The 288,358-nt window shown below is 41.1% G+C and overlaps 5 protein-coding genes and 2 long non-coding RNA genes across 40 annotated transcripts in view; 3 read left to right on the top strand and 4 right to left on the bottom strand.

The window, feature by feature from the left end:
- The window catches only part of PDLIM5 (PDZ and LIM domain 5), a 130,719-nt gene extending 102,252 nt beyond the window's left edge, over window positions 1-28,467 (bottom strand). For 16 of the 20 annotated variants that reach the window (XM_084518547.1, XM_084518549.1, XM_084518533.1 and 13 more), the window contains exons 1-2: window positions 28,270-28,467; window positions 25,721-25,856 (exon numbers count right to left, since the gene is read on the bottom strand). In XM_084518547.1, coding sequence (XP_084374673.1) covers window positions 25,721-25,816 — 96 coding nt within the window. In that variant the 5' untranslated portion in view covers window positions 25,817-25,856; window positions 28,270-28,467. Of the gene's footprint in view, window positions 1-25,720; window positions 25,857-26,575; window positions 26,598-28,269 lie in introns of those variants that run through there. The other 4 variants (XM_084518544.1, XM_084518535.1, XM_084518543.1 and 1 more) reach the window with 4 other exon arrangements.
- Window positions 28,468-59,799: 31,332 nt separating this feature from the next.
- Window positions 59,800-133,217, bottom strand: LOC311436306 (melanopsin-like). 13 transcript variants are annotated; one of them, XM_084518355.1, is made up of 18 exons: window positions 132,880-133,217; window positions 130,191-130,299; window positions 114,595-114,717; window positions 111,170-111,263; window positions 106,114-106,216; window positions 95,341-95,392; window positions 91,791-91,909; window positions 90,806-91,000; window positions 88,429-88,586; window positions 81,626-81,768; window positions 79,648-79,781; window positions 78,047-78,250; window positions 77,446-77,617; window positions 75,824-75,979; window positions 74,575-74,682; window positions 69,671-69,845; window positions 66,161-66,310; window positions 59,800-61,052 (listed from the first exon to the last, which is right to left on the bottom strand). In XM_084518355.1, exons 10-18 carry the CDS (start codon window positions 81,757-81,759, stop codon window positions 60,645-60,647), a joined length of 1,641 nt encoding a protein of 546 aa, XP_084374481.1. In that variant the 5' UTR covers window positions 81,760-81,768; window positions 88,429-88,586; window positions 90,806-91,000; window positions 91,791-91,909; window positions 95,341-95,392; window positions 106,114-106,216; window positions 111,170-111,263; window positions 114,595-114,717; window positions 130,191-130,299; window positions 132,880-133,217; the 3' UTR covers window positions 59,800-60,644. The 13 variants fall into 13 exon arrangements, with proteins under 13 accessions (XP_084374481.1, XP_084374482.1, XP_084374479.1 ...); XM_084518356.1 differs by lacking the exon at window positions 130,191-130,299 and adding an exon at window positions 115,278-115,360; XM_084518353.1 differs by lacking the exon at window positions 130,191-130,299 and adding an exon at window positions 82,416-82,490.
- Window positions 124,156-150,417, top strand: HPGDS (hematopoietic prostaglandin D synthase). Its single transcript, XM_084518365.1, has 6 exons — window positions 124,156-124,290; window positions 134,667-134,800; window positions 143,823-143,915; window positions 146,305-146,414; window positions 149,566-149,664; window positions 150,193-150,417. Exons 2-6 carry the CDS (start codon window positions 134,668-134,670, stop codon window positions 150,355-150,357), a joined length of 600 nt encoding a protein of 199 aa, XP_084374491.1. The 5' UTR covers window positions 124,156-124,290; window position 134,667; the 3' UTR covers window positions 150,358-150,417.
- Window positions 150,418-151,661: 1,244 nt separating this feature from the next.
- SMARCAD1 (SNF2 related chromatin remodeling ATPase with DExD box 1) lies at window positions 151,662-271,623 on the bottom strand. Of its 2 annotated transcripts, none has more exons than XM_084518347.1 (23): window positions 271,606-271,623; window positions 185,705-185,879; window positions 182,056-182,233; window positions 179,915-179,978; window positions 175,696-175,781; window positions 173,964-174,053; window positions 173,248-173,332; window positions 171,346-171,728; window positions 164,486-164,688; window positions 163,231-163,321; window positions 161,973-162,072; window positions 160,315-160,374; window positions 160,028-160,103; window positions 159,260-159,395; window positions 158,184-158,321; window positions 157,800-157,895; window positions 156,963-157,080; window positions 156,581-156,702; window positions 155,277-155,465; window positions 154,484-154,602; window positions 153,330-153,512; window positions 152,503-152,612; window positions 151,662-152,219 (listed from the first exon to the last, which is right to left on the bottom strand). In XM_084518347.1, the coding sequence occupies exons 3-23, from the start codon at window positions 182,146-182,148 to the stop codon at window positions 152,158-152,160; spliced, it is 2,604 nt and encodes an 867-aa protein (XP_084374473.1). In that variant the 5' UTR covers window positions 182,149-182,233; window positions 185,705-185,879; window positions 271,606-271,623; the 3' UTR covers window positions 151,662-152,157. The 2 variants fall into 2 exon arrangements, with proteins under 2 accessions (XP_084374473.1, XP_084374472.1); XM_084518346.1 differs by lacking the exon at window positions 271,606-271,623 and adding an exon at window positions 194,494-194,888.
- Window positions 205,683-259,969, top strand: LOC311436309. The gene is made up of 5 exons (XR_014692744.1): window positions 205,683-205,861; window positions 205,947-206,076; window positions 213,262-213,338; window positions 215,518-215,627; window positions 259,681-259,969. It is a non-coding gene; the product is annotated as an uncharacterized lncRNA (long non-coding RNA).
- Window positions 271,624-276,716: 5,093 nt separating the features above from the next.
- ATOH1 (atonal bHLH transcription factor 1) lies at window positions 276,717-278,471 on the bottom strand. Its single transcript, XM_084517732.1, has one exon. It carries the CDS (start codon window positions 278,295-278,297, stop codon window positions 277,320-277,322), a length of 978 nt encoding a protein of 325 aa, XP_084373858.1. The 5' UTR covers window positions 278,298-278,471; the 3' UTR covers window positions 276,717-277,319.
- Window positions 278,472-278,664: 193 nt separating this feature from the next.
- On the top strand, window positions 278,665-283,141 carry LOC311436390. Of its 2 annotated transcripts, XR_014692805.1 has the most exons (4): window positions 278,665-278,714; window positions 278,878-279,983; window positions 280,653-280,775; window positions 281,849-283,141. It is a non-coding gene; the product is annotated as an uncharacterized lncRNA (long non-coding RNA). The 2 variants fall into 2 exon arrangements; XR_014692806.1 differs by having other exon boundaries at window positions 280,653-283,141.
- Window positions 283,142-288,358: the final 5,217 nt, after the last annotated feature.

The following is a 288,358-nucleotide window of genomic DNA, read 5'->3' as shown; positions in this document are numbered from 1 at the left end:
CAAACTTCTAGCACAAAGAAATAAAACAGAAATAGGAGTCATTAGTAAATCCTAGTGGATATCTTGCCTTTTATATGTCAAGGGAATATTAGAGCAGACATTTACTTTAAGCCAGACACTTACTGGCTAAACACCCAACATATAAAATACTGAAGGAAAAAATCCAATAAAAAACCCTCAGAAAATAAGAAACACATTTTAAAGGAGTTGCACATTGTTTAATAAATTCATTCCAGCTGTTTATAGCTAAGACAAAAATCTTTATCACAAGCTAATAAAGCTCATGAGAACATATAACAACTTCAGATTTAATTTTGCATTTCTAGCTTACATGTTTATACAGAACATATATAATGTTCTAAGTTCTGTTCTATAACAGTTTTAGTTTGATTGACCTCAAACATGACAATTACATGACTTCAGATTACACAGCTGCAGTGTTTTTTTTTGTTGTTGTTGATGTTACTTTGTTTTTTTAATACACATTTATATATATAGACACTCAAAACAATGAGTGATTGACAATTGATCAGAGGCCGGTGAGGCACTGGCACAGGTTGCCCAGAGAAGCTGTGGATGCCCCGTCCCTGGAGGTGCTCAAGGCCAGGCTGGATAGGGCCTTGGGCAACTTGGTCTGGTGGGAGGTGTCCCTGCCCATGGCAGGGGGGTTGGAACTGTTTGGTCTTTAAGGTCCCTTCCAACCCAAACCATTCTGTGATTCTATGATATATATACAAACGTAAATAAAAATTGTGTATGTATTTTTAACACAGAGATGTACACCTAGAAATGAAAAGGCATTCTTCCCCCTCTATCAACGACCTGTATGAGAAGGCCATATGAAGTTTATCAGCATTTTCTTCAGGCAGGATGTGACAAAAATACATTTGTCCAGACAAATTAGGACAAATACTCTGACTGCAAAAACAAAGAACCTTATTTTAGGTGAATTCTCCTGAGCATCTGATTGCCAAACACATTGAAAATTAAGACTGAATATAAACCACTGCAAAATTTCCTTACTGAAGTTCCAGAAAGGAAAACACTGGTGTATTTGCTGCCACTATGAACCTTGCCTACATCTTTTGCAGCCTTCTGAGTTTCACTGCTGTGAGTTGCACTGAGTTATGCCACAACATGTGTTTTGTTAGTTGGACATCTGGAGATCCAGAAAGTTACCCACACAGCTAAACAATGAATAAAGTTGGAAGCTAGTTATCAAATAACTCTGAGAGAAAAAACAAAACAAAACAAAACAGCACCACAAACAATAAAGAAAACGTAGTCCTTCAAATCTACTCCCCGCAATGGTCTATCACTTGCTGTCAGCATATCACCATGCAGTGCAAAGTGCCTGGCCACTCAAAACCTAAACTTCCAGGGGAATCCTGTAAAATAGAGCCCCACAGTCATGTCAGCTCTCTGGCAAATTTGTATTTATTTATTTTGATTATATGTCATTTTCTCTGGACCCTATATACAAAAACTCAAGTCAAGACATTTTGAAATTCCATTATGAAAAAAAAATATATTATATATATATAATATATAATATATATATTTATATATATATATATAAATATATATATTATATATATATAAACCACAAATATATATATATATTTACCACAAAAATTCACTGTAAAGTTTACATCACAATCACATCTAAGGAGAATAAAAAATTAAATAATTTCCAGTCTTGAATTTTGGTGCTGAAAGACTATTTTATCATTTTGAAAAATATCTTCTTATAGAGGCTGATTATAGACAAAGCAGGGCAAAAGCTTTATCAGGTTAAAGAATGCACCACCAGACCCCAATATCTGCTCATTTCTCCAAAGTGATCAAGACAAGTGGTATAGAAGGTCTGCAGGTTTGTACTTTTTTTTTTCCTTTTGTTAAATGCTGATAACAGTACTTAATATTGATCATTTGCAGAACAGCCACTGGGCTCCATACGATGGCTTCCCAAGGAAGACCACTGCAGAAGCCATCAGTCCCCAAACAGCAACAGCATGCTGACTCCTACTTCTGTGGGCAGAAGGCAAGAATAAGCACATGTATGGCAGCAGAAAGGGAGATATAACATGCAGCCGGTGACCTTTGGCAAGCTGTGCCCACCTGTCATATGAGCTGGTGACACTAAGGGTCACGCCACTTCAATCCTAAAACGCACCGTTTGCATATTTGCTGCCTGGTTAACAAACCAATTTTAGGAGCAGGCTTTTTCCTCATTTATATACCTATGTTATTTTTTTTTTAGCCAAATGGGTTCAGCAGGACAATGAAAAAAAAAAGATACAGAGAGACTTGAGCTCTTCACACAGCCATTCATCATGCCTTCCTTGAAATTAGCAGCTTCATACATTCCTCTCCGGCCACCTATTAGAAGGCATCACATATCTTAAAATTACGCAAGCCACCAAAGGGAGGTCCTAGATTTACAGCACACGGTCCTGCCTGGCCATTGCGGAGTCTGAACGATCTGGAAGCATTTAATACCTCTCACCCGTGTTCAGTTACAGCCCCACACCTCCAACCCACTCAAAAGTTGGCTTTCCCAGGCAGCCCAAGGATGGTTGCTCTGTCTTCTGAGCTGCCAGATTTAAATGGCAACATAGCACAGTTACAGCATACCTAAACATACTTTTGATGATGGCAACATGGGATTTTCATGCATTAATAACAACATGTTGTGATAAGACGTTTGAATAAATACATAAACACCTAAGTAGCTACAAAAATATTAAGATATACCCTCACTTGAATTTGTTACCAGAATTATTTTAATATGTACGAACTTCCACTTCAGAGTTTTGTTTTACTAACAAAATAATTCAAGCTAACCTGGAACAATCACATCCGAGCTCAGCTCCTGTTACTAGCAGCGGGAGTCTTGCAATTGGTAATAACAAGCAGTGAATCCTGAACAAGAACGGCTGCAGTGTTGGTGGAGGCGTTTTTTCTTTGTCCTCCAGTTTTCCAGTAAGATTACCCTTAAACCTCTTCAGGCAGTAATTGTAGAAGAATGAAATACACTTTCACGAACCATACTGTTCTCATCTCTGGACATTATGATACAAGCCACTAATGTACAGCCAAGTGGTCACAAGAAGCAAAGGAGATAAACATCTTCTGCAATCTCTTGACCAAAAAATCAAAGAATGCTCTAACAAAATGTTCAGCAGGGCTGAGATTTCACAGTAGATACAATGCAGCTTATGTCTCAGAAGAGCGTCATCCAAGTCAGCTTTCAGGCTACAGAGATAACTTTGGCACTGCCTTTTGAGTAGAGATAAGGAACAGAAGTAATCCATACAGGTGAGAGCCACACACAAAATTTAAACAGACCAAAGCAGGAAAATGAATAAAACTGGAATCCTTGCAAATAAAACTATTTCTCAGAAGCATCCCTTCATTCCCACTCTCAGATGAGGTGAGGGGATACTAGACTAGTGCGGCTTTAGAGTTTTTCTCTTTTCCCATTCACATAAAAATACCCTGTGGCCTGGCAGAGCAATCAGATTGAACTAAAACACTGATCTTCCTTCTTGCAACACAGATTACTCGGAGCATGAACTGAAACGGCATTCACAGTTTTCACCTGGAGTCCAGTCCCTTACCACAAGAGAACTCCTGTAACTGGCAGTCTCTGTTGCAAGGGAAGGCTCTGAAAGTCTAAGCCACTACAGAAACACGGAATAAACAGGTCTGAGCACACTCCCTGAAACCACGACACCAAACTGCATGTTTCTGCATGGAACCTGAGCTGATGTTACACAAAGCTTGGGCATTTAGGTGACAACTCATCCTTGCAGATCTGATACCAGCTGATTAGCTTTACACTTAATCTCCCCAACCCAGGTCTGCCCAGAGCCCTTCTACCCCACAACACAGTCCAGAGACCACAATGGCATTAATGATTGTGCTGTCGAAGAGTTCAATACAGAAGGCTGAGTGATAAAACTAGTGAAGCAAAAAGCAACACAGCTTTTTTTTTTTTTTTTTTTTTTTTACTTCTTCTAGGCCCACTCACCGACTGTAGCACGTTGCAGCACCTATTCCTAAAATCTAAATGATGGCAGCAACCAAGTTAGGGATAACTTCCACAACATGTGGGGAAGGTAAGTCTTGCAAATGCTTCCAAATGAACGCATGAACACTGCAAGCAGACACAGAGGACGATGGATACAGGCACTGCAGCACTGTTACCAGGATGATGTTCCTCAACAAGAGCAGCAGCACCAAGGACATTACACTCCATTGCACACATGTGAGCGTCCACTCTTACTAATAGCACAGCAACAACTGGCTATTTGCTGCCCTGACTAAGAGTTATTGGTCAAATGAGGCATACAAATAATTCCCATCTAACATTGGTGCTGGGTTGCCTGGTGGATTTGAAGCCTCCATCCTAGTTTTGGCTGTGCTGGCTGCCAGATGCTGATTGTGTGCTCAGAAGAGACCTTCCTATGGCACAGGCCCTTGTTCATCCGGAAGAACAAACAGCTGAGCAGCTCTTGTTGCCTTCAGATGTTTTGCTGCCCCCGAGCACTCAGAGGACCTCAGTCTCCCATTTATAGGAAGCTCTCACTACCATGAAGTTCACTAAGCATTTAATTACCTCTGAAGTGCTTCTCTCATTAACTAAACAAACTAAACATGCCAAGGGAAAGAACAGTACTGGCAGCACAGTATTTTGTAGCAATGACTCACACTGAAGAGCATGATACCCCCATGCTAACTGCTGAGGCAGTTACATTTCAAGCCCTTCAGATGCATAAGCAAACCAAGTGCACCTCTTTAATCTGCAGTGCTTAATTGCAGTGTGGAGGCTCAAGCCTTTGTGAATTGAAAGCGTATAAAATGCAGATATAATGACAGCAGCACAGGATGTGTACCAAGGGCGAAAGTTCCTTCCACATTCCGATTAAATTGAGGGGGAAAAAAAAACGTCTTTTCTGAGTAAACAAAGCTTACAGCAGAACATGATCTTTCCTTTTTTTTTTTTTTTCTTTATTCAAGATGAGACAAAGCTACCAATATAAACAAAATTAAATACCAAGCAGACACATGAAAACCCTGGTGCAGCTGAAAGTTTGCGTTCAAGCATCAACAAGTGCAGAGGTGAACCTCCCTGCTGTTAGGCCAGACCTCCCTGCATCTTGGTCAGTGTCACGAGCACTTCCTAAACACAAAGTGCAGCATCCCCAGAACACGAAGTTGCTGTCACTCCTCCTGCTGCTGCGGAAGAGATGCAGGCAGGCTGGTGTTCATCAGCCTGAAGACAAGACTGACACAGCAACTCAACAGCCTAAGGGGCAGGCTGCAGCAGCAGCGATAAGTACAATCTGCCGGAAAACAAAACAGCCCGTCACATCCATCACAACCTGCTAATTATAGCTCGGAGGAGAGAGGGACCTGCGTACAACAGTGGGTGGGCAACCCGGCCCACTGCATTCAGAAAGGTGTGCAGGAGGATGAAGAAAGGCCAAGTTCTACAGGAAATAAATATTTGTAATGAAGCGTCACTGCTCAGATGTGCTGCAGAGCATCTCCCTTCAAACCACTGAAGCTAACTCAGGCCAGGAACAATGGAAAGTTGCTTTCCCAGCACAGGAGGGGAAACTCGTGTCCTTGGGGTAGGATTAGACAAACATCACCAAAACAAAAGAGCGTGCTAACCTCTAGTTTATGCTATTAAAGTGTCAACAGTAATTATAAAAAGCCTTGCAGTTACAAGTAATTCTCCCGGAAACATAATTTTTAGGGTGCTAATTGAAAAGCTGACAGCTAAAACGAAGTATAGTGTCAGCTGAGCATACGAACAGATGAGCAGTAGCATATGGGCCGGGGGGAACATGGGGTCAGGGCCACGGTAGGGCTGCAGCCATACAGACTGCCTTCAAACCATGCCCTCCTGCTTAGGGTTATTATTAGTGAAGGGGCTTAGGAACTCTCTGAACTATAAAGGCCAACTAATGACACCTGCAGCTGCAGAGGAAGCCACCCCAGACTGGAAGAGAGTTTTGGGTAACATCATGAACCACATGAACGCAAATCATTCAAAAGCAATCCTAGGCAAACCCTTCATTTCTTAGAATTCTGCCTGAAGAAATTAGTGCTAGTCTCAGAGCCAGATAACAGTGTTCCCTGAAGGAAAAAAAAAAGTATATATATATATATATATATATTTATCTACTTTATCTCTTTTTTGATTGATGAAATGAAAAATTTACTGGCATAGAAGTCCTCTCCTCTGATTTGGTTCTGTGTAACTATGTATTTTTAAATACTGTTTTCAGATTTTAAGCATCATCCACTGGAAACATTTTAGCACAGCAGCCTAAAAACCTGATGTCAGACAAATGCTGTTTTACTCCTATTAAGCATCTACAAATAAAAATAAACTCACTCTAGCCTAGTCTAGTGATACCAGGGGTGGAAAGCAACAAGGATGAGTAGCCATTTATCTGGGGGAAGATACAGAATAGGAAATGAGCTTGCTTCCATAGTTGTCACTGTACTTCAGTTTTGAAGAGGAAACAGCAGCAGCAAGCTAGAGCTAGGGGCAGGGAGAGCCTCCAGGAGGGACACACGTGCCCCCAGGAGCTACGTGTTGAACGACAAGCTCCAACTTTGGTATGGGCTGCTCAGCAAGGGTCTAAACTTTCCTCTAGTACTCTGGGGAGATGAATGCAAGCTATTTAAAACCCCGGCACATCGAGCTGGTACGTCACGTTAATACATCGCCAGTGTATTATGTTACAAGGCTGCTTGATAGCCAACCTTTAGGTTCGTCTCCAGCACTCTGGTGAAGCAACGCAGGCAGAGGGCCACAGTGCTCAGTTTTTGAGAATGACAGGTTTTAGTTAATGCTTCTGCCAAACCTGAATGTGCAGAGGTATCCCAAGGAAGGGGAAAACAGCAGATGCTTGGAAGGGGTCTCAGATTGAATGCAGATAAATTGTAGAGCAGACAAATGAAATTCAGTTGCAAACTGTTTATTTATGGTGCTCTACATTCCCTCATACCTCAGATTTTCTTATAAATGTTTTAACATTTAGTAAAACATGTTAGCTCTCTCCCAATTTACACAGTCTTGGGTCTTCACAGCTTCCCAGCAGAAGCCCCATTTTAAAGCAGAAATGCATAAGGCACACAGGTATCTAGCACAAAATGAAGGGCTCCCTTACTCCAGGGGCACAGGGAAACACAGGAGGGCAGCAGGCAGAGGGCAGGGAGTGCCAGCACAGCTTTCAGCAGTGTGCCCATCACATGCAGTGCACTAAGCCAGGCCGTGCAGGGCAGCAGGACATGACCGGGGCAAGGGACAGGCTGACCCACAGCAGCGGCACTGCCAAGAGCACTACCTGAGTGAGCCGTGACATGAAAAAGTGAAACACCAAGGCATTTCAAACCACTGCTGCTTCATGTGGTAAATAAATTATGTGGTTTCATATTAAAAAACAAAAACAAAACAAAACAAAAAAAACACTAAGCAAAAATAAATTGTATGAAACAAAGCAGCATCCTGCACAATACTGCCAGTGAAGTGTGGTGTGCTAGTTCCCTTCAAGGGCTGGTATTTTATTCAGGTATTGCAATGATCTTGACAGCAGGAGGAAAAAAGTCTATTTTTTTTTTAAAAAACAATAGAGTAGAACAATCAAAACGAGAAAAAGGGGGACCTTTGCCACTTATTCTTCTCACTTAGTGGCATTTAATTTGGCAATGAAACTCATCGCTCCTCCTTTGAGACCCCAGCGAGAGACGGTGAGGAGGGGGCTTAAAAAACACGAAGAAAGTTTAACAACTGTCAAATACGCTGGTTTTCAGAATATATTCAAGTACAATTCAATCACCATTTATGACATTGTTGCCAGGTAGGAGAAGGAATAGGAAAGCCATAGGAAACCACTGCATGAATTAAGCTGTCCTGCAGGACCTGGCAGCCACACTCCCCCCATTCCCAGGGGGTTGCCAGTGCATGTATTTTGTGTTTTATTTCCATAAGCAAGCTTCTGGTCTTGGACCAAGGGCTGCAGTTGGTGCTTTCCTAGACAGAATGTGTCCCAGACAGAGCTGCTCACCTCAAAAAAAAAAAAAAAGTCTATATTTTGGTAACAGTAGTTTGCTGAAAAATTCTTTAAGAGAAACCCTATTGATATTTGTTACCATCTTTGTTAGAGAACTGGTAGATGTCAATAGAACGTTGTGCTAAGGAAACCACCGCTGATTTCTCCTTTAGCAGATCCTTACATGACAGCTTTCCAGCCTCTGCTGGCGGCAGGTCAGCTTGTGCTTTGGACAAAAAAGCTAGTGTTGCAACATCTCTCCTCATCCTTCTGCAGCACTGAAATAAAACATGCAGAGGCACGCGCAATACATATTTTTTCATGTCTGTATTAAAACCTAGTAAACAAAAACCTACCTATGTCAACATGGGTCTCTTTAATCCTTGCAATAACTTACATATTGACTTCTGATGAATTTCAACAAGATATTTTTGACAAAAAGAAAATAGTGTCCTAAATGAAGTTTCAAAATCGATTTCAAAATCCATCTTAGAAAATACTTTAAGTTAATTTTTCAGTGTACTGCCTGTTGGTGGTATCCTTGTCCTCCCTCAAGGGTGTGGCTGTTAACATTTTGGTCCTTAGATTTTCTCTGTAGCCTGGATCAGGTAATCAAAGATTTTTTTCACCACCCAATTGAAATATTTGAGGTCTGAGGAGACCTCCAAGCCTAAAAAAATAAAAAAAAAAATGGAGGAGAAGAGATGAGAAGAAGAATGAATTACGGTTTCAGTAGTAAAATGGAAGGGCAAGGCATGTTTACAAGGCTAAAAACACTTTTCAGCTTTGTTTTAAAGAAAAAAGATAACCTTTTCTTGCTTGGAAAGCTAGAGTTTAGCAAAAAAGGCATCTTTAGTAGAGAAACAGTTACTGACTGAAATCTCAAAAATTTGGAGCTCTGGGCTTAACATTGCATGTTTTTAATAAATAAACTGTTAAAGTGGGTTAGCCAAGGAAAACTTTTAGAGAGGACTCTCCATCCGCTGTCAGAAAACAAGGTTTGCATGCTTTTCCTCCAGGCACCTTCATCACCACAGCATCCATCTCTGTGCCAAAGGTGAGACCTTGGAGCTACTTTCAATGCTTCTCACTGCTCCATCCCCCCAAAAAGCCCTCTGCTCTATAGCAAGGCTATACCAGCACTGGGAATGCTCTAACTGCTGAAGAATTTGTGTGCACAGTTAGTATTTAAGTGCCCAAGTGGAAAAGAAAAAGAGAAGGTAAAGCTTACCATCCTAAAACCATTGTAAAGTGATTACTTACTGGAGGAGAGCTTGCCAGATCACATATGATCCCAATACGTGGGCTTCTGAGGACTCAAAAATTCAGCATCTGCTTAGACTCTAAAGCACTATGGCAGAGTTGGCTAAAATCAGGTATTTGCCCACAAACAACACAAAATCCTTCACGTAGCCTGAAGAAACCTAAAATATTCACTCAACTGCCAAATCAACTCTATGCCATATTCTTCATTCGTCTGCAGGTTTCTGAAGCCAAAACACATTAATAGAAGTGAATAAAGTTCTCTTGAAAACAAGAGTTATATTCACCTCTTTTAAAAATATTCGTTTGCTATCACCAAAATACATTTTAACACGTGGAAAATTTGGGATAGTCTAAACATTTATTTATTTTTTTTCCAAGGCAGTCATCGATGAAATCACAGAAGGGTGCCAGTTTTAAAAGGAGAGAAAAACCTTTTGTAGGCTGGCTGCATCTTGACTAGGAAATCTCCAAAAGTTCTAACGAATTTGCTTGCAAAGACATACAGGAAACAGCAGCAGCATTGCAACAAATGCAGAAAGTAAAGTTTCACTTTAGATTTTGTTTCGGATGATGGATAAGTTCCATTGAACAAGTTTTCTAGAGTACCACCCCACGTAGCTGCTTGGTGCTGTCCTGCAAAAACACCCCAAGTAGCCTGGGGACAATGCAGCACCTTGGTGAGGCTCTGCAAGGCAGCAGGGATGGAAAGCGTGAGCTCCACACACAGAGACAATGTACAGGAAATGCTATAGTAAATTACTGTCTGGGTGAGCCAAAGGAGGAAAGTTCAGTGGGTATTAACATTTTTCCATCTGATGAAAAACAGACTACAAAAGGTATGAGAAACAGATTTGTCACTTTACAGCTTTCCACACATATCCAGCTGCCAGAAATGTTAAACTGCACAACTCAAAAAGGAGGCATCATGCCAGCTGTCATATTCCTATATACAGAAAGTGAACCACATGAAGAAAGGAAAAGATATTAAGGTTAGAGCTGCACTCGAGGGGAATGTATTAATTCCAATTTTCCACAATGAGTTAGTTAAAAAAAAAAAAGTCAAAGACAGTTTAAACTGTACAATATTAAACCTGTTCTTACACTGAAATTCAGTATTCAGAATAAACGTGTTGGATGAGCCAGTCAAAATTATGTCTGAGCAGTAACTGTGGTGTGCTACTTGTTACACTGCTGTTAGTTACCTCATTTTGAACAGTCACATATAGAGAAATGAAGTGCAGACTGTAGACATTATTCATTCCTCTCTGCAGAAAGTGAAATTGCTAGCTCACCTATTAGTCCCATACAGTTTACAATGTCTGGGCCCAGCCACCAAAGCTAAACTTAGATATTCATGCAATATCATGCAGACCTTTTCCATACTTTCTTCCAGCATCTTTGTTCTATTGCCTTTTAAAGAATTACAAGCTTATAGTCAAGCAAGGTATTTCTTAGACATCTTAAAAAGAAGTTCAGGTTGCTATTATCTGCATATCTACTTCTCCCCACATTTGCTCAGCATCTTGCCTGCCACACTACTACTCCTAATTTCAGGGATTTCCCACATATGACACATACTTGTGAAAACAGCAGCAAACAAAACAAACCAAAGCTTTCTGGAGCAACACCTTCTCTAGCTGAAGATTCATCCCTCCCAGTCTGGAAAATTAAAAAAAAAAAAAAAACACACAGGCATGCCCAGAAATTCCTCATGGACTGAGGGCTCTTCTACCTTTGCACCCGGGATTCATTCACACACCACCACACTCGTGATGAACAAATTATAGAAATAAGTACATATTCATTCTCTATTTTCCATCCCAGTATAGAACCCTGCTGAGTCCATACACTGCAGACAGGACAGAAGAGACCCACCACCCACTGCTTTCCACCTGCACTTCCATCTTGGCTGGTTTACACACATGTATCTGGTGATCAGAGAAGGCAAACGAGCAGCTCGAGTTCTCGTTTGAAAGCACAGAGGAACCTGGTTCAGGATTCCTGGCAAATGGCACTAGAGAATTTTATGAGGTTGCCCACTCCTCCCTGTGCTGCCAGAGGTGACCCCGCGGGTGACACAACAGCATCTCACCACCTCCAGCCTTCAATGCTCAGGGCTTACACCTCAGGACAGCTCACAGAAAACCACTTCCCCCAAAGGGCAATTCATTTACAACTTGGCTGAATGAGTTTCAGGACACCCAAGGCTCAGTGTTGGTGGACAAAAACAAATGTTCAGACCCCATGTGATTCCCCCTTCTCCCCCTTTTACTCGCTTTGCGTGTGCTTCTGCAGGCTGGAATTGCTGTTCCCGAGCAGACGCTTTGCCCTACTTCTTTTCCTAACAGGGTCAAATTCTACTACACATGCCACGGACTGTTTATTTCTGAATGTCTCTAGCAAGCCAGCTGCTGTGCAATTCACTTTAACATACACTGGACTGCATGTACCATGTCCCAGTAAAGCAGCTTTTAGACAGTCAGCAACACTTCATTCACTGTGTAATTGATTTAAATACTTAGATTTGATTCTCCATTTTCAGAAACAGAGATTTTACTTTCTGCCTGTTTAATTACATACAGTCCAAGTTATAAGAGAACTGCAGTAGTTTCAGGAGTTAGGAGGAGAAGAGAAAAAAAAAAAAAAAAAAAAAAAAAGAGAGAAAAATATTTGGCACAGCTCTGTGCCCTAAAGTCCTGAAATATTTATAATGCTACTTGACCATAGGAGCTAGCATTGCCACCCTCATGCATTCAGAAACCATGAGTCAGGCCCTAGAAATAAGGAGTGTTTTTTAATCTCATGATTTTGATGCCAAGATACACTCTGAGGTTTCCTTGGTTTTTTAAACTTACTTTTCTTGAACGCTCAATGCAACACTGGGGGACTATTCAGATGATTTAAATTGCATCCAGATTTTGATGCAAGCACATCAGTGCAAAGAACTTGGGGTTTAACAGCCTTTGCTCTCCTCCCTCAATGATGGTGAAAAATTCACCTTCATTGTGGCATCCAAGAAGGGCACCGCTAAGTGGAAGGACCTCTGGGTTTCTCTGCAATTTTGACCTGGAGCAATCTTGTCTCCCTTGAAAGGGCTGCATTTGGAGCATCAGGCATGAAGGGTGACAGCAAGAGACCTCAAAGACAGCTGGGGTGGTCCTCCTTGATGTCTATTTGGAGTTACTGCTGAGATGCTCAAAACCTTTCCTCCTCCTTACCATGTGGTTTGCATGCACAGCTCTCCTCGTTAGCAAAACAAACTTGGCTCTGCTGCATTGCAGCATGGAAAGTAATGGGGACAGCCCAAGTGGTATCTTCTGGGTGATTTCACCAAACACCTCACTTCTAGACTGCATTAATCGCTCTCTAAAAGAGCGGCTTGTTTCTGTTCTGAAGCGTTTCCTACAGCTGTACCAATAACACAAGCTTGCCTGCTTTCCTGGTTAACAGAAACCCAGAGATGGGCACAGTAAAGCCAGGGTAGGCCGGGACATATTATAGCCTATCAAGGACTGGTATGATGAGAGAAAAATTGGAAAAGGATGGATACAAACTTAAAATGTAGAACTTATAAAACTCAAACAGAGGCAAGAATTTTAAACAAGTAATCCCTAAAAATACCTATAGCATCTGGTATGCATGGTCTAAAGCTTTTATCGGTTGTCCTTGAAAGCTTTCTGACAAATATCCTGTGTACATATTCAGTTTTTAATGTTCTTTCTTTTTAATATATCTATATAAATGAACACCTAGCTCCTATTAATCCCATAGTTCCCACCTCATCTTATGATTTTATCATCCTTAAATGCTGCTAAATGCTGCAAATAATATGGGCTTGAGTGGAATTTCTCTTATAAAACAAACAGAGCAAAACCACCTGGTACACTTATTTCAGCAGTAAAACAGGTGCCCCCAGGCTAAGAAAGGCAAAGGGAAAAAAAATCTGAAGGCAATATAGATTAGGTTCTTGCACAACTTCCTTTCCCTTTACTCTATAAAAAAAAAAAAAAAAAAAAAAAAAAAAAAAAAAAAAGAGTGACAAATTGGAAGACCCAAACTTATTTGGCAGAAAATCAAAATAAAAAAATAAATCAAAAAAACAGGCCGCTAGAAAAGCATATTTCAAGGAGTTTGAGAAGTTAGCAGTTTTAAATGCCAAAGTAAAGTATTTCCTAACTCGTAACACCCATTGTTATGCACTGCATTTCCCAGAATTGATGCTAATATTACATAAATGTCAGCGCACTTAAATCTAGATTATTTGCATGCCACTCTTCTCAAGTCTCCAGTTCCCTGAAATGCAGCAATTACACATTGCACAAAGCTCGTCTTCATCCCCTTTTTCCAGATACTTTGCTCCATGGAAGATCACCTCTTGGAAGGGCTCAGCTCTCCCCTTTATTTAGTCCCCCAAATTATCCAGGAGCTTCTAGCAAGGGAACAGGTCCCTGCTGTGAGATAAAGGTGTGTTTGTAACAGGTAGTCTGAAGGACAGGAGAACTCCTAATCCTCAACTGGCATTCTGAGGACTGCAACAGTCCCTTTGGGGGAACATGGCCCTTACCGCAGAACTTGACAAAAGCCAGAGAGCAGAAGTGAGGTAATTACTGAGCTATCTGAACAGGTGTAAATTAGGGTATGCAATAAAAAGTGAGGTGCAGAATTCAGCACACAGCAAGAGAGTGACAGAGGCGGTGTTGGGAGTTACCAGAAGTGCTCACAGCACTCCGTCCTGCCCATGAGGTCAGCAACCAGTTGACATCAATGAGCACAGCATCCCAAATCATTTGTGTACACCCTTCTGTCTCCATCACCCTGCCAAGAGCGTGCCTTACATTTGCAAGCAGAGAAAAACAGCACATTAGCCTTCCCTGATGGCAAGTGATTGAAAAGCAAATTGCCAGTACAGACTGGTTTGCCCCAAATCCTTACTTTGCTGTGATCAGTTTCATGTGAGCAGTTTCCAGTTATTTATTCCCACGCCATCCAGGACAGAGTTATAAACTGAGCTGGGCTGTCAACTGCAGCAGCAGCAGTTTTCATCAGGTTGCATGTATCAAAACAAATCAATGTCATTTGAAGTTTCAATAATCAGCAGTTTCCACATTCTGCAGTGTAGATGTGTCGATAGAAGAAATACCCTCACAGGGAAGCTACTCGACTGACCAGAGAGTATCATATTCCCTCCAACATGAGAAGGTCAGTGATACTTGCGTCTGCAACGATACAGCAAGTCTCCAAGATTTAAGTGCACATCCCAAGGAAAACATCACTAGGTTTTCACATTGCAAGTGGATAGCATTTCCAGACATATATACAAAATTTATTCTTTTAGCCAAAAAAGCCATTCATCTATATTTTGTTCATAAACTCTGTTATTTCAGTAAATAATTCAGAAGAGGCAGCTTTACGAAATTACCCAAAAAGGACCAGCTCCGAGGTACTGATATGTCAATCAAAAAGAGCAATAATTGCATACTGGGAAGATAGAGGTGCTAGAGCATCTCTACTAGGCTTCCAGAGCAAAAGGTAATACACCATGTATGTGAAAACTCCTCCACCCCTTGCTTTAGCACTATAGTTTCAGTGATGGGGATTGACTGGATTGTTAAAGGTCTGTTTGTAATTAGCTCTCAGGATATCATACAAACATCTCGGCTAGCCAGTTCTTTCACGGCTTACACACGTCAGCTAATGTAGATTTGAAATAAAGCAGAAAGTTGGCTGGGAAAGGTCCATTCTCTCCTCCAAGCAACTCAATGTTTCCTCCTGGTGAGAGCAGCCTGAAGGGCCAGCACAGCAGGGCACTGAGCAGCAATGCACACCAGCATCAGCTGAGCCTTCAGCAAAAGTCACCTTGCAGACACAGCCTGCATGCCTAAAATTACACTGGTACTCAAGGACCCAAGCCTTGGTGCTGCAAAAACACTCTGCATTAACAAAATTACACACAATCTGCACAACAGCAAAATAATTTCATTTACAAATTGAATATGCTCTCAAAGTAGATTCATATAAATCCCTACTACAATGACTTTTGCTTACAGCCAGCTGCCAAAATGAGACAGCTGGAAAGGAGAAAGAATAGACTGCATCCATAGCTGACAAAAGTTGTAATTTAATAAGCATTCGGTGGCAGTTTTCACAGCTTAGTACACCGACAGACATGTCCTAGCAAGCCTGGCTTCTGCGCTTCCAGACAGTATTGTCCCAGACACCTGCCTCGGGCCTGCTAGGCTAACCAAGCTTCCACTGCACCAGTCCCACCTACTGTTCCTGTTTAGGGCACTGATGGAGTTGAGCTTGGTCCACGGAGTTGGCTTTGAACCTTCGCATGGAGATACAGGCACAGATTTTCCCTGACAACCCTCTACACAGCCAGCGAATACCACCAGCAGAAGGGTGGGGGCCAGTTCTCATGTAGGGAGTGTGTTAAGTATTACATGAGCTCATAAATGAGCTGCCAACGTTTTTTTCCACTTTTGTTATGTTCCTCCTCCCTCTTCATATCTGTGTGCAAAGGTAGTTTATGCAGCATCTGAAAAAAAAAAATGAAAAGGATAGGAACTCAGGTTGCCAGATAGGATGCAATGTTGACTGCTCCCCAACCACTACTGCTTCCTTTGCAAAGTTGATTGTGTCCCCTGATCACTATCTACATTATGAGCCATTAATCCAGACAAGTCCCTCAGAAAGAACTTGTATGCTATCCCTTGAGGGTTGAATGTCCTCTGCTTGCCAAAATATGTATTTCTGGAGAGGCCTTTTCATTCTGGAAAAATTGGTAGCAAGCCACCTTAAGCACTATGTAGAGAGCACTCTTCTGCAGCATGGAGGGAGAACACTGAGATTTGATGAGAGCTGCAGATAGCCAAAAGGAAGCAATATTATCTACTCTACCAAGATGCCTTTGATGTTTAAAGGTTTACAAGCTTTCAGTTCCTCCTCTCCTCTAATAAATGTAAGCTGAACCCAACTGCCACAATCTCTCTGGTTTACAGAGCTTCTCCACTGGTCTTCAAAAAAAAAAAAAAAAAAAATGCAATAAGTAAAAATACAGAGCACTGCAGAAGGAATTGTTTAGATACATCAACAAATTGGTAGAAACAAACCTTCCCAGCAATTACAGTAGCCTACCTCTTCATGTCTTTTACAGTGTCAAGCTAAGCCTAGGACTGCAAAGAGATGCCTCCCCTCTTTCCCCTCAAAAAATAAACAAACCACAAAACATTTTGGCCTTCATGTGAAACGAAAGCTAGCTACATTGGACTCTGAACTACACCTGACTTGTCATGCATAAGATGTACGTTAGAAAGGAAAAGCATTTGCAGGCATACTACAGATTTCACTTGTAGATTAAGCCATTATGCCATGCTGTCTGGAAGAGGGATCACCCACACAGCAAAGGTAGTTTTTCTTCGTAAAGGTTCAGAACAAAGGTGTTTCACAAATGGAACTTCCAGTGAGGCAAGATAATAATTTTTAATCACCAAAGATATCTGTATTTATGTCTGCATTCTTCATGCTAAGTTAGTTTTGTTTTTGTTCATGGAATTTTTTTTAAATCCCAAATGCTATTGCTACCAATACAACACCACACTTAACATAAGCATTTTTATCATTTGCTCTGCGAATTCAATAAGTTTTAGGTGTAAGGGTATCTGCAGCTGATCCCATTAGTTCATAAACACAGAAGCTTGACAGGGAATTTTACCCTCCTGAAACTGATACACTCACCATTAACCTAGGTTTTGCACCTCAGTCAACATTCATAAGCCTTCAAGAGAACCATGAAACAATTAACACAAAATAAATTTCTGATGTCTTCCTATTATAAGTACTTGACATCACTCAACCACTTGCTAGAGAAAGAATCAGATGCCATGCTTAATACAGACCAGGGTAAGCCAAACTTCTTTCACATCCAGTTAACAGGCAAATCGTTTGACCTTTCCAACAGGACTACTAAGAACCTGGCAATATCAGCTTTTTAGCCTATGGAACTTCACACAAGGTATTACATTTTACTTTAGAACTCCGTCACACGCAGAGCTGGCAGCAACTGCTAGAGCTCCATTCTAATACATTCAACTATGAGATACTATTTTAGTCTTGCTTTTACTTGTGCTGAACTGTCTAAGCAGGAGTTTCTTGGGCAATAATCTAACTCTGAATAAGTTATAATAATATTCTATATTTTTATAAAACAATATGGTTTATTCAACTGAGAAATTTCTTGCCTGCTTTAAAACAAAAACCAATCTCTTTAGGACTGGATAGCACCTTTTTATTTTCAGTGGAAGCTCAACACTTGATGCATCATGAAGTTTGGCAGGGAATAAAAGTATGCAGAACAGTCATCCAGGTGTCACAGAATCATTAATTTCACTCTATCTTTTCTTGATTATAAAACACTGAAGATTGTCATTTTCCCTATGAAGTAAAAATAATGGATCAACAGCAGAAATCTACATACTTCACGCCTACTGGCCATACTTTATACCGAAACTACTGAATGTATTCCACTGGTGCAGCACTTATACAACTGCTTTGAGGGTATACATTATGGTCTTCAGTTTACAACATGCTGTTCTCTGTACATGAGAGACTATACGGTGGAACTGCACTGGTGCCTGTAAGTGACAGAAGACAAAATGCCACTGCAGGGTGGACCCAATCCCATTAACTGACAACACCGAAAGGTGAGTGACTGATGGAGCACAGAAACGGAAAAAGAAGGTGGGAATATCCCTTGTGCAGGAATGGTTTCTTTATCCCAGTACCTCTGTGTTTTTAACAGAGGCCTTCCTTTCCTCATATTAATTCAAACAAATTTCAGCCCCATTTTTCCCCTCCCTTCTGGACCACTGGCAGGAGGAATATTGACCTCCCTGTATTTCCACTGCTTCAGGCACAGGAGAGACAGTTTTCTCTCGCACTTTCCCTTACGTTGATAACATATAAAATCTATTCTTAAAAAGTCAAAACAAACGCAAAAAGCCAACAATGTTATCTCCTGGCTCCATACCAAAAACCAAACAAACAAATCTTTCACCACCATGTCTCTTCTCACAATGCCTTCTGATAGCCATCGGCCAATGAATAATGAGAAAAACAGTTACACTAAAAATAGCAGCTCCAAGTGGTGGGGAAGTAGAAATTGTCAGGCCTCCAGGGTCAGATACTCACAAGAAAACAAGCCTAATTTATTTTTTTTATTTTCAGTTACTATTCAATAAGTGGTCCTACCTTTTGGGGCTCTGGAAAGCCTGCCTATTTTGCATCTGCTCTTACTTTCTAATCAGAGTTAAATTTTTTCTGCATCTGTCTTTGAGAAGCAGACACTGCAAACAAAACCTATAGTTTTACCATCTAAAATATTTAGTTACAGTATGAGGAATACAAGCTAAACTGTCACTTACAAGGGAAAAACGTTACCAGCAGCCTTTAATGTAAAAAGAAAATGTTGACATATCAGATATCCCTTAGCCACAAACATGTATTGGAGTGTATGTGAAGAACCAACAACAGCCAGCTTCAATTTTCAGGCAAATGACATCAGCAAAGGAACTATTTTGAATAAATTTACTTCCTATTAGGTCTGAGGAGGTTTTCTGGCAAATAAGACTATGAACAGATGAGATGCAGACACTTTCCTTCTGCCTCCCACGGCCTCCCTTCTGCTTTGACCTCCCTTTCAGGGGTGCTCTGTCTTGTTTTGAACTGCATAGCAAGAGAAGGAAAACAAATGGTCTGGGAAAAAACAGCCCTTTTTCCAATTTTCAAAACAAGGAGGTTGAATAGCAGTGGAAAAGGAGACAACTGGTAAATTACGGCCGTAGAAAATGATCTCTCTTCCCACCTTCAAGTTAAACTGAGGAGCTCTCTGAAGGAAGATGCTGCTTGCAGGCAGTTCTGCAAACCCTGAAACACTACTCTGTGCACCTAGGACCTTCAGAAAACTCACTCATTTTAAACCATTTGTGTAGCAGGGAGCTTTATTATTGTCCATATTCCACTTCTTTCTCAAAGGAAAACAATACAAAACCACACAACTCTATTCCTTTGGGACTCAGTGCAGAGAGGATGAAAACTGGCCCTGGTAGCTCATTTGTCATTCTCAGTATTTTTTCAGTAAACCACATCTCGTGAACAGAATTAAACAGAAAAGAATAACACTTCTTGCCTTATTGGTCGGCTAATCCCATCCATTTTATAATTTCCTGTAAAACACAGATTTTTTTGCCCTAGGAGCAGGACCAGCTGTTCCTGTTGTGTAGAGGTAACTGCTGTGACCTCTGCAGGTCCCCCCCAGCTGGTGCCAGGAAGCACTCCTGCTGAGAAACACAGCCCACACATAGGTAAATCCAAAGCTCATTTCTAAGGACAGAAGAAACTGAACAGGATAATTCTCTGGGACTTCACTTAAAAAAAAAAAAAAAAAAAAAAAAAAAAGTCAACTGAAGACTAAATACAACTTTTACACAGAGCATAAAAAGAAGAAAAAGCCCTGAAGTTAACCTTCATCTTTCTGGCAGCTCAAAGGGTGCCTGTATAAGTAGATATTTTCAGTTCTTACAACGTTCTGGTTTTAGCAGTTCCTACTCTGGTATAATACTTAAAAATTTTGCTAAATACTTCGGAATATTGACACTTTTCTTTAAAGTCCCAGTTCTTGGAATCACATTATTTCCATTTTCAAAAGGATTGTTATAATGCAGCTTTCATTGTTGCTAAGAAAAAACTTTAAACCATAAGAGAAAAAAAGAGAGACAAGACAGAGACCTAAAACAAGATAATTTTTTTAACATTAATCTTCTTAATCTCATTTGGGATATATCGAACTCAATTTCTGAAACACTTCTAATCTGTCATATGGCAGTATTTTCTTTTGAAATGTTTCCTAAGCTGCAATAAAATTACCCCAAAAAGAAATTATATAAAAAAAAAAAAAGTCTTACTATCCATTGCTTTATGCCCACTAATAAAAATGCCCTAGCAAAGTCCAAAAGCTTCAGATGAACGCATTGTCTGCCTGGGTATTTACCTTCTAGATAGCTGTGATGGCTTCTTACATTTAAAAAGAAGCCCTTTGTACTCCACTCCTACTCCATGAGCCTCTCTACAATTCACGTAAAGTATCTTTCATGACCTAATACCCTTTGTGAATTTTAGGAGAAGCCAACTGACCATTTTTTACCCGCATCTCTTACCCTACCTCCCAGCTTGACATGCTTTCCAGGGTGGGCACAACACTCTTACTCTGCCGCTCTCATTTCACTGGTCGTACATAAGAAAATGTGTATTTTAAAAGGCGTATTGTGTAAAATAAGTCTACCAGAAAACCAGAGCAATGCAAGTTACGGTAATGGAAAACATCTGAAGTTGTATTTTGTGGAAACCATCACCACTCAGTAGCGTCTCACACCAGTGCAGCAATGCCAGCAGCTGCCAGTTAGGGCTTAGTTAGTAGCTTGCTGTAGTTTCCAGGATGGAGCATAAAGTTACCGACACAATCATCACTGGCCAGGCCAGCAGTTGTTCTAATGTTTCTCTCCTATTTCACATGCTTGCTTGAAAGACCGTTTCCCAAGTCCCCCACTGTAATAATTTACTTTATACAGACACAAAACTTGATTTTACTAGGAATGACACATGGCTTAATAAAAAAATCATGCAAACCAAAGGGAAGGAGGCCCAGCCAAACTCTAATCAGTCAAAGCTCACATACCATGGGTCCATTCAAAACATCATTTTACTTGATTCTCATTAATGTTATTATCAAAGATGTAAATATCTTTGAACAGCTGCTTCCAAACATTAGAAAGACCAAATTTCTGCATAAACAAAAAGCGTGCAAGTGTCATATATACGCTTGATCCACACGGACAACTTGCTGGGACCTGGGAGGGAAGGATGGAAAAGTGGGAGTGAAAAGAAGACATCAGCAATGATCACCCTCATGAAGAGTTACACCATGCTCACGTGGGACGTACACTGAGCAGCTGATGTGCTGCATGTTCATTCCCTACTTTATCCCAAGGTGGGCTGCTTTTCTACCCACTCCCTGGCTGGGCTGCATGCTGACAAATTCTTTATCATGAGTCTCTCATCAGCCATGACCTTGCAACAATGCACAGAAAAATACACTTGGAACACAAAAAAAAAAAAAAAAAAAAGAAAAAGAAAGAAAGAAAGAACGAAAGAACGCAGAATCAAGAAGCTATTTCTATGAGGGTTTCAGGAGCAGTAAAATGACTGACAAAGAAGGAAGAAAATGAAGGGCGGGGAAGGTGACGAAAGTACAATGAAGAAAGTTGCAGGTAGAAAAACAGAGCTGTCAGGTAAAACATTTCAAGACCACCATATTTCACCAAATTCTTACAAAGTGGGAGAGGCAAATCAAGAAACATCTGAAGGAAGGTGGCTAAAGCTACCACCAAGACTGAACAAAAAAAGTAACTAAAGTACACATAATTGTCAAATACATTTGCTTTAGTTAGGAGGGTGTATACCACACAGACTATGTTACTATAATTTCGCTTCAGTATTTCCTTGTTTCTTGGTAGTAAATGCTGCCATAAAACTGAGATAAGCAACGTTTACAGACTTCACCACAAGACTTGAAATGTTTGTAGCATATCAAAATAGGGTCTCAAGCATACATTTAGAACAAATACCTAAATACCTCTCAGGTCATCTCAACATAATGAATAAACAACCAATACCAAGCACAATTCAATTAATTGTGCAGAAGACAGAAGTTTTGGCAATTGCAATCCTACATTCATGCTTACTGAGTTTATTCTGGTTATGTTAATTCACCGTTTAGAACTAACCAACTGTCCCCAGAGTAAAAGTAACATTAATGCAAAGTCTAAAGAAATGAATATGTCCAACTGGACATATCACAAACATCACTAAGATTTATCGAAGACCACAGATATCAGCAACAGCAGATCCCTCATTACTGGTAATAATGACTAAAAATAAAATAATCCCATTTCAATTATTTTGGTCTGGATCAACTTTTTTGGTCCAGCTGGTATTTAGCAGAACATCCTCCAACTTGGGAATAAACAAATTTTGCATGGAAAAAGTTGAGAAATAAGGAGGGTCTATGATGTAATTCTCATGGTGGAGCTAACACCCAAGTGTTGGGACATTTCCTCCAGTCCCAGAAACCTACCAGAGACTGGTAACTGAAGCTTGAGATGGAGGTGTTAAATAATTAACTGCCTTTTTAGCATTCTGTGTTGATTCAGAAGTGATCAATTAATTCATACAAAGGTAAGTTGCATGATAGTATGTGTCATTTCATGACTGCATATATTACACATTGATGGACAGACGTTAAGCTTTTTCTACCATAGAACTAATTATTTCCTACAATAACTACTTTACAACCACCAGAACACTGTTAACTTCAGAGTAATTTTTAACAATAATTTGTTCTTATTTACTCTAGGCTTCCATCTTTCAGTTTTGCATTACAACATGGGTCTTAAAGAAACAACTGTTCTCCTTGTTCCCTCAATTAATATAAAATGCCACAGGAACGTGTGAAGATAGCAACTCAATAACGTAAGCTTGCATATGTCAGCTGCAGTAACTTCTACTTCCTGCACTAGGGGTTAACTAGCCACAGTTTGCAATCTCTCATTACGTGAGTACCACTGCAGAACCTGGAAGCCCCACAGTACAGCTGCATGTGGTGACTTGAGCCACTTCAACAGTTTGCTGATAATAAAAAGATGGAGATCTACCACCTCAGCCTACTTTTTGTTCCTGGTTGAACGGTAAAGAACAAATTGTTTTACTCTCAGAGCAGCTTCCTCCCCACTGAGGACTCTTTTGCGAGAGCCATACCCCTGCTCCACACCCTGACCACAACCCCACCCCAAACCTCTCCCAACACACCTTCATGCCTTTGGATTTCTGACCCATGTAATGGCACTCAGTAGGGCTCAACAAGTCCCTTCCCAAGGAGCCACCCAGCTGAAGTCCAGCCTTATAAGAGTATATGTAACCACAGATATTGCATGCATTGATTTCTTCCATTACCTATAAGGATATTCCCAACATTGCATACATTATATACCATGAGATGTGTGCAGCTGTATTTGTAGCAATTCTGAGGCACTAAACCCATGCTATTGCTTATGACGTTGCAATGAGTATATAACATGCAAGTGTTAAAGTGTTATTGCTACCCCTGCAGTAACATTAGCCTATTATACTGTAACACTAACTGACACTAAAAATTTCAACTGGAGAACACAAAACAGACTGACTTTACCACACAGAGGCAACAACAAATACTCCCATTGAAATGACATTCCATGCACTGCCTAATGGCTTACTGAAAACTTTCTCCAGGAAACATATGAGATCTTAATTTGTTCAAATTATTAGTAATAAAAGACGAGCTTTTCAGATAAACAGCATTGGAAAACAGTGCATTTTCTGTGCTTTGTAAACTGTACTTTATTTGAACTTAATTTCAAGGAGCTGAAACTAAACTAAAGCAGGAAATTAGCCCTCAGCAAAGCAGCCAGAATCGTCCTCAGCATCCAGAGCACAAACTGAAGGGGAGGGGGAAGAGGTCCTCCTTGCCAAAGAACATAATTCTGCTGTCTCATTACTGTTTTGCTAAAATAATTTAATTAGCAGTCTTCAGATGCAGGAAGGCATTTATGCTTCATCAGGAAAAGAAAGGGTGTGGGGGGGGTGAATGGTACAGGCTGTTCCAGCATACCAGGAACACAGCACTGAATTCTTCCAGCTATCGAGCCAAAGCCGGATTGGCTTACTAGAACTAAGTACTTTTTTGATCCAAAGGTTTAAAACATAAAAAAAGCACCAGGCAGTCCAATATCTGCACAATATTAACTTCAAATAAAAAGAGATGGCTCAGCCGTGGAGCAGAGCCGAGCTACACCATGTGAATGGGATATTGTGCTTCCCCTCCGCATGTACTGTCAGAGCCTTCTAGCCACCCTGGTCCCCACCTTTCCTTATGCTCCGCTCGTGTGGGCACGGACACTTATCAGTAGGGAGTTCCATAACTCAGGCTTTTATACATAACTATTTAAGCTGCTTCCTTCAATCAGCACACAGCACATTCAATTAATGTGATAAAATACTCATCTAGGCTAATTAATAAATATTTCTTCAGAATCAAACCGTATTTTAATTTCACCAGCATAATCCACAGGTAACTAAGATTAGCCATGCCTAAATGAACTGGCAGGCTCTGAATCACTAGTTGAGATTAGCTAAAAATATTGCCATGATGCATAAACCCAAATAGAAACCTGCTCCCTCTCCCAGTGCAGTATCAATTCTGCAGTCCCAACAGGTGTAAAAAATAATTCATCTTTGTCACTAAACTGCAAGAATATGCAGGAGGGGGAGGCAAGCTCCTGACAGAGAAGTTGTCATTTATACATAAACACTTCCACAGCACAAATCACAGTTTAAAGGTGCTAGGGTCAAGAACCATGAGGAGCCAGTTTTGTTCACCCACAAATTTCCAATTGCATCAATTTTATTTGCATCAATTTTATGATGCAAATTCTGTTCCTATATGATACACATAAAGTGTTTCAGTTGTCTGAGGAAGATTTTGAAACTCAGCCCACATGTAAAGAAAATTCTTCACTGAGAACAGTTTTAAAAGTAGGAAACCAGTTAGACAGCACCTGGGTACAAAGATCACAATTGTTTTGACTTAGTTCCTTAAATCCTTTGAATATCAGTTAAGAGCACGTACTCCATAAACGTTCCTGTGAATATCAGTTAAGAGCACATACTCCATTAAAAAAAAAGTCATGAGAAAGTTGGATGTTCACCCATGCACATGCTGATGAGTCGCTATTTGTAAATTCTGTCATTTAAGTGCCTTTTTATTGCAAATAGTGGGATTTGCTAGAACAGACACCAGAAGATTCTCTAACTGTTAAGGGCTGAATAAACAATGGGAGCATAAGCGTTTTTTCTCTGCTGCCTCCCATGTGAACTGCACAGGCTCAGCCCCACGCAGAAAACAGCCCGTTTCCTGCCAGCCTCCCATTGCTGTTCTCTGAGGGTGCGCAGGGAGGGGAAATCAAGGGTGCTTTCTGTTTGCTTCATTGCACAAATAAGAATGTGGATAAAACAGCCATCTCTGATGAAAACGTACAGTTTCCTTGGAGCCTTCAAACTACGCAGAAGTCGTATTTTACCAGCTTTGTCCCCACCGGCAAACAGCCCCTCTGTGCCATGGGGCAAGTTGAGCCCAGCACCCGTAATTCATGGCTCTGCAGTCTGAAGGCTGCAGGCAGACCACAGCATAACAGACAACTGCACACAAGCAGAGAGGTAAATGCACTCACCCGAGAGATGGACAGGGGCATGTTGAAATCCTTGCCACCTTGGAGCCTGAAGCCCCAAGGAGCCGGGCCGACAAGAGACACGGTATAGTTGCTCATGGTGTTCAGTGTTCAAGGATCCAAGCCAAAGAATCGATGCCTGTGGAAGAGGATTATGCTTTTAATTTAAAGAAAATAAATATAAAAGTCACCATCTACCATTTTAACATCTTTATTTCCATACAATAAGAACAGCCAAAAATTCATTCCAGGTCTGTCATTACTTATACTTTTATTCCTCATACACTGTTGTCCTTAATAGCTTAGGAAGAAGCATAAGGAGCTGTTCACACGGGCTTAAGACTTAAGATCTCTGGTGCTAAAGAACTTGGATCTCAAGAGAGGCACATAAACATTTGACAAGTACTTCTTACTAACAGAATATTGAGGGGAGGGGGGGCAAACCTCAATGTTGGGACAAGCATGAATTGATAATATCCATTAAATCCAAGTACAGAAGAAACTCCCAGCACCGACACATTCATTTCTAACAAAATAAGTACCACATGCTGAAATGTCATCAGCTCAGAACTTGTTTCTAAACACATTATGGTCTGACAGCTTTAAAACGATGTCAAAATGTCACAACTTTGAGGTTAATCAGAAGAAAATAAAAACCCTGACTTTGTTTTTACAGCGTAACTTTATATTGGTATAACAATGCTACAGATGAAACACATGTTAACAACAAGACTCACATTTAGCAAAGTTAAAATACTCACAGCTGCATCTTAATGCCGGGGAAGAAAAAAAAAAAAAAACACAAAGCAAAGCCCAAGTATCTCCCTCCCCTCCGCACAAATGCGGGCAACAAATTACCTTTAAAAGGCAACCTCTGCACTTAATTGCCACTCAGAGTCAGAGATAAGGGCTTCAGTTTCACCTCAGATAAGTAACATTACAATGACATCTTAGGTAGTGGATCCCATCTATTTTTGTATGGTTGAAGCGAGGCAAAGTACACACCAGCGTGCGCGGGTGTAAGCCTACACCGTAGCACAGCCGGATTCCAGGCTTGTGCATTGACATTTAAGGTGGCACCCCAGTCAAACTGAAGAAAGCAGGCTGCAGACCCACCAAGCTGAGTGTGACCTCTTCACACACAGGTGAAAGATTTTATTTTATTTTTTTCTTTTTGAGGCAGTAGATTTTGAAAATGCAGCCCAGCCTCGTCGGCTGCCCGAGGTGCCACCGCAGCCATGTAGATGCACAGAAGGACATTTAAAGTCACTCCCCAAGAGGTGTCGGTAGCACATGTTTCTGGGTTCACCCCACAGAACCACAGAGACCTGCTGCTCTAAATCATAATTTCTAAGTCTGACAGCAGAGCTTGCAGCCACGCTCACGCTGACAGCCATTCAAATAAGCCAAGCACAGCTGCTGGCCTGAGATGGGACAAGGAGATAGCTCTGAGGAAGCAGAAGCTGAGCTACCTGGGCAGCTCTGGCCCCATGAGCTGTCTCAGCACACCCCGAAATGCCTCAGCAGGCACCGGTGTATATAGAGGGGAGCGCACACCCTGACCCTTCCTGCAGCTGGAGAGGAGAAAGGAAAGAGAAAGCCTCCACTGAGTGCGAGCTGGGTCTCTCCCTCAGCACTGAAGCAAGAGCTACAACTCTAACTCCTCCTGAAAAGAGGATTTCAATTAGTCACAGGCTTCTTTCTGTAGGAAAGTAGCAACGCCTTTCGTTCCCTCTGAATGAGGTCCACCCTGGTGACAGGTCACCACAAACCACAGCCACATCTAGCAAGCGGCACATGTGCCAGAAGCAGAAGGCTTTACCTAGCAGCCCAAACTGGGGGGAAAAAAAGCTGCACAAGCCTTCAAAGTGTAACAGCTAGTTACAGTAACACCATTAGGAAAAGGTTAAGTCACATTAGGAAAGGACACAGGGTTTTTTCCTCCCCGTTCAAAGCAAACAGAGTTGGGAAGAGACTGCTGGCTGAAACGCTGAGCACGGCTCTCAGCATCCCTCACCTTTCCTTTCTCACCCCTCGATTCTGCCGTGCCCGCACCTCCAGCCTTACAAACTGAGCAGGAAGGAGCGGCAGACCCCGAAGGACCCCCCCCAAATTTAATGCCACGCACTTCTTACACCACGCCAAGGCAGCGCCTACGAGAAAGCGCTACAACCCACCAACCCCGCCTTGCACAACCGAGCAGCCAAGGGCGAAATTGTGCAACTTGCGCCTATTTTATCAAACTCTCGCTAACTCGGGCCACGGCGGGGGGGGGGGGGGGGGGGGGGGGGGGGAACTTCAAAACGCAGAGCCGGCACGGACCCCAATTCCCGGCTATCTCTCTGAGACTGCCTCCAGCAGCTCCTGAGCCCCGTGCCGAGCCGTGCCAAGCCGAGCCGAGCCAGGCGGCCCGTCCCCGGGGCAAGCGACCCAGCGGCACCCCGTATCCGCATAGACACGGGACGCCCCTCCAACCCCACTCGGGACCACGGTAACATTACAGCCCACGGTGAAATTAAGCTACGAGAAGCCCCGCAGAGTTTCAAACCCACCGCCCAACCTGCCGGCTCTACCGCTCCTCCTCCTCTTCTTCCTCCTCGCCCCTTCGCCTCTCGCTCACCACCCGGTGCCTGCAGGGCGCGGAGCGGAGAGGACACCCGCGGCGTCTGCCAGGCGGCGGCTCCGTCCCCCCGCTCTTGTTTGCACTTCCGTCTGCTGCTGCTCCTCCCCCGGCACGGCTCGGCTCGGTTTGGCTCAGCACGGCTTGGCTCGGCTGGGCTCAGCACGGCAGGGACGGGAGCAGGGGCGGGGCGCGCCCGGAGCCGGGCGCGGAGCTGGAAATCCTCAAATGCACCGCTGCCGGGCGGCCCTGGAGTTCATTATTATTATTAATTATAAATAATAACCATTTTTGAATAGGGAAATGCGCTTTTTATGTTTGTTTTCTTTATTTTTTTTTCTTATTTTACCTTGCGCACATCTACAGGCACACCTGTGAAATGCAAGGGCTAACGAAAGGGTGTTGGGTCTCTGCACATTGCCATCCCCAAAAGTGTCCCCCCCAGCACACAACAGGCACCGTATGTGTAGACTGCCACAGCTGTCTTACAGGGAAATTTCTCCAAAAAGGGCAAAACTTTGCTTTATTTTCAACGGAGTAATATAACAGGGATATAAGCGCCTCCCAAAGTACATCAAAGCTGAGAACAGCAGTGAGGCAGGAGAAGTGCTTAACCAAAAGACAATGCTGGCACGAGAACACTTGGGTATAAAGTGACCACGAATAAATTCACTTAGGAATCAATAAGGAGGAAAGGGAGGTTTCTGTAGGAGTGGGTGCAAGGAATCAAACTGGTTTTAAGATGAAGCTTGATCAGATTATGAAAAGAGTTATGCCATGGGCTTGCCTGCCAGCAGAATAGTTATTTATCACAAAGACTTTCAGACTGACAACCCACAGCCTCGTTTGGTCAGAGGCAGGCCAAGCAGCATGCTGCAGTGCTTTACTGACCTGCTGGCTGATGTTTTGCAGTGGGAAGAAGCAGGGCGAAGATGCATCAGCGATAACACTGCAGGTTCAGCTGTGTCTCACAGCTGAGGGAGGCTTGAGGTTCCCTCCCTTCTCTGTTTCCCATTCATTAAAAGTGATTACAAATGAAAGTGGTTGGGAAAGAGACAGGCATCTCGTTAGCAGCAGCACCATAACTGCAATAATTTCAATCTGCTCTTCAAGCATAGATTTGCTGTGGAGAAAGAGTGCAGAAGAAAGGTTTAAATCTGAGTTTATCACAGCCAATGCAACACAATTCTTTACCATGATCCCGCCCAGCCTATCTGTCCTTGTTTAAGAATAGGGTGGCACTGTCCCTCATCCTCCTAGTCTTAGTTTTGTGAGCTTTAATAGAGAGGTTTTAATGTTGTCGCGGGGAGCCGCGCACCCCCTTAGCTGTCCTGACTGAGCCAAGTGCCTGCCCCTCACACCACATCTCAACAATAAAAGCATCCAAGACCCAGACTAATATACCAGAACAACTCTTCTGGCAATCTGTCCTCCTTACCCTGCTTTGTTCACATTAAAAATGTCTTTAATCAGGCAAAACTGAAAATCCCCATTACACACACACACAGACTCTCTCACATGACTTTAATTCACAGAGGTAAAAATTCCCCATCCCAGGGATTTTTCATTGTGTCACAAGGACCTTAGGTCACCGTCATGCTGTTTCACTTATTAGAGGAGAAAAAGCTCCAGGACCCTGCTCCCCAGTGTGACCCACGTGGTGCCTCCAAGGTCAGCATGTCCCTGTGCCAGCCGGCTGGGCAGCAAGCTGCTCACAGCTCACCGGAGCACATAGCACAAAGTTTTGCACTTATCCTGGGCTACCAGCTAGCCACATCAACAAAAACTATCCTTTTCCACTTCATTTCTCCAAAAGCCTGTGGCTTTTATTTGTAGATGAATCACTTGCCCGAGCTAGGTGGGGACAGGCCATCTCAGGACTAACTCAGCAGGACTGAAGAGGAACTCACAGGGAGGCTTTGGCTGGTGGGCATCCTTAGTGCCACCTTGCCCATCTTGTGTTGTGCCCATCCACCACATCCTGGCCACCATCACATCCTGGCCAGCATTGCTCCCAGCTGATGGTCTTTGGGGCTATCACCACTTCTACATAGCCTGATCCACTTGTGACAAATGAGCCTATTTTCCCTCGCACCCTCCAGAGGCTGTTTGAGACCCCATCATTCTTGGTCTGCTTTCAAATGTTCTCCTCTTTGAGAAAGCTTTTCATTAGGGATGAATGGTGAAAGGAGAGATAGCGAGTGGAGGACAAACCTCAGCAGCAGCCAGAACCATGGCCTGCCTGTTCTTCCTACTGCTGCCGTGTTTCAGACAGAGCTTGCATTTTTCCCCCCTGAATGAGGAAGGAAGAAGTCTGGAAATTAATTAAATGCAGTAGTCATCTAGCCACGCAGATGCAGCCTATCTCAAAATTACTCAGGCACTTAAGTCTTGTTTAAATGCTAATGAAATGCCTTAGGTGCTGGGTAATGGGTACTGCAGAACCTGCTGGAGAACATCACCTGCGGTCCTGAAGTACACAAAGGAACTCATAAATGCAAAAAGAGACCATAAATTATGAACAGATTAACAATGCACTGTGAAATAATTCTCAATTAAACGGCAGTTAATCTAACACTTGCTTTCTGTGTGCTGAGACAGAGAACTGCAGGCTGTGCTTGTGCTGCACTACTACTTTCACTTTTGCTTTTCTTCCAGAGGTAACGTTATTGCAAGTTGTAGTCAGTGTCCGGCTGGATCCAGCGTGAAGTAACCCTCTCTTTAGGGTTAATTCACTCTAAATGTGAATTAAGAATGTGAATATCATCCCTGGCCTAAGATCTTATTCCAAGATAACTCTCTGCCCAGCAATGAAATGCATTAGGCATGTTCTAAGTATTTCTGAGAAGCTGAGGCTGCAGTCAGCTTTTTGACAGGGTGAGCGTTTATGCTACAGTCGTGGTGAATCCTAAACCACCTCAAACTGGTATCACAGAAACATTTTAATTTTCTTGTCTTATTTTTTATTTTCTTTTTCCTGTCCCTGGTTTGCAGAGATACCCAGCACTGAATTACTCTCCCATGCATCCTGTCAATCACCCTAACTCCCTAAAGACTTGTTTCCTTGTGCAGGAGCAGACACTGAGCAGCTGAGCCCACACAATTCACTTTGTGTCAGCTTTGTTAGTCAAAAATAAAACAAAACAAAAACCAAACACAGTCAAGTTTACCTTATCTCTCCTCTCACTTCTCACCTTTTTTTTTTTTTATTTGTTCCTCCCCTGTTTTTCCTCTGGGTGTGCCATCCACCCTGACTTGTCCTCAGCTCATTTTTCCACCAGCTGCATATTCTGACCTTACTGCTTCAATTTCTATAACAGTTTCACTCATAATGCTGCCGCTCAGTCCAATTTTAAGCCTGTGGCTTTCTTTAGATTGAAATATCAACAACATTAGTCTTCCCACTTCAGACAGACAGCCATTCAAGCTCTTACTGCTATAAGCAGATTTATGGTCTTTTTCTTTTGCATCCTGATTTCTTTTTTATTTTAGCTTATCAATCCTTTTTGTTTGTTTTTAATAGCACTTCTCTTTTTAAAGAAAAAGTAATAGCTACTAATAAAATAGCCCTTATTCACTGCGTCCCCCTGAAATGCAATAAATCATGCAAACAAAGGAAATAAGTATGTCATTACCTGGCTCCTTTGCAGTGACTGAGCAGGCACATTCAAAGCTTGGTCATCCACCCCAAAACTGGAATCTACTCCAACCTATTTTATTTCTCCATCCCAGGGATAGGAAGGGCCACCTATATGCAGGCCACAGTCTGTGCTACAAGTTAAATATTTCTCCCCTGCTAGCCTGGATGAATGCAACTCCAACCCAATCTCTTTGTTTTGGGTAACATGAAGGGCCCTTTGAGGAAGTCCAGGTTACTCCCTTGTCATGTTAAACCTGGGCTGTTTTAGGGGCTAAAATCTGCTTCATCCTCAGCCCTGTGTGGTGGTTTTACTCAGGTGGGCAGCCCAGTTCCACCACAACTGCTCTCTCACTCCCCCTCCTCAAAGGAAAAATACAATTAAAGGAGAAATATACGATGCAAAGTGCTCAAGAGTTGAGATAAAGACAGAGATCTCTCAACAATTATTGTGATGGGCAAAACAGACTCAGAGTAGGAAGACAGTAAGATTTATTGCCTTTTACTAACAAACTAGAGAAGTGAGAAACAAAGGAGAAAAACCAAAAACACCTTCCTCCCACCCACCCTCTTGCACCTCCTCCCCCTGAGTGGCCCAGGGGACCAGGGAATAGGGGCTGTGGTCAGTTCATGATGCTTCATCTCCACTGCTCCTTCACACTCACGCTTTGCCTCTGCTGCACGTGGGGTCCCTCCCATGGGATGCCATCCTTCCTGAACTGGTCCTGCATGACTTCTCACAGGCAGCAGCTCTTCAAGAAATGCTCCAGACATGGATCCGTACCATGGGGTCCATCCATCCATCCCCCAGGAGCAAACTGCTCCAGCACAGGTCTCCCACAGGTGGCAGCTCCCCCCAGACCCCTGCTCCTGTGTGGGCTCCTCTCCACGGGCTGCAGCTCCGGCCCGGGGCCTGCTCCTGCGGGGGCTCTCCATGGGCCTCAGCCTCCATCAGTGCAGGTCTACCTGCTCCACCGTGGTCTCCTCCATGGGCTGCAGCATGGAGATCTGATCTGCCATGGTACTCCATGGGCTACAGGGGGACAGCCTGCTTCACCATGGTCCTCATCACAGGCTGCAGGGGAACTTCTGCTCCGGTGCCTGCAGCACCTCTCCCCCTCCTTCTTCACTGACTGTGGTGCCTGCAAGGCTGTTTCTCACTTCTCTCTCTTTCTCCCAGCTGCTGTGTAGCAGCCTTCCCCCCCCTTCTTAAATCTGCTCTCACAGAGGTGCAAACATCATCACTTACTGGCTCGGCTCCGGTCAGCTGCAGGACCCTTATCTAACACAGGGCAGCTTCTAGATTCTTCTCACAGAAGCCACCCCTATGGTCCCCTGCTGCCAAAACCTTGCCACATAAACCAACTACATTCCACCCCTCACCTCTGTGAAAAGCATATTTAAGAATAATCACAATATTCTCTTACTTTACAATCATCACACTCTTCGCAAACTTCTCTTACATCAAAAAGAAAAAGAATTCCCCACACCAAAATAAGCATAACATCATCACAACACCAGTGAGGTGGACACACACCACCCCTGGGCCCTGTGAAGCATTTGCCACCAGCTACAGCTGGTGTCCATGGGCAGTAAACATTTATATGTGCAAGGAATCAACTCTCAGAGGAAGAAATGAAACCAGTTCTTCCAAATTCCTGTGCAGCTCTCGACTACCGGATTACCCTACCCCAGACTGTCATACCCCTTGCTGTTCCTTAAGCCACACAAATGCATGGAAAAACCCTCAGACTTCATGTTTCCCATTTTTGAGACAGCCTAGCATGATACAGGAGCAGCTACTTCAATCATCTACCCGCTAAGGAAAATTTCCTTTTCCTTAATGGCAGGGAAGGGTTTCTGCAGGAATCCGTGGCTTGGTGTGGTTTAATTGCCGTCCATCAGCTGTGCGGGAAGGGCTTGCTGAGTGATGTCTCAAAGCAAGGCTTGACATCCGCCACGATCACCAATTATGTAGGGCTTGGCAGGTAAACATCCAACCCTTCAGAGTGATCCGTGCAGTTATTTATATTAATTAATGCCATGGGAGAAGAGGTGCAGCTCAGCCTCTAATCTTTTATGTAAGGTATTGCAAGGGAGGGGATAGGTGCAAGCTGGAGCATGATGAGTGCTTTGCCTGGCAGCTGGGGAGCAGCCTGGCACAGCTCAACCCTGACACCATTTCTCCTTTCTTCCCACCAGCACCACTAATTCAGTCATCAACAGCCACAGGCAGCCTTTTCCCAAGATCCATTTGCAGTTTGGCCAGAGGTGGTCTGAAAATGCCCTTTGGGGCTGTCATTGTAAGTCAGTCAAAGCACTGCAGCTGATTCTATGTGGTCTTTTTTTGTCGTTTGTTTGTTTTTTATACTGTTACAAATATCAAGGTAGTCCAAACTGGTGAAATTTGAATGTATCAACGGGTCCAACAACGCATTTACAAAGGTACAGAAAATAACTAAATAAACAAACATAGCTTGCCTATTGCACTGACTGATCTAACCATTATAACCATTTAGGTAAACCCATTTAAAAAAACAAAACAAAACAAACAAACAAAACAAAACAAAACAAAAAAAAACAACAGCATTTAGAGAAACCTCTCTAGGCCTTTGCTACCACCTCTAAACTTATATTTCTCTGGGGAAAAATAAATAAATAAAGTAAAATAAACTATCCATGAGAGCAGTGAGACCTGAAAACATGTCAAAGAACTCTTATTTTAGCCACTGGCAACAAGAAATATTAAAGCAAGTAATAGCTATTCCCACGGTAAATAAAAGACATCTAATCTTTACTGACAAAGGGAAACGGAGAGAAAAAGAAACAGAGACATTCATATTTATACATTTGAAGAATTTGTACCAAATTTACACTCACCAGCACCATATTTATGTGTGAATTATGTTAAAGAGATTTATATCCCTCTTGCTGCTTGTGAAAACTCCTGTTCCTTGTCAATTATGCAAGGTTAGCTGCTGCATAGATCTGGGTGTCACAGGCAGAAAAATGAAGCCTGGACTGTGCCAATATTTTGGGCTGAAACACTGGGCATAAGTGAAGAATAACAGAAGGTACCAAAGGGACAACCGAAGGGACATCCTGCATCTGTAGCAACATTGAGACTGTCACCTCCTTACACGTTCCTCGTGTAGATGCAGGAATCAGATGAACACAAAACATCACTGAGCCCCTGCCTCTCCCTCCTAAGGTGCTATAGCATTTTCTTCACTACCAAAATTACACCTTTAAAGTGGTGCTTTTTTTTTTTTTTTTGTCCCAGCTGTTCCTATCGGAAGGCTGTCCTTGCCTCTGTTTTAATGATCAGGAAACTGCATCTGATTTCCAGCCTAAGTTTAGTCACAGACAAATTTAAATAGTTCTTCTCCCTCTCAATAGTTCCACTCCTGCGTATTTTTAGATGGAAATCATATCCCCTGTCAACCTTAATTTTCTTAGGCTAAGCGAGTTGAGCTTGCCTTGCCTCTGTTTGTAAGGAAAGATCGTGGCTCTCCCGATGATCTCAGTAGCCTTTCTTTACACCTGTTCAGATTTGTATTTTCCCTGAACGTGATACATCAGAATCATATATAGCATCCTGGGAACACCTTCCCAACGTCGTCTTCTGTAACAGAATTAGTATCTCCACTGGAAACATTTTGTTCAACGTATTCCAGGATATTTCCTTGTCTGAGAAAAATTATACCAGTGCTTCAGAGGTACCATGCAGTTGCCTGTTTCATTTTATTCCCACTTCTATCTTCAGCTTCTGCTTTTTCAGACTAACAGCAATTATTGATGGCAACCTCCATATGCATTCTTTAGCCATCTATGCTTCTAAAATTAATTTGGTTTATTTCCTTCCCATAACATTTTTCAGGTTTTCCATCCTCCTGATAGTGTCTTCCAACTTTTCACCATCCACAAGTTTCACCAGCAAACTTGTAGTCTTTATGCTTAGCTCACTAATGAAAACATTAAGAATGATTTCCAGACCTTTTAGTTTATCCATACATACATCTGTATAAGTTTACATGTATGAGTGCATATAAACTCCAACAACTGCTTTCTGCCTGGTCCTTTATTTTGCAGCATTGCCTGCTGTTGTCTTCCTGCATATCTTATGTAAAAATGATGGTCTTCAGCAGTGTTAGAACTGGGGGAAGACATCAGATGCCGCACTAGAGCTGGGAGAGGACACGTTTCTTTTGTTTATGCCAGCAGTTGGCAAGAAAGCTATGAGGCTGGTCTGATGAGAGCTGCCTTTGCAAAGCCCAATAAGCTATGCTTCAGAAAAATAAATAAATAAATAAATAAAGCAGAGGTGCTGTGAGCATGATCTGTAGTGAAGTTCAGAGCAGAGCCACCAGGAGTCAAAACCCACCCAGAGGTCTGCATGAAGAAGGAAACAGTGCTAGTACTAAAAAAAAATGAAGATATTTCACAATGTCTTCCTGGATACCAAATGTGATGCTGCCAATGTTGGCAAAGCAGCAGAAGTAAAGAACAGTGTCAACAGTGGCTTGTCATAAAACAGGATAGGAAACCAAAAAAAAGATGGGAAAAAAACAGTGTGGTAGACTTTTTTTTTTTTTTTTTTTTTTTTTAGCTTTGTTAGAAGAAGGCTTACATAGATTAAGGAGCAAGGAAAAGTAATAAAGCTATTCAAAGGCAAATCTCTCTCTGTGCTTCCTATCAGTGAGGTGATGGCACAATTAAGGATAACTCCAAATTGTGGAGACCTAGGTGACTCTTGAAGAGCACATTTACTATGTTTTACCCCAGCTATGGAAAAACGTTTTCTGTAGAGGAAGGGCAATTCAAACACCTACAAGTGAAGCAGGACCTACTGCAGCTGCCTTGTGCAGCCCACAGCATCTGTGCGGCTACAGGTGGGACTTGCAGCCTGCACCATCAATCCAGGGATAACCAGGAGCTGACAGCACTTTGGAGGAGCACGAGGTGTCTGCGGTGCATTAGCCTGTGCTTGCCTTCTCTTCCTATGAGAACAACTCTCTGAAGCACAGGGATACAACCCCCTCACCCTCTAAGCTCGTGTTTTAGAGGAAACATGACAGTGACAGAAGGGTGGCATCAATCATCTGTGGCATGGCATACATGTCAAATGCATGACCCCGCTTGCACGAGGGTAGCCGCAGTGTCTCTGAGACGTGATATCAACATATATTAGGGACAAGATATCAACGTATATTAGGGACTAATTAAAGCAACAGAAAGGAGAAGGAAGGAAAAAATAAAGTGAAAGCGGGAAGGGGATAAGTGAAAGGTTTTAGCCACCACCCATTGCCTCTAAGCTCTTATCATGCCTAAGAAGATGAAAGCAGGCAGGAAATTTTGATGCTGACAGTAAGGTTTCACCAAATCATGGTGTCAGATGTAAATGCCAGCCTCCCAAGCACCAGAACTGGGACAACAGCCCTGTCCTCCCCCAGGTGCCCAGGGCCACCATTGGTCAGTGACCCAGACCTTTCACCATCCAGTGGAAACCTTCCCCAGCTCCAGCGTTTAAAATTGGCACCAGGCTTTGTCTCGCATTTCGCATCTTCCCCAGCACTGTAGCTCGATACCCCTTGTTAGCCCGCCTGGGATGGTTGCTCTGCATCACTCTGGAGAACATTTGTCAGCCAGGACTGCTCAAGCACTGGTTTATTTTGTGAAGGAGGAATGTTGGCAGCGCGTTTCTCTTTGCTCGACCTCTGGAAGTAGGTGGCCAATTCAAGGACAATGGCCATGGCCGCCTTACCTGTTTCCAGCATGAAATCAGTCGGCAGAGAGCGGGAGTGAAGTCAGTCTTTCTGTTTTGATAAGAGGGTGGCCAAAGATCTCTGGAATGAGAGGCACTCCAGCAGCCACCCAGGCAGCTATTTATATACCCGGGGGCAGGGCTGGGGAACAAAGTGGTTCTTCTGCTCCCCTCCGATTTACATGCTTGAAACTGGAAGGGGACAGCTTTTATCATTCAGAGGCATTCATGGGTGACAGTTTTGGTTTTTTCTTTTCCTTTTTAGCCAGTATATTTTTGTTTCTTATATAAAAGTATTATATATTGCATACATAAATTTATCATATGTATATTGTGCATTTCATATATCTGATGTTATATACATTTCATATGTTCAAATGTTTTGTCTTTCAGAAACCAGAATCACCTGGACATCTCTTTTTTTTTTTTTCCTTCCCCCAAACCCGTCTGTGCCCTGCACAGCCAGCTGAACAGCAGGCTGCTTCAGTCAGGAGTCGGTTGGCTGAACGACACAGAGTAGACATGGCTAGCAAAGCAGGACAGTAGAGAGACATCCACTGGTTCTGATTTTACACAATAAAATTCAAATTAACAGTGTTTTGTAGAGTTTAATTCACATGCAGGACTACGTTCGAAGCTGGATTGTGCACATATTTAACCGGACCTCATTGGAAGCAGATCCCAATCAGCCCAAAGCTGCCGATTTGTCAGACTGACCCAACACATAACCTCTGCTCAGCCGTCGCAGTCTTCTCTGCCCCTGAGGAAGGGAGCAGTAGCACTTAACTTCATTCTGAAGTGACCTCTTCCTGTTGACAGAGATAAGCCCTAAGAGTCCCATCCCATTCTCCTGTGCTAAACACGACATAAAAGGGACTTTGGGAGAAGAAGAAGGGCACAAAACTCTAGGGAACACTAAATAAAAACTTATTTTAGCCATTCTGCATCCTTGAAATAGTCTGTAAGGCTGTTTCAGTTTCTGAGAAGTAAGAAGTCTTGGTAATAAAGACCCTTGGGAAACTGATCCATCAGTTTTACAAGTTTACAGAGCTGCTGGAAAAGGGCCAAGGAGCCGGTCCGTGGAAATGAATGGAATATTTCTGTATTACCTCATATAGCTTGCAACACCGCAGTAGCCGAGGAGCTCCCAAACATGACCGCATTCATTGTTGCAGTATCTGAAAAATCCAAGGAAGCGCAAGCGTAAGAGGCTATAAAAATAGTTTTGCTTCTCTTTTGTGGGCAGCGTTTCCACCTCTCCTAGCAGAGCAGGGAAAAACCTTCTTGGAAAGCTTCCCCCTGTGAGGCACAACACAGACCCCAAAGTGGAGCCTGGCCTTCTCCAAGGCAGGCTGCTCCCCTGGTCCTCCCACCCACAGCCCAGCTCTGGCAGGGCACCGGTGATACCCTCACCTCAGTTCCTGGTTTTCATTAGGCTGACAGGTGAATTAATAGTGGTTTGCTGGGGAAACAGAGGCACAGGCAAGAATCAGCAAGTTGGCCTCTATGGGCTGGTTTTCCTCATCCCACAGGCTGTGGGCACAGGACCAAACATGCTGCAAAGGATGCTCTAGGAGTTTCTCATCATTCCAAAATTTCATATTTTCATCATGACTTATAATGCAGGCTCTCTCATAGATTATTACCATGATGTTATATTCAACATTAGCAGTCACTGGGTATGTATCTACATTTTCAAACAAAAGCATGGCTTCAGCCCAGAGACCTTTCGCAAAACAATTTGCTGCTCCTTCCCCCTCCACCTCTCCTCTCTTCCTTCCCTCTCCACCCATGAAATTTAAATTGAGATTCAGTTCTCTCTGTTTAGCTGACAGGAAGGGCAGAGAAAGAAAACTGATGATAGATTTAAGAAAATAGTATATCGTGCATACAGTACATTACATACCATGAAGTACTTTAAAATGTCATAAGCAAAGTACGTACTAGGAGAAGTATAATCAAATTTATTTCAAGATAGCTTATTCAAGGGGAAAAAAACATATTTATATATATATATTTAAAAAAAAAAAAAAAAAAAGACAGAATCTGATTGCAAGGAGTGAAAACAGAGCACATCTTCCACACCTCACCAAAACTTTTGCAAAATGCCTCTAAGCAGCTCTATTTCTAAGAGGGCAGCCAGCACGAGGAATGACTTTTTCCTTCTTGCACAAATCAGGACCTGATGGCAGAGAACAATGCGCCCTGTCCTGCAGCCCTAACCAACCCTAGTGCCTCAGGATCTGGACTTGAAAGGGCTCGCAAAGCAAACAAACCAATCTCCAGCCAGCCACGTCCTTATCTGTTTAGTAAGAGAGGAAGAGGTAAAGGATGAGCGATGGCAGGAAATTCGCATTTCATTCCAGTGACGAGTTCAGACTGCCCTCTCATTCCTGTCATGGCAGATGCAAGCACCCAGAAGGACCACAAAGACCAAGGAGAGCTCGCAGCTCCTTGTATGGAGGAGAGACGCTCTTTTTTGGCAAATAAAGATGTTTCCACTGCCATTCAGTCATCAGGATCACCAGACAGAGGGTGTGGGGCTTTGTTTTTTGCGTCTGTCTGGCCAGGCTTTTGCATAACTTCCCCCACCCTGCCTCGTTGATCTCCTCCTGACTGTGTGGATAAAGCGTCTGCATGACTTGCATGTTCTAGCTAACGTGATGAGCTATTTTAATGGAAAAAGGCTCTTTCAGGCATGTTTCAGTCTTGTGTAGGTTCACTGTGGATCCAGGGGCTGAGGGATGTCCTTAGTCCACTAGGGACAGCTCTTGTCACCGGAGCTACTTCCTGGGGCTGAAGCAGCCTTGGGCAAGGTGAGCATGCCAAACGGTGGCTACCAGAATTGTGGGCACCTCTAGTAATCTAGGTATTCAAGTTAGTCGTTGGAGATGATGTTGATAAGGGCTGATTGATAAAAGAGCATATGCAGGAAAAAAAAATGCATAATAAAAAAGAGCATATGTGGAAAAAAAAACAGGGCTTTAAAGCCAAACATATAGTTATTGAGAGCCCAGATATAGAGAGGACTGTAAAGAAGCTTTTGATACAAAGGAGGTATATACAGATGTGAATGAAGGAGAGAACAAAATGGAGCATATTTTCTAAAAACAGGTGCTGTAGGACTCAGTCCATAGCCCTTCTAGGTAGGAGAGTATATTTGCTGGACTACAGAAATTAAGTAGATTTTATCTTCCTGCACTTCAGGAAAGTATCAGATTTACCACTGTTTGGGAAGCTATTAAACAAACTGCAGGAAATGAGGATGGCTACAAAAAAAAAAAAAAAAAAAAAAAAAAAGACTAGAAAGCATGTTAGTAAGAAACTCCCAAATGGTAAATTTCAAAGAAACACTTGAGTCTGTAACAGCACTGAGAAGAGAGGTATGGGGCTGCAGAAAGTCTTGGTACGGCATTCCTTGGGGGAAGTTGTGAAACTGAAAGCATTACACGTTCCATTGGCTGTGTTAACACAGAAAATCTGTTTTCTTCTTTTTGATGAAAAATAGCTAGGGGGGATAGTCTCAGCCGGGAGAGAGAGTGGAATAAATTAAGGCTAGGCTTTGGAAGCATTGCAGGGATCAGAGGACTGAAATCCTGGAGCAGACCTCAGAGCAGTTGGGAAAGGGGAACCTCACCGAGTTTTTTGGATGGTGTTTGATCTGTTTATTAAAGATACGTGTTATGTGCAGAATAGGAAAGTGGTGAATGAGACTTTGTTATGCCTCTTAGCTTACTGGAGGAGAAATCAGGTTTTTTTTAAGCTCTCTACCTGCTTATCATTAAATCCTCCTCCCACCCCAGACAAATGTTTCTACTTAAGCATGAATTCTGAAACAACTTGAGTTTTCTCCAAATAAAAGGAACATGGCCAATCAAACTTACTAATATCTCTCTATTCTCAATCTGAAAAAAACTTGAACCTGGAAAAAAGTTTGTGCTGTCTGTTTCAGCCCACACCCTTGGTGATCACTGGCCAGACTCTGCACGGATGGATGTGGCTTGAGAACCACAGCATAGTCCCTTTAGCTTTAGGGAGAGTTTTTCCTCTTATAAACATCTTCATTTTTGTTCGTCTCATCTCAACACAAAAAGCTGGTGTGTACTGCCAGCTGTGATGCTGATTTGCTCTTTGTGAGCAGAACCAGGACTGCCTCTTTTCACATCACCTTGCAGCTCCCCAGTGGAAAACTGCAATTAGTCCTCAGTGAAGAGGGATTACAAAGCCCAAGACAGAGTCTGACAAATACATTGTAAGGTGCTTTGATATCTTTCAAACTTCAGGCATCAGTAGAACTACAATCTATTTCAGCCATTATCAGGAACACATACTTTATAAGCATTAATCAGTGTTGGAGAACAGCTGTTTCCAGATGGCAATGTTTTGGAATAATTTTACATTTCCACTCTGTCTTAAAATTGTCACATTGAACATAGACTTATCTCTGAAACATTTTAAATATCAGCAATAAATTGTTAGCTTATGGCTTTTCTGTCTTCCCCATATCTTTGTGAAGTATTGATTTCTCCAGCTAAGGAGCAGACAGGCAGTGTATCATTCCAGTAGTGATATTTCTTCACATTAAGCTTTATTCCAACAGCTAGAAACCTAGTTTGACCCTAGCTAAATTAGACAAAGGGACTAAAACAAGCAGGAGTTTTAATAAAGAAACATTGCATCAGGTGCATAAACTTTCTGGAAGAGCTAAAGTTTGCAAACAGAGTCATGGATTTTGGCAAAGCACTGGCATGCTTTGATGGGGTCACCAAAGGTGTAAAGTGACCACAAGACATTGTATTTGATTATCTCTTAGATTTACGGTGGATTTGCTCGCTTGGAAAAAATTTTTAGAATGATTGGCATACACAATTTGTGTAAGCTAACGGTGTTGGGATTTTACATACAGTTCTATTTATATACAGACCAAGAGGAGTTTGCTTCTGGATCTAAGCTCCTGCGTAGGCAGGGGGTGTGAGTCTCCATTTGCTGCTTGCACGTTCATTTGGACACATTCACACAGTAAATGCAAACTGATCCCACAGCAGAAGGGCAGCATTTTACTCCTGCTTTAGACTGCCAGAGATGCAGTCAACAACCACGTTTCAAAAATGAAATCTCTCTATGGAGAAATGGAACAGAATACGATTTATTAGCAGCCTGTCTGTAATGGACACAAGACTGAGTACCTTAATTCTAATAATAGCCTATCCAAGTGACAAAAAGGCTATAGTGGAAAGTTAGCTGAAGGCCCTTGGTGCTTCAAGCAAAACGTCCTAGGGTCTGAGTATTTGCTCTTCATTGCTTTGCTTACCCTCATCTTTCAGTTCTGCTATGTCACATTTAGGCCACGTATGTGTATGCCCATAAATTCCCTGAGGCTTGCAGCAAAAGCAAGGAGAAAAAAAAAATTATACACGTAAAGGTTTGGAAGGGACTAGCCCCAGGGTCTCCTAGGATATATAAAATGAAAAAAGAATTGAACTAAAAGCTGCACCTAAAGGAGCAGACAGAGCATAGCTCAGCAGAAACTGAGGAACAATGACAAATGGCTGAACAAGAACACCTCCTGCTTTAAAGGTAGGGGTTACTTAATAAAAAAATGGCAGGAAAAGAGGAGGACCCTGCCTCATTATTTTTTTTTTGTTTGTTCATTTTTAAAATTAGTTATTTTTTTAATGTTAAAGGAAGTGATCTAACAAGGATGGAAAAAAACGTAGGAGGGAAAAGGAAGACAGGCTGATAATGCGGAAGCAGAAGAGAATCAAAAAACAAAGCCTCTTGCCAGTATACTGGGCATGGTGTTGGAAGGAAAGACATCATGGGATTTGTAAGCAAATTTGTTGGGTTTCCCTTCACTGCCTGTTGCTCTCCAGCTGGGGCACCTAGGTGCTGGTTAACTGTCATCCCTGTAGATAGAGAGCTATGTAAATTTAAAAACATATGTATAAAATTTAAATATATTCCATCTAAATTTGAAGGAGGTGAAGAAAAAGCATAGCTAGCATGTACCATAGGTTCAAAATATTCTGGGGGCATCTTTTGCTTTAAGAGTGGTTTGCAAGGTGTGTTTTTAGTTAATGACTATCTCAAGAGCTGAAACAGAGATAGAAACATGGGAAAAGAAATGAAAAAACAGCCAGCTCTACAACAAAGAACAAGATAGAAACTCCTAAAAATGACTGTTTCCAATGCCTCCTTCTCCAGACGTGTTGACCTTCTCCCAAAATTAACCCAGTGATTTGTTGCAGTCATCTTACGAACAACATCGCCCACCTTTCCTTTTGATTTTTGGTGGTCCTTTTCCTTACGAGGTCAACCCAAAACTGCTTCTACACTTAACCATGATAGAAACCTATCCTAGAAAGCTATTTTATTATTTCCAACTCTCTAAGCTTTATTTTGACAATTTCTATTTGTGGCATTTCAGCGCTCTCTCCCACGGATGCTGCCATCTCCTTTATTTACAGCTAATTCCTTATGTAGTGCAATTTCCTGAATGACTTCTTGCTTTTTCCTGGTTTAAGCATATTCTTAATGTCTAATCCAGGATTTGTGCCAGTCAGCTAAAAGGAACTGGACTGGGCTGCACATTTACTTTTCAGACACAAAACTAAAGTTTGCTTTAGTTTTATAAATGCTACCACTTAAGCCCCACTGCTTATGTAGATACGGTCTGAGATGTTGCCGAAATCAGTAGTGGAGGCAAAAGGGTTTTCTTCTAGCCCACAGTGCACACTTTCTTGAGCAATGCAATGTTATAAAGGCTTTTGAACCTAAGCTATGGCTAGACTGTGTGGGTGCCAAGATTAGGAAGTCTCCAGTACCACTACAGCTGACACCTGCAAGAACTTAATGAAGGATTAGGAGTGTCTGTGGTGAGTTTAATTCCTAAACACAAACAGATCAAACTCCCTCATCCATAGCAGCTCAGACTCAAAGGGTGGCTCCCCAAAAAGCAGACAAAAGAATCAAAACTACCTAGAGTGTACTGAAAATTACTATCATTAACACTAAAATGAAAGGAATATACATACATGTTTTGGAAAAGAAGTGGAAAACAGATAACATGACTTTTTTCCCCCCCTGAATTTCTCTCTGGCTGCCACCTCCATCCTTGTAATCTTAGCAGAAAAAATGACCAGAGGGGAGAGAAAAAAAGAAAGGATCATTATCCAGAATGAAACAAACAAACAAACACAACCTCCTCCTTTCTGGTCAAAAGCAGACCTTTTTCTTCTCAGGGATTTGGAGGACTCAGCAGGAGAGTGCACTGGCAAAAGGAGATTTTTTCCTGACTGAGGAGTTTTAACCTCTTTGAAATTTATTGGTGCAGTTTCAAATCCTTGCATTTGTCTCTCTCTTTTAATTATTATTATTTTTTAAGTGACTTCTCTGCCCCCTTTTGGGGGGGAATCCTTTTTTGGGTTCCTCTGGGACCAGGAGGCTGAACTGTGCAGGGTCATCACTGTTGACATCTCAGTGACAGAAAATGTTTCTGAACAACAAGATAATTCCCATTTTCTTCTAGGGACACAGTACTGCAAGAGAGAGATTCCTGCAGAGATGAGAGAGATCAGGGAGGGAAGAAGAAACAAATCCCCAACAAGATCTGACTGATAACTAAAAACCAAATAAAGGAAAAATTGTTTTTCACTTGGTATTTTAATAATGTTTTCATTCTTGATAAAAATAGTTTTTTTTTTTTTTTTTTAAATAGCCTTATATGCACTTAAAAGACAGACTTAATCCTGACATGGTTTTTACTGGACAACCTCAATTCTTGGCTAGACTTGTCTGGGATGGGGATTTCAGAAACTCTCGGCTTTGCTATAAAAACGCACCAAGACCTCGGTCAACGTTTCTATCAGCAGCATTGCTGTGGGTTCTCACACACAGATGTTACTGCTGGAAGAATCAAAACCTCACTGATGACACCTAGTGTTTTTCCAAATCACAGCGAAGATGTCTCAATAACGTATTACTTAGCTGCCTGCATCAGGATCAATGCTGTGCTGGGAAATCAAAGGGAGAGGAGACTGAAATACAATTTGTTTGCTGACCAAGTACAGGACCCACCAGTTATAGGCTTTGCTGACTGCCCAGCAAACACAAGCTTGTGAAAACATCAAGCCCCAAGGAGAACGGCTGGCGCAGCATTACCACCTACACAGAAATGCTCATGGGAATCACAGGTGGCACAAACTGTGCTAATGGAAACTGCATGCTGTAGGGCGACCTGTGAAGTGAGAGACCTGGTTTTGCACGTTTATTTTGCACACAGTGAAGGCAATGTTGCCCCAATACCCAGAGAGGCAAGAAAGTCAGCCCAGGCCCTTGAATTACACTTCATCATGGAGGTCAAAAAAACCTTTTCTAGCACAGCTGGTGAGTGCTAATAACCAATAACCAATTCTTCTAGAGGATATTTGTGCGAGAAGGTTTGCTTGCATAAAGAGCAAGTCACAGCCTTAGATACAGTATTTCATGCAACTTTCAAGTTGGCTACTTTTGCTAAAACCCAAACAACATTTCACAGTGATAATCACCAGAGGAGAAAAACAGGTTGTACTAAAGATCACTAGAAGAAATGGATTTCTGACTGTGGATATATAATGAGCAAGAAAAAAGGCAGATCAGATGCAAGCCCGCTGTACAGGAGTCCCACTGGTTCCTGTCAAGGGACCAGCAGAAGGTTTTGCAATTTGTGAGGAGTGTGGTCTAAGAGTCATGAGTTTGTGTCCATCTCCCCACTTCAGGCAGGTGAAAATCCAGCCAAAGCAACTGAGAAGAGCAAGAGAGAATGACAGAGTGAATGAGTTTTCCCAAGTCTCTTAATCCTCAGACATCAGCCCAAACAAACAGGACCAGCCACATGCATCACAGAAGGCCAGTCAGTGCAGACATATCCATAGAGGTACAAGTCTGGCAGAGCACCACATTGGCACAGCCTCTGCTTAACAAACGAATCTTCAGGGCAGCGTATTTCTGGGAAAGCTTTTGGTCATTTCTCAGCACTCCTCTGTACCCTGAGCAAAGCGATGACTGAGTGCTTGCAGCCTGGCCGTGTCATGGGCTTGACAGTCCTGCTGATTTCAAGCAGAGCTCTACCAACCGTGATGCTGTGAATGATAACCTCATGGATTTCTATTTATTGTGTCTCACTGATTTCCAAATCAAGTGAACTGAAAAAATAAATAAATTAGTATGAATACAGCTGCCCCCAATGACCTAGCCAGGCTGAGTTTTTTCTTGTTTACCCATCAGTGCCAATTAACAGCCGATGAGTGAAGCTCTGTCTTTATTTGTACACGTGAAAATGAAAAGAACTCCTGTGTAGCTGTTGTACTTTAGATGTTTAAATGAAATAAATCTCTTTTCAGAGCTACCTTACCTACAGCCAGGTGTCCTGGAGCCCTTCTAAGAGGAGCAGCTCCAGGATCTCCCTCTCAGATTGCAGAGGAGGGAAAAGGGGATACTGTGTCCCCTCATTTCTTCCTTACAGTGAGGGGGAAGAACTTTTAGTTCAGTTTTAGCTCTCTTTTCCCCCACAAACAGTCCTGTGGGCTTGAAATGCCCACTGTTCCTTTACCTAAGTCCTATGCTACTAGCTCTATACATCGCATGGCAACATAATTCATGAACAACTCCATCAAAGTACATGGAACCAAGCCAGTACAAGAAAGAGGGAAGAAGCAGCCTAATTTTTTCCCTCTTAATTTGGTCCATGTGTTCTCCATTTTCTTTTCCATTAGGCAAATAGCCATTTTGCAGCTATTTTTTTCACTCAATTTTGCAGTATTGAGTGCTCAATGCTGTATATAATATAACTCAAAAAGGTTACCAGGCAACATAGTTCAGCTGTTCGAATCACACAAGGCCATCGCTAATTTAAATCTGACTTTCCATTTGCTCTTGGACAAACATGAGGACTGAGATTTCATGGACTAGGACTAAATCTGGCCAGAGATTTTTTTTTTCTGCTTTTACTTTTATTCCATTTTTGCACAAAAGTATAATATAGAAAACTATTCTGAGAAGATTTTCCAGCTTTATTTTCCATCAAAGCACAAAAGTCTGGATTTTCTGTTGTATCCTTTCCCCCTTTTTCACTTTGCTACATGGCCCAAGGATTCTCTTCCATCAGTTTGCTTTGTTATACTGCAGCTTTTCAAAATTTGGCTATGCTTTTGAAAGTGTTGGAAAACAGCAAGAGGAAAAATGAAAAAAGAAGAAGTGCCAAGTTATAGATTTAATTTACTCTGATACCTTCAGTGAGGAAGCATGGAAACCAAGGAAGAATGCTTTTAAGATGTAAATACTTCTGAAAGAAGTATTTCACGAGAGCTGGGAGACAAACAATCCATACAAAGCATAACTTTAACATGTTTAAGGAAACTCTGCTTTATTTTCTCACAGGAAGCTGAACTCAAACTTTGACCTCCAGTTCCTCCATCTCTCAGCTTTGGGTAACAGATGGGATCCTGAGACCCTCTTGGAGCAATGTTTCCATTTTTACCAGTTAAATATGGAAAAGAAGGGGGCTCTGCTAATTCCCCAAGGCAACATCACTTCTCTTTGGGCAATGCACTTGAATAATAGCTTATGTAAAAAAAAAAAAAAAAAAAAAAAAAAAAAAAAAGATCCTGAAGGAGCACAGTACAAAACCATCAATGAGCAATATAGTTTCAACTTTTGCTTACTTTACATTTAGCGTACACACCCACTGTTGGCCCTCCTGCAGGTCAGAGCACATGTAACTATGAACATAGTGACAAGCACCACTCTAAAAACATCTATTTTTAAAGACTGACTGCTCTTCAGCTAGCATATGGCTCTTCTCTTAAGGAACTCCCTTGTATCACTAAACAAAACTCATGACGAGCTGAAGTTGCTCCAAGAAAAGACCCCAAAAGTGATTAATGGAAAAAGGAGCAACTATTACTAACAGTAACATTTTCTGCACCCATGGCTTCAACAGCAACTTCTGCTGCTATCTCATCCATTAGCATCTAGCAGCATAACGGGTGACCACAAATCCTGGTTGGACTGGGATTTTGTTACTGCACTATAGAATTGGCTCTGGATAGAAGACAGACAAAATTCATAAAGAGACAGAAAGGACACTCTCCCATCTGCTCTCTGTCTCTTCCTCATTACTGCCAGCATGCTTCTCATTGGCAAGGTTGCAGCCACGTGTTAATGGCAGCAGTAATACGGTAACAGCACTGGAAGTGACAAAACAGCATTAGCAAAGCATGTTAATTACTTTAACATGACAACCAAGGAGTGTGTTAATTAACAGCTTAACCTGCTTGTACAGCTCACAGATATTGACTTTATTTGGCTTCCCAGATTGCTTTTGTGCGGTCTACAATGAGGCTTTCAAAGCCAGAGCAGTAAAAATAAAAAGGCATTTTCCTTTCATTTGAGGGATTTAGTTAATTTCATGATAGTTTTCTCCCAAGCTGCTTCATAGCAACAAGGCTGCTAGAAGCCAGTTCTATATTTTCTGCTGCTTTCAGCAAAAGTTATCACTGTAAGAGAGTTTTCAGAGATATTCTATACGAACACCAGACATTTTTGGTATTTGGATGCAGACAAAGGTCTGGGTGCAGTGAAGAATGAAGAGTTGTAGAAAGGACTAGAAAGCAGCGCTAAAGTTTTGTCCAGATCGTGCAGCTGTGACTTGCGAGCATCTGTGGTGGAAAAGCACTACATCTCTTCAGTATGTTCAGTACTAATAAAAGCAGCTAAAATGCTTCTTGGATACTCTAGGCCTCAGGGAAACAAAATTATGCTCAGAGAAAAAAAGCAGAAAGCACAGCACAAAGCAGAGCCTGCATAAGCAAGGGAATGGATCCTGTACCCCCAATATTCCCTTACTGCCAGCCCCAGGCCACTGAGGGATATGACAACTACCAGCCCATTCCTCTAATTTACTCCTTGCTAGGTTATTTCTTATAAGAAATAAAATACAATGATACCTTATCAAAAACTGTGTCTTTTAACCACTCCTTCACAGAAACACCAGTTGCAGTTGGTAAGGGGGAATGAAATCACTCTTTTATTGCTTGCCTGATGCTAACTGGGGACACCTGCCATAGTGTTGTGGTGGTAGCAGAAGGCAGAAGTGTTCTCAAGAGCTGAAAACAGCTGTGAGAAATTTCACCTGTTGTACCAGTATTAGGCAAGCAACTTTCTATCCTTTATGGTGGCATTTTCATTCAGTTTGCTCTTGTTCTGAATTTGCTCCCTCCCTGTTGCATTGCCACTTGTCAGTCTGGCCTGTGCTGCTCTGCCAAGTTTCAGCTTACACCATTAACATTTTCTCTCTCACTTCATGGTCTATACACTTCATGCTTTAAAACACCAACAGCTCTGTTTTCCCTCCAAAGCCTCTGTGCTTCCAGATCCAAAGCTATACTGTAGCTTTTAGTTCTACTGCATATTCATCTTAAAAATTAAGTTTTTGAGATGCTGCTTTTCCTCTGGACCAGGCTCTGCCAGACGCTTTCTCGTTATGTCAGGCAGATTCAATTTCACTTTCCGTTGGACTAAATATTGCTGCAGATACCCAACACTTTCAAACTGCTACATAAAAATAGAGAGACCTTTCATCCACTTCTTCTTTTTTTGTTGTTTCCAATTTCTTGCGGTTCGTGTACAAAACAATAAAAACCTTTGCAGTGAGCGTTTCTGGATTCTTACCAAACTACCAGCCAGTCTGGATGCAGGAGCTCAGCCCTTTGCTATTAATGAGCTGAGACGTATCTTCATGTACCTGGGTGCCCAGAAGCTGGATATAGCCCCTGCGTCACCTGAAATCCAAGAGCACCCATCCGGCACGTGGCACAGGACGTTCCCAGGAGCTGCAGACTGGTGTCTTGTTTTTAATGGGCATGTTTCCTTTGAGTGCTTTGGAGCCGTGAAAGGATAAAAGCTTATGGTTTTAAAAGGTATCACTGCTTCAAATGGCAGTAGCATACGTGGCCTTTCCCTGAATAATGCCAGTGAAGGACTTCACAACTTCGTTTGCCCTTTATCCATAAAACAGCTGCTTTGTTTCCACTGCTCCCCTCTTTTGCTGCTGGTGGAACTGGGAAAAAGCATTTTTACCCGTGAGAAAGACATGTCATAGATGTGGAGACAGCCACAAAGAGCTGTGCGTGGAGAGAGGTTCAGTGGGATGCAGTAATGACTTAAATCCCAATAGCCTGCTCAAAAGCAACCCCCTTTCCCAGCACCTAGTGGCAGTCTTTTAGTCACCCCACCCTTTTGTTCTTCAAGATACAAATAACTTGGAACTACCAATATCCCCACCACAGCAGCACCTAGCTGCACATACTACCCAGGGAGGAACAGTGCATGAAGAGATGCTGGTTAAATAGGCTATTACTTCATGCAGCAAATTCCAGGAAAATGCGTTATTTTGATTACAAGCACTCAGAGTGGGAACTGCGAGTACAGCACTTGAGATAAGGAGGAGACCAGATAGATTTAAATAGCACATCCTGGTATGACTTATTATGTAATTATCTGCTCCCCATCACCCTGAGGTCTGCGTGTCTCAGGCAGCTAAAAATAGAGCTGCCTCCCTCTGCTCTGCCGTCCTCTCCTTGCAGCCCCTGGGGGAAAAGACTCGACTCAGCCCCTTGTGTTTGGGTGGGTCCTGTGAGCAGCAGCAGCCAGGGGAAGCAGCAATCACCCACCTGGAAGGAATGTTACTCTCTCCCAAAGCTGCAGCAGTTGCTAAGGTGAAGATATACTCACCTGAGTTGCACCTTGGTCCAGAGGCTGCCCTCAGAAAGCATCGCTTCTCTGTGCTCCAGGGAGGCAAATATCTCCTGCCAAGGTACCCTGTGACTCCAGTCACTCCCAGGCTACAGAAAAAAAAAAAAAAAAAAGTACCTGGAAATGCTTACCTTTCATACACTTTATTTTTTTTAATTTAACTTTCTGTTTGCTGCACCAAAAATAGACCAAAGCTTTTCCTTTGACACCTGTCTGTGAGCAGCAGTGATGGATGGGCACTGGGAACATTAGTGTTTCTCATATTTCACCAGGTCAGTACGAGGACATTTATGCAGGCATGCTGCACGTCCTTATGCCACCCTCAGCCATTTCCTTTATGGGACAAAATAACAATAATATTGATTTTTAACAGAACATCCCACACAGCACAGTCACAAGGTTCTGGGACTCTTTCTGTCATTGCCAATGCTTTATAAAACTGGGCCTATATATTTCAGTTACTATGCAAAAATTAAACTACCTGTAGGCTAGAATAGAAGTGTGGGCAACAATTTTTCCAAACTGATTATTAAAAAAGGTTACATTTTGGGGAAGAGAAGGCTTGGAAACCCTGCCCTTACAAATACCATTTTTTCTTTAATTTCAGTTTACATCCATGAAGCGTACCTGAATAAAGAGTCAATATAATTGATCCAGTGCCTGCTTTTCAGTTGTGTGTCCTAGAGTGGGTCCCAGCCATATATTTCAGTGGCAATCCTGACTGTTTATTTGAGTCTATAACTTAAATTCACTGTGCTATGCAGGTAGAAATACTAAGTTGCAAAATTTGGGTCCCAGATGAGATTCAGCATCACTGCTGTTACATTATTCAGATCTAGGAGTTTGCTCTGTATTTTTGATGTAATACCTACTGTTGAAATCCAAGTATTTTGATTATTTTGTCCACGTGCTGCAATGAGGGGGAGTGAAGGGTCTGCTGTTTGCGCTTGGACTGGAGAGAGTAGGAGACTGCCACAATGCTGCTACCACCTGGGCATGTGCTTATGCTACGTCCTAGCCTCTCCTGATGTTAAATGAGGACAATTACATTTTCCTCCTTCCCAGAAGAGCTGGGAGACAGCCTGTTGATAAGTTAGTCCTCGAAGGGCTTGCCAACTCCTTAAACAGCCTGTAAATATTTTGCAGATACCCTTTAACTACAAGCATGGCCTGTTTCCGCTCCAGGTGTCTCAGGCCCTTTCCCACACCTCCCTGATGCCATCAGAAGAGCAGGCAGAGGGTGAGGGCCTGCCCACGGGGGCCGTGAGGGGGTAAGGATGAGGACAACAGACCCCAGAGCTCCTTGTGGGGAGGACCAACCAAAGCAGCATTGCGTTTTGCCCACAGTATCCAGTGGCCTTACTGCACTGCTGGTTCCTGCTGTTATCTATGGGGTGGAAGTCCTGGGTGTAGGGGGGGACACCAGAGGAGACCGTCGGTGAAGATATGGATATATTCGCTTGCTCATATCCTACAAGAACTGGAGGACACCAAATGCAATTACAAGGCATTATCTCCAAACAAGCCAAGGGAGGCCGTGCTTCATGGAAATCCTAATTAAACTGCAGAGCCCCGGGGAGGTGTTGTGGTTGTTAGGCTTTCACATGAGTCCCAGAAGCAATTCCATAAATCCATGGAAGGAAAAAGTCTGTGAAGGCTTATTAAATACAATTTCTGCCATGAAATGCTGAAGGCTGGGAGAGTAAAGAAGGAAATTATTAGTATATGCTACAGTTCTCTTCCTAGACACTTGTTGCTGGCCAGGACATTAACTTAAATATACCCTTGGTCTGTATGATTTTTTTTTTCATTATTTTTTTAATGCAAAAAATCACATTCCTGTCTATTCTGGCTGTAAAGCAAAGCTTGAAAAGGTCAAGACTCAAAAATTATCCAAACAGAATTCATCGTAAACAGAATTCATTTTTACCCAGTATCATGATTATTTCAATCTGTCATTCCTGAGTGTTTGGGATCATCCATCTTGAGCTTGGCTGTGGCTGCTGGAGGCCAGGACTCGAGGAGCAAGATGGAGACTTCTTCACTATCTGCTCTTTGTCTTGAGAGGCCCATTGTTTCCCACCCACAAACTGATTTTCTCCCTCTCTTCTTTTTTTTTTTTTTTCCCTAGGCTTATTAAGCCCGCTGATATCCCTGCAGCCTGTGCTATCAGAGTTTTCAGTATTTTAGAAACAGCAGCGTGCCAGCAGTACACAACAGTCTTGTCTAAACTGGTGGCATGTGAAGAGGCACGATTCTAGCAGGCAGGCTCTGTGGGATGCTTGAAATCCCCCTCCCAGTTTTCCAGTTTCTACCCTTCTCTCATAAGCTTTTGGAAACCACACTGTGGTCAAAATGGAAACACGGCTGTGGAACCTTCTTGTCTGGAAATCTTAGTTGTTAATTCTTGCTGGACAGGGAGAATTTCACCCCAAAGCATGTGCCTTGGTGCGTTAACAGCACCAAGTGCAGCATGAAGACCCAACTGTGAAAGCCCGTCTACCAGACACCTTCAGCAGGGCTCAGAAGCTGTTCCAGGAAAAATCATCACGCTGGGAAAAATAAATTCAGAGCAGCACAGAAACAAAGGCTTTCTGAGGAAACATCCTATGCCAGAAGGGATGTATGCCAAGGCATCCACAAAGAAAAAAAAAATAGAAAAGGGGGTGAAGGGAGGGAAGAAAAGAAGAAAGAAAAAAAAAATAAAAAAAAATAAAAAAAGAAAACACACATTAATGCCCAAAGTAGGCAAGACGGTGAAACCACGGAAAACCACTTTTCACTTGCCCATTTCCTGTGTCCTAGCAGACCAGTACATCTGGTACACCAAGGGGTGGGGGGATAAGGCATGCAGCAGCGAGCCACAGGGGCTGTACAGGTTTCGGCACTTGCTGCTGGATTCCCCAATACTGCAAAATGAAGTCTTCAGCTGTCCTGCGATTGTAAACAGCCTCTGGGGCCAGGAGGAGAAGGCCAAAGCAGCTCAGCTCACAGAAGCTGGAGTGTGTGGCTTTCAAGCAGTGGTGGTGAAGAGGGAATAAGAACAAAATGCAGGCTTGGCCCTTCCAGGCAGCTGAAGCTGAATTTATTTCCACATTGCAAAATGCCTTAGGGGACAGGCAATTTTTCCACTAAAGCTGGCAAAAAAAAACAGATGACAGAGCCTGCTGGTCATTCAGCAGTGTCTCCCCTTGGCAAATCAGAAGCAGCTACATACTCGATGGCTGGATTTTGTCAGGACATTTGCTGCATCTCCCCAGTGGGGCTCCTGCCAGTCACTGATGTACTGACATCCAAACCACTCTGTCCCTTTTAAAACTGGCAGCAAATCAGTCTTCTCAAGACTTTCTTAATACCTGATTTTGTTTCTGCAGCTATTTGGACTTTTAAAAGTTTATTACTCTTCTGCTGAAGCAATGAATATGAGGCTGTAGTGTGGTATTAGAGTCATTTCTTTTATAACCCCAAAACACACAGGTCCTGGGCACAAAAAATAACCAACACTTAAAACCCCATCAGAATCCATTACTTCACTATTAACTAATTCTAACTTATTCCTGTTAACTAATGCTAACTTATTCCTGTGCTGAAACTGACATTTCACTTGAAACCATTGTCTTCCCCAGACATGTTTAAAGGCAGCCATATCCCCCCAGTTTTCTTCTGTTAGGTTTAACACGACAAATGAAGTGTACAGCTATAGGAGAAACTTCTCATCCCCCTTTCCTCCACATACTCCACATATCAATTTTTTCTGTTTTCACTACGAATGGTGAGAAATGTGTGTAGTACTCCAGATGAGACATCCTTGTTGTATCATCTACAATGGATGACAATGCTCCTTTCCACCGTCGGATGGGAAATTCTCCTCTGCTGCAGGACTTTTTCTGTCTGCATCCAACAGATGAATACAGCCAGGTCTTTTTCTGTTCCCATCTTTGGATAACCCAACAGAAACGGACTCAGGATGGACCCACCAGCCACTTCATCTCACTTGGATTGCTTTCACCAGATGGGACCATCTGGGCTCCAGCTCCCTTCCTACAAAGATGGAGTTGGCCGTTTTGCTACAGCCCTCGTGGCTCAATTTCCATTATAAGCTCTTGTTTTCATTTGGTTTACATTGACCAAATTCAAATGTGTTCAGTCTCAAATTTTCCACACTTGTAGGCTGCTCTAGGCTGGATTTTTTTTTCCCCTCCAACTCAGGAAATGGGGATCATTTGTTTCCAAGAGCACGCCCATGGAAAATTAGTTGTTAACATTAAATACATCCATCTGCTTCTTTGAAGAGCTTTACCACCTGCTTACAGTGGAAAGGAACCTAAAAATTGGCAAAGAGAAACTCCCGGGAGACATCTTCTGCTGTCCTCATGAAAATCTACCTATATTTAACACATATCATATAAATTTCTGAAAATTCCTGTTTTTGCATGCATCCACTATCACATGTCTCACACTGTTCCATGGGGACCAGGCTTGCCCCTTGAGGTGGAAAGACAAGTCTGGGAGGTGTCACCCTGAGAAAGTTGTGCTGCTGGCAATGGCAGCTGTGACAAACCTTCTCTCATGTTATTGCCTATGTCTTTGCTCATTCAGTCCAGCACAGGGTCCTGAGGATGACAAGGGCCTTCTGAAACTGCTTTAAGAAGGTAAATGAATCTGGCTTTTAAACTAAAAATATTTACATGATACACGTTACATGTGACAAGCACAGCTTAAGCATCCCACAGCCAAACTCTCCACTGAACTATTTGTCCATTCAAAGCATGCAGCCAGAACGTTAAGATATAGACTGAAGCTATGGATGATTTGCAAACCAAGAAATAATCACCAGCTTGCATTGAGACTACCCAGGAGTGGCAGCTGTATCTCAGCTGCTTCCACCTTATCTGACCTTACCTTGCAGTTGCATGGCGCTTCTGAACGGAAGCACAGTCAATTTTTATCTGTTCCCAGCTGAGAAAGGAGCCCGTGCTTAAAATGCTGCATGATACACACCTAAGCTTCTACCTCTCCACTAGCTTACGTGGCTTTCAAGTAGTTGTGACAGAAAAAGATTTAAAAAAATAGCAAAAGCCTACAGACCAGGTGTAAAAAAGACAAAAAATGAGTAAAGAAATTTAAAAAGAGGGTATTTCCCTCCATCCAGTGTTTTTCAATTTTGTGCATCACATGTCTCTTTGGAACACAAACATTTATCAGACAGTAGAGTGGAAGTGTTTCCTTACTCCTTGATTTCTCCTGGAAAGAGGGAAGTAAATGGGTGTTTGCAAACTGGATGAGCTTTCTAGAATAAAGTAGTATAAATCTTGCTTCATGCCAACTCAACCCAGCAAGATTTATTAAGATTCTAACAATTAATCTTTTTTTCTTATTTGAAGCCTTTATTTAACTATCAAAATTAATTAATTGTTCACTGATTTATGGTAAAAGACAACATTTACACTTGTGGTCTGAACTTGCTTTTATTCCTGAAAATTGGAACATAACCTATAGTTGTGCTATACAAGGACTTAGCACAAACAATCAATGTTTGGCTTATCATCATTCAGATGTAGTGCAAAGATCAGAGTCTGCTGCCACAGTTCTAACATACTGCCTTGGGCTAATTCTTTCAAATGTGTGTAATTTCTAACATCCCAGTTAAAACAATCTTATTTTGAAAGTTGCTGAGCAACTTCAGATTTTCCCAAGTCAGTGAACTCTAGTTTCAGATGCCAACCTGTCAGGCTATGGTCTCAATTAGGCAAGTGCTTGGTTGCAGGTGAGTAGCCTATGTGACCTGAATAGAGCTGCTCTTGTAAATGAAGCTATACATACACCTTCTTATTCACTGGATCAGAGCCACAGGCTTCAAAAGCTGTGACTCAACTTCCATATTTCTCTGGCTGGTTCCTGAAATTAATCATTAAGTAAGAAAAACAAAGGATGCATAGTTTGATGTAATTCCTAAGAATTTTTTTATTCTGTTTGAGTGAACCAATACATGCCTTTGTGAAGTGGGAATCAGCAGTTAATATTGTACATTTGTATGTGCCATCTAGTCTAATGTGGCAACAGAGAAGTACTTAAAATTCTTCTGTATAGTAGCAGCCAATTTAAGACTGATTTATTCCGTGACTGATGTTTCTGCAAAATCACACACTGATGGTAATAAATGTATCTGATATTGCATACAACCTTGTTTTATCACTCTATTGCTATTTCATTTGGCATTCTAGCCTAAATCAGTTGAAGAACACAGTAATTTTGACATTAGCTGCAGAAGCAATAGCACAAATAGTGAATAACATCAGCAGTATAAAAGTGGAACACTTCTTTGCACATACCTCAAAAGCCCATTACTTTTCTGAGACACATTATTAGTACTAGCACATATGCAAGAGATCACTGGAAAGTCAATCTTGCAGGCTAAAAAGTAGAACGCAAAACTTTGTCTGGATACAGGGGAATTTGTTCACTGTTGCTTTAGGTCTTATTTTCTTCATCCCATTGTAAAATATGGCAATATCCTGTCTACAGTCTTACCGGTACAAGTCTGTGAACACCAAAATGCAAGATCTTCTCAAGGGTATGTTTTTGTATCTTGGAACACTGAAATTCTTTGTTATTGTTATTTAGAGTTAATTACAGCAGTAAAAGTCAAGTACAAGACTTGGAAGGCTTTTAAGAACATTTGCTTCCAACATCTGGATCAAGAAGAAAGGAGATACTGCAGCTGAGGATATTAAATGCAAGAAGTAAGGTCACTGGCTGCACAGTCGGCATAGGAAAAAAAATATTAAAAACAAAACAAAACAAAACAAAAAACAACAAACCACAGAAGAAGAATCAAAGGTGGTAAAGGAGTATGTTAAGCCTCATCCATTTTGCATGAATGGGGTATTTAATTAGGATTTGCTTACTCGCTGTGGCCCAGACCACATGCTGGATGGCAGCCTGGCACCAAGGAGCTGCAGGTGAGAAGGTCCCCATTCCAGTCCCTGGCAACTGTGCCATACCACCCACTGACTGGCACTGGTCCTCCAGCAGAGGAACTGCCTCTGGAAGCACTGAGCTGACTTCAGGAGAGCCTGGCATGATGTCTGCACCCAGCAGAAAACCTGCTGCCCGTTGGGCACAGCCTTTGGCAGCGTGGCTGGGGTTATGTACAACTATACATATGCAGACACACCTATGCTCCACCACTCCTTCCCCCCACACCCTCTCCAAAAAATAAGGAGGTCTGTGGGCCTCATTTCTGGTGAGGGTCTCCAGACACCTCAAGTAGCTCAAGTAATAATAGAATTGATGGCTTTAGCATTGCAATAAGCAGCCTGACAGGAATACCGCTTGGCAGCCTGTATCAGTAATCACCACTGTAACTTAGCAGAGGCTTATGTCCCCAAAAGAGCAAAACCTATCCCAAAGTCAAGTGTCTCAGTCATCTTGAAGGTCTGCTATGCTGACACCCTGCAGGGCACGGGTCTGTGAGGTTGGAGGTATTCCTCTCTCTTCTGAGATGCTTTGGCCTTCAGTTTGTACTGCAGTCATGTTTCAACCCTGATACTCTCTTCTAGTTGCAAACAAGATGTGCGTTATCCTCTTAATTGAAACAAACAAACAAACACAGCAAGTGACCACACCCAAGCTTTCTATCTTTTTGGCTGTTCTTTACATCAGGAGAACAAGGAGATGACTTCTCAAGACCAGTCAGTGTGTCCACACTACTTGTAAGTGCTCTCAGTTCTCTGCACTGAGATGGAGTCACAGGAACAAACAGAAAGCAGGAACAGAAATTCCCATGTCCAGACACTTGTTGGATGTTGGAGTGCTACTAGACTCATTGGAGCAAAAGTTTGCACTGTTATATCCAGAGAAACTCTACCAAGAGAAACTTTCTACCAAGATATACTGATGTTATGTGAAGAATAATGTGGTTCAACTTGTCTGCATTTGAAGGTCAGAGACTGAAAGGGAAGATGTGGAGAACATGTTTTAAGAAGGAAAAATGATTTACAAAAGAAAGAATGCATTTAGGAATAAAATGCTGGGAGCGTCTTGCAAGCCTGAGCTATATATATGTAAAGCACAGACCAAATAAACACTAACGACCAGTAAAATGTGACTGCAGGTCTTGTACCAAAGACCACAGTGCTGTGGAGCTTTCTCCCCAAGGTGACATCTTACCCACTCTGAAGGCCTCTGGTAAGGGACCTGTAGGAGAAGACATCCTTCTGGGACATTTTAGAAGAATAGAGAAGAATCTCCACTGAAGAAACAAGTGATATATAGCAACCAAGGCTTTATTTCTTCTCAACAATGAATTGTCAAGCCAGTTGTGAAAGTTCACCCTTTTAATCACATTAGGATTCATCCAGATTTAATCAACATTTTAAGTGAAGGTGCCCTAAATGCTTCTATAGGTGGAATTATAAGTTTTAGCACATTGCATTTAGCACATTCACCTTGCATTGCGACATTCAGGTGATTGCACTAATGCTGAGGTAAAATCCAAACTTCTATCACTAAACTTTATAAGCAAGCAGTTACTTCCCAGTTACACAGTAAGTCCATCTTTTTACATTTAGAAAGCTGCATATTACAAAAAAAAAATAAAGTAAAATAAATAAAATAAAAATGCTGAAAGTAATTTGATTAAAAGACAGTTCAGGTCATCTAGCAGTATTACTGGTGGAAGCTGTGGCCTCATGGTGCTTCCCTTCGCCATCCAGAGGAGAGCTGCCAAAACATGAATGCTGTTTCACATGCAGGTAGCAGAAGCATGCAGCAGCTCCCCCAGCTCTTGGTTCAATTATTTTTCCTTCTGCTGGCATCTGTGGTTACAAATCAAGGTTCAGGGCCCCACGAAGCAGGAGAGCGACTCAACTGATGGTACTTGATCATGCTGCCAGATCTTCCACTGCTCATTTCCTGCAGTGCAGTCTGAAAGAAAGCTTGTTTCCATGCCTGAACTGGTCTGGACAAAGATAAAACTGAAGGCTGCCTAGTGACTACTGTATAAACATACAAAAAGCCTGATGATCTAACCTACAAGGCTTCAGTTATTTGGTATAATTAAGCAGAGAAGATGCCAAGAAAATAATTGCCGGAAAGTTTTCTTTTGACACACTTATGATAGAAATTTCTCAACAGCTTCGAGGAACTCTGTTGATGAGCTAAGCCCTTCCAAATCCAACAGATTACTCTTTTTGTCATGGAAGTGGAATATTTCAGTCTCTTCCTCATCAAGTTCCTCTTGAAATAGGTTTGTCTCTGAGGTAGGAATGATAATGATGCGAGGGACTGTATTGCTAATGATAGAGTCCAAGCCTCTATTATTTAGACTTTCTTGAGCTTCCATCCATGGAGTATCTGAGCCTCCTCCTCTGCTGACATTGCTGCTATTCAAACCGACGGGCAGAGAAGCTGCTCTTAGGGAGCTGGCCACGAGTGCTTCAGGGGGACTGTGGAGGACTGACTGCCCAAGCACCTTCTCCAGACAGCTGGAGGACAGTGACACCTGGAGCGGAGACATAAGCTTTAGTGTCATCGTACAGCACAGGTCTATCAAAACCAATATTTGAAATATTCAGTATCACTGTTTGCTACTCGAGTCACCGGTCATATTTTCTAAACATTTGAATCACTAACTAGAAAGAAGGAAAATCATTATGTGTTAACATCTGCAGCTTGGAAAGCGGAATGTTAAAAGAAACAAAAGACAATGTGCTTTAATACCATCAGAGATCAAAAAGAAAGAAGAAAAGTTCATTCCTTTATCTGACAAAAAAATAAAAATAAAAAAAATGCCATTTTTGACATGTCTCAAGGTACTGGATAACTGTACTTCTCTCTCTCATTGAAAAGATTTCAGGCAAGACTCTAGGACATTATACTCATGGTGTCTTGAAGTGGCTCCTTCTACTGCCTCATGCAAACTTGGTAGCTTTGTACACTGGACAGTACTTCCACCAACAAAGAAAGGAAGAACAGCAACTGAGATTCTGCTTTGCTAACCATTTCACATCTGTTTGTTTTCAAAGAACTCAAATTTCTAACTTGGCCCTGATGGCAACTCCTCTGTGACCTTTACATAACTCTTCCTGCACAGTATAAAAAACTAGAGTAAAGTAAGTGAGCTTTGAAAGTGTTAGTTAATATTTAAATGCACTGGCAATGAAAGGCATGAGTGCTTAATTTTTGCTTGCTGTAGAAAATGATAGTTAAAGTCATAAAATCACTGTGCCAGATAGAGAAAGAAGTTATAGATTCTTCCTGGGAAGAATCAACATTTAACGTGCAATGCAGAGCTTACTTCATTATATGTGTATTCCCAAGAAGTCTGACAGAATTCAGAGTAAGAGCAATCTTTACTGAGATTGCTATAGAGCATCTTTCTGAGTTCCAGTTCTACTTACTACTCTTAATATGGTTTTAAAGTACATTAATTATCACATTAATTATCTACACTTTGTGTGGGCCTCTTTTAACAGTTCTGTAAAATATTCCCTCTGTTGTAGATATACCTATGGCACCCACAAACATCATGAATTCAACTTTAGCATTCTTGAAGCATTCTGGTATGTAATTCCCATTGATTTATAGGGCCTTAATGCTGAAACAGCTTTTAAAATTGTTAGGCCAGATTGTAGCATGATTACAGCCCAGCAGGGTGACTCTTAGGCCACCGTCTCCCTGTAGTCAGTGGGCTGCAATTATTGCCTTTATGCTTACAAAATAAACAGTTCCTTAACTCAAATAAGGAAGGCTTTATTAATATTATTATTTACATTTTGGGACTGTCATCTTATAAAGTAATTTGGTAAAAATACATAATTTTATAGCATCTAGTTTGATTTTACAGACAAAAAGCAAATGCATTTGTTTTCAAACAAATGTCACGTTTTTGCAAACTAAAAACCAGACTTTTTGCTGTGGATGTCTCTCTCTGTCAGTCTAGGTTTAAAATTAGATACAGGCATAAATTGCTGCATTATGAAGTTCTATTCCACAGGCACAAATTGTTTACAAATACCTATTGATAATGATTTCTCTAGCCACTGTATCTATCCACTGGAGGGAAGCATAATATGCTAAAAAGTGGTTTAAATAAACCTGACAGAGAAGTAAAATCTGTTCTTCCAAATCAAGACTTCAAAAGAACGAGAAAAACAAAACAAAACAAAAAAAAAAAAAAAAAAAAAAAAAAAAACACATCCCTGTCTGCTGTTTTAACTGTACCAGAAGGTTGCGTTTGCTCTGCATATGGCTTAGTGGGCATGACACCACTTCCAGGTTTTCCCATAGGGAGAGCCTTGCTAGTTAAAGCACTGGGACTGCTAATCTGGGGATGGTTTCAGCCCCTGCTGACTCAGTGCAAGGAGTGAAGAGAGAAGAAAAGAGCTTGGCACTGGTTCATCTGAGTGACAGCCAATCCCCACACTGCCCTGCTGAGGGAAGTCATCCTGGTCCCAGAGGACACAGAGCTTTCCCAACAACTGAAGCACTTGTTCATGACAGTGTTTAAAGCAGCACTAAACAACAGGTGCCCACTCCCTTTAGCGTTCCTGCTGGACAACTTCTCTGAGCAAGTGTGAGCCATCTTTCCCCTGTCATAGGCATCTCTACAGGGCACATCGACACAAGGCCAGAGCTAACATCCGCCATTTCATGTTGGGTAATTCCCTTGATATGAAACCTGGATGCACAGAGCACACCTGGCAACTCTCCTTTGAAATCAAGCATTCAAACCTACATTATCCATATAGTAAACACCTGCATTTTAGTGCTTCCAAAAGGGCCTTCTCACTACCACGCCATGTTTCCTAGTGTCACTTTACACCAAGCCTATTCCCACCCTCATTGCAATAAGCCATAAGGCTGGATCACATCTTTGTGATAGAAGAAAGTCCTATGTGTTTCTGTACTTTAAAAAGGACCAAATCTGAGACAGTTAATAGCTTTTTTACTTTCATTTGAGAGACGTCTTTTTTTTTTTTTTTTTTGGCAACACAACTGCAAACACACATTATCATAGAATCACATAATATCCAAGTTGGAAAGAACTAACATGGATCATCAAGTCCAACTCCTGGGTCCCCAAAGGACCACCCAAAAAATCAGACCATGTGTCTGAGAGTGTTGTCCAAATGCTTCTTGAACTATGGGATTAAGAAATCTTTAGCTCAGTCAGTGAAGAATTTAGAGTTGCATTAATTTTTTTTAGACGGTAGTAAGGTAGTTTTGTTAAAGAAAGCCTAAGATGCTTTTCCTAAAAAATAAATATATATGTATATATATATATATCTGTTTTGTTAAATCAAAGACTTAGGTGACCCTTCAGTAAGTTCACACTTGCATTTCTATAAGCGATGACTTTTGGAAGTGCCATAACTAGAATTCAGTCAAAGATAGACCAGCAATGCTATTAAAACACTAAAATAAACACCTAAAAATCATTTTTAAAGCTGCTATTTAGTTACTAGCTAACTGCTCAGCAGTTACTAAAATATTTAATTATCGAACACTTATGCAGACTGCTTCAGGTCTCGTTTCCTTCTACTTTCTTGTGACACCAAAAGCCAGTACCTGGAGATAATCTCTTGTCTTTGCCACTTGCCTACAACCTTGGACACACTGGGCTGATGGTGGGCAGTGGAAGCATGCAGAACTTTTGAGCCTGCGTTGCTTGCCACCACAACTGAAGCCAAGGCCCAGCTACAATCCTTTCATAACAAGAAGCTTTCTTGAGGCCAGGATAAAAAGGTGTACACTCGTCCACATCAGTTTAAGTCAATATTTAAGTCAATATTAAGTCAATATTATCAATTAAAGTCAGTTTACATCAATATTGTCCAATTCAAGCAACCAACTGCTATGACACTTGGGTTTAGTTCTTCAGTTTTTTCCATCTCCTAAGAAGATAAACCACATGTGCCACAAGGAGGCTGTGGTAACTCATCACCACCTCCCCTTGGCTTTCAAGGTATGAGACCTGAAAGCTTCACCTCTTTGTGACCACAGCAGTCATTTTACCAGATCAGAGAGACAGAGGAGGGAAGAGGGATGAAGAGCAAGGTGACTCTTGCAGTCTGCACAGCATGAGTTTTCATAAAGCTGCACTGCTTCTTTGCAATTCTAGTAAAGCCTTTCATGCTATCAGACCTTCACTTAAAGTTACAGCTTTGCTGATCCTCACTGGCAGGGAAAAACTAGCCTTTGGGCAGAAACAAGTCGTTTATAGTCATTTCAAGAGCTTTTAAATTTCTTTGGAACTGAAGAGTGGCCACCAAAAGCCTCTTTAAGCCCATACCCTATCTTCAGCAAGAGCTGAGCCTGTGAGTGCCATAGAAAGGACATTCAGTAAGCATAAACCTGGGCCACACACATAGCACCAACATCATAGAAACAAGGCTTATGGGAAAGAGGGTGGATGGCTGCCCCAGAAAACTGACATCCAGACAACCTTGAAAAGTGATAGAAGATGATACAGGAAGCCTGTCTCTACAGTCTTATCATCATTGCTGCACTTCCTGCACTGCTGTTGTTAATCAATACTATTCACAACAGTTAGAGGAAAAAAAACAGACTTGTCAGGACTTGACCTTAAAAAGACATGACTGAAGACAGGGCAGATGCATGCAGGAACCATGTAACCGGATGGCTGGAAACTTCTAGAACAAGTTCAGCTTTAAGCTACGCTATCTCTACCACACCAGAGACTCTACATGCCAGAATAGCTCCACGAAGAAGTAGGGGCTGTTCATCCCAGCCAATCCTTGTCTGTTGCAAATCCTAAGTCTTTTTGTTCTTGAAAACATAGCACTGACATGTGCTTGACATTGTGCCATCACACAAATACTCATTTTGAAACTGGTTATACTGTAGTGGCTGAAGCTGACTTGTGGGTGACCTACTGCTCCCATCCTTAGCAGTTCCTCAGAGAATGGGGAATTCCTCACAGCAGGACACCAAACCTCCATGGTTTGGGCAAGGAGTGTGATGCATCCACAGAAGATGCTCTGAGTACTCACCATCTCCTCTTTCAGTGAGGGAAGGGTGGCAGCTGCCAGACTCTCCCACCCTTAGGGAGAAATGGGAGTTTCTTTCTCGTCTTCCCCCTCAACAAAAATAAAACATTTTAATGTACACTGAAAAGAGTAAAAAGGGTGGCTTCTATCATGTCAAATTCTGTTTTGCAGCCCTGACTTTGTGATGAAAGGAGGCTGCCACAATGTCAACATAAGGGTCGGGAAGGGAGGAACCAGACCTGGGGTAAATGAACATGCAAAGAGACAAAGTCAACTTCTTACATTTGACCCTGTTGAATCCTCTTTAATTCAGCTTTAGAGCTGTGAGCTGATCTTGGCTTTCCAAAACCAGGCAACGTGTCAGTGAAAAAATTTAATAAGATATTATTGGCATTCTCATTACTTAAAAAAAAAAAAAAAAAAAAGAAAAGAAAAGAAAAGAAAAGAAAAGAAAAAGAAGTGACAGTAAAGAGGACATTAATATCAATATAAATAAAACCTGCAGATGAAACAAATGGACATAAAGACTGAATGATTATTCCAGAGATAACATGCTATATAGCAAGATCAGACACTACAATGGAGATTCCCCAGCAAAGACAGTTTTTTTCCTTACCTTTTCTACAGATGCTGTGTTGTAGCTACAGGTCTCTGGGAGCAGATCTCTCTTCTCTGGACTCAGACTTGTTGAGAAAGAATGACTTCGTTGAGGCTGCAGTTTCTCATGAGCTGGCTCTACAGGGTCAAGCTCTACGTCGCTCCAGGTCTAATTACAGATGGTGAAGGATTTCAGACATTACATCCTTTTTCAAATTCTAAAAGTTCTCAAACTTGAGCAGAAATCTTGCACACTTACAGGAAACTAAAACTGTTCTAACATAGATCTCACATTCAAAGCTCCCCCAGGCAGAGACTTGATTTTTGATCTTGTCATTTATCCTTATTTTTGTATTTTTATTTTTTATTTATATATATATATATATATATATTTTTTTTAACCACAAAGTTATTCACTCTTTTTTATCTGGTTGCTTGTGTTATGCTTACAGTTGCTTAGTACCTGGTGTCTAAAGATGCGATCCCATTATCTAAGCAAGTGCAACCAAAAGCTATGCTTAACATGCACCGTGGCATTCTGCATGACCATAATTGGTCCAAAACCACGGACAGGCACAGGTTCAAAACCACATTTGTATATGTCTCAGCTAGATGTGCAGACCACCCAGGACTTCACAAGCCCCACAGGCTCAGATCTGCTCTGAATCACCATCACTGGACGAGAGGCAATGGGTGGGGTCTGCATCAATCTTCCAAGAACGTGCCAGCAAGGAGCACAACCATGACACTGCAGCCATGCCATTCCATTTACAGGCTTGGCAGAGGCCATCAATCATGCCTAACTGTGTGGAGATTTTTTGATTGAGTTTCTGTGGTATCATTCCACTACCTTACACAACAGCTTTTAGATAGGGATAGACAGATGGGGCTCCACACAAGTGGGAAGCTAATGCACAATTTCACTGCATCACCTTGCTTGTGCATTTAAGTATTGCTAGCTGTTTATTTCTCCTCCTTCACTTAATCAAACTAAATATAACTTCATATGACTCAAATATGTTGGCTCTCTGTACTGACATGTACACAGCACACCGGAAAGTGTTGCTGGGAACAGCTGCTGCTTTTACAGTATTGCTAGTGTCATTCCTGCCCATCAATACATTATTGGAGCATTCCAAAATTTCACTCTGTGCTGCTGTCATGTGCAAGTCATTGAGCTGAGCTTTTATTTCAGCAGCTGTTCTTTCAGCTGAAAGCCATACAGCTGCACTGAGCTGTCAGTTGCCTTGAAAACAATTACTTTTGGCTGTGTCAGCTCGGCACAGCACGGCGCTGCGCATCGCTAACAGCAGTTGTTTCATTTGAGACCTGTAAGCAAAAGTTGTGCCGAGGGCTGAAGCCTCTTATCCACGCTATCCCACCTCTTTAAACACCAGCACCAGCCAAACTCACACAATAACCTGCTAACCCCAATGGACCAAAACCAAGTAGTGAACAACTGTAAAGGACAGATTGGGATGCATGATCCAGCAGATATTACTGCATTTGACATCAAATAAAGGATTAATGGGGAGAGAAGTTAGGAACAGACTTCAAGTCAAGGAAAATTAATAGGCAAAGGGTAGGGGGAAAAAAAAAAAAGTGAGGATCCTCCCTTTTTTAAACTATACTAGCACTTTTCCATGGTGCTACACATGCTATCTACAGTGCGCAAATCAAGCACAAGTCTAAGCAGACAAGTGGTCCCCATGACCTCAGGGTGGCTCACACGGGTGGACTGTTTGCTCAGGCTGTTAAACAATCCCATACCAAATACACTCTTTCTAGACTACTGGCACATTGATAAAGTAACCTGTCCTTTGTAATAGGGTGGATTCTTTTTATTAGGGCTCAGGCAGTAAGTCTTCCCCCTCAGGCGAATTAAAGTGTGTGGGGTTTTTTTTTGTTTGTTTTGCTTGTTTGTTTGGTTTTTAATTTTTATTCTTCTCTTTGATTTAATCACCATAAGGTCTGAATTTCTTCTCAGCACCCTGGGAATTCTGCTTACATTGCCTGGTACTGCTTGGTTTCTCAGTGAATGGTGTGCTTTTTGCTCAAGTGTGTTGGCTTTACTGTCTGTCCCATGAAAAAGTTCAAAAATCTCCTTGATGCTGTTATCTGAAAGGAGCAACTTTGAGTCTCAAGGAAAAATTCAGTGCTACATTTCCTTTTTTTTTTTTTTTTTTTAAAAAAAATCCATTAACATCTAAAAAAAAAAAAAAAAGTTGTATAGCTACTAATGAACCAGAGAGAATGTTGGATATGGATAATTGTCAAAGTCCAGTACTTATCTATCTCCCAAACAGTAAAACAGTAACAGTATTGAACTGCTCTGCACAGTATCTCATTCAAGATGGGTGCACCGTTCATGTTGTTTTCCCTTGTGGTCCTAGGTTCATTTCCAACTCAAGGACCCCTGTCTTCCCCAAGTCACTCGTGATTTCACTGAAGCATAGCTGCATGGTCTGACTCTCAGTGACAGCCCCCTGGAAGCAGCAGCTTGCAGGGTGCAGCACGCAAAGAATCACTTCCTCCTCACTCAGAGCACTGTCACCTGGCTGAAGAGGAGAGCCAAGAGCTCACTGCTCAACCTGTCACGGCAATTTATACCTCTGTGGAAGGTTACGGATTGCAGCCGCCACTCTGGGCGCTTTCTGTGCCAGGGCTGCCACCCAGCAGTGCAGGTCCCTGTGTTCCCAGTGTCTTCGTGTGCAAGGCCAGCTGCTTGCGATGCAGAGGGGCAGGTGAGGTCATGCCAAGAAGGGCTGTGAGGAGCCCCAAGAGACTTTTTTGTTCTTAGCTCCTCCAACCCTCCTGCTATGAGACCTGCTTCCCATTTAATTCTGCTTGGTTGGAAAAGAGAGACAGGGCTCATGCTGCCATTTTTTTTTTCTCCCCAAAATGTAACCTAAATGACACGTTATACATGCTGAATTCCTAAGACATGAGTTTTTCCTTCAAAAAGACTCCACACCATTGGCAACTATACTCCAGCCCGACCACTGTCCTTACTGAGACTTAGGGTACAACGCTTACAGAACACCACACCTCACAGCAGGTGCAGGAGCCTTTCACTTCTCTGGGTTAAAAAACAGATAAATAAAGGAACAAGTTTTCTTGGACTTTCTTTAAAGTAGACAGGATAGGTTAGAATACTTTATATGGGAAATGGTCCTGTCCTCCATCTCACCTACTGAATGATGAGATAAATGGTTGGTGCTTGACATGGGGGGTGCCTGACAATGACACTTCAAATTCATATTAAAGACTTAACCAAAACACCCATGCTCCATGTAAGCATCTGAATCAACCAGATATGCTAGTCCCAATATTTTTTTCTGATCAAAAATCATCATGGTTGAATTCACACAAAGGCTTTGGAGAAATGACCTCACATGACCAAAAACCTTTAGCCGAGAACAAACTCTTTTCCATTCTCTTATTTTGCGTATGTATTTTTAGTAACTTATGCTTGGAGTTGGAGAAACATTATATGCACTTTCCTTAGTAGAAACAAGAAAAGACTTACAGCTTCTCCAGTGGAAACTGATGAAACACAAGTGCTCTTGGTCTTGCCAGCAAGAGACTGATGGCTGGAGAGAGAGGTTCTGAATGATGATTCAGTTATGGAGCCCCTCAGGAGGTCATTCTTCGATATTCGTATCAGGAACCGCAAGCATGGAACAGCATTGTGGATGGTTTTTCTGAAGGAAAATAGTAGAAGAAAAAGACAAACTACTTAATGACACACTGATGATGCAGCTTTGAAAATGGTGTGGTGACAGCACTGTCTCTTTCCATAATCTCAGCATAGTTTTTGTTTTTGATTGACTTAAAGACCACATGGAAACAGCATGGTATAGCTAGTGGAAAGTACTCAACTGAAAGGCCAAAAGGAAAATAACAGGTGGCTTCAGAGCCTTGGCTCAAAACACCCATGGAAGAGCTGCATGGATGAGTAGCAAGAACTGAAAATAGCTTGAAAAACATGATTGCTTCCAATTATAAGGTTAACCCAGAAGACTTTCAGGTTAGCTACTACGAAGGCCTCCTCTGTGCTAAGACACAGGAGGAGTGGGCCAGAAAACTCAAGATATTGCTATTTATTTGTATCATAGTAACTCCCACAACTTCTGTCAGGAATTAGCATCCTCTTCTGCTCTTCACTGGAAAAACAGAGAATGATCTAGGTCTGAAAGAACTTAAAACCTGCCTTAGTCATTAAAGTAAAACATCAGTAATGGTTAAACGGCTCTATTCCTCCCAGGCCTGCATGGAGCAGAGAGCCCAAGAGCCTTCCTTGGGCAGTGCCAGCTGGCCTTGCTCCGCACTGCTGCCAAGGACTGGCAGGGTGATGCTAACCAGAGCACTGCATTTCACAGAGTCATTACGGTTGGAGAAGATCGCTAAGATCATCTGGGCCAACCATCCCCCTACCACCAATATCACCCACTAACCCATGTCCCTAAGCACCATGTCCAGCCATTGCCTAAACACCTCCTGGGACGAGGACTCCAACATCTCCCTAGGCAACCCCTTCCAATAACTGACTGCTCTTTCTGAGAAGAAATGTCTCCTCATTTCCAACCTAAACCTCCCCTGGTGCAACTTGAGGATGTTTCCTCTAGTCCTATCAATAGTTACCTGTGAGAAGAGGCCCAAGCCCAGCTTCCCACACCTTCCTTTCAGGTAGTTGCAGAGAGCAATGAGGTCTCTCCCGAGCCTCCTCTTCTCCAGAACAAACCCCAGCTCCCTCAGCCACTCCTCATAGGACTTCTGTTCCAGGCCCTTCACCTGCTTCATAGCCCTTCTCTGGACATGCTCCAGGGCCTCGATGTCCTTTTTGTAGCGAGGGGCCCAAAGCTGAACACAGTGCTCCAGGTGCAGCCTCACCAGAGACAAGTACAGGGGGATGATCGCCTCCCTGGTCCTGCTGGCTGCATCATTCCTGATACAAGCAAGGATGCTGTTGGCCTTCTTGGCCACCTGGGCACACTGCTGGCTCCTGTTCAGGACAGCATCGACCAGCACCCCCAGATCCTGTTCCTCTGCACAGCTTTTCAGCCACTCTGCCCCAGGCCTGTAGCGCTGTATGGGGTTGTTGTGGCCAAAGTGCAGGATCCAGCACTTAGCCATGTTGAACCTCTGTCGGCCGTCATGCCATCGGCCTCTGCCCATGAAACTTTCTTCCCTCACAGAACAGCATTTCATGAAATTAAGGTTTACATGCTTTTACTTACTTTAACATATTTGTTAGTTCCAGTGATGTTCCAGATGTTTTTTGTTTGTTTTTACTGGTAGGAATTGGTGGGTGGAGGTTTATATAACAACCTCTAAGAACCTCTCATTTCTCAAAAGCCAAGTGCTAACACAGAGATCCACACTGCATTTTCAGTTACATTCATTGCAGCATACTTTTTTTGTTGTAGTTGTTGTAAAGAAATCCCACAAAAGGGTTCATTTGATTTCATTTGATTTGTCGAGATATTAAGATGCAGCAACAGCAGTTCTCTGTGTAAAATAGCAGCCTGCTTTGGTAGCATTACACTGTCATTTTTGTCAGTACCTGAATTCTTTAGATCCTGATATCTATGTGTTGTTTTCAAGTAAGATTTCAAAAGAAGTCAGATTTAACAAAGTTCAGTAGTTTCAATGCAAAACTGCAGTTTACTACTACCCCTGCCAAACCCCTGCCTCTTGGGCCTGAACAGACTAGTCCATTAAGGATATTATCGGATAAATTACTTTAAAGGCATAATGTGAAAGATTAGAAGATTCAGAAACTATCTAGAAATGTTGATCTTTACATACATGCTCATTACTCACTATTAAAGCAAAATTGCTCCTGCCAACATATTTTCACCAGCTGACTTGTTGGCAAACTGTAGCTGCTTTTTCAGTTTTAAAGCTGCATGCTTGTTTCACCACAAGGGACACAACATTACTCCTTTTCCTGACTGGATGAATCCCAAGTCTATAAAATATCTTCACAACAACTGCATAAACACTTCTGTTGTTGATATGTCTTGAAATACAAATTAAGAAGCAGGGAAAAAAAAAATTAAGAGAGTATCTGAAATCCTGTTCTGGCATGAGCCTTTTTTCTTAATACAGCCTTACATGTAAAGCCAATGCTGGTAGGAAAAGAGTAATTGAAGCAGTACGCTCTGTTGTATCTGCTTTGAAAATACACTTGTAAAAAACAATATAAGGAATTACTGAACACAACAGCTGTGGTTCAGAAAAATAATACCAGGTTCAAAATGTGTCAGACATCCACACACATCTTCTCATTAAACTCATGCAAGCCATGGGAGAGCAGTCATTCTCTATTCTAAACTGAAATACTCTTTAACCTTCAAAAACTAAAATGGACTCAGGTCTTCTGGAGGACGCAAAAGTCTTAGTTATGGTAGCAGATATTGTCATACAAGATATGTGTTGTCACCATTTCTGGGTATATTTCCTCTAGTCTTCTAAAAAGCTTTAAGGTTTGTTTGTTTGCCTTCAACCACTCTTTCGTTCATCAGATATTTAAAACAATTAGCTCTCTATGTTCCAGCTCCAAAATCACGGTTTCAGGCAATGTAACAGCAAATTTTCTGCTTCACGGGCTAGACACACTTTGTGCAGACGACCAACTCTGCCATCTAGTGGCAGTTCTACATTTATCTCCATGGCATCCCTGTCTTTCCTCCAAAAATTTACCACATCCCTAAACCTTTTGCTGGATTTTTAGAAAGCATTTTAGAAGCTTTAATAGGTGTGACTGACTGCCACTTCTTGAACGTGTTTCTCAGCTGAAGCTGGGAGAGCATTTCTAAATAAAAACGTTGCTTTCAGAAACGGTCAGTCTCTGGGATGCACTGAGTAAGTTTGTCCTTGTTTGAAACCATTCAGCAGAGCACTATGCTGTCTCATTCTCTTGCAAAAGAATTTTATAAATCCTTTTAGGACCACACAACTGAAGAGCCAATAATTTTGATGTGCCCATACTACACATCTCCAGGTCCTAGATAGGCCAAAGAGCAGTATTTCAGTCTTTTATACAGTGAGGACACAAATGGGTGACCTTTCTGCAATGCAAGGTGGTTACTTCTCACACTTTTCCTAAACACTGGAGAAGGCTGGTCTCTTAGACACCCACTGGGATGTTTGAGAGCTGTAAAGAAGTTATTAATGAAGATTATAATGAACCTTCTTCTGAGAAGGGAAAGGTGTCTGATTCATTGGAGGTGTCTTTTATGGGGTATTACCTTATCATTCTATTCACTTATTCTTATAGGTTTCTCATCAATTCGACAACACACAGATATTTTTTGTACAACTCACTGTTACCTCACCTCAGTGGAAACAAACTGCAGTCAAAAGACCGGGATGAAAAGCATAATTCATACCTTTAGGCTCAGAAACTGATTCACTGTCTGGGAGAGAGTTAAGAAAGAACTAGAAAGGAAAGAACAGTTAGCTAACCATGCAGCTGGTTGAGACTGAACAGTTTTTGGGTATTTGTAAGTGATGTTGTGCTGGGCTAGCACAGTTGTCTGTGTTAAAACATACAGTAATTGATATCTGTAAAAATATGTACATTTTGCCCACTCAACCATATTAGTATATTGTGAAACATTATATATATATATAAATAAAAGTCAATGCTAGTATTTTTGGTAAAGGCAAAAAATAGAAAGGCTCTCCAAAAGTTCATCTGACAAATATAAAACAAAAACAAAATAAATGTGAAAACTGAGCTTTTGGAATAGACTTCTTTCCACAAAGGAGGGTATTTCAGAAATGTTTGCTTTACTTTTTGAAGACAAATACTTACTGACCAAAGGTAGAAAGCCTGCTAACCAAAAGGCAGTATATTCAGGATATTTGAAAACCTTTCTCATTTCCAGGGATCTTCACCTGCATTATCAGCTTAGAGCACCCACTTGGCACAGAATATCTATAAAGATACTATTTGCTTCCTACAGAGTTTTTCCCAAAATCAACTAGTACTGAAGCTTCAGAGAATTAAGTTTTGAACATTTGCATCAACGTGATGATATGATTGATAAGCCACACTGGTTGTGACCCATTATCTGTGGAGTGCTCTTTAGCTGATATGGCAAGAGATGACCCTGAGCACCATCATGTCCTCCCATTAGCTGTGGTGACATGCAGCACCATCAGAGCAGAGATGTGAGGGGAAAGAAAAGTGAAGGGAGGAAGTGATACCCTCTGCAGGCCACTCTTGAGGCCACACCTAGAGCTCCACATGCAGTTTAGTCTCCCTGTACCAGATGGACACGGGGCAGGGTCTGACCACCAGCATCCATGGGTTGCAGCATGCACTGCACAGGGCAAGGTTGAAGGAATGGGGGTTGTCTGTTGATTTTAAAAAGCACCTTTGCATGTAGAGTTGTACACATACCTATATGCTTACTGTACCTGTATCTCGGGTGAATTATTGCGTATATGATGGGGTTGTAGATTGCAGAAGCTTTGGCAATAACAGCTGGCACAGATTTGGAATACGGAGTTAGCGTGTTGCCTCGGCTAAAACAAAGGAAAAATCATTACAGGGAGCTATGCCATGGATTAATACTAATTTACTGAAACATATCACTCTTTTCGACTGCTTTTGTTTTGTGGTCTTGTGGTAAGAAATACTGCTGAAAACGTAATTTTTCAAACTCATTCTTTGCTCAGATGAAAGGCTTGCTTTTGACAGTGTATACTTGGTTTCATTTACTTGGAAGAGGTGGAAGATGTGCAAGTAATCAGTTATCTATTCAGGGATAACCACATGACTGACTGTGGAAGCTTAAAGTCTAAAACGGGACTATTCATCCCACTACTTTGAGTTTTCTCTTCCTTCTGTAGCATGGGTCACTGACACCCATTACTGTGCAGTATGGATGCTTTTGCTAGAAGATTTTAATTTTTATTCTGGCTTATTTCTTATTGCCAAACTCTTTTCCCAGATAGTCACAATCTAATTCTTTATTTTTTAAAAATATATGTTTTTGGATACTCTACGAACATCAACAGTGATTCTTTGTCACATGTGATCAACACAAGTGCAGGATAATTACAACTAGAGTAATAGAGCATGCACTGACAAGACAATACATCCCCTTGGAGGGGAGAATGGGTGAAGGAAGGAAGGCAGGAGCTCACAAGTGAAGGTTTGGGAATATAGCCTCTTTTCTGCCCTTTGCCAGAGGAAGCAACAGAGGAAGTTCATTGAGAGAAGTAGTATTAGGCGAGAAAAGAAGTAACTCCTCCATGAAACCAGACTTCATGCAAGAAAAGTATCATGGAGGAGAGAAAATAATGTGTACCAAAATTAACAGATAAAGCATCATAATTAAAAATGTGCACAAAAACTAGACAAGTAACCCCTTTGCTGAATTTATGCACAAGGATATAATGGTGGTACAATGACAGTGGTCGCACTAAGGGACATAGTTTAGTGATGGAACTTAGTAGGTCAAGTTGATGGGTGGTCTTGATGGTCTTTAAGATCTTTTCCAACCTAGATTATGCTCTGATTCAGTAAAGGGCACATCATCACCTCTAATTAATAACTACCTAAAGCCTTTCCAAAAAAAAAAAAAAAAAAAAAAAAAAAAAAAAAAAAAGATAATCATATAAACATTTTGGTATAAGTGCTTTTTTGAATGCTTCCACTTACCCTGCCCAGGCAATCAAAGTGACACAAGCATACGGAGACCAGGACAAGACATACACAATGATGACCACAAAAGCAATTTTGGCCAATTTCCATTCATTCTTCATGGACTGAGAGAGGTAGGATTTCCGGCTGCAGGATCCTAGCTTTTGAACATCTCTGTAAGGAAAAACAAAACAAAACAAAACAGATACATCAGCACCATCCTATGAAGAAGCTAGGTGCAATGTTGCTAATGCATTCTCTAATTCTCTAATGCATTTTGCACGTGTGTAAAAATGAAGCAGATTTCATCTTTCCTGCTCTCACTCTTCTTTGGTCCTCTGATGGTTAAAAATCTAAAACATAATTTATGTAGTGTGGTCCTAGGCATTTTGTTTGGGCTCAGTCTGCCTGTGGGACTGAGATAGAGAAACCATTGAGACTACAGAATGGGGCTGACATGTCCTTACCCTGACACACTGATATTCCCTGCCCCTCGTTGCTCTCAGAGGTGAAGCAAGGAAAAGCACAGTTGGATGCAAAAATGAAATCTGATGACTTTTCATTTTCAAGGGACAAAGTCCAGTTTACTGAGTAACATGTGCTGAAATAGCCTCACTACTCTGAGGAATACAGCCCAAAATGCTTAGGGGGACATTTTTACTTCCCTGCAGGTTTACTCACTAACAATTTTGTCAAAATATTTTTGACAAGTATTTTTGCCAAAAAGCCTCATGTTGATTCCTCTTCACAAATCAAAAAAACACCCTATGCTTTAATTAAAAAAAAATATATATATATATATATATATATACACACACACACACACACAGAGATAAAGTAATTTTATATCATTTATCATAGGAATAACTTTTACATACAAGTGTTGTTAAAGGAAGACCTATTTCAAGTTGAAGATAGTAATTACCAGAAGCAAGCAGCAGGAAGGGCTCACAACCTCAGACAGGGTTGGATCAGACAACAGACAAGTAATATTCTCATTAGAGGAAACAAGCTGACAAAATGAAATTCTTTTACAGATCTAGCACCCTCCTAAATTTTTACTTCAACCCTACAAATATAAGCCAAGGCTTTTGGAGGGAAAAAAAAAAGTCCTAACAAATGTAGCCAAATTCTGTGTGTGTGGCTGTGTTTCTGCTTTAGTGGTGCACAGGGTTTTCTGGGATGCCTGTCTTAAATAAAGCTGTCAAAAATCTGAGGACTGTTACACTTATAGAGCAGCTCACAGGTAGGTGATGCTCCCATTGCTACATACTATTTAGGATGACCCTTGGAGCTGACAACCATACTGGAATGCACAGGAACCATGTTCCTTTTATTGCAAATCTGAAATACAAAACATCAAAACTATCAAAAACTATCAAATTATCTGAAGTACTACTAATTACCACACTCTGGGCTAAGACTAGAACTACCTGAGACTACTTTGTTCTCTACTCCAAAATGCATATCCTTTCCATTTTTCACATTGGCAAAATATTTCTTCAGCTGCAGCTGCTAATTATCTGCCACTTTATCACCAATTTCAATTCAGATTAATTTTAGATTCAGATTTAACTGCATCCTAATTTGAGAAAATCTTCTAATACAAGAAAGAAGGAATTTTACATATTTGAACTTACCTGCCGGTACTTCTTATGGCCAGGAACATAAATAAGTAGCAATGGAATATTATTATTAGGGGAATAAAAAATACGCAGCAGCATAAAATCATGGTGTAACTTCTGTTTGCAGGGGAGTAGGTTACATAGTCCCATGTACAGGAAATCATCAAGCCCTCAGGCACATAGGAACCTATGAAATACAAGGAATAGGTTATTTGCACACATGCCCAAAGTTTGTTTAGTCACCAGTCCAACAACTGAGTGATCAAAATAAATGCCATGCTGTACAGATAAAGCTATGTTGCTTGTATTATAATGCATGATCTGAGAATGCAAGTGTACACGTGGAGAAATGGTCCTGACTGCCAAACTCTCAGGTATACCTAAATCATGGTCTGCAGCTTGATCTTGAACATAGCCCAAGGCAAAACAAAAACCAACGAAAAAACAGGGCATGGCACTGCGATAAACGTAGGTAATATGTTATGACAGCAAACCACAAGGCAGTATCTATGCATCCATTCAAGACCTTTTCTGAAATCTTATTTTTTAATATCCTGAGCAAGGCAAAACAGACTGTGCAGGGAACACTAGAAGAGAGTGCAAGCAGATGACATACTCCACCCGAAGAGTGGGGCCACGCTCCACCCCAGTGAGTACAACCACACAGCAGCAATTATCTGCATGGTGCGCTTCTTTGAAGTCCACTGGATGGATCGCAGGGGCTTGGTGATCACCAGGTAGCGGTCAACAGAAATAGCTAACAGGGTCATCATCGAGGTTATTCCAAAGAGCGCTCCACAGAAAGCATACAAGTCACAACCTGAAGCACAAAATGGCAATGACTTTTTTTTTTTTTTCCTTTTTTTAAACAGATATTTGTTTTCTCTCACAGTCTGACATGACAAATTTATTTACTTTTTTTTTTTTTTTGGGAGGGGGGTGGGGGAGGCGTTTAACTTGGCTCAGAGATTCTCTCCCATTAAAAGAGTTTCCGTAGCCTCACAACTGCATAATTATTAAGTGTTCATTAGGAAAAACACAGATGTTAACAAAATACAAATGTACATGTTAACAAGTTCTACTCTCCACCGTGGGCTGTAGCTGGGAACCTTTTGTCAATGGAAAACTGCCTCAAAGAAAATCCAATCTAATTAATGTTACTTTTTCCTGGACTGTTGCCCAATATATCGATCTTAACAGGCTGCAGCAGATATCTGTCTGCTAATGACAAATGGATGTCTCAGAAAATGACTTTGGTTTATATGGCATCAAAATGCAGGAGCAGTTTAAATTTGGTGGCTAAAAGACTGGCTGTAAAACATAGCTCCAGCTCCTATTAAATACAGCACTTAATAAAATATTTATATATATTTTATAAATTTTTATTTATATATTTATTTATTTATATATATATATATATTTTTTTTTTTTTTTTAACCAAAAGAGATTTTTTCCCCCTCTTTGCACTCAGGCATTGGACTAGCAGATGAAAAGTTGTGGAGTTACACTCTACCAAACCTGATTCAGAAACCTGTGTTAAATGATCCCTTGAGATCTGGTGTCACCCCGTGTGGTTACAGACAATAGACTATGAAGAATGGGAGACAGTTGCAATACCAAATTCAATCTTAAAGCAGACTTTTAAAGTAATCCCCAATTAAGGACCAAGTCCCACTTACCCTAAATCAATGGTTTAATTTGTGGCAGTGTGATAACTTATACTAAGTAAATAAGACGTGGTCTACTTTTACCTAACAGCATAAGCAAGACTGAAAATATCTTTAAACTTGCAGAGTTTATATTCACAGACACTCCTCAACTGACTATTGTTATTTAAATCTTTTAATTAATTGTTAGATTCCTAGGGAGAATGTTAGTAGATATCAACATACATTTCTAAAAGTTTACTTGTTCTTAAACTAATACAGAAAAAATATTTATGACTTAATAAGGTTTTTCTACCCATCTTTAGCCATGGCATCTGCTCTTACAACCTAAAGAATCACTTGATTTACATGGTGTTGTTGACTACTTTCTTTCCAAAATAAAGATGACACAAAATATGTGCCATCATGTGGAACAATCATGTCAAGAACCTGGGTTGTCACTCCAGAGTCTTGTTCAGTTCTTTCCATTGCACAAGCCTAGACTGTTAAGGCTAAAACAGGTTGCAGGCAGTGTGGAGCTGCTGAGGGATGAATTAGTGTTGAGAAGTACCTATATCTCCAAGGATCCACCCTCTGTGCAAGCTGTTGACAAAGCACATTGGTGCCTGAGAAGCCGACATCAGGAAGTCGCTCACAGCCAAATTCATTATAAAGTAGTTTTGGGGCGTCCTCAGCTTCTTGTTGCTTAAAAACAGATGAGAAACACATGACTTTAAATAGACTAAATGAACAATCAGTAAGTTCATAGCTTAACTTCCTAGCATAAACAAACACTCTCCAGGAGGAATGGGTGGTTGTTTGCCACCATCAATTGCCAACCACCTGTCAGTTACTACAACTATAGATGCAGTCATTTCAAAACGGTGACTGACAAATGCAGGGGTGATAAAATGAATCCTTTCCTCAACCAGCAGAAGAGAATTCCACCTATTTTGAAAAACATGGCTTTGTTCAGGGAAGGGCAGTCTGCCTCTTTCCTAGAGTCCCTGTAGGAGCACCAACACCAAATGTGTGCTGCACAGTGCAAACCCAGGCTGTGACACAGGTTAAAGAGCAGAAGAACCTGGTTTTGGTAATCTGGAGTTACAACCTTTTAGGAATCTGTCAGCTGGTATTCAAGATTACCCTTGGCTCTGGCTAAGAGGAGTAAAGATAGTGGTAATGGAATAAAGAACCTCTCTCTTACTTTGGGTTATGTGGTTGAATATTCCCTTATTTTTCTTACCAAATATTAGTTCCACAAGGTACATTAATTTGTTAGTTCACCGCCCCTTTACCTTACAGTTGGCACTTCTGATGAATATACTGAGAAGGTGTAATGTTGAACTGCTAGACCCTCAAAATGAAACTTTTGCTTGCATGGAGAAGTAAAAGCCATGATACCTAGAGTTTGAGCTCAGGACCTTTCACAGTGCGAGGTACAAAAAGAGGCATCTTTGCACATTCTGTTGAGTGTAGGAAGCAAAGAGGATTTCATACATAGCTTTATTCTTGGAAACTGCATGCAGCAATTCTCAATAGCTTGAAATGAACCTTCTTTTCTCTGAGTGTCTTCTTCAGCCTATCAGTTGAGGCCTCTCATGTGCTTCTGAAATACCAATATCTGCAACTAGCAGGAATTCCTTTCCTCTTATTAATAAAAGAATACTGAGAAATTAAGATAGTTGCAGAAGTGTTGAGATGACTAATAAAGTCACGGCTTTCATAACTCTGCAACAACTGGGTGAGAGGGGTGCAGAACTCACTTCTTTGCAGGTGTTCATCTGCCTATGGAGATTTGTCTACTTTGACAGCTTAATACTTTCATTTTGCCAGCTAAAACAAACAAATTTCAAGAAAAATTGAGAGCTTATGCTGCAAAAATCATGAAGTGATCTACAGCTGCAAGAAATTCAATTTTCTCCCTCATATAAGACCCAGTTATTCAAATCAACCATACATGGTTTTTCAGTTTAAACATTTAAGAATAGTAAACTAAAGCTTGATTCATAACCCCGCTGGTGTTTCTGTCATTGTAGACCCACTCTGCATCAAAATGCATAATGACAGCAAACAGTGAGCAAGAAGGATTTGGAAATCTAGCAACACTGTATGGAGTTGAAGGCAGCTATTTATTCTTTTCATGAGCTTTTTGTGTACTCTAGCTGCAGGACAGTCTAGGCTGGTTGGAAGAGCATCATCTTTTGTTAAATAACCTGCAAACTCTGCAGGGGGAGTGAAGCAACATGCAAGGTAGGGATCGCTGTTTCTAGTATTAAAACTATTAAACTTTTCTCTACGTTTTTCATTAGAAGTATTACTACAACAAGGTTCTGTATATTTATTTCTTTATTTTCTTACAAACCTTAAAACATGAGTAATTTACGTGGGAGTATATCAGTGATGAGCATGGTTGCATGTGGGGTGTATGTCATTGATGACATCAACCTTTGCTTGGAGATTTAATCCAAGAGGAAATCAGTGCAGAACATCTGCCCACAGGCACAAACAAGCTACAAGGCAAGTCAGATTAACTGTGAAGGAAATACCTGTAAAATGCATAGAGAACCAGGAGGTTCCCTATGATGCCAATAGAGCCAATAACAAGAACACATGTTCCTACAGTGTAAAGAACGTGGTCAGGGATCTCCACCTTGGTCACAGTGTGTGGCTGGGTGGCCATGCTCAAATCCTGGATGGGAGACAGAAGAAAAGGAGAACTGAGCACATTCAAAACACTTATTCCAGGGGACACTTGCTCAGCACATCGAACTGGTAAAGGGAGGCAGAGCACTCGCTTTCAAATCAAATAGACACATCTGTGATGTTATCACATCCCCTGTAAATCAAGTATCCTTCAAGTAGCCTTCATTGCTTTGTTTACCACTACAGAACAAAACAAAACACACACACAAACCTACAACAGCAACAACAGGCAAAACAGACTGGAATAATCTTAAGGGAATTGTTTTGGTGCTGATGTGAAAAAAAAGAAAGACAGGCTAACATAAAAAGTGCTAAAGGTAACTGCTACACTTTGGGGTGCAGAACTAGCTGACATACCACAAGGATCAGTTCAACAAGGAATAGCCCATCATACTTTCACGTTTATTGGAAGACTGATAAGGTGCCCTGAGAGGTCACAGGGTCTCCCACCTTAGAAGGGATCCTGGGCAACCTGTTCTAGGTGGCCCTGTTTGAACAGATGGGTTGGACCAGATGACCTCCAGAGATCACTTCCAACCTCAACCACACTGTGGTTTTCTGAAATCCCTCCCTCAGCCTTCACAATTACAAACATTAAAATCCCCCAAATATTCCCAAACCACACTGACTCACCGTAACGTAAAAACTGGGAAACCGTCATGGGAAAGGCAGGACAGAGGAGGAAAAACACAGCAGCAATAGCAGTGCCTGTGTAAGTGCAAATACATCAAATAGCCTTGACACCTCTTTCACTGCTCTTTATCACCAGCGCATGAAGAAAAACAACCGTCTGTGTATTTTCTGAAACAAATTCAGACTTACCACTGGCTGAACACAGCGGCAGGACAGCCTACAGCTAATCCACTCAGCTCTCATTAGCGTTATCAATGAGTGGAGTCCGAATTGCCAGCCTGGTGGCAATTTTTATTTACCAAGTCAGGTAAACAAGCTTCAAGATGAACAGGTTCAAGACGACAAACATTGCCCAGCTGGAGATATTGAAGGGACCGTTTGGAAATTGTGAGAAATCTCTGCGGTTTCTACCTTCTAGTTCCCATGATCTCCTACACTGCTTTTTCTCCTTTCTGCCTTTTATTATTCCTCACTTACCTATGAGGCACATGCACATCAGCTCCTTCCTTGCACAGCAGCAGTTTTCTAGCCATGGGCATTACTATGCTAGTTGTGTACAATGCTTTCAGCAATAGGGAGTGAGATGCATAGCATGTCCCGTGCATTCAGAAAACAATGGGTCTGGAGCAGAAATGGTGAGAACAAAGTCCCTGGTGCTGAAGCAGTGTCTTAAATGCTACAAAAACTACTGCTTTAAAGCAGAAGGATGATTTCAGGCTTTCTCAGTGGTCTGGCAGACTCTATCCATAAAAAAATGGCTTCCTCCAAAGTGGCACTGCACCAGAAACATCATCCTTGTTGGAGCAGAAAGTAATCAAAGGAAGCACCTGCTCTTGCGAATCACAATGAGGGGCGTCATTGACATTCCCAGTGGTTAAGCAGCATGAAAAAATGTCACCCTGCATAGAATTTATCTTAAAAATGCTGTTTAAAGTGTGGGAGTAGGGGCTGGGGGTGAGAGTGAGTAGTGTAAGAGCAAACAGTACACAGGAAGCTGGCCCAGTGGGGAAACATAATCCTGGCTGTTTGGTGGCACCAAACACAAGTAGCTTCATGCTTTCAGCAAGTGCTGTCTGGGCCACTTCAGGGCTGTGGCATGCGAAGATCCATGATGAACTCTTCTCCTCTTCCCTCAGATCTAATGTTCTTAACAGAATACATGCATTATATCAGAACCCTGCCTGCCGTACATATTACGCTTTACTTCTTCATATGGAAACTCACTGTTGCAGAAGCTCTTCTGAGAAACCAGCTGCAATATAGTTCACACCCAAAGGTGGCTCTCCTTATCTCTCTCTCCTGAGGAGAAGCCAACTTGCATGCTTTGGCCCCATTTATTCAGCTACTAGTGGTGAGCTGTGTCAAAAGCTGAAAAATGTCACAATTTGTAAACTCAGATGACAGTTTGCTGGCAGTACTGAACAAAACATAAACTATCGATGCTTACAGACTGAAAGGCACTAAATACTGGGGATTTCACAAAGCCTGTGATCTCAGCAAGCCTCTGAAGTGAGGGCTGTTTAGATGAATACAAGCTTTGGAGAAGGTATCTTGCCTTGAGAGAAGGCCATAAAATATCACAGCTGTTTTTGCTGCTATGTTAACAACAGTGAGAGCAACATTAAGATCTGAATGGGAAGATGACTACTTATTCACTCTGTCAGTGCTTCCTTGATAACAACAGTATGTGGCAGGAATCCAGCTGTACAAATTGTGACAAGCTGATAAAGGCAAAACCATTTATAATACTGTAATATGGATCTAAGAAGATAAATGTACTGATGCATATGTATACATATATATATTTCTCCAACATAAAGCCTCAACTTTTTATAATAAGTAGTTCCATTAAACTACTGGAAATTCCCTAAATAAAACAGGCAAAAATGATACAAATGGCTCCAAAGCTAATCAGATAATTTATACCTCATTTTTTGTCACATATTTCACCGATTCAGCAGAATTCAACAAAAGAAAAAGATAAGAGTATTTAAATCTTTTTGCTTAAGGTTGAGAATTTTTCTCTACTCTGTTGAGCAAATGCTGCTTTTCTAATACAGACCCTTCCTCTGCACAGAATAACTCAATGGGAGAAAAACAGTTAGTATCATCAAGGCCTTAGGATATTCATAGAAGCCTTTTCTCTTTTCCTACAACCCTATCTCTGAGAAGCTGTTCTTTATGGTAATTTCAATTAACAAGCTAAATATTTGTTAATGTAAATATTTGCTATATTAAAATGTAGACTAGAAACATTTAAAAAAAAATGAAGCCCTGGTCACGCACTGTAATGAGAAGCTATTTTTGCTGGTATTCTCAAAAGCTGTTACAGCCCTATCTATTTTTCCAGTACTTTTATTTTCTCCTGAATAGTAAGAATAAAATTAAACTATTAAAGAACATTCCAAACTGCTGCGACTCTTCCCAACCCTCAGAAAACCAATGTAGCCATTACAAAATTTTCCACATGACTTAGTAATCAAAACAGCAGCTAAGCACAGCAGGTCATGTTCAGCACTGTCAATGTTGTGGTCTTACCAGGTTTGGTTTATGTTATTTGCTTTTAGCACCAACATGATATATGGTCAGTGTCAGCTGGTATGAATGAGCAAAAAAGAAAATAATGGTTTATATTAGTGGAAGGGTCTCACACTTCAGACTTGGCAAAGCACATATTTTGTATCCGTGTCTTGCCATTGCTTGAATACTCTGTGAGGTTTTACTTCATGCTGTTCATTTTAATTTTATTAACAGTGACCTTAGATCCTCTGAGCAAGCAGTTCGAAAACTTGCAAAAATACATTTAAAAGATGTGCTGCAAGGTGCTTCCCTCAGCTTCAGCTTTTCACACTGCTGTGGTGTTGCGTGGCTGCTCTGGATTCAGCACAACTAGTCCAATGAACTATGCTTGTGGGTACTCTGTATCATCATGGCCACATAAAAAAGGATTAAGAGCCTGTTCTGTATAAGCCAGTCAGGCTCCTTCTCCATAATAACTTGATTTAAGAGATAATAAAGTAAGACATTGCATTTTGTTCAGCAAATACATTCACTCTTTAATGGGTGAAGCGAATTTTCAAGGGCTCACATGAGATGTTTTCACCTATCCATTTTTCCCCCAGGTTGGCTTTGCCTTCTGCCTTTGTGGTCTTAAGATTACACTATAATTCCCCTGCTGAAGACACATTCATTTCCTGAGTGCAGATTTTAAAGACACTGTCCATAATGACCTGATTATTTCACACAAAAACAGAAATGTAAACAAGCAGTCCATGAAGAATGCCAGTAATTGCACCAGGGCCAGCTTCTGGCATACTTGCCTATCCTGTGCTCACTTTTTTTGGCTCCTTCTAAATTAATCTTACAATCACTTGCATTTTGACTGTACAAGATGTTGGACCTGACAACTCGCATAAATCACAATGTGGCCATACCCTTATATGCGATGTGACTACAACATCAAAAAGCTGTCACCTACGTGGCTGTTTAGAGGGCTTTCTTGGCAGGGAAACTAACAGATCTGCAAGCAAATAGAGGATAAACAATTAACAGCTGTCACTCAAGTAGCTGGCAAAGGAAGCAGGCACCAGACATAAAAATAAACTCGGTCTATTTCTCCCTAAATAAATATGGAAAACTTAACAGATGAGGAAAGTTCTTCTACGAGAGCTTTTGTAATTTGTTTTTTAGTGATAAAACAATGTCCAAATAATTACAGCCATCTGTTTCTGCCTCCCAGCTGGGGAGATTTATAAAGATTGTAATGCAGAAGGCAATAAATTTGGTTAAAATGGGAAGGAAAAGGCAGGTCTGATTCAATGGGTAGGGGTAGGAAATAATAGATCAAATTCAGAAACACTGATGTGATTGGCATTACATGGATAAGAGTACATAAAGCCTTAGTTATGCTCTGATTTCTGTCATGGATACAAGCTCATCTTGTAGAGATGATTTACAGTAAAATGAGCTTAAGTAAGGGATTGCTTACATAGAGGATTAATGTGCACTAACAAGAGAGTGAATTAACAGCGTAGCAGCTTCTCTGTGCTCATCTGCTGCACAGATTCACAGAGCAGAACAAAATTTTACTGTACAAAACAAAACAACAACAAACTCATGTTTATGCAGGCAGAACTTGAAAATTTAAAGGAAAATACAAAACAATATTTAGGCATAATAGGATGGGAGCCATCCCCATGTCAGTCTGCACTTGGTTTTGAGGCAGTTTGTTGAACAAAAACAGCTACCAGGTAATACTTGCCAGGTCCCTTGTAATTTCACTGCGTTTCCATGTAAGGAGCTATTTCAGTATGAAGAACCACCTTGTTTGAAATGATTACAAAATCTGGGGCTTAATGAATATCTTTTATGTATGAACTCTTGAATCAGCAAATAGAAGATAGTTGCTATGTAGTAACTCTACTAGAGCCAGTGATGAACAGATCCTTCATGAATGTTAAATAATTATGGGAAATATTAATAATTATAACATTAATAACACTATCATATAAATAGCTTTAATTACTAACAAATAATTTAAAAAATAACCCACAACTTTTCTTGTTCTGGTTAACTGTACTGCAACTACAACACCACAGAGTAAATAGGGATTAATTTGACATGCAGAGTCGAATCAAACCACACACATCCACAAGTGGAAAACGTACTTTCCTATCAGTCGCTGGGCAACACTTTTCTTCCACAGTTTGTTCCAATCGGTTTACATGCCAACATCAGGAGCACTCAAACACGTTGATAGCACACATTTGATCAAGGCAACAATTGGTTTAACAAGCTGAACTGTGAATGTGATGCATCTCATCCAAAAGTGACAAACAAGGTTAGGAACTGCCAGTGTCTTGTACGACAGGACAGCTAGCAGAGGCAGTTGAGTGCTAGAAATCAGACATCTGGTCCATAGCTAGGCCAGTGTTCATCCCAACTGAGGTTGTAAGTTTGCACTGGCAAGTAACAAGCACATTTTTTTTCACTGCTTTAAACCAAGTACCAATAGCCAACCCTCAAGGCAACATTTTTTTTTTTCTCCACAGCCTAGAAGTTTCAAAGATACCAAAGGCACATTTTCTGAGAATAATTCTGTTCCAGTACAACTGTGGGTTTATAACCAAGAAAGCTATTATTAACCAGGTCTTCAGAAAATTTTCCCCTACAGAAATCTGCATTCTATTTAAACACATACAAATCTAACCTGAGAGTGCAAAACCTGAAAGAATCAAGCTCAACCATGACTTAAGCATTTCTGAAGATCAAGGAAGTAAAAGCCTATCACCAGAGGCTGTTAACACTCAGTTGAGCTGGGTGAAGTCCATCTTCCCCTTCCCACCTCCTACAGACTTGCACGCTGGCACAGCCAGCTGCTTAATGTGAACCTTGGGACTCTCATCATATTGTCCTCTTGGACACCTTCAAAATGTTCTTGATGCTATGCTCAAAAGCACCCCAAATAACAAGAGCCCAGGGAGACAGCAGACTGAACAAATCTAATCAATGTTAGTACTGCATCAAAATTATCTGAACTATCACAGTTCAATGCGTGCTTGTTTGGTCCATGAGGGAATGAATGACTGCTAGCATAGGGTAAGAGCAAGGCAGTAGGTGGAAAATTCAGGATTTTTTTTTTTTTTTGTTGAGAGTTAAAGCGTGCTGAAAAAAAGCCAGTGTTGCTAAAGTAAGATATCAGAGTTGTTCTCTAATATAAGAATGTTTGCAGTCTTCAGGGAGAAATCATTTATACACAACAGCAGTAGCATATAAATGCTGGGGGATGCTCACGTGCTACTCATTTTAACATGAGCATGCAAAGAACTGTCTTTGTCAATCTACACAAGTTAGCACTGCATTTTGAAATTATAATCTCTGACAGTGGATATAACATCCTGCTCTGAGGTTTCGAAGAGCTTGAATGCATACTTCTGCATTTTATTAAAAACAAACAATCAAAAAAAAAAAAAAACACAGAAAAAACTAACAAACAAAAAACACTCTTCCTTACTGTTGAAAACCCACAGTGAATCCTTCACCAGCCACCTCTGGTTTTATATATTTCCTCTAGATATCAGTAGTCTTTTCATTGCACTGATCAGCTTCTCCGGGAGGCCTGCTCAGCTGCTGCCAGGGCATCTGTGTGAGAGCTGCTCTGTGAAGTGGACCCTGCAATTTAAAGGAGATCACATGGAAACATGCTTATTTTTAAGTTTCTGAAATAAATAAATCAAATAAATAAGTAAATCAAGAACTGATATCAGCTTTTCAAAGAGTAATTTCAAAATGAAAATGGCTCCTAATAAAAGTATTAAGGCAAGAAGTTGATGACTCAGTAATAGTCCATATATTCTTTCTGATACTACTTTTAAAAATACATATTACCAATATTTTACATCAATATGCCTGTTTGCTCTGCTGCTGGATTAGCAGATATGCTCTGTATTTTTTATTCCATAACTCATGATGTAGTGTGCATGGTGAATGATGAAGGAAGCTTAATGATAGCAGTCAGAACATCTCTTCTAGCTACATTTCAGTTATTCTTTACTTGCACTTTTTACCAGCTGAGTGTTAAAAGCTGCAGTTTTACCGAAGAATCTGCTCTCTACATTTCCTGATTGTTCTGATGCAGGAAATATTGTTAATTGAAGGTCTGAAACCGGAGACATTCTTCACCAACTAGGGAAATTTCCAACAAATTTTTTTGGTCATGGCAAGTAGGATGGCTGGGCAGTTTAAAGTAAACCCCCAGCATTCTGATGCCATTTGTATCACTTCTTCATCAAAGTTTGGGTATATGAAAACTGCTAAAATGGGTCTAACCAGAGGTCTAACAGCTCCCGTGTCTTACAACTGACAGCATCTGGCAGCAGATGCTCAGGGAAAGAACATTGGAGATACAGCATGTGCACACTGATCTGCTAAATTCAAGCACACTTGTGATATTCTTATGAACTCTGCAGCATTTGTTTCCTGTTTAGATCAAAGGAATACCTAATCATTATAAGCTGAGAATTATTCCCATCCAATATCTGCTTGCTTCCATTTGCTTGACAAGTTGCAGCTAGCAGAATTTTCAGTGAGATTGGTGAAGCACTGAAACAGAGGCTGCACAATCTTCATCCACAAGACAATTTCAAAACATTAAAGCTATCCCTCCTTGTAGCTAGAGGTAGGACTTGACTATGACACTTCCAACCTAAAATATTCCAGCATGCCATGAATGCAACCTCACAAAACATACAACTAAAAAATATGGCATTAAGGCGTAAGTAAAATTGAATGTAATTTCTATTACGTAAGGACAGGTATTCCATCTCAGTAAACTGAAAGCCTTTCTATCTACCTTCTTATATTTTCACAAGGAGCTGAGGACTGACAACAAAAATAAATAAATAAATAAGCCTATAAAATTTTTTCCCCTAGGTGCTGTAGACTAGCTTTAATAGTTATGAAATTTGTACAGGGACCATACTCCTGGATAGGAAGACTGCAGTGCTCTGCTTCATTTGTAGCGGTTTCTCCTACTGTGGCTCTATCTCCTGCATGAAAAGACAGGTTTTTAGGCACTTCACACCTATTGATTGCACTGGTGGCTACTCTTCTCTTGTGCTGTTGAAAATACATGGTGTTTATCTGCGCTGTCAGATACCTCAGTATCACTGAAAATCTGGTTTTGTAACATTTTATAATTCATTTCCTAGTTTTACTGTACAACCAGCACACTATTTAGTACAATGGTCTAACAAGTGAGAAAAAGTTAGTCTAAAAAATTTCCACTAGATACTCTAAATACTATGTCTACAATAGTAAACCACCACAGATAACGAAGATGACTGGGAAGAGAAGTAAATAAACAGGTGAGATATATTCAAAGCAACCTATGCAATCAGAACTTCTATCTCCACAAAGAGAGACATTCACTGCCAAATGAATGCAGCTTCTACAATCTGACAGTAGCACAACCTCCCCTAGCTCCCAAAAACATAGTAAAATAAACCCTCAACCACAATCATTGCTCATCTAGTCACCTGGGAGGTAAATCTGTAAGTAATATAACGTCTAGATCCTCCCTTAGTAGAACCGGCCTCTTTAGCATTGCTAAGGGAACAAACTTAGAAAGACCAAGTGTGATTGACAAATCTATATAAGATTAGCAAGCTGTTACAGTACTGAAGATGTATTTCAGAGGAAGATTTACACAGCAGTGACAAACTGATAAGAAACTGCAATATGAACATAATTAAAGAGCAATTATAGCAACACCAAAGGACTCATGGTCCTTTATTATCTACAGTATTTTATAAAAAAAATACTAAAATAATGAAGTGTGCTTTGGTATGTTTGGCACGAATAGGTATGTACAATAAAAGTGACTTCTGTACCTCAAAATATCCTTAACAATCTCCTGACAGTGCTCATCTTGGAGGAAACAACATCTCACACAAAAGCAAGTTCCTTTAGCTTGATCTGGAGAAACATTGGGACAACAATGTGGTTGTTTTAATGTGATCTCTCATTTTAATTACATCAAGAACTATATTTTCCTCTGAATGACTTCCATGGACCGCTTCAAGGCCCTAAAAAAAACAACAAAACAATTAGCACATCTATGTTGGGATGCATCATCTTACATCTACCAGATCATCTTACAGCTACCAGAAGAGAGAAGCTCAGCACAAAGCCAGCTTCCTTCTCTGATTTTAAAGGAAAGCGTCATCTTACAAAAGAAGAAGATCATAAGCCAGTTAGGTTCAACTAACCATTTTTACTACATCAAGTTGGAAAGCCATGGAAGCCCCCACTTTTTTTTTTTTTATTCGGGGTGGTGTGGGACATGCCTCTTGCCTCTTATCTCAGACAAAAACTGTTCCTTCTGAACCTCTCCTTTTTAATAAGCATACAATCAAGCTGGTGAAGTAAAATGCACAAGACAATTTCCCAAAACAAACTAAGAAGTCTAACAATGTATTGCTCATCCCTCATGTCACATTCAAGCCCATGCTGCACCCTTCTCAGCCCACCCAACTGCAGAAAAATAATTTATTTCCATTTATTTCAGAAAAGTATTTTATTTCTGTTAGTTTTGCTGTGATTAAATGTTGTGATAACCATCTGATCACAACAAACACTGAGCTAATAACAGCACTGAAAAGCAATTTCCCGGCCTTTATCACTGAATATTTAATTATTCAATTTCAAATGGACTACCTAAAGGTCTCAAAGCATTACCCAGGACACCATCACACTGCAGCCTCATGTTCTCTCTGTTGAGGAAAGACTACAAATACACAACTGGCAGTCCTCTAGCATTTGGGACAACCTGCCTTTCCTCATCAGCTGCTTGAGGAATAACTGGCTGGTACTTACCTGCTCAGTGTTACTAGAGTTTTCCCAAGCAACAGCATTAATGCAGGGGCTCTCTGGCGCTCTTGCCTTCACCTCTAACATTCATCTGCTAATTCTCAGTCTTCTGTGCAATGATCTTACTGGAATGCAATAAAGCAAGGGTCCTTTTATGTCAGCGAAAGGATGGTAAAGCCAACATTCTATGTTCCTAAACCATATTCACTTTCTTCTCCAGTAATAATTCCTCTATAATGGTGAAGGTTTAGCCAGCTCCATTATTTGAATATTAGCAGAAGATTCAGTAAAGAAAGCATAGCAGAACTTATCACGTAAGTGCAGTTTGCCAATCACAAGGGTCATTGTCTGCAGAAGACTCAGCAAAAATTCTTTGCCCTCTTTATAATTCAAAAACAAATAAATTTCTCTCTTGCATGAGATTAAGTTCTTTTTCAGGCATTGCTAGCTTATTAGGGCACAAAGAAAGCTTGCTCACTGGTAGTTCTTCCCCCATTGCTCTATCAGCTTCAGCTGTTTAAGTTGTGTGCATCACCATCCAATTAGCATGGTCTTTATTTCATCTGACCAGAAATTTCTCTGGCAGCACAGCTGTGCTGATGGCAGTCTGCAAATTTTCACGTGCATCAGGCATATATCCTCACCCAGCACTCATGTCTTCTGGTCTTCATCGTCCACTAAATTCATTTGCTTCTCACAGCTTCTCTTACATTTGCATGGTAAACATCAGAAAGGTCCATCTACCTGTTTATAGAGCTTTCTATTAGGGTACACCAACATTTTGCAAAAATTTTTTAGTGCACAACCATTTTGTGCAAGTCAGCCTGGCAGTCATCCCTCAGCTGCACTGCAAGTGACTTCTTCACTCTAACACAGTACTAAGTTTTCTCTTTTTCAGGGATGAAAGAGCTTGGCCTGTATTGCAACTCCATGTTTTCTTATTATGTTTGTGTAACTTTGAGAAACTCTTGGTTACATTGATACCAAATGCTGAATCACCTCATTAGTAGTGTTGCTTTGTTATGCTCTTGTGGTTCAGGAATGTTGTCAGCCTCATTAGATCGCCTGCAATATTATGCAAAGACATATTCGTATACTTAGCCCAGTCTGGCATTTGAAATAAATTCTGTTTGATATTCTGCTTGGCCAAGAACTGGTCAGGCAAACTATCTTTCAGCGGGCACCCTTTCCCTGTGGGCTGGCACCCCAGCACACTGGGATACCTTATGGGAGATAATTTGCAACCTCTGAAATTCCTAAAATCAAGGCAGGCAAACAACATCAAACCACTTCATGCCCCTACTGAGGAATATTTGTTCATACGCGTGTTTTTGCATGGCTAAGATAATGGCAAGAGAAAATAACAAAGAACATGAACTAGTTCAAGATGCAGAATATATAATGACAGGAAACAAACTTGGGCTTCTTAGCAAACTTTAGAGATAGTTTAACTGCAAGCACAACCCTCTCAGCCACCATAGTAAAGATGTTATTAAAAAAGAAAAAAACAAATAGAAAAGAATAGCTTCAGCAGCACCAGAGTGTATTCAGTGCATTTAAATGATTTGATATGGAATTTTAAGTTACATGCTCATACTCCTGTTTGCTTGCCCTTTATTTATCTGTCTAGATGTCACCTACGCTTCAGAGGCTCTACAGAAGCTGTCCCCAACTTTTTTATTTCTGATTTATCCAAGGACAATGACCTGTTGCAATGAGATGACATCCACAGCTTCCAAAGCTGGAGTTTCTCCCACCTCATTGCCAAACTCTTCCTTTCCGACTTCTAAAACTTGTCTGTGTGACAACTGTTGATAGAAAATGAAGCAAATATTATTGGTAGACTTCTTTGAATGCCAGGGCATGAAGTTAAGCACAGGCAAATTATCAAAGATTTAGTAGGAAATCTTTCATCTCTAATGTCAACACGTTTTATTGTAAAGCTATAAGGTCAGGGATATACAAGACAGAGGGGCATAAGGACAGTGGCACATAAATCCTCATATGTGGGTTGCTGATGCATCACAGTTTTCTGCATCATAACTAATTTTCAATGCACAAGGAAATCCTCTTTTCTTTATGAATGTTTTCAAATAATCCTCACTAAACACAACTGACAAACCTTCCTACAGCAGGCCGTTTAGGTCACTTTGCATTAATCAGTTTCACAAAAGGATAACAACTCTGAAATCTGCTTTAGTATTTCATTCAATATTTCTCTTTTCATTACAGTTTTCTGAGCATTAATGACCAGGTCACAATAAGGTTTAATCAACTAGATCTTGATGATGCAACACTTCCCAGTCACCTGCTACATCCTCCCCTGCTCAGCCAGGGTTTTTTCCATCAACCAAAACTCCAAATCCATGCTAAAAATCTAGACACAACAGTACAAAGAAATTAATTTTCCTTTGGGGAGATCTGGCTCAGCTGCACAAAAACACAATCAGAATTCATTAAATCAAAACAACTTCAATGAGATATTTTTCTTCTTTTAAAGGACAAACAATTCACTCAAAGAACTCCTTAGAAAACAAAACAGAAGAGAGGCTCCCTTCCCTTCTCCCTGCCCAGCTCCCACTTTCTGAAGCCTTCCTCCCGGCACATACATTTTGGGTTCAGATGAAAGCATCTCCCTTCCCTCCTCCGCGTGGCTGCTCCGCGCAGGACCGCCAAGCTTGCAGCTCATCCTGCGGAGCATCCACAACCCCAGCATTTAAAAAGCCACTGGGCGACCAGCCCTCCTCTGCTCCCTGCCTGACAGCTCCGCCAGCATATCGAACTGGAGCACTGACCCCCAGCAAACCACTCGTCCCATTATTCAGCCTGACCAGCCCCTCTGCAACCCTTACGAGTGCAAAAAAAAATGACTTAAAAAAAAAAAAAAAAAAAAAAAAAAGGAGAAAAAAAAAAGCAAACATGTTTTTTTCTTTTTTCTTTTTCCTCTTTTTATTTTTTTGCATCTCCAGGACATTCCAGCCAGCAGCTTCTGTCTCAGCCCAGCCCAATGCTCACCCCGGGGCTCAGCATCCTCCCTCCCCATACCTGCTCCCCACGGTCCTGGGTGGGCAGCCAGCAGCGGAGGGCGGCGTCTGAGATTTCCCTCACAGCTGCTGATGCTCGTAGCCTCTTATGCTTTCGCTGCCAGGAGCCTGGCTCTGCCTTCCCCGTGACCTCCCCCCTGCTTTAGGTGGCTAGAAGCAGCAGCTGGCCCCCCCGCTCCCCCCTCCATCCCCAAAAACCAGCTCGCGCTCCCTCCTCGCCTACTCCAAGCTCCATCCCTGCAACCCACAGAGCCACGCAGCAGGGCAAGGGTAGCTCTGTGACACTGCACGCATGGGCAGCCACAAGCTAAGCCCACAGCTGGCTTTTTTCTGGGCTGTTGAGCAACACGGACTGGGTGTCAAGCATAGCTACTGCCCTGCAGTCACTGAAATTTCATCTTCAGGCATACGGTTCAGCATTCAAGTACCAACACGTTGCCTGACCTGGGGATGCTTGAGTAACCACAAAAAATAAAGGGGACAGCACTGAGCGTGCTCTAGGAATTTCTTACCTCACAGTACCTCACTGGTGTTACATTTGTACAGCTGAGATCTTCAGGGGCTCTGCAAAGTGATGAAAAGTCAAAGGATGAGGTGGCAGACATTCTCTTCAAGAGCCCCTTTTTCTTACATGCTGTTTTGGACAGAAAGGCATCACAAACAGGTTTCAATCACTATATATTTTTTTCAACAATGTATCAACTATTTTCAATATATATGGTTTGAGTGGTCACCTTTTAAAACAAGTGAATGAAGGGGATTTCTGAGACTGTGATCTTTGTCTGGAGAAAAAGGGCTCAAAAGAAACAAATGGAACTTCCTCTAAATATATCTGAGGATGCAGCCAGCTTTACATAGCTTTTTTGAATTTCAATTCAGGATTTTACTACCGATAATGATAAGTATTTCCATAAATATGAGGATTGTTTCAGCTAGCTTGGCTTTATACAAAGCTTAAATTTCTCATCTCAAATGCTTCTGGTAATCCTGGTGCTCAACAGCCCAGTTTCCTAACAGGAGGTAGAAAGTATATAGTGTATTGAGTGAAGAACTCCCATGTGCAACAAGAAAACAATACAGTCTCTAAAAGATTCAGGGACTCTAATCAGCTATCAGAAACTTAGAAGGATTCCAGCACTTGGAGAAAACAACTGTGAGCGTAAGCATATAATGTGTCCTTACACACTCACGAATATGCAGTATATTATACATACTGTATATATAATATATCCTTCAGTTTCTTTGCTGGTCTATACTCTATTTTGTCTATTTCAATATAAACTGGCATACCTATATATTAGCACCCAACACTTTGAAGAACCATTAGAGCCTAACATACAATTGCATACTTAATCACTCAAAAAAAAAAAAAAAAAAATGGCCAGAGTTGATTTGTACCATATTAAGTTCTCTCCTTCTTATAAATCTTTCGTAATACACCCTTTAATTATATTTTCATATACTTTTTTTCCTGATTTGTCTTTCTTATTCAACTTTTAGTGATTCCAAAAAAAAAAATCAAAATATTTTGCTTCCTTCTTGCTGCATTAATTGTAAACCAAATTTAATCAGATGAGTTTTAGCACATCTTTGTGCTCAGAACACAAACTTTTAAACACTTTTTTTTGCCATAGTGAGGTGTGTCTGTAAAATAGCCTGGACTCTGATGTACCTATTAGATTTGTCACGTATGAGCAAAGAAAAGGAAGTGGTAGAGCAGGATGCTTAAGAGGTAGTTTAATAACAACCAGTATCATTAACTCTTTGACTGATTCTTTTTAAGATGATGAATATTCAGCTACAGACACAAAACTTACAAGTATGGCCAATGTGTACATATAAACAATCCAGAAATGCTGGAGAATACAGAAGCATTGCCTAAATTGGATGCCTAGATTTTAAAATAAAGTTCACTTTGGCATTCAGTATTCCAAAGATATGAGGTATATGTTATAATAAAATTAGTATTATGTCAGAACAGAAACAAAATACCATGCACTTCAGTTAAAAACAAACAAACAGTAAAAGCATGTATAATATACAGTTTTGTGTTGTATTATAAAAGCCAAAATTAAGGTATCTTTGTCATACGTAAATTTCTCTACATTGGTACTGTATGTTGATCATTTTTCCATTGCTTGTTGAAGCACCTTCTTTCCATTCAATTATTTGACTTGACAGGTTTTACTCCTCCCTCTGAAGATGCCAATAAAAACAAGTATTAGCTGCTGTCTTGCAGAGGCAGTTGTTTCTTGTCACCCTGATGCTTTATTTTTCAGGTCCACCTGTTGACGTGATCTCTGTGATCTACTGATCACGGACAGGTTTAAAAGCAAAATACACCTCTTTACATTGTTTTTTATGCTCCATGTAAATCCACCAAACAACACATACTTTAGACATCCTAACAGCTACACAATATTTTCCTTGCTCACTGTATCTATTACCTTAATGATGTGATCCATTAGGTTACCTTTTTTCCCTTAAAAATATTACGTTAATGTTCTAGACATGTCATGAGGTACAAAGATTCTGAGTATCTTGCAACTTTTTTCCATAAAAGTTGGCTTTCAGAAAAAAATGTATGTAGTTCCAGAAGTACTATATAATGTCTCTGCAGTTTCAGAATCTACTTAGATTCATGATTTGTTAACTGAGGATATATTTTTACCACTAGTGTGCTTTAAGTATCCTTTAAAGTGACAAAAGACAAAAAGAATTTTTCAGCCCTCTAACATCCACAGGTGGGTTTCCTTTATTCTTACACAAATATGGAAATGACGTCCTGTGAAATGATGAGAGGTGTTAAATTGTTTAATTGACCTTTCTGGGGAACAGCTCACTCTGCTCATGCTGTTGTTCATTCCTATTGGAGCTGTAACTTCTCTGAGATCAGGCCACTACACACAATACCTTGCAGAGCTGGACTCGAAATGAACCCTTTTTTGTGCAAGATATTCTACTTGAAGTTAGGAATTGGACACCAAGAGAGAATTAAATGCCAACTAAAGCAAAAACTTTCAAGCTTCAGCTTTGTTTAGACTGACAGGGTTTTGATTGATGGTTTGAGTTGGCTCCATGAATGACAGCATTTAGGTACAACTAAGCCTCAAGCCAGCGGTTTACTAAGCTGCTGTCTCAGTATCTCTCTTTCATGCACTCACATAAAGTCTTGAAGAACAAATCCTGATATTTCATCAGTTTGTAATTAATCCCGGGTCATGGGGAAATATAGTAAAGCAAACAAGTACAACCAGACAATTTGGACTCACTAAGTACTGTGAAGTGCATTTGCATGCTTAAACTCAGCAAGAGTTTCAGTGAAAAGAACTGAAATTGCGTTGAAATTAGTAATAGTAGACTGAAAGCTCAAGTAACTAAAGAAGTAGGTAAGGTCAGAAATTGTTAAGTGCCTAACAGAGGTCAGAAGAATGTCCCGTGTGATTGATGATGTTGATATCCTAGGGTAAAAGAATAGTTAATAGTAGTTCTAAAATGGAACATGAAGAAACTAACCAGAGTGCAAAATGCAGGAAAAAAAAAAGTATAAACTTTTTTTTATTAAGGAAAATGGGACAGTCATTTAGAATGAATAATAGCACTTTACATTTCTATGACATCTTTAATCCCAAATGGTGAATTGAACAAATTGAGAAACATTACCTACCACACATCAAAATCATTTTTTCTGTCAATTACAGAATCCCTGCTGGAGCAAAAAGCAGCATCTGTTTAACAGGTTAGATCTGTTGTGACACACACCACATCTAACTAAGGCTACAGGGAGAGTATAATTGTCAACAGCTGGAATGGGTGCTGAAACTTGGATTGAGCAGCTGTTGGGGAGAGCATGTTAGGATTTCTCCAGTTACCATTAGTGATGAAGGCTTTATCACAAATCTTGCAGACCTGCCATGCCTGGGGCGAGCATTCTCACGAGCCAGCTCCGCAGGGCACCCGCCTTGATATGAGGTGCCTTCACAGCTCATATCCCCTCACACTGCAAGGTTTGAGTGTTATATCCACCAGACAGGGAGGGAGCAGAGGTTGACTGTAAACATCCAAGCATAAGACAGGCCCAGTGGTCAATCAAGAGGTGATGCCTCTTCAACAGTCATCTTTGAGCTGAGCCTGCACCAAGGTCATCTTTCTTTCACTGCAGCCAAAACATAGGCTACACAGTGAGGTTCAAAGGCATCTCACATCAAAGAAACGATTCACAAGTGCTGCTTCCTAGGGCACTTGGGACTGACAACACAATGCCTGACCTCTGAAACCCATGATCACTAGCAATACAGGGCAGCTAATGCCTTTTAGGGAATTATGGATGTACTCATGGCCACTGATGTTGTGATCATTGAGGAGTGCAAACAATGTGAGCAGAGCTTGACTATTAAAAAAAAAAAAAACTGGCAGAAGAAGAGAGTGCAATGAAGGGGAACTGCATGGCCACTGAATCGGTGTATTCTAACTTTAAAAGGAAATGAAACCATCTAAAGTCATTTCCAGTTTTGTTGTTGAGGCCAGGGAAAGGCAATGCTGTCAAAAACCAACAGCTAATTTGCAGTCATGTGTTGATATCTGGATAGCAGAAAGGCATGTTTCAAAATGTGTTTTGTGCTCCAGGATAAGGAATAATTAAATATGAAGTGGGAAAACAGTCATATGCCAATGAGCAAAATGGATTAATTCAGCAGCCTTTATTTGCTAAGGATGAATCTTCTAGTGGTTTAAAATAGCTACAGGTTGATTAGGGAATTCATTTTGGGATTGCTATAAACAACAGTGCGAGCACTCCAAGTCATCCTACCGAGATTCTGACAACTTTATAAAGTCCAACTTATTTCACATGACACCTGAAACGTTTTAATTGCAAAGGAAAACAAATAATTTTTCTCATTTTCATTGAAAAACATTTTATGATACCAGAGTTTTCCAAAGGACAGACATTCTGTTTTCTGATTAACTCACAAGTTTTCCTCTGGCCCAGTTCAGTCAAAATGTTTTCTCTAACAACTTATGGAAAAACCCTAAAAGTCACAGATTTTTCTGTCAAAGTCAAGGCAGTGACAGCACACAGACTTTTTTTTGTTCCACTGTTATCTTCTATACTGAAGTTTTTCATTTCTGGTCAAAGGTGACTTGTTTCTATAAATGGAAACAACAGAAACATTTTCACACTTTAAGTGCTTTAAAACAAAACCCTTTTGCGTAAAAAGCAGTCCCAGAGAATTTCATCCTGGGAGGTTAATGCATCAGAGTCCTGTGTCAATGTTGACAAGGGCTCTTGATAATGAGGTTAAAATAAAGAAAAATGAACTTCATATTGTTTCCCTAATTCAAACATGGTTTCAAAAAGAGACATGCAGAACAAGGATGTCCTTATAGGTCTTTGGTTTCCATATAGAAATTTCTAAGAAAGGCAAGAATATACTTGGACATAATGTAACCATGACCATCATGTCCTTGAAAAGACAAAGGTAGAACTGTTAATATCCAGAAGGAATACAGTATTTGGCAACAGCTGTGCTGTTGTGCAACCGCTTGGACATCCCAGCCCAGAACACTTAGCAGAAAATGCTCTGCTCTGTTAAGTGTCTGCTCCAGGGAATCCAACATACCACCTAACACAAGTACCACCACCCCTAGAGACACTGTGAAACATTGGCCCTGCGTGTGCTGTGCACTGTGCTCACGAGTAATGGTCTGCCACTTTCTAAATACAGCACATTGCAGAGTACGGAAATGAAAGTGTGTTTGAAGTGACCTTCCTGAGCTATGCCCTGGCAAACCAAATCTCACTGTTCAGACAGCAGTTCTAGCTCCGCAGGTCCTTCTTTGCCACCTATTCCCACCAGTGAACTCTCAAACTTTCCAGTGGGAACTACAATCCAGTTCCTACTAAAATTAAGGGTATGATACAAGCAGTAAATTTCAGAAACTACCAAGATGCACTGTGAGGCAAAGACTAATATATAACAATTTCTTCAGCTATTTTAAGGCCTAATAATTCTGTGTTTTGAGTTGTTGAGTTGGTCTTCACAAAAAGTCCTACAATAAAGAAGGACCTTGAATAAAATAGCATTTAAATAAGCTCAATTAGAACATTAGAGCCTTCAGTCTCAAGTATCAAGATTCAGGGACAAATACAAAAAATACTTAAGTATTACCACAGAAAGCAGAAGCAATGTGCAGTAATTGAATTAGACGCATCAGAATTATTTTATCCTGAAGCGAGAATAAACTTGGATTTCATTGCTACTCTCAAAATAAGCCATCACTAATACCTTCTCTATGACAGTGGATGACCCTGGTCAGTCCACTCCATGTAAGATGCCTGATTTGAGGTCTAGAACAGAAATGAAGGTGGAGATGGCCAAGAAGTAGATAGGTTCCTGGCCTTTCCTTCAGTGCTGGTCGGTAGAGCTGCAGCAATGTCCATCAAAGATACATAATGCAAGCACCAAGACATTTTGCTCCCACACTCCTTAAAAAGTAGGTCTGCTGTCTGCAGATTTCAGAAGACCAGGAGTAGGAAGAAGGAAATTTTGACATGTCTCACCTGGAAGCAGGAAGGAAAACAAAACATTTTCATTCCCATATCCAGAACAACAGCCTGTCTTATTTTATTGCTGCAGCTATCCCATGTTACAAGCTATCTCATCGATACAAACTATCCTGTGATACTGAATTTTTTTAAGTTTAGGAAACCTTAAGTCTATGTCAGAACAAACACCGCTACCACTATACTCTGGATAGAGGCCTAGACACAAACGCCTCTCCCAGGCAGACAGATTTAACGCACACTGGGACAAGACTGACCTACAAGTCAGGTAATCTGTCTACAGCAGCAGACACACAGAGCTACAGACAGGTCTCTTCAAGGACCAAGGCTTTTTTTAGATCTATCTCCTTCACTTCCTCCACTCTCTTTGGTGCCTCCTCTGCCAAGACACATTAGTGGCAATGTTACTGGCGCATGATCTCAACGTCCATGATTTCATGTAAACCCCACAACCATTAAACTCCTGTCTCTTTTCTTGCTCTTACTGTAGACTCCCTGCCAGCAGTGAGAAAAGCCACTTTGCCCCTTTGCATTTTGAGATTTTCAATTAAGATTAATGCCATATCTACAAACCTCCATATTTACATGCATAGACTCATGCGTAAGTGCAATAAATCTCAAACTGTATCTGCAGGACTCTTGATATAGAATATATACTGATTAGATGAGGCAGCTCTTCTTTTTGATAAATTTACTAGCACATAAATATACATTTCAGCTACGCTGACATTAAAAGTAACGTCATTGATACTTATATTTACTATATACTCAAAGTCCTGTTCTTCCATTCACTACACCATCTCTGGACTATAATCTCTGTCATGGACTGGTTTCCACTTCTGAGCCTTTCTTGTTGTAATACCACATGAGTTCCTGTAATCCGTATCCCATCTCATACAGATGGCATCAGGGCTCACTTACCTTCATCAGCAAAACAGGTATAATACAGCACGTCACTAAAAATAAAAATAAAATAAAAATCCTACTAGGAAATGATTTAAGATGAAACCTGCCTTCAGACATTAAACAAGGTGCCTACCTGTGCTGACAACTACTTTAGTATTTAGCACAAAGTCTGCTCTGCGCAACAGTTTGTGAACATAATGGTGCTCCTCATACAATCCAAACCCTGAAGAAAAAGCAGCATTTTTTTCTGACTTGGGTCTATATGTTACCAGCTTTTTGGACTGCTCTTTCTCAAGGTCACCAAAAAGCAGGAAAAGTCATGAACAGTGCAAGCACCAAAACTATTGTTCATTTAACTGAGTTGCACATGGCTGCATTTCAGGTCTGCTGGAGCAAGCTTACAGAAATCATAAAAGGTGGAAGGAAGTTGTTAGCCTCGTAAAGAGGGAAGAACAAGACGTAAAAATGGAAAGACTTGCTGAATACTGTGAAGGAAGCTAGTATGGGACTCAGGTGTCTGAGCTTTTGTGACCACCTGGTGTCCTCCTTCCCTTTCCAACAAGCATAAGCAAGAGCAGCTACGTCAAGAGCTTCCATGACTGCTGCATTTCTCACGGAAACCAAAACACAAAAATTCTATTGCATGAGAATGAGAAAAAGCTTAGTTTCCTCTAGAAATAAGTTCTCTTGAAAGCTTTGAAATTACTTAAACTTTTTCCCAAGCACAGTGAAGAAAACAAAAAATAAGTAAAAGTAGCTATCAGCTCTGTGTGGTTTCACGGGTAGATACTCTTCCCCAAGCTCAAAACTACAAAGGAATAAGAGAAGCAGACAGAATAAGGTGTTAAAAGAGCAGACTAATAGGAGAGTTTTTTCTGGAGATGCAGTTTATTATGTAGGCCTACTTCAAAGACCACTTCAGGTATATCTGAAACAGGGTTCACATATTTCTAAATAATTTAAATAGATTTTTATTTTAAATCATGAATTTATGCATAAATGTTGCTGAAAAAAAAAAAATTAGAGCTCTAAACAGGTCAAATAGTACACATTAAAGTGTTAGGAGTGCCTACCTGTGTATGCAGGTATACATTTTGATTAAAAACCATTTTAATTTAGAAAGCATATAGTAAATAACTCTCACTGATAAATTTAAGTGTATCTTTACTGCTCATTTCTTCTGGCAACTGCAATTTTGAACTCTCCATCTGACTGTCCAACTCAGCAGAAGGCAGGCCTATAGGACAAACAAAACACAACTTTTTGCTCTTTCAGAAAAAGCAACATGATGTTAATCCATCAAGTAAACTTTGCTAATATAAAATTCCAGAAATATGGCTACATGGGATAACAAGGTAATAGCATCAAATAAATTCCCCAGTTCTCTTCCTCTTTTTAAACTTTTCCTGAAGTTCCCTTTCTTATTGCCAAACGATACAAGAAAACAACCACCACCACCACCTATATGTTCCCTTGGCAGAGATAAAGATGTGCTTTGCCACCAAAATGTAAGGCTTATACATTAGCATCAGCTCTACTTCTATCCAAACTAATTTCCAGCTGCAAAGAAAGGAGTAGAAACCCTGTGAGAAACCAAAAATTCAGAGATGGAGCAGATCCACTTCTCTCTCACCTGCTCTATTAGTCAAAAACTTGTATTATCAACATTTAAGAATGGACTGGAGCTGTTCATTTTTATAACTAGTATACAAGAAAAAATTAACAAACTCCTCAGGAACCAAAGCTACCTGTGCATAATGCAGATTGCTAGACAGACAGCAAAGATTTGCAGGGTCTCAGGTATGTTTAACACTGTAGTATTTGTCTGAATACGCCATTAAGTTCAGTATTGTAGCTCTGTTAGAAACCAGCAGCCAATCATAGCACAGATCATCATCATAAAATATCCAAGTTGGAAAGGACCCACAAGGATCATCAAGTCCAACTCTGGCATCCCCAAAGGACCACCCCCCAATGCCAAGAAATGCATTACAGCAACAATACAGTTTTGTGAACCAACAAGGGAAAAATCCTGACCTTAACTGGCAAGATGTGCCATGACTTTTTTTGTTATTAATAAAACAAAAAATAAGTTAAAAGGTCCCTAAATCTCAATCTTGTAAAGCCAAATGATGGCAAATTCAGATTTGGTACAAGATACAGGAGAAATATTAAGCCATTTTTTCAGCAAAACTAGTTCATGCAAATATGGTGTTTTCCACCTGTTAGCTTCTCCTCTGTCCATCAGCAAGTGAGTAACAAATCACTTTCCTTACCTCATGGAACCAAATCCTACTGTTATACCACAAGCTTCATTCTGGCTCATATATTTGCTGTAAGTCAGTGAGCACAGAAGTCAGTTTACAGCATTGATCTTCACACCCACTTTCAGAACAAAGACTTTGTCTATTTTCACATTGCCAGAGAGATCTGTTTCTGGACAGAAGTCACTGTTAGCCCTTCCTTCAAGGGCATTGTCACTTCTTTTTTTCCTAACTTTCTCTCTTTGCTCACTATTTTCAACACCTAAACTGTCAAACAGAACTTCAGCCCACCACCAGTGAGATCTGCTCAGATCAGGTTTCATACAGAGAGTGCAATCTAACAGCCAGTATCCCAAGAGAAGGGGGTTTGAGTGACCTGGCAATATAGAATAAAAGTAATCCATTAGGCGGAAAAGGCTGTGCTAATCTTGCCTCTGCCTCCAGCTTTCCCTTTCTTATCTTGCATGGCTCTCATCTCTGTACTTTCTCACCATTAAGCAATTTTCTCAGAAGTCCAGTCCAAGGTTTTGCAGCTGTGCCATATCAAAGCTAGCTCTTGGACCACGGATGGCTGAATCCTTCCGAGGAGTGTCACAGCTCTAGAATCAAGGCTACAACACTTAACTGGAAAGAACTGAAGTTCCTGATGAAACTGCCAGAAGACTAAGCTTTTGAAGAGCTAGACAGGAGAAGAAAAAAAAAAAAAAAAAAAAAAAAAAAAGGGCTAGCAGGTAGAAAACGGGGAGGTAGAAATTGGCTGTATTGGTGGGCCAGAGACAGAAGTGAATGTGTTTACACACACACACACACCACATGAAGAAAAAAAAGTACAACACAAAACAACATGTGCAATCTGACTACAGCAAAGAAACTGAGAAACTGTTTGGAGAAGAACCTGAGGGGTAGCAGAAAACATGGTGAAGCACAGGTGAAGATATTTAAATATGGCATGTAACCTCTTTGTAAGTCTTTTATTGCTGTACTTCAAAAAGCAGCAATCTGAGACATGAATATGCCAAAAGGGTCGTATTTACAGGGCCTTATAATGGAAAGGCAAACAAACAAACGAAAACCTCTCTCCCTGGGAGAGAGGAATAACTACTAGCTGGGAATAACTACACAGGGATTTGAAATACTTCTATATATTTGTTTGTAAGGTCTAATTTTTCCCTTGGCCAAATAGCACATAATGATCACAGAGATGGTGGCTGAGAATGTAGTCTGGTGTGAGCAAACTGTTTGCATCCAAAAAAACGAGGAGTTTCAACAATGACAAGATCTGATAAAAGGAGGCTTGACCAGAATATTCTAGGCTCTCTAGCTGCCAGCATCAACGGATGGTGAAGTAATGTATTCTTGCACTGACAGCCTGCTGATCCTGCCTGGGTCCTGCAGGAGCATCTAGCGATGGAAATGCCTCTCACACTACAGAGAGGCACCTGATGTCATCACCAGGTCCTCCTGAGTTGGCTGTGCAACACAAACTGCATGTGCTTTCGCTCCTGTTTCACCGCATATCCAGATCTCCTTTTTAATGTATACTCACACACCATAACCCGCAGAGCAGGGACGTGATGCCCTTGAAAGTCTGTTTCCATCATCTGCTCTTGGCTGCAGGTTGTGGTTACTTTCTTCCACTCCTGGAAGCTCTTCCTGCTGGCAAAGAAAGCATGGTCAGAAGGGGCTGCTCAAGTGACCAGCGTATGAGTTCCCATTAGAGAATTTACCCTGGCAAGATTCAGTCTCCCGGTAACTAGAAAACATCTTCTAGTGCTGTTCAGATGTTTCACACTATGTAAATAATACTGATGTGCCCCTAAAGCTTCTTTTCTGCACCACGTGGTATGGGAAACACATGCCCTGGGGCTTGAAAAGCCTAACCCATGAGTCACCTGGCTTGACTTTGAATTCTCGAGAAAAGAATAAAAGGAAAACCACCAAGTTTAGTCAATAAAGTCAAGGTTTAAACTTGGGATTAGAGAGCATGAAACAAAGAGAAACAGAGACATGACACCACTTAGGATAAACCTAACGTCAGTCTGGTCTTCTAGCTTGACCAGGGATTTCTCCAAGGCGTATCTTGGCTGGGGAAACCAGGCTGGTGACTCACATGCCATATCCAGCATTTTGTTATTCCTGCCAGAGCTAACCTGCATCTCTGTTCACCCTCAGAGACCAAACAGCAGTCCCCAGATCCATTTCACTCCCAGGCACTGTCTTTCAAAGCTGAAGTTTCAGTGTAACAGGCACATCCACCCCAACTGCCTCTGGCCTGCATTGCCTGAGGTACAGCTGCAGCTCTGTTTTCTCAGTGCTTTTTGTTTCTTTCACTTCAGACCTCCCTGATCCTGTTCTCGTCTCACAGGAACATAGCTTGCATGTTCCAGGTGCGTGGCATGGCACCATGAAAAATAACACAACTGCAATTTTACCCTTGCACCAACTTATTATTTCATATTAGTGGTCTTGTTGAAGGCTTTACATTTTCAGGAACATCATAGCACTTTATAAACAATACACCAATCAAAGGATTAACTACATAAACATCCTGTTAATCTTGTTGTCACTATTTCACCACCATCTGATGATAACCACATAAGTTATTGCTAATACTAATAATTAGTCTTGACAGATTTGGCACATGTAATGGTTTCTACAATCCCTTCCCTGAACAAGCATTTCCATACCTCTGATCACCACTGCCTTGGTGGCACCTGGAGAACCTCCTGCTTTCTCCACAGTGTATCTTAACTCTTTCATCTGATCTCACAATGGTTCTACATACACCTAATTGAAGGGGTCACAGCTACAAAGAAAATACAAACATGGGTTGATAGCATAGGACTGCCTCTGGACATGGTATTTCCTAGTGATGTCATACATCTCATGAAAAGGCTGTAGGCAAAATGAGTCTCAGACAGAACTGAAATGAAGAAGGAAAGGCAAAGAGGTGTTGATGAAAGCAACTTTTTGATTTTTCGCTGAGGTGGAACAACTGGTTTGTTAAAAGAGCAAAGTACTAAGTCACAAATCTGAAAATATAGAATAGTTTTTCAGTTTTTGAAATTTACTTTGACTAAAGTATTTCTTGCTTAGAAGTGGTAACTCTACATACTTAACACACGTGCTGACACAAAAATGTCCCCCCAAAATAATTGTCTTAAATAAGTTATCAGAAGCAAGCTCCTTAGCAAACTTAGTCTAGGATTTAGAGTTAGTTCTGAAAACTACATTTTTTTACTGTGTATTTATACTGACAAATCAATTCCTTGGATAACAGATGTTTAAAAATGAACTGCTCAACTTTCACTGGTAGTTACATTAAAGAGAAGTATAAGGGCAGAATTCCTGAATGCAAGAATGTTAATCAGTGCATGCCCTTCACATTTTATGAAAAGCAAAAGATTCACATAAAGAAAGCGTTATTTCCCAGCTATGACTTTACTGCATAGATTTATCTTGTATCATTTTAAGACTCAAATTCATTTTGCTAAAGAGCGATGTACTTTTAATATTAATAGTAAAAAAAAAATGTTGTGTCTTTGGGGTATTAACACTGTATTAAACACCCCCACACACACCTCATTTCTTGAAACATGACAGTATATATTAACTAACACAGATTTGCACAACACTTTAAAACCTCTGGATTCTTGCATGGTGCACAGAACAAGGGAAGTCTGTTAATAAAGCTAATGCTGTTCTGTTTGTAAGGTCAAGCATGAAATAGTATTACATTAATAAAATGGTATTACATTCACCTACTACTTTGCACTCACCCATAGCTCAAAATGGGATAATGAAGTAGCGTGACCTATCTAAATGTAATGGAACTGTGGTGGCTTCACCTGGCTATCAATAATTGCTGAAAAATTTACTTAACTTGTGAAAAGTGAAGAGGGAGTGAGTTATGGAGATGCCTCTTGCTTCTCCCATTGCAAGGTGTCTGCCACGTTATACCATTTAAAATAGTGCTACTACCTGGGAGGGACTTTTCACAAAAGAATTGACACATTACACATCACCTCATCCGCCCTTCAAAAGACCAAACGAGACGCCAGGAATTCTAGCTAAGCAAATGGACTGCTGAAACCAAGAAACTATGTTCACATTGGAGTGTTAATGGCACGTTCTTGTCCATCAATAGCAAAATCTCATCCAGCCTGATGTTAACAGCTTGTGGGTAAACTCACTATTTGTTTTTATATATAAAGCGTATTAACATGCTAGAAATTATTTAAATTGCTTAATTTTTGCAGACATATTTGATTGTGCTAATATTTTTTCCTCAGACTTCCCTGCTTAAGTATCTTAAGCTGTCTTCCAAAATGTGTTCACTCACATTTTCTATACTTAATGTATTGTTGGTTTTTCCATTTCCTAACCTAGCTAAAAATTAAAAAACCACACTGCTGCTTAGCTATAACATAAAAAGTCAGTAATACAATGAAAAAAGAAATCAGTGTGATATTGTAGAAATATATTAATATTGAATATTGAATATTATTAACATTAATAATATTGAATATTACTAACAATATTATTAATAATATTATGTACTATTAATAATATGTAAGTTCTGCTACAAAGAAAAACTCTGTAGAGGACTAAATACTCAATATATTACATAGAACTACTTGAGAGCTCTTTATTGTGGTTACTTCTAACAGGAATCCATTCTCTGCTTTTTTTCCAGGGAAACACATATTTTACTGAAAAAAAAAAGTTATAATTCAGAATATTTTAAGAGAAACCGTATTTCATTTTAAAGTGGTTTGTGTACAAATCAGTATATTTCATTTTTCTGAACTGACTCATGTTTTACTTTCTGGCAGTTAAGAAAAACAACAAAAGAGGTGACCTCTCCCAGTGTATTGGCTTCTATTCTCATCCAGGGAGAATATTATAAATTTATCTCTGACTAAACTGCTTGGTGTGTGGGAGTCACATAAGCAGGTGATTCACAGGAAAGCTATTTTGGTAAAGGAAGAACACCTATAATATTTTTTAAAGGAAAAAAAAAAAAACACTTTTCCCCTTGCCCACCCCTCCAGGATGCTTAAAATGGGAAAATCTGGATAAATACTGAAGTTACAAGGTGCTTTGGGATATTTCAGTAATTCAAATTATAATCAATTTATCAATGTTGACATATTTGCATATCCTGTTGAGATTAAAAATATCTCTATGCTTGTAAATTCTTGATTTTTCAGGACTTTGATTCTTGGGGAAAGCAAAACAAAACAATACCTTTAAATATGAACTTTTAAAAATCAACAAAGCTCAGCATTCAAATACCAGACTATTTTTGTGCAGGGCATTTCAAAATCCTCTTTAGCTCTCACAATAGCCCCTTCAGAGAGATTTATATAGAGTCTATCAGGTGAGTGTAATTATTCTTCTGCTAGGAATTCCCCTATTAACACTTTAGCTCATGCTTCAAGGAAAAGAACATTTTCCTATCCAGGTTACTCCTCAGTGATACAACTGCAGCTTCCTGGACATGAGATTTTTGTGTATCACGCTATAAGTTTAAGAAATCTTAATTTCACAATTACATTCTGATTGTGCAAACGCGAGTCCATGTGGGCACCAGGTGGATGCAAAACAGTTCCTGTCAGGTAGTGAAGCTGCGTTGCCACCTGAAACTCATCTTTCCCAGGTCTCTGTCTTCATGGAAAGTACCATGGTGAAAACAAAACAAGACTGCACCTTACAGAAAAAGCAGTCAAGCATCTTGAATTCCTTTGGCCTTGTTATACTTCAAAAGGATTTATAACCTAAAAAATTCAGGAGTCTGTTGATATCTAATGTTCTTTTACATATTAATGCTCAGTTTGCTTTTCCCCAGTATTTCCCTGTTTTTACAAAATACTCTCATGTGTTTGCCCATAGGGATGCATTGAATTCCCTATTCTATCTCAGTAATGAACTTATTACTGTGAACAGAAAGTACCCAGTGAATGTTTTTTGCAGTCTCATTTTTTCCCATGATACAAACAGGCTGTTTCAGTACTGCACCAAAACCCCTTAGTTTAAAGACTTAGCTGTTGATGGAGTATCACCAAGTAAAACCTGTCAATGGTTTTCTCTGACAGCTAAACTAATGTCTTTTAACCAGCAGCTGCTGAGCTCTAACAAGCATAAAATTACATTGATCTTAATCAGATCAGACACCAGCTTCTCTCAACTCTATCTCAAAGACTATCTGATTTCATGCTTCATTATAAAATCAATTAATCGTTTCATTGCCTGGTCATTTTATGTGTTATTTATAAAACATATTGGTTGATATTCTGAAGATTGCAGGCAGTCAGGATATTTTGTCTGGGAACCCCAAAGGATATGTATGGAAAAACAGGATTATAAAAGACAGGATTATAAAAAACAGGATTATAAAAACAATGTTATAAATGAGTTCACCTGATCATCCAAAGTAGCGTAATCAATTGTACCAGCCACAGGGCATTTCCTGCATGCCTAAAAGCCCGGCTTTCCTATGAATATCCTGGTCTTTTTATTATTAAAAAAAAAAAAAAAAAAAAAAAAAAGGAGAGAGAGAGAGAGGGAGAAGTGCCATTCACAAATCCATATCCCCAGCATCACCTTTTGCAAGTGCGTTCACACTTCCCAAAGAAGAGCTCGACCTCCATCGAGCTGACAGCTGAAACATCTTCAGTGCAGTGAGTTGGTTTAGAAGCTGAAATTAAGCATGAAACACTGAGTTAATTAGTGAAGACAAATAACTAGTGACTACAGTATGCCAGACGTGGAGTATTTAAACCGCAATGTTTTGTTGCTTTACAATAATTATTTCATTTTCCGAGCAACTTGGAAATTTGAGTGGATGTTTATGGAAAACTGGATCATTCACTCAAGCATGACTTTCCAAATTAAGTTTATTTTTAAAGGAAGCTATTTTTAGTTTACTCTATCGAGTTTTTCATTTACATCTAGATTCAGCAAAGCACTTAAGCATGACGCATTTGAGCTCAAGATGCACTTCCATGAATATTTAACTAGAAACATTCGTTTCAGACAAACATGATTCTAACATTAGCAAGAAGGGAAAGAATTTGTTAAGATTAAGCCCTGAAAAAGATATGCATATATCTTTTCTACTATAGACAGTCACTGATGTCGGGAAATTTTTATTTCTAGTTTTATCTTTTGTTCCATTTGCCATGCATGTGTTCCAAAGAACACTGGGCCTTAGCTTTCCCAAATAAGCATTCCTAAAACACTTGATTTTTTCCTTGAACTCAATTTTACAGTGTAGTTTTATCCACTCTTTCTTAAGCTTATTCACTGATAATCTGTTGTACTCTCTTCCTCTGTGATTTACAAATATTCTTCAAAAGGAGTACAATGACCTTTCTTTAACCCTGGCCTACTTTTATGGTATCAATGATGTTATATAATATCATTTATATTTATTGCTGCTCTTCTGAAACCATTCCTCATTCATAATGAAGCTGTACAGGTCGTGGTCAAAGCTGTGCTTCATCCAGTGCAGCATCCTCCTCTTCACAATGACCACCAGTGATTGTTTCAAAGGACATGCACTAGGACTTACAAAAAGGAGCTTACTCCTGACAGAACAAACTTTCAGCCAATTAATTAAAAGTCGATTTAGGTCTCCTCTCCCATTTTTTATTTGATTTAGTCAATACCATGGCAGTGCCTAACAGTTGGATAATTTGAAAAAGCATGTAGCCTGCTTTAGAGTCCTAAAGCCTAGGTTTTTGGAGTCCTAAAAGCCAGGTTTTAGCCAAGTGACTGGATGCCCTTCAGTGAGCAATGTAACATTCTCCCAGAGTAAAAGCATTAAAGGGGGGGAACACTGATCTCAAACCAACTTAAAGTGTCTTACATTTCAGGTGTTCCTTTATCTTTTACATAGAAGTGGCTGAAGTCTGCAACATTTCAGGTTCCCCACTCTAGGTCTGTGTCTGTTGGTCATGGTCCCACTTCTGCCTGTTCCTGGAAAGTGACCCTCATACAAATCTTATATTTCTTGAAGCTTCTTCACTACTGCTCTGTCCTGTCCCAGCACAAAGCCTAATAGCTGTATTTACCTGCATTGCTTCAGTACTGGGAAATCACCTTTATCAAACTTGTCAAACTAGTGAAAACCCAAAGAGTATGAGTTGAGGTCACATGAGGAGGATCATGTCTTGTGGCAGATATGTCCTTGAGGACGGGATGAGCACAATGCAATGCTTGAGAGTTACTTAAGAACCTGCCTTGAAAGGACACGCTCCACCAGCACAAGCAGGGCCTCAGATCCTGCTCTGCACAGGACATCACACTTTCAGCATGTTGGATAAAGCCTTACCTATCCCCATGGGCTCCCAGAGTAGGAGAGCAGCAGAACTTCTGTACTACAAGCATAGTAAATGCCAGATGGAAAGCGTCAGAAAATAGTCTGAAGGAGGAAGCCTCACTCAGAACACCTGACACTAGATAAGCACATCTGACAAGTCTTTATCTATTACTCTTCTGGAATGAGGGTGTGCATTTTTCCTTGACTCTGTAAGAATTAGTTAAAATACTTGTTCAGGCAAATCTACTTACAACAGCACTTTTATCAGTTTCTATTAGTTAGGCTGATTGTATATAGTACTCACGAACTGAGAATTACATTTCCTCATGCACGTCATCCATGAGAGTATGACACTTTTTTTCCAGGCTTATGCCTTCACTATTTCAGAATCCAAGGGTGACTGGGGACTTGCTAAATATTCCTCCCCAATCACGTGACTAGGAAGACAGTCACCAGGTTTAAAGAAAAGACTACTTGGAGAAAGACTGTTCCCTATAGGGAAAAAATAAATAAATAAATAAATAAAAATGCTATGGATCATAATGACAGCAGCTTTGTTATCTACGATTTGTCTTTTCTACTCAGTATATAAAAAATAAACATCACCATTTGGCCGCTGCAGGGATGCCACTTAGGAGTGAGTGGTTCAAAGTCTAAATAAATTATGAACAGGCCAAGCCAGGTTGTTTTCAAGTTACTGCCACATAGGTTGCAGAAGTCCTTTGCTTACTGCTCAGAACTCTCATCGAGTCCTAAGGAAATCATGTAACACCTTCCTGGAATAAGTCCCAAATTTGCATAATGTACTTGGGTATTGAAACTTTCATAGGGTATCGCACAAGTCCATAAAATATTTTGGGTTTTCACTTGGCGGGGGGAGAGAGGTTGGGCCAGATGATTTCAAGACAGTAACTGTAATTTCAACACCATAATCTGTAGCAGCAATGCTAAGCAATCATACTATTACCATTACATTCTTGCACATGTAACATCCATTTTTGCATCATCTGCAGTTTTCATTGGTCTACAAATAACTGCAAATAGTTCCTATTGATTAGCTCCTAGTTGGTGGATAATGTGAAGAAATGAGGTCAAAGATAGCTTCAGCAATGGAACAAACACGTCATCTGCAGCATTAGGGGTCGGCTAAAGTGTTTGCAACCAAAGTCATGAAAAGGGCAAATCTTTCCAGCATTTCAATGTGTTAAAAGAGATTATGTTTACATTGTCTTTGATTGCTTTTTGGTTCAATTCCCTACATAAGCACAGAAAGACCTATGTAAAATAAAACTTGTGAGAAAATACATGTATAAACAGTGCTAAACTTAGAGGATGTATGCCAACATTTTTGTCCTTTTTTTTTTTTTGTTCTCCAAAGAATGCACATAGATGTTTTTCCTGAGTCACTTAGTAACTAAATCAATATATATACCTTTGTAGGTGACAATTCTTCCTTGCTTTCAAACACTCAAGTGTAAATAGAGCCGCTCCCGATAAATTCCTATTGTACTTTCACACCAAGGCACTTCACTGGGTCTCATGCAGTGTCCTTGAAGCCCTTATTCTTCACAGTACAGAAATCAAGGCATAAAAACTTTTCTATCAGATGACTGATTCATTTGAGATTGGAAAGAGAAGCACCACTGTTCAGCTTCTACTGGGGATAAAAGTCTCCCCAGACAACTCAGAAAAGAGGGATCCTTACCTCTCTAGGTGGATTTTTGTCTGTGGACTCCTTGCATTTCCTTTCTGGCCAGAATTGTCCTCACTCATGGTCAGAGTCATTAGCATTGTCATCAACAGCTTCCTTAAATGAAGATTCAGCTTCCTTAAATGAACACAAAATTTTAATATCCGTTACTTTAGCTCAACAGCTCTCAAAAGTTTATAAAATATTATATCAACTCTCAAGAACACACAAAGCTACTTGCATTTCTTTAATTACTATAGTAAAAAAAAGAAATCAGAAAAAAATCTGCAATGATTTTACTGTTTCTCTAGTAGAAAAACAAAAGAATAATACTGAAAGCCTGTACAATGACAGAGCTTGACTAAAAGAAAACTTAACAGGCATTTAATAAGTTTAGTGACATTTTACTGTAAGTGGCAATTTTGAAGAAGCACTCAGTAGGAAGAATTTTGGTATGGAAGAAGAGACAGATGAAGCATGCTGAACATATTCTACAATGTTTTCCTATTGCGTGAAGACAGGAAATCCATTTGTTTGGGTTATGCGTTGCGTGGTGAGAAGCAGATCATGTTTACCGCTTAAGGAGACTTTATGCTTTTCACACACATCACAGAAGGAAATGATATGGTATTGTCTCCTGTCAGGAGATGCAATGATTGGGATGGCTTGGGTGCCTTCTCCCAGACTCCAGTGGTTACCTGGATAAATAAAACTCCCCCAGTCACTCATTCAGGCAGGTCAGGAGATGGGTAAAGAGGTGAGAAAGCTGCCTGCAGGCAAGCTGTTGGACCGATAGAATAATATTTAGGGTTGGACAAATAACTCTGTTTTGTCCTCAGGCGTGCAACCCGCCTGGTGCAACCCAGGTCTGATGTTCAGCCCCACCCCACCAAGACAGTCATCTCTTCCAAGCCCCATGTTGCAACCTGCTTCCCTCTCTTCCTGATGCTGTCTGAATCAGTGGAAACAAAAGGGTGCATTGTCTGAACTAGTGAGAGGTTATATCATGGTTTCCAGAAAAAAGAAAAAAAAAAAAAAAGAGCACCCAAACAAGAAAACAGAAAGATATGTTATCTTGTCTCAGTTTCAGTCCCCTGCAGAAGTGCAGGGATTATTTACTGTACGGAAGGATTAGGAGAACATCTACTACTCACGGGCTGTTGCATATCCACATATTGATGCTTAGCATAAAACAATGTTGTGTCAAACTTTGTGTCATCCAGTAAGACATTTCCAAATAGGTTAGAACTCCACAAGAAACTTCAGGTAAAAAATTATCTCAGTTATCAAAACAGCAAAGAAGCCACCGTGGAGACAAAAGACAATTTACACAGGTACTTAACGCTCTTAGAAAGACCTATTTTAGCTAAGAAAAACACACTTATACATGTAGATAAAGATGTTGCGAAAGCCTTAAGATTACAGCAAATATTTTGAACAAGACATCAAAATAGTTGCAGTCCAAGCAATTTGTTTTCCTACAATTTTATTAGAGTGGGTGTAATGGTCCAAAATATGTATGAGTGAATCAAATGTTTTACATCAACGTTCAAGTATTTTTCCTTCCCCCAGCTGACAATGACAAAAATATGAATGCCTGTAACTCTGCAGAACTTAGTATTTTCACACGGTGCATTTTTTTTTTCTTCCTGTTAACAAAGGGTTCTCAGACATCGATCCCACCCAAACCTTACTAGAAATATTTCTGGTGAAGTGCTGTGTTGCCCTTGGCTAGCCCTGTAAGTGGTGAGTATCCTTAAGAGTCTTAATGATAAGACTCCCAGCTCAAACAGCAAAAGCATTCAGTGAGCTTCTGTGCAAACACCACTTCAGTTTGCCACTTTCTGTACTTAAGAATCACACACACACAAAAAAAATAGAGCTATAAATTTAACAGCAAAATACATGTAGCCCCTTTAGCATTCTCACAGTCAGTATTTGCTGAATGCATCAGCTTCATGACCACAGCTGTCAAAAAGGGAAGATTTACTGATTTTCTCTCTTTAAAATTCTACATTTTATGGAGGAAAAAAAAAAAAAAGAAGAAGAAGGAAGGAGACGAACAAAAATATTTGGGGTGGTGGCTATTTGAAAGTATTACTATTTATTTATTTAAAGATGGTTGTGTTATCTGAATCTCATTATAAGAAAATTGGGAGGAGGAGGAAGGGCAGAAAAAAATATTTTCACAACGTAATGGTGGAGGATTAAGTAATGAAAATCAGAAACCTCTTAGGAACGACTTGCCAAAAAGGCATCTCAACCATTTAAAACTTAAGCAAGGGAAACAACAGCAAGACAGACGGCATTCTGACTTGAACAAGGGAATAAAAGTACTGATTCTGACCTTGAAGGCTCAATTCTGTGAAAGCTGGATGTATTTCACATTATTTCCTGTTACACTGAGGAGAAAAGAAAACAAATCCAGGCATCCTAACAGGGCAAGCTCTGATCTTCATATGAATTAAAGCTCAAAACACTGAAGTTGTACTGATGTGAAACAGTAATATAATTAGGGTTACTTAAGATCATTTTATTCTAAAATGACTTCCTCTGGCCACATCAGTTTCCTCGCTGCCACTTCTATCACTTTGGAAACTGTACTGCTATCTCTAGCAGTAAATCTCTAGCCAATTGCTTATCTTGTCTATACAAACATATCTGAGGCACTCATCTCCCCAAAGCTGAAATGAGAACATTAGCAGAAAATATAGTATTTTTTCCCCTTCTGCTTCTAGAGAGGCAATGTAAAGAGAGAATGCTGCGATTTTGCTCTGCACGTTCATAATTAATGCTGTGTCTGGGTATCAGAGAGAGAACATCAAATGCAACTGTGCTTGGAAACCGTGTTTTGACCCAGATCATGATTCCAGGTACCACACGTATTTTGTGCTCTCTTCTACCTTTGAAAACAGGTCCTCCATTATGCAGAGCTGCAAGTTGAGAGTCTTAAGCCACACTTCTCTGTCTCCATCCACAGATGGAAGATCACCAGAATGGAAATAGATGGAATCAGAGTCACTTCCACCAAAAAAGACCTTCAATATCATCAAGTCCAACCATCAACCTGACCTACCAAGTCCCATCACTAAACCACGTCCCTTACTGCCACATTTTTGAGACTACACATCCACACCTCTCTCAAATACCTCCAGGGATGGGGATTCCACCACTTCCCTGTGCAGCCTGTTCCAATGCTTAACCACCCTTTCCATAAAGAAATTCTTCCCAATATCCAATTCTTCCTAATATCCATTGCGACAGCATGTAGGAAAGGAAAAGCTATCCCAGCCTGGAGTATTCAGGTTGTCGTCATCGCAGGCTGGAGAGTATTCCCCATCTGATTATCTTTTTAATTGTGTTTGGTATTTGCTGATTTATAATTAGTTCTGCTGTTTTGCACCTGGTTTGATATCAGACAAATACCAGCTCCCTTCTGCTGCACTTTAAGCCTCTAAACAGACACTGCCTTCATATATTTAAGCCTCAACAACTGCGGACAAGCATAAGATGGAGATATTCATGGCTAGATTTAGAAACAGCCTCCAGATCTACCCACCATGCTTTGTATTTTGCTTCCTATAGGCAAATTAGGAATGAAGCTATCTACCAGACACATGCTTGCCTGTTGTATTTTGTGCCCGGAGCTTTAAATAACAGCAAGTACGTACCCTTAAAACAGCATGCCCACAGGTTTGGACACTACACGGACCCAAACGAGGGCATGGAGGAAAGGCTGGGAGGCCAAGTGTTTGCACCATGGGGCAGAGCAGCACGCATCAGAAGTCCCCCTCAGCCTCAGCCAGACAGAAGTATTGCATGCTGCGTGTTGCTCATGCACAGCACAGCCAGCTCATTGAGGAACAGGCATACTACGTGATCCAAATGCACTTGTGCAAGAGCTCGTCTGCAATATCAGGAGCCATGACTACTGAATGGGGGCAAAGAATAGAGGAGGCCCTTTTACCTACCTACTTTAATTCATACCAGCTATGGAAAAAGTAAAACAAAGAATAGCTGAGTAGCTTCTGTTTAAGCACTTCAGACTACTGCTTAATTCAGGGAGAAAGCAGAACAGAAAGGAATCCAAATAGGAGATTAAGAGCTATTTATTCTGCCATGGCCTTTGAGAAGCAGAACATACAGAATCCCTTTCTCCTTAAGCACAAAAGCATAAATGGACAATTTCCTTGCTCATAACTCCATAACTATTTTCTATTGACTTCTGTTAATTTTCTGCTGACTTCTACGCTCAAAGCCTTCCCGGCTTTTGAGTTCAATAAGTCTCTGATCCACAGAGAAAGATTCATCACTTCTACCTCCTCTCCCTGTAATCAGTTCCAAGAACTGCCTCAATTTCTTGGAGTTAATTCTTTCTCAGAACTAACCATTAATCAAAGACATCCAGTGTTTCAGCTAAACAAGCTCATTCCTCAACTAGTATTTTCAGTGAGATTTTCTTATATATTATTGTACATCTTGTATATTATTGTACTGCATCTAACCTCCTTCAACATAACCATACCTTTGGGACACAGTGGGCCTCAGATGTTGGCTAGCTGTAGGATTAGGTAAGTGTACCTGGTCTCTGAAAACAGACTCAAGCATTTACCTCATGGATTTATGCTTGGAGACACCTGTACTGGCTTTTACTATTATTAAAACAGTTGCTGATGGAAAGTCACTACTGGGATTACGCAGATTGCTTTAGAAGGGGAAACCTGGCTTTTGGGTGTGATGACCCATTTACTTACATGCTTCACGAGGCACCTACAGCTCTATTGCATGGGGGCAAAATTAAGCCTTATGGACTGACTTGTTTGTCTTGCTTACTTGGCTAGATCACCCCTGCATGTTTCCAGGAACAGAAAACTTCTCCTACAGCAATTATCTGGAAAAGAAATGAAACAAACAACATTTTTAAACCCTGTTTGTCATGATCCATCTTGGTTTATGGTATTGAATGATTCATTTTGCTGAATCACAAAGAACTACTGAGAGATTTTTTGGGAAATCTCACATTTCAAAAGGTTGAAGAGCAGGATTTCCCTTCCCTTGGCCTCAACGTGTGTATCTGCAGTCTGGGGGCATGCCCTCCCTGCCCCAGCCCTATGTCTGCTCAGGATGCCCCTGGGGCTTCCTAGTGAGATCCTTTAGCCCAGGAAATAAAGAAGATGAATGTTTTTTAAGAAGGTTGCTCTTTAAATGTTTGTGTTATTTGTATTAAGTTATGCATTTGTGCAGTGATATCCCTGCTGAAACTGATGTGGAACTAATCAGGGAAATGGCACAAACTGTGTTACATTATGAGGTTTAACATTTAATTACATTGGCCTACTTATATGAATCAGATACTACTCTCTTACTCATAAAACACATCTGATTTCTTCACATGAACAATTGTAATACAAATGCAAAGGTCTACAAGTGGATGAAGCCCCATGATTTAACTATCCAGACAGTGTCTCCATTTTTCAAGTTTGATCACATGCATGAAACAACGTACAAAGCTCTCATCCTCTGCAACTTTTGCACAAATATTTAATTCTTAATTATTACTTCCTTTTGACAGAGGGAAAACAAAAAATTAATTGAAACATGAAAAGCAGCTGACTGACCCTGACATGATGATGTGTTTTTTTTTCCCATTCCACGTGGGAACTTCTGCAGAATGTGATGGGAAATAAAGCAGACAGACCAGAGATGGATGTGGATAAGGCATCAGCTGACATGCCATGGAGCCCCACTCTGTGTCTCCATGCTGAATTGTGTCTTCTTTGCACAAAAGCTCTCTGCTGCCAGGGGCACAGAAATAAATTTACCAGCTAAACCCCAAACCCCCAAATGGCAAGTGTCTGTTGATTGCTTTGTTAAGTTGCAAAACCAGATCACATTAGATCTGATTGATCATTAAACTTAGCCTCTAACTAAAGCTTCAGTGATGTTGGAAGGACAGCTGTGCATGGATAATCTTCCAGATGCATTCATGACCCTTTCTGTACATTTCTTAAAAAATTAATTCACTAGTAATTCAGTATGCAGTAATTCACTACGAAGATGTTAAACGTGAAAACTTTGCCAAAATTAAATACCAGATATTTTCAGTCCTGCCATCATACTTTCTTCTTTGAGCAAAACCTCTTGTAAATTTAGGTTGAATTTGCAAAACATTAGATCACTCTGAAGCTGAATTTCTCTGGCTGAATTTGCCATTTGCTAAAAGAGAAGAAAAAATGCTGGGCTCTGTTACATATAAACATAAAAGGCCAACTGCCACTGGTGCATTTCCAGGTTTCCAAGTACAGGCACAGTATCCCTCATTAAGGAACTTAACATTATGAAAGGTAGTATTATTCTTCTCCTATGTCTTATACTTACTGACTTGAGCAAATGAACATTTATTAGTAAAAGAAAAATGCTCTAATTCATAAAATAAACAGGCAGGGATGGCTGGGTGAGATAATTTCCAAGGAAGTGGAGATGACTAATTCTATATAGACAGCAATATTTTTGGCTTGAGCACTTGAGGACCCTTCTGCTGCAGATATTCCTCCTGAAACATACAACAATGTCTCACCACCCAGGCTTACAGCTGGGCAGAAGAATGAAATAATGCTGCATCTTAGTTCAAACCTTCCACCTAATTACTAGCATTGGGATGCAAGGTGGAGCAGTAACTGGCAAAGAGGTAGGAAAAGGCTGACAGCAATTCAGCAGCCAGGGGAATGGTCCTTCATTGCTTAGGGGATGATGAGGAAAGATGTGGGCTGTACTGCACTGATCCTATAACACCCTGTGAATGCTCTGAAAGGGACATCTGCTGAGCTAAATCTTGGATTTAGTTTTAATCCATGTGGCTTCCTCTGCATTTATCTAGGGTTTTCAAACAGACCGGAAAGCCTCGGTGCTGACCAAGGAAGAAAAGAGGTCATTCAGTAAATGTCTTTGTATCCATGTATCACATGCACAGAGAACTGACTTGGTGATTCTACGAAATACCCAAACACATGCCTGCAGAGCTTTGCACAGGGCTCACCAGTGTGGACTGCAGCCAACCACAAAAAAAAAAAAAAAAAAAAAAACACATAAGTAAGTTTCTTTATCACCAAAGGGCAAAGGGCTAAAATGCAACCTTCGGGGTGGCGAGGCAGCAGATTCTCCTAAGAAAACACCTCTGCCATTGACAGCAATGAGGTGGTGACTGACCTGAAATGATGTCTCTCCACCCAGATTAGATCCTCACTTACAGACCAAAATCTCAACCAGTTTGTTTTCACAGTCCTAAATACAGAAGCAAATATCACTTCGAGGAAGAGCCCTCATGCAACAAATTGTGATACAAAGTCCCAGGCCAACTGCATACAACTAGCAGTCTATCAATTTTTTTCATTCTGTCAACAGCTGTTACAGGGTGAAAGGGCAGCATAAATGGAGAGCTTAATCTGCAAGAAATCACAACCAGAGGAACTGAAGTTTAAATCAGTTCGATGCATTACCAACTTCATTATTTTAAATGCACAGGCACAAATCTGTTCTAATTTTAGGAAACACAGGAATTTATTTCATTGTTCACATGTGCAGTGAGTGGCATGTAGCAGAGAAGAAGAATTCTTTTTTCTTCAGAAGAATAAACCTACCTCTGATCCTGTAAAAAGCTGTGCTCACCTGAGTAACATGTGTTTCTGAAAAACAATATTTGTAAATCTTACAGTGTAGTTCTGCCACAGGCTGCAGAGCTTTTCTCGTCGATTTCTTACAGGTAAAGTAAAAAAGGGCTTTTTTTTTAAAAAAAAAAAAAAAAAAAAAAACCTATCTTGTAATTCATTTGAGGTATAATCCTAGTGCAAAGAAGTGCTTGTGCTTTATACCAACTAAACATAGAAAACTTCTGGAGAGAAGGTACAGTTTTAACTCATTAATCACCTCATATTAAAAGCAAATTACTGGTATTCTTACCATGCATTCTTTACCACGTAATCCAGCCAAGGTAGGAACAAGCTTCCGGGTGTTAAAGAAGGAATTCTCCAGGAATTGTTTATTTCCCCTTTAAAAGGGTTCATAACCAGAACCCTCAACATGTGTCTGTATTCCACACTCTACTGTAATATAAGCTTCATAGTGGCTCAAAACCTTGCAAATATTTATGAGATAAATTTGTTTCCTATTAGATCCATTTACATCTTCACCAAAAGCAAAGCTTTTGAGAACCACAAATTCCAGTTCAATTTTCTGCTAATGAAATGGAAAGAGGAATTCCCAGCTGCTTCTCTGCAACTGAAGGAACTGCCATGGTGCCTTAAGCTGCTTTAAATATTTAATGACCAATTAAAAGCCAGTAAAATATGGCTTTAGTTAAACCACTTTTAACTTCCCTCTTTGGGATGTACTCAAAACTACCCCATTCCATTGACACGCTGGAGGAAAGGAACATTAAAGCATAAAGCAGCATTGTAAATTCAAGGCAAACTCAAAAGCAAGGAAATGCCACCATTAAGGTTAGCCTAGAAATTTGGCTCAGAACTCAGATTATACCAGCCCTGATTAATTTTTTTGTTTTGTTTTGTTTTTTTGATAAAACTGTCTCTCAGCTGTAAAAAATGGTGGTGACCAAAAGGTCAGCTGCTAACACTGCTGGAATAGATTTATTGCATGGAAATGGGTTGACCTGCAGCAAGTGACTGATGGAGCTACAAGGCTCTGGCACCTCCTTATCACAGGGGTGAGTGTTTTGGTTAGTGCAGCTCTCTGCATCTGCAAAGAGCACTGACAGCCACTGACTTACAAAAAAAAAAAAAAAAAAAAAAAAAAAAAAAAAAAAAGAGAATGAAACTCCAAAACAGATCTGTGAGGCACAAGTCAGACCTATTCCTTTAACACCAACAAGTCTTTCTCCAACACCACTGCATGTAGGCAACACAGGAACAGAAAAGCAGAGCACAGCAACATTTAACAGACTTTGTTAAGGGCAAAGTACAAAAGAACTGGAGAAAGGAGGGAAAACATTAAAAGATAAGATAAGGACCAGTAACTTCACAGAGCTCTGACTACTAATGTGCATTACTTATGCACAGGGTTTGCTAGAATATTCTTTCCCCTTCTTCGCTGGTAACAACTACAACCACCTCTTGAATCACTTAGTTCTTCATGAAAAAGGCCTGGAAGTCTTATTTTATTTTTTATTTCTGGCTCCTCTTTTTTAATGTAATTGCAGGTATTTAATATGTTGTTTTATACTTAGGTCAGATCATGGCTGTATGTTAGTTAGAGATAATCTAATATAGCCAAGACGTTTCTTGTCTTGCTCCATGCCTTTTATTTTTTAATAGAAAAAAAATAAAAAAAAATCTTGCTCATATCCACATTGTCTGACCATTCAGATGCCTACTTATTTTTTACCCCAAAAAGCATTTCAAAGTATTTCTTGCCCATGAACTCAAGCTGAAAAACTCCAGTACCCGATTTACTGCAATAGTTTTTTTTTTAAAAAAAAAAAAAAAAGTCCCAAAGAGCTTGCTTGTTATTCTGTTATCCAAGGAAATGATGCATTTGGGGTGTGTGTGTATGTGTGTGGTGGAAGAATCATGATAGCATACTTGTCACGGGGAGTGGTTTGCATATTAATAAACAGTATATATGAGCCTTTTCCACAGAGTTCAGCACTCAGAGAGGCTCCTGTTCACTGAGGAAGAGATCACATAGCACTGCACCAAAGTGAGTTCTGTTTCAGCTTTCCTTACTGCAAGAATTTGACTTTTCTTCTTTCCCCTTTCTTCTAATCTTATTCTGCCCTCCTTAGGGCTGCTTCTATACCAGCTGCATGGTGTTTGTTTTTGACAAATATTTCTACTTGTATAGCAAGTACTGAAAGTATTTCATTTTTACAGTTTTGTTAAATTTATTCAGTGTAACTGACTACAGCTGCTGACACCGTGAGGGATAACCACAAGCTTTACACATCGTCTGCATGTGCAACTTAGTTGCCCCGTCTATAAAACTTTTTTTTGCTGCTTACAGGCGTTTTAAGCTCCCTGCTCTGCTTTAGACATCTGTACTATCACATGCACTTCTACAAGCAGGTTTCAGAGGTTTCTTCTCTGGAGGCAAAGAAGTAAATTACTGGCATGTTGTAAAAGCAAGCCCCCACTTCTCACCCGCAGCTGATACTATCAGTAATGAGCTGCTTTGATACTCCGGGTATTTGTCAGATACATCCAAAGAAAAGGTAGCAAAAAGCTGATGTGGGGAAGCTCCTGAGGCTCTGCAGTGGGCTTCCAGTAAACAAGGAAACATTTTAAAGCAATATTCTATTAGACATGAAGGCTGACATATGCACTCACTTACATAACCAAACCAAATCTAGGCTAATGTCAGAGGAATTAGATAAATATTAAGCAGCACTAACCAATTCATCCAGGTCATTTTTATGCACTGTTCTGTCCATTTTCCAAATTCCTGTCTGTCCTCTGCTTCACCAGTGAATTAACGTACTCTCATCCTAATTCTCACCATTATTTCATAGAAGAAATCCTTCTGCATCTGCTTCTACTTGCTGCATTTTCTCCTTTCCAAAATATATGAGTTTCATTGTTGATTTTTATCATTTGTTTCAAAATGATGCTCTGAATATATATTCAGGATTTTTTTTTCCTTTAATATCTCATTGCCTTCATTTGTCTGTGTCTATACTCTTCCTGCACATTTCTTCTGCTAAAAGCCAGTGTTTATTGCTTGTTTCAATATAACCAAAGAAACCAACCTTAGCTTTATAGTATTTTTCCTGAACATCTATGATCCTTATAACTATTTTGAAATGCTAGTGCATTTGCATGCAAAAGCTGCAAACTATGAAAGAAAAAAAAAAAAAAATGGTCAGAGAGGTCTTTCAGAAGTTTGCTTTTGTTTACAACCCAAAAAAGCATCTACCACTCCCTAAAAATGTATACATAATGTGAAAATCCTGTCTCAGCAGCACACAAACATACTAGATCTATTTTGATAGAAATTCCCCTGAAGCTCTCTCAATTTTAACCCCCCCAAAATTATACATCAGGATTCCTAGAATTCTGGTTTTGTGCAGTTAATAAATGTTTCAGCCTGCTGTCCTCAGTGCAGCACTCATACTCCAATGAACACAGTCTGCTGCTCATAAGATTTCTCGTTGCTGTTCGCCATACACAGCCTTCTATTAAGCCGTTACAAAGTAGAAACTGTTGAAGAGAGTGCTTGTTTTTGAGCAAAATCTTACAGGAGTAATTACACTAACAGCGACAGCTGGTATTGATTAGCAAGTGGTATGCCACACTGCTGAAAGCTGTGTATTCACGTCTGCTGAAGACTTATCATATATGCTATAAATCCCAAACAGGTGAATATTTTCACCCTTTTACCAGGTAGTCCAGGAGGAAAATGCAATAAAATAAGTAGAATCTGCCAAATTCCACATAAATCCTACACATTGTGAAGAACCTCATTTACCTATAGTTGATTTGTTAAATTTTCTGTAAAATAAACTTCAGCAATGAACTGAAAAAATTAAATACTCTATTTGCTCCTTAGAGGTGACTATAGAGTATTGCTGGGACGACTTTGTAAAGCAAGAACATGAAATGGAACAGGAGAAAAAACAAAGACTAATATCAGATAGGCACTTTTACACTTTTGATCTGGGTAACAAATGGCAAAGCTTTCTTGTGACACCACCTATTTTGCACCAGGTGGTATTTGTGGGGATGGGAGAGCGGGTACTGCAACCTTCATAGGCTGCCATTTCTAACTCCCACCCACTGATAGATGACACTAGGATCCTTCAAATATTGTCTCATGCTGGGCTGAATTTGAGGAGTAACAGAACAAATGAAAATATACAGAAAGTAGGATTTGAAAGGCTTCACAATTTTTCTGTGGTAAACTTACTTGTCAACCAGAAAGAACAAATACAATACACCAGTCTCTGTAACTGTGTGCCATAGGTAAATGAGTATTTTGTGCCAGTTCAAGGAACCCAAAGTCATGGTCACTGTCCCAGAGCTAGACTCCGCTCATTGTATCCATGAAAAAGATTGACTTGGCTGTAAACTGTTGTCCAATAAGTACATTCTCCTGAAGCGTAGGGACAAATAGGTTCCAGATTTACACACCAAGCAGTTCATGAACATAAGTCAAGCGATCTACCACCAGACCTAGGTGGTCCCCCAGCCTTCTGTCCAGGTGTTACTCGAGGCTGTAGGCCCGCACTTCTCCTCATTGATCTCCTCAAGCAGACTGGCAGTATCCAAAGAGCACTTTAATGGGTCCTCGGTCTCCTCCAGCTCATTCTGCTGTGAAACCAATTTCAGAATATCTGAAAAAACAGGAGATAAAAACACTGGTGCCACTAGGGTATGCACCACCAGGCCTAGGCTGGAGGAGGAGGACACAGGAAGCCTCACGGACAGTGCTAGATATCTCTGCAAACTAAATAAAACTATAACAGGTTACATCCATGGTAGCTACAGGAAATGCACATTGTCCTGAAAATCTAACCTTTTCTCTTTTATGTCTGAAGTGTTCTTTAATCTCAGCTAGTTTGGGATTCACAACATGTGACAGTTAAAGAACAACTCAGTTTAGACTAGCAAAGAGAATGAGCCGGTGTTCATAGTTCCCCTTGTATATATACACACACGTGCATGCGGTAGGAGGAAAAAAAGGGCTCTTTCTTTTCCAAACCCAATGAAAGATACTAGGTGGTCAAGATGATTAGATGGTTGTTACGTAAATTATGGTGTTGGATGAACTTGAGAGTTCAGGATGTGGATATGAAATTGTCCTGGCAAGACCAGCAGCTGCTTTTGGAGAGCTGACAAATCCACTTAACACACAGCTAAGCAACTTGCAGCTATCCTTTGCTTTATAGGGGTATTGTGAGTGGGTGTTGATTTATCTGAAGACTACAGAAACAGACACAAGGCATGAATTTTACAAGAATGACTGGTGTTGGCAAGAATTATGATTATTTAGGTTTTTGTTCTACCACAATGTGCTTCAGGGAATTTTTAAAACATCTGATGAGGAAATAAAAGATTTAAATAGTCTCTCCTTAGAAATTATCCAGACAAAGGAGTGGCTAGGATATTTCCTGAGATTTATCCTCTTGCACTTTTATTTTTCCATATCCTTTGTTCTCAGGTGTGTAATTTATTCATTTGAAGCTCATTACATGTTGGGAGGCTGTACAGAACAATTTCAGGAATTTATTTACATAAAACTGGGACCAAATAATTATAAATCAAAAGGCTGAGAATGAAACAGAAAGCAAAATCATCACAGATGCTCAGATCATAAGCCAAAGAGCCTGGCAGATGAGGCAGGAGAAGCTGCCCTTTCCCAGGACATTTGTTGCAATACTGAGCAGATCACCACTGCGGTGTCTGGCTCAGTAATGATGATGTGAAGGCACTAGATTGATAGCTGGCCACTCAACAAATTAAGCATGTGCTCACATACAAGAACCACTCTTTAATCCAACACTTGCTTTGACTCTAGCAAAAATGTAGGTTAAAACAGAGTTAGGAACAAAACCTGTTTGGTGCTTCCTCCTCCCACTGAAGATGGTATCCCCCACTAGATACTTATCCATGGCTTGCTGCAGCTAATGGAAAGCATTCCCAAGGACAGTGATGGATGTAGAGGTAGGTTTGAGGGGATGGGGCATTGAGAATGGATGGATGAGAAAGAGGTGCCCGCTACATCCTAAGGCAGCACTACTTCGCTACTTTTTAACATTTTCTGTAATGATTCTATGCATAGTTCTACATATGGAAAGGCCTGTATTGCCACACAAAAATACCTCCCATGGAGGTCATGGAAAAAGCAGGAAACAGTAGCCTGGATGGATTTCTGGTTTTTGTTTTGTATGTTAGCTTATTTGTTTCCATTTTTATCTAAGAAGGTATAACTGCTCTTTCAGGAACCTAGAAATGCAACACCTTCCCAGCTGTGTTATTAGCAAAAAAAGACAGTACTTAGCCTGGATCTGCCCACCACCACCTGTCTGCTGCCTTGTGCTGCTGAGATGCAAGCATCCCTCAATCACTTCAAAGGGAATGTGATGAACTCCAAATTGTGATGAACTCCAAATTGTGATGAACTCCAAATTGTGATGAACTCCAAATACTGGAGTCCATATAGTTTTGGCTGCAGTCACACGAGGAGCCATCATTGTGAAGGCAGCTGGGAGAAAGCCAATGGACACTCACCTCCTCCTTCAACACCGTTCCTTAGAGTGCCAGTCCATCTAAACTACTTTCACTTCAACCTCTTGCCTTCAAAAACTTCTCAGAAAAAGCATTTTCCCAATCTTCTGCTTAAACCAACACAGATAAGGCTTTCAAAAGCCCTCACGCACATAGCAGGGTCACTGAACATATTACTAGCACTCCTCAGTAATCATGTGGCAATGCCTTAAGGATCCTTCTCATGTTTGCAACCACCACAGGTTGCAAATAACCGATGCACTGGATAAACTCATGAACTCCCCTCTTCCTCCACCCCCCCCCAAAAAAAAAAAAAGTGCTTGTAGCTCTTTGCAGGTCTGCATTTAATCTAATCTTGAAAATCAAGCTAAGGCGTATCAGGCTGTAGCTATTATGTTTAGGATTTGTTATTTCAAAACTCAGTCCTACATCAAATTGCATAAACATTTACTTGAGATGATTTGTGTGTTAAACAGAAGAGAGGGTGCAGTGCTTTTTTTTTTTTTCTTTCCTCTCTAAAGTCCAGATTGCTATCTGGCATAGAAAAAGAAGGGATCAAATTAAAAAGTTTACTTCCTATAATTGGGGTGGAGTGGGAAGAAACCATTGACATCAACTCTCTGAGAAGCAAACAGAGCCAACAGCAATTATATAGAACTACTCAAAGTTTTTATTTTGTTGTGTCAAAACAAAGGCCGCTGTTGAAATCTTCCATATGAAGACTTGCAAAGTCTTCCATTAATCTACCAATATTATCCAATCCTCATCCTCAAAAGAGGCATGGAAATTTTCTCAGCAAAAGAAGAGTTAATAAATTAAAACATCTTTAGGCAGAAAAAAAATATTGTTTTTAGTTTTCAAAGATCTAAAATCTCTTTTGAGCCTCTAATATTTTTGACTCCATATTTAAAAGAAGCAGGTGTTCATGCTTCAGAAAAGGACTTTTGTCCATATTCTGAGGAAAATGAGGATTTTTTCTTTTAGCTGCATGATTAAAGAGGACCATCTAGGTTCTTCAAAAAGGACTTTGAAGTTGAATATCTGCACTCTCTTAACTTCAGCCAAAACCCTGGCTATTTATCAGCTCACTTTTTTTTTTTTTTTCAGTGCTATAGACAGAAGCTTGACAGGCTCTTTGAATTTACAGAAACAAGCAGTCTGGGGAGACGCACAGGTCTCTCCTGTCTGGCTGCGTAACTCGTGGAAATGTCCACGGCTTCAGTGGAAATAGCAGGAAAAAAAAAACATCATTTGGAAAGGGAAACATTTTAAAATTGGGGAAGGAGAGAACTGCTTTAGTCCTCTGCTCTCCAGTTACAGGGACGAGGAATCTCTATGTTTGAGAAGGACAATCAGGTAAAAATAAACTTAACATACCTAGTGTTTCTCAGGTAAAATGAAGCATAGTAAGTTTCCTTTAACCAGTGCCTTTCCTGGATAATACATTTCTTTATGCTTCACAAAGTAACAGAACTCTTCTTGGCTCCTAAGCATCCAAAAATAAACAAAATAAAAAAATCCATGCTTTATACTTGTATAGGCTACTTCTGACAAAGTAGCCTAAGGAAAAACCCTTTTAACGTGTAACAACACTTTTGTCTATGTATACCATGAAGAAAAGCAGAGCCAGACAACTTCTCCCCTTTTCCTTTCTATATCATGTTTCCTAACTGGCATTAGCACTGTTGGACCCAGTGGCTGGGTTTGAGAAAATGTTCAGCTGAGATGGATTAGAAGAACTTTAGGTTGTGTAAGGTGGCATGGTACATTTAGGACACCACAAAAATACATAGGTGAGTAAATTTAAGAATTACCTGAAATTACAGTACCAACCTCCTCCTTGGTAGGAAATTCAAAATCAGGCTGTTGGATTTGGATCCATTTCAAACATAGTCACCTATTTTTTCAGGCCAAATTTGCACAAACTCCATGTAAAGAAACAGCAACTACTTTAAAAACAGTATTAATAAGGAAGGAAAAATATCCACCAAGCTACCCAGCTTCAGTTGGGAAGACCCAACCTTCTCTATTTTGACTGGTGGCTAAGTCATGGTCTCCCATTTCACCAGTGCTACCCTAAGTCATATTAGCAGAGAAATATGAAATAGAGCTCCCTGTGTGAAAAACTACTGATAAAAACTCAAGCTGACATCTCTGTCAGCTCGTATAGTGCTTTCCTACCAAACTTGCATACTACTTGTCTACATCCAAGTTCTGGCAGGAGTCTTCTGTCATACTTCTATCTTATACATGTATGTTAAACATAGACCATCTAAAAGGAGTTCCTTCTCTGGGGTTTTATTAATAAGAAACCAAATGTTTATTAGTTAAACTAAAAACATTTGATTTGGAACACAGAGGAAACCTGTGACACAGGTGGACACTTGCCACCTAAATTTGCTGTCTACGAGGTCAATCACCCCCACACCAGCACAGGTGTTAATTTCTGTTGATTGCATGTCTTTTTCTTGCCTCAGAGTGGTCTGCTATGTCTTATTTTTACACAACAACTTGTATGAACCATGACTGGTGCACTCAGAGTTATTTGTACGCAGCTACCGTGCAAGGCCCTGGCTGCCCAGCCCCAAAGAGCTCCCAACATAAACAAATACATGTACAAAGCAAAGCGTCACCTCTTCCAAACAGACAGCTTGTTCTGTAGAGGTACACTGGAGAACCTCAACCCAACGCTACTGGTTGTGCTTGCTGGAGGGAAATGTTAGATGTTTTAAAAAATCTTCTAACAGTGACAGAACCAGACTTTATATATTATAGGAAAGAAAACCCATAGTTTTTCACAGTGCAGATGGGGGACTGAGGAGTTTTTTCCTTGCATTACTTAGAATGCTGGATTTTTGACAACAGAGATCTCTACATGAGGGTGTCTCAAGTGGGCAAAACGCATGCTGTGCAACTGTGATTTACAAGTGGACAGGGACATCTACTGTCTCTCAGGACAAGCAAAAGCACTGCACACCTTGCAGACACTGGAACTGTTCACTTGCGTGTCCTCCAGATTTCTTCATAAAGATTCCAGTTTGGCAATATTTTTTTCCCCTTTTCTGTACTAGTACTACCTGAAACTCAGCACTGTAGTTCTCAGATAACAAAGTGGTTTTCAATCACTTTGGATATACATATATATTAAAAGATTTAGTTTGTTCCTCACATTTCATTCCTTTAAAAAACACAGAGGGAGAACGAAATAAAGGAAAAACCAACCTCATCTTCTTTCCTTTAAAGTTTAGCAAAAAAAAAACCAAACTATTCCGAACACAACCTTTTCTCCTTTTCTTTCATTTAGAAATCTACTTGGAATTGTTTAGGAAGCACTACTCCTGACATTTCACAATGAATACAAATAAGAAATAAAACCTACAAGCACTACAAACATTTACAAAAGCATGCTTACAATAAAACTATAGAGTCCTCTAAAATGTCAAGTATTTTTGGTAAACTCCTTGTAGGGTTATTTTTTTTTGGTTGTTATTCACATATGGAAAAAAAATCATAAGCTTAAATATGCATCAGCATTGCAAATATTTAATCACTTCTTACAGCATATTATTAGAAATTTGTTTAGCTTTTCTTTAAACATTTCAAACAATAGTTTCCACTACTCCCTTGATAGACCAAAATATTCCACAGCCTACTAAAACAGGCAGAAAGACTTCCTGATATTCTGCCAAAATTTTCTTTTCTTTACATCACCTCACTACTCCTGATTGTACTCCTCTTTCTCATCTATATATAAAATTCTCCCACAGTAAAAATTAGACTGTTTCAAGATGTTTGCATCCAGAAAAGCTATGCTTCATTCATCTCTAGACCAGCCTTCCTCATACCTTAAATGCTGTCCCTTCCTCTCAAATGACCACACAAAATCAAAAGTAGAAAAAAGTCAAAAACACCCTCCAAAGTCATCCTTTCTTCTTACACACACTGACACATGACCTGAGCTTATTATGTGTCAGAGGTTTCAGGCGATTTTTGTTTTAAAGACTATGCCTTGTAATAAATCTGTGCACAAAGTTTGAAAACACGGTAACAAAATCACATCGCTTACCTGAGGCACACTTGAAAACTTTGGAATTCTCAAAAGTTTTCTTTTTAGAGAAAACAACAACTAGGGTGGTAATTTGCAAGTTCTGTTTACCAAACAGCACATTTATTTTCTGTTAAATAACACATGTAGGAAACTAACCACATTGTAAAATATAACTCATTTTGCCTGCGGCTTCCCTCTTTTATACGATACAAAATTAAACACTTCCTTGGCTTCAGACATAACGGCAGTGATGCTTTTGGTACAATGTACTTGCAGGTATCTCCACTGGTAGCTCCCACTGCCTGCAATTGCTTGCTATCCTAGCTGCTGACCTTAAAACATCTCCCTTTACTGATAATCTCTTCTGACCCTGTTGTGTGCTGAAGGGTAGCAGGTGTCTTTCATAGGAAATTAAACAGTCTCTGCTGTGCTCATTTGCTGTGATTTTTTTTTTTTCCCTTTCCTACTATTTGTATGGAAAGTGGATGGTTTTACTTCTGAGGAGAAAATGGCAAATGCAGTTTGTGCACTTCAGCATGAATGAAGTACAAGCCTTCCCCTTTTCCCTGAGCAAACAGCCTCTCCCTCTAAAGTGAAAGCTGATGATACATCTTCCCTCAGGCATATGTTTTCCAAGGCAAGATGACTAAATAGAAGGTTGCTGCTCTTGCAAGGCCAGTAACGCTTACTCATTAAAAAAAAAAAAAAAAAGTTCCCCTTCCTTACTGATGGTTCCTTTTCCTTACTGGTGCAATGCAAATTGTCTGTGTTGCGTGCTCTATTAATAACACTATGAACTTTGTGTACATAAAAAGGATGATAAATAGCATACAAGATCTGCTTTAAGGCTGAAACATTCTCAATGAGAAAGACCTTTGCATTACAAGTGGACGTGGGATCTTTTAGCCAATACATTCAAGTCTCAGCTGAGCCCACAGTTCCCTCATATTAAAGTGCTATGTCCACAGAGTTTAAAAGCTTATTTTTGGTTTAAAGAGGCCTTATGTATTCATCTTTCCTACATCATCTTTGCTGTACAATCCAGCTGATGAGTGTTTTCTCTTGTTGCTTCTTACACTAAGAAAAACATTGAACCGTCCTGCAATGTGACTCCAAACATGAACTGAGGGAAGAAATTCACTTGAAACCTAACAAAGTCATTTCAAGCCTTCTTTGGGTCCTGTACAAGAATTTATAAGAATTTGATGGTGTTTATTTCAGAACAACAGTGTAGACTAGCTGCCACAGCAAATTTTGTTTCTAAAATAACTTGTCAGTTGCCTATGCAAATAAGGTAATAATAGTTAATGAGCCAAATTTCAACACTTAGCCAGTTCTTTTGACTTTGTCTTGAATGAAATCTCCATATGCACTAGAGGCTGAGCAGGGCAAGCTTGAACAAAATTACTACACAAGAAAGAAGCTATTTTCTGTTACACTTTATGATTTTAGATTATAGATTTCACTCTGAGAAACACTTCAGAAATGGCCTGGGCTTGAAGTCACAGCAGAAGTAAGTGTAGGCTGAGAGTTCTTCAAACCACTGAAAAATCAAGCCATCTTTCTGGAGCTATCTAAGGAGGAACTGCAGGTTGAACTGTAGTTGCCCGTGTCTGAATATTGTGGCTGACAACTGCAGAGCAAAGTGACTAACGCAGTGATTGCAAATTACAACACACCATAGCTTAGCATAATATGTCCAGTGCGTTGTACGAGTGTGTTTCACAAACACACACACAGTGCGTTTTGGTAAAAAGGAGTTCGGTTGCTCATGTCTAAAGTAACCCGGTGACTTCCCTTTCAAGGATGCCCCACTACAAGCTGACATACTTCAATCTGCGAGGAAGAGCAGAAATCAGCCGCTACCTGTTTGCCTATTCAGGCAAGAAGTACGAAGACCACAGGATAGAAGCAGCAGACTGGCCCAAAATCAAACCAAGTAAGTAGCACAGATTCTTGTATCTAAAGCTCCCGTAGATATGATGTCAAAATGCAACTGGGGAGGTACCTATGTGTTTCATGACCAGAGAGACATGTTCAACTCTTAGATTCTATGTAAGATATGCAAATTTTATTGCAAAGATTCAAGATAGCCAAAATGTCATTCCTGATGTTCAGACCTAAATCTTCAAGTAATCTAAAATGAGTGACCTGCTGTCATCCAGATGGGCTGTTACTCCCAATCAATTCAGTTCAGCTTTTGCCTGTCTAAAGCAGACCAAATACGTGCTAATCTTCTTGAGTACTGTAGAGGGTTTGGTCTCAAAAACCACAGTGCAGCCTTCACCCTAGTTTTACAAAGCCAGATTGGAAAAGAACTGCCAAGAAGGACACACCTTTGTAACAAGAAAGGTCTTCAAAGGAAAGTGATGAGAGAAAAATAAATCAGATGACTTAATGACGAAGAAAAAAAAGGATCAAAAGAGGTATGTCAGTATTGCTGTTCCCAAGAACAGCACAGCCCTACAAAGCCTTCTGAGAGCACGCTGCAGGCTACCATGTTCTGTCCCAAGTTTTTTTAGTTAAAGAAGCCTCCTTTGAACCTGGGTGTTACTTCTGCTCATTATATTAACCTCAGTTCAAATGAAACCAAGCTTGCGTTGGGAGACTGGGTAGATGAAATCAGAAACATTCGTGCCTTCATTTTGTGGAGTTGTCACATGCTTTGTATACAGAATATGAAGGTTTAAACATCCAGAAGGAAGAACAGCACCTTAAATTTGGAGAAAATGCACAACTAATGCACAATGCAATTCCCATTAATTAAGCAATGTTTCTTAGTAGGTTTTGACGCCCTTTAAGTAAGTCCAGTCAGCAGGCTACCTAACTCTTGTAGGGTGAAATTAAATTCAACCCTTTCCCAAAAAGTTCTCAGTGATTTGAATGACAAATATGCAAGCACTTGCTGCTGTCCTGTAGCAGTTGAAGTAAACGATGATCTTCAAATCCAGAAAACATTGGCTAACAACCCACAAAGAAGAGTTTAAGCAAAACAGTGGAAAGAGGCTCTTTTCAGTTAGAGATGACTGACTTTGGAAACCTTTTCTTTGAGCTTAAAGCTTGCTGACCATGTGGTATAGCCTCTCTCCCACTCTCCCCCCACCTCCCCACTCAGGGAAGTGAAGCAGAAGCTAGAGGCAAGACTGAGAATTCAAATGAATTGAGGAAAAATCATATTTTTGACGTTTTTCATATTTATCTATGCACATATTCAGATGCACACAGCAACTTATGTTCTGAAACAAAGTTCAGAGAATATTAACAATGTGTAAAGCCAGTATCCAAAATTTTAGAATTTAAGCAAGACAAATTAAAAAGACAAAGCATAGATAGTGACTTAAAGGCTACAGAGGTATTTATATCTCAGGAAAAGTTATTCAAATAGCAGGTCTATTAGCCAAGGCATTGCATCTCTAATTGAATATGCCCAGAGTCCAAGCCAGCACACTAAATAATGCAGGAAAATTCTTTCTGTGCACAATTCGTCAGTGTTCATAGGATGAACCTCCCTGTGAAGCATTATATATCCTATCCACTACAGTGTATGCCCCGCTACAACCCCATTACCACCAAAAGACTTGGAGCAGAGGCACCTTAGAAATCCTAAGTCATGCTGTCTGTAGCTGTATCTGCTGCCTTAATGAATGATTGTTAGGGCATCTAGCCTTTGGATGTCTTTCTTTCTTTCTTTCCTTCTTTCTTCCTTCCTTTCTTTCTTCCTTCCTTTCTTCCTTCCTTCCTTCCTTCCTTCCTTCCTTCCTTCCTTCCTTCCTTCCTTCCTTCCTTCCTTCCTTCCTTCCTTCCTTCCTTCCTTCCTTCCTTCCTTCCTTCCTTCCTTCCTTCCTTCCTTTCTTTCTTTCTCTTTCTGTGATGTGAAAAGTTTGTGAGAAGATTTACTAAGGGTTAATTAGGATTTTTCATTTTTTTCTGCCTAATGGCCTTTCATAGCAGCCTCTGTTGTGACTGAAGCCTGGATGAAATTTCACAGTAGATGAGAAATTTAGTACAATGATTTCCAAGGACATGCTACCGCTCTCTGATTAAGGAAACCATCTGTGCAAAATTTATTCTGGTTTAGAAATTTCAGGCTTTGCTTTCAGTCAGTCAGTGGATGGGAACTGGAATGAATCATGCTAATTGACCAGGAAAACTCTCAAATATCAAGAAATAGTTAGATTTATTACTGAAAGTGCTAATACATCTCATACCTGGATGCTATACTTCTGCCTCGGTAAGACTTGGTAATGGAGGCTTTTGCCACCAGTGATGCCTGCATTGCAGACAGTTTGCAAAAGATTCAACTAAAACCAGAGTTAAGACACCTTGTTCTTGCAAAACAATGTAGCATTGCTAAGGAAATTGCCTGTAGACCAAAAAGCTGATGACTACCACGTCCTCCTCCTCTGTGGAGCAATTGTTACTCACAGTAATTCCAGACAAACTAATCTTCCCCAAGCAAATCATGAAGCAAAACTACATAAATGGTAGCAACAGGGCTTTAAGGCAAACAGCCTTTCATCTTACGAGATCAATGGTCACTGCCCCAAGATAAGCACCTAAACGCTGGCTTTATGTCATGACTTAGCATGAGAAACAATTGCCTCTCAGCTATGTTGTGTAGGGTTTGTGTGTCTTAACACGACAATAACATTTCATATGGCAGATGAAACCTTTCACTGTAAGGCAAACAAGCCACTTGCATTCCCTGTTAACCTGAATTTTCAACATGTGCCTCAGTTCCTTCCATGGAGGAGTGGATTGAAGAGGGAATGGCCATCAGAAAAAAACACCAGTCCTTGGGAAAGCGAGTTACAGGAACTTGGCCAAAAATTTTCAATTTTCCCTCCAACCCGTTGAGTACACACAGGCATAGTTCACTCTGCTGATGGATTTTCTCACTATTGTCATTGCTAGTCTAGAGATGACTTCTTATGAAGCTCAGGTATATTTTTTCCCATTTTGCCTGCATTGTGTCTGCTCCCATAAGAACATATATTCAATTAGCAGATTCTAGCCAATCTCAGCCTGGTGAAAACAAAAAGGGTGCTAAAACAGTAGGGGGAATTACAGCTACATTTTGATGCAACAACAGCTAAAATAGCAGCGATTTGGTACACCACTTATTTTGTAGGCCTCAAAAACGATTAAAATTTGCCCAATTCATTGCACATTGAGGTTAAGAAGTAACACACAGTCAAACTGCTTTCTATTAAGAACTCCTATGCACATTTGCATACAATATGTTTGCATTTGCCCATTTGTCTTTGGTAGATCTAAAACCATTTTAGACTGCAAATCCTTCAAGTACAAGGATAGTCTCTTCATGATTCAAGGGAACAAGTCAAATTCTTTGACTTTCTCTAGGAGCACAAGGAGTTGTCTCCACAGAGGAGAGGTTTGCTTCATCAGTTACCAAAACATTAAAGTACAGTTTCACAACAAACACCACCCTCCCACCCAAATCATCATCACATACAAGTTAGAAAATACTGCCACTCTTCTGAGCAAGAGACTTCATTATTTCTTTTCTGTAAAATTGAAAGGAAGATAGGAAATGCCTGCATCGAGATTAATGTGCAGTAAGTTCATTTAGAAAGCAGACGTGCAGCTGCTGTAAGTTTAATTTTGGACTGGACAGAAAAGTGTGATGTTTTTTTGTTTGTTTTGGCATTTTCAAGTGGCTCTCACCAGCAAGCTTTTCGTTTTAGCTTCTTCAGTCAAATAAGTTACTCCTTGCTCCTAGAAATACTGTCTCACTTGATTTTGTTTACACCCAAGTGGTAGGAGTTTATTTTGCAGGGGAGAGGTTTTATGTTTATGTTAATTTTATGTTTTATAAAATTAAAAACATATGTCATTTAGCTTATATGCTCTAGAATATTTTTTTCTGTAGCTCAACATTTTTTGATTTTCCTGTTGTTACCAATCAGATAGTTTTTGGTAAATTTTCCATTTCAGGCAAAATTTGTCTTTTTTATATGAACAAGTTTAGGAAAGCTAATATGCAAGTAGTAGTGTTGATCAGTTTAGTATATGATGTAATAAATAAATAAATAAATAAATAAATAAGCACACCTGAATCTCAAGCAGGAACTTTATATGACCTGCTGCTCTATATTAAGTCAATTGTCAAAATAAGTAAGCAAGCTCATTTTTTACATTTCCTTTTGAGCAGACTGACTTGAATGTACCACATTTATACTGCAGTCAATTCAAGATCCACGCACGATCACATAATAGGCACTGTCTTAACAGACTCCTCACAAAAAAGTGCCATTGCACTGACAAAAGACATGATAAAGCAGAGAATCCCCTGCAGTCGTGCACAGAGTTAGCATCCCCTTGAAATATTGGGCTAGCGTGCAGGAACAGCCACTGCTCTGTCCCTCATTCAAGGAATTTGAAGCAATGACGATTACGCAGACTTTATAGTCATAGCAAATTATGCTTTCATTGGACTAGTAGTTGTAAACATCCCATAAACTGCTTAGGGGGCGGAATGGTTCGTGAAAGGTCATCAGGAAACTTGACAGAATAATTGCACTGAAAATATTTCCAAACTAATAAGTGAATCTTTAGACATATCTGGCAGCAGACAAGAACTTTGTGAGGGAGCACCCGCCCCATTTCCTGAAGACTGGCTGCTACATAGCTCTAGCTAAAATGGTATACCAATAACTAGCACTGGGTAAAAGGTAGGGCATAGCAGTGTCTTCCAATGGAAATCTGAGTTGTAATAGCTGCACCACTAAAGCTGGACCTACATCTCTAGAAGTTATGGATGCTGGATGTCTCCAACTCCAGTCTGGCCACTTCTCAGGGGTCTTGCTCCTCTGCTGGCCTTACAAAAAGTAAATATTTTGTATGTTTCTATTGGAAGATGCGAAGTATCTGATGTGTTTTTCATGATCCAATTTAAATATTAATGGAAGGGGAAAGTAGTAATGGTCAGTTTTCAATGCAAAGGAGAATCTATTTCATCGAAGACACTGTAGTAAGAAGCATAGCTTTGACACTCATTTTCCCCCATTTTTGACCAGTCCATGTACCTTACTATGACATCAATCTCAGCTGCTTGATTACACCATTAACAACGTAAAAAATGATAAAAATGTCCTGTTCTGTATAAGAAAGAAAAATAACCAAACCACATTCCGAAGACACAAGAAAGGAAATAATATCTGCCATTTACTGTCTGTTATGCTTTAAAGACTTCATTGCTTAGTAACGATAACAATATATTCACTACCTCTTAACCAAAAAAGAGCCCCGTTATCCCATTATAAATCACACAATAATAATTCTTTATTTAAAATCCATGGGACAATGTGCAATAAAATCTACTCTGATTTATTAATTTTATACTGCATTATGAGTCATGTAAGTACGAATATTTCTACTGCACGCAAAGCAATAGCTGTATTGGTGTATTTTTAATTTTAAAAATTAGGGTGTTTTTTCCAGGAAAGGGTAACCGTATCTTAACGTGAACAGATCAACAGTGTGAAGAGGCATTAATGATGTTTTCAAGGAGGGTATAGAAAATTACTAGAATTCCTGTGGGCCACCAGAAAAATAAAATAATCCAGAAAAGGCCAAATCTCTGAGAAGCAGAACTGCCACACTGCTACCCTGAAGCTGTCTTTTGCACCTTCACCCATGTTCCTCAACTGTCAAAAAGATGTTTCATTTCCTTTTGCTGTCATCAAGCAAGCAAACAAGCTGGCTTTCATTTTCCTTCTAATGAGCAACAGAGTAAAACGCCAGTCAAAGCTGTGGCTGTTCGACTTCCCCTCCATGTGTAAACTCATTGGAAAACAGTCTGTTTTGTTCCTGGATTAAGCAATTTCAGTTTCCCAACCTGAACTGTCATTGCTGTGTTTTGACAACTATTGCTACAGAGGCTGGCTTAGTCACGTTGCCCTAGTCAAATTTGCTTCGGACCAGCCACACGCTCACTGGGGCCAGTTAACTCCTTCAGGGTAGCCCTCAGTGCTCCTGAGATGGCTACGCTTCATCTATGACCCTCTCACCAAGCTCAGCCTTGTTTTGGTCTGGAGTGTTTGGAAAACCACTGTAAGCAGACAGTGCTGGCAGTGACATACTCACCCACTCTACTCACATGTGCTTGAAGGATGTGCTGGTATCCGACATGAACAAATATTTCATGTCTCCATGGCTTTGGACACACTGGTGCCCAGGGTATTCTGCACTGTAAGTCCACAGCACAGAACCAAAACCTTTCTGATTTTCACCACCAGAGATCTTTTCAGTTCAGCATGCTGGGATGCTCTTTTCCTGTCTGGATTCTCATTGAAACAATATGCGGATTTCTCAAGACCTTGCTGCTCCCTGGATAAGAAACATGTGAAGTCTTCTATGCAACAAGTCAGTTGTTGTTTCAATAACAACAAGCATTGCATGTTTGGTCCCTGGGGTAAAGCAGTTAACTCTCTTTGCACTCTCTTGCTTCTGCTAGTCATCAGCATTGAAATTTATACTGGCCTCACAGTGCACTGAACTTGGGGAAAAAAAAAAAAAAAAGGTACTGTGCTCAGATGCAGAGAAAATCCACACAAGAATCCTGGACGTTTTGTGCAGCTGCCAATTTAATTCTGCAGATATAGATTTGACATTTAAATTCTCGTACCTAACGTGACTTTCACATATTGCATGCTAAACCACAGAGCCATGTGGCAACTTTATTATTTTTGCAAACAGGTCACAAGTGCATCAGGCTTCATTATGTGTCTCCTTTCATTATTCAACTGCTTTAGAAGAAGCATTCCAAATCACTAACCCTGAGATCCCATACAATCTGGGGTGCACTTTCTTAGCACAGGGGGAATAGGGGTCAGAAAAGCAGAGATGTCAGTAGCATTCGTGGAAAGCAGGTATACATCTAATAGGCAGCTGAGCTGAGCTACCTGCAGGAGCAACAAAAAATTAAATCACTAAACACACTGAGTTGAACTGACACATGGATTCCTCCATTTCCCATAGCTTATGCTAATAAGGAGTCCGATCCAAGCCATATCTAAAATGATAATTAAAACAAATGACCTGAGGGAACGGCATGGAGCTGGGACAGGAGAGGGTCAGGCTGGGGGTTAGGGAAAGGTTCTGCACCCAGAGGGTGGTCGGGCAATGGGACAGGCTCCCGAGGGACATGGTCACAGCACCGAGCTGCTGGAGTTCAAGAAGCATTTGGACTGTGCTCTCAGACATGTGGTCTGATTTTTGGTGGTCCTCTGGGGACCCAGGCTTTGGACTCGATGAACCTTGTGTGTACTTTCCAACTCAGGATTTTCTATGATTCCATGATTCACAGGAAGAATGTATATGCAAAGACTGAAGCAATTTAGACTGCTTTTAGGAAACCTACTTAAGCAATGCACACAGAGTTTTTTTGTAGATCAGGCTCATTAAGAACTAAATCCTGGAATAGCAGTGGCATTCCAGCAGTCCCATAAAGGCAGTTCTCCTGGGTTTGAAAACACCTTGCACCTTTCCAAAAGCCCATGTTCTCACTTTTCCATCACCAACTTTTTATACTGCAAGTCAGTCTTAAGATGAGCACGCATCTTATTTACAAAAAGTGTAATGAAGATGAAGACCAGATACAAAGCATTTGGCTGGATTGATCAGCACTTGCAATCCCATACACCAAATTTATCGTATAACATCCTTTGAAACACAGAGATTTAAAATTCCTCTGGGAAACAGCTGCAGGCTCCCACAAGTGGATTCTCACCACCCTAAAGGAGACAATTTCACATTGCTTTGCATGCGATGACATTCAGGGAAGCCCTGTACTTACAGAGTAATCAGAGAAATCTCCCACCCCATCAGCCAACTCTGCTGGCATTCTTAAATCACAAGCTAGCGAAGACTTTTGTAGTGACCAGAATAGGTGAGGGAACCAGAATAGATGTCTAGAGTGTGTTCCCTCTATGCTACACATGATTTATTGCACCTTGAATTCTCTGCCACGTATCATATTGATGACCCCGTGGTCACCTACTTCTCAATTTTTCCAGCTTTCCATGTTTTTCCCAGCTTCAGCTTTGTTCCAAGGTTCCAGCCCCATTTGATAGCATGCTGGCCAAAACAGAGCACAACAGCAGCCCAAGTTTTCACATACAATATATTACTAAATCAATGGCTCAAAAGTAAGATTTATTTCTTATATCAAACTCTTACACATATACATCACGCCTGCTTAGTTTGCCTTCCCCTATCTTTAATGTCTGAAGGCTTTTTCCCCATAACTGAGTTTTTATTTTGAATGCAAGCCAAGTCAAGTAGATTTTAATATCTCCTTAGTATTTGTGTCAGTGTGAGATTTGTATTTGTTTCTTGGTGAGATAAGCTTTCACACCATCTGTTTTGGAGAACTGTCACGTGAAATGGCTCATCACAAGATAAGTTCAGAAATCCAGATACTTCTCTGAATCACTGCTGTTGAATTTAAATCAACAGCAAGCAAAAAAGTAACTCTGTAGTCTTGGCCCAATCTTGCATTTCATAGCTCAGCTGGATCCTGCACTACAAAATCTTCAGCAGTGCTTTGCCTAACCTTGACAGTCACTCTCCTGGGAACAAGAAAGCAGGGAAGAAAGAGAAAAATAAGTCTCTATTGAAGAATATTCCTATTAAGGAATTCAGGATATCTAGGGGCTCTTCAAGCGTTGGAGCAGGAGGCTAGGAAATAGGAAATGCAATAGTTGATTTCTACACTACAGCTGCCTTCTTGCATTGTGATCTGGTTACCTCCTTAACCTTACTTTTCTTCTTTTTAGACTATGTCTATAACATTTCCCTACAGAAATACTGTGAAACTCTTAAGTGCTCTAATCATGCTTTCCCTCCAAGGGTGAGAATGGTAAAAGTGCAACTGCTACAGACTTCCACTGTTAAGGGCTGTGATTAAATTTTATTTTATTTTTCCTCTCTCCAAGCTATCCCATTTGGCAAAATCCCTATTCTGGAAGTAGACGGAGTTATCATTCACCAGAGCCTGGCGATAGCAAGATACCTTGCCAGAGAATCAGGTAACACATTTGACAATTTTTTTGCCCTGTTCTGCACCAGCCTTTCACGTTTTGGAAAAAAAAAAAAAAAAAAAAATTAAATAAAAAAATCCAATCACAGCAAAAACAGAAGCAAACAGCTTGACAAGCCCAACCAGGCAGAAGGATTTCTGCAGGACACTGGAGCTGTATGACAAAATTTAGAGCCACTCACATAAAGAATAAAAACCAACCAACCAACCAAACAGCACGGTTCAAAGTAACAGTCTGCAGCATGAAGTGCCATGATGTTTGGTTGAAGTCACTTGGCAGAGCTTTGTATTTGCACCATAGCTATGTACATTTAGAGGAAAACTAACAAATAATCCCCTTCACATCTGAGTTTCCCTCTGCATTAAATGCCTGGGCTTTGGCCTGACTTTCCCGGCCAACTAACTTTATTCTCCTGTCTCTGCATGACAGAAAACCTGTCCCTGTGACTCCTTACGGCTCTCCGGGTACTTTTCCAGACAGCTAAACTGTCAGTTTGACCTCAGTGCCAGGGAAGCTCATGGAGCAGATCCTCCTGAGAGTCATCACGCAGCACTTGCAGGGCAAGCAGGCGATCAGGCCCAGTCAGCATGGGTTTATGAAAGGCAGATCCTGCTTGACGAACCTGATCTCCTTCTATGACAAAGTGACACGCTGGGTGGACGAGGGAAAGGCCGTGGATGTGGTCTACCTTGACTTCAGCAAGGCTTTTGACACCGTCTCCCACAGCATTCTCCTCAAGAAACTGACTGCTCTTGGCTTGGACTGGCGCACGCTTCGTTGGGTTAGAAACTGGCTGGATAGCCGGGCCCAAAGAGTCGCGGTGAATGGAGCCAAGTCCAGTTGGAGGCCAGTCACTAGTGGCGTCCCCCAGGGCTCGGTGCTGGGGCCGGTCCTCTTTAATATCTTCATCGATGATCTGGACGAGGGCATCGAGTGCACCCTCAGTAAGTTCGCAGATGACACCAAGTTAGGTGCGTGTGTCGATCTGCTTGAGGGTAGGAAAGCTCTGCAGGAGGATCTGGATAGGCTGCACCGATGGGCTGAGGTCAACTGCATGAAGTTCAACAAGGCCAAGTGCCGGGTCCTGCACCTGGGGCGCAATAACCCCAAGCAGAGCTACAGGCTGGGAGAGGAATGGTTGGAGAGCTGCCAGGCAGAGAAGGACCTGGGAGTGATGGTGGATAGTCGGCTGAATATGAGCCAGCAGTTGCTCAGGTGGCCAAGAAGGCCAACGGCATCCTGGCTTGCATAAGAAACAGTGTGGCCAGCAGGGCTAGGGAGGTGATCGTCCCCCTGTACTCGGCTCTGGTGAGGCCGCACCTCGAGTACTGTGTTCAGTTTTGGGCCCCTCACTACAAGAAGGACATGGAGGTGCTTGAGCGGGTGCAGAGAAGGGCGATGAAGCTGGTGAGGGGCCTGGAGAACAAGTCCTACGAGGAGCGGCTGAGGGAGCTGGGCTTGTTCAGCGGAGGCTCAGGGGCGACCTTATCGCTCTCTATAAGTACCTCAAGGGAGGCTGTAGCGAGGTGGAAACACCAGAGCGAGGAACCTTTGAAAGCACTAGAGATTATCACAGCCAGTAGACAGAGCACTCTGAAGCAGATTTAGGCAACTATTCTGTGCTGGCAGAGAGATTAGATCAGATGGTGACTTCACTCATCTTTAAATACTACATGCTATGAAAGCACTCAACCGGCTAGATCAAGTGATATAAGACTCTTTAGTAATGTCAGTAATCAAAGAGAGTAGTCAGGGCTTGCTTTAGGCCAGCTAGCTGTCATTCAGACTCATCTGCAAACCTAGTCTGTTTGAAGGCAGATGTGTTGGTGGTGTGCTGAACATCAGCAAACTGAAGACGGGCTGGGAAGTGAGTACTATCTTTTTTTTTTTTTTTTTAAAGTATTCTCAGCAAAGAGACACAAGCTGCCTTTCAAAATGTCTCCAAAATATCCCACGTTTTCCGTCTGAGGAAACAGGGAGAACCACCCAGCACTATTCTCCAGAACACAAGCATGACGTATTTTCACATGTCTAGCAATAAAATTTCTGCCAATTTCCTCCATCTCTGATATCATCTACTACTTGCAAGGGAAGGGAATGACGAGCTTCCACGTGGTAATATGAGGCAGCGAAAAATGATGGGAAAGTCTTCTTTCCACCCACACCACCTCCCTGCCAGTCGCCTATCAGGATGCTGATCTGAAACCGTGCTCCTTTTACAGTCAGAAGTTCCCACTTAAACATTCCCCTGATGGCTTTTCCCATCAGACTGCAACAGAAGCATCCCTCTGGAAAATTCAGACCATGTTGCTTACGTGTCAGTGCAAATAATAGATGCTGCTGCTGTAACCTCCCTTCTTATGCTTGCTTCACACAGGGCTGGCAGGTCAGACTCCCGTGGAACAGGCCCTGGCTGATGCCATCGTGGACACCATCGATGATTTCATGACACTTTTCCCATGGGCAGAGAAAAATCAGGAAGTGAAAGTAAGACAATCACTAATTTAAACAAAGATACCACTTAAGCCACAAATGCATTTCTTGGCATCTCCTGGAAAAACAGGCACATGCCAACCCTTAGGTCCATCATCGTAACTCACCCCAACATAGCTGAGCTGGAGGACATTTGTGGTTTTTCCTCAAGAGTAACCAAGCCAAGGTCTCCTCCTCCTCCTCCACCTGATTTTTGCTCCCAGTGGAAGCAGCCATAGGTCATCCTCAGCTTTCCCTCCCTGGTTCACCTTACACTGAGGATCTGAGGATGCCATGCATATATATATATATCTGTATATACACATCAAACTGCTCTTCAGAGGGGCAAGACAGGACACTCCCATCCCAGCCAGCACTGTAATACCTGTGTCCTGTCACAGACTAAACTCCAGTCTTTCTATTTCTGCTAACTCAGCAGGACTAACAGCTCCATCCCATCTACACTTTTTAATTTTTACTTCTTGATTTCTTCTTGACATTTCATGTCAGTCTTCAGTAACTGCAGCTGCCAGGGACAAATGTTTTCAATTAATTATGAAAATAGCATAAGGCTGTGGGTGCTGCTGAAAAGGTGAGGATCATATCCTCACCTCCCTCACTGTCACCACAACCGTGTTCTTCAGACCCTCTAGGCCCTGTCACTGTCCTCTTTGGTGCTTCTGCTAATACCAACGCTGAGGGTACCGCAGGGCCACAGCTCCTTTAACACACAGTCACAGGCAAGTCCCACAGCACCTGGGGTTTTTGGTATCTGTCTCTCTCGCTATACTCGCTTACCAGAACTGCAAATGCAAGCCTTGCAGATTTGTTGCTCAAGTGACAGGGCGATGGATGAGTGAACTCCAGCGTCGTACTGGTTATGCACAGCTCTGACCCAGCAGACGACCTGATCCCTTCAGGAACGTGGTGTTAACACCACGCGTAACCATTAAACACCAGTGCAGCCACCTGCCTCCAAACATTTCAGACTGAGTGGAATATTGGGTTATAGAAAGTGTGAAAGACAAAACGTTGACAAAAAAAAATAATAATAAGCGATGAAATTTACCACAGCGCTCTGAAATCTTGCAGAAGGAAAGCGTATGTGTAAGTTTCAGTATTCAAAAACACCAATTACTTCATCGCCTAGTGGCTTCCTGAAGTTTTCTAACGTGGGGAGGGAAGCTTTGACTCATGACTTTAAAGCAATGGAGGAACAGCCACGCTACTGCTCACAGAGCAGGGCAGAAACACGGCTGCCACAGTCCTGCTGTTCTGTCACGGGGAAGCTCTCGGCTGTGCCCCAGCTCGTCCCAAAGCACTGCTCCCAAACACAGGCCCAGCTCACGCCACCACCGCCGAACACAGAAGGGAGGAGAGGTCACAGGCAAGCCTGGTGTGCCTGAGTGCACGTATGCTGCGAGGGTGTGTGTGGGGGCCAAAGATGATGTAAAACCTTGCTGTTCTGGGTGTTTCTGGTATTTCTGGCACTATTAATTCTCCCTTTCTCCTCCTGGATCCACTGCCACCACCTTGTGGTGGAAGTGTGGAGTACTGGAGACTTGTGAGCCAAAAAGATTTAAATAACTTACACATGGCAAAGGAGAAAAGTCAGAAAATTTCCCTCTGTGACAGGAGGAACGCCTTTCTTTCTGACACGATTTGAGTGTCAGCTATCCAGTAGCAAGAAAAAAAAAAAAGAAAGAAAATGAAAACAGGCAAAGGAAAGTGAACATAGGTGGAAGGTGGAACAGATCACTGCCTTACTGACTGCAAGATATAATGCAGGGTAATAATACATTCTTACATACCCACACATATTTTTGCAGGAGGTGGTACTTAAAAAACAAAACAAAACAAAACAAAAAAACCCTACAGCTACAACATTTCTGGGTTGCAAACTTCTGGCTGTTACTTGCAGTAACAGCACTCAGTTACTGAGCTCTTAGCAGAAGGAGATGCCAAGACTTCAATTTGGTCTGCAGAAATAGTGGTTGTATTCCAGCCAGCATCTAGTCTGCTGCCTTTTCTAATTTTTATTTTTTCTTCATTAACCTGAATTTCAAAGCTGTTGAAAGTAACTGTTATTATACAGCAGGGCTTGTTTAACCTATGTTGAGCGCATTCCCCCAAGAAAAAGTCAAATATTAACTGCACCAACGGTGCCACACGGCAGGCCAGCTGATCACAGCAGTTCGCAATCTCACTCGTTTCCACGCAGGTGGCCAGAGAAAAAGAGGAATCCTTCCTTATCCCTGAGAAACAGTTAACTCTTTGTGAGCGGCCTCAAAACTTTCTGATAGGGGAAATGGCAGAGAAACACCACTGCTCGGTCTTAGCCTGCATCCCCTAACATGCAAATAAGGCAGGTACCCTTCAGTACAGACCTTAGCCTTCAATACCACGTATTTTAAGCAACCCAAATCTCGTTGTGTGGACAAAAACTGAAAATAACCCACTAACATAAATGTTAAAAGATGCATCCAGCAAAAGCTCAAAAACCTGGCTGCATGCTTCACATAAGAAGGGCAGGCAAAGACAAATAACTGGCCAAGATTTGACTGACAGCAGGAAAGACTTGGTTATGGGATTCTGGAAATTTGATAGACTGCATGGGGAAAGAGACCATGAGCTTCAGTCCCCTACATGTCTAGTTTTATAGCTGAATTCTTCCCAAACCTAGTGCAGGGCTCCTGCCCTGTTAATACCTGTAGATGAGCAGCACCACCACACGCTGCTCTGTGGGAGCACTCAGCATCTTGGAGCATTAAGGGAGCAACTGGCTCTTCACATGGCTCACTGAGTCAAAGCCTGGGTGTTGGGGCATCTAACACACCTCACAGGTAATTACTTCAGTTTTCAGAAGCTGTACAGTGCCCATTTGCACATACTCAACTGACACCTGCTGCTGCTTTTTATCTATCTTAAATATCTGCTACTTCTGCTTCATTAATCCTTACCTGGATGTTAACAGATTCCTTCCTCCAAAGAGCAGCAGGGAATAAGAAACAGGGAATACTTTAAAATTTGGGCCAGACCAAACGATTCCACCGTCACCTTCTCCAGTTTTCTCTGTCCATCTCTCTCACAAGAAACCCCCAAGAATTCAATTTTGCCGGCTGCTGTGCATACCCACTGACATGCATGTGCTTTGTTCTTCCCTCAGCAACAAGCATTTAATGACATCCTCACCAACAAAGCACCTGAGTTACTGAAAGATTTGGATGCTTTCCTGGGGGATAACCAATGGCTGGTGGGGAAATCTGTAAGTATTATTTTTATTTCTCCCTTGCCAACCAGACTGCCAGTAAAATGCAATTGTTGGCTATTGCTGAATTTCTGGATTTTACGCCATCCCATGGTATCTTGCAAAAAAAAAATATGTATTTTTTCTTACTGATACACAACTGGTTGCTTAATTGCAAAGCAAGTTTTGCTCATACCTTTAGAAAAGGCAAAGCAGGACAGATTTGCCAGTTTCCATGTTAACACAAAACTTTTTAAATGCCTTTGTACTAGTTCATAGAGATACAAGTTTAGAATTCTGCTTCGTGTCACTGCTCAATTTAATATATAAAAATAAGAAAAAAAAAACAAACACAAGTCCTTCCTACAAATATTAACTATTTTTTATTTGTTAAGCTTTGCATTGTATCTAATTACCAGCTCAAAGAAAAAAAGCTCAAAACAGACCAATCCGTGCTTCATTTTTGTAGTTTGCAGAGACTATTAGTAGTCCCAGCTTTTGAGATTACTGATTAAAACTAACTGCGTTCTCCCCCCTTTCCACCAGGTAACATGGGCCGATTTCTATTGGGATGTATGCAGTACAACACTTCTGTCCTGCAAACCTGACCTGGCAGACAAGTACCCCAGGCTTTTGGCTCTCAGGGACAGAGTGCAAGCACTTCCTGCTATTGCAGCCTGGATCCAGAAGAGACCAAAGACAATAATGTAAATCAGTTGTCCAGTAGAAAAACAAATTCACGTTTTGATTAAAACACTGCAAGCATCTTAAGTTATTAATTTTAGAATCATTTGAATTAATTTCATATGGGTATGCAATTCCAAATCAGATTCTATCACTTCTGTTTTTGAGAGGATGCATCTAAAAAGCTGATTGAGTAGAGTAGAGCCTGAGGCAGAGGTGTAGCTCCAGCCACCTTTCCCTTACTGCTAATGAAGTGTTTCATCAATCCAATTAATGTCCAGTGGGTTCTCAAAGGGAAGAGAAATTAATCTTACTGGACAGAAGTAATCTTACCTATATATGTATTTTTATTTTTTTATTTTTTTTTTTGACTTTCAGTGCTGGAGGAAACCAGAATAAAGGGGAATAGAAGTGTTTGGGAGGGTTAAGGACATAGCCAATAAAAAGAGGAACTACCCACTTTGTCAACAATCTTCACGCTTCTCAAACACTTGTTGTTCCTGTTACACCATTACAAACAATGCAGCTGCCCAGCCGAGCTGCTGCCCACCCCAGTACTAGTTCTCCAGCTGCAAAAACATTCAATTGCTCAGTATCTCTTCTAGTAAAGGCAACAAACAATGGTGGCAAGGGTGAAAACAGGTGTAGAACAAAACAAATGAATAAACAGTTTGTTCTTCCAGCCAGGGGATAAGCAGGTATGTGGAACTGCTAACAACAGGGTGGGTTGTAGATGCAAGCAGTTTACCCAAACTCAAGGGGAGACAAGTGCTTGCAAGAGGACTCCACTGTCTGTTTTAAGTAGGTAAACCGCAACAGACTTGGGTAATCCTCTGGGCTGCAAATGAACAATGCCGGGAAAGTGCTTCCCCTTACTTACCTCCCCCCTTTTCATGTAACTACAGAAGTGACATAAATCAAGAAGTTCAGAGATTAAACAGTTATTGGCAGAAATGAAAGCAAGGTCCAATCTTAAGCAGAGATGTGTATTCACATCTACCTGCTTTTGCGATTCCTTGCATTTTGTTGTAGCTCTTCACAGATTTTTCCTTCTTCAGCTTCCACTCTCTTCTTCAGTGAAAGACTTCAGATTGCACTCTGGGTGGAGAGCTCTGTTTGGCACTATTTTTATAACCTATATTCTATCACAACTTTGATTCGAGTATAACAAATTATCTACTACATGTATATTATCTACTACTGGATAAAGCCACACCAGGTCAAATAGAGCATTCCAGCTCATTTTAAAGCTGCCTCTTGGATTACACGCAAGGAAACATAACATGCAAGTTTATCAACCCCCATCCCACAATAACCACAAAATGAAAACATTTTGTTAATCGATGGAGTTTTTATTTGAACAAGTTGGTACAAAACCAGTACAGTACATCAAGTGAACCAAAACAAGCAGAAACAGACTCGAGCATTGTCAAATAAGGCACATATAAAAAAATCTACACGCATAATCCAGTGAAACAGACAGTCATTTCATATATATATTTGGAGGTAGAAATAATTACAAAAATACTGACAAATTTTAAGCAGTAGCAGATCTGTTAAAACAATTACTACTTAGGTCCCCATTTTAAAAAATGTCCTGGAAAATAACGTTTTTTCAGCATCTGATGTTGGCACGTTTGTGCTATTTCTGTTTTCAAGCATCAAAAGAATGCTGTTGCTGTTAAAAATCATCAATACCATGAGGAATACAATGAAGAAACTATAAAAAGTTATAAATTTACATTATTGGTGACCATGAACTTTATGAACGAGTTCTTGGGGTACAATGTTACCTTTCTTCCTTGAATTCCACAACATATTTACATTTTAGAGGCCTAACGAGGCTTTTAATAATGTGGCTATATCTGCTGGAATGGTTCCTTCTTCTCCTGAAGGACAAAAACATGCATTAGTGTTTAGTGTTCAGACAAAAGTCTGGAATACCGAAACTGTACAAAATCCTCACTTGTAAGCATCTAGAATTGAGTTATGTGTCAGATTCCAAGAGCACTTCCTGTCCAACTGCACAGCAAGTCAGCACAATACATCTTTCTAGTTTAACGTAAACCAAAATTGTCTTATCTGAATCACAGATCTTGTTTTTCAGAATAATATGTTTCAGTGATCTCCCTAACTCACTTAAGCAGACATCATTATGAGCAGGAGACTTACCCGAATCCGCTGCAGTCATATCTTGTTCTAACTTCAATTTCTGCTGGCTGATTTTGAGCATGGATTCTTCAATAGTCCCTTTACTGATCAGCTTTATGACTTTCACTTCTCTAAAAAGCATAAAATAGTATAAATACATTGTAGTAGTTTCTCTGGATTAGTGCAAATGGGAAAGACTCAGGCCTTTGCTCAGGTGGCAGTGGTTTAAAAACAAGGACGTTAAAGGGCAATACTCGAACTTCTAGTTTTTCTTTTTGGACCATCTGTGCTCTGTACTTCCAGAGAACTTCTTTCCTCTTACACTCAGCCACCAGAAAGGGCTATGTGGTCTCAAAAACCTGTGCTAATAGAAACAACTGAACTTCTCCTTGTCCCATACTACTGTCAAAATATCTGTTACTGAACACATTCTATTGCCCACAACAACTTATTCCTTACTGAGGATTCTAAAACAGATGATTGATTCACTTTTCAGGACAGTGTAGCATTTTAGAGATTCGTTATCTTTGGAAGATGACGAAGAGCTTTGCTAACCACTTCCAAAGACATCAGATCTGCATTCCTATACACCAGTTTCTAGCACCAGAAATTTAAGTTATAGAGAATTTTATAAAGGAATAGGATGCAGTTAAGGTTCGTTCTGTCTGCACCACTGAATTGTAAGGCAATTACTGCTTAAGCACTCTAACTGTAAGACAATTATGCTCCCATGCAATCCAGAGCTGGTTTACGTAAGTCTCTGCTTAAAATGGAATTTTAAAATCAAAATATTGTCCTGCTTTGAGAGCTTGCCTCCAAGAAAAACAAACATTATAATTAAGTCTTACCTTTTCTGACCTACTCTATGGCATCGATCTTCTGCTTGCTTATCATTGTATGGGTTGCAATCAATGTCATGAAGAATAACAACATTTGCTGAAGTCAGATTGATTCCCAAGCCACCAGCTTTGGTTGACAGGAGGAACACAAATATTCCCATATCTGTATTGAACTGATCTATCAGATGTATCCTACAGAACAGAAGAACATTTGTATCAGGCCTTAGAAAAAAACAACACTCTCACTCTCAATTTGAAAGAGCAGAAGTTAAGTTGATGATCTCCTTAAAAACAGGCCAGTGGTATTGCAAAGCAACTCAGAAGTACATAAAGGGTACCAACCATACCAAAGTTAGACATAAAGGGTACCAACTATCCTCAGGCATGACCAAAGAAACATACTTTGAGAGTGACATCTTGATAGCAAAGGATGAAGTGAAACTTGGACAAAAATGTTGGATTACCATCACGGAACATGATAAGCAAGCTGGTGCAAAAAGGTGGGGAGGACTGAAGTATGCAAAACAAATAGATCTGTGGGGCACAGGACAGGAAAAGAATTCAGGTTTGTGACTAACTGCACATCACAGAGCAAGAAAGCCTGAGATTTTAGCTGCAAGTAAGTATTATCACAGAAAAAAAAAAGTTTTGTTTTGAAAAGAAAGCAAGAGCATCTCCAAAAAGTCACAGAACAGGAAAGAGTTGAAAACTATCGCAGCTCGAATACAAGAAAAGCACTGCAACATTTTCAGCTGTTGAACAGGAGAACAAAGGAAAGGACAAAGGAAACAGTTTGTCCTAAAGAATGAAAGGGGCTTACCTGTCTGCTTTAATAAACTACACTTCAAAGGAATCTCTAAAGGTGAGCTTTTGTTACATCATCCTGACACACAAGCAAATCAAAACATCTTTTAGGGCTGAAGATGCAAGTTTTCCATTTGGATGTGCTACGATGGTAATCGGATCATCTAAACTCTCCTTTCAGCCTTACCCTAACACAATCGGAAATTTAACATTAAAGCCCTAACTAGAGCCAATTCCCAGCCACTGCAGAATTCTACATGTATACCTCAGAAAATCCAGGGTGTTATGTCACATCCTCCTAACACACATACATCCATTTCTTCACTCATTTTCAGTAAAAGAAAATAAAAGTGACATACCTATCAGAAATCTGTGTTTTTCCATCCAACCTAATATACTTATGTTGCCAATGTTTTAGGAGAACTTCCAAGATATCCAGCATCATGGTAAACTGGCTAAACAACACAACTCTGTCACCCTGGAAATGACAAAGCAAAATAAAAGCTTTTAAACACTTGAATTACAGATGATGAACTAGAAAAGATTTATCATTTGTGTAAAAAAAAAAAAAGCGTGTTTACTTACTTTCATTAAAGAAATGTTAAATTTATGCCACTTTCTGTAAGACACAGACCAGTGGCACCCTATTGCATCGAATAGCACACACTTGTGCAAATTCAGGATCCTGTGAAGTATTATGCTGCATGCTTATTTGCAGAATTAGCCAGTTTGAATGGATGACTCACAGCAGTGACCTCTTTTGTTTACATTAAAACAACAACATATGCTGAGTCAGTGTAATACACTCTAATTCAATTGCCAGAAGAAAGTCAGACTCAAATCTCATGGATGTGGAAATACTATCCATCGATACAGCAGCTGTTGTGTTAACTCAGAATGAACACTTGGAAGAATGGGAACTCTTATTTCGGTTCTGTAACTTCGTTGTTTATATAAATGCACAAGTAGGACTACACGTTACAAGTATTAAGTACCGTTCTGCAGTACTGCGCACGCATTAAGTCACTGTAACACTCCGCACAAAAGCAACTGGCCTGCATATACAGCTACTTGTGAGCAGATGGTAACAGTTCTTTAGAGATGGCCATTAGACGGACAGGAAAGGACATTTCAGCCATTGGTACTACAAACCTTCTCTTTAAGTTCAGACAGAATACGTTCCAGTGCTCTAAACTTTCCAGAATCCAAGATCTGATCCATGTCTAACTTGAAGTCACTGACATTAGCGTATTGCTTACAAAGCAAATGTAGTTCAAAATCCGTCATTACTGTCATATCTTCGAAGATAAGGTCAGGATTTGCATCACAATGTGTGGGTTCCTATTAGCAAAAAAATGAAGGGAAATAATGCAATACACAACCTTGCTAAGCAGACTAGAAAATACAAACAAAATTACATCCAACATTTCTGAAAGAACAAAAACAAAGTAGCACAACTAGACATGGACAAATGCTAGAGCATGGCTCATGCAAGCAACAAAAGATGAACTCTAGAACCCCAGGTTTATAGTAGAGGATTGTTACTTTGCAATTCAGCTTTTAAAATAGTTTGTACTACCAAAAACTAAGAAGTATATGCTCAACCTCCACAGTCATTACCTAGTTCCCATCAAGCCCTATGATCTTTCACCCCCGTATCAGATCTCTTCCCCTGAAGAGGCAACTCCCTAAAAGGGAGATCCAATCCTTGGATAGATGGTAGAAGACATGGGAAGCCCAGCCCAAGATGTAGGGTGGGTAGAGGGATGTCATGCCTGGAAGAAAGAGGAAAAGAAAAGCCACATCTGGAGAGTACGATGGTATGAGCAGGAATAAAAAGGGGACAAAAATCCTTCATAAACCAATAGGTGACTTCTCCCCTTCCCCCAATCCTGTCTGGCTTTATTTTTAAACAAGCTGGAGATACTCAAAGCCAGCTGCAACTTCCTTAAGTACCTGCTGCATGTCCAAATTCTCTTTTGTTTGTACTTTAGAAACAGCAACAATTTTCCCCAAACTCCACAGGCATTAACCCCAGCCATACGACGAAAAAAATTAATAGTACAGTATTTATTTTACATTCCCTATTTTACTTCTGTATAGCCTAGATTTCTTGCTACTCAACAAATACCAATATACTCAAGTGTCCTCCCAAAACCTTTTCATAAGTATTTTGGTTTTAAGTTTTGGGGTGGAGGGAAGAAGCATTAAGGGGGTGCTAATGAAGAGATGACTGCAGTCCCAGAACTGTTCTCTCCATTCTAACACCTGATATAAGAATCAGTGTTAAAACACATACAGAGCTTGATTAGAGCACTGGATAGACACAGAAATAAAAAAGCAGCAACAATGAATTAAGATTTGCAAAGACACACTTTTGACCAAAGGACTGACAAAGTCTATTTAAGCTGCACTAAATTAAAATTAAGAACTTGTGTTGAATCTCATCGCCTTACCTTGAGCATGAGTGTGGACATTGTCCTAAGCTTGTCAGTTGTGTAATACTGACGATGTAAGAGAGGATGATTAGCCATTTTTCGAAGTTGCATCATTACATTTCCCATATCAGAGTTTTTCTCTGTCAACAAAGGAATAACATATTCAGAAGCAGCTCACAGGTATATAATGCATCTTTATTTCTCAGAATATTATAAGGAATATTCTTTACATTTAATATTTCACCTATTAACTGGACTTAGGAAAAAAAAAATAGAAGGAATATAGCCACTATGAGTATTAGACATCTCTTGAAAGCAAAGATTTTTATAGTCACGTTTAACAGCAACGTAGGCATGGAAAAAGAAATCCAGCAAAGGCAAATGAGACACCATCACATACCGTTACTGTTAATGGTTTTCTTTAGCTTATTTAAGAGATCACAGTAGAGTTGCTCTTGTTTCTCAGACATAGCACATAATTCAATGAGATCTTTTTTGGGAGGTAGCTGTTTAAGGACCTGACAGGAAAAGAAAAAGTAGCATGTAAAAACTGTACGGAATTACTGACTGCTATCTTACAAGCCTGCTTTTAAGCTATTGTACTCTTTCTTCTAATTCACCCTTTCATTGGCTGCAACTTTACTAACTGAAACTGAGTCAACAGACTGATTTACAAATTAAGCACGTGTTTTGGGTTATACATCTCACACACACTACTCAAGTAACATGACCTGCACACCTCAAAAAACACACAAAATAACAAATGCAATACTTGGAAGCTACTCTGCTATTAATCACAGTAGTCAGTTTGAAAAATAAATTACTAAATGTGTAAGAATCACAGTAAGATATAGATATGCTTTTCAGATTATTAAAACTTCCCAGTGTTTTACACATCCAATTATAAATAGAAGCAGATAGGTTTTGGATTTTAAAATGAAGACATCTCTCACTTGACTGCTTAGTGCGCTAAATAATCTTTCAGTGATCTTTCTTAACTAAAATTCCCAGCTGCAAACAGTCAACAAATACTGAGCATCTAAATATCAAATTGCAGCAGCAGGTCACATTCTTAATTCCAAACTCCTGGAAGATGAAGAGTAGCTCAAGTTTCCTGCTTTTCTTAGATAAACAGGTAAAACTAGCATTGACGAAATACAGCACTGAATCATGTTAGTCCCAAAAATCATCAGGCTTTTTGATGCTATGGAACAATTATTTTAAAAATAAAATTTACCTCATCTTTTACTCTTCTTAGGATGAATGGTTTTATTATCTGCTTCGCGTGTGCAATCCTCTCCTTTTCATATATGCTTTGTTCTTCAGCACTCTTCTAAAGAAAATATTGCAAGAACTCAGTTGCATTTTGAAATTTTCAGCTGTAACAATGCTATCTGTCAATTTTTTAGATTTTAGGGAAACTGAGCCATAAGAGACAGATCTAATATAACCTAACATTCTGAGTCACCTTGTTATGACATATTTCCACTTGAAATGGTTTATTTCATTGTTTCCCTTTCTTGATTTTGTAATCACGTTACCTGTTTCCATAAGGTATCAACAACACAGAAGTATGGCAAAAAAAAATGTTAACTTGGAGAAAAGAATATACAACACTTACTGTTTTTGAAGAGAACATCCTTCGGATTTCACTAGTGCTGCTACTGAACATATGTGGCATGACAAAATTCAAGAGAGACATCAATTCCAACAAATTATTCTGAACCGGAGTTCCTGTTAGCAGTAAGCGATTCTTTGCCTATTCATCCGAAGTGAAAAATAGTAATAAGAAAAATTAGTCAAATGGATTAAAAATAGTATTAGAAGAAGCAACACAGCTCATGAAGAACTGAGAAAGTGAACTTAAATTGTAACTATTGAAATTTAAAATATACTTAAATCTCATGGAACTATTTCCTGGTGAAGTCAACAAGATACTTTGGCGATCTGCGGGAAATTGACCTCAGATCAATTTAAGATTATTCAAGAAGCATAATCCAGATGTAAGAAAATCCCTGTGTTTTTTTTCATTGCCCACATATCATATCTTTAAGGAAATCAAATATTTTAAGAACAAGTTTTGAATTGCAAGTACATGTCACAATTTAAAGTCTCAGAGATCAGCTTCTTAAAAATGCATTTAACAAAAATATTGAAAAATAAGTTGCAGTAATTCAAGTGGTAAGGATATTATTATTGTACCAATACTACAGCGATAAATCAGTCATTAGAAAAAGGGCTGTACTCAAATTTTCTCTTAAATGCTATTAACTTAGGGTGCAAGCTACAAGAAAAAATATTTTAAAGCTAGCTTTTCCTTTGTAGTCCTATCAGAATACATCCTTATATACTACAACATTTTTATATGAGTCATTTTTGTTTTCAGAATAGCAATTTTATAATCTTTACTGTAGCTTAAACTAGGAAATTGCTTAACACTGAAACTGAACTACTACTCTAGTTGTAATGATGCTCTAAGATATTAACTACATTTTTTTGCAAACTCGTTTCCCTTGAAAGAGCTTATAATGCAGGATCTACTCCTGAAATTTCAACATCACCTGCACATCACCAAGTTCTGGACCACGATCTATCTATGACTTTTAAAATCAATATTTCTTTTGTTTCCCCACTACCCATAATGACAGAACAGTAAAAAGAGTTGTTTGTTGAGGGGGTTATTACTAAGTCCCTTACATTAATTGTCATGAGGTGCTGGTAGCGTACAGAGCTCATGTTCTTGAGCATATGACCTTCATCAAAAATTGCATAGTTAAGCTTCAGCCTGCGAAACAGTCCTCGATCATCTGAGCTGCTAATTGCACAGTTATACCTGTCAGAAGAATTCATCATAAAAACGCACATTAAATGCAAATTTAACATGAACATTCTGCTACCACAACTACATTATGTTCTATATACATGTACTAAATATATATATTATATATAATTTAGTATATAGAATATATAAATTATAATTTTAAGAGTTACAGAAAGAAACATAAGGGGCCTTAAACTACAGCTGCCTAGAAGTAATCAGCCATGTGAGTTATCAGTCAATGCTTTTTGCAACACTTTCCAAGTCACAAGACACATACCAAACTTTTACAAAAACACAGTACCTGCTACAGCATTAATAAACATCTTTTTATCATTACTTGAAAAGAAAATGAAATTCCTTTTCCCATTACCGAATTCTAAACATTGCTTTTTCATTACTTGTTCTCTGAATTTCACATGCAAAGCAAAGATAGGTCAACATGCTTTACACACCCCTCGTTAAGTGACATTGAAAAAAATAACCCCAATTGCCTTTGGCTCTTGCCAAACACCACACAGAAAGACTGAGGAAAACCTCATGGTCTTTAGTAAAATATAACTGGCAGATAACTAATTTTGTTATACCACTAGAGGTCAGTAGATGCTAACTAATTTTTTTTTTTTTTTTAAAACTATTGTACTTACGTAGTTACAATGACATTGAAATCTACAACTTTATTATTAATGTCTGCCCGGAGATGTTTCCGGTCTTCCTGGGATCCTATAGAAGGACAAAACACTACATGAGTACAACTACATGTAATTTTAATGCATATAAAAATAAAGATGGTATAAAGGAATACTATCAGTATTAAATATCTGTATTTAAACAGTTACTTAAAAATAATGCTTCTATGAACAACTCATGTCTGCTGAGGCTGTACATGGAACCAACTGTATCCTTGGATTAATTTCTAAATTGCACTCCTCACCATAGTAAAAAAGGACATTCAGTTCAGGACACCACAGATGAACTTCTCTTATCCAGTTATCTGTAAGACATCATTTAAAAAAAGACAAGGTTATTTATACTCACATCTTACATAATTCCAAATGCACCTCAGCATTAAAACAGAAGCCTGATCTTAATGCAAATCCCTTATACTTCTTAACGTTTGAGAGAATTTGCTTTCTAAACACTGGAGAAATGGTAGCATTTAGGGAAATTAAGCAATCAACAATTGACAAAGCAGGAACCATTACAGTCTTCCTTCAAGAGGTTTCAGAAGTTTTATACAGCAATTCGAAAATAACATAAATAAACCTTTCTCATGCGACTCTTCCTACTGCTTAACTAAATTACACTCCAAACTCCTGCTGAAATCAAATATGCATGGTTTACAGCCACCACCTTACCAGGTCTAAAATAATACAAGTATCTACTGCATTTCATTACTTCTTAGCCTGATTTCTCCCCCCGACATTATTTCCTCAAGAAGCAACCATTTAATTTATTGACCGTTTTCATTTAGAAGTGTTTCATGAGGAAATACGATGCCTCTGGGAATTGGGAAAGCTTCCTAACTCTATACAGTCCCAGGTGTGCAGCCATCAAAGCAGCCACTGATAATGTTATCAGGCCAAAGGGAAAAGTGCTTTACAGTACACTGTGCGTGAGGGTTAGTCTCAAACAATCACAAACCACTGAGGAAGGGGATTTCTGGTAAATGCCACTTGGACCCAAGCTAGGGATGAAAAGACCCCTCGATGGAAAAGTATCAGAGAAACTATAGGCACACTGCTTCCCAGGCTTTACCTGCTTGACAGCATCAAATAATATTGGCTTGCCCAAGCTGCCACTACAGTTTATAAGCCTCTACAGCTCACTTCACAAAAGCACTCATTTACAACACCTTGGATTTTGAAAACCTGGGTTCTAGTAGGTTTAAAAGCATACCAATAATGCCAATTTCGAAGTGATGTCGAACAACTTTTCTGATGCGTTAAAAAAAAAGTATTGGTTTCAGAAATTAAGAGCAGTATTTTCTTCCTAAGTTAAAGTTGCTGCTTTTTTTCCTAGTCATTCAATAAACCCAATTTAACTCCAAAGAACTAACTTTTCCTAAAACTCATCAGCTTTGTTGATGTATTTTTTTCCACTCTATTCTTTGTACTTTCAACTGATGTCATTAAACAACCAAAACACAATTAAAACACACTAATAGCTTAATTGTTTTAGGATTTTGATTTGCCTTTAAAGATTCTATGCAAAGACGAAAAAGGCATTGAATATTTTGAATGCAATGAAGCACCATCTGAAGACTAGAAATTTCAGCCAATATTCAGTAAAAGATTTAGCTAAACAAGATCAAATTGTAACATGCAGGTTTGTTTGTTTTGCGAAGCAGACAGACTTAACATGGATTTATTTAATATGCTCTAATTAATTCAGTACAAGCATGCCTCTAGTACAGATTACATTCCATTTCAGATGATTTATGGAGTTGAATATCACACCAGAAGGAAACTGTTTTCTTTCACGAAAGTGTTATCTTCACTTGACAGCCCATCCAGTTACCTCCCCAGTCTCTTTCTTAAAAAATAATAATAATAATAAAAAAAAAGAATAATTTTGAGGCTTACAACTTACCTAATGTTGAAGCTGGCACGACTATCAAGTGGGGACCTCTATTGCCCTCTTGGTAGAGATAAGCCAGAAATGCAATAGCTTGAATTGTTTTTCCTAAGCCCTAGGAGGAAAAAAAAAATAAAATCAATTTAAACAAAATTTATACTCTCTAGAACATAATAGTGTTTCATATTCCTAAGATGATTACACTGTAGTCAGTGTTAACTAAAGACTACAGATCTGCAAAGAAAAAAAATTAATCAGCATTATTTTCGGAAGACATTTCCTTCTCAAGTACAGCTCCAGTCAAACTCAATTATCTTTTCAGCTCAACATCTGAGCATCAGGTATTAACCTGCATCACACATGAAGTTTTTCATTTTAGTTCATCCCTCAAATCTTCAAGAAACTGTGGTTCAGACAACAGCTCATTTGGAAACTCACCATTTCCCTGCATCTGAACCAATCATGCAAATGACAGTTCAGCTATTTCTGAAAGTGAAATTTAATAGGGAAATCACGTTTGTTTGCAATATGCTTACATTTCTACCAGTGCTCACTTTACTGTCTTTTGCACCATGGATTTGAAATTTTATCTTCTCTACCAGAAAGTAAGAATGAACTGGTGCTAACAGGTATGAAAAAACACAGAAATTGCGAAACGCTGCTTATGGCTTAGTGAAGCAAATCAATCTATTCACTCAGTTTATCACAACACGAAAGACAGCCAGGATTAAAATCAGTTGACACTCAAAACCTCAAACAAAACTCTCTAATTTTGCAACTCACGAGGGGCATATTGACAATATATGGTCAAAACGCTGGAGAAGCAGGAAAGGCTTGTGCTGTTTTTGTCCCCCTCCCTCTCCCCCCATATATTTAACTATTTTCAAGGTGATGTAGAAATGCAGAAGATAGGGGCTCACTACAGCTAAACGCTGGACAAGCAGAGTGAACGGTATTTATTTGCACAGAGCTATGAAAATAAATGGTTCAAGGATGATCTTGTGGTACAAACTGGTTCCTTTCCATCAGATGACATCATATGACTTGTAATTATCACTGTCCATGAATCTCAGGTTACCTTTTACTTTCAAGTTGAGAGCTCAGCAACTACTTGTGTTGAAAAAAAAATATGGGAAACATTTGGAGAAACTGTGATTCGTGTTAGCTAAAAATAAATGACAAATTCTTTCATTTTTTCCAAGTCCTAAGCAGATTATAACAAAGTCACTTACAATACTTTCAACAGTCCTTAAATAACCAGTTTCACACTTACCATTTCATCAGCCAAAATACCATTCAATCCATGTTTATGAAGAAGTGCTAACCAGTTCAAACCAATCTTCTGATATGGCTTCAGTTCCAAACTGTTTAAAAAATAATAATAATTCAGGTTTACCATGTTACCATCTTTTGTTTGTTTTGCCATGAAACAGTTTTATACTTATGTTCATTAGAGTATGGCAAATTTAATGCTGCCTGTATTTTACTCCAATCCAGAGAAAAACCATGAACTATTTAATTCATCACCTGAACACCAAAGAGCATCTCTGAACTAAGAAGTGCATCTGAATTCTCATAAGCGTTAAACAATCAAAATGAACACTACAATAAAATCCTTTCTTTTAAATTAGTGATTGACAACCAGTTAAAAAGTGTTACATAGCCAGTAATTTTTAAAATACGAAGCAATAGTTATTGCTGCCAGTGTGGACACCAAACAGAAAACACACACAATCCACAAAACACTCCACCAAATCGCCTACTGTAGCATTTTTTGCCAAAAGAGACCAAAACAAAACAAACCACCACTGATAAGCTCCCTTCATGCAATTCCCTTTCCCTCTCTGCTTCTATTTTCACGCAGTAGCAAAATTATTTTGCTACTTACCACTAAACCTTACAAAGCCTAATTTAGGTTCTACTCTGGCCACTTCAACTCCACACTTACTAACCTTTTCAAAAATTTGTCCCATCCCATTCCTCTGCCTGTCACCTATTTCCAATCCTCCTCAACTCTCTATTACCAATTTATCTGCCTGGAAGAAACCCTTTCCTCCAGGGCATCCCCCTGCATTCCTCCCACTGTATAGAGTTCCAGATCATTTTGCGTATCTACTTTCTTACTGAGGTCCCCAGTGCAGCTGATAACCTTTACAAGTCTGCCCAGATTATGTATCGTTTGACATCTGACACACAAGGTTTTCTGTTAGTGAAGCAGTTTTGTTTGTTCATTTGTCTGGAAGACAGCGACAACTTGCAATCTCATCACTTAAAATTCTACATTCATAAAAAATTGGTGCCATTACACTGTTATATATTTTTTGTTCATAATCCTTATCAGCTTTCCTGATGCACTCAAAAACGTTTGTTGCATTCCCTCAAGCATTGCACATGCATCCCTGGCTAGATCCCTGAGAGCAGCTGAGCAAACACAACTCTGCTTTTAGACGGGACAATTTTGAAAATCCTGACGTTCAAGCACAGCTTACTATCCAACACCCTTTCAAATATTTAACAAATAACAACACCTCTTATTCAGAATGGAAGGCTGCTCTATGTTCCATCCACATCCTCCATCTTCAGTAATTTTAGTTACTTGTTTTGTTAGTTTATTTGAAATGTCTTCACATTTATTCATGAGCTTGAGAACCACGTCCCTCTCCTTCAGCAGGATCTTGCAATTCCACACGATGTCTTCTGACAAGCCACTAGTCTTAGTCATTTTTGTGAACTGCAAAACAAAAGAATAAAATACTGTGAACGCTGGTAACAGACAGGGAAGTAGCAGATCAAACACTGGTTTACAACTCCCAGCACTATGCCTATCATCTTTCAGTTCACAAAGCTTTACAAGATTGTGCTGCCAGCACAGGAGGACTCATGTTTTGCTCCTTAGGCTTTCAGCAAGTTTTCCCCTAATCTTTCTTAGAACAGCAAGAGACAAAGCACTTCAGCAGTTCCTTGTTCTACTGGAATGCCCTGAAAAATGAAGTGATTTGTGTAGCTGCTGCTCTTCCCTCTATCCACCTGCAGCATACCAAGGATTAATATAGAACAGCTCTGGCTATCTTTGCTAGATATTAAAAACACAAGGTATGAGCATAACATAAGGATCAAAGCAAACCAAGATATGAGGAAGGCTATTAAGAAACTGATGCTGGCCTAGAAGGGGTTGGCAACAGACCTGTTAAAATAAATAAACAAACAAAAAACAAACAAAAAAATGCATGAACAACAACAAAAAAAAATACAAACCCAGAAAAACTGACAGCAGGGAGATAGTAGTAGATTTCTTAGTAGGGAAAAATACACATTTCATTATGCATCCAACCACAGCTGAGCATTATTAAATCCCAGATCTAACTGTATCTCAAATAGAACATTCAATTCCGTTGTGGGCAGAGTGAAAAAAACAAACAAAGACTTCAGGGTTAAAAAAAATTCCACAAAATAACTTTTTTTTTTTTTTTTTTCTTTTTTAAGTCACCAAGTACTGGCATGTTCGGAAAACCAGCCAAGACTAGATTCATCTCTTTCAGTTCTTCACTTTTTTTTGTGTGTACTTGTTTTAGGACAGAGTTAGCTTCTTCCCAGCAGCTTGTATGGTTGTGCATTTTGGATTTGTGACCATAACAGTGTTGATAACCCACCAATGTTTTAGTTTTTGCTAAGCTGTGCTTAGAGAGGGTCAAGGCCTTTTCAGCTTCTCATACTGACACACCAGAAAGGAAGGTGAGGATGGGCAAGAACCTGGGAAGGGACACAGCCAGGACACTGAACAAAGCAGTATCCCACACCATACACCTGACACCCTGCTCAGCCACCAAAGCTAAGGTGGAAAGGAGGAGGGGGCAACATTTGCAGTTACGACTCATCTTCTCAAGTATCTGTTACACGCAATGGAGCCCTGCCTTCCTGGAAATGGTTGAACATCTGCCTGCCAGTGGGAAGTAGTAAATCAATTCCTTGGTTTGCTTTGCTTGTGTGTGCTGCTTTTGCTTTCTGTAGTTAATTCTCTCTATCCTGACTGAAGAGTTTTCTCACTTTTTTCCTTCCAATTTTCCCTCTCTCCCTGCTGGGGGGGAGCGTGTGCGCATGTGGGGTCAGAGCTGCTTTCTGTGTTTCAGCTGCCTGCCAGGGTCACACCACAACAGCATTAAGGTACTTTATCAAACTCAGATTCACTTAAACTTTTTTTTTTCCTTGCAATGAATACTACCTTCTTTGTAATCTTGCATAAAACGTCCTGGTCATTAGCACATACAGGTAGTTTTCAATGATAGCACCACCATTTTGACAAAATTTTAGCAAGATTCAGCGTGCTTTCTTTAGCACATGTATGTTTGAAGTCAGTATTATCTTTTTTTTTTTTTTGAACCTTACTTGCCCTTCTGCAAAACAAATACATTTTCTAAATGCCACAGCAAGCAAGCTGGCAGATGAGTCAAAATACTGGAATCTTTGATTGAAATACCCATTAATACAAGGTTTGCCCTAACTCCTGAGCACGCCTGGTTTACAAAGTTGAAGCACACCACTGCTTGAAAACAGAAACATGCAGTTGATCCATGAGTACGTTTTGCTTTCCATAACACTTTGATTCCTTAAATAAAAGGCAGGTATTTTCTCCTGTCTTGGCTGAGAACAGACCTTTAAGTGGTGTAACTGCTCTGCCACCATCCTCAACTACTCAAAAGAGTCTCCAAGAAACACGTAGATACAGAACACATTAGCACTGTTTAGCGGTGGACTTGTCACTTCTAGATTGAAGGTTGGAGTAAAAGATCTTAGAGGTCTTCTCCAACCTGAATCGTTCTATGAAAACACGTTTTTCTCCCCCCCTATGACTCCTTATCACTGTCCTTCATCAACAAATTTTAAGAATTGAAGAATACAAGTACCTTTGGAGTCGCCATTCTTTTATTGAAACTGAAGTACAGGTTTGCCCTGTGTGTGAAACCACACCTGACTGAAATTCAGAAAAATCTGCATCTGTTACAATTTAGCACAAGGCTTAACAGGAATATATCCTCCTATTATTCCTTTCTTAAAAGGAAGGGGTTAACATAGAACAATTATTATGCATTAAGCGATCAGTATGGCAGAGTAAAAACCAGTTTCTGTAAAATGACCAATACAGGTAGGTCGTGGTTTGACTTCAGAAAACTCCAGCAAGCAATGCCCTCTAGTGACAGTCCTCAGTTACAGTGTTCAGTCTTATTTTGTTTGTGGTTTTGTCTATTAAAAAAAAAAAATTTACCAACAGTCATAGGTTAAACCAGGCTAAAGACACATGTCAACACTTGTGCAAAAGTTTTCTAAGTAGACATCTCTTAATAAACAGTTGCAAAGAACATGATTTTTAATAGGCGATTAAAAAATTTCAACATTTGTTTTGATGCCTAAAGCTCTGGTTGGCACGAATCTAAATCCTGTAATCTATAAATGAAGGCATGGAGAATGAAGCCATCTGTTATTTAAAAAGTTCTATTATTTCACACCAGCACGTTAACATTCATTTCCAAGTTACAACAAGAAAAAATTTAGCCACTGTTTTGCACATGGAAAAACAGCATTATGCTGTCACGTACAACATGAGTAGAGCTGCGGAGAGCCTTTGGGTGACTAGGGGCTCGCACCCGCTGCCTTCCAAAGGGGTCCAAAAACTTTGAGGCCATCGTGGGCACGTGAACATGGAAGCTTCCACAGCACACCTGAGCAAACACCCGTAGTGATCCCGCGTGACGGCAGTGCCCAAGGGTGAACGACCACCAACCACACTGGCAGCCTGCTCAGTTTTAGTCTGGATCACGTGAAAGCAATTCAGGATTTCACTTCACTGCTTAAGGATAAAAGACAGCCTCAACCTTGATCAAAAAAAGCCCAGCTTCACTTCGATCAGCATCCATTTCCAACCCAATGTTATTTGCTGCGTTCACTCTGTTTCTTCTAGTGCAAGACTTCTGGATTTTTTTTTCCTAGTTTCATTTTTGTGGGAGTTTGTACATGTACAGCCAAACAGAACAACAAATGACAGCAGATTTGAAGCTCCCCTCCCTGGGGATGTTTCTCTCTTACCTCGTATACTATAGCAGCAAACAGAATATGACAGATAAGTCTACGTTTTAGGGGGTGGTGATGACTCAAATGAAATGACAAACTAAAATGTGCTATGTCAAAATTTCCACATAATATTTAGTGTCACTGGTATAACTTGCATGTATTCCTTAAGAATTTTGAGTTCTTTTAAAACTACTGTCATCACTTGAGGTCTTTCATTACCAAAAGAGATGGCTTGCTTTGGGACAGAAACTGTAAGACTGCAAATGAGAGCAATTAGAGACAACACTAAAGAGGAAATTTAAGCAGTTACTTATAAAACCTTAAAAATAAGAAACTAAAATAGCATTAAGCTCCCTCCAGTATGCATGTCCACAGTTACAAGAATCAACATGAAATTGTATCACACAAACACAACAGGGCAAGAAACAAGAAACCCAGAAGGCTCAGATAGGCTCTTTCTGGCCTTTTTAGCCAGTCTTTGGTCTCTCTCTTGTTTCACACACACCCTGAACACCTACAGGTATTTTGGTTATGTGATCATGGTTTATAACCTGTTTTCTGAGGATGACATTTCCAACATGAGCCAATTTGAACAGTTTGGAAAAAGAGTGCAGTTATAGGAATAATTCATCACCGAGTTTTTTAGAGTAAGAAGGAGAAGGAAAGGCAGCAGGTATCAAACAGACCTGTCCTCAATACTCCTCCCTCCCTTTTCTCCTAGTCCCCACAACCCCTCTTTCTGCTGGCAGCCCTTTAGCTTGTCTACCCCATGTCACCCACCTGCTCTCCCGGTGCTACAATCCCTAATGACCCATCCCAGAAGATGCCCCTCAACTGCTCCTCAAGATCACCAATTTCAGCATCACACCCTCTTTTATCCTAGCTCTATGCTTTGTCTGGTTCTACAACACCACACCACGCTTAGATACCCCCCAGTCAGAAAGCAACACACTTTGACTCAGAAATACACTTTTTAGGAAAACAAGCATCCCAATATATGCAACCTCCTATTCTCGTTAGGCACACAGTATATTCCAAGGGAGGTCACAAGTACTCACCCAGAAAACCATTGATACTACAAATGAAGAAACAGATAGCTAAAGCCTCCAAGAAATATCCAAGCACCACTCATGCAAGATGGTATTTGATAGGAAACTAGCTGGGAGTGTTATCTCTAACATGGAAAATTGCATAAAACTACGCTCCTTGAAGTTACAGTGGATCTACAGCACAAGCACTTATAAGTTGCCAAAGTAATTCATTCTTGTGAGTGAAGACATTTTCAGCTCTCTTCATTTACTTTAAGAACCTTGTTTAATCATTTTTTTTCCTGTGCATTACAAGCATCACTAGATCAAGTTAAACATCTGCCCTAAGTATTTTTACAGCAGATATTTAAATAATTCCAAGTATTCTCAGTAATTTCTTAAGTTTGAAATCTGTTTAAATCCATCAAAAAAAAAAAAAAAAAAAAAAAAAAAAAAAAAAAAAAAAGAGTCTTAAGGCAACTTAAAAGGTTTGACTGGAAAAAGATTAGCATTTTAATTTAAGTTTTCCTGGAATAAGTCATCCAATTTCTGAACAGGCTTTCCTATTAATGCCATTAATCTTCACCTCAGGCAAAGAGCCTTAAGATCTTCCTCTGTTCTCCTAAATAACAGTAACATTGAGTGCTTTACAAAGGTTTTACCAAAATAACTTACAGTATCTTTACAGTAGATATTATTACAGTAAAAATATACCTTAAAATTAAGTCAATTTATTCAGTGCTATAAACAACCAACCCTCTACATTTTTCTACCATTCTATTAATTGGTAGGGAAAAATGCTGGGTCACTAAGCTACTGGATCTTTATAAACAATTAAATCACTCTGATATTAAACATCTGCTGAAGTTTCCTGCAAATTACTTCTACTCTGGGCAAGTATTCACAACACTAGACAAACATGTGGTTGCTGACAGCAGCAATTTTTTATGAAAGAAATATTTGGAACATGAACAGGCCCATACAGTTTTTCTGTTAAATATTTTACACAGAGAAAAGGATAAGAGCCCTGTAGCAAATATTTCTGCAGAGAATTAAGCTCAGGCAGAACCCAACAAGTTTAGAAAGGAACTGCCGTGTGACAGATGTTCTCTAAGAAGCCAAAGGCTTGAGGCAAAACGGATTTTTTTTTTTGCAGCATATCTGTACCTCGTTTTTTTTCTTTTTTCAAGGATCTCTCTCTTATCTCCCCCATTTGCAAGACAACTCTTACAAAGATCATTTTGTTTTCTTGAAAGTTTTTTTTAGTAACTTTTGCTATTTTGTGGTAAAACACACAATAATATTTATTATTTGTTTTTATGCATATCGAAGAAATCATATTCTTCTCTAAAGAAATATAAACAGATCTTGTATTTATTAGTGGGGTGGTTTCAAAACACAGACTGGTTGAAAGAAAAAAAACACGTACCAATTACTCCTTAAGAAGGCCTACACAGTTATTGACTTAAAATTCAAAGCACTAATAATTAAACCAAGACAGCCTGCCGTAACGCACTTCAAATTTCTTATTAGAACACTGCCCGTATTAGGTCTGACGTCCTGCAGTTAACTGAAATGCATGAAAGGTGAAGGCAACAAACAAACCATGGGAAACATTTGAAAGTAACATCCCAGTGACAGCAGATAATCTACTTACCAAGAGCTATTGCTTTCTCTTCTATTGTGGATTGTGGTTTAGCCTTCTGATGCTTTACCTTTTGTTAATAAAAACACAGCAGCTTGCTCCATTAAAAAAATGGCTGCGCTGCTTAGCTAGCAAAACCATGCTAGAGACAAAGCTGAAGCAGATTAAAAAAAGAACAAAACACGGACAGTGACTGTTCCTTGTCTAAAACTGAAAATATCCATGCTGGCATCTTCATCATGGAGCTACCCTTGAAGCTGCTGCTGCTGCTGTTAGAGTAGCTGCAGTAAAAGTTCTGCCACATTCTCGTCTTCTGCATGGGTTTTCAGCTCAAACAGCTCAGAACAGGCTAGCAAACACCTCCTTCCTAAATGAAAGCTCTAATTTCTTCTTCTGCAGTGAAATCAACCAAGTTTCTACGCTAAAAAGTGAGTGACAGTAATGTCAGCCAATCAGCTTGAGTTTTTAAGCAAAATCACCCCTTAATTCATTCAAAATTAGGTCATATGACACTGTTTGAAATGCTATTGGCTTACAATGAATGTAGTATTTTAGCCTAATCAGGCTAAGGCCACCCATCTATGCCTCTCTAGACCGAAGACACCTTGACTCTAGGCACGCTGGGGATATTAAAACAAGAATGCAGACTTACCAGAGCTTCCCAACTATTAAAGGGCCGGAGCGCTATTATCTTCTGAACCTTTTTCTGAGAACACTGGGGAATCAGCGTGAGTTCACTGGGGGAAGCATCTTGCAGGAAGCTAAGGATTTTAGCTTTGTAACCATCCTCCATCACTTCGTCACCACTGCTGTAGTCCTGGTCAAGGGAGCTACCACCTTCTTCGGAACCTGACTCGTCCTCCGAGTCTTCCATCTCTCTTTTAGTGCTCCAAACACTTTTGCTTTTTTTCCTAAAGCCGTTCTGCTCCCTCCCAGAAGATTTCCGCTTCAATTTCTGTTTATTCTCATCACTTCTGCTGCTTGCAGAGACTTTGGTCCAGTCCGAAACTTCACTTTTGGAAGGAAATTCCACGCCTACAGGTGTGGTGTAGAGAAGGCAACAAGTCAACACATACTGGTTAAGGGCAAATTAAAAACTACTGCTCTTCCAAAATGAAGTCACATACGTAATATTAAAATTGTGTTTTATATCAACACAGCGCCTCAACAGCAGGTGTTACCAAGAAGGGAAAAAAGCGCAGCAAATGCCATTCACGTCTGTTTAAAACATGTAAATAGTATTAACTAGGAGTAGGTGAACAACACTAATTTGTATATTGCTCAAATAGCACAGCATTTTGAGCAACTATCCTAGAACACAGAAGAGCAACACAACATTGTACGTGTGAGCTGCAGAAGCTTTGAGGTAAGAGCAACCTCTTATAGCTTAAGAGTTGTGATAATACTACTGGGATGAGATACCAGTCCCACTCTTTCCAACTGCCAAAAATGAATTCTGTTGATTCCAGTAAACAAACCAACTTTCACCCTCCACCCCTCCAAATTATACATTCTTCTGTTTTACAGCATCTCAGTGAAGCATTAAATGCAGGGTAAAAAACAAACAAACAAAAAACAAACATGCACCTGCTAAAGAAACTGGAAGACCTAGGTATTTCATACCACAAAAACACTACTGCCTTGAAGTAAGATGGAGATTATTTAACAGCATGTGGGCAACTCATTTTCAGGAAGGATTTTCCCCCCCCCAGCATCTCACTTGCAATGCTTTTTCTTCTGCCCAACCCCAGCTTGCTAGTGAGCAACTCCAATCCCAGGATCTATTGTTTCTCCTTCTGGTTATTGAGAAGGTAAGGAACCAACCTTAGGCATACGGATAATTGGATTCCTTTCAAGTAGAGAGAACTAAGAATAGTATCCTATCCCCAAGAGCACTGAAAACAGCTGATATAGCAAAACAGACACATTTCTGACAGCTGTGTAACACTCTGAAAAGTCATCAACTCATTAAACAGTATTTAAGTTCTAATGCGCAGATTTACCTGGGGTCACAGTTTTTGAGTTCTTGTTCCCTACTACAACAAATGTAGTGATATTTACATGTTGGTTGCATAGTTTAATGCCTGTTTTTAGTATTTTTCTATACTAAAAAGTATTTCAAAAATATAAATAAGCTTATGTTACATGTCACCTATGCAGATATTGGCAGTTACTGAATTACAAATTACTCAAGTTATAAAAAAAACAACTTATTTTTAAGGAAGTGGAAGGGGAACAAGTGTCAGCTTTGACACATTTCAGAATATATTTTATGATAAAAGTAATTACAATTCCTTATGTAAACCTATATTAGAAAGGCAAAAATAATTCTCTCTTATAAAGAATGATAAATCATGATACTGAAAAGTAAAGGAAAAATCCAGTTTCATTCTTTTACCTCTATCTTCCCTTCCTCAATACTATTTTCAAGTACCAGTTAAAGTTTCTAGATGTAGTGCTGTCACGACTGTCGCTGCTGGACATTAGAAAAGATTTATACTATAAGCCTGTTTGTTTTGTCTTGGGATAAAATGGATTATAAATCTGTCTTTACCTTCACTGTCTTCCGCAAATACTCTCAGAGCTTCCTGTGCTTCGTGAAACACCCAGTTATGTTCCTGAAGTACATCTCTCAGTTCCTAGTAGGCGATGAGAAATTTTGTTTTGTAGTTAAGATAAGCAAAAACTAGAATTCTCAATATATTAACACTGAGATATGAACACTTAATTTTAATCCCATAAGGCAAATACTCTTCCGCTACCCCCTTAAGTCAGAGGATTCAAAAGAAGTGAAATCAGAAGTAGAAAAACCTTCAGTTCATCTTTAGCGCAGACCTGCACTCCACTTTTCAAAAGGGTGGGAACACATAAACAAGCTTTGCTTCCAACAAATTAAAAGTACAGTATTCAAAGGCCCTGATCAGTTGCTGAGTATCTGCAGGTACTAAACTACTGCAACACACACATTACCTTATCTTCTGTGGGGGGTGAGGGCCAGAGGGAGGGCGATTTTCCCCATACATTTTATAAGAGGCCAGGCTTGCCATCAGGACCAAAACAGCAGGACAGGAAGTTCTGTATAGTCATTGACTAATTCCAGCTGCTCTCAGTCAACAGCAAATTGCATTCCAAGGGAAGGAGCAGTGAAGGCCTTCCTTGAAACCTTCTGAGAGCACTGCTGGTATAAGGACTGCTTCATTTGGACTACTGACAGCTACCATTTTCTTAAGAAATCAAAATCTGATTTGTTATCAGGAGACATGAGCTCACCTCCTTATCCAATCCGGGGAATGTATTTTGCAGCTTCTTTACAAGCATCTCTCGCTTCTCCCATTGTCTTTGAGATTCTGACCCATCCAGCTATGTTTAAAAAAAATAATCCGTTTTAGACTTAATGCAATTTACAGAGAAATCAAACCTAATCAATACTGCTTACCTTAAAAAGTCACTCCAAATGACAAAAGCACTTAAGACAAATCTCAAGTTGCAGAAGTGATTCCTCATACACAATCAATACTCAAAATACAGCTAAAACTTTCAAGAGTGTAGAAAGTCTTCCGTCATGAAAGACTGGCATTCTTTATTTGATTAGCATATACAGTGCAAAGTTACATACCAAAGCATAAAAAATTTAAAATTATCTAGTTCTTATTTCTTTAAAATAAAAACTATAGTTAGTAGTGTTTCTGCATATTTCAGGCAGTAGGGTTAACATTCAGGAGGTTAAGGAGATTAACATGTGTGTAGTATTTAACTCGCCAGAGCCTATAAACATGTCAATTGGCGTGTTTATATGAAGATTTATATGTTTCAAAAAGAAACAAAAACACAACAGAACCAATACTGTGTCAAAGCACCATAAAGTCACATCAAAACTTGGCAAAAAGTTTTCGTCAACATGAGCTCCACTAACAGCTACTCTAAGTTGGGAAAGAGGGAGGTTTCTTATGAACGAGTGCCAAAACTTCTACATGCCACAAGCTGTTTTGTTACATACTCAAAAAAAATAAATAATTAAGCAAGTTCCTTCCCAGGAACTGAATGCAAAGTGGTTACATGTCTACTTATCTACAGCAAAGATAGCAACATACTTATTTACTTAGCTAAACGAAACAAACTAAATCACCCAGAAGTACTTCCAGGTAACAGAGGTCATGGTTCCTTCCCTCAGTGAGTCCACAGCACCATTAGGAAAAGAGCTGTGGTAAATACAAGAGCCAGTAAAGGGATGTAGCGTGCTCTAGCTTTTGGAGCCAGTTATCCCAGAGAGAAAATTTCTCAGCATGAGCTAAAAAAACTGCAAGCATTCCCATTACTAATCTCAAGTACAAATTTTAAAAATCCTCATTTCAGAGGATTTTTTTTCCCCACTCCTCAGTCTTTTAACTGTAACAGAACTGTTAAGTATAGAAATCAAACCGCTGCCTAAAACCAGGTCCAGTGAAGCTTGTTTGCTATACCAGCTGGGTAGTAGTTCAGTATCTGTGCACAAAGGTCAAAGTAGTCACTGCATTTAACCTATCTGATTCATTGCTTTCCAAGATTTCCCTATGCCATAGTTCTTTTCCAACCTAAACGATTCTCTGATTCTATCACTACTATAGCAAAGGATAAGAGTAACAAAAGATGTTGAACTTTACGTATTTGAGGAAAAATAAGGAATGACCCGATGAGGCAAGTTGCCTCATAGCTGATAACTCCCGTTAACATTCACAGCAGCTGAACTGTACCCAGTTCCTCACATACTGCTGCTACCTGTCATCAATTTCTACCCTGAGAGCAGTAACTAGGCTAATTAGGACACAAATCTATAAATATTGAAGAGCAAAACAGGTAGCTTCACTTAGCATTGCCAAAAAGAATAAAGCAGAAAAACTCAGAGGGCAAGATTTGAATTTGATGGGATTTTCTGATAAAAAACACAAAGTTCATGACACTACTGTCGCTGATCAAGTCAGACACTTCCACTTACTTCATAGCACTTAGAAAACCCAATACTTACACGATTAGCTTTTGGCTTTTTTGCAGATTGCTCACTGTTGTCACGGTTTGTGGGAGAATCTTCTAATTTCCTTTTGCGAAAGGTAGCTTTAAAAAGGAAGCAGAAAAGAACTGGAAATTACTTTCATTAAGTTTACCTCAATACAGTAGGATGATTCAAACCAGAGCTATAGGAACTACTTGTTAACTGCACAAGATGTTGAATGGTCTTCTGTAGTAGTTTCTTACTACAGTCCACAGGTGCGCAGTAACTCCAAGCCCAGCCGCTGCTTGAAAATACATTTCTTTACCTTATTTACCTCCTCAAGTTTTATTTAGTACTCTGGCAACTAAGTAATTATGTCTCATAGGAAACAGCTTTATTTTTTTAAACTGCCCCATATTTTTACGTACGAGTAAAGTTGTATCTTTCTTTTAACAGTAGTAGTTTTCCAAAAGAAAGATTTTATTTAAGCTGAGTGCTTTTGGAAATTTGGTGCCTAACCAAGGCTAAAACCAAGCTGTGAGTTATGAAACGCACTCCACTGCCAATCTGGAAGTGCTGGTGATTGATTTCTGGCTCAGGTGCCCACTAGAGGTTACTATCAAACAGTTTTCAACATTAAATCAAAACGCTTCTAAGAGAACTATGTGTATCAAGTCAGAGATAACCAAATATCAGTGATACCTGAATTATTTATGAACAGTTTACATGAGCCAGAATTTTGAGTATCTTTGGGCCCAGGTGATAAACAGAGATTACCATCTGAGCATTAAGACCTGCCCAGTCAGGTGCATTTTCACTGCCACGATGCACACCTCATGTTGCGTGAAGCAGCAACTCTTAGTAGATGTTACTCTTACTCTTTTTACTGTAGTTCAAATTATTTAAAGTTTCCCAATCTTTCTGGAAGCCTGCTGGCAGAGCTTTCATGTCTGTCACAAGCATCTGCAGCCAACCTCTCATCCCAGACTGCCAAAGGATAGTCAGCAAACAAGCAGAGCTCAGCTGATCACACACAAAAAACACGCTTGCTTTCAAATCCAAAGGACCATATGGACAACCAAAATAGCTTTAATTGTGAAGAATTAAGCCTTCACATCTTTGCACAGAAACACATTTTTGTATGAAAATACTTCCAAATACATTTTCCACTAGACTAATTCACTCTGGTATCAAAAATGGAAGTTGCATATAGATTAAAAAAATAACACTTCCCAAAGGCAGAGACAAGCACCAGCAATAACTAGCTCTTCATTCAAGTTCCAGATATCTACCAGAAAAGGCTGGTAAGATTTTTCGGAGCATATTCATTTCTACATACCCATATAAAACACACAGAAGCAGCGCACCTCAAAGAATCCAGAGAATATGTCGACAGGGGGGACGCAGCTCTCCTTCAGCATTCAGAGAACAACGCACTTGACTTTTCTGCCCAAGAATCTCATTAAACAATATGGGCAGGAAAAAAAAACACAACGTACTATTAGCTTAAGACTGAAAAATGTGTTTAGCCTTGATACCAAGGCTAAGGGCAGTCAGGCTGCTGTTGGGTAAAGCACTAGAAGAGTTAAGGAGTTAAGATCTTAAGATTGCTTAAGATCAACTAGAACTGCATTCAGGATTGTTAATTCTGAACGTGAACAGGGACCCTGCAAACCTCTCTGCCACACAGGCTTCATAGAGTATTTCCAAGATTAACCCCCTTTCTTTGAAGTCATGGGCTGAATGAATGTTGGTCTTTGGAGGAAAACCAAAGAAATAAATACAACTGGTCAAGAGCAATTTGAGTGACAATTAAGCTGCAGTGGAGAATCTGGATAACCATGATCTCAGGAACCTACCAATATAAAATTACTTATAAATCAGTCTGTGATCATCTAAAACTAAATGCATCTACAACTGAAAAACAACTTCCTAAAGGCATTCACTTTGCAAGGTATACCTAATTTTTGCTTCCTGGACCAAGGCAACACTGCTGAGGGAATGAAGAAGCTGTATGATTGCTAGTTAGCATTCATCCTTGGAGTGTAGGCAGGGTACATGGGACCCTCCAGAGAAAACCTTACTCCGTGTTTTCTTTTTAATCAACAAGCACTGAGAAAAGCAACTCAAGGGTTTCAAATTTTAGAGGCACTTGTAATTATTTCCACTGTTATTTGTTGTTACCACTACAAAAAGCAAAACACCTTATGACAGTGACTTTCTTACACTATTATGAAAGAGACAGTCATTTCTGTCTGTTCAAAAAGCAGTAACATCAGAGAACTTCACTTGAGGCGTTAGCTCAGAAGAACCCACACTGATTTCATAGTTTTCAAGACGTATAGAAAGCAACAATGGAAACGAATCACAAGAAGAAGGTATTGCTGTAACTTCACATCTTTCATTCGTGCACACTTTTTTCCCGTGTGTCACATCTGATCTTTGTACCTGTAAGTTATCTGCAATGATTCTTATTTGAGTTATAGAAACAACAATTCAAACTATACAAATACAAGTTTTGTCACTATTAAGGAAAGGACCAAACTAAGAATGCTTTGTCAGGCCACTTTTTTTTTTTTTTAAGCCAAATTATACTTCATAATACTTTATCTTGTCCCTCACTTCTCACCCAGTCAACACCTCGTAACAAGTAAAGCATGTCAAAAATTGACATGGAGAAGCAGATGTTCAATGATGTTTCCACTTTTTAAAAAAATGTGTCCAAAAATGAGATGATTTATACCATCAGGCATGCTCATTCTTAGCTAAATATTTTATATAACAGATATGATTGAAGAGAATTCTGCTGCCAAGATTCTTCTGTGGGCTTCTATCGAAAGCATATGAAACAGCACCCTTAGATCAACACAAAAATGGCCAAAAGGCAGAGTCTAAATACCAGAAATCAGCATTTTAGTTCAGACATTGAATTGCACCAAAATTTAGAGATGTCTATTAGCGTGAAGTGATTTAATACTAATCAAAACCCTTGAAAAGTAATCATCATCTTCCAGGAAGGGTTTTTCCAGGAGCAGCACTCAGACGTAGCATGTCCCTTGAGAATGTGTTGGCTTCTCCCCACCTATCTATAGAATCATGCACACGGCGGTAACCTCAAAATACTCGACAGTCAGAAAGCATGGTCTGGTTAGATTAAAAGGTTGAAAATCCTGTGTTAAAGGGTTTTTGTTTTTGTTTTTTTTAAATGAGCTTTTCATTAACTATTAAAAATCTTGGAAGTTGTAATGTTTTTCCTCTTCTGACTTTTGTATACAAGTACAACAGGGAGAACTGAATTATCACAAGATCATCTTCTACGTTAGATACAGAATAGAACTATATTCTCCCTCAGCACATGAGCTTCCTACAGATAGTTTCCAAATCCATGGAAATCCAAAATCAAAATTGATCTGTACGAAAAGACACATGAACCACTTAAATAAAATAATCAAGAGTGATTATAAACAGCTTTCTCCATCCTATCCAAACCATGAAGATCTTTCAAGAAAGTCACAGACAACTACACTGTAAACAGACTGAGACTGATAAAACAGCTTTTTAAGACATAATATTCATAATGACCTTTCACTCTTCTCCCACCACAAGCACATGACAAATCAGTCAAAAAGATTAACAGAATATAGAGGTTTAAACCCTTAACTTAGGTGATGTCAAGAGCAAAACCCAAAGCCTGAGAATGATGACCTTTTTTACATGCTTATCACGTTCTACACATTCCCACATCTTGGGATTCTTTGGTAACATCACGTAACATCATGAGACTGCGGGAATTCAGATGCAGAAAAAGAAAACCTTAAACAAGCTCTGGGAACTCAAAGCATGGTTTGGTGGATGTTTTGCTACAGAACCACGAGGAATTATCTGCATTAGTGTTTAAGCCTACCAGTTCTTACTAGGAACTACAAGTCTACAGACTTGTCAACCTGAAGAGAAAATCACGACAGGGCTTGACACAAGAAAAGTTCTAGTTAGAAATGGCTACAATTCTTTTTTATCACCAGGTTTCTCACCCACAACATTTAGTACTACTATCTTTAACCTATTGCTATTTACCTCAACTTCCAAGCAACACAGGAACCATTAACAACAAAAGTCGCTTACTTAAAAGACCCCACATTTAAAGCCATCCTGAACTTCACAGAATATATTTCCCTTTATTTTTTTCTATTTCTCAATTTTGGTATGCATCCTCTTCTCATCTTTCCCCTTGCAAAGTCTGCAGCTTCAAACATACCTTCATCATTGAACTTCAAACCAGCAGCTATCGCTTCATCCATTGTGCATGTTGATTCTATCAACTGAAAAAACAAAAAAAAACAGCTAAGTAGTAAGATTTAATCCAGATAAAAAGAGAAGAGGATGATGATAAATAAGCAGGATTGAAATACACTTTGGAAAAAAAAAAAAAAAAAAAAAAAAAAAAAAAAAAAAAAAAAACACCCAAAAGTCGTTTATTGTAAATTCCAAATCCAAGACCAAAATTGACAGGTACTAAATCATCATCTAGACTGATTACAATCACATCAGCTGTGATTTGGCAACACTTTGTATTAAAGCTGTTTTCAAGCACGTTTTTAAATTTAATTTATTTTGCTTTCTTTTCCACCTCCTATTTCACAAACATATGATGAAGTTTAAGTAAACTTTTTTTTTTAAATCTCCAAAAACATTTAATGTTACTATCACAAAGCCAGATGACCCAAAAACCTAACATCCTAACTCATGGATTTTTTTTTCATATACTGCTATGTCACACTGGTTGATTTCCTGGAATCAAATTTAAACCATGCCTCCAACAGATTATCTTTCTTGCAACCTTAGATTCTTTTCTCCATCTACCTGCAATCTCAGCATAGATCATTCTTACAAATTAACTGGATATTGAGACTTATAAAGTAAGTACTGCTTTTTCCAAGCATGGTAACTTCAACAGAAGCAAAGAGCCTAAAGATTACAAACAAAACAACACACATAAAATGAGGAGATCTGATTCCCAAGCATCTGTTCCCATTTCTAAACACTGCCTTACAATTTTACTATAAATATATTTTCCTTTTGAAAGGAGCATAGGAGCTTATAGCTTACTATTTTACTACTATTATAGCTTACTATTTTTTTTCCTAACATTCACTGGTCATGTAGAGTTTATCAGGACAAGCTGTTCCAGATCCTTTGTAAAGGAACAATACATTTGCCCATTATTCCCTCATCTTCCCTCAAGAATGTTCTGGATATGTAACCATAGAAAAAATGCTTGCACAGCCCTTACATACTACAAAATTCTGTTGATACAGGATCTCTCATGCTCTCCTGAGAACAGAAACCATCAGCACTACGTACCACTAAGCATTTACAAACACCACTGAAGTCACTCCTCATTGAACCCACAAAACAGCAAACACACACACTATACAAGCAGCGTTTTTAGTTAGTTTCTAGGCTACTATGAACCGTTCTCTCTTTGGTTTAAGTACATTCTGTGCGGTAATTGAAACTTCATGTGCTCTGGGCATTTACAGCATAATTCATACTATACCCTCCAGGACAAAAATAAAATAAAAGATTGCTATTTACAACCGCATAATCACTCAGCAAAGATACCAGTTGAATTTCTGCATTTCTTTAAAGACTCTTTGGCAACTTAATAGATTAAATGCATTTATCTTCGAAAACTAAAGCTACTGAAAAATTAGTTACATAGCAGCACTAAGAGGTAAACCTAATGAAGATATATTTTACTGTAATAAGTTACCATAATGTTATAGTACATTTGTGCTGTGCATTGGAGAATGGCCAAGAGTATCTTAGGTTTATACAAAGGCATAATTTTAAGAAATTGGAGTAATTTCAAGCCTACTCTTTTTGCCTCACTGGAAGTAGTACGGGCTTTAAGTATTAAATCTGATGAAAGCAAAGGGGAAGTGTTTCATGCAGCGTAGCTAACAACAACGATTTCGCTCATTTTGCATTAACCAGTTAACTGCACTCCAGCAACAGCTATCACTAGTTATGAACCAAGGTAGCTCTAAGTAAGGTTAAAAGTCAGGACAGCACAAAGTAATAGAAAAATGTACTATACCCTAGAATTCACTGCTGAAGAGACCTGATTCTTTTATTTTTATATATATATATATATATATATATATATATATATATATATATATATATATATACACACACACACAGTTTAAAAAAACAAAACAAAACACAAACTTGCATGATTGTACTTCCCCTGCAAGAAGTAATACTTTGATATCACCTTTTGCTAGGAAGACTTGGGGCTCTTCCCTCTTGTAATGCCAAAAGCATAAGAATACAAGAATACTGCCTACAAAATAGTCATCAAAATAAATGAAGAGAATAGAGCATTATTACTTCTAATAAATCCTGGTCACTTCTCTGGGGGAAGAGTTCCTTCATTGTTTCCAGCTTTGCACTTTTGATGTCTTCCTCCACACCATTCTTCATGTCTGGCAGCTTTTCTCTACCATTGACATAAGCCAACTGAGTCAGGTCATCCTTAGGCTGCTCATCATCCTTAGACTGTTCAGAGCTATGACATATGAGGGACAGATAAAGAATTCAGTTTGATTTTTGCTTCCTACATTTTACTCCGCAAGATCATCATTGTAAACCCAAACCAACAGGACTCCACGAGTAGAGATTTATATGGTTAAATGTTAGCTTTTTAAAAGAAACTAGTATTTTTTTTAAATAAGTTGCTGCATATTATTTAAGCACATGAAACATATATTACAGAAAGAAAAATACAGTAGCAAAACTGTCGCCCTCCACCTTTCGCATGAGACACTGTTTGAAAAAAACTTCATGTATCACTGAAGTAAGGAACAGTCGAAATCCAGTTTCCTTCCTTACAAGACATATTTACATGTGTTCAGTAAAATTGAACCAAGTTGTACCCAAAGTGCTATCTCCTACTCTGGTAAAAATAAAGCATTTATGGTTTAGTATACATTTCTGCTTACAGTAAACACATTTCAACTTGGCAAAGGGAAGAAGGAACAGACAGAAAATACTATGACTTACATTTGTACTGGGGTATAAGAGCTTACTTACACCTCAATTTAACAAAATTGGATCAATTTGACAAAAACATCAATACATTTCATTACTTCAGTCTGACGTAATTCAGTTATCTATCGCAGTTTGTTTCAAATGGTCTAGTGTTTATCTGCCCAACAGACACAGATCTAAGTTCTTTATAAAAAAAAAAAAAAAAAAAAAGAAAACTTTTCAGGTGCAGCATCAGTTCCCTGTCCTAATTCTCAGCTCAAAGAAATAAAATGTGAAGATCCTTAAGTAGTATCTTAAACATCTTAGAATGTGAGTAGAACCCCTTTCAAAAAAAGTGGAGTCCTGAATTGACTGGAAGATCTATTATTACAGGTTGCTTTTTCCGCAGGAAAGTTCTATGTATTTTTGATGATACTCAGTTGCAGAGACAAGATGGAATGTAGGCGGAGGTCTCCTATCCTACTGCCCTGCATTGATGCATAAAATCTCCTTTCCTCAACTAAAATTAAACATTATGGAGTTTGCCATTTCACCATTATCAGAAAGACTTACCTCCTATTTTTGGTGCACATATGTACGTAAAAGACTAAAAATACACCTATTTTTCTGGCTATAACTTTCTTTATCAGTTGAAATAGGTAACTTGCATTACAGTTTTAGAATTGACACAAAATACATGCACTATTTTGAGACAACTTTTCCTTGAGTAATCCTTTCCTCCCTATCCTGTTTAAAAGGCACACAAACACCTGGGCCCTCTGGTTGTACTACCACCAAAAAACTAATACAGTAAAAAAAAAAAAAAATCCTTAAAACAAAGAATAATCCAAATTCCTCTTCAAACCACCAACCAATCTAGTCATAGGTCAATCCAGCATCCCCTTAAAAAGTCGTAACAAAATGGCATGTTAAAATTTATTAGCTTATTTCAAACCTTTCTGCCTTGTTAAGGAAAAAATCTTTATAAATTGTATATAAAGAGGACGTCAATTGAAACTGATATAGTAACACTGCAATTACCTTATCCTTTCCTATCAGGGATTAACATCTCAACACTTGTCAACAAAGCCAGAGTTGCATACATCATGTCTTCTCTGCAATCACGTTCCCAGCAAGCATGAAGAAACACTCGTGTAACCACTAAAACCGTATGACTCTGACCCACAAAGTCTATTGTGTTAGGTGTCTGTTTTTCCAACAAAGCCTAGATAGCAACTCACCCATGGAAGCTTACCTCACTTAAGCCTAGGAAAGCTGTACTTTCTGCTGTAGAACATCTTTTATCCAGGATAACTGAGGCTAGGATACCCAGACATAAAGGAAGAAATTCACAAAATCCCCAACCTCTAGGTAAAACATGTACCAAGAAGCGCAGTATAAAGACACCTGGTCAGCTAATTCTTTGCAGAACCAAGCTCAATTCAGCACACACCAGAACTAATAAGTCTGGCCAGACCCAAGCTAACTCCTGCCACACTCCTCATTCCAGTTTGAGCTCACACAGAATGCCACTTGTGAGGGAGTTTAGTGGATTCGGTGTACATCAATTAGCACCCGGGCCAATGAGCCATGACAAAGAGTTGAACAGGGGGGTGCCTAGTGCAGCAGAGATCAGTGGCTACAGAGGAATAACGAAGAATACAAGAGGATATGGCTCACAGTAGACACAGATGAATCCTACTGGGAGCTGCTTTGGTATCTGCCTGTCTCTCCCCCAGTAATCAGATTACAGTGGGGAAATAGCAACCTGTGGCTCTACAAGTTGGATCCTGCATGGCTTCTCAGCTTCTGCTCCGTACTGCACGGAACTGACTGTACTGCTTCCAAATCTGGTTGATCCCAGAAGCAGCATAACTCTGTTTACATAGCACTGCACACAAGCCAATATGGTGCATGCAAACACCGTGCTGCCCCTGTATCCTTGCACAATCTACAACTTAAACCATTTGCTCATAGATAGATAATGAGCTCCCTCTACAAACTACTGAAGTTCTTTTTTTTTTTTTCCTTACCTAGTATCTGCTTTAGGTTGAGACTGCAGGAAAATGCATAAAAAAAAAAACAACAATTTCAGATAAAAGCAGAAGGGAAAAGCACTTTTTCATGTCTACTGATAAGCTCCAGTAACTCCATGCTCTGCATAGGGACTGCAAATTGGGCCAAAGAGCCACTGCATTCTCCTTTAAAGTTAACAAATTTTATTTCAAGCAGATTATCAACATATGCAGGTGAAACCATCCTTTTTTGCTTGGCAGAAATACAGTTAAGGGGCACAGACAACCAGCACATTCTGGTCACACAGATGTATAACTAGCAGATAATAAATAGGATGGGTTTCTTCAAACCATTCCAGCTGGTCGTGTAAGATACGTGCACACAGCTTGTCTCTCCTGCACTCTCAACGCTCCTTTTTTAGCACCCACAGAAGTGACATGGGCACACTATTCTCTTCCCTCCTAACTCATCATAAAATATGTTTTTAAACCACTAACAGAATTTTCACTACGTATAATAAAACACATCATGCACCTAATACATAATAATTTAGCTCAAAAAAATCTTACAGTACACACAGAAGCAGTGCTTGCCTTCTTGTCCCTCTATATTTTCATTATAAAAAAAAAAAAAAAAAAAAAAACGGGCTTAGACAAACTCCAATATGTTTTAAAACTTAAAGCTAGTATTTTAAAGTTAAGCTTTAAAGTGCCATGAAAATAATTTCAGAGGGACAAATATGCTAACTTATTATAACCACCACAGATGTCATCCAATATCATGGAATTCCTCCCTCTTAAGCCATGTTCTCAAAGAAGACACTTCAGAGCTCTATTTTTTTTTTTCCCCTGAAAATCAAGTAGAGTTTAGTTAGGGGTGGATAATTTGCAAGATGTAAAATCAGAACCCAGTATCTGATTTTTAATCCAGCATTACAATTTAAAACATCACATCAGCTTGCATAAATATCACATAAAACCAGGTTAAAGCTTACATTACAGTCACATCTTTCCTTGAAACCCTTTTTAACTTTGCAGCATGGAAATTTCTTGGTTCTTCATCTTCACTGTCTGAAGACACATCTAGGAATTGTACTCCTCTTCGACGCTTGAAATAAGACAGCTTCGTTGTCCTCTCATCTTCAGGAGTTTCTGGGACACTGGAGTACCCTGTACAAGCCATTTCAATAGGAGAAAAGACGGGAGAAAATGACTTAGGACTTCAAACTTCAAATATTTATTCATACTTATAGCATCAGACAGCTATGACTTCATCATACAGTGCAACCACTTAAACAGAACTCATATCCCTATGCACAGAAAATTCCTGTAAACTGTAACTTATCTGGCAAAATCACCTCAGTGATCTTATTTCACACAAACAGAAACCTGTATATTATAAACCACAAAGTTTAAGAGCACTAGTAATTATTTAAATGCATGTTTATCTTGGGAGAAATAAACAAATCAGCAGAGTCCTCTGAGCTACTTCCAGGCTAATCAGGACACGGACAGACACACAGCAGTGTATCTGATGGCTGGTTTATAATCTGCTTGTCACAGCCTTTCAGGAAGGGTGCATCACTGTTACACAGCAGGAGATTAGAAAGCTACTCTGAGGGTCTTAACAGGTACAGATGCAAATCCTATAGATACGATCTACATCCCCATTCTTTTCTGCATTGTGCTCTAGACAATTCTTACGTAGGCAACTTAAAACACAGGAGGACACTTGGTGTATTTTCAAGGTAAACAGAATCCGTCTCCACATGTACATTCTCTAATTGCATCTCACAAACCACGTCTTACTTGCCATGAAACTTGTAGAACTGAGCCACTGTGCCTGCATTAATTCATACTGCATCTTCACTTCTGAACATACTCAGAAGACAACCATGAGCATAAGCAGCCAACCCATTCATGCAATTCCTGAACTAGTAACGAATACAGCATGGTAAAATCCCTGTCAGCTACACCTGAGGCCAGTTCCATGCATGTATCTAGATGGGGAAAACATGACCACGCAGGGAAATGACACAGCATGTGATATACAAAATGGGTCTTGAAACTAAAGCAAGAGAGGATCAGAACACTGTAAACCAAAACAAAGAAGCCTGCGCTTTATTAGACTTTGCTCTGTCGCCCTCTTTCAGCACTGTACCAAAGGCACAGTGTGCTCTAGCCTCACATACTGCGTATTTCAAAGCGGTTCTTGTGGTTATAACTGTAAAATTCAGATGCTCCCATATGAACTTGGGCAAGTTAAAACATACGGTTCAATCCAGCACCTACCAAGGCTGGAGCTGTTCTGCCACTTTTAAAAAAAAAAACAAAAACAAAAAACACACACACTAGGAAAAGACAAATTCATAGTTGACTCGTGTGGACCTGAACACATAGCCCCTATCTTTTCATCTTTAAACGTGCACTACACATAACTAACTATTTGGTAACAACTGACAACTCGTAAGTGTGCCGTTTCGTGTCAGCAATTGAAGAAAAGCATTCAAGGCATTTTGCAGAAGCAATGAGCCCAGAATCTCAGCCTGACCCGATGCACTACTCCCACACACTATCTGTGCTTCATTCCTTTCTACTACTTCACTATTTTTATAGCCAGTGATGAAAAGAGCTACTAAACAACGCACGGTTACCATGCCAAGTGATGCTGTTTAAGACCAGACAAATTATGAGCCCTGGAGGCACATGACTGAAGAGAGGAGGAAGAATGCACGGAGTGGAGAATGTGACAGCTTCAGAGAGCATCTGCTGTACAAAAGTAATCTTGTAGAAAATAAATTTAAAATAACCCACTGTGGCAGATAGAAACACAGGAGCACAACAATAAGCAATTAGCTGACACTAAACTGCTAGTCCATACAGGCTTTGAAAGGCCAAACGTACCCAATAAACTAAAAAATACGGTACTCAGTGTTATGTAGTGCATGGCTGAGCGGGGAAAAAAGAACTTGATAATGGAGATTATTAACAGCAATTAAATAAATAAGAGTGATCTTAACTCAAACTTCTTTACCATCCATAAATAACTCAAATAAAGTAATTGTTACAGTCAATCTTCAGATGATCTTAGCTATGCATAGGTAAGATCTTACAGAATATAAGTAACACACATCTGACCATATGTTAGTCCACCAGGATGAAATACAGGAGTAGGAAGAAGGAAAAGCACATCAGTTTCAATTCTGAACTTTTCAAACTTTTGAAATTTCAATTCACATCAAATTTCAAAAAAAAATCAGTTTCAATTCTCAGCTAAAAACCTCTGTGATCTGACACTCCCATATTTCAGACTGACCACGTGTAACAGGGAAGGTTTTTTCTCTCTCATGCCCACAAGGGAACTGCTTCCCAAGCGACAGGCAAGTTTCCTTCCTACCTGCTGCTGTTACCCAGCCTACATTCATTGCAGAACCACAGGCATTACTCAGAGATGAGCACTGCTGAAGCAGGACTAAAAATGTAACGCCCAGCTTGTTGAACACACCAAGGCAAGATTTCATGCTTGCCACCATTCAAGGGTCAGGTAGCTTTCGTTTTCAGTAACTGCTACAGCTGGAAACCTCGAGATCGACTTCCTTAAGGAATAGCAGACACCATAATGAGTCTGAGAGGGGCCAGCTGAGAGTGTGTCACCCTTCTTACTGACAACAGCTCCCATACGCAAAACCAGAGCTCTCACTTATCTCCAGCTGAATAAAATTGCATCCTAAACACAAAACCTTGTAGCCCACACCAGTGCCCTCATGTGTTGGGTCGCCCTCACCTGGAGCTGCCTCGTGCACATGCAGGGGGTGACTTAGAGCCTCTGGTCCTTGCCTGACTCCCCAGAGCACCTCACCTCCTTGCTGGTCCAGCCCTGTACCAGCTGGCAGTCACTGACCCAGTGGGACAGCCACTGCAGAAGCTGGGAGAGGCTGTGCTGTTTAGGCTCCCCTACCTGCCTCTGTGCTCCCTCAGGGGTGTAGAGATGAGGTGTTTTTACTCAATGTACAGCAAAACAAACTCCATCTCTGCAGCTGGTACTGAACAACTGGGAGCTCCCTGCTGTTAACAGCTTCCGATTTACGTTGTAAGAGGACAAAACTCCAAAAACTGACAGAGTATAGCTGTATTTTCCTATAAATGACAGACAAAAATATACGTCGAATTGGGAGGCAGATGGGTGAAGAAACTCTCCAGGCTCATTTCCTACTCCAAAGGAACTCAGAGTAAGAAGGACTCTGAAAGCTACAATAAATTCATCTGATAATCAAATGCAGAAGTGAGCTACATGTTGTCAAATTCCTTCTTTATGAAAAAAAGACCTTTTTCTATCAATGTCAAGTGTGGCACAAAATTACAGCAATGATTTTTAGCGGGGCCAAGTGTCCCACTTAGCGAAGCAATGGTGTTATCTTGAGAAGCCCACGCTGCAGCTTACTGTTTGTTCCAAAACGGGACGGGCCCTCCTGCAGTCAAGACCAACACCCTAGCAGCAGAGTTCTTCAGCTGCACTTTTCCCTACCTGTCCACATTTGGAAGGAGACATGCTGTCTCTTACAGAGCTGTTTTCATTATGTAAAACCTATATGTATGTAGATATCTTAAGAAGAAGGCAGGAAAAGAGACATTAGGGTAAGTATCAAACACTTCCATTGAATTTAAATATAAAGATGTGGGCAAACTTGTTCCAGCAACCTCTCCCTAGCTGGTTTAAAAAGCAGTTCTAGTTTAGCAGACTAAAACACAACATTTGTCAACGTTATAAAGATGGGCTAGCCAAGCGAGGGTTATTGCAATAGCACAGAATTGTGAGGAGTAAAATTGAAGTAACATAACATCTCTACACCATCTCTACTGAATTAACACCAACAATCAAGTCAGTTTCCATAAATCTTTGCCTTGTCAGTTAGACTGTATTCCAAACACACTCTTCCTGCAATAGCAGGTCATGCAGGCAGGCACCTATTACAGCTTTGCTAAGCATCTGTATTGGATATAAAGAGAAACCAACAAGCTTACAAAAACAACGCAGCCTTCTAAATGATTTTGTTCTTTAGAATAGGCCTTGGAAGAAGTTTAGATTTAAATGAAAAGTGTATTTGCTTCTCCACTTGGTGCCTTCTCATTTTATTTTTACTTTAAATAGCAATCGCTGTTCCTGACAGCTCCTAACTCCTCTACCTATGAAATGCTGTGTTACTAGGAAAAAGCATTCTCCCTCTCAAAAAAAAAAGCACTATTTCCTTCCTCTGCTTCCTCTGCCTATTCCATTGAACTCAATCCCTTGAGAGGACAGATGGGGGGGAAAAAAGTAAGTCACATATGTAAGAAGAGGAGTCCTTCCTGTGTATTTAGAGCAAATCATAACCTTGTACAGTAGTATTAGTTTAAAAAAAAAAAAAAAAAAAAAAAGAAAAGAAAAACCCAACAACTAATTTTTGCTCTCACAAAAAGAGACTCCATGAGAATAACTGGATCCAACTGTGCACAAGTATATGGTGACAGTTTTGAGCCAGGGACGAAGGTATTCAAATGAAACTCTAACATCAGAGCAAATGCTGTGTTTAGCATGGTCAGTAAACACGCAGCTACTCTACTGAGCTTCACTTTATAACCTGACTCTTTTTGTTTTTAAACAACATACTTTCTACAGTCTTTCAGAAGACATATACCTAGTGTGGAGACACGGTACATAGCCCTATAATTCTAATTGCAACCTACAATACAAACCACACATCACGATCAAAGCAGCCTGGCCCTTTCTTTCCTGAATCAAAAGAAAATTGAAGTAATACTTGGAAGCTAACTTTGTTTACTACCACTGCACAAAGTAACAGAAGGTAATTTCTACCCAGTTTCAGAAAGCAGTATCAAATGCATATTGCTATAGTCTACAAATTCACCAATATTCCTGTTTCAAATAAAGTCTTCATTTGCTACAATAACCCTAAATATCAATCAATAATAGACTAAGATGCTTCATAAAGATACCATTTAAAAATGTTTAGTTCAACCTATCTTCCCAGGAATGCTCAGAAGAGGTACTGAAGTCATTACTTTTTTCCAGAAATGATTAAGTAGAATGATATCCTATGAACTGTGGAATAAGCAAAATACATGGCTTCCTCTGGTCATTAAAAAAAAAAAAAAAAAAAAAAAAAAAAAGCATGTAGCCCCAGTGCAAGTGAATGACGTGACACTGGACGCTGATACCTGACAGTTCAATCATTTGGGTTAGATACTTGAACTGCACAGAAAGGACATCAACAAAAAATAAATTAGCCACCAGTAACAGCAATGGTTTAATTTCATCTACAACTTTTATTTCCATCTACTATTCACAGTTTGCAAGCATGATTTTTGAATACAAAAATCTAAACTGAATACAAACATCATGAATTTTGAATCTTGAAATTTTGAATTTTGAAATTTTGAATACAAAAATCATGCTTGCAAATCTTATTTTGAAATGCCTGATTATAATTCTTTTAATTCATACACTTCCACCACAGCTCTGCTCCATTTCTACAGCTGGAATCATCTCATTATATTTGTACACCAGGCTACTTACAATTAAAATGACAGTTTCACCACATAATAATAAAACTTAACGTGTGAATTATTTACTAGGTAACGTTGATCCCTACAGAAAATTGCAATGCACTACCCTGATGCATTTCCACAGCTTTTTAGGACGGTATCTTTCAGATATGACCTGGTAACTATCCCTCAGTAGCTGATGGTCCCACCCTTCAGTGAAGTGATGTTCACAATTAATCACCTGTAGCTCAGCTGCAAAGTCACTGCAAGCCTGCATCACTTGCAAAATACGTAAGCGTATAAAGACAACCCATTGTTATGGCCATCATACTGCAAAACACTTACCTACTCATAGAAGCGTAAGGTATGTACGTTCAACACAAAGCAACAGGAAGCATTACATACCTAGGGTGCAGAACGACCTAGCAGTACTAGCTTGTTCTGGGAAAAATAAGAAAATACCTGAAAAGATAGTGGCATTTCATGGCACAAGACACGATCTAACTTTTTTTTCCTAAAAAGAATGGAATTACTATTTTTGTCTCTCTTTGTTCGAAGCACATTTTGGAATATTCAACAAATTGGAAATCCAAAGAAATCCCTAGTAAAGGATGCTGAACTGTTCACCTCTAAAGGAAAGCATCTGATTTTAAAATTCTTTTACATACACAATATGACTGCGTGATACCAACTTAAGTGGGACAAAAAAAGTCACCCGTTATTTAATCAATTGTTTTGGTTTGTACACGTGAACTAAGGAACACTCTCCCCTTTATCTCAGCTCTATGCATCAGTATTTTTCAAATCCACTGCGTTTGTCTTCTGAAGAAATACAGGTAAACGTTGTCCTCACATGATTTACTGAGCACTTCCAGAAGGTTATTTTTAGCTAACTTGATGTAAACAGCTTCTTGTACAAAACTGCTCAATACTTTTGCTTATGCAGTTAGCAGTAGAGAGAGTACACTGTGCCCTAAGCAGGTCACCTCTGCTCCTTTTGCATGGTAATACAGAAGGACAACTGCCTATTTTATTTGACCCAAAGGAAGAAAAATTCTGTCTTCCTGATGATGATTAGGAAGCAAAAAGGACATGCAACTGCTAAACCAATTTAGTTTATTCTTCCACATTTAAGTATCTCATATCCTACAGACAAAATTTGAGTTGTTTATTTCCACTTAACTTCTACAGGCTTAGAAAATATTACATAGTTTTTAAAATAGTTGATTAATTCATTTAAATGGGTTACATGAAAATGATGTGACTTTTTTCACATATTCACGCAAAACCACTCCAAATCCTTTAAACGCTCAATACTTGTGAAAAATGAAGCACTACGTAAATGCTAAGTATTGGTGATTACATCTCAACTTTAAGCATTAACTGGAACCCCTGTTCTACACCAGCATGTGTTCATGGTACCGTGCCCTGCACTTCTACTGAACTCTGATTTACTGCTGGTTACAATTGCCTCCCACATGTTTTCTCACTATTACTTAGCCTTCTACAACAGTTCCTCTTTTAGGCTGCCTTTTATTATACTCCTACCAAAAACAAACAAACAAAAAAAAAGATGCCTTTCTATAGCAGGTATTCCTTCCCTCTTAGACCATTCATCCATCCTCTGTCCTACCTTTGTAGGATATAAGCCCCACACTTTAAAAAACACAAGCTCCAAACTTCGTTGGTCTTGGTAGTACATGCATCCACTGGCAAAGCTGAGTCTTTCATTAGGGTAGATTAAATGAAAACATTTACAAAGACAAGCCACGAAACAAGCAGCACCATTTGTTAGTCTGCATCCATGCCTACCACCCAAGAAGAGTACTGGCAATCAGTACCTCCTACGCTGCAGAAAAGTGACTTACCACAACCAGGAAGCCTACTTCTGTCCCAAAGCACACTTCCTCTGAGTGCCAGCTTTTCTAGCAATCCTCAACAAGACACACACATGCAGACACAGCAGCTGCAGGCTGCTCGCTTCCTGTGGTACCACAGAACCATTATGGTTGGAGAAGACCTCCAATATCATCTGGTCCAATCATTGCCCTGCCACCAAATCACTCTCTCTGCTTTTGGACAGGGTGTTTAACTGCAAACTGGCAACTACGAAGCCAAGATTCTTGTTGTTTTATTTTTAAACATTAAACATTTATTGATGTTTAATAACACAAGCAAGACAGCGCTCCAGTCAACTGAAAACACTCAGCCTGCACAACACCAGAATTCATGGAGTAATCAGTCTACTGCAGTATTGTCTGGCTCACCTGTGAAAGAAAGAGGAACTTCTCCTTCACATGAAAGGTTCTCTTATCATATAGATAAGCAACTACAATAACTAGCCTTCAAAACTGTTTAACAACACCAACAGATGTTGTTACTCCACTACTACCTAAATGTGTAATCAGTTTGCCTGATCTCTCCAAGGACACTTGCATCTTGACACCTGTATCAAAAGTTGGACAGAATAAGAATGTCCAAAACGTACGGAGTGAAGAACAAAAATTACTTGTTGCTGATCCGTTCTGACACCTCCAGCAACAGAAAAGCTGCCAGCGTAACAAGGAAAAAAAATAATCACAAGCGAGTGTGACTGTGCAGCTGACAGCCATTACAGCAGCATACCAGCGTTGGCTGATGAATCCAAACACAACCAGCATATTGTGAACGCATCAGCCAAGCAGCACAGATGCCTCCATGAGCAAGCTTTTTCACATTTCCACGAAAACCACAAGCTATCACCAGCAAAGGGGCCTGCTACTGAGCTGCTAGAACTGGTCCTCACGGGCCGGCTGTGAAAGGCTTCTCGGCTCTTTGCAGAACCAGGCCCAAGCAAAAGAGACAGAAACAAGTGCTGAAAAGAGCGAAGACAAGCGCTTATCTGCGGTGCTGTGCGTTGTGTTAGCTTAGTGAAAACGCTGAATATGTGTAGTATTGAGCTCACCAGGGAACAGAAAGGTTTTGTCCTCTCTGAAAACCTTAATATATTAGCGTGGAAAAGGAATAGTATGGGAAACAGCGTGTAAATGAGGAAGCTGAAGGTATTTTCAGACAGCGAGCTGCGCTTGAGGGGAAGAGCCGTTCCACCCCCGGTTACCAGGTTACCGAGCGGCCCCTACACGACAAACTGACCCCTTGACACCTCCTGATGTGCAAACCGCTGCCAGACCTCCACACCGTGGTAAAAAACACCCCCCACAGCCCCGCAGCGGGACAGCGGCCGCGCTCTGCCCACACTCACCCGCTCCCTGCGCCCCGCCCGAGGCCGGGGAGCCGGGCCCGGCGCCGCCGCCATCCTCTCCTGCGCCCCGCTCCTCGCCATCCCCGGCCCCAGCCTGGGGGGCTGCCTGCCCCCGAGCCCCCTGCGGCCCGGCCTCCTGCCCCGCGCCGCCTCGCCGCCTCTCGAAGCGGAACCGGTCGAGGTTGAAGAGGCTCATGCCGGGAGCGCGGCGCCCTCCGCCCGCCTCACGGGCACCTGCCGCGCATCTGGCGCGAGCCCCGCCGGAACCAGCCGAACAGAGCCGAAGCCCAGCCGAAAACAGCCGAAGACGGAGCCGAAAACAGCCGAAGACGGAGCCGAAGCACGGGTGGCGGGACCCCGGCTCGCCCCGATGGCGGCTGCCCCCGCTGCCCCGCTGAGCCGGCGCTCCGCTATGACGTCACAGAGCCCCTCCCGCCCGCCCGCTTTGGCTTCGCGCGGTTTTGCCGCGGCGGCCGTTGGTCGCCGGGGAGATGGCGGCGGCCTGAGGGGAGGGGAGGGGAGGGGAGGAAGGGGGTGAGGGTGGGGGGGGGTCCTCAGGCCGTGTGGTGGGGTCTGGGTGCGCAGGGAGCTCGGTGTGGGCAGGGGAAGGGCTGTGGAGGTCGCTGAGGCCATAGCAGTGCGCCCACACGCGTTAAAAGGCTGGGAGGTGCCAGAGCTTAAAGAGGTACCCGAGCTCAGAAGGCTCAGGGGTACCAGGGGTACCTGTGGAATAACGCGCTGCAAGGCAGGGCAGGAGTAAATAAATGTTATCTCAGGCAGCCGGGTGCTACTGCTGTTAAAAACCTTCTGGAGAAGTTGTGCTACCAAATAAAGAAACATGAACCACTTCCCCATCCGTCCCGCCAGGTCCAGCACTGTGCTCACACTTCGCTCCTTCGCCTTTACCATCATCCACTTTGCTCCTTCACTGTTACCATCACCCACTTTGCCCCTTCGCCATCACCATTACACGCCACTTAAATTACCAGCAGCTCAGATGCCCGACGTGGGGTCACTGCTGTGCCATGTGGGGCTGGTTATCTGCCCCTGCCAGCGCTGTGTGGGGCAGGGCTCGACGTGCTGCTGTCTGCCAAACGCGCAGCAGCCTGAAAATGGGAGCGTTTCCAAGTGTTTCCAGAGATGGCACCTACGCACACATTAGGTCTACCTGGAAATTTCTTTCTATTGATGTTATTTTCTGTCATCGGTATTCATCAGTAGTCTTGGCTGCTTCATACTGAATCGTTATTGTCATTATAATGAAGTCTGCTCCCCTCGAAGGGACTCTCAAATAAGTAGTCAATGCTCGCTTTGCCCCTATGACCTTAACAACATACTACAGCGCTCAACAAACACACGTACACCCAGCACGAGCAGATAATCTGACTCATTTGTACCCAATTGCAGTTCTTTTGCCCTTTCCATCAGGAAAATGGCAAGGAGAAGTGGTACGGACTTCAAAATGCTTCTCCCTGTCACATATCTAAGTAACAAACCCATCAGTGGTGTCTTTCAGTACTGTCTTATTCCACAGTGTTGTTGTGGAAGCTTGTCTTTTTCATCTATTCTAGAGCAAGAATAAAAAAGTGACCACTGAACAGGTAAATAAGTAACATAATTAAGCTCTGAGGAGCAAACTTATTTGGAGGAACCGTTTTCCAATCCAGGCTCCAGTAAAGATGTCTTGCTTTCAGGTCAAATGTTAATCTCATATTTAGGTAGCAGAGGACTTGAAATAGGAAAAGATGAAGTTGAACCTGTAAATTGAATGAAAGTCAGATTTTCCCTGCAGAGACAGATGCAGGTGGATTTGCAGAGGTGGCAGGTGGTCGAAGTCTTGATGGTTCAGAAGTCATATGAGGTTATTGTCTGAGGAAGGCTAAACTGCACTGAGGAAAAAATGAGTGCTTGGGCTATAGACACTGGTGACATAAAAAGGCAACTGCTGTGTGGCTCTTCGAGGAGAATTCTGCTTTACAACTCATATCTATGGTAAATAATGCAAACATCAGGTCAGCCTGAGAAAGGGAGAGGGATCTGCCTGTCATACAGGGTCTGGACACTACCAGCTGACACATTTACACTCATATTCCACCCACCTAAAAGGCCCGTTACTCCTCTGAAAGGAAATAGTGGAGTTTGTAGGAACCTAAGATGGTTGAGGATCAGAAGAAGAAAAAGGATGGACTTTGAGGGCACTTTCACATCCTCTTGGGATCTAATAACCATCACAAAGCTCATCACCTTCTTTGCAAAGTATTTATACTAGTGCTAACATGTCTGGCATGATTGCCTGACACAAACTTACAGCAACACACGTATACATACATAGTTTAAAAAATCCAGACAATGCAGAGCCCATTCTTTCCTCAAGGTGAGACTAATTTTTGTGTGATAGATATTAAGCCACATTGCTTAACTGACTGTAAGGACAAAGTCAGATACTGAGGGAGTACTAACAGAAGACTTGGGAAAGGAAGGTGACTCTGGAGAAAGCCAGTGTATAGGGAAATGTCAACTCAGGTCAGAGTTTATTTTTGACTCAACAAGGCAGGCAGTACCACCAGTCTTGGGGAAAAGAAAAAAAAAAAAAAAAAAAAAAAAAAAAAAAAAAAAAAGTCACAAATTCCAGAAATTGGGGAAAAAAAATCAGACAAAAGCTAAAAAAAAAAAAAAAAAAAAAAAAAAAAAAAAAAAAAAAAAAACTGAAAATGAAAGGGATGAAATTCAACACTCCAGAACATGTCAGATTTTAAAAGCATTGCGTTAACAGGAATTAGCATGAATCTGGAAATTGCTGTAGTAGATTATTTCATATTTTTTTAAACGCTTTGAACTTGAAAAGACTAGGTAATTGGGAGTTATTAGTATTATTAATATGCTATACTGAATTCCTGGCAAGCAAGGCAGGAAAAACGTCTGAGGTGGTAGTGGTGCCAGTTAGACAGCTCATGCTTACTGGAGAACTGACAGACTGCTCTCTGCTACTGTTTTGAAGGGTGATTTGTGATGCTTTTTTGAAAGAATCTTGTTCTAAACCTCGGTAGCAGAAATACGAAGGGAAGCTGTTTACATAGAGAATTGCTTTATATGCAACATTGAAGTCGTTAAATTTGATTGTTTTACTTCAGCTGCAGTTTTGTTGCTATGCCAGCAATGCAGTCGAGCATACCAGGTGGCGTGGAGGCCTTCTGAGATAATTGTGAAGGTTTACGAAGCAGTGGTATAAAATAATGGCCCAAACACTGAGAGTAGAAAAGAAAACAAAAATGTCAGGTTAAAATCACTCCTTTTAAAATTGATGCATATTCAAGCATCATCTTGAGTAGAAGTAAAATCAATTCTAATAGTTTGATAATAGACATTAAAGTCTGTCTAGATGCAAAAAGTTACAATTTACACATGTTACAGATAGACAAGTTATTAGTAAAAATTCTGTTTATTAGTAAACAGTGGCCTGAGACAAAACATCTCTATCACCATTCCTAATAAGTGTGTTTTTTTCAACTACTATTCTTTTGTTGTTGGTTTATGCCCATTTTATGTCCTGTCACAATTAGAAATATTGGTAAAGATGCTGTCTTTTGTAAAAGAAAAAAAAAAGTGAGGGGGAAGGTCTGCATTGATTACCATGTGAGAACGTGCCAAAGCTACACCAGAGTGGGATAAAATCAACAGGGACTGTGATATAGGTTCCCATAGCACATCTGTCGGTGCTTGCCCCCAAACATTGGATGGGATTGGTGGGAAGTGCTTCTGCTTTGTTATAAATCGTGAGCAACAAGACAAGCTGTCAGGTGGAGATGGGTTTGTACTTGATCATAAATTCAAAAAAAAAAATCTAATAAAATGTTTAAACTAGTTCATACAGCTGCAGTTGGAAAAGCGATGGGAGTTGCACGTTGTACATGATGTTGCTGTAGCAACCCCGCCATAATTAAATACATGAATATCCAAACTATTTTGATGTGCGAGCTGCACAGTGGTTACAGAGTAAGGCCTCAGATTGGAACTGTCCCAGAGATGTCTCTTTTCTTTCATACCCAAGGGGGTTATTACTTCTTGATGTCCATTGAATAGACAGCTTTCTCTATTTGGGAAACAATAAAAAACAACATCCTTTGAGGAAAAATAAGAGGATAAGCTGGGTTTTATAGAACAGCATTGGTATTGCTTTACATAATCCTCATTTTTTGTGCCTAAAGATACTTTAAAAGTCTTTAGCACAGTTCATATCACAGAATCATCCAGGTTGGAAGAGACCTCCAAGATCACTGAGTCCAACCTCTGACCTACGCTAATAAGTCCTCCACTAAACCATGTCACAACATCTAAATGTTGTTTAAAGACCTCCAGGGATGGTGACTCCACCACTTCCCTGGGCAGCCCATTCCAATGCCTCACAACCCTCTCAGTAAAGAAGTTCTTTCCAATATCCAACCTAAACCTCCCCTGGTGCAACTTGAGGCCATTGCCCCTTGTCCTGTCACCAGGCAGATGGGAGAATAGACCAACCCCCACCTCGCTACAGCCTCCTTTAAGGTACTTATAAAGAGCAATAAGGTCGCCCCTGAGCCTCCTCTCTTCTCCAGGCTGAACAACCTCAGCTCCCTCAGCTGCTCCTCGTAGGACTTGTTCTCCAGACCCCTCACCAGCTTTGTCGCCTGCTCAAGCCCATATGCACAGCTTTTCACCCTTCCACACTGTGCTGCCCTCCTGCAAAGATGTACATAATATGATGTCTGTGCACTCTAAGCAGTCCTGCTGAACATGAAGGCCTTTGCATGCCACTGTTTCATTTGTAATGGCTCAATGAGAATGTAAACAACTCTATTTGGGAACAGAAGGGTTAATGAGCTTGATTTCCTATTAGTTTAGGACTTTGTCCTCCATATCCCCCTCTATCTGTCTCTACATAGTGTTGTGGCTCCCCATTTAAGCCCTGCATTTTAACCTCACTCAGCAAAGACAGCTGCCTCGCCATAGCACGTGCAGTATCCACTGAGCAGCTGACTGCAACAGGAAAGCCTTTTCCTCTCTGAGTATCACTTCCAAGGAACTTCTTATTGTGAGGACTTCTGTTTCTCTTTCAAATTTGATTGAAACTTAGATGTCCGTTTCAGAAGGTTTTGTGGGGAGCAGGAAGGAAGAGTTTGCTGGGTTGGAAACTTGTCCTGCTTAGAAAATTGGGCTAAATATTACAGCAGCCAACAGTCCCCTGTAGTAAGCTTCAGTCATTTGAAGACGTCATTTTGACACCTGCGAAATTACATATTTACAATAATAACTATAGAAGGAAGGTAGTAAAGGGTCTCTAAGCTGTTAGGAGACTTCAGTTCTTAGGCATTTTCTGTTCAAACATTTTGCTTGTTTGTTTGTTTTTCTGTCTAAACTAACTTCATTTTTATGCGAGAAGGTTGGGAATGTATTTGGAAGGAGTAGAGCAAAAGGGGGCTCTTCTCAGAAGGCAAACTCAGGGAAGACAAAAGCCAAAGGGGCATTTCTGGAGAGCTTGGGCACTGATGAATTACCATCAGTATTTTGTGTCTTCCGGTCTCGTTACAGGATCATATCATGGTCAGGAGTGCAAATTAAAATATTTGCAATGTCAAACTCTCCTGGGTCTTCTGGTCTCTACGTGCGAGGTCTTGGAAGAGATACAGCAAGATCCCTACTTCAGGGGAGTTTGTTGGCCGAGTATTACCTATTAATGCTCCTGCATGTTTAGATATGCATTCCTCATTGTTTTTGTATCTTGTTCTTCGTGTTCAGTGTGACTGCTACAAAAATTTCCTGCATAAAGCAGGAATTGCTACTGAAGCATGCTGAATGGAACTTAGCCAAATGAGTAATGCCCAATCTATTGCTGATTGCACAAATAGTAGAACTACACTATTTATTTTCCAGAAATGCTTTCTACACATGAAATAAGATTTTGAAACCATTTATTTCACCGAATGTGGAGACATTTATAGAATGTTTGCTTACAAAAGTGTGAATTTCACTTTAAAAGTACTGTCTAATTTCTCAAAGTTAATTTACAATCTTAAAGTCATTAAACTGTGTGCAGTACTAGTTTGGAATAATTGTTTAAGTGTGTGATTCAGTCCAGCATTTAAGAAAACAAACAAACAAAAAAACACTTTACTGCTCTCCGTATATGTTGGAGTAGCAACTTGGTTGTGAACTGCAGCTACTAAGGTTAATGCAGCTTCCTTTTTACCTACCTCTAGAAGGTACAAAAAGACCTAACGACTTAAAGATGGACCTAAAGATTTAATGGTTGACATTTCCTGTTGGTTTTTCTAAGAAATGAAAATGGACTAGTCTGAATTTGTTCTTTATTTGTGCTGATTAAAAGCTTCGTTCCATGAAATACATCTTCAACCTATGGTTTATGCCAAACGACTTTCTTGTGTCCAGATCCTTTCCTTACAAGCATGTGCTGGTAGTAGTATTACAGGTATATACTGATAGATTTATCTGAGGCTGGAATATCAGTTTCATTGGAACAATCAGGGAGTTTCACATTTCGTTCTGCCCCTACTGTACTTGCACTTGGGCACAGCAGATCACCCATGCAGAGTTCATTGCAGGACTACAGTCTATCTTTAGATCCTTTATAACATTCTTTATAGGGCATAGTCAAGGGTGATCATCTAACGCAAGTTTTGTCTTCCCTCATCATTCCTGATTTAGTGGTGTCCTCCGTATCCTAAGCACTTTGAATCAACATCAGTTCAGATAATTATGCTAGAAAGGAAAGCAGTAGTCACAGTTTATTTAATACTTAAAAGAGTTAAGCACATTTGAATGAAATGCAGTTTAATCAAAATCAGTTTTGCCTGAAGTGCTGGACGTATGACCTTTGGAATGATAACAAGTCATATATTTCTTTTTCCCATAAGTAATTAATGGTGTTATTAACTAGTGAAATATCCAGTATAATAGTATGTCTTATCATTATATTTTAAAACAACACTGGTCTGAATGCACACACAAAATTACATTTTTAAGATGTTCTAAGGTAAGATGTTATTTTAAAAATGGGGACGTTTCTTAAAACTCAAAAGATCTTTGTATGGCAAAACCTACCATAATGACTGGGGAAATATAATACAGATTTTTTAATCACAAAACCCTAAATATATTTAGACATGCACTTCTTTCTAAAATTAAAAAAAATAAAAATACTTTGCAGTATTTTTTTTTTAATTTAAGTTCCTTTGTAACCTTCTATACTTTGTTGTTGCAATTTTATGTATTTAAAATCTTGAGTAAAAGTTTGTCATATAAAAATAGATAAAATATATATGCATTTCCACTCCTAGGATTCCTTCATTTCTGCTTCTGTAATTGGATCAATGCACTTGGTTACACTGTATTTTGCTTTCCAGGAAAATAAGTCTTAATCCTAAAACCACATCTTAATATTAGAATAATATTTTTACCTCTTGATGCCAAACCTGACAATCAGCCATTTCATTAAGAAGTTATCTTGACATGGGATTTTAGAAAAGCTCACATAGTTAAACTGGGATTTACGCATTTATTTTTTTTTTTATATTAACTGCCTTTTAATTCATTTAGGTAACATTATAAACCTTGTCATAGTAAAGATTACTGGTAGGCTGCATTTGACTATCTGCACTCAGTAAAAGCTTCACACATTTAAATGTTGGAGGAAGGGATGACACTTCTCTGCTGATATATCTACGTAGTGAGATTTTGCATTAACTCTAAATTGCAGGATACTTCTTTAGGGCTGCAACATGAGAAGCTGAACCTTGAAACGCTTTTAATGAGAGGGAATTATTATGCCAATAAAATTTCAAAGAAGTTATAAGCACTTAATGGCCACTCCCCACCCCAGCCTAAGGAGCAACAGGCACCGTGGATTTGTGAAAAAGCAAGGCGAAAACAATTTTCATTGTTTTGCATCAGGGCAGGAGGGCTCATGAATATGGGAAAACCAGCAAATTTTGTATATGTTGACTTTAGTAAGGCTTTTTGCACTGTGCCATTGTGGCATATTCGTAAATTGGGGTATCCTGTAGCATAGCTATGAGCTATGGAAACATGGTCTAGATTAGACTCCAGAATTGGTTAAAAGACAACATAGCAGTCAACATAGAGGAGCGTATGAAATGGAGTTTTGTTCGCATGGCCCCTATTTAGTCCTTTTATTTACAACCCAGGTCAAGGAATAAACACTTTGAATACTAAATTCGAAGGTGATAGAAAACTGAGAAGGGACTGTAAGTATGCTGGAGGTCAAGATTAAAATTCAAAGTCATCTTGCCTAAGTGAAGAAATTGTTTGAAAACAATAGCATGTTACGCAGCAGCAACAAGGACTGGTTCCACACAGTATATATAAAAAATGCAGAAATACAGTACAGGGAAAAAAAAAAAAAAAAAAAAAAAAGCCTAAGTAACCATTCTGCAGAAGCAAATCTAGGAGTGATAACAGGTCATGCCATTATGAAAAATGGAAACATCACACTTGGTTGTATGAGGATGCGTACACGCCTAACACTACACTCTCCTTTGAGTACAACTATTACACTCTATGCCCAGTAAGACAAGAGCACTGTGTCCAGTTCGAGGCATACAGCTCTTTTGTTGTGGCTGAATCTGAGATAGTCCAGAAAAAACTCCGTGCTCATTTCTCTAGAAGTTGGCCTTTAAAGAAGGATTAAATGATCTGGAGTTGCTGAATATAAAGTAGAGAATACTGAGGAGAGCATGTCTTGAAGTACACAGAAAGGTGCTGCAAGAAACACAGAAAAGTCTGTGTCCTATTTTCATGAAAAACAGAACAAGTAGTGCTTGCATTAGGCTTAAGAAATTCTTCCAGACTATAGAAATAATTAAACACTGGAGTATAACATCTGGTGAGGTGAATTCTTCATCATTGGAGTCTTTTAAGAACCTGTTAGACAAACAGCTGTCAAAGCTGACTAACTTGGAAGTTGATCCTGCCTTTGGGCAGAGAATGGACTGGATGATCTGCAGCCCCTCCCAGCTCATTTTCTTTAATGATTCTTTCTCTCTTTCTCTGTTTCATTATGTTTTTCCCAGATTCTTAACCTCCCTTCTTGCACCTGATTTTAACAAGAACAATATGTAGACCTTACAGGGGCTTTCCTTAGTTTAGCCTTTTCATTGTTTTTTACCATGCAATACAACAATATCATGTGAACAAGTCCATGCAGTTGATTTTAATACATTATGCTTCAAATAAGGAGAAATAGTCAGCAGTTATTTACAATATGGGCTGTAATTAAATTATCAGGGGTGTATCAACCCCCCAAAGTTTTTATCAATTTCTAACTTTTATATTCAATTCTTTTTGGAGGGCAGGGGAAGGGGAATATTTAGTAAGTATTTCTGAAGACATGCTTCACATGTAAGGCTTTGCTGAAATTTTCAGTTAAAACAGAATAAACCTTTTGGGATGAAAACAAATGTGCCTCTTAATTGGCATGGCAGCATAAAACACAAACACATTGTATTGCCTACATTGCAAAAGCCAAAAGGATATTTGCTAAGTATTCCCTAGCTAGTACTACAGTGCATTATTTTCTAATTCACTGCTATGCTGACAGCTCAGTTTTCAAATGAACTTTAAGTAAATTCATTAACATTTCTGTCACTTCTCTGTTACTTTTATTTAAAAATGAAGCACTTTCTCTCATTTAAATAGACTAAGATTATTAAAATGCATATTCTCATGCCTTTGTCTCTTTTATGGGTATTTGGTTAAACAATCTAATCATGACAGAATTTTCTACCAGAGGAAGACAAGCTGCATCATCTGCACATCAAGCATTTCATTACTGTTCCATTAATTTCTTCAGTGCCAATCTGGAAAAATCTCTCCACTGCTACCTGTAGTAAAAAATTATTTCTGTGATCAATTTTGGCCCGCTAGGAGATTTCATTTCCTGCAGAAATAGGTCGCCCAACATCTAAGCAAGGTGAGCGGGATCAGGGATGCTAGCTGATTTAGAAAGCAAGCAAAGCTCATTCGCATGTCCACCAGGGGGAGGGAAATGCCATGAGGGTTTGTAGTGAGCCCAAGCTCAACAAAAGCAGTTTACAACCATCTTTTTTTAAAAACAAACAAACAAACAAACAAACAAACAAAAACAAACAACTTTTCAGAGACTTGGATCCATCACTTGCAATAGTAGTCATACTGAATTCATTTTCAGAAAACTCTTTTAGCTTTTTCTTCTAAAATACTGTGAAAAAGTTGATTTTTTAAACTTATTTCATAAACATAAAATAATTTAAATACATGGATCATGTCATTTCCTTCTGTTAATATTGAATATTACTTTATACCAAAATCAGTCCTATTACTTTTAATTGGAGCAAGTGCACAGTAAGATATAACTTAGCTGAGTAAGCACAGCAGATTATTGCTCTAAATGAAAGTAACATCTACTCAAAGCAACTGTGCAGCACTACACGTGCTTTTACCTTGGCCTCCAATGAACTCAGAATATGAACTTGAAATAAAAGAAAACATAAATGGGTGCTTAAGAGAGATACTTTGCATGCCCACATTAAATTCAGAATTTAAGGAAAACACAAATTCAGTTTTGTCTGCATCTTGTTGGAACATCTAATGAAATACATAAAATGTATTTCACACTTAACAATGTGAGTTCTTCCCATAGTACCTTTTATCAAGATTATATCTTGTATTCTCTCATTCTGAACAGGTATTCAGAATGATTTCCTCATACATCTTCTGTATGCTTTTTTTCTACAAGTTTGTAATTATTATGGGAAAAACAAAACCAAAAAAAAACCAACCAAAAAAAAAAAAAAAAAAGCACAACAGAAAACATGATGTACTACACAAAAGCAAGTTTCCTGGAGGAACTATTAAAAAAAAAAAAAAAAAAAAAAAAAAACCAGCTCAAATATATCTTTTAAAGTGGCAACCGGACAGACTTAAGACTCAGCATAAATTTTTAGCAGTGGTTAGGACAAAAGCTCGCGACAACTTGCAGTCAGGCACATGAACTGAACACCAGCACTCGTTTTGCGGGGTTCTGGATCGGTAACCCCCAGTTCTGCTAGCCAAAAAAAGTCAAAGTGCTGCAGCAGCTAAATGTCCACTAGATGCCAGGCTTCCTTTGCAGAGCAGTCACACAGACTTCGATAAAGCTTTATACAGATAGCCTCTGTGTTCACTCCCTCACCGATGTATTGGCCACGAGCTGTTTAGCACCAAATCCTGATCCCCTTCAGGTTCAATGACAAACCCTCTGGATTTATCCCCACTATTGCCCAGAAATTTCCAAGAAAGGCAGAACACATTTCAGAAGGGTTAAAAATAGGATCTATCAGTAAGAAGATCTGTTTCTTTTTTTTTTTTTTTTTTTTCTTTTTTTTCTTTTTTTTCTCCTGTGTCCCTCTTTTCTGTATCAGCAGAAAGCTCCCAGTGAAGAGACCGGGATGAGCTGTGTGACTGATATACTCAATCAGCAAACAAACCTAGTTGAACAGTAGCATGGATGATTGCTGAATCTGCCTCCCACGCTCCTGCTGCCATCATCAACAGGTAGGTGACCTCCAACCTCTGGCTCTCATCACATAGGCCAGACAGCAGCTCGAAATATTGACTTAAAACTGCATTAGGGCAATATTTGTTTTTTTGGTTATCTCATACCTGTGGTGGAGCAGCATGTGTGAGAGAGGCTCCCAGGGTGCAGGCATCCCCCTGCTGAGGGGACAGTGGGGGCGAGGAGCCAGGAGCTGTCCCACCAGCAGTGCCTGGGGCAGGGCACGCTCCACCTCCCGTGACGGGCCGGGCAGAGCGCGAGCAGGGTCACACACCTCTTGAGATGGGGATAAGAGCTACCTGGGGGGCTGTTCCCTCATGCTACCCAAGCTGAAAAGCACACACACAACTTCAAGCATTTCTTTTTGGACTTGGGTTACCTTTGAGAAAACAAGATGGCAGTCAAAAGCCACAGCCGCTCTGGTTTCTGAAGACAGCAGAGTCCTACCAACCTTGTAGTCATATTAAATGGAGGTCCGGTGCCCTGACTCCATCACCAGGCCAGCTCTGTAGCCCTCCGTGCTGTGAGTAGGCACCTTATTTTCAAAAGGCTTTTTGCACAAGAAGAAAATACTTGATTTGAGCAAGTGCCCCTGGCAAGTTAGAAGATACTAAGTATTAATAAACAAATAGCTAAATAAAAATAGGTTAAATTACCTATTTCTAACTTAGAACAATAACTATTCCAGAATGCCTACTATATTATTCAGAAAGCCCTTTCCTGAATTCAAAATAAGGTAATAGATATTAAACCTTTCAGGGAAAATAAGTAAATAAATAAATAAATAAAAATAACCAGACCAATTAATTTGAGAAACTTCACCAGTGGAAAAAAGTAACAACTGCTTTCTTCCACCTAGGGTAACACGACACGAATTATCCCATGGCAACTCAAATATTTTATTTAGTTTTATTTTTAAACTAAATGAAACAATATTTATTAAAAGGAACTTTGGTGAGCCAAACAGCATTTAGTATTTGGATATGTAGTTCTCTTATAGGCACTCAATTTTTCCCTCTGGCTCTGCAGGCCCTGCTTAGATGTATGGCTTGATTTGCAAGGAGAAGCCAATGTAGCTCCCACAGATCCTGAGCAGAGACGCAGGCACTCAAAATTTTTGAGAAAATCACTTAGAGTACAGTAGTTCTGTGCTCACCTAACAGCTCAGCCCAATAATCCTGCCGTACACTAAACGGTGGAAACAATTACAGGGGATAGAATAAGGCTCTTGGCCACTTTGCCTATCATCAGCTTCCCTGTTGAGATCAAGTTGCATAAATGTTAATGGTTCTGCCTGTCTCGTGCTCTTCATTGTTGAACCCCTAAGCCCAGCAAAACTCTGAAGTATTGTGTCAGTGTAATCATTGTATGTGAAAGGATTGCTGCAGGATTAAGCTTTGTAAGCACCGTGAGCTAGAGAATTGTTTTAGAACTCAAAAGGAAAACTAAAATTAGCCACTAGCATCACATACATGAAAAACGTGTTCACTAAGCATGTTAGAGGTACCAGCCATTTTACACTGGACAGATCCTTGTAGATAGAGACATTTCTTTATTCATGTATCTCAGTGAGTGGTAAATGAGGCATGCTCACAGAAGTTATTTGGGATGGAAATGAGTCTAATTAGTCTATCCAACTTAGGAATAACACTGTGAGGCAAGTCTGCAGAAGATGGGAGTTAGCAACAGAAACAGCAGTGAAGAAACAGAGTAAAGCACTTTCTGCAGTTAAGCAGAATATATATTTGAGGTTTCGTCGGACAGAATAAACAACAGATAAGAGGATAGTTCAAGCAGGCAAACATTTCTAAGAAACTAACTTAAAGCATTCTCGTTTTAATTTGGGGGTCTCTAAGCAGCCTTCTTCACACTCCTACCTTAGTTTTCAACTTCATCTTTTGTAGTACAGTAATCAGTAAAAGCTGCTCTGTTACTTCCAAGATTTCTGAATGGCACAGGGGCACATGTGCTCCAAACTTATATAACACTAAGAAAAATGAGTAGCTGTTCAGGTTGGTGACGGTGTGACAACGATTTTAAAATAAGCTTCTAGAATATGTGTATGTATTTTATATACTGACAAATCTTTTAATCTGCAAGAATCACATCTAGTAATGAATCACATTCTTGGAGTGAATAATTCAGCCCTTGACGCCAACCTCTGAGGGAGAATATTGTGGTCATGGTGTCTGAACAGTGTGGTAGCTATGGCTACCTATATAATTCTTAGCAATGGAAAAAAAAGTGACAATGACATTAAATTTAATCAGGTTCCCCTTTTCTGCGGTTCCCACTGGGATGAGCCACTAGTGTCTTGCCTTAAATATTCAAAGCCTTCAAAGTTTGCATGTGTTCATATACTGGGACAATATCCTGCTAATACAGAACAATGGATCTGTCATGTATTTCTCCTGTGAGTAGCCGTAAGTCTGAATTTAGTTAGTATAGGGTATTATGATTGCTTCTTCTTTAGCAATTGTCTTTACATTAGTCTTCACTTAGAAGGAAGAAGAGCAGTAATGAAATGTAGGCAAAAATACAATGAACTTGGCTATTTTGGTTTGGAAATATGGAGCAAAGGACTGTGTCTTCTTAAAAAGATCCAGCTTTATTTCCAGTCACACTTCATCTGATATGAATGAGCTGGTACTACATATCACATGGCTGAATACATTTGGGGAACAAGACCAAACATATATTTAGGAAAGAGAGCTTAAAAAATCAAGCTGGAGTAGCTAAATGCATGAATTGTAAGGCTACTTTCTGTACTTTGTTTACAGAGCTGTGAAAACGTGACGTTTATTAATAGTTACTTAGTGCAGGAACTTTTTATTTCGACTTCCTTAATCTGCAGTAAAAGTCAGTATGGGTAAGGGTGCGACTGACTATAAACATTTCTGAATATTGATTTGAAATAGATATTTAAAAACAATGCTTAAAAGCAATTTTTGTTGTTTATTTTTAAGCAGGAAAGGAAAAAAGAAGGGTATGTTTTTGCTGTGGATTTGGATGTAAAAATTTCACAGCAGGTAAATGCCACAGTGAAAAAAAGAGTGTCTGTAACACTTACAGATAAGCACATTTGACAGAAAATTGTTCCCTTAGTTTATACTTATTTGGAGAGTCCCTGCGATTAGAAAATGATCAGATTCATGTTGATTTTATATTCCATCACTGACTTTTTGGTAGTTTAATGATGCTTCTTTCTGTTTATCTGGCTTAGTAAACTCAAGTCTGTTCTCAATATTTTCTCAGAGAATTCGGGTTCTGAAAGTTTTCCTGCTCAAGTGTTCCTTCACTTACGCACATACTCACAAATAAACGCTAGTAAGTCAGCAAACACAGAAGTACCTGCAAGTATTTCCGCATGCAAACCGAAACACTTGCGAATAGGTGACTAACAGCATGAGACTTTCTTACAGTCTGTATCTCATTTAAACGATGTGCAAATAGGATATCTGTTTGTTCAATTTGAACTCAAACTAAAGAAAATAACACTATTCTATAGTACCGTGCATCATAAATGAAGCAGGATGTTATCCACCTTTATTTTCCTAGGTTATTATACGGTCATATATATGCTACTCATTATCTTGCTACCTGAACATTTCTCATAATTATGATGTGTTCATGTGAAAACAAATGTTTCTTTCTCTTGCCATTTCTTTTCCTCCTTTCAGAAGAGTTTAAGGACCCAACCGTATTTTATTTCTTTTAGGTCATTTAACATGAGAAAGTTAAATGTGTATCGATCATGTAGCAAAGACTATATGATTTAATTTTTACATCATTAATTTTACACCTTTAATTTTTACATCATAATTGCCATGTTCTAGAGAAAAGGATGTCCAAAAAGTTTGTCTAAGCCAGTACAGTTTGGGTCCTAGCTGGAAAAGCAAGCTCCGTGGTATGGTCAGGGACATCAGATTCAGTCCCTGAAGTTATAGCACTCCAGGTATAAGCTAACAGTAGAAATACTTTGAAATTTGTTTGCAAATAGCATTGTCTTTTTAGACACAGGGTATGCCTAAGGCATATAGAAACACTTGCCCAAACGGTTGCAAGGGTAGGACTACGCATGTTCCAGGTTTTCCCAGCCACACTCTTTTTCCATACAGAGATTTTTTCCAGGTGGGATACAAAGACTTTGGCCTTTTGTCTAGGTTTATACAGGCTGCCCTGCTTAGCTCTAGCCTCTTGTTCTGAATGCAAATTTCACACCACTGGCTTTTACACATGCACAGCCTGATGACACAGCGTGCGTGCAGTAGTTACAGTTCTTCCTCAATTTAACACACACATGAAGGTCGGATGTCTCAGGCTCCCCATGGGTGTGTGCTGCATAGCACATGCTTCTATCCGGGAGATGCCAGATAAAATGGCAAATCTGCTTTAGCCTTCTGGTTACTTCTAAGGAGGAAGAGAGGAATGTATACAGCCTGCTCTTTTTCCTCCTTGCTCATTATCCAGGTGTCCTTGATAATCATTGTCCAAGCCCTGCTGCATGTAATACAGTTTTTGAGATCCATCTACATTTTAATCCTATTTTTGGTCTACTTCTATGACATCAATTCAGATTTTGAACAGGACTAGATGAATTTATGTTTTCAAACATCTCTAGGACTAGTAACCCTTTGTTATTTCAACATACATTTTACTCAATTTTCTTTCAAACTGCACCCAAAACCAAGCTGTCACTTGGTGACTTACTGTCACTTCAAAAGCTTTGCAAATTTTGTCACTGCTATGATAATGCCAGAAAAAGGACTTGGGGAATAACTACCCAAAACCTATCGACAACACAAAGTGATGCCTGCTCTAATTAAGACCTAGTAATGAGCTATGTGTTAAGATACAGCACCATATGAAGGAAGTCATGAAACTGTAAAAGAGTGTTGCCTCTTGCTGGGTCAGAGTTGTTAAATTGCCAGTCAAGTGCAAGAGAAAACATCTGCTTTGACAAAAAAACTTTTGCACCTCCAAAAAAGTAACACCCAAATTTAATTTACTTAAGAGGAGTGTCAGATTTTTTTCTTCAACAGATCAGTAGCAGACACCTGACTAGTAGGAGCAAGTGCAACAGATTAGAAGCAAATAAAGAGCTGGGACAGATGTTTCAAAACTATTGTGCCTCCAACACTGGCTTCATGCTTCCTGACACTCTGAGGCTCTACAGGGAGTCAGTTCATATTTCTAAGTGTATCATCTAGCCTAGATGCTATAAATATTTTTTCCCTGGAATAAGTTAAGGATAAGTTCAAAGTAAATGACTTTGGCACTTCTTACCCAACCAGGTAGCAAATATATAAATTGAGACAGCTAGATATCATGCTAACTTCTGCTAGACAGTACATTTTTAGATTAACCCAAATGACAAAAAGGTGTTTCCCCACAGAAATCGTACAAACTGGTCACAGAGGTTGAGAGGAACAAGTGATCTTACAAGAAACTATTGGCAACAGGAGGGTTCACCAACAGCCAGCAAGCTGCAGGCACCACACCTGAACCACAACGATGCTAAGGGCAATTAACCTAATCTTAAAAATATCCCATTAGAAAAACACGATTCTCTCTTTCCTGGACAGATTGCATTGCTGAGTGCCAAAACACCACTCAGAAGTGCCTAATGATCACTATTTGGTATCTAGTTGACACTACTATACATCTTACAGCAAAGTTGTTGTAAAGGTTTTCAGCTGTGCTGTTTACCTGCAGTAATACGTATAGATGATGTAATAGATGCTGTTAGGCTTATCTCTCATTTGGAACTGAAGGATGGACCTCAGACACCAAGAAAACAGCAAACTTCAAGAAAGATAAATTTACAGTGAGAGAGAGTAGAAAAGCAGGCGGTGACAAAATTACGCTCAGTACAGAAAGACATACATTAAAATACCAGGATATCAGTTTTAATTTTTTCAGATATTCCTATATGGCTGCAATAAAGCATAAATGCCCACATCATTTTGTTTTGTTTTTAAATTGCTAGTGGCCCAAAAGAGAAAGGTCAAGGACTTTCTTTTTTTTTTGCATTTCTTTTTCCCTAGCCTCAAAAGTCAATTTAAGATCTTAGCATTAATAGAAAAATGATTTCAGAGTTAAATTTCCTTTAGACAGTTAGAGAAATTAAACCATTGCCTTCGTTTATTTTCTTTCTTGTTACACAAAATACATTTTCTAAGTAACTGGATCATCTAAGTTACAGTTAAATGAAACTATTACAAGAATGCAGCTGGGAAAATGTTGGAATCATCGTTTACAAACTACGGATACTGGGATTCACTCAGCTGTAGCGTGACACTTGAACTTATGTCTGATGTGTGTTCTATTTCTAGTGACTACAAAGAGAACTGCCCCCGTCAGACTTTGACTCTTAAAAAATACTTCACTGTTTCATTACCATCATACATAACTTCAAAGTCCTAAGTCAGCCCAAAACTGAAAAAAGATCAGTGTACATATATTTACACTGCAGGATCTATACAGGTTTGCATATTTTTATACCCTATTTATCGGTTTAATTCCCTGCATTTTCAGACAAGAGGCAGAAAATGTTTTAGATAGACAGCGTACCCAAAGTGCTAAACCTGGATATAGATCGGTAATATAGATAATATATAGTTATACATAATTATATTAATATAGATAATAATTATATTATATTAATATAGATAATTATATAATTATATAATTATATAATTATAATTATATAGATTTAACTAGGTAGATAACGTGCAAAGTGCTAAACTAAATTGTGCTATATGTGAATATAGCTACAGTGAGTACTTCATCAGTGCAATAATGGTCTTCAAAATATTTGCGTTTTCAATAAAGCCATTTAAATCAGAGGGAAGTCTGATTATCTCAAGATTTCTTAGAAGAGCTGTGTTACTAAAATTGCATTACCAGTGGTTAAAAAAAAAAAAAAAAAAAAAAAAAAAGGGAGGGGAAGAGGCCTTTGAAGCAAGGCAGCTAACAAGAGTCAAGGGATTTCATTGTGGCCAGAGGAGGCGTGGACTCAGGCAAAAATGAGGGGCTGGATCATCACCATCCCACAGTAGCAGAAGCACAGGATAATTAAGAGGGGAATCTTATGTGTAATCAAGATTTCGGATGCTGTGGGTTACTTGGCCATGAATTAACACTTTTGCCTTCAACTGATGCACGCTGTTTCTGTGTTTTAGATTCATTCCTTTTTTATGCAAACTCAGTCAATCATGCAGTCTTGTCTGACGATGGCTAAAACAGTGGTTGACCACAGGTAAAAGCTCTTCCTTCAACTTTCTGTATTATCCATGGGGAAACCACTATGGGGGCTTGCTTTCCAAGGTAGAAAAATCACAGAATCACAGTGAAAAAGGTTAACAAAAAATGATGCTGCTACAAACTGAGGCTGGCCAGGCTTAACAAAGGTGTGGGTTTTCATCACTAGGTTCTCTGGATCCTTGTGGTAGCTCGTGGGAGGGGGGGGAGGGGGAGCAATGTAATAACAAGGGTAAACTGATAGGGACCTTTAGAATAACAATGTTCATAATTCCTTTACTCACCCCCTCCATGGGCTCAATCTGAAGGGAGCACACCCTGTTGGCAAACAGACGGCAATTCCAAAGGGCACCAACTTGCCTGCACCCGGTGGAGCCCAGCTGATCCTTTATCAGCTCGGCGTGGGGACGCTCAAGGAGCCTACGGTGCAGCAAGGTTACCTGCAGCTCCTTCCACAGTGTGTTGCTGCAAGCCATTGTAAGATTTTGTACAGGGTCCGTGCTAAGCCTGCAGCACAAGCAACACATCTGCAGTTCTGAATGTCCCTCTGAGCCGGCAAATCTGTCAGACCTGGCATCACGCCTGTCCTTACTCAACACCTTAAATCCCTTCAAGGTGAAGAATGGCTTTCCTGGCCTGCTGGCGACCACAGGGAAACCGCTGTTGGCACGAAGTGGAATGTACAGTTTGGTGCCCTCGTTTTGGGTAGCATTTGGTGACAAGCAAATATTCTACCTTTGTCATCATGATAAAGGCTCACTGTTCTTCCCATCGCACTAAAATAAACCAGCTAAGTGGGCACAGTTGAGTTTCAGATTTCGGTGCGAGCACAACACACTTAGGAGAAACTGTTTTCTGTTTCACAGACCGATCGGCACAGACTCAAAATCAGTTGGCGACAAGTAGATTCAGCGTCTGTTTTGTTTCTCTAGTGTTTGTGAATTGGCCCGTAAAGTCTGCTTGCTTCAGAAGCCCGTCACTTCAAAGCCTGTGGGATGCATAACTTCCTCGGTCTCATAAAGTATCAAAGCCCCAAGCTTGCCATTATGCTATGAGGAATTTTGAGCTGTGGTGTTTAAATTAAGAGAACCTGCGCGAAACCCAGGAATACCTGAACCAATTATGAGCGAGTAACTTCATCAGATAATCAAGGGTCAAAAAGGAGAGGTCATTATTATATATAGTAATTAGAAATGGTATTAAAGGCTAAGATAGTTGGATGCAATTAAAATACTGGTTTATGCAGTTTTCCATGATGCCACAAACATGATAAATAATTTATAAAAAACATCCTGTTACATATAAACATCACCATCCTTCAGAAACTTAACCCCAAGAGCAGCTTCCTTCTGAAAGAGGACACTGGCAAAGGAAGACCCTTTGCCAGCGTGGTTCTGCCCGAAAAGCCTTAGAGTACAACTCATAACTTCTCATGTGAGCATAACAACTGACTAAATGACTAATGACTGGAACATATTTGCACTGCTCACTCCTCCCAGTGACCCTGCAGGACTCAGGCAACTCTGACAGGAGGCATGGATGCTGCACTGTGCCAGTGGGCAACTGTCTGCAGCTTCCAGCTTCCACTAAATGTATGTTAGAGGGAAGGAGAAAAAGTCTTCCCCTTGCACGGTGGATCCTTGTGAGACTGAAGAAAGCATTTATTTCATTGACTTTGATAAGTTATTTAAGAGGCACATCACATTTGGAGAAACTCTGCTCAGGACTGCATTTTAAGATGATCTTAGCAGGATTTGTTTCTGCTTGGGTGGCAGCAGAAGCTATACCCGCTGCCCTTAGAAGCCAGAAATCAGCTGAGAAACATTTTCACTTTCCAGTGAAGCAAGAGGACAGAGCTGTGACTGAGTAATGAAGGAACACTTCGTTAATTCTCGCAGACATTTCATGCCTCAGCGTGTACATCGCTTGAATTTTGGAAGATTTTTACAGTTTTCATAATTTGTTTCCTTGCGCCATAGTTCAGCGCCAAATGTTATGTACAGTCTTGGCTCTTAAAATATTTTCTCTCTTTTTCATGCCTCATATACTTACAAGATCAGATGCAGTTTAAATATGAAGAAAAGTGTCTTAGTAAGGATAAACAGAATAAAACAGCTTGCTGTTTGCACAAGGACTTTTTTCTTATCTTCTAAAAGCTTTCTGTTTTGCAATTACAGGTTTCAGTCATTCATCTTTGTTCCTGTATTGTCACCACACATGACCTAAATTACACGTGTGTGTATTTCCTATATCCAGAGTTAATATGAGCTCACCAAAATTTGCTCCGGTAAGACTCTTTGCTCTGTTCCTATATTGTATTGATACTGAGATAGAGCACGTACACCTGGACAAGTAGCATGTTATTTCTCCTATCATGCCCATCGCAGCCTTTGAACCTGCAGCTTTGAACACCAGCGGCATGTGCAGATGTGGCCGCGCAGTGCATCTGCGTCAGTGTGGCAAAATCAGTAGCCCGACAGTTTTGTTGTTTGTTAAAATGCACCGACTCGCTCTGACCCGCCTTAACACTGTTTGCTTTTGCGTGATGCCAGGGAAATTCTTCCTGGTAAATAATAAATATTTAGTGAGCCTTCCGTAGATTAGATATGTCAGCTTCTGGATGATTGAATGTTATGAAATAACATAGGAAAGAAGGGGCTCAGTTGTTCCCTCAGTAAAATCATGTTTCAGAAGACAGTTTGCATCACTGAAAATGGTAACACATTACCTGCGACTTTCTTGAAGAGTCTTCTGCTTGCTTTCAACCTTTCTCCATCTGAAAGAGTCTCCCAAATCTCACAGATTAATGTGAGAAATTGTGCAGCGGAGTCGCTCTGTTTGCACAAGCCCTGGAGAATCAGGGGCACCTGACTCCTGTCCGCTGAAGACATTGATGGATGTCCCCGAGCAGTGCCGGGTTCAAGTGCTGGGATTCCTGATGCACAGACTGTACATGACTCTTCTCTCAGATGCAGCATCAAGAGCTAATGTGGCGACAAGGCGCGCCAATCCCTAAGGTTCAGTGTCTGGTAGTTAGACTCATTACAATTAGTCAACTTGATATATTGTTTACAATTTACACCAAACAAGCTTGGGGCTAATTATGACTTAGCTAGTTTGTCTCTTTGATGTCAAACTCCTCGGCAGGAGGCCCAGCTAGCAAACAGAGACTAAGCTAAGTCTCAAGCTCAGGTACCGAGAATCAACATGGACTTCAAATTCAGTTGTAGCTATGCAGAGCCCTCAGATATTAAGAATGATGTTAGTGCAATTATTGAACTTGGTTTGAATAGATTTATTTCTATATCCTCTTAAACAACTGGCTATCCAGGAAAGCACTGATTAAGGAAAAAAAAATCAACCACGAATTATGAATTTCAGTCATTGCTTAGTGCTCTCAGACACAGCAAGACTTCACCCACACAAAATACAATGATAAAATACAATAATGAAATACAATGTCCCAAATATTGCTTCATTGCATTGTAATTTAAGGGTTGCATAAAGTTGCATTACAATAAAAACTATATCATAAAAGATAGATGGTTTAACACATTTGTGTGGAATTCTAGGCTTACTTTACTATTTGAGTTGCTAATACAGTATTAATGAAAGCTACATGGTCAAACATGCATTTGTTTATATATAGACAATAGACAGGTAGTCACATTTCAAATCACAAAAAAAAATAAAAAATAAAAAATGACAAATCATTTCTAAGGTAGAAACTACATCCAGTCAGAAAAGGAGGGCAGCAGTGAAATAAGAAAGTGAAGGATTTCCAACAGAATGTAACGTTCCTGCCCTTGATAAGAATTCTGAATCACAAAAATCCCCTTTGCTGTGGGCACAACGGTCAGATAATTGACCTTGACTCTCTCTCTCACCTTTGGCACCGGGTGCATAACTCACACCAGAACCGATTATTCCATAAGCATGCCTACAGTGGCAAGAAATGTTGCAGTAAAAAAAATTAAATTAAAAAAAAATTAACATCATATAATCTCTCTTAATACCTCCCAGGTCAAATTTGTGTTTTGTAGCTATGAGGGTTGTTTTACCCCTAGTTATATATTTTTTTTCAGTTCAGCATAAGAAAAAAAGTTTCACACTTCTTTTGACTTCACAGCAGTAATAAAGAACCTGCAGATAGGTTTTAGCTGACAACTATGGTGTTGAATCACAAGACAAAATAGCATTCCCTTTGTTCTTTCATAGTTGGATGGAGTCTGCCCTGCCCCTTGCAGAAGTAAAAATGTATGTGTATTCCCATAGTAAGGCGACACACTGGAATGAAAGCTTATTCACAAATTTCTGTCTTACAGTTCTGACCACACCAGAATTATATACAACATTTAAAAACTACAATCAGAATGAAAGTTCTAATAATTAAATAATTCACTGCCATAGAGCCCCTGAAATCATACTCACTACATTCACATAGTTTAACCAATCTTTGTTTAGTTAGAATTTGCAAAATGACAGAAATAAGACGTATCTCAGCAAAACAGTTTTTAACTTTTCAAGGAAATTCTGAGTTTCTTAGTTGTTCTGACAACTGGTACTTCTTAATTTTCATACCTAACCTTACAGTGTCAGTTCTGAACAACAAAGCTAGATAAGATCCCAGCCATGGCCTAAAAGATCATCACTTTTGCAATCCAGATTGGAAGGGTGAAAGGAGTGAATTCAGTGGGAAAAGTCCCATATCTTTTCCATCAAAATTAAGCGAAAAACAGTAACAACTTCTTAACAAGATTTCCTAGTAAGCCCTACCTGTGACTGATAAATAATAATTTTATCAATCAGTAAAGAAGTATTTAAAAAAAATAATGAAGGAACTAACAAAACAACTAAGAAAACTATGAGCAGTTAGTGTGCTACAGAAAATCTCGGTAGAGATTTTACTGATTTTTACTGAAGAAAAAGTCTCTTACACTTCTCTATATTTTCCTGTAATTACAACAAATATTGATTAGTTATTGAGACAAAATTAGGTTAACAGGTGGAATAAAAGTTGTGTTCATGAAATCATTAACGTAACAGTGGCTAGTCCGACAAGATGATGCCCGTCAATACCACTTTCCTTGCCTGCCTCCAAAATATGAGGCTTGTAAATAGCATTGATGGGTGAGAATCATAGGTAAAGCCCTGATGTGTTTATTCCATTTGCACTCTGTGTGTCATAAAAGGAACAAAGCAGCAAAAACAGACTAATAAAAGTCTTCAACTCTACCAGCAAAACAGTTATAAGCACAGGGAATTGGGGTGAGTTGAAGACTATGTCCTCTGAGACTGAACACTTCTTCCTAGTCTTTTGACCCACAGGTACCTAATCCTTCCACCAAGTAAATTCACCTGGCCAGCTAGTAGCAAAACTCTATTTCTCTCTCTCCTGCTATAGGAGGATAAAGTTAAGGGACTGTTGTAATCCCTTTAAAACATGAAAGCCAGTGGTGAATCCGAACCACCTGAGTTCTGTCTCTGTAGGACGATGATAAATGTCCGCCTGAAGTGCAAAGATCAAGTGCTGGGAGAGCAAGGTCAGATGCTTTACATGACATCTAATGCGACTGTCATTTCTCAGACTTGGTAGCCGATGGAAATGTGGCGACAGGATGAACCAATCACTAAGGTGCCATGTCTGGCATTTAAATGGAGTGAAGTAATTCCAGCAGTGCCCAATGATTAGAGATCTAATTGCCACTGTCTAATGAATTCCTCTGTGGCATGGCGTGTACATTCAAAAATTGTTAGGCTGGGTTTGGCAAGGAACTCTTACTAGAAAATGCATTTAGAAAAGATTAAATTCTCATTTTCTATCCCTAAATAGTCTTATGAATTAATAAACGGTTCCATACAGGCTTATCTATAAATAATGGATGACCATTTTGATGTTTTATTGGGAATTACCTTCCTATCTCTTTCAGTATTTGTCTCTAGGGAAATACTGTTGTCTGTATTAAACTCCTCTCCAAGATCATGAGAATTATACAATTCAATTTTTTATTTTAAAAATCATTATCAATTTCTTTTCTTTGAAGAGTATATCACCTTATGATTGCTTAGATAAACTTGTGATAGATATGAGATATGAAGCATCAGTTAAAGGAGTAGGAAATAGAACTTGCTGGGAGACTGAAGACCTCTGTGCTCCAGCTAAGGTGACTTTATGGTGCTCCTTGAGTACCCTCGGGACAGAAACAGAAATTTGGTAACGGATTACTCCTCTGTTGATTTAACACAAGTCATTACACCATCCAATGGCGTAATATCACAAGTGTACCTTTGATAAATCTCATCCACAAAATTAGATGTCCCTTTCTAAAAATGGATAGTAGCTAACCACTCAACAGTTCCCAAAGATTGCGATGGCCCTTCTGATCCTGGCAATGTCTAAATACCGAGGGAATTGCTGTTTTTCTAGAAAGGTACCTTCTGTTTCAAAGAAACATGGATGGATTCAGGAAGTCCTACAGGCTGTGTGACACCAGAGTCCCACAGGCTGTGGGGCTGGAATTCGTCCCTGCTCCTGTAATCCAAGCATTTCCTCTTGGATTCAGATTTCAACACTCACATGTGCCACCTTCTCTTGCAGAAAATTCCTTTCTCCAGCATCCCAATTTGGATTCATTCCTATTCCTGAAAACTTAAAAAATCATGCAGATAAACAAATGTCAGCTGAATGTCCACTGACAGGTTGTTGTTTTTTTTTTTTTCCTGCCACTGAAGTCTGCCATCTTCATAAATGGGGAGGTCTTCCAAATGCCTCTCCACATCACTTTCTGATCTCCTCCTAAAGGTTAGATCAAAGTGAACAAATGTAGGCAGATAAAGTTGAATGCAGAGGGGTCTGAGCTTTTTTCAGATCCTGTGATTGACAGCTAAGGCCTTGCACAGTGACAGTGTCACTTGAGAGACCCTACACTTTTTTTCCCAGGTTTTCTGTAGTCTCTGGTGTCACAGGGGGACAGCCCCCTGGGGTAATGCCAGGCTCCTCACTGTCAGGGGGCTAAGACCTGGACTAATTCATTGCGGTGCAGTTTAATTAAACTGCACCGGAGTTGTTTCCCTGGTAAAATAAGTGTGGGAAGAGAATGTGTGTCAAAAGAGACATGCCTCTTACTGTGTGTGCTTTATTGTTACACCACAGCTAATATATTGTGGGAATTCCCATGGAGTCAATGATAAACTATATTATCAAGCTCCATAAAATAGGCATTCTACTAGTGAGGGTTACTGTAGCCCACAATTCCATTAATCCTCCTAATTTATTATATTATAGCTGTATGTGAGGTCTCATAAATTTATTATACCCCTTTCATCTTGATAAAAATGCTTGTTTCTCCTCTCAAATAAAAACCCTTATTATTTGTTGTGTCTGTCTCTAAAAAATAAATGTATCAGCCACTTGCAAGAAAATATGATTATTGGCTGAGAAATGTAAACTGCACTTGACATGTCTTCTGCCATAAAATTAAAGAATTTTATTAAATCTTGCTTTCTGAGTACAAATACCAGTATATGAAGGCCCATTGAATTTTTATTTGCTTTGATTTTAGGGCATTGCATTCTCTTTTATTTATATATATATCTTTACAAGGTTTTTTAATTTAAAGCCACAAAACCTTCATAAAAGGCAAAGCTGACAGATGCAGGAGGCAATTTTTGAGACACAACATTACATGTCTCCTGGAAATTGATCTCAGTGATAAATAAAATCGTTCCCTCTTTTAGGGCATTTTGCATGAGTAAAATATTTGCCTATAGATTATGTTGCAGTAATCTGTACTAAGACATTTTAGAAGTGCTAATATATGTGCTACATTAGGTAAGTCTATATAATGAAAATAAACTTTCTCTTTGGAGCTGGTGTCCCTGAAGGGTATGCAAAGTAGCCTTCATCTTTCACTGGAACTTAATGGGTGGGATAGAAAGCTTGCTTCAGCCAGCCTAAAGACAGGAAGAAGTCCCTTCCCTTGTGGTCAAAACAAAAATAAAATAAAATTATTTACTAATCTAAGATTATTTACTAATCCACCATGGATCTGCCTTTCAAATATTTGTCCATTCTTCCTCTGAGCCCATGTAAGCTTTTTAAATCCTCAGCACCCTTTGGCAAGGAGTTCCATGCAGGTACTCTATATTGGAGTGCAGAAACCCTCTTGTATTTGTTTTGACCATTCTTCCTCATCACATCATCCAACAGCCCTAGATTTTGAGTATAGATGGAAGAAGGAACAGCCTATCCCTATCCATTATTTCCATGCTTCTCCTTATATTTTTTTCCATCTTTACCATCCTCACCTTAAGTCTTTTCTATTGCAAGAGTCCAAACATGCTCAGTCATTTCTCATGCAGAAGCCACTCCTTGGACCTACATCTAAGGAACAGGATTTCCTCAACCTCCTTTATCTTCCTTTCTGCATTCCACTCCCAATTATCAAGGGATATTACTTTATTACTTATTACATAAGCTTTGTTTTTTTGATGGCCATCTACTAATCCAGCTTCTTTATGAGCAGAGTGCTAGAAGAGTGCTTATCAAGACCAACAAAAATACGTCAGCTTTATCAGAGGATAATCCCTCTTCTTATTCCTTACAAATTAGGCTATGAGGTTGGTCAATATTTGTGCTCAGTGGTATTTTTGCCTGAATACTCAATGCTTTGCACAGTGTTTGTACCAAGACTTGCACTGTTGAAGACTTTGCCAATAGCCTACTGAAAGAATCCCTCCATTGGTCCTCATCAGACCTTAGATTTATTATAACACACGAAGATGAAACAATAAGCTCACTTACTGCCTGCTAAAAGCCAAGAAACTGCAGAAATGGGGGCACTTGTATCACGTAAAAGATATTCAAAGCAGTAGTTGATTAAGCTGGATGATGGTACCAGTGGGACACATGCTGGAACCAGACAATGCTGGTGAATAGGCTGTTTTTGCTGAACAACCTGTACCTCCTCGCAGGTAGCTCTGTGCACCTTCAAGCCATGGAGCAGCACATGAGCACAAGGAAGGTGCTGAGGGGGTTGCAGGATCAGCGAATTACACTGGCTCAGACAACTCCAACAGGTCCCAGGCTTTCAGGTACGAATCAACCAGCCAAAGTAGTCAGAAATAAACTGAACCTCACTTCTCCCAAAGGACAGGGAGATGGTATTCTTATTACTGCTTAACAGTGGAAATACCTACCACCCAAGATACAGCCCAGGGTGCTCACTATCAGCAGCCATAGTACCAATACCCGGTTCCAAATCCTGATAAACAAGTTTGAAACAGGAAAATGCTACTCAAATCCTTCTGAATAGGAGACATCCAATCTTTAGGACTGGATAGACCAAATGAATCAGCTACATGTAAATCCTCAAAAGCCACTTAATTTTCTTTATTTCAATATAGTTTCCTGTTCCAAGTTAGAAAAAGTCATATTTAAAAAGACTATCATCCCACAAAAAGTGAAGATGTTAGAAGAGTCTCATTTGACATAACTAACTGCAATTCAAGAGATGAACATGAAGCAAATTATTTCATTGGGAACCTTGGAGAGAAAAAATAAATATTGTTTTCTTAACAGCCTGAAAAATAATGATGGATAGGTATTTCCTAAGCATGCTTTTGCTGAGATCCTATGAGAGGAAACTGATGGATTTAAAACTGCATCAAGAGTGTAACATCATGAGCCTGGATAATTAGTAAAACCAAAACCAACATCAACAGTTGTGTTGCTGTCGGTGCTTAAACAGTATTTGTATATGGAATAGTGGATTAAAAAAAAAAAAAAATAGTCTTCAACGCTTTTATGCTTTAGCACTGTGCGGAAAAAAAGTTTCCTCCTCAAGCTAGTCAGAAGAACCCAGTGAGAGTTGCTTTCTGCAAAATTGTATGGAAACCCTCAACCTGGAACACGAGACTCAAAGAGAGAAGTCAATTCTGTGCTATGGTGCATGCTCGGACAATGCTACTAAAGCTAACAGAATGGCTGGGTTTTTGTGGAAGTAACAGAAATAAGAATCTGCTCAACAGCAGAAAATCTGACTCTATCTAAAGCCACCTGTTAGATGGACCAGGATAGGACACTGGACTCTTAGCAGCCTTGAAATAACTTCATGTTGGTAGGAACTGACCTCCCAATCATGTAGCCTCCTGCTGTGGGCAGTGTCAGACTGTTGTGTGTCTGAAAACTTCTCATTTAACAACAGAAGAAATAACTTTTTAACTCTTAAACCAAATATGTAGCTTGAAAACCAAGAACTTCTTGTTATTATATATAATATATACATATATTGTTTAAACTCTTTGGTCACATTTCTGGACTACTTTTCAAACCACAATGAGATATGACTTCCAGAGCTGAACTAGGTACCACAAGCGAAACAAATAGTTGGGGAAATCTGAAGTAGACCATAGGCTGGCTGTGCCATGAAGTCTGTTACTGACATGGCTGTCTATCAAGCCTGTTGCTAATTTTTCAACAAAAATCATAAGGCATTACATGCAGAAATGGCTTCATGGCACACATTTTTTTGCTCAGTTAAAGACAATTGATTACTAAGTTAGGGAAAAAAAGTTCAGATACACGTAACTGGATACACATTCAGTATGATCATGACCTCAAGTTCCAATGAAATTGTGTTTGGCCATATGTGACATGAATTTTCCAGCTGATAGAACAAGGTGTTTCTATTTCCCTAATGGATTGTCACATTTGGGAGAACAGTTCTTGGCTTTCCAAAGCTTACTGACTTTCCCAACATGATTTTGATAAACTATTTATAAAACTACTCCAGATTTACCCTGTAGATGGACATTGACAACTGATTTAGCTCTGTGAATAGTGATTTGGTATCATTGCTCCCTTAATGGCATTTAATTTGTGGTCTTAAATTTGCAATCTTATTTCCAGTATTTCACTTAATCATGTTTAGCAGCCAGGTAATAAAAACAACTGATGTCTTTAAACCTCTGTACAATTAGTATCCTCAATTGGAAGCAAATTTATTTAATGACATATTAAAATGATTCATTTTCAGGTAAAGCAGAATTGCCAAGCTATAAAATGGGGGGGGGAGGAGGGGAGAACATGACTGTTTCAACATTTATGTGCAATATGCATTAGCCGCAGCTGCAGTTTATGGCTATCACCTTAAATGTTAGCATGAAAGCACTTCTAAGCATCAGATATTCATGATAAAATTAGAGGTTGTCCCTGCTTTCACTGAGAACATTTACTACTTTTTTTTTTTCCCCCTAAGTGAAATTTAATTGTAGATTTTGGCTAGCCAAATAAATCTGCAGGATGAGATGGAACATGGACCTGAACATGACATATTCTCCAGTTTATCATATTAGGATGTTGTTAATAAGGTCCAGTAACAATCCCCATTATTAACAGGATGATTTGGATCTGATTTGCATTGGTCAAATGTACTGGGGTGCCCATGTGACTACTACCAATGCCGTCTAGGGGCAGAGGAAATAATTCTCAAATAAACTGTTAGTCCTCACAAAAATTGAGGCTTTTTTTTTTTTTTTTTTTTTTTTTTTACCTTAGTATATGAAAGCTATCCTTAGCATAGAAAATCCTTATAACAGCGGTAAGGCTCAGATTCAAAAAGGTATTTTACACCATCTGCTACTAATCGCATTAGAAAATATGCATTGAGGTAGTACCTGGATGTGGGTGTGAGTACTTCCATATTCCAAAGAGACCTGTGAATAATCAGAAGTGGCAGGAAGAAATTTGTAGGACAGTTTTCTGGAGATCTAACTTAGATATATAGACTACAGTGAGATGTCAACCAGGTGTGTGTCAAAGCTTGGTTTTCTCAAGAAGAAAGAAAGAAAATTCAGGAGGGTGTAGTGAGCATAGCTACAAAAGCACAGATAGCAATTGTTGCATACATCAGCAAGACAAGGTAAACCCTGTATTTTTCACCAGTTTTTAACTCAACTCACTAACTAGCCTGAAACTTGTAATATTTTTTGCTTATTAAAACAGATCCTATTATTAGTTAATTAACCCAGGAGAAGGAATGCTTTGGAAAGACATTGCTACTTGCATTTCAAAAGCACCCCTAACTGTAGATTCACAGGACCTGATCTGTCCCAAAATGAAATTGGGAAAGATGATCTATGCATTGCTAAAAAAATAAAAAAATAAAAAAGATAAATAAGATGTTCATAGAATTGGTCCATTTTTATCTGGAGGATGATTTGTTATATTTGAATAAAATTGGACTTAACCTGTCATACGAAGAAATTTTCCTTAAACCATAGTGGACAAGTGTGAATCCTTTGCATGTGCTGCACATCCTTTCTTGTTGACACACTGAGAAATTACAACAGCTGCACACCTCGTTCAGGAGCAGAAATGCACCACCATACTGATGAAGTCACCTCCCGTCCAGACTGCAATAAAACCTGCAAATCTCAGAGCTCACCTCACACACAAGCGTCTGGAAGAACTGACTTGAATCTCGCCCACAGGGTTGACACCTGAAGGCACTGTGAAAAAAGGGAATGCTAACCAAGAGGATTCAAGCATGCCACAAGCTCCCTTGCTCTGGAAATCAAAAGGCTTCTGCTCTCGGTCTATATCTTGGCTGAACTCAGCTGTGACGTGACGGGTGAGAAGCAGTGATGTGGGCTCACGGTACAAGTGTTACACTGCTGTCTGTCTGCAGTCCGGAAACCTCACTGGGAAAAAGATCAGAGGATTACACGACTTGGCAAGGAAATCAAGATTTAGGGCAGAGAGAGGTGTGGGCAGGGAAAGGGTCCAAAAGTGAATTACTCTAATAATGCTGAGAAACATTCATACAGGGTTCTTCCCATTTTACTGGCAGCGATCCTGAAGTGATAGCACACGGCGAGGCCTGAATTTAAATAGCCTCCAATGACAGTCACATGAAGGGTTGTTTGGTCTTGAAACAAAACAAAAATAAAGCCACTACACTCTTGGGGGGAAAAGTTCAGGGAAAAAAAGCAGGAAGGAGAAAGCTGTGCAGTGGGTCAAGGTTAGGAAAAAGATATAACAGAATGATATTGCTCTGTTTCTTAACATAGGGAGCTTTCCGTGCTATCCTTGCGTCTGTGGGTAGTTGGACTTTGGGTTTCTTTTTCTTTCCCTTTTTTCTTTTTTTTGTACTGCTGTAACTTGCAAGAACCTTCATCATGACTAATACACAGTGAATAGATGAATAAAATTTCATTCCTGACTTCCAAATCTGTACACGACTGCGGCAGGTTGACCTTGGGCAGCTGCCAGACCCCCACCCAGCCGCTCTCCATCTCCCCCTCCTCACCAGGACAGGGGGAGGAAGGAAGACAAAAAAGCTTGTGGGTGGAGAGTAGCACAGGGAGATCACTTCCCAGTTATAGCTATGGGCAACACAGACTTGGCTTGGGCAAGTTTAATTTAATTTATTGCCAGTTAAAATAGTTTTGGATAGTAAAAAAGAAATAAATTAAAATGATGCCTTCCCATCACACTTTTTCCCTATAGCTTCCCCTGCAGGACCTACTGGCAGCACCTTGCCACCAACATCAATACTATTACGCATGACGTTTCAGTGATAAGGCCATAATTTCATTTTTTTGTTTGTTTGTTTTTGGCAGTGGCCAATGTGTAGCAACAGCAAAGGCTTCTTTTATCCTGCTGTGGGAAAGATACAGCTTTCCAGCCTCAGTGTACCTGCTTATTATGGTTGTTACCATATTAAATAAGCTTATTCTGAGAGTTCAGCAGAGCCTGCTAAACAACAGGGAACCAGTTTCATCAGGAAATGGGGAAAATAGCGATGACAGAGAGAGGGGGTATGAAAAGGAGCATAGAGAGAACTTGTAGCTCTTTGCTTCTGCAATAGCAAGCAGCTGGCACCACCTTAATGACTAGACCATCTTTTCTCTTCCTGCACATTTCTCACTCACTGAATGTGCAAACCCTGTTTATTCATTTATTTGCTATCCACCTTGACAGCTGCTTGTGAAAATAAATAGCACACAGTGACGGAATTAAAGACAGAAGTAGTGAGTATGTACCAAGGGACAAAAAGCCAAATGCACGTCATCTCCCTCCAACACCTCCTAGTTTTCATGTGCTTGACTTCTTACATCTCAAATTCCTTTTAGTATGATAAAAGGAATATATTAACATGTTTGTCATTGCTAACAGGCTGAAGGAAAGCAATTCATATTATGCTGCAGGTGACAATTGTGCCTCTCAGCATTCAAGAAAGCGTCTTGCAAAGACTTAAATGTCTGAGCGATCTGAAATCTCAGCGAGGTGAGGAAAGACTTACTACTAGCAGTTTTTATCCTTACCCTCAGCCAGGCTTATTTTCCATATTCAGCACAGCCTCCCTTGCAGTAACCCGAAATTTGAAAACGTCCAATGCAAACCGAGTTCCACTAGACATAAATTTTACTTTCACATCCCCAGCCTGCCGCCGGGGCTGGTAGGAGCCTTGTGTCTACACTGAGGATGTGCTTCCAGGGGGTGGTGACAGCTCTCAGAAGAAAGCAGTGAGTGAAAGGGGAACATGACAGGGGGCTCTGTCTGACATGGACCTTAGCAGCATGGGAGAGGTTGCAGGAACGGCGGAGGGAGCAAGCACAGCCTGGCGGGGGACAGGACGCTCGGCATTAATTCTCACCCTCAGACAGCGCTTTCTGCCCGCAGCCCAAATCAACAGGAGAAGTTTGCTTTCAGATCATAAGAGAAGTTTCAGGGTGTTTAAAAAATAAAAAATAATTTTAAAAATAGACCACCGTAAATAAGCAATGTAAATTAAAATAAAGCCAAATTTAAAGTGTTCTAAGAGTCATACTCCTGTCCAATTGAAACAAAGATTATTCACTTACTCATACACAAATCAGTATCTTTGTGTAGTGAGATCACCTTCTGCCTTGACTGTTTCTGTGTTTTATTGAGGAGTTTGAAATTCTTGCTGAGGACTGGTCAGACTTGGGAGTACAGCAGAGTGTTGCTAGAGCCGGGGTGTGTGTGGAAACGTCTGAGTGAGCCTTTTGAAACATTAGGAATGGTCTAAGAGCTAACCTGAATGCTTTCAACTACAAGTTTTAGGTCTAGAATTAAGAGATGAATGTTAAAATCTGAGATCCTAGCCAGTGGATAGTTGGAAGCTGAAGTTCAGCATTTGTCTGTGGATTAATTTCAGTGACTGTGATTGATCACCCAAGTGAGAGCAGTTCTGCTTCCAGTGTAAGCAGACTTTATTCCTCACCAAATTCATCTTTGCTTAAGTGAGAAAAATATTTCAATCACCCCGTGCACGCTCTCAAAAGAGAGCAGAGTGAATTTAAAGGCAGTGGCTGCTTTCAGCCAGGACTGGCCACTCAGCCTGTCTGCATTTCCCATTCTGCCTGTGCTCACAAATGCAGCAGGACGGCAGAGCAGGGACTACAAAAGATGCACACGGCCTCATTTGTACCACAAACACACTTGCTGACCAGCGAGCAGCCAGCTTTATGAATTCAGCCTTGAATCTAGAAATCTGTGTGCTGTTCCTTTGTTCTTATTTTGATGTTTTTTGATTGTTTTTTGGTTTTGTTTTTGTGTGTGTGTGTTTGTTTTAGAGGAAGGGGGGTAAGGCACGGATCTAGCATTCCCAGATAAAAGCTATAGTACAAAACAACAAGTAAAAGGTTGGTGGCATTCTTTGCTTTGGTCTGAGAGTAAGGAGACCTGGCAGTTAATTGAAAAAATATCTTTCAGAGATACCTTTGAAGAGTATTGTTATGAATTAGTCTCTGATGACTGGTTGAATACGTTAAATAGGATCAATTCTGCTTTAAAGTGTTCTTTGAATGAAATTTCACAGATTTCAGTAAGTTTTTAGGACAGAGGAAGCTAGAAATGCATGCTTATTCTATTACAAAACTTGATCACAAAAAAAAACAACACCACCACTAGTCTGCAATGAATTGACACTCCATATCAACCACCAGGATTTTAACACAGATTTTTGGAGAGCTAATTAAAAAACAACTTCCAAAAGACATAACTCATTTTCCCCAAATATATAAGCAAGCAATGAACATCCTGATTCACTGCAGAGCATGGTCTTAATAGGGAGACACTCTTAGTGCCACTAAATAAAAACCACATCGAAATGTATTTCAGAGAGACTGTGGAAGTGTCTGGCATCAGCAGATTGTATGGCTACATCCAGAACTACAGAGCCCCAGTATTACCAGGCTAGTAAGATCTCTGAGTAGTGCCAAGATAAGTTCTTAAGTTCCTTAGGGAAAAGCATATAACCTGTCAGCTATGATCTTTGGTCAGCACCTGGCATAAAGCAAAATATCTCTGCATGGGGGCTTCAAGCAAGTCTCCTCTGCCACAGCAGTGCAAACACAAGCAGAGAGTTGCCAGGAGAAGCTGTGCAAGAAGGTAGAAGCCCATCCAAAAAATACAGCAATTAAGAATAAGCAGCAATGCCATCAGGCCCCTTCCAAGCACAGCATTAGGACTGTACACGTCACGCCTAGCATCCCCAAGCACTTGGCTAGAGTGCTCTAGGGACAGCTCAGCTAGGACTCCCAGAGAAAGTCAGAGTCCACCCTGGGTGGGCAGAAATAGCTTCCACAGTTTCCACATGACAAAAGTCATGCCCAGAAGTTATAACACATGCATTCACAGAAACATGATGCTCCCTCAATGGAAAGAAACTAAAATAATCTGTGACACAAGTCTGTCTTGTGGAGGGAAGGGATAAGACAGAAAAGTTCTTCCAGAAAAAAAGGTTTACTTGGTCAAAAATCCACCCGTATTCACCAACCACACTGCTTTCTGGGGACTTTCTAACACAAGCCCAAACCAAAATAAATTTTTAAAAAATGTTACCAGAAAAATTACAAGAATGTTAATTCTGATCATTTGTGCTCCATGAGGATGCCCTCTGAGTGGAAAGGAACAGGCCAGGTCAGTGCTCTAGTGCAACCTGGTGCATGCTGACTGCTTAATTTCTCCAGGTAGCATCAGCTGGACCCAGCATGCATTTTCCTGATCATAATGGACCTCAGTCCATTTTACAGGGAGCTCTGCGCAAGATCTGTGTGATGTAGTCTTACAGTCTGGTTGTGAAATGTTTTAAGAGCTCTTCCAGTATCTTTACAACATAGTATATAACACAATACAAAGCGGGTTTTGTTAAAAGGACAAATAATTATTTAGCAATAAGTTGAAGACAAAAATTAAAAAAAATAAAAAATAAAAAATAAAAATAGTTTTCTTGCTTTCATTGTAGATTGCTTAGACCATAAAGTAGAACTTCAGGTAAAAAAGAATGGAAAGTCTTTTACAAGTCACACTGAATTTCTAGCTCAGTGGATGCAAAATATTTGTTGTTCAAAGTGAATATGGACCCCTGTAAAAGTGCAATATTTTTTCCTGTCTGATCAAAAATATCAAAGGATAGCGGAGAAGAGAAAACCCCTAAGAAAAGGCAGCTAACCCCAGCCTGCAATGAAAAGAGCCTCGAATAAAGTGTGCAACCAGCTCTCCGAACCAATCTTTGTGCGAAGAAGCAAACGTTGAGGCCTGAAACAGGAAACTGAAGGAGGTCACTCCACTTTTATTGAGCTTTTCCTCCTTGTCAAACCACCATGCTGTGTGTTATACTCCTTCTGGGTCACTGGGAGCCTATCACAAAGCCCCCTCTGTTTGGGTACCCTTCACCCAAACTCCACCAGGCAGCAGAGCAGAAACACTGAGGTGGAGCTGCCGTCCAAAAAGCTCCCCGGCACAATAGCTGCTGCTGTCACAGTCTGACAATAAAGTGGATTTTATGCTGGTATATTTTTCTCATCATATGCATGACAGAAAGTTTAATGGGCCTTGCTAGTTTCTCAGTGGCTTTTAAGACCCTATAAAATAGCCTGCTATCAGTTCGATCTGTGTTCTCAAGATGTCTGCCTGGACATCAGAGAGCTCCAGCAGGAGCTATGTTTTCATTCCCCCAACCTGCAGGGGAAAGATAAGCTAATTAGTTGAGAAATTAGAGAGGGAAACTATTAGCATCACAGAAGTGAAAACGAAAGCTCTATAAGAATTTAAGAGATGGGGAACTCCTACTCACCTACTGCTCTCTTGGGGGCTGGAGGTTTTTTGTTAACACACCTTTTATTTTCTGGGGGAAGGCAGCTCCTGCCAACAGCCCCACTCTGCAGGAACCTGGTTACTGTTGGTGTGTTTAGGTCACAGGAGAAACGCTCTGACTTTTGATAGTCTACCTGCAGTTGAATCTCTTGATTTCATGAGATTTCAGTTTGTAGGGGACAAAAAATCTGGGCTTCAGAGTTACTGAAGACAGAAGCTACGGACGGAGATCTGGATGAACAAGCAGAAAGGCAGCTGCTTCTCTTCTGACCAATCCTTCCTGTCCGGCCACTGAAGTCATACCCCTTTCCCTTCTCTTTCTCGGTTTCTCAGCAGCCTGGGAGCATCCTACAACAATTTGTAGATAAATCACTTGGTACCAGCTTCTTCTGCGGGACTGGTCCATCCTCATCATTATCCCGTATCCATTGTCACCCTCAATTCAGGAGAAAGCAGACAACTTGTCATTTTGCTTCTCTCTTATTTGACCTATTGCAGCCATGTCCACAGTGACAGTACTCCAGGAGTAAGATGCAGAAGGATTGCATCATGCTTTTGCTGCACAGTTTACCAACTTCATTCTTAGAAAACAAATAGAGACTGACTGCTTCTATTTTCAGTTTTATGCAGATCTGAATTTGCTGCCTGCTCCCACAATCACACCTGGTATTAAAGAAAAGATGCAGTTCCGACCATACCCACTGCACAGACACATTATCATCGACCCAGATTCTGCCAGGCTCCCTCGCAGTTTGGAATACCTTTCTTGGCAATAGTTTTCCACAGATTTAGCAAAGCTCTCTCGGTAGTAGGCCTCATACAGTCTGAACATCATCACCCGAGTCCAAACGGTGCTCTGGATCATGATGATGTTTTACAGAGATCTGTTTAAACTTTCCTCTGATACAGCTTGCATGAAATTTCAGATTGCTTCCATAACTAAGACATTCACCCTATTCACAAGAAAGGCTGCAGAAAACATTACCCTGGATTGACATTTGTCTTACAGTAGCTTATATTTAGACCTTACAGACCGATGGCAAAACATATCTATCCTGCAAGCAGGAACTTCAAGCCTGAAGTTCTAAAAAGCAAGTACAATCACATGATAGGCTATGGTTTTGATGATACAAAGTGGAGAAAAACTGGGACAAAGATATTCTTGTTTCTTCTTGGGAAAAAAAAAAAAAAAAAAAAAAAAAAGAATATATATTTTAAGTAACGACCACATGAAAAGTATGTTTTAAGCAGCAACCACATAAGAAACAGGCAAGATAAAAGTATTCAAGCAGGGAAGATCCAAAGGACATTTCAGAGGGACTAATCATCCATGTAGAAAGTAAGCTGCTAAACACTTGATTTTCAGCTCTTTCCCTGGGAGATGTGAGAACTTCCACTACTGAACACTGCAGAAATCAAGTATGCTGGTAGTAAGAGGGAAGAAACAGACAGGAGCAGACCTCCTTCACCTAAAGCCATTTCTCCCAGAAAATATGTTCCTAGCCCTGACCAAAGCCATGCCCAAACAGACTTTTCTTTCTGAGCCACGAGGGTATTCCCTTTCCTGTCCTCTCCTGCCACATCTCTTTCCTGAGTTACCTTCTCAGGGGGCTCCAGACCCCTGGCACAGGAATCACTGCCAGACTCACTCCAAAATACCCTAAATGTATTTCTTCATGAATATTCTCTGCGCTCTTCTTGCTGCTGGAGCAGTTCTCCCTGGTCCTCTTCCCTGTTTCATCATGGATGCATTCCTAACTCCATTCCCATAAATACACGATACAGACCAAACTCATTCACTTAGGAAATTTAAGGGAACTGCACTTCCAAACACTCCCTTTTTTCCTAATAACCCCTCAGGAAAGGGAGTAGCCACTTCTACAACAGTGGCTAAATGAATGCCATCATGAACATCATGTCCCTTTCCACCTAATGTTCCTTTAAGTACTCAACATGCCTTCCTTGAAATACACTGAGCTTTCTCAGTGCCGGTTCCTGGAATTCCTCGTACCTTCATGTGATCCCACAAAGTACAAACAACCAGCTAGGAAGAAAGATGCTCCTTCAGCCAGCTCACAGAGCAAAACATGTTGCTTCAGGGCATGGTAAAACTGACCACAGGCTTCCCAGATCACTTATACTCAGGCTTTAATGAGTGTGTGACTCTGCTAAATCTGCCTGCTCAGGTGAGGTAAATAGGAGCTAATTTAGCAGCAACATGCTAGGACTTTCCATGTTACTATATAGATAGAAAGATATAGATATAAACCTTACAGTGGCTACCACTACCCTGCCAGCAATGCCACACAAAAGGCAGAGACACCCCCACCTGTGGCTCAGTTTTCCCAGAGTGCCTGTGTCAGAAGCAATGACCCAGCTTGTTTCTCCTGGTGTGCCCAGGCCACTCTCAGGACACAAAGAGGAAACACTTGTTATGTTACCCAAACACATGTATTACAGTGGCACCCAGCTCTTTCACAGACTCTGGGAACAACGTGGCTCCCCACCCCTCTCCTATGTGTCAGCGTATAGGCACGGGATTATGTGGCCTGGTGTCCTACAATAGCCCCTTTGAAGAATGTGAAAAAAGTAAAAGTTAATAAATCTCTCTCCATACCCTCCTGAAAATGCAGAAAGTTTTCCATCGACTGTTAAAGAAGTGTTTGTTCTGTTAACTAGTACTTGTGCTAAATGCATATATGTATTTACACAAACATTTTGTATATTTACTGTCGGTTTTGAGAGACATGATCCACATGTCACTGAGGTCAATAACATTTTAATTGCTAAAGAATTTTTTTCAAAGCCACCTGGGAATGGTAAAACAGGATACGGGCCTTTTATTCCCGCTCGCCTTCACGAAACAAGCTCTTTTCTCTGCAGTGCACACGATAGTTGCTATGCATACAGATAGGGCCTTAACAATGCTATTCTGACATTTAAGCATTTCACCCTCTGTGCAGTACAGCCTGTTTGTATTTTTAAGCTTGGTTTTTGGGCCAAATGCAAAGAAACCACTGTGTGACTCTGAGCTTATTGTCTGTGCTCCCATCTGAAAAGGTAACGCTTGGGTGTGTCGGGTATCACCTGGGGATTTAAGCAAGAGACTTTCTGCAGTTAACCCAATCCCATGACCTGCTCTGAATTACCTTTGATTTGAAGGCAGTTTAGTTAACCACCAAAGCTGCCCCTTCCATTAATTGGAATCCAATTCTCCTGAAACGGGGGCGTACAGTAATTCCTATTTTGCCTCCTAATGGCTCTGTACATACTCTGTTACACCTTGGAGCAAATCTACCAGTGAGACACAGGTGAAGAAGGTTGTTTTCTTGTGCCTACCTTCCCAAATCTAGTTTTCTTTCCTAAGCATTTTCAAAGTGTCATTGTCTAGTTATCTCTGTCTCATTTCTCCTCATCACTGAATGCAAAGCTGGGATCCAGCCTGTGTGCACAGAGCAATAGACCTGGCTGCTAGACATTTTGTGAGTTTGCAAGCTAAACTACAGAATGGTTGAGGTTGGAAGGGACCTCTGGAGGTAATGTGGTCCAGCCCCCTGCTCAAGCAGGGCCACGCAGAGCAGGATGCTCAAAACCATGTCCAGGCAGCTTTAGAAGATCACCATCAGGGAGATTCCACCACCTCTCTAGGCAGCCTGTGTAACGTGTCACCTGCACAGTAACGCGTTTCCTGATGTACAAGAAGGAGCCTCTTGTGTTCCAGTTTGTGCCCACTGCCTCCTGTCCTGGCACTGAGGAGAACCTGGCTCTGTCTTTTAATAAAACCTAATAAAAATCTCATAATATGCAGCAAGGGGAAGGGGGGATGTTTTAAGAAGTTATGTTTAGAAAAGAGGGAAAATTGATGCAACATAAGTGCCAGTCACTTTCAATAATTTACCAAATTGTAACTGTTTCAGAAATCCTTGCTTAATGCAAAAGTAGAAGGGAGGACCAACCAGAATTGTGCCCAGATAGCTGGTATGTTGTTAGATCCTCTGTTCTTCACAGTCCCTGCAGGTTTGTTCACTTCTAGAGTTAGACTATCAGAGACATGTGGCATGTATCCCACTCATCCCATTCCGCTGACTTACTCTGTGCAAAAGCAGATGCTTTACAGCAGAATCACTGATGTTGACCTCGGGGACACATAGACATGCTCATACACAGCAGTTGTTATCATTTTGCCACCCTAATCATTCCTTAAGGACAAGTGTATTTTGTTTACAGCCTCGCAGGTTTTTAGAAGAAGCAAGATTACAGGCTACATGTAAGATATACATTAAATATAACTTTTGGTAAATGAACACCACCTCTTAAAAATCTGGCCAGGAATTGTCCCCAGGGTATTTCCTCTGGGAGGACGTAATACAATTTGGGTGATTTAAAGGTTCTGTCTAGTTCTTTTAAATATTCTTTTGACGTTGTATTGCTCCGCTTGTAATAGATTGTTATTGCCCTATATTGAGTTTGCAGAGTGAAGGTAAATCTTTTGTGATGTGATTGTGCTACCCTAAACTCAATATTGTTCACAGGTCCTTTATAACTCCCTGGTTTCACTGCAACAAGCGGGACAAATTTTCATTTTTACTCTTTTAGATTTTTATTCTGTGTTCTGAAACTCAAAGGGACTGCATTTACAGGCAACGTCTAGTGCACTTTTCATGATCTGAGAACTCAAGTGCCATGCTGGGACCACTGCTATTCCCTCTCCCCAAGCACTTATTTGCAATATATATGTACCAAAAGAAAGAGGGAAAGGAGCAAGAGAGCTTGTGTCTTCCACAGGCATCCTGAACTATTTTTGCTACGGCAAAACAGCTGTAGAAAAAATAAGCTTCCAGTTCCAATACCAAATGCATCACGGCAATTCTTGCTTCAGAAGTACGTAACACACATTTTCATATAATATTACTGGCCTAACTTCTTATATTGGTACTATAGGCACAGTAACTACCTACTGCAAAAGATGACGTGTTGACATAGGTATGTCCTAATGTCTTTTTCGATCCCCTTTCCTAGTCGGATGAGTGGACTTCTCCAAGTATGGTGTCAGTTAAAAACACACAATGCTGACACCTACAGGACAGCAAACCTTTCCCTTCTGGTGTTATGGATCCCAAGCCTCCAGAAAGTATAGATAGCTGCTGGGTGCACAGGACTCTAGCTCTCACTTCTGCTACGTCCTGAGTTCCTTCCTAGCTTGCCTGCACAGAGCCACCAAGGGCACTTGTTGGGTTCCCCAGCTCTCCTCCGAGACTGCCAATGACCCACCAGCTCCAGGCAGTTAACCCTAATAACCTTTTTGAAGCAGAATTTGCAGTTGCATTTGAACAAGTGTATATGGCAACCCCACCTTAATGATACTGTCCTTGTTCGCCATGCACCTTTTGTCTGAGACACTCTCCTGCTGCCCAACTTCCTAATGCAGGCTTATGTAATAAAAACAAGCAAAACTTTGGAGCAGATCCCACTCCTCAGCTGAAGTAATCCGCAGACTAAATTTCCCCTCCCCACTCTTTAGAACATTTGGTAACGACAGAAAACATTGGATGTGGTTTTAATATTCTGTCAGGGAATTAGTGCATTTCAGTACGAGGATATTTTCATTTTGCGTGCTGCCAAAGAGCCTAATAGGCAGCAAATAAAGAAAACTCAGCTTAGTGAGAGATCTCTTTAAGCATCAACTGTCCTCAAGGCCTTTGTGCTTCCCTAAATGCTTTCACTCCTTTTAATGATCAGGTTTAGTTTTGAAAGCCACACCGAGCACAGAGTCAATGTTTCTTCTAAGAGGAAAAAAAAAAAAAAAAAAAAAAAAAAAGGAGCATTCTTTTTTTTTTTTCCTGATCTTTGTATTAGCCAAAAATATCTGTACTGCCTAGGGCTATTTAGGAAAAAGGTTTGACATTTACAGAGGTTAATAAAGCAAAGAAAGAAAATAGTTTGTCACTATTGTGCAGCTCTTCTTGTTTCATTTCGTTTTTAAGTTGGGGTCTCTTTATTTTTTTTGTGCCGTCACATACTTCTGGAGAGGTAGAATTTCATTAGAAATGCTGAAGAAAACCAACCTTAATTAGTCTGAAACACATCAGTAAACTCAAGCTTGCTGGCGCAGACTCATGTAGTGTGAAAGGCCGATACACTGGGGTCAGTCATGGTGAGTTAGTGGTTTAGTAAGACTCCCTTGAGTCTACCTCTCAAAACTACAAGCGGTCAGCAAGACAAAATAGCCTTGATCCGCATTCAAAGTCATGCCTCCTTGGACAGGATGGTTAGTTACAGCTTTCTGCCTGCTAATGTTCCAATTATTCCTGGTGCCCTTTGTGTCCCGGGTCTCATTCTGAAATGTTTGGCTCGGGCCCTTTTCCCAGGTGAGTGTGCTTTGGCTTTGTGTAAGTCAGAGGTCCTTTGTGAGATGTGGCTTTGACTCTGAGAACACGAGCTGCGAACATTTTATAAGGCACTTTGGGCTAAAAGCCACTCTGACATGGCATTCGGGCAAACACCCCGTAGTACAGGTGACGTTGGCCAGACCAACAGCTGTCCCTGCAGTCTGCCCTTTGGGGAACTGATCAAAATTTTTACTGAGACTCTCTAAAAACTTAAAACACAACAAAAACCTTTGTTGGGCACACTCACAGATTGATGCTCGCCGGAAAACAAAGTAGCCAATGTGCAGGGAAGGCCCAGTTTGGATGCAGTGAGGACATTTATTTGGTGGTGTGCCATAGACATTTTAAAAAGGAAAAACATCTTCACCCAGTCCTGTAACTTGGTAGATTCAGTCTGTTTCAAATACCAGGACTTCATGTCAACAAGATCAAATGATTTGAAATTAAAATAAAAGTAGTATTTTGAGGGCACAGTTTCTTATTTGGTATCTTTTCTGTGATCACAAAGCTGAAGGCAATCTTGGGAGGGAAGATGAGAAGGTCTAGAGCAGACACTGCTGAGCATTCACATGAATTTTGGAGCAGGGGGTTGACAAAAATGACAAGAAAGGAGAAAAAGCTTCAATGTTACACTAAATAGCGTTCTGTAATAATGTGAATTGACAGAAATGCCTGGAATTGAACTGAAAAGTATCAACACTGTAAAACTACTCCCGTGGCATGGAGCAGCACTACAAAGCATTGGCAGTCAGAACTTAAACAGGCCCAATTAAGATAAGCATCCATAAAAAACAAAATGTGGCCCAATCCTACTACTTATTTCCTGAACATAAAGCAATGGACTCATCCAAACAAAAAACAAAAACACACTTGTATCCTCAAGAGCTTCTGCTTCCCCTAAGGCAAAGGAAGTAAAGACATATCCCAATGTTCCTGGAGCTGGAGAAACTACAGAAGCAACTCTGGAGCAGCTTCAGTAGGAGTTTTATCAGATTTTAAGAAGCTGCCCAGACTACTGTGATGAATGTAGCAAAAGCGCAAGGCACCCTTGGAGACAGCCATCAGCACAGAGGCAGGCTCATGGAGAGGGAGAGAGAAAAGGGGTCCCCAAAGCCATTTTTGTCTATTTTGTTGGTGGTATTTTTTTAAATTCCAAATCTACGTGGAGATCTCTCTAGCTGATGTTTAGCTTTCTTCCAAGTGATATTATCACTGCTACATAACACGTCCTGAGACCTGAACAAAAGAACAAAGCTGCTGGGACAACCCAGCTGATCCCCGGGCTGATAGGCTGAGCTGCCATCATCTGGCTTCCCCCTGAAAAGGAGCTGGAAACCAGAGGCGAGGAGCCAGTGCCCAGAGACACTGCGGGGACTGCGCAAGGAAGATCACCTAACGGCATTTTGCTTTCTTATTGTTCACCCTGCCTGATCCTGGAGTACAGGTGCTGGTAGATGAGTTTTTGGAGGGTCACTCCCTCTCTTCACACTCTGCATTAACTCCCTCACTGCCCAGTAGCAGCAACTATCATGTGCCTGACTGGCAGCTTTCCGAGTAATTACAGGGGAAAATTGACCAAAATATTTACAAAATTCATCCAGTTGTGATGGATTTGGGATGATGGAAGTACACTGAAAGCAAGCAATATTTTACTTTCAGTCTTCCTGGAGCTTGCCTCCTCTGGATCACATATTCACCATGAGGAGTAATGGTTCTGTTCCTTAAAAAGAATTGTAGTTTAATTTACAAAAATTAAATTTCTGAACCGAATGATTCTTTCTTCAATGGGTAGCAGAATTAAAATATAAAATAGAACGAAATAAAATCAAGCATCATCTTTCCCTCCTTCACATCTCCTTTCCTTTGCTTCCTCAGCCTCTGTGGGATCTGTTTTTCCAAAAAGAGTTAAACTGGGTGGTTCTCAGGGGCTTACAACAGGCACAACTATTACTGAAAAACAATCTGATACATTCAACTTCGCAAGGCCCTGCTCTTTCCCTCTAATCTTTCAGCAGGACCCAAGGGAGGCTGAAGCTGAGCTCAGCCTATTCTCTCCTCCAACTTTGATTCGCTATTAAATTCCGTCTAATGACGATGACTTTGCCATCTCACGTTCATCAGCAGGCTACGCACAGAACAATGCGGGTCCGGCCTTGGATAGAGGGACATTGTTCCTTCCTCCTGGTTGCTCTGTTTGAGCAGCATCACATGAAAGCTCCCAAATACGGGAGACATGCAAAACCCACAAGCAGTATTAATCTCCAGGGTGCGAGGGTAACTCAAGTCCTACCTCGTGCATGGGTGTTTGTATTTGTGTTGTTCCCCGTCGAGTTTAGAAAAACAACAACAAAACCCACAGAAGGATATTGCATAAGGAAATACCAGAAAATGCAGTAGAAAACAAAAAGCAATGCTGCGACTGAGGAGTCTCGTGCATGCCACTGCCCAAGTAGCTTAATGATCTGCGCTAAAATACTGTACCTCTATTTGTGTGTCTATACATGGCAGAAAACAACTCTCACAGTCTTTTAAATCCATGATCTCTTACTTGCTTATAAGTAGCACAGCTTTTAACAAGCTAGTGCAGTCCCCATCACTGACCACTACCTGGGGAGCCTGTCCCAGTGCCCAACCACCCTCTGGGTGCAGCACCTTTCCCTAGCCCCCAGCCTGACCCTCCCCTGTCCCAGCTCCATGCCGTTCCCTCGGGTCCTGTCGCTGTCCTCAGAGAGCAGAGCTCAGCGCCTGCCCCTCCGCTCCCCTCCTGAGGGAGCTGCAGGCCGCCATGAGGCCTCCCCTCAGCCTGCTCTGCTCTGGGCTGAAGAAACCAAGGGACCTCAGCTGCTCATCATACACCTTCCCCTCTAGATCCTTCATCATCTTACACTTCCATTCTGCACTTCCAGAACTACAGGTGGACCATCTGGCTGCACACTGCAATCAGCAAGAACACACTCTTCCATATTGCTTTAGTAGATACAAGGCAAATAAAAATTAAAAACAACCAAAATACAGCAAAAGCCTTACATTTCCTAGAATGAGTTCCCTCTTCACCCATGTTTAACTCTTCCACTGCCTTGTGCCAACAGATTCCACATATTCAATACACAAGCATTGTAAACTGTCTGGGGAAGAACAAAGCAAAATTAAGCAAGCTGTAGTCCAGGCATGAAGCATATTAGATGCTAGCAATATGTTGAGAGCTACAGGGTTATGCTTTCTACTATTCACTCAACTCTGTCTCAAAAAAAAAAAAAATCAAGAAATTCAATTTCATTATTTCAAATATTTTTCTAATCCATTCTCAACTCAAATAAATAGTCTGGTTTTCTACTCTAGTGAGGTTCACCCAGCTGCTCAAGCTAGGTGATTTTCTGAGCTGAAGCCTAAATATGTTGATTCATCTTTTACCAATCCAGCTCAAAAGAGTATCCACTGTGAACAGGACTTGTATGCACTTTATTTCCCTTTCTGCTTTTCCACAGAAGCAAGACATCTCTAATGATTTCATATAAGATATAAACCTGAAGGAGCAGTTGCACCCAGGCACACACAGAGTCAGCAGCAAAACAAAGCAGAGGAAAAGTAAAATATAAAATGTAATGCTATATACTGAAAAGTATTAGAAGTTTTGAAGCTGCTCTGCATGTACACACATCTGTTTGACTCACAAACACAACACCTAAAACCATGCTAGCATCAATATTGCTTAGGGAACAAAAAAAATCCATTCCCCAAGTGCAAAGCTTAATCTGATTTTTCTCTCAAAGGCTATTATGAGGTTTTCACCTGAATCACTAGAACAAACTGATGCAGACATCAGAACAAGTACTAGACCCAAATTTACTGAAAATCAAATTTTAACATGCTTGCAGAAGTATAATATACAGTATTTTTTTTCTGATCAGTTATTCTGGTGGTAATAGAACTTTATCCACAGGAATACCAACACCACTTAAGTAGCCAAGCTTGAAGCTACCTACTATTTATAAAAGGACCTGGCCAATCTTCTAGTCGAGGCTACACATTCAGTCAAGGCCCCAAAATCTGTGTACATACTTGCGTCCTAAAACACTGTGATAATATTACCCTCACACGGGAAGAGAAACTGAACTTCGGGAGCTGGCTTTTTTATTATTGGCTAAAAGGTCTCTTCATCCTTTTTCTGATTATAGCAACAAAAGAACAAAGAAAGATCTAAGTACTGGCAAAGCGTGTTTTAACCCATGTTCCAGTCAAAGGGAAACAAATTACTCTGCCCTTATCTCTGAAAGGAGATCCAGCCTCAGGGTAACTCAGCCTCGCTGAGGATGTGTCCCATGCCTAAAAGGAGAGCTCCACAGTGAAAAAGAAACCATTTGTCTCTGTGATGATTTTTATTACCTCTCGCACAGTTTTTCATATCAGACCCCCAGGTGTTAGAATTCATGTACCTACGTGGTCAATATGTCTCTCCCCTTTAACACAGTGACAAATGCACTTTGGCTCACTCCGCAGGCATCCCTCAGCCATTTTGAAATGCACAGCCCTCACGCGGGATTATCACACTGCTCGATAACCTAAGCGATAAACCTAACACCAGGAGAGAGGGTGCATGAGCTGGGGAGGCTGAAGAACAGTGCTGAGAGCAGCGTCCTACATAACCTGCTTTCAGAAGGAAAGTGCAGAGCCCCTGTGAGACATCCTTGCTTCTCAGGTTGCCTTTACTGTCTTTTGTCTGGTATTTTGTCAGGTTTCTATGCTGCTTTTTCTGTATTTCAGAAAGTGACTGCAATATGCTAAGCAACACATCAGGCTTGAGGCCGTCTGATTACAGCTTTTTAACTTGGACACCAGGCCAGCCTGCTAAAGCAGTGGACCGGCAAACCTCCTGTAGACGAGTCCCTGCTTGTGATGTGGGCAGTCCCCTCACTGTCTCAGGGATAAGTCAGGTCCTCCCTTGGTCAAAACCACCCTGGGTTCAAGCAAACAGACCTCACTCCCAGCAGCTTTATCGACGACTGGGATGCCTTTCACATTGAAACATAAAATCCAGTTTATGAGGTATCAGAATAGCACCTCTGTTACCATTTCTGCTCAGCTCAAAACATCCAGTAGTACTATACCATGGTAACACTTGGATTTGCAATTGCAACAAGGGCAGGAATTGTCACTTGTTTATGGCATACAACTGTATAGGCAATATATATGTAGGGTAACTACAAAGATGAGTGAGTCTTCAACACCTAAAGCCAACCTGCACTGCCAGTTATGCTCTTGCAGTAGGACTGAAGCCAGGACAGGTAACAAATGTGAAACCATACTGCCTGCCTTTAGGAAACAACATACCTTTTAAATATAGGTCACTTCAAAAAATGATCTTTGAACAAAATATTCCTGTTTTGATCAGGAAGTGTTTAAACTATTTTTTTTTTTCCTTTTTCTCCATTTTTTGGGGGAGCAGAAGTGTTTGTAATCAATAATAATTTCATAAAGCAAATGTAATTTCAGATACAAGGCAACTTTCAAATCTCCAGCTGGCCTATTAATCATAAAAATCTCAAAATCTGAAACTTTGGGTCAATTGTTCGCTGTGCCGAAGAAGTAAAAAGATTGCTGCGATATCATGTTTTCTTCCATCTCTCACTCATCTTTCAAAACTCGGATGTGAATGGATTTTGCTCCTCTCAAAGCCTCTCCCCTTTAAACACTTGTTGTCTCTACTGCTGATCATGTTTCTGAGAAATTACTTTATGCAAAAGATGGAGCAAGATAAGGTTGCCACATTTCGTTTTATCTTTTTGGCTGAGTTATTAGGACTTAAAGTTGTGGTGACAAGACTGCTACCTTCTAATAGGCCTTGTTGCCATGGGAGCGGGAGTTTTGAAAAGAACAAGGCCCACGGCCACCAGGACCTTTTTGCTATTATTTCCACCCCTCAGCCAGCACAGGAATCCTTAGTCACAGACAGGGAAATGTAGTGTAGTATACATGGTAACACTTGCTGACAGTGAAAAACAAAAGGAGTGGAAACTAATACTGCAGAGAGCTGAGCTGCATCACAGCCTACAAGCAAGAGCATTTCTCTTCTCTAAAAGAAATGCTTTGTGAGCCCAAACAATCCCCTGCTCTGCTCTCCTAGAGATAAAAAGGACAGAGGGCTGTCATCACACGAAGGCAGCATTTTGGAAGGGGCAGGAATCTGGGGGATCCTGGGACAGGATCCTCCATGCTAGGAGTTAATGGAGAGAGATTTCTGTTTGCATAAGCAGAAGCCTGTGTCTGCCCATACTCATAGATGCCTTTGGTCAAGTAAAGACTCAGTCCAGAGTCTTTTTTTGGCTGGTAGACTCAATCCAGAACCACCCATGGGATTACAAATATCCCAGGACAGGTAGGGAAAAGACATTCAGTATTATTTTCCACTCAGTGATTTAAAATAAAATAATGTAAATTGCTCTGTTAATGTGCAAGTATTCCTCTTTTTGAGGATGTTGTTAATGTACCCATAGTCTAAGACAGAGAGGGTATGTCAGAAAGCCAGAAAGGGAGATCTCCATGGATCACACTGAACACAGTTATCTACACATTTGATCCGGCTTTTATAAATCCAACAAAGATCATAAAGGTTATGCTTGTCAGGAATTACCCATATCAAAAATGGGTTTAATCTAAAACCACAAGAATATTTTTGGAAGACTGGATCCTTAGTAAATTTCAACACACAAGCGCACATAAACAAATGCTCTCCTTGTGTGACTCTCCAAGAAGCTCCTTCCAGACAAAGGGTGAGAACAGAAATAAATATTAGTCAAATTAATATGAAGGAGTCAGATAAATAGTGAAATGCATCTCATTTGGCAATGCAAGGTTGCTCTCCAATTATATTCTGCTTGGTTTATCCAGTCAAATGTTGTGTTCACTCTTCCTGTGCAGTCTAAGTACAGCTCTGAATGAAATATGTATTTGAAAACAGGTATTGTCACAAGACCTCATTTTCATTCCCTAGAACTACAAGCTAAAATAGAAATATTTCCTAAAGAAACACAGTTTCAACAACTTTGGCATTTTGTTTTTTTAAATTCAAAATCCACCACTGCGATGAACGCTCCTCTGACAGTTCTGCAGAACATCTCCTGCAAGTAGCAGGATACACAGAAAATTATTCCAGTTCTCTGGGTGAATCTACACAATCACCTACATCTTAGCAATTGAATGAGCTCAGGTAAAGCCAGGTTTATCAAACAGAGAAAGCTTAAATAATATAAAAGAAACTAGATATCCAATGTATGCTACCTGTTATTCAGTCTGCCCATACTCATCACTTCTTAATTATAGCGTCACTTTGCCTGTGTCTAAAGAGATAGAGAGGTAGTGTTTAAGAAAATATTTTATTTTCATCTATTTTGTGTATGTTTTATTTATTTATTTTAATCACAGACATAAAGTAAACCCATGAATTTTTTATGAAATTCATTTTCTCCTGGCGATGATATTTAGTCTGCTCCCACCAAACCACCATCCTCTCTGACTGTAACTTTGAGATATCCCAGGTAAATGGACACCAGACTGTGACAGACTCCAGATATGAAGCAACAGAAGTCTTTAAAATATCAGTGGAAGTTTTGTTTAAATACAAGTGTAAAACCCCAAGTCCGCCAAAGGAAATACATCTATAAAGGCATGCTATGTTCCAGTCTTCTGCCTTCAACAGAGGACTCACAAAAGCTAAAACCCTGTCCCATGATCTAAAGTTTTTGCAGAATTAAGTGTTTTCCAGGTACAGTATGCTAGCAATATTTCCTTGAAATGTAAATGCTTATTTTGATTGCATTGCCCTGGATTATTTTGAGAAAAAAAAAGTACTTCTTATCTAGTTTCCATAAAAGCAGACCAGCATATGCTCCTTATATCGCAGTAAGGAATAAACCTTCTACTGTGCTTCCCTCTGAAACATAACCAGGAGAGCAGGGCTTCATGAGTCCCTGCAGTATGAAGGGAGGAGTGTTACATTCTGAATCCTCCTTTCCCAAGACGTTTAGTCTCACACAGTCACCTGTCTTCCAGCTTGTTTCTTACTGCTCTTTCTTCCTTCTTCCCTTTTGAATCCATAGATCAATTTCATTAAAAAGTGACCGATCCCTGAGGGTTCAAAAGCATCAAGATCCCACGAGTTCCACAGAAACAGGTGGCCAGGAGAAGACAACCACATTGACACTGATTTAAGAGAGGGTTGAGGTTCAAGTTCTCATCTGAAAGCTTGTAAGGAAAGTTTCAGTGGAGGCTGCGCCAGTTCTGCTACTCCCAAAGTGGTTGTTAAGCATTTGCAGGGCATGCAATCGGAGGCCATCACTCCTCAGGTTGTAACTACAGCAGCTGATCCAGGTGGCTTATAAATCCTCCAAGGAACCTAACAGTAGTTAACATGTTTTAGAAGGCAACAGAGTTTGTGCTGTACTTATTTTGCAAATGCAATTCACCACATTTGCAATGTATCTCACCACTCAAGGAGTTTCTTCACACTATACTGTCATGGGAAAAGAAAAAGATTCATAACACAAACTACGTTGACTTTCAGGCTACTACAATAGGGTAATTCTTTACCCTCTCACATTTGACATGGGGAGGAAAAAAAAAAAAAAAAAAAAAGAACCACAACAACACAACAAAAGAGTTCCTAAAGAGGAGAGTAATCTTAAAAGAGAGAGATCCTCAAGGCCTTTGCATGAAATAACTGATTTGCAGAGTTGCTCCTTAATGTGCTTTTCCCATTTTTGCCAATTGACAATGACAGTGCTTGTCGACAGAATAGGATTTTTTTTTTCTTCCCATGTCAGAAAATTGGCTACTAATTCCTCAGAAATTAAACCATATGCAATGATACTACACATTTCGCACAAGAAGAAATTGTTCAGGATATCAAAGGGCTTAGTCATGGAGGTTTTCACCAGGCAGAATTACTGCTTACTGGTAGTGTTATTTATTTATTTATTTATTTTTATTTTTTAATAGGGACTGCAAGAATGTGTAAATCTGTAGAGACATGAAGTTTTTACCCTGACACATCTGTAGATCTGTACTACTTTATTTGTATAAAGCCTCTAGCTAAAACAACTTTTATTTCCTATGAGTGGGCAAACTGTTGATTCCATTGAAATAAGAGAAGCAAGCAGCTGATGCTACAGGTCAAGCTGGATAGATGAGGGCATCTCAGCAGCTCTAGAGAAAAGGCCAGAGCAAGTCAGCCAGAGCAGAGGCAGGAGGCTGACGTGGAATCCCAGGGAAGGACCCCCAGGATATGTAGACAAGGAATTTTCTTCTTCTTTCTAGTCCCATTTTCCACTCCTAATCTGCTCTGCTCCAGCAGTGTCCTTTTCCTTTTCTTAGGTATGGGACACATACCTTCAATCAACATCTTTTACTGAGAGGTGCCTGTGTTTACATTTATACCCCTATAAAATGCCTTCTTTATTCTTAATTTCTAGTGCATCTCCCAGTCTTCCCAGTTTCGAGGAAAAGGGTTATAAAGGGAATTGGTGCTGGGAGAAAAGGGTCAGGATATACTGTTAGAAGAGGGACCAGAACCATAGGACTTCCTGCTGCTGCATCCCATAGGAAAGGGCAAATGATAGTTGTTGATGCTTGGGAAAAAATGTGAAGTACTAGTATTACTGTCAGCTATACATGTGACTATTTCATCCTTCTTTTGTGAATATGTTGTTCATGGTAAAACAATAAGCTACCTCTGAAAGCTTGCTTTACTGTTACATGGGTGCAATATTTACTCAAAAAGTGCAAACAGGAACAGGAAGACTAGCTGTCACAAGGTGAAATCGTTCTGAGGGTTGTACTAATCTAGTTCCAGAATATATAAAAAAAAATAAATAAAAATCAAGCAGAATAAAGTCTCTAAATACCACTAAAGCAAAGCAAGCAAGCAAGAAAGAGGCCTATGACACATAAGTCACTCAAAATATACTGAAGAAGGATGCATATTTTAAGAATGAAAGGTTTGTATAGAGAGTTGAGGGCTGGAAAATACTGGTAAGTTAGTCACTAGTTAAAGAACATGGTTCTCTACTCAGTTTTCCTCCAACTACAAATAAAAACAATATTCCTTTCTTGCAATGTCTATGTGTACAATATTACTCCTCATATGCACAATGCTCTTATTCCCACTAACAACCTACTCCATATTAGAAATACTTGCTAATGTTAACAAAACACCAGCAGTTTCCTTGAGAGGCGCTGGGAGGTGCCTCTAATACTCTAATCCTAAATTACATAGACATCACTTCAATTTAATTTATGTAGGAGAAATGTCAAGTGTGCATGAGAGTGGACCTCCTGGGAAGCATTCAGCAATGTAGATGTAAGGCCCATGCCTGTTCCTATTTAATCACAGACATCCTTAGAAGCAGGGATGTGAAACTTAGTAGGGGTATTCTCTTGATCTTTACCTTTTTCCAGGCATTTCATTTGGAGCTGCCTTCATTTTTAGTGCTCATCTTACACGTAGTACTGGTCTTCTAGTGTAGTCTCGTGCGGTTCTGAACACAGCATTTTGCAAAGAAAATTATCAGGCAGCTGTCATTATAAAGATCACAATGGGTCCCACTGATGTTCCCAACTACTGAGAGTGCAGATGGCTGAACATTTGCACCGGACTCTTCATCGTGGACCCTGAGCGCCTCCTGTGCAAGCAAACAGCTAAATATATCTACATTTCCACCCCACCTCCTGCCTCCACACCCCTACAAGCACGTGTTTTTACACTGACTTTCTTCTTTTCTGTGAGGGGACGGTGTACTGTGGGGAAGCACAAACGAAAAGCCATGGTCTTTAAGCGTGATGTGGAGGTGGCGAGTTTTGTGGTGGTTTTGATCTCCTCCAGGCATTCCATAATCGTGGGCCAAGTTGCCTAGAGATCTTTGTCTCCCACCCTTCCAAGTCTCTCTGTTGCGGCTGACAGATCCATTGTCTTGGAAGCATGTAGCTGTCATGGGAGGTCATGATCTCCGAGGCGTGAGGCAGTCCCTTCCCCACTTTGGGATGGGCTTTGAAGATAAAAATGGTAAATTTGAACTTGGGCACCAGAACGTTTGATGTAAAGCCTTCCCTTCTGCTCCCCAAGAGCTGGTGCCAACAGCCAGTTGGCAGTGCGGCAGCGTGCTGCAGATTATGATGATGATGATTAACATTATGTTTTAATAGCTGGGTCAGGGCCCACAGTGCCAGGGATAGTGCAAACATAGAGTAAGTGACATTCGCTTAGCCAAAGCGTTTACACTGGACTTTTATATTCCTTCCGTTGCATGCCATCAAAAACACAACAGCAGCATAATGTCAACACGGCACTTCCTGATAAATCAAACTGGAGGATGAAAACTGGGAGGTCGTGAAAGCAAATTCTTTGCAAACCAGTTAGAAATATAGATGTGAAGCTTACATCTGATGCTGTATGATAAAATTGACAACATAACAACACAATTCCCCCCCAGACATACATATATTACACCGCTGGCATGGATTCTGCCTCCCTACACTATAACATACAGAATTTCAGTACACCCCTCCACAAAGGGGACATAACACTCATATAAGCACGGGCAACAACATTTCCTTCCACTAAACGAAGGGGCACGTGTCCTGCTGGTCCTGACAGAGCCCTCCCTTATGGTTTTCTCAGGAGCCAGCCCTGCCACTCACCGTGCAGCTTCAGCTATTTTGTTGTCCCCGCGCTCATGCCCTGCCATCCCTGGGTACCAGCAGCGTGGATTAGAGCTGCCTGTCAGCTCTCTGCCGGTGCAAGCTGATGGCGTGCTGGCCCCACTCCTGCTCCTGTTGGCAGGAGAAGCAGCCCTGGCTCCCGGCAGGGAATCCCTCTGGCACATGGCAGATGCGGGGCTGCCCTCAGCCTGGTGCAAATGGGCAGCCAGACAATGGCCCCAGCCGGGTGCTCACCCCACTTTTTCTGCTTTTGTACCGAAATACGAAGAAACCACTTTTACAGCAGTACAGCAGCACACATTTGAAGGACTGAGCTGGTGCAACCATGCTGGAATAAAGCAGAGTGAAATAAGTACAAACAATAAGCTCTAAAAGGCTTTGCAAGACACTTTTAAATGCAATGAACTTACTTCAGCACTAAATCTGGTTAATGCTGCCTGCACCCAGCATCCTGCAGCTGCCTACCACCCAGCCCATGTCAACAGCTCCGGGTTCACCCCGGGATCACCCTCCATCAGATAACCAGAGAGCTGGGATGGAATAAAAGCAATCTGCAAAAGGAAGTGCTTGCACTCAGCCTGCTCTGAGCCACCGGGGCAAGGTGCAGAGCAATGCCTGCACTGGCTGTATCACACACGGAAGCTGCTGTATCCCCATTATCAAAAATTCCTCCTTCCAATATGTGAAAGGGACAGCATTTCTGCTCTGGGCATCCTCCTGCATCGAGAGCCACAGATACAAACATTAATCAACCATGCTACCCCACATGTAGGCTACTGCTGGAAAGGCAACCTGTTGATGCCTTCTTATCCCAACGGGCAAACCCCATCATTTTAGGGAGAGCATGCATGCTATGTGCCTATATTGCACCAGGGGCAACTTTGGTAGAGGGTGATCCTAAAAACCTTCAGCATTCTCAACTGCACCCTGCATGGCAGCATACAGAGGTCTAAGCCTGCCTCAGCCAGGTGGGACTGCTGCATCACAAAGCCTTGTTATCTGCTCTCACACCAGGCAGGTGAAACCATGTTGTTCCAGTAGGTAAGTGCCATCATCTCAGGGGCCAGTGTGGGTGAACTGGGAGGAAAGGAATTTTATTGGCGTTGCTCATCCCTTGCTCACCCGCAGAAAGTTGCATTTAGATAAGCTGCCAGTCACTTGTTGACATGGCTTGCAAAGTCAGAGATATGCTAGCATTTAGCAATGGAAGGATTATTAATCACATTAAAACCAGAACAACAAGGCGCTCTATCATTTGCCCTCACCAAGACAATGCACTTGGCAGATTAAAGTGGTTCAAAATGCTGGGTGAAACCTTACCAAGTCAACTAAAGCCTCCAGGGATAAGCACTTGTGCCCTCCTTGTGTTTCAAGATGCTCACTACTTCGTTATGCGGGGTTGGGTTTTGTAGTGTTTCTCCTTCCTTAAGTGCATTTCTACACATAAAAAGCTACTGTCACCAAAGTCCAGAGCATCGTTTTTCCCTAGCTGGGCAGTGGTTGAAGGTCAGCCTGAGATGAGAAATCCACATCACAAGAATTTGCAGCAGTAACCCAAACTGAAATAACCTAGTAATTATGGTGGATCAGAGTGTTTTGGCTGGGGGAAAAAATACTGAGGCTTTGAATTTTACTTTAATTTGCAAAAACGTTAAAACTTACCATGGAAAATGTTAATGAAAACATAATGCCTATAAAAAAAAAAAAGATTGTTTTTTCTTGCCAGAAGAAGGGGAATAATACAAATTCAGCTCAGCTTTGCTTGCATCAGTATCTATCAGACATGAAGGTCCCAACTTTTCTGCTCATGCAGAACAGGAATGTTACTACTTGCAAGTAAAATTAAAAACAAAGAAATGTCAATAAAAAATGCATAGCTTACAAAGCTGAATTACTTAGAGTAAAGATCTGTCATTCCCGGTAGTAATGTTATCACCTTTTATTTCAACTACATTAGGTGAATTTTTCAGGTTAAAAATAATAATTAGTACTGAATTTTAGCTTTCAGGAATTAAAATATAACCAGTATTGAAGTAATTAATAACTTGATGAGTAACACTCCTCAGAAGCCACTTCCTTGTATTACTGTTGTTTCTATTCTCTAACTGTGCCTTGAGGAGGCTTCTCTTGCTTTTTTATGGTCCGTGAGGTTAAAATGAGGTGTCTTTGGGCAGCCTGGGCTCAAGGGTTTCCCAGAGATGGGAGAAGACAGGAATTGTGACCCAGCATGGAGAGGGACCCTGGCACCAGGAGAGACCCCATGCATTAGCGGTTGAAGGGAACAGGATAACTATGTTGGAGAAGTGGAGAAAGAAACCTGACACGCAGGAGATGATGCCTTTTGTGATATCCTCATGTGCGAACAAAGGGACACGGGCAGCAGGGAGAGCTCCCACCTACAGCTCTCGCTGACCCACTTGTGCTGGCAGGGCCTGAATTTGTTGACCTTCAGTGTCTAATTCAAATGTTAACTAAACGCTTGGGCTGTGTTAGAGGAAGATGCTTGGAGAGCTTTGTCCTTTGAATTTCTATTTCATGAGCTTAGTTGGTTCAGTCCCTTTGGGTTTATAACACAGGCACATGTGAAGATCAGAACTGCCAGACTGTAGCACTAAAAGAGAGCATTAAAATGACTTCTTCCAATAAGAGACTAGGAAAAGGGATTATCAAGTGTTACGGAACAGGAAAATTAAGGAAAAAATAGCTCAGATCTCAGATCATGACACAATTCTGTTATAGCAATAAGTAACTTAGTCTGCTTTAGCCTAATGTACATTAATAAATGCCAAAGTAATTTTCACAGGCAAAGTGAAGAGCTATCAATTGTTTGAGAAGTAGGCTGGGACTAGAGGGAATGAGCTCATCTGTCAAAGTACAGCAGAGAGATTTGAGAAGGAAATGAAAGAGAAAGGAAGAAAAACAGGCAGAAAGATGAGGAGAGGTTTGCCAGAAGGACTGATATTCTCAACTTTTTGGTTTTTCAGTTGTTGGCATCTTTTATGCACCTTCCACTTTTTTTTTTTTTTTTTAAACTAACTCTTTTACAGCCAAAAGTACTTAGGGAGTTCTTCATCCCTAAAACTCACAGGAGACTAAACGCTTTCTCCCTTTTAAATGGAGAGGAAAAGGGAAGCACAGGTGCAGTCGTTTGTTCAGGGTCCCCCAAGCAAGTCCCTGACAAAGTCAATTAACGTCTCATCCACTCAACCACGGTGCCATGCAGAGAAGGCACCTCTACGTGACATGAGTCAAATTCAGTGCACAAGCCATACCCAGAGATACTCTAAGACTATGCTACAAGACAAAGGTAAAGCACAAGTAACTTTATTTCCAAGTATTCTAATTCTTCATCCTAGCTCAGAGCTTCAACTTGTGTCAGGGCTGCACCATCGCATGTTACATTTATGTAGATGTATCTTTCCATAAGATATACTGATGATGCAATATTTCCATTGTTAAGCTGTCAGGGAAATGTTGACCTTTGCTCCTTCTAAAACAAACTTTCCTGTCAATCAAAATCTTGTTATACATGGATACGACGTTAGACCTACGAATAACAATCTTGTTGACGGACAGCTCATCTGGCAATGACTCTTTCTAAATTGCCTGGACTTTAAAGCCTTCAGCAGCCAACTAACCACACTGCACTATTACCTGAACACTATATTTGAAAAACTACAATTAATAGCCCTATGTACTGTAAGCTTCCCAGAGCAAATAAGTAAGCTGAAGAGTTGTAAGCATCTGGGGCAACACCTGAAAGGTAGGGAAAGCAGAGAAAACATGCAAGAAAGCAGCTGAAGGTTTGGCAGAGCTTTCTCCTCTACAAAGGTGCTGAGGTTAAAAACAGCAAGTTTTCAGCACATACCTATTAGTGACTGATAGTTTAGGAAAAGTGAAAGGTGAAACAAATTGCAAAAGTCAGAACCCCCCCAAAAAAGGTTTATAAACCAAGAGAACCAGTGACATAAATTAGAGCCATCTGGGGGCTATTTCAACTTCCACAAGCTTGTAGCAGTCACTCTCTAGGAGACCTCACACCTTTTCCTATCACAAAATAAGTAGTAAAGAGCTAGCACTGCTGGTTAAAGTGTATTTACCACTCAGCAGCTCAGTGCCTGGCTACAGGCTCCTTGTCTTCAGGTTGTAGTGTAATCCTGGCTGGAAGGGATAGCAGGAGGCCTCGAGTCCAACCTCCTGCTCACATCAGGGTCAGCCAAGAGATCAGACCACATTGCTTTGGGTTTTATCCAGGCTGGTCTTGAGAACTCACTCATTTTGCTTAAAAATTATCTCATTGCTATAGTAATTACCTGGGAGCATGACTTCCAAAGAACTCTCTCTCTCTCCACAGAAATTATCATTTCAGAGAAGAGGGGAAAAAGGTATTCAAACATTAGAGTAAAGCAGAAAGGATACATTTGTCTGAGCTGATAATTTTAGCTTCCAAATAGATAGCTGTGTTTGCTACAATTTTGCTCTTTCTGCAGTCAGAAGGGCATCAAAAAGTCTTACCCATTTCTCACTCCATCATTCATATGCTCATACCTTTCTTTTAGCTTATGAGGCTTCAGCTAACTTGTCAACAATCATCCAGGCTTAGTGTTTTACTGGGCTGCACCAACAGAGGTGTGCTTAAAGGAGGCTTATAAAAAGGTGGAGAGCAACTTTTTTAGTCAGGCAGATAATGACAGGACAAGGGGACAATGGCTTTAAACTAAAAAAGGGGATATTTAGATTAGATGTTAGTAGGAAATTCTTCCCTCAGAGGGTGGTGAGGCACTGGCACGGGCTGCCCAGAGAAGCTGTGGATGCCCCATCCCTGGAGGTGCTCAAGGCCAGGCAGGATGGGGCCTTGGCCAACCTGATCTAGTGGGTGGCATCCCTGCCTATGGCAGGGGGTTGGAACTAGATGGTCTTTAAGGTCCCTTCTAACCTGAGCCGTTCTGTGATTCTATGACTTCATCGTGTACATTCCTCTTTGTCTACCACATTTACTCTCCTAGCTCCAACTCTAGTCCATACTTCAGAGCTGTGGAAAGGCCGCTTTAAAGAACCTTAAAAATACAGAACACGGCTTCCCAATTTGTTTTTCTCCCTCCTCTGCATAGTGCTAACAAGGCTTCTCCATCTTCTCAGATATAACAGAAGACAACACTTCTTAGCTTTACATTGGAATAATCAACGTCCTTGGCCTCCCCAGAGACTAAAGGATTTGTTTCTTGGGGAAGACTGCAATGCTAAACTATCTCCTTGCACTGGAGGAGCACAGCCATTGCTGAGTTAGTGGTAACCAGGATGTTACCACTATCGGTTAAAATCTGGACCAAAACAGCCAAGGACTCAACAGCCAAGTTACTCAAATCTTACCTTAAAAATCATCCTTACAGGATGGATTTTTCCCAAACCTACTCCAAATGCTTTGCCACAGGTCTCCTCCTTACACACCTTCTTCCTTTCTGCAAACATCTTCCCTCCATAAAAATCATGTCTTGTATCTTACAGAAAATAAAGTTCACGTTTTTCATCAGGGCCACACCACAGGTCTGTATGATCTATAGCTCCTGTAATTCAGGAAAAGGCAAGAGAGGAGGAATGGAAATGGGGAGTATTATGGTATTATACATTCAGATACCATGATGTTGTTAAATCATTACTGCAAGCAGCAGTATTTTGATGTAAGAGATTCATTTTCACTTAAAAATAAGCTTTTTATTAATGGAAATTTCTGATAATAATTAATGCACAATGGACTGAAAATGAGAAAAAATTGAACCCACAGAATGCAGTACCTGAAATATTAGAGTAAAAGTGTTGTTGTTTTTATGGGTGTCGCTTTCAGATTTGGGAAATTACAGGCAGTGTGATAAATATTTCAGGCAGTTGATTACAATGAAAAGTAATTAACCCAGCTACAACAACAGGTGTTGTATGGGGAAATGCTGGCTTTTATCGTGAAGTTGTGGGTGCATGTGCTAAGTGCGTTCGTCATTTTCTCCTTTCTTTTATTCAGAGAATGCCCTGGGGAAAGTATTCGAGTGCCAGCATTTATAGGATATAATGAAACCCCATTAAATATGTATCTGACTGCTAACAACAGCGTAGAGAAAGAATAACTATGGCTATGTAAAGCTGTCCCTTCAGCCTGCTTTGATAGCACACGTCCCATCTGATCTCCCTCACCCTGTACTTAACTTCTGCCTTTGAGTTGAGAAGAACAGTTAATTTTGTGCCAATTTATTCAATTTTCTAATTAGCACGTGCACACAAGAAGATTCAAGGCTCCTGTTGCTTTAACAGAAACAACAGTCCAAAAGACAAAAAAATACCCGTAAGTCCCAATATGATTGTCTATTAATAATTAGGGGAAAGCATTAAAAGGGCAAAAAGCAGCTGTCCAGATATGCTGAGAGCTAACACACAGCAGGTTTTAATCCTGATGCCCTTGTTCTCTCTGAGCCTGCTCCTACTCAGCTAAGGCTCAGGCACTTGCAGGAGGAGGGTGCTAGAGGCTCTGTCCGAGTCAGACCCACGTTTTCAGTGCTGTTTCTGCAGAAATGACCCTTGCTTAGAAATTGCCAGTGGATACATCGCAACCTTATTTCCCCCCACCCAGTAACAGGAAGTACTTGCAGAACCTTTGCTCTGCCCCGTGGATAGTAAGACCCCTGCTCTTTCCCTTTCTGTAAAGATGTCTTGGGCCACCCTGGCTGCCGTGTGATGGGAAATGAGTCAGGCTCAGCAGTATAGTGCAGGACGTCCCCTGTGTGTATACAGAGGGAGAAACCTCCGTAACTCAGCACTATTGTATGTGATAGTGCAAGTGCCTAGAGGACGACACTGGAAAGGGACTGAAAATGGCTCTGTTGTGCGTTGCTCAACAGGAACAGGATTTCTCCCTCCCAGTTTCCCTGTATTTTTGGTGGGAGAAAGGCACTGCTTTACTTCACTGAGCATTTGGAACAGCTTAGACAGCACAGTATTGATGAATAAACTCTCTGCAAACTCTCTGAACTGATAATTAGAGTTTTCTTCCCCCTTCATGGGTTGTTTCTCATTAGGAACATGTGGCAGCATGGAAAAGAAAAACCTTAGTATTGATTACTATGGATTTCCTCACAAGTAATATACTTAGAAGAAGTGTATTACTTGTGAGCTAAGGGAAAAAAAAAGGCAGAGAAAATGTATTTATGACAGCACTTGCTATTTTTCTCCAGCAGGGATGGATGCAGGGGATGTGTTCGCAAGGCGGGTTTGTTTGTCTAGGGACAAGAAGAACTTTCCCTCCCGAGCCAGTTCCCTGATTTACGAGGGAAGACTTTTCAGCCTCTAAACAGCCTTAACAGCCCCTAAACATGCCCATAAAGTGTAATGTTCCTCCCATCGGAGGCTGCGTGAGTTCAAAAGTCATCTCCCGCTTGCGCAGAGATCACCACTGCCTCATAAACCATGAATTTACGGGGAGCAGGTTACATCCACTGACCCCCGGAGACAAAAGCTGAACCTGACATTGGTTATTTAATATCTTACTGACAAATGCAGGTCAGAACAACAAAAAAAAATATATTCAACTCCAGGCATTTGCAAATCTGAGCTTTTAGTTTTGTGAGGTTTTTATTATTATTATTATTATTGTGGTGTCTGCTGCATTGCTTCCCATGACCAAGTACTGTCATAAGCCTCTTAGTGGAGGATAAAAAAAAAAAAAAAAAAGAAAAAAGAAAAAAGGCGTTTTCCCTATCACATGCTGAAAGCAGTTCAAAAGAGCAACCAGCCACATTAGACAAATATTAAGATGTCTTGAAGTCTAATACAGAGCATGCTTAAGCAGGCTGAAAAGGGAAGAGCAGTCAAGGTGCATCAGGTAGAGAAGACATTGAGGGTAAAAAGCCAGACCCAAAGCCCAGTGCCACTAGCAGATTTGGGTTTCAATGCTAAACATCCATCCTAACCTCCCTGAACAGCAAAAAGCAACTTGCAAACACACTTATCTTTTAGAACAGGCTTCTCAGGAAGATCATACCTTGCAGTAGCAAGATTGACAGATCATTTTAATAAAGCCTGTTATCTAGAGGATAACAGCTCAAGGAAACTGAAAGAGCAGGGAGGAAGGCACCGGGGACAGCAATGTGATGAGAGAGGGGAAGCAGGTTGAGCACAGGAGGAGTTGGGCTGCTGCAAGCGTGAGTGGTGGGCACATGAGGTCCTGGTAGACAGCTTCAAACCCACAAACCCCAATGCTTCCCCAAGGACAGCAAGGACTTTTGAAGAATCAGAGCAAAATGGTCTTTTAATGTCAGTAATATTAGTTTCCTTCAAGTGTGAGACCTAGTAATTGTAACCTGTAACCCACTAGCCCGAGTCACAGAAGTCTATCTTTATCTTGTCCTGGTCAACTTAAACATTAGCATGAAGACACAGAACTGAAATCCTAGTCTTTCCATTCATTTTCACTGTCAACTTAGAAAAATTAAAACAGGAATCACAGTAAAGACACTTGAAGCTGCAACATTACAGCATGAAAATTCAGGAAATAGAAAAGTTGAAGTTGCTGTTAAAAACGCACTGCAATACATCCCTTAATTCTGTCAGCACTGACTGTTGTTTTTTTCCCCCATAGGATGACTGCTTCACTTAATGCTTGCAGGGTTTGAATCAGGGCTCTGTAGGAAAAATAAGTAATTAAATAAATAAATAAGAAAAGAAAAGCTGCTGCCTGTCTCAAGGGCTGCAGAAATTGCAAGTGGTCTAGCGAGCAGTCAGGGGGTGGCAGAGTGGCCTTACGCTTCAGGGCAAGCACCGCAGAGAGCTGCATCCTCTGCTACAAAGGAGCTTAATCCTGGTTGGCAAGGAACCTAAGGAAGTTATTCACAGGTGGGATGCAGTTTCTGTCCCTCTTGGAAAAATTTGCTTCAGTTGGGCAGAAAAGTTGAGCAGCAGCAGCTAAAGCTAGAACAGCAAGAGCTGGGGGGCTTGCTATCCACAAACATCTTAGACTGACCACCCCAAATTAGTCCAGAGTTTAGGCATAAGTCTACTTATTTCCCCTTCCTCCCTGCAAACAAACAAAAAACCCACACCACCCTACTGTCTTATCCCGAAGAAGAGTCCTGGAACTGAAGCAGTGCCTGGGAAGCACTCAATATACCGCGGAAAAAATAGAGAAAAACCTCATGCAGAGATTAGCTAGTTTGTGTACAGAGTAAAATGCAGACTGTGTGCCATAAGTATGGGGCCAGCTGAATCACATATTCAGCAGTCAGTACATACACAGAAAACAGCAAATTAACTGATGCTATTGTGTAAATGCAAAGAAACAATAATAATAGAAAGATACCACAGACTTTGCATGCGAAGACCCTGAAACCTGTTTTTGGAGTGAATTTTCACAGCAAAAAAAAAAAAAAAAAAAAAATCTGGCATTATGCAGTTGTGGAAATCTTTGTCTTTCTGAATTTTATGTTGCTTATAAAATACTTCAGCAGTTACTTTTGTGTGTAACAGAGCGTGTACAGAGCCTTTTGGAGCAATGCATCGGCCCAGCTCCCATGCACAGGCAGTGGCACTGCTGCTGGGAAGCAACAGCTAGAAGGCTGCCAAGTGCACACGGTTTTGTTTTGCAGAGGGTTTTAAGCATCCGTTTATTTCCTAGGAAGCTACATTTGGGTTGCTTTTAATAAATTAAATGGAAATCAGATCAATTCCTTTGACCCAGGGTTTTTGTTGGTGTTATTAAAAAAATATGTATTTAAATAACTAGGCTGAGAAGTTGTTCTTTTGTCTAATTCAAGCCTTACTTTAGCCAGGCAGCGGCACATGCATCTAGACAAACAAGAGGTACAGAGTTTGTACTACAGCATCTCTTGACAGTTTGAAAATGCATGCTTGGAAAAAAAAAAAAAAGAAAAAAAAAGAAAAAAGTCTGAGGGAGTCTATCTGTAGTATTATTTACAGACAGGACAGCTGCGCCGGTGACTCAAGTAAAACACCCTGACTAAATATAATCTGAAGCCAGAGATAAGTAAGTGTTTCAAAGATATGTCCCTACAACAGGCACATGTTTTGCTTTTCATGCATCACAATGGATGTCCCACATGAACTTTTTTCTTCTTCAGGTTTCCTCCAGCCCCCGACTGTCCCTGTCACCCGGTGCCAGATGGGAAGTGAGAGCTAAGCCGATCCACCTCTTTGTGGTGGAAACCCCCCGAGCTTCGGCTACAGGTTACTGAAGCCTTCATGAAAAATTCAGAGCTGGTATAACAAGCTTGCTGAAAGTAAAATGCGTGTCACATTATCCACCCTCCCTTTTTGCTAGTGCTAAGCTGCCATTGCCAAGAGGTAGAAAATACTGCTGAAGCAAAGTTTTATATAGTTAGAGAGGGGAAAAAAAAAAAAAAAAAAAAAAAAAAAGCACACTCATTCCTGTTTTCACTTTATTTTAGTAAAAAGAATACAGTTTAAAAAATAAGAAGCAATAAAAGAAAATAGAAAATAAATTTAGAGAGACATATGGGGAAAGGGGACACTGGAAATTGCAAAGTTTTTGTAATTATTACAACATGGATTTATTTAATGTCTTTCTCAGCAGCCAAGCCTTTACTGCTGTTACATATTGCATGTTATTTATGAGTACTATATCATTTAAATAACTGAAACAAATTCAGATGTTGAAGGGTGGGATTTGCTGTAAGAGGAGTAGACCAAGTGAAACAGCAGGAAGAAAAACAGCCCAAATGAAAACTGACTTTGTAATTATAAGCCTAAACTTTGTTTGTGCAAGTGTGAGGGGACATGAGCTTACTACAGGCTTCTCATCTCCATGCTCTGCATTGGATTGTTTTTAGGAAAAAAATTAAATAAGTGACACAGATGAGCTAGAGAGGCTGTACTGGCCTCCTGGTGGGATAAGCAAAGGAAGTGCAGGACATTGGTTCTTTCCTCACAAAAGTTGAAGTTTCCAAGGAAATACTTAGCCCCATGTCCCTCTGTCACCCAACTGATGACTTTTATTCCTCACTTAAAATCGAGCCAAACTCATCTCTAGCTGTCCCTTCATGGAGAAGGACAAATGCAGCGTGTGCCCCCAGCTGCAGAAAGACTCTGCATCCCTCTTGCCTTGGGGAAAGTGGCAGGGCCCAAACTCTGGTCCTCTGACGAAAACACAGTTCCTCACAGAGGCAACATGTCATTCACACGTCCAAATCTCATACAGAGGAAGCACAGGCAGAGATCTCCATGGGCTTCTCTTCACCTGACCAAAAGCACTGCTTCTTCCATCCCAGCGCTAAGGGGAATAAGCGCTCAGCACACTTATTGCAGCAGCTCTGGGACATAACAGAGCCATTGGAGGGATGACCAATTCAGCTGTTTCCCAAGTATTAAGTTCCTGATGTCACAGGGTAAGCAAGGATCTAACAGCAGCTACTCAGTTTGAGAACTGGTTCTCAGAACATAGCATCACCAACAACTGATGATAGTAACAGAAATCACGTTATTACAGCAGAGAACTATCTCAGTTGCACTTTAAACATTTAACAAACATTAAATTCCTAAACATTTAGCAAATATGAGAAGTTTTCTCTATCCAGAGAAATAAGTTCAGGGATTCAGAATAAATGCTAGGTTGATGGCTGAACTTGATGATCTTGAAGAACTTTTCCAACCTTGACGAATTCATGATTGCTTTCATGCAAGAACTTTAATGGATCTTGAAGCATCTATTGATGGAATAAACCGGGGAAAAACATAAATCTATGCTGAAATCATTTCATTTGCCACAGAAGGACATCTGTCTTTGAGGTGAAACAGCCAGGGCTGCACTGCAGCCTTACATAGCAGTCTGGGTCACGACTTGCAGATGTTGTACTGATTTGAAATGGCAAGAGTAATCAAATGTATGGGGAAAAAGAAAAAACAAAAAGGAAACATAGCTGCAGTACAGCAAGACCTTAACGTTGTTAAAAATACCACAAGACCGTTAAACATTTGTGACAACCTGAATACTGAGTGTAAATGTCCCCTGAAAAACAGGTCCCATGGTGGGGTCATCTGGGGACTGCAGATCCAGGGCGAAGTCCAGGAGCACATACCAACTCTAAGCCCCCTCCTCCCTGAAGCATTATTTAAGTGATCATTCCTTGTGCCCCCCTCTACTACGATGCTTTATGTTTTGCTGCTCATCAGTTAAAAATCTGATTACATAATATTACTGGATAATTATGCTATTTCTACCCTTGTGTTTCTTGCTCCGCCAATACATCTTTGCTGAGAAAACTTCAATACAATAATTTATGTGTGAATACTGATAGAAAGCCACAACATATTGATGTGTATGCAGACAACTGAGGTCAGTACAAGTTGTCTCAGACACATGGAGAGCAAAATCACAAAGGCTAGAAACTCATGTGACCACATCTTTCTTTCTACTCAGCACTTTGTCTTGCCAAACTCTGTGAACTTAAATAAAAATAAACTCAGATTTTACATTGTTTTACTCAAACATGAAGTCAGAAATGCTTGCAGCTGTTGCCCCAGATTAGGCCTCCTGTATTGACGTTTTGTAAAACTCTGGCTTTATGAGTCATATTCAACTCTGTCATCAAATGCTGGTGAAATTACCTTAATTAAAGGTATTAATAATTCACTGGTGTTTTCTTTTATGGTATAAGAAGGCTTGTGACAGTTATGAATAACATTCAGTTTTATTTGCCAAGGATTTTTTTCTTTATTTGCCCTTATCTCTATTATCTTACAACCTAATCTTCTGCCTACCTGTCCTGGCTACTTCTGCACTCCCTCATTGTTTACCAAATGAATAATTAATGGCTGATAACCCGCAGCCAAATCCCTCCCCGCCCATTTATCCTGCCTTGTCTATGCCATTTTCTTGTTTATTCCAGCAGCTTGGTTTACAGGCCTCGATATCACTTACATGTTTGAAAGAAAGAAATGGGAGCAAATAAAAGTGTAGTGAGGTGAAAGTTCATGTTAACATGAGCTATAATACTTATCTATTTGCAGGTCATTTTTGTAGCATTTGTTACATAGCAAAATTAAATGTCTAGCCTTATCTTCATAACGTAATACAAAAATCCCCAAAGAACATCAACAGCAGCAAGAAAATCACTGCAAATGCCTTTAGAAGTTTACAGAAACATTGCCTGTCTCCCAGCACCAGGGAGACCTGTACTGCCACCCTCCCTCACAAGCCCCACTCAATTCTGCATCTTCCATGGCTCAGCAAAACGTTCCTGTCCCCCTACCGCTTGTATTACCAGATTTTGTCAGTCAATGCACAAACAACAAAAAGAGCTCCATGCAGGGATGAGCTTCCTCTTCCAAGCACAGCAACAAAAGCTGGGGCTGAGGATGCTCATTTTGACTTTCCTGCAATGACCCTGACTTCTGAAGACTCGTTTTCAATTTAATTTTCAAGCTCAGCATTTGAATTAAGACCCAACCTTCTTCTTGCTTCCATTGTTTTCCACTCACAGCACTTTTGTTCAAGTTGCAGGTGGGAGTCAGAGCCCAGAGCAATGACAGACTGCAGTACAACTTCTCCCAGGTGTGTTCCTCTCCACCTGCACAAGCCAGCTGAAGTTGCCCAAACTGCAACAAATGATAAGCAAAGTACATGTGGTCTGGACTAAAGGAGGCAATGAAATTCAAATACTAGGCACCCAGTTTGCTTTGCCAAATCACTGTTTGGCATCAAAGAGGCATCAGAACTCTGGCTGCAGCTGTAATCAGGAGTGCTCAGGTATTGTATTAGGGATGAATGCACATCAGCCTCATTTAAAGATACTGAAGTGGGCTTTCACATACAGATTCCTGTTGATGAACTTCATATTGTTTACTTTCAGTTGGAATTTTATGAACCTAAACCAGAAAACCATGTGCTCTTGATTTTGTTGATGGTTGGAGCGGTTAACAAGAAACACCCTTGCAGTCCTCCCACTGATTGATATCATGTAAATATAACACAAATCTTGTTCTGGTTGTTAAGTATATATATAAAATTGCCTGCATTACATAACATAATCTTACTGACAATTAACATGATAAAAGATACAAGTATAATACAAAAAGTGAAGCTAACAATAAGCTCTGTCATCTAAATTAAAAAAAAAAAAAAAAACGCTGGCCAGAAGATCAGTATTTTGAAACTTTATTTGGTTCCAGTGACCATTCACTGAAAATTCAGAAAGAGATGTGGCTTCAGACAAGCCACCTTGGAGTTTCTGCAATTAAACCTGCTTTGCGTTTTGCCTGTGCAAGGACAGAAATGGCAGCTCCAGCGGCAGCTGCCAGGCTCAGGGCAGACTGTAATAGGTCCAGAGATCGCCACCTCTCCAGGTCACCTCAGGCAAATCCAGAGCCTCCAAACCATCCCTGGTGGGATTTCAGGGACTTTCAGTGGGTTAATGATGAACCTGACGCTGGGAGCTTCTAGAGCCACCCGTTTTGGAAGGCCTTCATAACTGCAAGCAGCTAAAGGGCAGAGCCCACCACCTCCAGCCACAGCTGAGATTTCCTGCAGAATTGTTTGCAAAACACACTAAAAATAAACTTTTTTTCCACCACAAAGTTATTGAATTAAAAAATCCTGACAAGTTTAAAGTTTGGAATTAAACAGCGGAGCACATGAGAGGTTTGCCAGAACAAGAAGGATGAACACAGAAGTGGGTTGTGAACGCTTGGCACTGGGTTCTGGCAACAACAAATCACATCTAAAATACCATTTCTGGTGTTCATTGGGAGGCAACATCTAACTTCTGACAACTTCTACTTCTGGAGACCAGGCTGCAGTGGTTGAATATTCAACTATGAGCCACGAGTTGTAGGCCCATTCCTGGCAGTACTACACAGTGCTTGGAGAAGCAGCTCTGAGGCAGGCCCTCTGTAGCTAACAAGGAAATATTAAGGCCAAAACTAGTTCAATGGGACCCATAGCCTTATTTCATCCAAGTGCATAACAATACTTGTACAGCAGGTGCTATGAAATACTAAAAATATATGTATTTAAAGAAGATAGAGAGGGGCTTTGATGAAAAGGAACTAGAAGAAGGCAGAAGGCCTCCTGTAGTCACAGATGAAGGAAGCAGGTTTATGAAAGGTGGCAAAAGTATATGGCAGATAAAAAGTTGACCTGACATCCATTTTTTTAGGTAAGATATTGGGAAGCATGTGAAAATTTAAGGTGTAAGGCAAGGACACAGTTGGTATGCAGTAACCATGAAACTACAGCATGAAACAGGAGCAAGAGCAGAAGCTTCTAGAGGGATTTCAGAATATACAACATGAATATCTGGGGTTTGGACTAGCCCAAAGGAAAACAAGAAAGAGATCCTGAGAAAAGAGAAAGGAATAATGATAGCTTCGTGACCATATAACGATCCAAAAGAGGCAATATTTTCCCTACCCCGGCAAGCAATCAGAGCATTTTTGCAGGGAAATCTTGTATTTTAAAAAATACAGTTGCTTAATTTCCCAGGTAAATCCAGCAACTAAACATTTATATTCCCTGCATTAAAAATAAAAGTAATGATGAAACAGCATCTGAGCAATTTAATACTCTAATTCTCTCAAGAGGCCTTTCTAAAAAGATTTTTAAAGACTGTAGTTAAACAATTTCCACTAATAGACCAGAAACATACAAAGACATTTTGAAAAATTATATGCATCTGTGTTATACTCAGTGCTTGTTTCACTATTCATGCTGTTGCCAAAGTACATGAGAAATAAAAAGTAAAATATAAGAAACTCACTTATTTTTTTCCTTTTCTTTCTGTTATAGAAGTTTTACATAAAGCTTCAAAAGGAAACTTTCTTTGTGTTTTATTTCAGCCATAAAATACACGATACTGTACCACTGAAATGCTACAAGACGCATTTATGAAGTGCTCCTATGTCCTTATGTTACAAGGACAAGGCACGTTGGTGAGGCAGCCAAGCACACACCCTGTCATGTGTGCTCAGTTTTTATTGCCCATTCAAAAAACATCATCCTGAAAAGAAAGCAAACTACTGCCAAGAGAACCCCAACCTGGATAAAACTCACGTCAGCTAAACTTATATCCAAAATGCAAGTAAATCTGAACTCTGCCTCTGTGCTGGAAAAATATGTAGATGATTAGCTTTTCCATTTGGACACTTTGCTTCCCTCTATTGCTACTGAGACTAAAACTTTGATGCAGTTATCCAATTTATTTATAGGCATGAGTTGCCACTTCTTCAGGATGAAAAATAGCATGCGCACACGTGCAGATACATGAATTTTCATAAAGACACAGCCATGGACTCAGCTCAGTACTGTACACAGGGCTCTGCCTACCCTCCCAAATCCCCATCTGCTGGCTGAATAGGTATTCATTCGTGTAGGGGGCTTTTGAAACACCCCTTATGGCTGCATAGCAAAGGGCAGGCACCCACTACAAGCACCATTGTCTGGGAGCCCTCTGGTAGAAGATTCACACAGAGCTGCAGGAGCAGCCCTTTCAATGGGTAGTTCACGTGCCAGGAGAAATTGCTGTGCTGGCAAATTAACAGTTATGCCTGCTACAGAAATGGGAAGGAAGTAAACTTCTAAGTAAACGAGATGAACTGTCCTTTTTTGCCTTTCTATATATTTTACACACACACATATATATAGATCCTTGCTCAAAATAAATAGATACGTCTCATACAAACGTAATAGATACGTCTCAACAAACAGAAACACCCCTGAAAATAAATGTACTTTGATTCATACATGTATTTTAAGTATCTAGCAAGAGATCAATTTTATTTTTGTTTTTTAATTTATGTTTGTAGGGGGATACGTGTCTTATGACCTAGAGGATCACCCACTTTTCAGAAACCTACATGGCTAAGATGAACTTCTGCAAGTTTCTCTCAACACACACGGTGAGCTGGCGTTTCATGCAGTATGAGGAAGCTCCTCAAGGCCCTGATTCAGTCACCTCCTATATTTTGATTCAGGTATATTCTTACATTAAGTGCGTAAATTGTCACAGGACATTCAAAGCCAGCATTTGCCACCCTTTTCTGAGTGATCACCTGAGAGTCCCAAATGAGGCACCCCTGTTTGTGTGAGCAGGGTTCTGCAGGCCCCATAACGCACATGTAAAAGTCACCAAACCTAGAAACACAAAGCTGAACTTCAAGGTCCAACACCAATGTAAACCACACAATGATTGTTTTAAAACTGTTTTATAACATCATCAGCGAGGGCTCTTACTTCTTGCAGTGGATCTTTGTTTTAGATATGCTGGATAGCTTGTTTTAATTCAGTTTATGGGCACATCCTGTGCACTCCTGCACAGTTGAGTAATCCCATTCAATTCCAAAGTCTTATTTATGAGCACAAAGATGACTTACAGTAATAAAAAAGCTACACCCTTGTCGTTCCAGCGCTCACCTGCTTACTGGGAATGTTATCATAATACAAACAATGAAAAAAATATCAAACTCCGTGTTCAACCATGTCTGAGCAAAGCACAGCTATGCGGAGAAGTACAAACACGGATCCTATCACAGCTTCCAATTCCTGCACCAGCTCAAGCTGTGAAGGAAGTTTTATCTACAGTTCTCAGGAAGATGAAGAGTTCTTGTTTCAGAGACAGCAGTGTCTGCCATTGTTTCTTTCACAGAAAAAAGCACATGCTTTTTAAAATGCTATCAGCATTGCTTTCTTTCTGATTTTGTATCAGAACAGAATGCATATGCAAACAACTTTTATCTGGCATACTTCTTTGTAATATAATTGCAAATTTTAACAGATTACAGATCTGCAAGTTATTTTTTTTTAAATAAGTCCTCGCTTTTTTATCTTTTATTTTCTCTTGTACTCGTTGACGCCAATATTTTTATTACCACCAGTGTTATGCTTCTATGTCTCTGTCTTTCTTATTCTTCATGAAACATTGCCCTCTCTTACCCACCTTTTCATCCCATTTGCTTCTTGTGTCTCCCTGCCTAAGGCAGTGCTCCAGCTAGGCACAGGTTAATATCCTGGGGTAGGGACACCTCACAGGGAAGTGGATACCAACCCATCATGAGCTATTGAGATTGCATCTATCTACACAGAGGCAGTTCAGGCAGAGGCTTTTGCCAGCATAAATCCACTGGGGCTGTATAAACAACAAAGGACCAGGGACAATGAGGTCTGGAGAAGTTGCTTCCTTGTGATTAGCTGAGCCAATGAGACCCAAACTTCAAAGAAGGATCAGATTATGCAAAATTTGTAGGGAATATTTCAGACAAAATTCTTAGTTGGTGTCTACCAAATGCATCCTTTATTCCAGCTCTGAAGATGGCTGAAGAAGAAAGCAAGCTAAGGCTTTGCCTGTAACTCCACAGCTTACCCCATCAGTGTAGTGCGCTACACCAGCATGCCAGTGCCAGGCAGGGAGACAGCAATGAAGTCCTTCCCCTGATTTGTGTCACCTGCTAACACCTCCAAGCTGATGTTAGCTCACCGCAGAGAGCTGCTGCTTCATATCAGCTGGCAGAGTGGGGAACTGAGGAGAGCAAGGAGAGACTGTGATTTCAAACATCTGTGCTTTATTTATTTATCTGTTTGTTAGATTTTTATCTTGGGCCTATCAGCTCTGTACTCTGAAAATATGATCCATGTCACACTCTTGCATATCTTCGGTACTTCTCGTCAAAAGCCATCCTCTCACCAGCCTGTAGTACTTCAACTTGGTGCTTTTTTGATGAGCAACGTAGTTAAATTAAATCAGCAAACCATAGATCTCTTGTTGGATTGCATTCCTAAAGATTCAGCTGTCTAAGATTGATACTCTGAACAGTTGTTATAAAAACTTTGCAACTTCAAAGAAAAATAAATACTCAGAAAGAAATATTTTGTTTCCTGTGAAAGCTCATAATTAAAATGCATACATAACAGAGTAATACAGTCTTCAGCTATATCACAAGGAAAATTCCTTGCACAGTTTATAAAAAGACAATCAGTAGAGTTGAGAAGAAATGACCAGTCAGTGGCCTGTTTGGTGCATGGGTCAAGCTTCTATCCTGATTTTGGCTGTGATAGAGTTAATTTTCCTCCTAGTAACTGGTATGGTGCTGGCTTTTGGATTTCGGATGAGAACAATGCTGACTGCATGCGGATGTTTCCTTTGTTGCAGAGCAGTGCTTACACCAAGCCAAGGACTTCTCAGCTCCTCGCTCTGTCCTGCCAGCGGGCAGGCTGGGGGTGCACGAGGAGCTGGGAAGGGACAGACCCAGGACCGCTGACCCAAAAAGGGATGTCCTATTCCATATGGTGTCATGTTGGACAATGGAACTGGGGGCAACTGGCTGGGGACACTGTCTGATTATTGAGCAATTGCATTGTGCATCACTTGTTTTGGATGCCCCTTCCTCCCCTGCCCCCCCATTAAACTGTTCTTATCTCAACCCATGAGTTTTACTTTTTTTTCCCTTTTTGATTCTTTCCCCCTTTCCTCTGTGTGGAGAGTGAGCAAACAGCTGCATGGTGCTTAGCTGCCTGCTGGGTTAAACTACAACAACTTTGCATATTACTCAGGTCTTATGGCTATAGATGCTGCATGGAATAAAAACACTAAGAGTTGAACAGGGGCAAAAAAATGGTTTTCACCATCTATTTTTGTAGGAGTCTGTGTGAGCAGGAAGGGAAGAAACAGGAGTCAACGACCAGGGGTAAATAAAACTGAATAACCTTTTAAAAAAGCAAACAAACCAGTGGGCACACGCTGACCCCCCTCCCCCAAATCTTCTCCCTGGCAGCGCAAGGTGGCCGAGCACGCAGGCGGCGGTACCATGGACAGCGCTCCCACTGCTGCGGGGAATCAGGAACAGGAAAGCCATAAAATAATAATTCTGGGGGCAAAAAAAATATAATATATATATATAAAATAATAAAATAAATTGAGGTGCCAGCCAGCAATTCGCCAGGAGCTGCGGGATCAGCCTGCTCGCTTGGCACGCACGCGAGCGGCGCGTGCGGGACCTTTGTGCAGCCACGTTATCAACTACTCCTTTGTGCCAAGGTTTCCGCCGCTGGAAGCCGGGATCACAGCTAGCACAAGGAGAGTGAGCCAGGAGGGTTTGTTAGCCCTGCTCCGGGCTTTTTTTTATGGCCATTGCTGAATGGGTTTACACTTCACTCTGTTGATTCACCTGCCTCAGCAGTTACCGTGTTATTATTAGGTAGGCGCAAAAGCTGCAAAATTCAGTTGCGATAAAACATAAATAAAAGTTTATTGCAGGGCGTGTAAACTTAAAATTTTGAATTAATCAAGAGAGCAGCTTACAGGCAACTTCAAAGGCCATCTTACGTTGTTACACTTCACTGTGTGCTATCAGGTACAGTAAAAAAAAAAAAAAAAAAAAAAAAAGTTAAGCACATTTTCTTTTGGCCAAACTATTTGTCCTGCAGGTTGATGCTGCAGCAGGGGACACTGTGACTCCTCCCAGGTTTTCATTTCGGGCATACAGCATACCCAACACAGGGATTTCCTATTAGAAATTTTGTATCCTATTGCTTTTGAAGGAAGGGATGCCATTAAAACTTATTTTTCCCTAGATAATGTGATGATATAACAAATTTAAAACAGCACTAGAGAAGCTGATGTGGATTTGTTGACAGCAAAGTTCACTAGTTTTTCCAAAAAGCTCCAAAAGTACAGCTAATGACTTTAAACAACTCACTACGTGCCAGATGCTAACGCTCTTATTCAAGCCAATTTGGTATCGCAAAAATCAGAAACTGAATTCAGAGCTTCAATTGGAAAACATATAGATCCAACCAACAAAACCATCTGATGCTTCCCATTAGTTAAACAAAACATTTCTTGCTCAAATCAAAGACTTTTTCGGGAGTATCAAGCATTAAGGTTTGTATCATTTACAGGAAACACAAACTGAGGCTGAGAGCAAGGGCTCCACAATTTTTGGGGAGTTATGGCAGTTACTCAGACTGTCTGTAATGTTTCTTTTCACTCAGACAGACACACACCTCGGTTTGATGCTGTTCATTTACATTCCACACATTTTATTTTGAAATATCATCAGAATTGACACTTTCATGAAAAAAATCAATATTATATATGTGTATATATATATACACACATATATATTAATTTAAATGCATAGCTCTGTCAAGGGATGACAAGCTATTTGTTTTCAACATTTGCCTCAGGCTTGTCCTGGTTTCAGTTTTATTCAGCCTACCCACCCAATCCTGCGCGCAGACTCTGGTCCTGCACCACCAGGTATTTCAGGAATCTCGAGGCCACGTCCCCACACTATCACCAAGGTGTACACAGAGAATGATAACTGTAACTGCAGAACACACCCATTGCTATCCCTCCAATATTTCTGGAAATAAGAAAGAGGCTGACTTCCCTTCGAGTGCCAAGCAGCAAGCTGCCACAAAAATAAAGGCAAACCTCTGAGCAGTCAGTGGCTTTTGAATACCAGAAGCCTGGATCTAGATGCTCACCTTTCATTTTTCCTGCTTCCATTTTGGGGAATAACATTTTTCACTCCCAGTTCTCAGAACATTTCAAGTTATGACCACAAAATTGCTGAGGTGCCACAGGTGACAGCAGCATCTGAGTGAAGTGAGCTCACCACTTGCTGACCCCAAGGTTACAGCCAGCAATGCTCCTCAGCTTTCACCATCTTTCCCAACAGGCAGCCCTTGGAAACCCTAATGAAAATCCAGAGCCCTCCTATCCCAAAGCCAAATTTTTTTTTTCAAGCCTTTTTCAACAAACAGCTTCTAGGATGCTTCCCAATGCAAAAAGAAATGGGGTTAATTGGACATTTTGGTAGCTTTCTCCCAAATAATGAAAGCGTAACTGATTTCATCCAAAAGACTTGTCACAACCAGAAAAGAACCACACGAACATTTGCTCTGAGAGTATTTCTGTAACAAATTTGGGTAAGCAGAGCAACAGAACAGCACACGTCTACCTATATTTATCCCAGTCTGACTACAAGCACTACAGCAGTGGTAACTTCAGAAAACCAAGAAATATTCTTCCTACCTGAGATGTGAGTGAGGCCTGGGGGTACTTCTGCATGTTCTGCACATCAAGCTGTAACTTTCCTCCCTATATGCTCCAAAAAATAACCTCTGGCTGGTGAAAAAACTCCAGCACCCCATGCTGCCTGGTTTTGTCTACCTCACCTCCAGGTGCCCCTCATCAAGCCTGGGGAGGGAACAAGCCACAGGTTGGGAGAATGATTGTGCCTGCAGAAGCCTGCATCCAGTTGTCATCCTTCCCAAGGTGTTTCTCACGTGTAACAGAAATCTCTACCACTTCCACCCTCTCAATCCACCCCAAATAACAGGGTAAAATTCGGATAAGGTGTCTGCTGTGCAACCTGCTTCCCAGGGCATTGGGAAAGGGGGCGCAGCCTGGGGGAACCATCTCCCTGTGGGAGAAAAGCACCATCCCTTGCACGGAACAACGCCTCACCGCTGGAAATAGTTTGGAAGTGACCGGAAAAAAGTGCACAGTGCAAGAAGCATAAGGAGGCACACAACCCATGCTCCAAGTCACTTTTAATGCTGCTGGGCCTCGTGTCCCTTGTCAACGGACAGGACAACACCTCCCCAGGACACGGGGAGCAGCTGTGGGGCTGAGAACTGCACAGACAGGGACACTGACCAAAACTATGGGCAGGCTCTCAGCTGTGCCATCGCTGTAGGGTTAAGCGTGTAGGTGTGGGAGTTATCCAAAAATCACCCTGCCAGCATTTTGAGGGAGCCTCGTGTGTCACTGGGACTTAGTTCAGCATTAGTACCGGTAGGGGAAAAACCAAGGGAAAAGTCAAAAAGAGCAGGCAGGTAAAGACAAAACACAAACCAAAGAGAAACTTTTCCCAACAGCAGCTGAACTGCAAGGACAAGCAGCGATACGGAAGCATTTAGCCCCCTGCCCGCTGCCTTTTTCCCGTGCCTCTTTCCCAAAGAGCCCGGTGCCCGCTCCCAGCTTGCAAAAAGCAGACTTCGGAGGAGGATGGCAGCGGCAGGAGGAACACGGGGCTGCCGGAGGAGCAGCCCTGCCTCCTCCTTTCACTGCTCCCGGCCAGAAGCGGGGCAGCCCCGGAGCCGCACGGGGAGGGGGGGGCCGGGGCCGGGGCCGGATCCTGCGCGCATCCCGCCCCGCAGCCGGCAGCCACCGGGCCCCGGCAAAATATTGACTGTAGATAAGCCGGGTTCTCGTTTCTGTCCGAGCGTTATTATTTCCTATTATTTATTTATTTTTATTTCTTTATGGGGAGCAGGTGATGCCGCTAGAACCGTCCCGGGCTCGTTTCAAAGCGCGCACCCGAGAGGGGCGTGGAGCGGGGAAACGCTGCAGGATGCCGCAGGAGCATCCACCGGGGGAGCCCCCGAGGAAAGAGGCAGGAGAAGGGAAGTTCCCAAAATTTCGGGAGCAATCCCTGCCCTCCGCCGGGTCTCTGCCCCTCGTACAGCCCGGGATCCTCCAGCTGTGCCGCTGAGCATCGCGTAGGGACAACCCCACCACCAAAAAAAAAAAAAAGAAAAAAAAAATCAACCAAGGGAACAAAAACGAAAGCCAGAGATCCTAAAAAAAAAAACCCACACATAAAAGCAGATATGGGTGGTTGGAGATGAAACGAGACACGCTGACCCCGGCGGGTCCGGGGGGGCTGCTTGTCCCCGAGAGCTCCTTTAAGCCCCCTCCCCTCCTAACCTGGGGTACGGTGCCGGTGGGCTGCGGGCTGTGATTTCGGCGAGCCCCCCTGTCATTAAAGGGACACTTTGACAAGCTCGTGGCACGAAACCCAACCGCTCGGGAGGCAGCGCTTGGGGAAAGGGTTAACCCGGCGGCCGCGAGGCGTATGAAATGATGGTAAATTACCCGGCGCGTTCTCCCGGGGAAGAAATTAGACTTCAAAAGGGCTGGAGCCCTCCTGAATATATATCAAGCAGATGGGCTGATGCGCTGTCTCGCTGATGTGCAGTTGATTAACCGCCCCATAAAAGTGCAGCAGCCCCGCTCGCCCGCGGCGGGTGCGCGCCGCCGCCCGCCGCTGTCCCGGGCACCCCGGCGGGAGCGCGCTTCGCTGAGGGGCAGGGGGAGAGGGGGGCAAAAAGGGAGGAAGGAGGAGAGGAAGGGGATGGAGGGGAAATGAGGAGGGAATGAGGAGAGGGGAGAGCCGGGGGAAGAAGGAAAAAATGAAATAATAATATTAATAATAAAAGAAAAAGGGAAAGGAAGCAAAAGAAAAGGAAAAGGAAAAAGAGGGAAAAGGAAAAGAAAAGGAAGGGGAAAGGGAAAAGAAAAAAGAAAGGGAAAAGGAAGAGAAAAGGAAAGGGTAAGGGAAACGTAAAAGGAAGGGAAAGGGAAAAGAAAAGGAAAGGGAAAGGGAAAAGAAAAGTAAGGGGAAAAGGAAAAGGAAAAGGAAAGGAAAGGAAAGGAAAGGAAAGGAAAGGAAAGGAAAGGAAAGGAAAGGAAAGGAAAGGAAAGGAAAGGAAAGGAAAGGAAAGGAAAGGAAAGGAAAGGAAAGGAAAGGAAAGGAAAGGAAAGGAAAGGAAAGGAAAGGAAAGGAAAGGAAAGGAAAGAGAACGAGGAAAGAGAACGAGGAAAGAAATGGGGGGTGAAATGCAAGATCTCTGCCAGCAGCAGGGATTTGCTCCCCCAGCCCCAAACCTCGCGCTCCCTGGCAGAGGGGACACAAACACCCCCGGTGACAACGAGCGGGGGGCGAAAACGAGCCGGGGCGCTGCAGGAGGGGCTGGGGGGAGATCCGGGGAGGCAGCCCCATCCCGTCCCGGCTGCTGCACGGGGAGGGCAGAAAGCCCGTGACACGTCCTGGCTGGGCTCCCGAAAGCATCCCTGCCTTCTGATAGCGCTTGGGGAGCCTGGAAGTGGCCAAAACCCCAGGAACCGCGCTCGTCGCAGCCGCTGCCGCACGCCCTCGGCTCCCCGGGGGTGCCGCAGATCTGCAGGAGGACTTTTGGGGGGCTCCCCCCCACCCCAGACAAACGAGTCCCCGATGTGTGTGTAGAGGGGGCTTTCCGCCGGCAGCCCCCAGCCCCGCAGCGGGGCCAGCACGGGGGTACCGCGATGGGGAAGGGTGGCGGGGGCTTTGCTGGCCCCGGGGGGGGGACCACCAGCGGGTGACATTCCTGCGGGGGGACGGCAGCGAGCCGGCGGCTTTGCAGCAGGTGCAAGACCCGAGCATCCCCGGAGGGGGATCCCCACGCGTGTGCGACCCCCTCCCGTCCCTTTTTTTCCCCCCTTCTCCTCCCCTTTCCATCGGCTGCGGCCCCCCCCCGGGTGTGCCCGGCCGTGCCCCGGCGTGCTGCTGCTGCCGGCCGCCACCGCGCTGCTGTCGGGGCGATGGGGGAGCGGGGCGGGGGGCGTGAATGCTGGCTGTTGTTGCTCGGCCGGGGTTGTGGGGGGGGTGGGGGGTCGGCAGACGAAGGGGGGGCCCACGGCGGAGCTCCCCGCGGGTGCGCAGCCCCCTGGGGGGCCGCCTGAAAAGCCGCGGCGCTCACCAGCTGACAACGCGTGCTCCGCTCCAGACACGGCGCACCGCGGCCGGGACAGCGGCCAGCCCAAAATCCCCCCCCTCTCCTCCTCCTCCTTACAGCCCCCCCCCCCAGACTTGTCCGCCCCTTCGCATTGTCCGCCCCGCTCTAATTAAGAAACGCTGCCCCCCCCCCCCCCTTTCCCCTTTTCCCCTCCCCGGGGGCCAGAGGTTGAGCAAACAGCAGCCGGCTCGCTGCGAAAAGGCAGCGAGGAGCTGCGGGCAGCGCGCTGAGAATGGGGACCCCCCCCCTGCTCGTCCCCTGTCCCCAATGTGTCCCCCCCCCCCCCACCACCACCGCCGCCGCCGTGGGAGGGGGACGGGGACACGGCCCCCGCTGCCCCCCACGCGTGTCCGGCGGGACACGGGCTCACGCACAAAGGCGACCGCCTCCCCCGGAGGATACGGAGTGTGCAGCCAAAATTTAACGCTCGGGTAGTGCGCTGTTTTCAAAGAAAAGCCCCTAAAAAAAAAAAAAAAAAAAAAAAAAAAAAAAAAAAAAAGAAGCTCTAAAACCCCACAAAGCCAGGGCCAGGCGGGGCCGGTGCGCGTCCCCGCTCTTGTTCCAAACTTTGCGCTCGTCCGTGCAAAACAAACACTGTCGCGGGCTCAATAAAGCGATTTATCCATCTTCATTACTTAAAGAAATGTTGTCTCTTTGTTTGTTTGGGAGATATTAAGCATGCTTAGCTTGCAACACATAGTTGATTCCTTCGCTAGTATCTTGGATACTTGGATCCGACTTTGGAAGGTAGAAGCTAATTGCTAATAATGGAGAGAAAGGAACCAGCCAGCATAGCGGGAGTGGCCTGGCATATGGGGAATGAGCAGCCTGAAATACTCAATATTCAAGTTTCCAAAATATTAATGAGATTATAGCAACCTGCAGCTATACGTTACAGCTTGTTAACGGAGTGAGGGGTGGGGGGGTGGGGGGCTGCCAAGCGGTTGTTATGCAAACTCTGTGGCTGAACCTGAAAATGGAAATGCGGCCGGGTATCTCTTTCAAAGAAGTGTTAAAAAAAAAAAAAAAAAAAAAAAAAAAAAAAGAAGAAAAAAAAAAAGACCCTCAGACAACGAAAGCTCCGCCGTGGCCGCGAGGACCCACTGCGCTCAGCGGCCAGGGCGAGAGGGACCCGCTGCGGGCGGCGGGGGGGCCCCGTCCCGACCCCTCTGCGCTCCCCAAATTGCGCCCCCGGCTCGCTGGGAAACGAAGCGAACCCGAACTAGCGCAAAACGGGCTAAAACCCCCCAAACTTTCCCGGCGGGCCGGGAGGGAAGGAAGGGACGGTTCGGGAGGGAGCTGACCCCGGGGCTGAACTTTTCACCCGGCGGGACCGGCCCCCGCCCGCCCGCCCGGCTCGGGGTTATCGCGGGGCAGGTGCGCGGCGTTTGGCACCTGCGGGGACCGGCACGGCTCGGCTCGGTTCCCCTTTCCCCCAAAACCCGGCAGCGAGCCCCGCTCCCCCGCCCCGAGCCCCCCCGGTTTCCCTGCCCGCGGCTCCGGGGACCCCCCCGTGTTTTTTGGTGGGGAGGCTTGGCCGGGGAGGGGAGGTAACCCAACATCTCTTCGTTTTGTGTTTTTGTTCGTTTGTTTTTTATTTATTTATTTATTTGATCTCGAAAAAATAATAATAATACATAAAACAATGGCAGCTGGCTGGGCTAAAATTAAAATAAACGATTCTCGTCGTAGAAAAGTTTTGTTAAAAAACAAAACCAAAAAAAAAAAATAAAAAAAAAATAAAGAAGGCAGAAACAGTAGCAAACACTCCGTAATAAATAAGTTTCCTAATACCACAAAAAAAAAAAAAAAAAAAAAAAAAAAAAGCAAAATAAAACGGGATCATGGGAGTTTGACACGACAGGACCGTTTTTCGTTTCTCGGCGAGCGGCCGGCCGGAGCTGTCCCCTGGCAGCCGCAGGATTAAAGTGCTTGCGCCGGGATCCCCCCGACGGCGGGCAGGGGAAGCCGCCTGGCCCCGCTCATCGCGGGACGGGACCGCATGCGGGGTGCTGGGGGTCGCCGCGGGAGGGGCCGGCGGCGGCTTCTGGGCACGGGGAGCTCTGCGGGCGGCAGCTACACATCGGGATGAAGGTACAAACGCGGACGGGGCGGCTGTGCCGCCCATGAGGAGCCCTTCCCGGGGCCGCCGGCGGCCAAGTCCGTGCTGGGGCGGGCGGCAGCGCCCTAGCTGGCCTCGTCCGAGTCACTGTAGTGCGAGCGGGGCGAGAACTCCCCGTCGCTGCGGTGGGAGCGCGGCGACGCCTTGCTCCGCTCCTGCTGCTGCTGGTGCTGGTGCTGCGGGTGCTGCTGGTGGTGGCCGGGCTGCGGCACGAGGAGCGCGGGCGACGGCGCTTTGGGTCCCAGCAGGGCGCCCTCCGGGAAGGACGGGAAGCGCAGCGGGTCCAGCGGCACCGGGAAGCCCCCCGCGGCCGGCGGCGGGGGGAAGCGAGTCCTGCCGTGCCCGTGGCCGTGGCCATGCCCGTGGCCGAGGGGGGGCGGCCCGGCCGGCGGCGGCCCCGGCAGCGCGGCCCCGTCGGCGGCGCAGGGCGGCTCGAAGGGGGCCCCGCGGGGCTCGGCTTTGCCCGGCGGCGGCTCGGCGGCGGCTGCAGCAGCGGCGGCGGCGGCGGCCGCGGGGCCGTGCAGCAGCTCGGCCAGGGCGCTGATGTAGATCTGCGCCATCTGCAGCGTCTCGTACTTGGAGAGCTTCTTGTCGTTGTTGAAGGAGGGGATGACATTGCGCAGCTGGTCGAAGGCGTGGTTCAGCCCGTGCATCCGCCGCCGCTCCCGCGCGTTGGCCGCCAGCCGCCGCTGCTTCTGCACGCCGCTCACCTGCGGCCGGACACCGCCACCTCCACCTCCACCGCCGCCACCCCGCGCCCTGCCGCCGCCCGCCGCCCCCCGCGCCCCGCCGGGGCCGCTCCCCTCCTGCCCCGCTGTGGCTGCGGCTCCCCGCGGCCGCCCCGCCGCCGCCGCCTCGCCCTCCTCGTCGTCCCGCGGGGCGGCCACGCGCGCGGCGCAGCACACGCCCAGCCAGCCGGGGGCGAAGCCGCAGCCGGGCGGCTCCAGCCCCGCTCCCAGCCCCAGCAGCGGCTCCGCCACCGCCACCGCCGCCGCGTCCCGGCCGCCTTCACTCGCCCACTCGGCGGCCCGCGGCAGGCTCATGGCGACGCCGCCTCAGCGCGAGCCCATGTGGGCTGCGGGGTTGGTGTGCGTGCGTGTGGGGGACGACGACAGCGGCCGTTGAGGGCGGCGGTTGGCAGCGCGCGCGTGGCGCCCGCCCGCCCGCTCGCCCGCCCGCCCGTCTCCGGTGTCGGCCGCGCGCCGCGCCCCCCTTTAAGGCGGCGGCGGCGGCACGCGCCGGGGTCCCGTCCCGCGCACGGCCCCCGCGCGCCCCGGCCCTCGCGCCCGCCCTCGCGCCGGTCGCGTGGCGGGGCGGCCAATGGCGCGGGGCGGGGAGGGGCGGGCGGGAAAGGGGGGGTGCGGGGGGGGGGGGAAGGAGGGGAGGGAGGGGTGGTGGGGGGGAGCGGCACGCGCGGCGCCTGACGGAGCCTCACGGAGCGCGGCGGGGCCGGGGCTGAGGTAAAAGTGAGCGGGGAGGGGGCGGCCGGGGCTGTGGGAGCTCATTGTGTATGCGGCGCTTTTCTCTCTCTCTCTTTCCCCTCTCTTTGTATGTTCGAGCCTACTTGAGTTTCTTTTTTTCTTTTTTTTTTTTCTTTTTTTTTTCTCTCCTCTTCTTTTGTAGGAGTTGGCTCTTTTGAAGCGGTGCGAGGCACGCCCTGCCGCCACGGGGACTTGACGGGAGTCGGAAACACAAGCACACCGGCCCCAAACGCGGACCCGACAATAGCAGCGATGTGGGAAGCCTCCCAGAGGAGGCTGCCCGCTCCCAGAAAAGCGTCCAAGCCTTCCAGGGAAAGCAAACTGGACGGATCTCCCTGTCTTGATGCAGATTTCCCTCCTCCCCAGGCTGGTTGAGGCAGCAACGTGGGGTCAGGCACAGAGTGGTGGCACAGAAAAACAGGTTACAAAAAGGGGGGAGGAGGGAGAAACTTGAAAAAAAAAGCCTCCTCTATCATTACAGGCAGAGACACTTTCAAAGCACACAAAGCGCATGGGTCAGCCCTCAGCTTAATTGTACTCAACAGTCTAATTACTCATTCAATCACGTTTCAGGATCAGCAGGCTGCTCGGCAGGCACCGCCACAGATTAGGAAGTATCTCGTTCCTGCCTTGCCCCACTTTCTCCTCCCTTCCCTTCAAAAAAGCCAGCAGAACCCTCTCCGTGCCTCTCCTGGCAGGGTGAGCTGCTCTTTGGGCAGTGCAGTGCACAAGCAGGTAGAGAGCACGGCCTCAGCGTCACCGACCAAAGTCATGCACAGGTCTCCAGCACTGGGATGGCAAACCCCAGCCAGACATCACAAACCTGCATCTGTGGTGAGCTGCAGCAAATATGTAAAGAGACTGCCCAACCTGATGGTTTTTGGCCTCACCTGCTGCATCATCAGAACAGTCACCCAAAGTGTTAATTGTCACATTATTCCAAACACATGAGCTTAAAGCAGATCAGGATCCAAGAAGTCCCTCTAAAGACTCCCACTATGATCAGCACACGGTACTTTACATTCAGAAGTGTTTTAAATATGAATCAGAAGCGATGACTGTGAGGAACGCAAAAGCCCAGGTACTCAGCCCACCGCTGCAGCCCAACACGTGTGAAACCTGCCTTTTTCCACTCGCTTTCCACCCATGGGTAATGAGGACCACGCTGCCACCGACATAGACATGCCCCAGGTCTGCAAAGCAACCTTCCTGGGTGGATCACTGCAAAATGTCACCCGCTTTGAGTAGGTGAGCACCCACAAAAGTAATTCCTGCTTCCTGGTGACGTTTGCCCCCGTAAAGATCTGGGGCAGAACCACGCTCGGGGCCTAACCTGCCCCCAAGAGACCTGTAAAGCATCGTTCAGCAGTACTTGCCTACCCCCTGGGGCCACTGAATTCACAATGAATTCAGCTTCATCATATATTTGGAAATCTTATCTGGAGAATTTATACCTATGTATGCTTTGCCCCTTTGTTTAAGATGCTCTAACTGCTGCTGAGAATTTAATTTATGCTAATATTTTTAAAATAAACTGCTTTCTATTCATGGAAGTATCACTAATGATTTTCTTTCAGTCGCTGTTTTAAACACTTTGTGGCATGGAAACTGCTTGGCAAGAAATTTCCTTGAAAGCTGCTAAAGGCCTTCAGTCCTTGCAAAATCTCTGAGAGCTGAGACTCATTCTGAGGCTGTGGGACTCCTTCATAACAGGCCTCCAGAAAATCAAACCCAACCAAACCACAAAGCACCATCACACAGGCGTTTTCAGGGGCTATTTCCCTAGATGGTTTGGAAGGAAGCAAGCGCTCGCTGCCTGCCCTAAGCACAGAGCCTGGCCACGGTGATGCAGAGGGCTGCATTTGCTTGTTTGTTTGTTTGTTTGTTTTTAATTATTATTTTTTTTGCCTCTGACAGCAACTGCAACCCAGAGACCCAGCAACAGGTGGAGACCAGGTAGCTCCTGGATCAGGGTCTGCATTACAGAGTACGCACCAGAACTAAGTGCTGGGGGAAGAAGAGTGAACAGCTTCAGAAAAGGTATACCTTGCACAGCATTGGAAGGTTTTTGTTGCGATGAAAAAATGCCTTAATGCAATAAAAGCATGAGTATCAGGCCCAAGGGACATGTTCATGTCACGGGCTTTATACCTCTGCATAAACTGATTTAACTTTTTATAACTTCATTTCCTCACACCTTTAATAGTGATCTTATTCCAGATTTGGTTTGCTTGCCCTCTGCGGCAGCAAGAAGTTTGCTGGGCCTGCGTGTGCTCACACACGCTACCCACAAGTCCATGTCCCAGCCACCTGAAATGAGCAACAACAAAAGAACTGTCTCCTGCTTAAGACACTGCAGGTAGAAAGTATTTTAAAAGCAACTGCTGTCTAGCATGCTGCTACTTAATACATTTTACTAAATCCCTTAACCAGTAAAATGACCACTGCCATCAAGTTTTAGCGTAAGAACAACATTTCCATCTGGTTTAAGATACAAAAATTAACATCCATCCAACATATTCCCTTCAAATTACATCTGGTCAGCTCCAGTTGCTCTCAGTGGATCTCGCACAAGAGCAAAGGGAATATAAGCACTTCAGATTTCTAGGCACAGAATTGCTGGCATAGATTTGTTGTTGTTGTTACTGTTAAGTGATTGCCAGAGCATTCTCTCTTTGTAGGCTTAACCAGAGAAGAGTTATAAGGACCTGCTCTGGGAAAATATTAGAACAATAGGGTCAGACCATAAACTAAAATTTAGCTTGCAGACACTCTGTGGAACACGGGTAACATATTTCAGTGGAGAAGTGAGAAAAAAATAACAGCTGACATGTCAGCAAAAGGAAAAAAGGAAGAATCTGGCATTTTAAACGAGTACAACACTAACTGTGTTACCAGAGCAGTAACCTGGGAATGCAGGGGTCTGCTGGAGTTGTACAGGGCTTTGGATAAGGGGTCCCCACATCCAGGCACTTCCAGTACCCACAAAACTCCTGGCATATTTGGAATAATGGAAGCAAAAGTAACACAAAGAAGGATTTTGTCCTCTAAGGGACAAAAACAAATAGACAGATGCACGTGGGCGCTAACCAACATTTACATCAGTCCCCCAGATTACAGAGTACTTCCCCACAAAAAGGAAACACTTGTCAGCCAAGAAGAACCCACCTCTCCATCCACAGGACGTCCTCAGCCAATTCTGTTAATCCCTGACAGCAAAGAGGTGTCCGGGAACAAGTTTCCAGCACTGTGCAGCTCCAACTCAATGTTCAGAAACCACTGGTGGGGATGGCTGTGAAAACCAGCCCCTCTGAATGACGCCTTCACCTGCCTGCTGTATCTTAAATTAGCATGCCTTGAGTCTTAGGAATTTTTAAACACTTGTTAATAAAGTAGAACTAGGGTACTAATTGTACTAGTTCTTTTCCACTACGTGTCCAATCTGACAACTGACTGCCTCGGTAGAGTGTTGCTTGCAATACGTGCCCTGGATGGTCTCACCACTCGTGTTCAGAGACACAGACGCTCGGTGACAGTCCTGCAGCTCATGCAAAGCAGTTCTCCTGTGCCAGCAGGCTCACAAAAACCCTCTCTGTGGCAAGACCTGTCCCTCTGGCATAGCCTGGCGTTGCAGTTCTGTTTGCCCTGAAGCTGGAGAAAGACGTGGTTCATAGGCACTGTTATTCCCAGGGTGTTTTCAGCTTGGTACAAGGTTTAGGAGCTCCCACAGGGAGAGAACTACCTGGTGTCCCATCTGTGGGATGCAAGGCCCATGTCAAGGGCAGACTGCTGGGGCCAGGCACCTGCGAGCTGTCACCCGTTGCCCCCAGTTTCCACTGGGCTATCTGCAGAGAGCTTGCAGCCCACGTAGCAAACTGTATAGAGGTCACAGAAACGTACAGTGTGAGGCTGTGTATGTATGTACGTATATAATGTATGGCTGTGGAGGGAGGGAAGGCACGAGCACCATCCAACACAGCAGCACCAAATGCTTTGCCAAACGAAAGCCGTGCGTTGCCACACACCCCTCGATGCCCTGCCAGGGGCACAAGTGAGAACGGCAGGATTTAAGGGAAAATCATGGAAGCGATGACACTTTTCTGGCCGGAGGGCAGCGGGGGCTCCTGCCCGGCGACGCCGCCAGCCCCGAGCCCGTTCCCTGCCCGGCCTCGTCCCCCGCAGCCCCCCGGGCGGGTTGTGCGGCCCGGGGCCGTCCCCCTGCGCACAACAGGTTGGATATTGTAGGTGTGGGTTATTAAAGTGTCCCCGGCACAATGGCGGTCTGTGTCCCATTCGCCACGCTTGGGCTCCCCTTTGCAAAGCGCACACAAGAGGTGACACGCCGCTGGCCCCCGCCATTATCCCGCCGGCATAGCGGCGCGGGCCGCCCGGTCTCCCGGGAAATGGCGCTGCGCGGGCGCCCAGCGGCACCGGCGGGGACACCGCGGCCGCGCACGGCCCCCTCACGGCTCCCTCACGGCTCCCTCACGGAGCCCGGGGGCGGCCCCGGCCCTCGGCAGAGCCCGGGCGGTGCCGCAGCGACACCCGCTGGGCGGCGGCGGAGCCGTGACGGGAGCCATGCTCAGCCCCGGCTCTCCTGAGGCGCTCCCGGGGCTGAGGTGATGTCCCTGAGGCAGCCCCGGCCGCGCCCTGCTGCTAAGGCACGAGTGGGAGTTCGGCCCCTCCAGCCTGGTGCTGCTTTTGTATGAAGGTTTCAGCAAATTTCAGACAAAACTCTCTGTGAGGGAAAAGTGTCCAGCTAGGTGCTGCACATAGCTAGCAGTCTCTTGGGGTTTGGGGCTTCCAACTACAGCAACAGAGTGCTTTAATACTGGGTTTCACCCCCCCTTTTTTTGTTTCTTTTTTAAGTGGTCACCACACACTCGAGAAGGTGAAGGGACACAAAACATACACGAAAACACTGTGCCAGCTATTTTCTTCCACAGTTTCAACCTATGAAAGAGGAACTCACACACGTGCTCCACGTTAACCCCAGCAAAGGACGATATACCACAGCATACCATGACCATATACCACAGTAATAACAACCTGCCAGCACTGGTTTTAAGTTTGAGAAGGAAAGCTGCTTGTATTTTATGGAATAAGTACTTAGTAATACTCATTTAAATCGCTTTTCCCTTTCTAAACCACTCTAACAGGCCTAGTGTAGATTTGAGCAGGCCTGTGTTTGTCATATAACGCAGCAAGCCTTTACTGCTGAAGATTGCATGAATGGACTTGTTAAAAGTCAGGTTTACAGGTGTACGACCTCCCCTTGTACCCATCTTTCACCTCGGTGCAGGAAGAACAAAGCTCCCTGTGTCCCATATCAGCTGTACCTTGGGTATTGCAGCTATCCTAGCAGGATTTTTTATTTTGGATCAAGTGAAGTGTTTTTTGGGGAACTCCATTCTTCGAGGAAAGACGGTAGGGAAAAGTGAGAAGAGAACATCACCTGCCATTCCCCAGATCTGCGGAGATACGAAACCAATCCAAGCAACAGCAGAAATAGCTCGGAGAGGCCTGTAAAAGCTGGAGCAAGACAGGCCACCTCCGTGTTGCCTAAGCACTGTTTTGTAAAGCAGCACATTGTTCCTACTACATCAGTTTCTTGCTGAGGGTACCATCACGCTGCAGAGACTTTTCCTTAAAATTGTGTCAGAGTGTGGGAATAGCAAGCAGCCTCATTACGAGCATTGATCACAGCATTTGCTTGCTTTCTCCCGTTGCTGTGCATAAGCAAAAGGATTAATTAGTAACAACACAGGTCAATGGTGATGATTGCTCCTACTGTGCTCTGCAGTAAAGAGCCTTACACAGGGAATAATCAAAACCAAACCAGACCTCCCCACGGTGCATTTGCAGGGCTGTGATCCGCTCACAGAGCTGCCTATTCCCCCTTTTTTGTTTTATTTCCAGCGGGCGCATTACATTTACTGCCTCCACACCAGGCTACCAGGCAAAACGCTTGCAGCAGCGCCTTCTGCCTGCCGCTGGGGGGGGTCCCTCTGCAATGGAATAAGGGGCACAAGCAACACCTTTGCCCCACCTGAATCTACATTTTGCTGCCATTCAATTCCATGCTTGTAGGAGGAGCAAGCAAGCAGCTGAAACACAGCTTGCCCAGCCTCAGAGCACGTACCTGGAGGGCTGTAATGCCAAGAGGGTAGAGGGCTGCAAAAGCAAACCTGCCTGTTCCACATCTGCACGGGCTGTGCCTGAACCTCCAGAAGCCAAGTTATTTTGCTGCCACACTGGGTGCAGCATGGGCCAGAAGAATCAAGAAAGCACCTGCAGCTCTGTGATTACTTAGGGAGCTCAGTGACTGCCTAATGAAGGCAGGCATGTGCCCCCCACCCTTCCTTTATTAATTAATGAGTTTACCTTAAACTCCCTTTCTTACTTTATTTGTATCTTGACGGAGGTGGTGGTCAGACTTGTGATGACTGATAGCTGGAGTATTCCCTGCTCCAAAGTGGTGATAAAGAATAAGAGATTGCTGTGGAATGTCAAAAAAATAAAAATAAAAATGAACAGCTTTATTCGCAACACTATCAAATCCAGCTGCCAGCCATCTCCACAATGCAAATAAAGCTGCTTTAAATATATATATATATATATATATATTATTATTAGCAGGCCACAGCACTCTTGTACTAACCTGGAGACCGGCTTGATGGGCTTTCAGAGGTCTCATACCTTGTTCTCGTCACCCCTCCTCTGTCCCCATTGCCCTCGCCACCTTGGTGCTGATCAGGAAGGTACTGCAAATCACGTTGTAGTCATTAATGCCACCGTAGGCAGCTCTTTCTGTGAATGAACCCTCGGTTTCTCAGTCTGGCATAGCCAAAGCCTGTCCAAATTCTTGAAATACTTCCAGGTTTATTTTGTCCCCCCCCCGCTCGTTTTTTAAGAGGCCAGAATTGATCTGAAAAATGGTGTCTCTGCCCTGTGAAAGGGACAAACATTGCCTCTTCCCACTTCCAGCCCACGTGGGTGGTGCAAAACTCTCCTTGGTTCCCTGCTTTCCACTCTTTTCTCTTCCTTCCCTGAGCAATCAGGGAGGAAGGATTTATTTTTCCCCTTACAGCAGCGAGCTGGTTCTTGCTTCTGTCTCAAATTTCCTGTGTGACCTAGAGCCCAGTAGTTAATTACTTTAGAATTCAGTTTTCTGGCTGTAATATTTTTGTTCCTTCTAATGAATGTTACAGAAATAAATTCTGTAGCACATGCAAAGTGTCATACCGCTGTGATGAATGGGAGAGGGGGGCAGATTTTGAAAATCTTGACAGATAGAAAATTTATTTTTATAACTCTGCCTCTTGAAAGGTAATTCTTCATGAAATTCATGTCTCTTGTAATTTTTTAGGGGATCTGTGAGAGTTTTTATGGTTAGGAATTCATTAGGCCATGAATCACTTTACCTGCACTCATCTTCCTCGGGAGGCTTTGACTTTTGGCTTCATGCACAGTACCACGTAAGGACATGACAAGCTGGTAGGGCGATGAGGTCAGTTTGCAGCTGCCCCCTAGTCCTGATGTGCGGTGTGAATGCATGTATTCACAGCCTCGTGCTTACCAGAAAGGGTTTTCTATGAGTCATTCTTAGGAGCAGATACCTGATTTTGACATTTATTTCAAAACAGCTCCACAGGATAAAGAGGAAACAGCTATCTGGGCCGAGGGAAAAATGGGTAAAGTTGGGCTGTGAAACAACATCTTTGTTGTTTCGGAGACTGTTATTTCATCACCTACAACTACGAGTGTGCACATGGGAAGCTCTTTTACTTTTCACCCTATCACCTTTGTGCAGATTTGTGAAATTTACTCTTATACTTATCAAACTTATCCAGCGTGCCTTACAACTCAGCACAGAAAAGGCATCCTTACATTACTTCGCAGCATCCCACACTAGTGTGGAAGGAAGAGAAAATGTTTCATAAAAATCTAACATATTTAGGGAAACCTATATTTAAAGCACTTTATTTTGCCAAGACAGAAGGGAAACCCCTGAGATGTTGGCTCAGATCACACCACGGCTGACTCAGTGACAGCTGTAATCATTCACTTGAGTGCCACAGCAGGACAAGTGTTTATCTGCAGGTAGTGCACTGGGGGTCAATAGAGCGACCTGACCAAGTGAGTCGTGGAAACCAGATTAATGTGCTTTCTGCTGCTGCTTGCTTTTCTGCATGTAGCTGGTGCATCCAAGTGGTTGTATGACTGGGATCACCAGGCAAACAATTCATACTTATATACATCCAGCTGGTATTACCAGTGCATCTACTGCGGCAGTAATGCTCGACAGTCTTTAACACTGTACTGTTACTTCACTGGCTTTGTATTTGAAGACAGGGAAGAGAAATGTCACAGAGTTCTCCTTTATGTAGCCTCTTATGAAGGGTAAATAGGCTGTGGCTCTGCATAGGTGTGGTTGTGAGCATAAGTGACAGGGACGACACCCACGTTAAATGCAAACTGAATGACCTGTCGTGCCCAAAGTAGAGCATTTCCCAAGAAGTCACGGTGACTTTACAGGTCAGGAATAGCCCAAAACTAAGGACCCCAATCACACAAGTGTTTTGCGGACTACAGGAATCCCTCCTAGATATATTGTAATATGCCTGTAGCATCCTGTTGCTGGGCATTTAGTGCCTGTTGACATACATGCCTATTGACACTAGTGCATAGACACCTTTAAATTTTATTCTAAAGTCACTTTCCATAGGCTTTTTTTAAAATTTCCTTTAGAATTTTATGTTAACCTGTCTTCATTTTTTTTCTTCCTAACGTAGCAATGATTTGAGAACTCCTTCCACTGTGTGTTTTGAAACTATTAACAGAGATTCCAACATCCTCTCTCCTGAATGCCTGCTGAACGTAATAGAAAATGGTCAGAATTCAGGTATTACCCAGTTAATGACACACACTGAATGTGAAAAGCCAACAGACAAACAAATGGATGCTGAAAGTTAAATCATCGTGACTTGCTACTGCAGTACATCCTGCAGGAATTACTAATGATGAGGACAGTAGGTTTAACACGTTAAAAATCCTTATGGATTGACAAGGCCATAATGAAATACAGGCTAAATAGTCTCACATTAAAACTTTCATCAAATATAAGAGCAGAATATGCCCAGTGTCATAGCAAACTAACTTCTGTGCAAATAGAGATAGCAGAATGTAATTCTGTAAAACTAATATCCTTGTTCCAAGAACATTCTTAGATTACACCAAAAAGGACAGAGATAAGGCGCAGTATTTCCAACAATCATGTCCCTTACACGTCCATGCCAATGAATTCTAAAATCATTCTCTAAGATGCTACGTTTCTGAATTCCAATTTTAAGTGTAATTAACACAGATCTTGGTGATATTCATGAGCTCACTACACAGAAAATAATGAGAAGAATGAATGGCGATGGTGGTGTAACTTGCTGTAAAAGCTGTTTGTAGTTGATGTGGGTGTATTTTTTTTCTTTTCTTTCTTTTCTTTTTAAATATTTATTTATTTATTTATTTTTCCAGCCAGTGAATTGTGCAGCAATTTCTGGTATGGTAAAAACATCAATGGGCGGACACCTGCCACAGATGGAAAATCTCACAGTACTCAGCATTTA

The sequence above is a fragment of the Aythya ferina genome (genome assembly GCF_964211825.1).
Source record: "Aythya ferina genome assembly, chromosome: 4".
NCBI classification, from domain to species: Eukaryota; Metazoa; Chordata; class Aves; order Anseriformes; family Anatidae; genus Aythya; species Aythya ferina.
This window is presented reverse-complemented; position numbering and strand designations above follow the sequence as displayed.

Coding starts and splice junctions, on each gene's coding strand:
- LOC311436306 (XM_084518355.1), bottom strand. CDS start 81,759: ATGGCCACCCAGCCACACACTGTGACCAAGGTGGAGATCCCTGACCAC. Junction 79,782..81,625: donor GTTCTCTATGCATTTTACAG/GTATTTCCTTCA, acceptor TCTGTTTTTAAG/CAACAAGAAGCTGAGGACGC. Junction 78,251..79,647: donor GTGGATCCTTGGAGATATAG/GTACTTCTCAAC, acceptor TTTGTGCTTCAG/GTTGTGACTTGTATGCTTTC.
- HPGDS (XM_084518365.1), top strand. CDS start 134,668: ATGCCCCACTACAAGCTGACATACTTCAATCTGCGAGGAAGAGCAGAA. Junction 143,916..146,304: donor ATACCTTGCCAGAGAATCAG/GTAACACATTTG, acceptor TGCTTCACACAG/GGCTGGCAGGTCAGACTCCC. Junction 146,415..149,565: donor AGAAAAATCAGGAAGTGAAA/GTAAGACAATCA, acceptor TTCTTCCCTCAG/CAACAAGCATTTAATGACAT.
- SMARCAD1 (XM_084518346.1), bottom strand. CDS start 194,689: ATGAGCCTCTTCAACCTCGACCGGTTCCGCTTCGAGAGGCGGCGAGGC. Junction 179,979..182,055: donor GTGACCAGGATTTATTAGAA/GTAATAATGCTC, acceptor TTGTTTTTTCAG/TTGATAGAATCAACATGCAC. Junction 155,466..156,580: donor TGTCCACACTCATGCTCAAG/GTAAGGCGATGA, acceptor TTTTGCTAATAG/GAACCCACACATTGTGATGC.
- ATOH1 (XM_084517732.1), bottom strand. CDS start 278,297: ATGAGCCTGCCGCGGGCCGCCGAGTGGGCGAGTGAAGGCGGCCGGGAC.